Source organism: Dermochelys coriacea, chromosome 6 (assembly GCF_009764565.3).
Source record: "Dermochelys coriacea isolate rDerCor1 chromosome 6, rDerCor1.pri.v4, whole genome shotgun sequence".
Classification (NCBI taxonomy): domain Eukaryota; kingdom Metazoa; phylum Chordata; order Testudines; family Dermochelyidae; genus Dermochelys; species Dermochelys coriacea.
The window spans coordinates 60,662,679-60,883,984 of record NC_050073.1 but is presented as its reverse complement, the minus strand read 5'-3'; the positions used below and the strand labels follow the sequence as shown (position 1 = coordinate 60,883,984).

Sequence of the window (221,306 nt, the reverse complement as noted above, 5' to 3'; positions counted from 1 at the left end):
ACTAGTGGTGTTCCCCAAGGGTCAGTCCTAGTACCAGTCCTATTCAACTTACTCATAAATGATCTGGAGAAAGGGGTAAACAGTGAGGTGGCAAAGTTTGCAGACAATACTAAACTGCTCAAGATAGGTAAGACCAAATCAGACTGTGAAGAACTTCAAAAAGATCTCACAAAACTAAGTGATTGGGCAACAAAATGGCAAATAAAATTTAATGTGGATAAATGTAGAGTAATGCACATTGGAAAAAACAACTCCAACTATACATACAATATGACGGGTGCTAATTTAGTTACAACCAATCAGGAAAGAGATCTTGGAGTCATCGTGGATAGTTCTCTGAAGATGTCCACGCAGTGTGCAGTGGCAGTCAAAAAAGCAAACAGGATTTTAGGGATCATTAAAAAAGGGGATAGAGAATAAGATGGAGAATATCTTATTGCCCTTATATAAATCCATGGTACACCCACATCTTGAATACTGTGTACAGATGTCTCCTCATCTCAAAAAAGGTATACTGCATTAGAAAAGGTTCAGAGAAGGGCAACTAAAATGATTAGGGGTTTGGAACGGATCCCATATGAGGAGAGATTAAAGAGGCTAGGACTTTTCAGCTTGGAAAAAAGGAGACTAAGGGGGGATATGATAGAGGCATATAAAATCATGAGTGGTGTGGAGAAAGTGAATAAGAAAAAGTTATTTACTTGTTCCCATAATATAAGAACTAGGGGCCACCAAATGAAATTAATGGGAAGCAGGTTTAAAACAAATAAAAGGAAGTTCTTCTCACACAGTGCATAGTCAACCTGTGGAACTCCTTGCCTGAGGAGGTTGTGAAGGCTAGGACTATAACAGGGTTTAAACGAGAACTCGATAAATTCATGAAGGTGAAGTCCATTAATGTTAATTAGCCAGGATGGGTAAGGAATGGTGTCCCTAGACTCTGTTTGTGAGAGGGTGGAGATGGATGGCAGGAGAGAGATCACTTGATCATTACCTGTGAGGTTCATTCCCTCTGGGGCACCTGGCATTGGCCACTGTCAGCAGACAGGATACTGGGTTGGATGGACCTTTGGTCTGACCCAGTATGACCACTCTTATGTTCTTATGTTCATTACCCTCACAAGTAATCCAACTATGGCCCAGGGAAGGTAAGGGTCCTAACTAGGAACCAGAACAAAACATTGGGTGAAGAGCACCATGGGCACAGGTGCAGTAAAGAAAGATGATGCAGTAATGAAGAACCAGAGATGAGAAAGGGTCCTGCAAAGATAAAAGTGAGGGATACAGGGACAAATACAAAGAATAGACTAAAAACAGTAGGAACCCAGACCCTGAAAGACTGAGTGCCGGAGAGCCTACAGAACAAGGAAAGGTGCTACAACAGAAATTGGTGGCAACTGAGAAGGCTTTACAAGAAGCCATAGAGGACATTCAGTTCTAGAAGGAAAAGTTTGGAGACACCATGGAGGAGAAAGGTAAATTGCTTCTCATGGTGGGTGACTTGGAGTGGGACCTGGCAATGATAGGGGAGAAGGCACCCATACCTCTGAGGGATGCAGTCTTGAGGGGGATAGTGTGTGATGGGATGTTCACTCCACATTAGTCTGAAAGCATTAATGATGAGAAGGGGGCCAGTTAACTTGATAGGCCACACCTGAGGGAATTAAGCTGGATAAGCAGCCCCTGGTTGGGAATAAAGACCAGCTGAGAAGGAACAGGCTGGGCTATGATAAAACCAGGAAGTTGGCAGCAGAAAGGGGCTGCAGTGAGGGAGCCTGCATCTACTCTCTGGACATTAGAGAGGGAAGGAGGGAAACCTAGGGGAGAGGGTGTAGGAAAAGGCTCAGGAAAATGGCAGCAAGGCTTAAGATCGTGCAGACCTTGGCTGCTGATTAGAGGATCACTGAGCTGAAACCCGGCCTACAGACTGGGCCTGGATTCCCATACCAGTCACAGGGGAAGTGGCACCATCTGGGCAGTGAATGAGAAGATTGACAAAGACAGTTGCTCAAGGGTGCTGGAACAATTTATATAGTGAGAGTGCTGATAGCCATTGAACCAATCTGTGAACCCTGTATATAATGGAAACCACTTCAAGCCAGGGGGTGTGGAAGCACTGCCAGCATCTGTAGTTCCAGCACCTATGCAAAAAGAAAAGGAGGACTTGTGGCACCTTAGAGACTAACAAATTTATTTAAGCATCAGCTTTCGTGAGCTACAGCTCACTTCATTACTTCAGTTGCATCCGATGAAGTGAGCTGTAGCTCACGAAAGCTTATGCTCAAATAAATTTGTTAGTCTCTAAGGTGCCACAAGTTCTCCTTTTCTTTTTGCGGATACAGACTAACATGGCTGCTACTCTAGCACTTATGCAGTTGCTATGGAAAGACTTTGATCCTCTGGAAGGGTGAAAGGACTATAATGACCTAGCTGAAGGGCCACGCCAGAGAGAAAGAGAGAGAGGCGGCAGGACACGTGAATGAGCAGCAGACCATGAAAAAGCTAATCCCCAGAGCAGCCAGGAGGAGGAACCCTAGTGGTGAGTGGGACCCTGTGACAAGGCCAAAAAAAAAAAGCCAATGTGATGGAAACTATTTTAAGGCCTAGCTGGCTAGTGTTTAATGCAAAAGCAGTGGAAGGCTTTATATTCCATTGTTAGTTCTCTGAGCCTCTTCCCCCAGGTCCTTTAAAACACTGCCATAGACTGTAGGTCAGGATCTGGGTAGGGTGACCAGGTGTCCGGTTTTTGACTGATTTGACTGGTTTTTTGAAGAGGGCCCCTGGCGGCTCCAGTCAGCGCTGCCGACTAGGCCATTAAAAGTCTGCTCGGCAGTGCTGCGGAATTAAGGCAGGCTAGTCCCTACCTGTCCTGGCTCTGTACTGCACCCCCGAAGCAACCAGCAGGTCCGGCTCCTTGGCAGGGAAGCCACGGGGCTCCACGTGCTGTCCCTGCGCTGAGCACTGGCTCCACACTCCCACTGGCCGGGAACTGTGGCCAATGGGAGCTGTGAGGGTGGTGCCTGTGGGCGAGAGCAGCGCGTAGAACCACCTGGCACACCTCAGCCTAGGACCCAGACTGGCTGAAGCTTCTGGGGCACAACATGGAGGCAGGACAGGCAGGAAGCCTGCCTTAGCCTGCTGCTGACCGGGAGCCACCGGAGGTAAGCCTGTGCCCCAACCCTGAGCCCAAAACTCTTGTCCCAGCCCTGAGCCCCCACAAACCCAGAGCCCCCTCTTGCACCGTAAACCCCTCATCCCTGGCCTCACCCCAGAGCCCACAACCCCAGCCGGATCCCACACATGCTCTTGTATCCCAGCCCAGAGCCCCCTTCCACACTCTGAACCGTTCTGCCCCACCCCTCAGCCTGGATCCCCCTCCTGCCCCCCAAACACCTCATCCCTGGCCCCACCCCAGAGCCTGCACCTCCAGATGCACCCCAACCCCCTGCCTCAACCTGCAGCTCCTTCCTGCACCCCAAAGCCTTCATCCCCAGGCCCACCCCACCCCAACCCCCTGCCTCATCCTGCAGCTCCCTCCTGCAAACCCCTCATCCCTGGCCCCACCCCAGAGCCTGTACCCCCAGATGGAGCCCTCACCCCCCCTGCATCCCAGCCCAGAGTGCCCCCTACATCCTGAACCCCTCTGCCCTGCCCCCTCCTGCACCCCAAATCCTTCATCCCTTGCTCCACCCCAGAGCCCTCACCCCCAGCCGGAGCCCCCTGCCACTGCCTTCTCCCACCCTGTGAACCCATTATTTCTGGCTCCATCCTGGAGCCCAGTTAGAGCCCTCCCACACCCCAACCCCCTGCCCCAGCCTAGTGATAGTGAGTCAGGGTGGGAGAGAGCGAGCCACCAAGGGAGGGGGAATGTAGTGAGCGGGAGGTAAGGCTTTGGGGAAGGGGTGGGTTCAGTTTTGTGCGATTAGAAAGTTGGCAACCCTCAATCTGTATGGTGGTATTTATTTCATTTTTGTGGCTCTGCTCTGCAATGAGGTTTAGATTTGGTGACACCCAACGCAATGATGATTTCATGTTGGCGGTAAATAATCATTACAAAGATGGAGGAAGATCCAGCCCTGTCATCTTTTATTAAAATGTAACATGCAATCCCAGCTTTGTCCACTCCTCAGGTAATCTGCCAAAGCTCTCTGCTCTGGGAGGGGACCCACAAAAGAGCCTGGGGAGTGGAAATGCTGTCGGATTGCATGGACAGGATTAAATGAAATATCGATCTCTAAGTAAAATGATTTTTTTGCCAGCAGATCTTTTCTGACCTAAAATGATGAGTTTTGCCTTGAGACCATCCCTTCAGCGAGATCACATGTTGCATGAGCAATAAGGTCAGAGCCATAGGCTTAAAAATCTCATCCAAATCAACAGAATGAATAACGCAGAGATGTCTCATTAAGACTGTACATAGCACTGTTGGGGTTCCCCCAAGTCTTCGTCCACTCACTTTTCCAACAATTCACTTCAACTCCAGTCTCATCACTCAGATTCCTTTATTTGGCACACAGTAAAGCTATGCTGAGTTGATCAGACTCCAGCATAGAAGGTGGGTATATGGCATATCACATCCAGAATTACACAGCAAGCCTCTTTCTTTCTATATATTTATACATTACATTGCATCACATGTTTTGGGATTGGCTTGGTAACTTTTCAGGAACCAACCCCTGAACAGCACACACTGTCCACGCATAGCTTATTCTTCACCTCATTTTACGTTCCTGGCTTATTTTATCCATTATTATCTTGTCCATTGTAACTGGCTCCCTGAGTGTTTCCCCCTTATCTTAGCTAGTACAGGCATTCTGTTTCTAGCCAGCTGAGTCAGACTTCCTTAATCCCGTTTCCCAGAAAATGAGGCCTTATCCTTGTTCAATTACTCATGTCAAGCCAGGCCGACATTTCACTGCTTTTGTTTGCAATGCAAGCATCACATTTTGTGCATCATTTCTACACCCTCTGCATTTTACCCAAGAGAGAATTTTTACAACCCCCAAATGTCCAGCAGTATTAAGATCATGACATAACCTTTTTTTCAATATATCTGGTACAACCATTTGATGCCTGTATCTATCACGTGCTAATTTCTCCCATCCCCTACACAATATTTCGTCTTTAAAAGCCAAGCCTTCCCACTGTGACCGGAAAGCTTTTACTGTGGTGTTGTGAGGAGACATCATTCCAGGGTGGCTGCGATTGCCAGTTGATTTTTTGATCACACTCTATCCTGATGTCAGGATCCTCTCACTGGGAAGTTTTTAGTTGTTCTGGGTCCATTCCTGCATTCCCGTTGTTTCAGTGGATGAACCAAGAACATGAACGCTTCTATGAATCCAAGGAAGAGAGGAACACCCATCCCCTGATAAATTAATTCATTGTTCTCCTGCTTGGGGCAGTGTTTGCAATTAGACTCCCGACAAGGCATCATCATTACTATGCTTAGGGTCAGGCCCGTATGTGATTGCAAAATCATAGTACTGCAAGTTTTTCCCAACCACCTGGCAAGCTATCTCTCAGGATACCTGAGTCTAAAGAGCTATTGCAGAGAAGCATGGGCTGTCCTGATCACAAACTTCTTCACATGCAGATAGTGATGAAAATGTTCTATGGGCTTAACCATTGCTAGGAGTTCCTTTTGGGGAGTGCAGTAATTTCTGTCAGGAGAACTTAAACTATAATAAGATACCACTCCTTCAAGCCCTTTGTTTTCTTATTTGAATACTGCTCCCAAACTATAAGCACTAGCATCTGTGTCCGATACAAAAGGGACACAGGAATAGTACAAAGGGAACTATGGTTGCTTAATGTGAACTGGTCAATCTGATACATACTGGTTTAGAAGGAAACTACAAGGGAAATGAATGAAGGTGAGCACCCAGAGTTTGTACAGGACTTGTTCCAGCACTTAAATGGGAAACAGAAGAACAGCTGAGCATCTATAAACTGGCTCATCGCCAATTCACCCTGGAAGACATCTGGGTATGCCCAGAACATAGGCCTCTGTAGGACCTCTGCCAGTTCAGGTGAGGTTTCTTCTTTCCTCTCCTCCTTGCTTTTAGCTGTGCCCTGGCCAGCTCAGATTGATGGCTTGTCAAGGGCTTGTACCAGGTCTGGATAACTTAGTCTGTTCTCTGGGAGTAAGTTCTGCAGCACTGTCAGTGTTGGGATGCAGTTAAACCTTCTTTCTGTCCCTCCTCCCACCCATTCATTTGGCCTATAATGTTGAATTCATCCAAATAAGCTTCCCAGGAAATTTTTTTCCCTCAAATAAAATGATGCTTTTACATCATTTGAGCTGGGACAGGCCAGCCTCTCCTCTCTGGGCCTGTGTGGTTTACAAGCGGGATAGAAAACAGTTGTAAATGTCTGGGCTTACCCAAATCCTCTGTCTGGATCACTTACTCATCCAGGCAGCTTCATTCCACTGTGGCCTGTGACCCTTTGATTTCCTTCTGGAGCTGAATTTTCAGCTCCTTTAGTCCATGCTGCAACTCATCTACATTAGCAAGTTCCAAATTGACCAAATCATATTTGGTCTCCACTATTTTAGGGCAGAACTTCTGTGCTATGGCAGTCAGATAGAAAGCCCCACTGCAACACTCTCCGGCTGGGATGGTAAAACTGATTGATTGAGGTGCCTGCCAATCTGTCGTCTTGCTCTGTAGTTGCTGCTCTAACAGGGATCTCATCTCAGCCTACAAGCCCCTCTGAGCCCTGTCTGGGAAACCTCCAGCTCTTGTTTTAGGTCTTGTCTTTATTCCTGCTGGCCGTTTCTGATTTCTACAAATACCACTGTTGTTTGTTCTGTCTTGGTTCAATAAGAATACCAGCTCATAGTCACTCTCCTTGGAAATAGAAAAGGAGTACTTGTGGCACCTTAGAGACTAACAAATTTATTTGAGCATAAGCTTTCGTGAGCTACAGCTCACTTCATCGGATGCTGTAGTTCACGAAAGCTTGTGTTCAAACAAATTTGTTAGTCTCTAAGATGCCACAAGTACTCCTTTTCTTTTTGCGAATACAGACAGAATACAGACCACATGGCTGCTACTCTGAAACCTCTCCTTGGAAACTGGATCCTGCTGCTAACACCAGTGTCGCCCCAATTTGACCCAAGCAGCTAGTCAAAAAGATTTGTTCTACTGTGTTGCAAGTTCAGTCATTTCCCTGATATTGGGTAAAGGAAGGGGACAATAAAAGGAAAAGATGCTATCCTAAAAGATGCATTTTAAAGAAAATCAATGTTTGCTGGGTAACAGGAAAGGTGGAAATTGTGTATTCACAAGAGAGGGTGACTGGAACACAAGTCAATGTGTATTTTTAGCCTCTCTTGTAAGTGTGTCACCTTTCAAAATCAAAGCATCAGTGCACTAGAGCTGAGGAACTTGGGACAGGACACATTCTCCCAAGAGAAATGCCATGCCCAACGTGGATTGGCTGAGACACGCAGGCCAGGGAGCGACGTTACAAGCATATGCCCCAGCAGACTTGTCTCCTCCCATCTGCAGATTTCCTTCCTCTTCTCAGATCCAGACCCCCAGCTGGCCTCCTCCCTGGTGCTAATTTCCCATCAGACTCTTTACATACCTGTGAAATCAACTGTATCTGCCTGACTGGGACCAATTTAAAAACTGTCCAACCAGACAAAAATATAGACTATGTACAAGATGGCTTGGGGTTCTTTCATCATCTCGGCTCCCTGGGCTAGAGCACACCTGGTTATGTCCAACGGTTAGACAGCCTTGCAGGAGAGAGTCAAACAGGAACTACTGACCAAACCATAATGGAAGCTATTAAATAACTTTTAATTAATTTGATTTCTTTCTGAAGTAACTTAAATCTAAGGCAGTTTGAGAGAACTTTTCTCAGCATCGAGTCTCATTTGTTTAATAATTAACATGTATTGGCTATTCTTCTCTGTGGTCTCTGTAATCTAAAGTGACTTTCATTTGGAGAAATTATTGAATAGTATTCTGGTAGGAAATAGGAACCTCTTTTCTAGGGAGGCAGGGAAAGGGCCTTGGCTTTGCCATCAGTTCTCCGGCCTGGATCCTCAAAGGTCATTGATTTCAATGAGCATTAGGTACCTAACTACCTTTGAGGATCTGGGCCTCTGTGTGACCACGGCCAAGTCACTTAATGGCTTCCTCTCATCTGTAAAACTGGGATATATCTGTCCTTATATGACTTGTCAGCTTGGAAGCTCTTCAGTACAGGGTCTGTCTCTTTTTACATGTTTTACGCAATGCCTAGCACAATGGGCATCTACTCTGTTACAGCCTCTTGGTGCTACTGTAATATAAATTGATTAATATTAAAGCCCATGTATGGGTAAAGGCATAGAAAATGCAGTGTCACAGAAGGTGAGTAGGTACCGGTGTGAGCAAAGGGGATGTGGAGCATAGAAGATGGAAGAGGCTACTGTGACTTAAAATTCCTGTGAGCTAGGCTTTGTCTCCTTCATTTAACCCTCCTTAACGTTAGATTCCCAAGCAAATGCCTTCTACTAAGGCCTGTGAGAATGATGCCCGTGAAGGCAGGACAAAGTGCCCATTAGAGCCCTGTTAAGACCCGAACACCAGCTGAAATGGCTCTGGCAGGGCCACTGCAGAAGCCGCCATATGAATTAAATGAACTGTTTTTCACTCACTTCTCATCACTTTGATATTCCTAACAGCCTGCTGCATGGGCTGTTCTCATCTCTCAGTGGGATACAATTGACTAACCAGGGTTTGATAGGAAGGGGCCTTGGTTGCTAACAGGACAATTCATCGCAGCCATTCTCTCCCCTTATACATATCACCGTCTTCAGTGTGGATCAGGATTTGTTTCCTTCCAGTGCAAAGACACTGACCCTGACTGATGGATGCTCAACTAATGCCCTAACCAATTAAACAGGCTTAGTTATTCATATGCCTCTGTTTCGGTGTCTCTGACAAGCAGACAGCCAATTGATTGGGCAAATCTTGTCTTACCTGTCCCTCCCTCAGCTTTGTTCTTCCCCTAAGCAATATCAAATCCCTCCTCTGTTGTACTGGTACACGCAGAGGTGTGATGTTTCTTCCATGTGCCAAGCTTTCAGTCTCCTATTCATTCTGCCTCCTGCTGCACAACTCCCATCTATAAGACTAATTAAGCTACAGAGCTGGCTCTTTATGTTTTTTCCATTCCCAGAAATGCTGATGAACCAATATTCCTTCCATGCCCACTAAGGAGACGGAGCTCAGATGCCTCTGATAAAAAGGGGAATATAGAGCATATCTTTCATTCAGTGACTCTTGCACTGCAGAGTTCCCCCAAATTTGCTATGCAAAACACAAGTTATGCTGCAGCCCCCCCAGTTCCCAGCTAACTCCCCCTCCCCCTAGCAACAGTGCTAGTAAATAAGAACTTGGGGTTCTAAAAAACAAGCTGCTACCACTTAAGGCTTGTCAATAGGGTGGGCTAATGTGCTGTGCGGGGTTGTGATTTCTAAAGCAGGCTAATGTGTTGCATGTTAATTGGTCCGTGTTGACCCTGGCTGAGCCCAGGGAAATGCAGAAAGAAAACAAACTGCACCCACTGGGGAAAGCTAGATTAGTTTGGGTTGCAGTTTGATACAGCAGCTAGGGGCTTGGACTGCGAGTTACAAGACCTGTGTGTTCTGTTCTTGTCTCTGCCACTGACCTACTGTGTGACCTTGGGCAAGTCACTTCGCTTCCATGTCCAGCTTGTCAGGTCAGGGACTCTCTCTTACAATGGTCAGGATCCTGCTAAGACTTATGTATGTGCTTATCTTTACACACTGCAAGTATTCCCATGGAAGTCCATGATGCTGCTACATGTGTGTGCAGTAGAGCTGGTCGAGACTCTTCCATCAGAATAACTTTCCAAAGGAAAATGCCCTTTTTTTGCAAAATTGGAAATGTTCACAGGAAAACTTCATTTTTGCAGAAGAATTTCAATTTTCCATTGGAACCGCACCACGGCTACCCACCTGAAAGCTCCCATCAATTCAATTTGCTGCTGCAAGGAGAAAGCAATTTTGACAATGGCCTTCCAGGCAGGCAGTGGGAGAGCCACAGTGAGGCCTGGCTTGCCACTTGGCTACAGCCTAGTTGCCTCTCCAGCAGGTGGGGAGGCTGGGAGGTGGAAAGCCTGGGTGCTCTGTCTGACTGTCCGCCAGGGAGGCCTGTGTGCAGGCAGATAGCGGCACTGACAAGAACCTTCCAGGAGGGGAGGACCAGAGCTGTCATTTTGATTTTCCCAGGCTGAGGACACATTATAAAATTGGGTAACTATTATTAACCTAATCTTCTAGATGGAGAATCTGGGCCCAAGACACATTGTGATTTCCCCACATGGACACAGCAGGAGTTTGGCAGAATTGAGCCCTGATACCGAAAATACTTATGTATGAGCTGAATGGGACTACTCATGCAGTTAAAGATGTGTGTAATCCCACTCAAAACGTTAGGTCTGTGTGTAAGTGTCTGTAGGATTAGGGGCTAGGTCTGCCATTTCCCAGTCCTCTTCTCTATCAGCTAGTGAAAGCTACTTCTGCTACCTTATTAATGAAGTGCTCTGAATTCTGACTGAATAAAATATTCAGCTGTCATTGTGTGCATGGATTGGAAGGTGGCATGATAAGCAGGCCTGTCGGAATATGTTACTGATCTGAGAAGGCACCACAGAATCTGGTAACATTTCAGAGATCCAATCACAGTGGAACTAGCTTGTTAAAATGTTGCATGCTTACAAGGCATAACTTCCAAATGCCTTTGCTCCCAGACCTTTCATCAAGTACCGCGGGTGTGCTACATTTCTCTCCCATTCTAGAAGAGGTTGCATATTTCTCAGTCCAGCTGCTAGTGTGTCCATATCACAGCAATCACCACCATCACTGGAAATATTAGATGTCTGGTTGGCAAGATCAGCAGAAAGTCCAAAGGCTGAATGGCCCTTGGAGACCAAACTCCCTTTATATTCCTGCTGGTAGTCCCCCAAGTCACACAGGTGGGACAGCATGGGGAAGCTTGTATTGTCTCACTCACTGCTGTACCTGCTTTGTGTATTACAAGCATGATTAGCACCAACTCTAATGATGTTATTTTGCTCTAGATACCTCCCTGCTAGGGCTCTATCTATTAAACAACCATTTCACATGAGCACCCAAACTGCAACAGGGTAGGAAATAGGATCAAACCTTTCCTGACCAGGGTCAAATCTGAACTGGTAACATAGTAACAAAAGGCCCTGCATCTGTTAATAATTCTCTGAATTATCCAATCCCCAAATGATCTATTCTATTTCAAAGGGAGATGTCACCCATTGACCCTTGCCTTTCTGTGGCTTTGGTCATGCTGCAGCACATGTGCCTAGTCAAGAAATGATAGCAAGCAAGATAGAAATGTATTCTCTTGTCAAGAAAAAAATCCTGTATAATAACCTTTTGGAAACTTCCCCCGTGCCATTTTTGTGATCACACTTCTTGTCTCTCTTATTATGTCTCTATGACCCATATTTATAAAGACAGGTAATGCAGGTTGAAGAGCTATAAGCCATTCAGTGTTTGTGTGATTTAAAATCTAAGAGACAGGTTCTGGGGCTGCTTAACTTTTTCGTCTAATGACTCACACTTCTCTTTTCAATGCCAATTTGCCAAAGTTCAGGGAAGACAATTTAATTTCTCCCCATGGCCACTCTATTATTTGTTATAATGTATTTTGATGGCTAACTTTCCTTCCACCAACCCCCTTTTCTTCTGCCAGCTTTTGGGCCTGATCCCTTCCTGCCATGCATCTGGTGTCGTCATTTACACCTGTGTACAGTGAGCAACAAGCGGGTGAGAAGTGTTACCAAACCAGAATTCCTTACTCACTCCACACACGCTGGTGGGAACATTTTACACCCACTTTGCACAGGTGCAAATGACAACACCAGGTACAAGCAATGGAGAATAAGGTCCTTAGAGCCTGAATATCGTATTGGCTTCACTGAGTGAGCTGTGTTCTAGGGTAAGATATGTGAAGAGACAACTAGTTAAATCTCATACCATCCCTCTGATGAGCAAAACTATTACACTACAGAGGCTCCTCTAATAACTAACTTAAGTTCTAATTTTCTCTTTTTAGGCTTGGGGTGCCTTTGAAGGGGATATCTTCATTAGAAAAGCCAGTTTGCTCTAAGAAGTTTTGTGAAACTCACGAGGTTGTGTTTTTCTTTTGGGGCTGGGGCTCAATTGCTGCATCAGCAGGGTATTGGAGGTGTTGATTTTGGATGAGATGTGAAAATGAGGTGATCCGGGTAATCAAAGATTCATCCCTCCCACAGGCCAGAGAATCTCATCCACTAACTCCTGCATCAAGCTCAAAATTATGGTTGTATTAGAGCATGTCTTTTAGAAGGACACCCAGTATTGATTTAAAGGCTCTACAAGTGATTGGAAAAAACAAGCACATTCCTAGGTAAGCTGTTCCAGTGGATAATTACTCTCCCTAGTAAACATTTGTGCCTTACTTCCCCTATGAATTTTTCTAGCTTCAACTGCCAGCTGTTGGATCTTGTTATGCCTTGTTGCTAGCATCAAGATCCTTGAAGTAACAAATGTCCTCTGCCTATGTAGGTACTTTTTGAGCCAGGGCTCTGGGGTCCTAGCCAAATTCCATTCTGGCTACATAAAATATGTCCTGTAGTTTCATTTGGATACAGCGTTCTTCATCTCCTAACCTAAATAGTTGTGTAGTGTTGCTGTGGGTTGATAGGCATCTGCTGTGCTCCACCCCAGTGGTTACTGCATTTTTGAGGTGGGTGAAGCAGCTGTTTATGTGTCTGTATAGTTTGTAAGGGTTTCTTTGATCCTTTTCGAAGAAAAGAGATACATGAATGTACACTTTCATTGTTGTGCTCAGAAGAAGGAGTACAGAGTTCTTTTTGTCCACCTGCTGTCCATTCTGTGGTTGATAGAGCATGTGCTGCCAGAGGCTATAGCTTAATTTAGCTCAGGTACGGTGTCTTGTAATTAAGAAAGACCAAATTACCTTTGGTAATGGAAGGTTTTGAGCAGGAATTGATTTTTTTAGGAATAAGCGACTGTGAGATCCCTGGCCAACAAAATCAGTGATAAAAATGATTCTCTTTGTGCTAATCTTGCTGCAATGGGGTGCTTACCCCACACATGCCCTGAAAAGGTTAATGAAGACAAAGAAGGGGGCTAATTAACCCAACAGTCGGCAGATGAGAGGAATCGGATGGCTCAGCAATCCTATTTGAATGAGGAAGCCCATCTGAGGAGGAATGAGCCGGGCTGGGAGTATAAATGCAGAAAATAGGCAACAGAGGGAACTGCTGGGAAAATCTGTAGTTACTCCCTAGGAGAAGGGAGGTGTATTTGGCCTGGCAAACCGGGGGCACTACCTGGAAGGTAGGACAGGTCTCAGGGAAAGGCACTAAGGTCTAGAAGGGAGCAGACCTTGACTGCTGGCTAGAGGCTCCCTGAGCTGGAACCCAGAGTAGAGAGTGAGCCCAGGTTCCCCTGCCAGCCACTGGGGGGATGGCACTACAAGGCAGTGAATGGGAAGACTGCCCAGGAGCGCTGGTGAGGAGAGACTTTGATACCCCAGAAGGGGAAAATGCATATGGTGACTTGGTCAGAGGGTTGAGTCATGAAGAGGCAACAATAGCTTGGGGAGCAGGAGAGGGGCTGCAGACCAAAGAGAGAGGTGGCGAGACTGTGAGCAGCAGCAGGAATGGGCGTCGATCAGGTGAGCTATTCCCGAGAAAAGCCAGTAGCGGCTCTGTCCTAGAGGTGAGTGGAGTACCCTGCCACACTAGCTGTCAGAATATCCCGAAAAATGCCAGCTCTATTCTCTAAACACAGGATCATTTGCCCACACTGAGTAATTCTTTTTTTTTTCTCATACCAAAGATCTCAGTAATGGAATTTGTCACTCCTGTATTCTCCTTATTGTTCAATTTGCCCTGTGTAATGGAAAGGAATTTCAATTTTTCACAGAGTTTAGCAATGTTGTCTCCACAGTATGAACACCGCATAATCCCAGCTCTTCTCTCTAGGTATCTTCCTTCATTGTATTAAAATGGGGGAGGTATGTGTCTGTGTGTGTGAGAGAGAACCAAATAATTGTTTCTAAAGATTAGGGCTGGCAGATAGTTGGTCAGCATCTAAATAATGCATGGCCATGCAGTAATTCGTTTTTTTATATAGTGGCATTTCTCTCCCTTTCTGATCTTTTATTGTCCAACATTTCCTTTTGTGTCCTGTATAAGAGCTGCCACCTCAGCCTAGTAGTCTACTTACTGAACTCTTGTCTGCCTTTTTTCAATACTGCACTGTGCATGTTGATCTTTAAATATTCAGGGTAAATAGGCCTAATCCCCTGAGATGGAATATTAGATGGATGGGATCTGAGTTACCCAGGAAAGAATTTTCTGTAGTATCTGGCTGGTGAATCTTGACCATATGCTCAGGGTTTAGCTGATCGCCATATTTGGGGTCAGGAAGGAATTTTCCTCCAGGGCAGATTGGAAGAGGCCCTGGAGGTTTTTCGCCTTCCTCTGTAGCATGGGGCATGGGTCACTTGAGGGAGGATTCTCTGCTCCTTGAAGTCTTTAAACCATGATTTGAGGAATTCAATAGCTCAGACATAGGTGAGGTTTTTCATAGGAGTGGGTGGGTGAGATTCTGTGGCCTGCGTTGAGCAGGAGGTCGGACTAGATGATCAGAATGGTCCCTTCTGACCTTAGTATCTATGAATCTATGTTAATGACTGTGTCAATAATAAATAATCTGGGCCCAACAGTGGCTGGTGCTAGCTGATTCAGAATGCATAATCCCCCCCATAAAGCTTCGTCTTGTTGCGCCACGCTATAGCTGGAAAGCTTTCATTGTTTGTTTGTTTTTGTATTGTAGTACCCTAGCATCCTCAGTCATGGACCAGGACCCCACTGTGCAAGTTATTGTACAAACAGAACAAAAAGATGGTCCCTGCTGCAAGGAGCTTACATTCTAGGTATAAGACAAGAGAGAATAGATGGATACAGCCGGATAGAAGAGTGCACGGAAACAATGTGATAGTATTGGTGAGCGTGATGGGATGTGGTCTCTGTATGCCAGCAGCCTCGCTGTTACACCTTTTTTAGGTGTCACAGCAAAGCAGAGTTTTAAGGAGGGCTTTGACGGAAAACAATAAAGTGGCTTTAGGGATGGTTATGGGAGTTCCTTCTGAAGGGCAACTTGGAAGAAAGTATGACCCCCACTGGTGATCAACTTATTCTTAAGCATGAGGCTTGATTGTCCTGGTGATTGTTGTATCTAATTCTTAGGGGAATTCTCAGTACCTTTGGACTGAGGTCTTGTAATGTATTGGCTCCGTATGTATGAATGTGTGAGTGACTGATGCAGCCCTCTAGGGGAAAGCACTTTTAGCTCAAGTGATTCAGGCCTCTTTTTTGGATCAGAAAAGGTTCTAAAGCCAGCTCCCTGTGTGGGTGAGATTTTTATGTAGTAGTAAAGTCTGTCTGCAACATGTGGACTCATTCCAGTCTTCAGACGCACAGGTGAGCTGCTACTTACTGGTCAGACCTGCACTCTCCAACTCCCATAGGACTACTTGCCTCTTGTGATTCTAATCTTTGGGGACTGCAGGGATGTCAATGATCTGATATCGCTGCTGGTGACACTTTATTTGCATATATGCCTTATCCTCTATTTAACCTGGCTAAGAGTACGTGGTTAATATGTGTGAACTGAAGGATGAGATGAACAGAGTAAACAGGAAACAAAGACCAGAGATGCTGGGGATATGTTACCTGACAAGTGGTACGAAGCACTAGGGCCTGACTTTTTCTTCTTTCTTGCACTGGAAAAAAAACTACTGATGTTAGTGGAGTCGCTCCCAATTTTACATCAATGTAACTGAGGACTTTCTTCACTGCAGTGTTAGCTTGCAGTATAACTTGAGTGTTGCCCCAACCTGACTCCTCCATCCACACACACATCTCTACCTTGAATTAAGTAATGCTTGAAACTCAAGCTACCTGGCAACTTGGTGGGACAGGACTAGGTTAAAGCCCAAGTGTTGCTGACATTCAAGCTAGTGAAACAGTGGGGACTCAGGATCCTGTACGGCTACAAACACACTGTATAGCTTGAGTGTTTTGCAGCACAGCCGCTATCACTTGAGTTAGGTCAACTTGAGTGTAGATGAATCGAGCTAATGCTGCAGTGAAAACCAACCCTGCAAATCAGGCTCTTAAATTAAAACAGTCCAAATCATCAGATGATGTAACCCCACTTATTTACACCAGCTGGGGATATGGCCCAACATGCGCCCAATGCAGCTATTCTGTGAGCAGGTGCAATTCCATAGTCTTCAATAGTTGCTATACCCACTTACACCAAAAAGTTTGCCCCCCACTTATCTGTAATTTGCACTTAGGTTTGTATTTAAACACACTGGTGTAATTCTCCTCTGAAGTCAAGGGGATCAGAATCTGGCCTAAAGCTCTAATACTTGATTCCATTTGATCCATCAGGGTCTCTGTTGGCTTTGGCTTAATTCTAAGGTGTTAAGTTTGGGGAAGCAAGGAAAGGGTCTGCCCCAGCTAGAGTCTCAGGAATTCTGGGAGGGCAGCAAGCTCTATAAAGAGCCTCTGCTTCTGCAATATTAAATTCTTGCTACTTCTCAAGCTGCCTCTCCTGAGTCACTTTGAAAGCTGATGTGAAATATCGATCCCATTTACACTCCATTTGTTTTGACTGATTCTGCATTTAGAAACAGGAGTGTCCAGATGCAGAATTAAAGAGCAGCTCTTCCCATGGCCTGATACAAAAATGTCCTATGGGGTTCTTCAGGACTGGTGGGTAAAGTCCGTAATACCTTATCCACTGGCGCACTCTGAACAAGATTGCCTGTGAATGACCAAATAGCACTTGGTCACTGCCTGTTCTTCAAATGCCTTCCCCCTCTTCAGCTATGAAAAAGCCCCGCCACCCTTAGCCTCTCTAGTAGGTGAAGTAGCCTATCCTGAAGGGCTTTGAAGGCAGCAGAGTGAAGATAACTAGGCTGGTGTGATCACCATGCTGCCTCCATGTGAGCACAGAGCAGAGGGAAAGGAGACATTTCAAGACCCTTTGACTCTTTGCTGAGGGGGATCTTTTGTTGCAGCTGAAGGAGGAAGTAGAAAGGCAGATTTTTTTTTTTCTATCTAGATTTTTCACACACCCAGTCCAATCCCCTTGCCCCTCCCCCCTTGTACTTAGAAGCCTTGTCTACACAAAGACATCAAATTGTTACTGAAAATGGTGTGGCCCCGCCCACCCCAAGCCAATATTGAAAATGGAAGTGTCTAGTCTACACACACTTAAACCACTGTTGGTATCAGTTAAGGGCTATGCGTGCTGAAACCTCTTCATCAACACTTCAGTTTCCTTGTGTAAACAGAGCTGGAGTTTCATTCATGTAAATCTTTAAGTCGGTTACACTTCATATTTCTGTTCTGTGGCTGCGCAATAGACACAACGGATGGCAGGAAATTGAACACACGACAGCATGCCTGCAGCCATGGGGATTGTGACAGCATTGATAGTGTCTCTTTCTGGAGTTACCACCAGAATCCCCTGAAATACAGTATAAAGCCTAGTATCCAATTTCCCATGCTCTGTAATTCTGTATGTGTGCGTCAGTCAGAGCCACTGTCTGTCATTATCCAACGATCTATCACATTAAAACATGGGGGAAGGAAAACCACCACGGAAGGGAAAAGTAATGCTTTGTAGCCTTTGAAGCACATCCCGTTTAGTCTTGGCCTATGAAACTTTCATTTAGTCTTGTACCCTCCCAAAAGGTTCTGCCCATAGCCCAGGACTTCACTGTACTCACAGCAAGAGACTGAGGTTGGGGGACTAGTGCAGAGGTTCTGAACCTTTTTCTTTCTGAGTCCCCCTCAGCCCCCGCTTGCTATAAAAACTCCACCGCACACCTGTGTCACAACAACTGATTTTCTGTACCCCCCCCCAAAAAAAAGCCAGGGCCAGCATTAGGTGGTAGTAAACAGGGAAATTGCTTGAGTCCCCATGCCATATGGATCCCCACAAAGATAAGCTGCTCAGGCTTCGGCTTCAGCCCTGGGTGTTGGGGCTCAGGGTCTTGGGCTTCAGCCCCATACAGTGGAGCTTCGGCTTTCTGCCCTGGACCCCACTAAGTCTGATGCTGGCCCTGCTTGACAGACCCCCAGAAAACTCCTTGTGACCCCCTAGGGGGTCACCAGGCCCCTGGTTGAGAACCATGAATTAGTGCAGACAATGCGGTGTATACCTCAACATGTTAAATTGTCAAATTCAAGTCTAAGATCTGCCTAGGCTTTAATCTTACCATCTTAGCATTTGTGAAAGGTAGCATGCACCTACACTAGCCTTTTCAAATGTTACTTAGCACATGTTGGTTGACCTAGCATGACACCTTTTGTCCTAGTCTGCCCTAGGAGGTTAGGGTTGAGGGGAGAGTCCAGGCTCTGTAATAGGAAAATATCTTCCCCACCCCTCATGCCCATTATTAAGCAACAGACATGCCCCCTCCGGGTGTGCTTTTGTCAGACTTCCCAGTTTCCACAGGGCTGTGCCCTGTTGTCACTAGGATGAGAGCTTCCCAAGGAATAATGAGGGTGATGCAGAAAGTGTGACAGGTCACTCGGAGCAAGCACTACTCTCTTAGCTTTAAAGAAAAGGAGGACTTGTGGCACCTTAGAGACTAACAAATTTATTTGAGCATAAGCTTTCATGAACTACAGTTCACTTCATTGGATAGCTGTAGTTCACGAAAGCTTATGCTCAAATAAATTTGTTAGTCTCTAAGGTGCCACAAGTGCTCCTTTTCTTTTTTGCGAATACAGACTAACACGGCTGCTACTCTGAAATCTCTTAGCTTTGAGAGACTGGCCCAAAGTTAATGTGAGTCTTTGAGCCGGTAATGAACGGATGTGCCATTTGCTGTTAAGGGAGTGATGCTGTTGGAGTTGCTGTCTTTAGGACAAGACCTAAAACTGAGAGACTTATCCTTATGCTCTTGTGGCACTTTGTACACAGCATGTGGTCAGCGATGGAGTTCTGATGAAATGCCAAGTTGCGTTCTGTTTCCTAAACTTTCCCCTGCAATTTGTTGGACAGAGCATGCTTCGCTTTTAGCCCGAACCCACTGTCTTGTTTCTTTTCTGCTGTTAAGCAGTTGCTGCAGTGTAACACGGAGTGAGTTACTATCCATGATGAATCTCCCACTAACTTCAATAGGAGAAGGATAAAGCACCTGGGGGCTTGGGATAGGCATTCTCTAACTCGGTCTACATAAAAGAGATGCCTCAATGGGACAGGGCCTCGCTGTGCTAATCACTGTACAAACATATAGTAAAGGACAGTCCCTGCCCCCAAAGACTTCACAATTAAATAATGAGAAAGCTAGTGTGTCCTTTCCGCTACTGGACAGAACCAGAATTGCAATGGTCTTATGTCCTAGCAGCTGTAGGAAATTCTTCTTTTGTTCAAGAGGTAGGGCATGTGTGCTTTTGGCATTCAATCCTGCAAGATGCTGAGGGCTCTGGCCCGATTAGCAAAGCACATGAGTGGTCCCACTGAAATCAATGAGACGCCTTGTGCTTAAAGCTAGGCGCGTGCTTTGCTGGGTCAGCACCAGAGTCCTTGCAGGATCATGCGCTTGAAGAAGACTGATCAGAATTCTGTCCTTGCTGTTGCTGTGGATTTCCACGTGCCAAGGCTGTGCAACCTAGCAATAAATGGCAAGCCCGAAGGCTATGTCTACTCTGCTGCTGGGAGCAGGCCTCCAAGCCCAAGTAAACAGACTTGCAGTAGTTGGGCTCAAGCTAATGTACAAAAAATAGCCACGTGGACATTCTCCCTTGGGGTCTGCAGCGTAAGGGGTTGGGTGGGCTTGAAAGCCCAAGCTGGAACCTCCACATTGCTCTTTCTAGCCCACTAGCTCGGACCTCTCCAGCACAAGTCTGTCTTCCTACACTGGTAGGCGCTCTTCTAGCTGCAGTATAGACACACCCTAAGTGCCCATGCATTTATGAAGTGTTGAGAAGATGCTGCAGTGGTGGTATTTATGAATCAACACCTGTGAAGGAAACCCCACCAGCTCAGCAGCTCATAGAGTTGTCTCTTGTATAACCAAAAATAAAAAAGGTTTGATGGGTTACATCAAACCAAATGAACAAAACTTTTTAAGATGTTTTGTTCTTAACCCCTCTTTTTGCACCTTTCCCGTAACTGGGGCCTACAGAGGGACTTGAGAATGAGCTTGCTGCCGTTGCAATTGCATAGAGGTTGAGGTTCGAGGCCTCCACGTTTCATGGTGAAAACAAAACTTATAAAATTAATCTGCAATTTCACACATCCTGATAATCTGTGAAAATGATTTGGTGCAGTGTCTGGGGGAAGGGAAAGATCTTGCTGAGATTTAATTCCTTTTAATCATGTGTGGCTTTTTTTTTTTTTAAGTGTATTCACTGCTCATGAAAATTGCCAGGAGCCTGATGTCTTGATTCATCCGTGGAACAGGAACAGCAAGGCCATGGTAGTGCTGGTTTCACAGCTGCCCAGCCACTGGGCCTGTCCCTTTCAGATGCAGAGGTATTTGTTTTCATCAGATTGAAAAGTGAACAATAAAAAGTTCAAATATTGCTCAAATATGTTCGCTTTATGTCAAGATCTGCATGCAAACTACCATGGAAATTGGACTCTGCCCCAGAGTATGCTTTGCTTCCACAGAAAGATCCGTTCAATGTCTTTGCTATGCCAAGAGGGATAACCAGGGTAGAATGCCGGGTGTGGATCTGTCCGTGGGTTTCATACTGTGCTCATCAGTGACATCTGAATTGTAGTAAGCTGAGCGGAAGAAGCCTGAGGCACTTCGTTTGTGCAGGGCAGGTGGAGACAGAATGCCCCGGAAGCACTGGGACATGCTGTGCAGCACTTATAGTTGCTGGAGAAAAAGATAATGTGCACTTCACACAGTGCCTTCTGCCAGATACCAGCAGGTACCTGAGTATGGATCCTTGGCTTTGCCCCCCGGGGGAGGGGGGCTGACTGGCAATGGGGGTTGTGGAGAGCTAATGGCTGTTAGCCATTAGCCCCCAGTGCATTCATGGAGTGACGGTAGCAGCATTCTGCCTGGATCTGTGGGAAAGGAAAGCTATGTATGGGTAGAGGGAAGGATGTTCTCTTTTCTCCCAGTGGGAAGATACCTGAGTAGGGAAGATGGCATAAAAAGGGAACATATAAAACAAAGAGGCAGAAAAATGGATGTATAAATAGGGGCCCAACCCTGCATTCAATTCACAAATCAAACTCCTGCTGAAATCTTGTATCCTCAATGAGATGACCACAGAGAGGAATGTTAGGGGAGAAGGTTGGGGAATTAGGATGCAGGATTGAGCCCCAAACCAGTTGTGATACCCTGAAAATATCCTGTAATATTCTGAACAGACCTCATGGAATTATTGAATGAGGGTAATACTTCCGGGGTGGGTACCTCAGATTAAAAAGGTAATTGTGTATGTAGTGGTGTGGCATTATATGTACCTTCTCTCATAGGGAGTGGGGATGCTAGTGAACTTCCTCAAGCCCTTTGAAGCCCCCTGGGGAGAGATGCATACACTAGTTCAAACTGGATTCTCCAGAGACCAACAGACAGACTTTTCTATAAAAGCCTGGGTTTTAAACTGACTCCAGGCCTTCTTCCTGATCCAGCAAAGGACAGGACTCCCGGTCCAGGGAAAGTCCCAATCCTTAGGGGAGGATTGGAAGGACTTGGCCCTAGGCCACTGGAAGTGGGACCATGGCAATGGGATGTGGGAAGCTAGGACCAGGGGGTCCACGCAGCTCCGTAGGAGCTCCAGCCTAAGGCCTCTGATACAAAGGGCTGGGAAGATGCTAGGGCTGTGGGGAAGTGGCCCAGGGAGATAGGCCGTGGGAGTTGGAGGAGCAGCAGCACCATGTGGTGGCCGGCTATAGGGTACCTGGGTCGGGCCCAGAGTAGCAGGTGGGCCTGGGCCCCTCCTCCCACTTTCTCCCTACTTGCCACAGAGGGGGTTGGCCAGAGTTTGGACTGTAGTTTGACCCTTGAGGTGAGGGGCTAGACTGAAGGCCATATTAGGCTACAGCGGCAAATGGATGGACTAGAGGAAGCTGATTCCTCGGAAGCGGGGAGAAAGCGGAGTGGGGCACAGCCCAGCTGGCTGTGCCCAGCAGAGGATGCTGGGGAGCAATGCGGGTCTTAGAGGTGGAGCAGAAGTGATGGTGGTGAGACACAACTAGAGGAAGGCACACCAGCAACCAAGAGCTAAATCCCAGCACAGCCAGCAGGAGGTGCCCCAGTGGTGAATTCTGCTCGATTACTCCACCACCACAGGGGCTATCGAGGCTGCAGTCATGAACATAGTAGGATTCTGCTGGTGAGGTCTTTGCAGATTGCAGTGGGGACAAACACTGCCTGATTGTTCAAGCTCAGTGCTCTGTCTAGGCGTGTGCTGGAAGGAACAACACCTCTCTGACCAAGCTTTCTGTTAACCACGCAGGCACTTGAATCCACTGGCATTTAACTGACTTGATGAGGGTTTCCCATCCCTTTCCTTTAAGAACAGCAAGTTCGGCATTGCGTGGTTATGGTGCTCCCTATATTAAGTTCGTTGTTTGCTTTAATTCCAACCCTTGCAAAGGGCATGCAAATCCTGTGGAGATGGGTGCTTTATAAATGTGTGACAATAGTAAACATGTTGGGGGAGGGAAGTCCCACTGGATTTTATTCGTAGGAGTCTGTGATGGGACTGACACGTTTGACTAAAATCAGGGAGTTGTATCTTGAACTCTTTTTAGCTTCACTCCAGTTATGCATAGAGGTTTGGGGTTTGTACAAATGAAAAGGGGTTTCCTGAGCTGCCTCTGATCAGAGTATTGCATCACCCTAGGAGGAAATCCCTAATTTCTGCATCGAGCCCTCCTTGGGCAGAAGGTCCATTGGCTTCCCAGGAGCTGAAGGTTTCGAGGATCATGCCTCAAGTTTACCTCTGTCAAGATGGTTGTGGCAGTGCTTCTTCCTTGGCTCAAGTCACTGCAACACTATGCACCATATGTCTTATGAAACACACAACAAATGAGGAATTTTTCCATCCGGAGTTTCTGTTCATGAGCCCCCTGGAAGTTCTAAATTCATTGTTTTTAAAAATGAGCAACTTGCATGTTGTGGACTAGTCACAAAAGTGACATGTACCCCTTTTCAGTGGCAGACTGGTAAGCAGTGGGGAGAGGGAAAACCACCTATGAGAGCAAATTTGCAAAATGGTCTGTTGCCATGCAGCCCCATCTAACAGCGAAATAAATACCTGGAAGCTATAAAAGGGGTTAAATGTACATGTCATTGCAGGAGATCCTCCCAATATCTCAACAGGATAGGCTTGTTAACCCAAGGTTTAAGGCAGCTAAGTGAAGTATTTCAACCATTCCTAGGTTAACTCCCCTATTGGCTCCAAAGCAGCACTCTTGTTCTGAATGTAACAGGTTGCAAAGTGATTATTGTGTAAACCATTGTGTAAACCATGCAGAGAGAGCCCCTCCAAGCCAACTGATTTGAAATGACACCTTCCCAGTGAGTGATAGCCAAACGCATGGATTTGCAAAAAAGATTTGAGGGTGTTTGATACAGGGTGAGAGAAACGTTGATTCTGGAAGTGGAAGCGTGGGAAGGGAAGCAGAGGTGGGAGAAGTGTTTTGGCTGGACAGTTTGAAATTTGGGGCTGGGTATCTGTTTTTTATTTTGTTCATTCTTATTCAAAGTATTAACAGAAATGAGGTACCTGTTCTAAATAGATGAGGAAAGGCCACCCAGGGTGTATGTCACTTTCTTCTCTATAAAGAATTATCCTGCTCAAGAAGTCTTGACTACTCACAAGATGGGAAGATACTGGTTAGATGAAAGGATGTAAACAACTGGGGGCTTGGGGAGGGGCTTGAAACCCCATCTTCCCCTCCCTCCCAAAATGTAGAGATTGCATTAATAAAAAACAGTGAGTTTGGAATAGAAATTATTTTCTCACTTTATTAAAAGTGGGCAAATTTAGTCATGAGACAAAACTAATCATTCAGGCGATAGGTAACAGCTGCTTTTTTTTTTCTTTTTAACTCTAGCCCATCCTCTCGCAATTAAAAAAAAAAAAGGCACTCTGCACCCCGTGCCTAGGCCAAATGGTTTGCGTGTAGCAGTCCATGATCTTTTCTATGTAAGTAGTGAATTGTTTGTTCGCAGGGTGGTAATCTGAATGCAGCTCTAGGAGAGGTGACTAAATGGGAGGATGCTCTTTAGTGGAGAGCCAATGCTTTATTTAATAAACCACAGCTCACTACTTATTCACTGGAATCAAATCATGCGTTCAGTATCACTTATTACAATCTATTTACTTTCATTACCATTAGCCTTGCTCTTATCACTCTGTTGCATATCCTGTAAATGATTTGATCCAAAACATTTCACATATAAAAAGGACAGTTTAACCATATAGAGATGCGAGAGCTAAAAACTAGCCGTCTGTACTAGGGGCTAGGAGCAGAGCTGATGTACAGCCAGCATAAGGGCTGTATGCTAACCAGGCATCCTCTTAGGGCTGTTTCTGCTATCCTGAAGGCCATTCGATGCCACCAGAATGACACTTGGACCCAATGACAGGCTATGGTCCCTTTAAGGGCTACGTAGACCCAGAGAGTCAGGAAGGTCACATGAATCCTAGAGAAGGAGCTGTGGCCTGGGGAGAGTTAAGGATTGTGGTTTTGTTTGTACTTTTATTACCCTGGAAGGGTGGACTTCTAAATTTTGTCTGAAGGGCTAAAATATCCACAATAGGAGAGTAACTCTATGGGGAGACATTGATTCAGCAAAGCACTGAAGTACATGCTTAAAACAAAGCATCTGCTTAAATCCCATTGGGACTGTACTTCAGTGCTTTACTGAATCGGGGCTAAAGAGAGGTAAACTAACAGTAACAGACAGACGGTCTACCAAAGTGGAAAGTGAGGCACAATTGCATCCTGACAGCAAGAGGTATGGCACGAACCTATAAGCCCATGTTGTTCTAATTGCATATAATTAAATATTGGCATTTTGCCTATGTTGAATGTTCTCTGTAATATCTACAGGTCCATTGTCCATACCCACCCCCCACACACAATTAACTGTCCTACTTTTTGCAGACCCATTTCCACCACCCTATTGTTAATAATATGGGATCAGTGTCTCTGAAGCTTAGATTGTATCTAATTATTCAAGGGAAAGAAGCATGTCTAGGTATCAGGCTTTGTCCCAGATTTCTAAAGTAAGATATCCTGTTGGATAGGAGCCCCTTTCAACAGATGTCTGCTGAAAATTATTATATTGACTTTAAGGGAGCAGTGAAATATTGTTCCATATTTATCCAGTGTTTGCTATGTCCACGCCAGCAAGGCCTATAATTGTTCTGCCCCATAATATTTTATGTTCTGCCCCATAAAGTTCTGGGGCTTCCATTTTGAAATCTCACATGCTTGAAGTTGTGACCACTCCCCTGTTTAAAGTTAAGCTTGTGTTTAAGAGCTGGATTGGGGTCATATGGGGATTCCATCCATTTCCTAAATGTGTTTTCCATCCCCATGCCATCCAGCACTTTCAAAAAATAATTCCATTCAACCTGTTCAAATGCCTTCTCTTCATTGTGTGACAGCAATGTGACAGGTGTACTCTTTGCCTGGGTTGACTAGATGACATCTGCAAGTGTTACCAGGTAATCTGCAGTTTAGGATAATCTTTGGGTCTCAATTAATAGTAATAACAGAATCTAGCCTATTAGCAAGCACCTTGGCAAGTGTAGCAATGGAAGCTGGAAGGAGGAATCTAGGTTGCTGGGAAGAAAAGTTTTTGGAGGAGGCATCAGGAAACCAATCTGAAGCCATGTGCACACAATGCTAGCTGCTGTTGCAGCACCTCTGTAAATAGTGCTCTGAATGAAAAGCTGCCTTAGTTTTAGAACCTGGAGTCCTCAATGTATTGCTCAGCATGTAGTTAATGAAACAGCAAATTTCTTGGTATCAGTGTTTAAAAAGAAAATACATCTGTTAGAGGCATAATCAGTTTTGCCTTGGTTGGGTTTCAAAATCAATGGGAGAAGCTCATATTTCATTGATTTTTTTTTTTTGAATTTGAGATAAGTCTGAGAAATTATTTAAATACAATTAAAAGATTGGGAGTGAGATTCTTTGCTGGATCTTTGGTAATATGCACATGAGAACCCATCAGAACCTGGAGTCTTCCCTACAGGCTCCTAGTCTATTCTATTATTTGCTTATTGGCAATCCAAATCTCTTCTACACTGATGGCTTTTGAAACCCCTTTTTGGTTCTTAGTGAGAATAGGTAAATGAGTAGTTGCAATATACTTTAATAATCTGTTCTTAATTTATCTCAATTTCACTGGAGGTATAAAAACTCACAACTTGCACATTTTGGGTTGTAGCAGAGGATTAGTTATAGGAGTCTTCCCTTCCCCCAGAAAGGTTTCTCTTGCTACCCTCCCTAGTTGGCAACCAATATGCTGGGGAAAATCCTTTTAAAATGAAATCAATTAAAAATAAAATCCTATTCCATCCCATTCCAGTGTGTTGCCTCATCTGTCCTATCCCAGACCAGCTGACAGGCAGTATACTCCAACTCATTCCTGTCATCCCATTCCTAGAGCTCTTTCTGCCCTTTGTTTGCTATAGCGAACAATGTGTGTGTGCCAATACAGCTCCTAATAATCAAAGCTAAAATGGAAAGCTTGGAACAAATAAAACGTTGGTGTCCTAGAAACTTTCTCCCCAACAGCCAGCATCTTCTCTTTCTTTCTTATCTATCCTTCCTGTCTCTACCCTCACTTCTGTCTGTCACCATATGTACTCTTTGGAAGACATCTGTTCCATTTACTGGTCCTCTTGGCTATGACTTGCTGCTACTTCAACAGAGATCTTCTGCTAGTCCTGTTTCTTTCCTTCTTGAAGCACAATTCCAGCTCCTCTAGGAACTGTTCATGCTCTGCTACAGTTCTGTAGTACAACAATGTCAATTGGATACCCAAACGGGATTTGTATTGGCCTGGAACAGCATTTCAGGGATCCTGCTGAGCTCCCTTCTCATTCTTAATGTAAGTGAAGGCATCTTGGAAACATAACCACACTTTGTCCGTGTGCCTCCAGTGGGGAACTTGGTGCTCCAATGATTCTTCTTAAGGACCTGATCTCATACAGACTTAGGTCTCAATCCTGCAGAGAGGTAAGTGATTCTTGCCCTCATGGTAGTGCAGCTGACAGTCTTCTACCTAGGGCAGAACCTGGCAGCTGCCTGTGAAAATGTTGTTTAGTGCTCTGGCTATATACACAGGAGCTCCTTTCTCCTTCACCAAGGGTTCTCTTAGCAGGGTTTCCTTACATTTGTAGGGTTCCCTTTTATATTCCTCTGTGAGTGCCTTCAACCTTCTATTATTTTTTCTTTCCTTATTCTCAACATGATCCTTTTTTTTTTTTTTAGCTCCAAATCAAGCTTGTTGCCTTTCAAGTCTCTTATGTATATCAGTTAGTACATCTGGATATTTTGTTTCTGCCTGCCTCGACTTCAGTCACTTGATCACAAGTTCTTCTGTATTTCTCATGAATTCCCCTGAGCAGGTTTGCATTTCAGATCCCATTGATCTTGAGTCAGACATTAATTCTCTGTCTGCCTTTGTGGCACCACGCTCCTTGTCTTCCCCAGTTGCACTTCATTTATGAGTGGCACGTTGGGCCTCCTTGGTGATTTGTACACAAAGGCTGTTCAGAGAGAGAGGCCCTCTTCACAGGCATATGTTTTAGGGTCTCTTGTTTTTAAAATGGCATGTGTAAAGTACAGTGGAGTTCCATTAAAGAGCAGTCCTTTTTGCTGGAGTCACACCCCCACTCCCTTTCACCAGCTGAAGTTTGTACAGTAGAAGATATTCCCTCACCCACCTTTTCTCTCTAATAGCTTGGGACTGCCATGGCTACAACCACTTTCATATATCCCCACATCCTGAGTATTTGGAACATAGTGAGTTACGAAACTGATCAGACAGAAGAGAGAGAAACGTGTAGAGGGGGGAATGGTAGACAAAAGCAGCCTGTCCTTTGGGTTCACTGCAACCCCACGGGTGGGGTCTCCAGGGTGAGTGGGGAAAAAAGGAATCAGTCCCCATCCCTGCCTGTTTTGGGCTCTCAACAGCTCACAAGTGGATCCTCTATTCTGTCATTTTAATAAACCTTAATACTTAAGCTGGCATCAGAAACTCTGACATTGGGTACTGTGTAAGTGGCAGCTTTTTTCAGAAGTATGTGCACCAGACCTAGCCACAGACATTCATGCCTTTGCCACATCTAGGCTGGGTTACTGTCATGCACCCTAGTTGGAGCTGCCAAGTTACTTGACGACTACGCCGAAGCTACCATACAACTAATACAAAAGGTGGTCTGTCTGCTTAGTGGAGTGAGTTGATGTGAGCATGTTATTCCTGTGCTTTGTGAACTGCCTGAGTTCCTATTTGCTTCTAAGAGAAATGTAAGGTGTCTATAATCCATACAGCCCCTCCTACAGTATGGGACCTAGCTACCTTAAAGACCACCTTGTCCACTGTGCACCAACGCAACAGCTGAGATCAGCAGAGGCAGTCTTGTTTTTAGTCCCTAGATATGCAGTCTTGAAGGGTGGATGAAACACATGTTCAAGGGAGAGTCCCTGGCTATGGAATATGCTCCATATGGTTTCCTACCAAACCCTGAGTTTGACTTTCTGAACATTGTGCAAGGCCCATCCTTTTGGTCCAGAAGTTGTTCTCCTGGAGATCACTTGTATGGAGAGTTTTCCGGTGGCAGCTTGGGGTAGCGCAGAGAAGACGATGTTTGAGCCATCAATTGTTTAAATTAACATGTTATGTTATGTTCTCAGGGGCCAGTGTGTAGAGCCTTCAAAAATCATTAAATACATGTGACATGAAACCCCCCCCCATGTTAAACTTTAGCAATGTAACTGTTGACCCCTAAATTAAATGCTAAAAGTGTAGCTCCACTCTGAATAGAGACTGACATTTTCTTCTTTAACAGGTCTGCCCTTCTCTGTGTCATAGCCAGACTTGCTGGCTTTAGTGGTTAAAAGATTTTACTCCTGTCAGCCTTGCAGAGACAGCCCAGCTAAGAGTGGGGGGGACTGTATTCTCTTCTGCCTTCTGAATCATCCACAGAATTCCAATTACAGGGCCAACCAGTTACACCTGTGAATGAGGCTAATGGGGCTGCACAGCTATCACTGGGATCATTAGTGAATGCCAGTGGGATTGCACAGGTGACAGCAAGGATACAATTTGCCTTGCAGCACCTTTATTTCTAGTGGTGGTCTGTGTGAAGAGCCCAGTCATGCTCTGAGCCTTGGGTGTGTTTGCAGAGCTGGCTGTTAGAGAAAGCAGCATTTTCCTTGTAAACTGAGCTCATTTGCTCTGGAGTTATTGACCCATGATGCCAGTTTTGTTTTGTTTTGTTTTTGCAAAGTCACTTTTCAAAGTAAAACTGCACTTTTAGGGTTCTCCAGCTGAAATCCTACTAATACTGTAAATCCACATTATCCAATCCCTTCGGATGTTGAAATGAAGAGTTGCCTGATGAAAGCTGAATGAGGAAGAAAAGCAGAGCTTTAAGAAACATATAGCTAATGAAACCCAAATCCAGGTGATCCAAGGTCAGGTTTGAATGAAAATGGCTCGCTCTTCTAACCCCATCAGACACAAGTAACTTTCATTGACTTCCGTTATTTGTGGCCTGTATGGGGACAATAAGGTCTTCAGTGTTGTATTGAGTGTTGAATGAATGGGAAAGATGTGAGTAAAAGTAATGCATATTTGAAACCGCTCTAAGGCAGCTAGGGGAGCAACTGGCACCAGAAGAGAAAAGCAAAGTGCTGGGAGCTGTTACATTTCTGTGAGTGTGCTTAATGAGAGAATCCAGTTTAATCCTGCTGCCGGCTTGGTACCTCAGCCAACATACACTACAATACTTGCGTCATTTTGAGATTTGGGAGGGGAAACCACATGAAATTCTTTTAAAAAAAAAATTACAGTAGAAGTGTCTTGGATGGGTATAGAGAGAGACTGCATAGAAACTGGCCCCTTCCTATCTGCTCCCAGTGATTCTCCCAAACAACCATGCGCTAACGGATTTGTGTGTCAGTAGGTGACATTGCCCTGGCAATGCTTTGGGAAAGCGTGCGTGTGTGTGTGTGTGTGTGTGTGTGATTTTTCAGCTAAGTCCTAGCTGCAGAATCTCTAACTTGTGATGAAGTTTGAGGAAGGAAGAACTCAGTTGGACTTTAAGATCATGGATTGTTTGTTGCATTGGCAGGTAGAAAAAAAGTCTCTTGATATGAAAAACTGAGCACCAACCCTGCATCTCTTGCACACCATATAGTGCCAGTAAACTCAATGGGAGTTTGAGGTGGCTTCAGTTTTTGAGTGCACAAAGAATGGATGAGTGGGTGGGTCCTTGATCTGGAAGCAATGACAGAGAATTGAAGATGGGATCACACAAGGTCCTGTTAATACTATTACCCTACATTGAGGTGCTGAAAGGGAACATTTTACAAAGGCTTTTGTTTTAGCACACACATAATAAAAACGAATAATTATCGGCTACAGTTGTCATGATCTAACGTGTGTGATCCATCTATGAAAATGAAGATAAATGTATGTTGTTAGAAATAGTCAAGTATTGGTATTCAATCGTCTTCTACTAGGTCTGGTAACACTTGAAAAATCACCTGTGCTGGAGTCCAGTATTAAAAAGTGAAATTCAGGTCTGTACTGTGGGAATGTAAACTGCAGTCCAGTATCTTTAATATACATGAGACTAACCTAAAGTAAGGTACATTTTTCATTGGCAGGTTTGGATACTTGCCAGCCTGGGTTGGTACCTGCCAAAAACATCTTAAGATTGTTGAGAAATAAAATATTTAATCTACCCGTGTTGTACTAATTTATTTCTTCCTGACTGAGAGACATGGTTTATGCACATATAGAATGGGAAAAAAGAGGGAAATGCCTGGGAGCATTTCTTACATGTATTAGGCACAATTTTATGTCCTGGGTTGTAGAGATGAGGTGAAACAAAACATCTGTGTATAATAAAGAGTTGTCTGTCTTTAAATTATTATCAACCATAAATGTGTGTGTTGCCCCCAGGCCTTGTTCCTACTGCCAAGCAGTTTGTAGCATTATGCCTCAACTCTAGACCAGCTCTCACTGAGAATTAAACAAAAAATAATTGTTTCAAACCACCAAAAAAAAAAATAATGAATTGTGGAAGAGCTTCTGCACCTGCCAGTAAGGGATGTAGCCTCTCGGCCCCAGGAACTGAAGATACTGGACTAAATCCTGCCCTGAGTTAGTGTGGTGAAATTCGAGAGTAACTCCTTCAACCCCAGTGGAAGTACAAGCATCAGCCCTCGAGCCAGCACTAAGGGCAATCTGAGGAAAGGTGTGTTTGAGGCAAGGGTTTGGTCTGGTAAGATGAAGTGACTGGCACTAGAGTCAACCTCATCAGGCAGGCACAAGTCAAGAGGAAGTAGAAATTGGCACCTCAAGAAAAATGTTGTGCTGAATACCAGCAACATCTCCTGGCTCCAGCCACTGCTCCAACCAGACCCCTAGAGCAGGCTGAATAGTAAAAACAAAGATCCATTAACGTTTTCCCACAAATAAAAGTGCAGTTTGAGGTGTGTGATGATTTGCGATCAACTGTTCAGACAGTTGCTGCTTCGTTGTAAAAATATTTGAATCCTAAATATTCATTGATTGGCGCAGGAATGGTTATTTGGAAGAAGATTTATACCTGAAGCTCATTATTGGTTGGTCTCTTGTTTAAAATATGTTATCCAATCAGGGGAGCTGAAACAATACCATGTGATGTGGTGATGAGCCACACACTGTGAAGAGTAAACAGCTCACAGACAACCCAGGAGCTAAAAATTATTCATCCAAATTATTACATGGTGCATTTCTGCAATAACCAACACATTAGGAAGACAAAAGATCAGGATCAGCTTGTGAAGAATTCATTAACAAAAAGGGGGCTAAATTTTGTAATGTAAATCAATTTTTGTAATAAATTTTGTAATGTAAATAACTAATAGTTCAATCAGCTCTAGTTTCAATACATCATATTGACAAGTAGTACTAGCTAATCTACCATACAAGACAAAGGAAGTATGACCATGCCATAGCTTAATGTAGTAAGTGAAAACCACAAAGCAAGTATGACCAGGAACATCACAGGCCTGAAACTGGGTTGGTAGGTGATAGTAATTGTGGCTTATCAAAGAAAATGTATGACAAAACAAACCTGTGGTCATAGTCTTAGTGCATCTGACAGGGGTTAATATTTAATAACAAGTAGAGCTGTGAAGCGATTAAAAAATTAATTGCGATTAATCACACTGTTGTTAACAGAATACCATTTATTTAATATTTTTGGATGTTTTCTACCTTTTCAAATATATTGATTTCAATCACAACACAGAATCCAAAGTGTACAATTTGTATTGGTATTCTATAATTAACAGTGCAATTAATTGCGATGAATTTTTTTAATTGCAGTTAATTTTTTTTGAGTTAATTTCATGAGTTAACTGCAATTAATCGACAGCCCTAATAACTAGCAACAATTCACAGGTAGAGTATAATATAACTAATGAAGCCTCACACCACTCAGTATAAAAGGTGGAAGACTGTTTGTATGAGAGTAGTGCCAGAAGATCTGGGCTCCATTCTGCTAAGCATTGTACAAACACATAGTCTCTGTCCCACTGAGCTTACCCTCTTCATGGACAAGTCAGACACAGGGTAGGAAATAGGAGCTATTACTGTCCTCTTATTACAGATGGGGAACTGAGACATGAGAAATTGAGTAACTAGGCCAAGGTCAAACACATTGGCACAGTTGGGATCAGAAATCAATACTTGTTGACTCCTGGTTCTGTGTCTTAACCACAAAAGCTATCCTTCTCCTACATCATATCTTACTCGCTGTCAGGACTCAGGATTAGTAGCAACACTGGTACCAATTCTATTCTTACACATTGCAGGTATAGGTGTAGTGACAGTCACATGACTGACAATGGCCATGGCCTAGGCACCATGGATCAGAAGAAACTGAATGAAACAGGACCATACACACAGCTGCCTGTGGCTTAGGCAAAGCATTCTAGCCTTCCCCTGACATCCACAGATATCAAGGAGTAATGCCACACTGCTGGTTTCATGCATAGATGTTATTAATCATTGTTTTCCGTGTGTTAGGCATAAAGGACAGTGGAATGGTGAAAGCCTGATGTTAGCCAATAGTGCTGGGGCTGGGGGCTTTGGTATTACTGGGGGCTCTATGTTTGTGTGTGGGCTACAATCCTATGCATCTTTTCTGTTGTGTGTGTGCTTCTCTGGTGCTGTGTAAGCGAGAGCTGCTCCCAGATCCCTCTCTCCCTTTTATTGCCAGGTCTGCTCCAGTTATTCAGACGAGCTGCCTTCCCTGTGTTGGGAACAGCCCATCTTATCTGTTGCACAGGTGGATGGTGCTTGTTCTGGGATGAACCAGATGGCTAGTTTGTGGTGGGCCTCCTTTCTCAGAATAAACTCCTCTGCAAAGACCCCCAGTGCCTGTCTGATTTCCTAAGGGCAATATTTTCTCTACATGCTTTAGTGATAGCCTCCAGCAACCCCCTCTCTTTGCCCCATGTAGGCTACAGGCCATGTCTGTACTGCTGACTCTGCAGCATGGGTTGGGTTATTTGTGGAGAGTTGGAGTCGTACAGAGTGGTGGCTGACTTTGGGGGTTGGGTGTGCTTGCAGCAGCTAGAGTTCATAAGTACTGTATATGTGTGATACTTTGCATTCTCCTTGTTTGGCTAGGCAGCCCTCTGCTATTCATTCATTCTTGCTGTAGGTACCTTTTTTCCTGACTTGTCTCTCCTTCCTTGCCCAGTTCCTCACCTCTCGGCATTCCTCTCCTGTCTTAACTTTCTCCATGTATACGTCTGCTGCTGTGATGGGCCTGGGGTCAGAGCAGTTACATGGTTCTGGAACAGATTCAGAATGCTCCCTGTCCTACTTTGTGTTGCCAGTCTGCATAGTCACTTTTGACATGGGCAATTTGCACTTGTGTAAGTGCTTAAGTCTTCAAACTAAAAGCTGCTGCTTCAAAACACAGAACAAGTCAAATGATGAAAGAATATACCAGGGTGATGAGTTTACAACAGAGTAAAGACAGCTTCCCTTTATAAAACAGTACCTCATTCTCCAGTAATGCTTATTACTCTTTTGTATGCTGTAGAGTTTGAGGTCATTGCTCTACAATACTTCATAATTCTTTCAGAGGTAGCCTATGCCAACAGGTAAATCTTATGGGAGATACATTCACCCTTCCCTGCTGCGGTTGTGCCTGACAAATCTAGAGGCAATTTTAGGCTGTGAAAAACATTGTGTCTCTACATAATTTTGTGTTTTACACAAAATGCAAAGCCATCATTCTGTTCTGTGGCTGTGGAACATGCCTTGCCCAGTCTGCTTTGGCCAAAGTCAAATACCAACGTGTGAGGCAGCACATATTTTTAGCCTAAAAATTATTTGCCACCCTTCACAAGTTGTTGTTTGACTTTTTGGTTAAAAAGATGACTGGGTGGATTCCGCAACTACAAAACAGAGCATGCGGTTTGAAATGAATACCCAGGACACAAAGCTAGGACTGACTCTGCCTATATAATTTTCTTGGCTATATTTAATCTCTCAGATGTGTTTGGCAGATACTTTAAATTTGATTTATAATCAATTTCTTTTGATCTGAAGGTGAGCTCCTGGTATCCCTCCCTCTTCTGACTGAAATATACAAAGTACCAAGTCAAGTCAATAAACTCAGAGGTTCCAGTGGTGATCTCTGTTCAATCAGCGTGTGTGAAATGTAATAAAGCAGGTCTGTCTGTATTTATTTTGGACAGGGTTTGTCTGTGGGTTTATTGTGATTTTTTTTTTTTTTTTTTTTTGCTTTCAACAATCTGGAAACCTCCCCCGCCCCAATTCAGAAGAATAAATATGCATGGCTGGTAATTCTGTTGCAGTTCTTGCGCCCAGCTGATACGGTGACGTGCAGTTTGGAGGCTTAGAGATTGGCTTTTTGATTTGGCTTCTTGCTGCAGTTGTGCAAACCTCGTTGTCTCTCAGAAGCCGGGCTCAGCGGCTTGCCTGGCGCTGTGATGCTGGAAAGTCTCAGCTGAGCCCCGATGGTGTGAGAGAAAAGGGGGAAGCCCGGCACATTCGATTGCAATTGGGGCACAATCCAATTTTTCCTCTTCAGTGCCCATTCCTCCTCCTCCTCCTCCTCATTCTTCCCCTTCCCACATCTCCCCCTCCCTCCCCAAACTATACTGCACACCCCTGAAGATCAAGGCTGGGGGATTTACCAACATTCAACCACCCCTCCCTGCCCCCCGCCCCCGATTTCCCGATGCACTTCCCCACTCACCCTGACAGCTGCAAAAGAGAGCCGAGGTTTCTTAGCAAGCGGGGCAAGTTGGACTGACATGCAAAGGAGGACCCCTCGCCAGGCAGTGATTAACCGCCAGCTGCAATGAGCTCTGTTTAAGAACCGGCAGGAGCTGTATTGGGGAGCAAGCCAGCAAGGCCCCCGGGAGGGGTAAGTAAGAGGGCTCTGGCGGAAATGCAGGGCGAAGGGTTAAGTCTCCTGCGATGAAGCGGCTCCTGCTGTGTTGCCTGCGAATTCCCCTGGGGGGTCTCGCTGTAGGAGCGCCCGGCAAGCAGAGAAGGGGTTTGAACGTTGCAGACCCGGGCAGCTTTGTCACAGTCGTGCCGTTTTCCCGACCCCTCCCCGAGCCACAGTCTCGGGGGGGGGGAAGCGGCGGCTGCAGCTTCCCAGCCCGGCGCGAGCAGCCTCTGCGCTCGGGCCAGGCGAAGAAGCCGGCGGCTTTGCGAGGCGGGGAGCTGCTGTTGCCGAGCTCGGGGCGCTCGGGCAACGTGGCTCCGGTTCCCTCCCCTCGGCGATGCCGTGTCTCGGGGACCAGGAGCTTTCCGGGGCAGGGGGCTGGGTCCAGGCTAAAGGAACAACAAGCCGGCGGCCGCCGGGAGGGGAAACGCTCAGCCCGGTGGCCCGAGCCCGGGAGTCGCGGCGAACGTGCCGAGAGCCCGGCGGCTCCTGTGCAAAAGCAAGCGGCGGGGGCTGCAGGGCAGAGGAGGCAGTTTCCGAGGCCCCCCCTCCCCGGGCTGGTGGGGGGAGGGGGCGGGCACGGTAGCCGGAGTAAATGCCTCTAATGCAGTGCTATAAATTTCTTGCTTTTCAACGCCTGACTCGGGCTAGGGAAGCGAGCCGAAGGGGCAGCGCGCAATTTGCAAAGCGGTTGAAATTGGCCAGGTGCAATTCCCCCGCGGACAGAAGAAAGCTCGCCGCAGCGGCGGTGAATCTCTCGGGCTGCAGGCGAGAGCGTCTTGTTTTTATTTATTCCGGGGCGGCGGCACTCGAAAAGCCCCCCACAAGAATTGGGAGCAGGGTTGTTATGGTCTCCTCCAAAGGCAAGGAAGCCCCCGGCGTGTCTGCCTCTCAGCGTGCGCGATTAATCTCGCCCAGCTGTTGTGCTCCATCCGCTTGTGCCGAGATCTTGTTTACCTCGGGTTTCAAATATAGCTGCTGCGCCAGGCTCTTCCCTAAATAGGGCAAGGGCAGTTTACTTTATAGTAGGAGACCCGGATTTCTGCCCTTCGGAAGGGGGTTACCTGGCTGCCCCTCAGGGGCTGCTTATGCCTTGGCCTTCCTTTCCCCAGAGGGAGCGGCGGCCAGCCAAATACTGCCAAGCATAGGAAGACATAGTACTTTTCTTCTGGACCCTTTTTAACAATGGTTTCTTCCAACCCCCACAATCCTCTGAGCGCCCACACACACACACACACACACACACTTTGACCTAAATGTTGAATAATTGTATACTCCCCCCCCCCATAAGACTCCCCTTGGGTCTGAAATCAAACACCTGCACATGAAAAAAGTGACATGCCCATTTTTCTCAAGCTGAATTGCAGTGTAATAATGGGGTTCTCGGCTTGCTTGGGATATCCCTGGGGCTTGGTTTTAGGGTTAACCTCCCCAAATGTACTTAAAAATTAAGGCGGGGTGGCGGGTGTATGTGTGTCCTATAATGGCCTTTTTGTTGGGAGTGTCAGAAGATACATTTCTATTCACATCACCCTCTCCTGATATCTGTTAGGGGGAAGGGCATTTTGCTGAGCCATTTTTGATTCTAAGAGGAGGTCCTAAAGACAGAGCAATGGAAGACTGTGGGCAACCTCTGGCCAACATCTTCCCGTTCAAAAGCTTTAATCTGTTTTGGCTCTGGCAGCCTGCTGTTGAAGCTGAGGAGAGCAGGAGCTGACTCTAGGGGATCATTAAATCTCATAGGCCTTGTAGATAATTTGTAGGCTTGGTGCAATGAGGAGAGGAGAGCAGCTTTCACCTGTGGTGGTAACAGTTGGGGAAAAGTTAGAAACTTGCTCTATTTGCAGCTGGATTACAAGCATTTTATTTGCCTTTCGTGCAATTTTAGTAATGAAGGTAATTCGTGTTTGGTAACTCGTGTGCTTGCATATAGGCTTGGGTGGTTGTCTGCAATAATTTTTGTTCACTGGTTAGAAGGAGAGAGGGCATAAACCCTCTATAAAGGAATATATGGTTCAGGAAAGAGGAGGAGTTTATCTTATTAGAGCTGTGACATGGGAGCTGGGACTCCTGATTTTCTCTTCTCTGCTCTGCTACTAACTTGTAGTGTGACCGGGGCAAGTCCCTCAACCTCCTTTTTTTTCTCAGTTTACCTATCTGTAAATAAATGGGTATAATATCTACTGCATGGAGGGGGGGAGTTGAGGCTTAATTAATTGATATTTATAAAGCACTTCAATTACTTAGATAAAAGGTGAAATATATCCAAACACAAATGTCTTAATCTAATAACCTATAACCCCAATTAACATAGTTGCAAAATCAAAACCACCCAACACGCTGTCCCAGAATTGGCACCAGCATGCATTGCCAAGGGCTTGTGGCTAAGGTGCTGCACTAGAACTCGGGAGATCTGGGTTCACTCCTTGCCTCTGCCACAGGTTTCATTTGGGATCTTGTGCAAGTCACTTAATCTCTCTGCAGTTCAGTTCCCTATGTGCAAAACGGGGATAATGACATTTCCCTGCCTCCCAGCAGGTTTGCATGGATACATTCATTTAAAGCTTGTGAGGTACTCAGATACTAGGGTGAAGGGGGCCACATCTATCAAGAAATGGACATGCATAGCAGCACTTGCACTGTTCAGTATTCAGAATAAATAGCCCACTTCTATGTAAAGCGATTGCTTAGATTATGACGAGTAGTGTTCCCAATACTCGTATCCAGACTGGATAGTCCATTACGTTTTGGATCATGCAAACACTCTCCATTGTTCCAAACACCAATCTTCAGAATGACACCACTAGGATATTACACTTATATTGTAAGTATTAGTGGAATGCTTGGGTCATGTGAATACTATACCATATCCCAGATGCTTTTCTGTTGGCGCTTACTGAGCGTGTGGAAGAGTGTGAGCTGCCCAGTACAATCTCTATTGAAAATAATAGACTTGACTTGTTGTTGAGGAGTGCTATACGTGTCCCTTGCAGAGAAGTGAATCGTTTGAAACGCTGCTCCTGAATTTTCTTATCTTTGTATTTCAAACGTTGTGGAATAAAAGCTGTAAGTACATGACAGGGGAAGAGTTACACCAGGGATGAATTTGGTTGAGTATGTTTCTATTTTCCTCTGAAACACTGGGTATTAAAGCTGGATGGAGATGGTCTGAGAGTCTATGGCAAATCCTACTGCTGGTTAAAAGGTGGTTTGCGAAGGGACTTGACTAGGCCATTGACTCCTCTTGTGTTTTGATTTGGTGTGTATCCATACAATTGGACAGCTTCAGAAAGGCCTGACTAAATTAGACATCTTCCCTTTCCAAGGATAGGGAGTATTATAATTGAGCGTGTCAGCACTTTTTAGAGAAACCACATTAAAATGAATCCTTCCTCCATGAAAATATTTATTTTAAAACCAAAGTTTATAAATACAAATGGATTATCTGTTCTATTTGGTCAAAATACAACAATCCCCTCCCCCCCCATCCGAAACCTTCCTGAATAACCAAGGAGCCTTTTAAAAAACATTTTTGCATGTTTGTACAATTAAAATGGCTTTGCCTGCTACATTTAATTTGTTTTTCAATCAAGGAGTAATATGATCTAATTCTGTATTAAAAATAAATGAGATTAAATTACATAAAAGGTGAGGGGAGGGGGGTATCTCTGATGTTAAAATGGAAAAACCTCTGAAGCCAGGAAATTCATAGGTGAGCTGCTCCAGCATCCAATCACCCCTCTGTGTCCAGGTAATTTCACAGTTGTTACTGTTTGTATACAATTTATATTACAGTAACTGCTAGAGGCATCAGCCAGGTTGGGTGCCCCTGTTGCTAAGTGCGATACAAACATGTAGTCAATGACAATGTGCATCCTGAAGAGCTTATGCATCGTTAATACTTTAGTCTAATTCTGGTTGTTGGGGCGGGTGGCTGGAGTTTAGTGGCCTGTGATGCATGGGAGGTCACACTACGTGATCTGGTGGTCCCTTTTGGTCTTATGATCTTATGAAGCTATCATAGAGTTTCAGCTGTTCTTGGGGTCCCACGCTCTGCACGGCTACCTGACAGCCTGGTCCTCCTGCTCTTGTTAAATTAAATGGTAAAACTCCCTTACACTTAAATGGTGCAAGTTCATATGTAAGTGAAAATTTGTGGCATTAACTGGGGTTGCTTGCCCCTCCCCCAAAAGAATCATGAACATTCCTGAGTTTCCAAGCACATGTTGGAAAACTAGAGTCCTAGATTACTTTGGGGCTCATCATGGCACATAAGTTATTTAGAATCCATTTTCCTCTTTACCCTTTTCTGCCTTGGCTATTTAAATTGTCAACTTTTTGGCACAGGGGGTCATGTATACAGCATCTTGCACAATGGGCAACTAACCCTGAGTGAAGGCTCTAGGCATTACTGTAATATAAATTATTAAAATAGTAATAACAGTAAGGCATCAGTATGTAATGTGTCATAAAGGGGTGTGTCAACCCATCTTTCCAATGACATAGTGAAAAGGACCAGATGTGATAATGCTTGTGATAGATCATCACTGTGTACTTATTTTATTCTGTAGGGCACGGGTGGTCAACCTGAGCCTGAGAAGGAGCCAGAATTTACCAATGTACATTGCCAAAGAGCCACAGTAATACGTCAGCAGCCCCGCATCATCTCCTATCCCCCTGCTCCCAGTGTCTCCCGCCCACCGTCAGCCCTGCTGATCAGTGCCTCCCTGAACCTCCAGATCACCTGTTTTGTGGCATGTAGGAGGCTCGGGACGGGGAGGCGGGAAGGGGTGGAATGGGGGCAGGGCCTGTGCAGAGCCAGGAGTTGAGCAGTGAGCACCCCACCAGCACATTGGAAAGTTGACACCTGTAGCTCCAGCCCCGGAGTCGGTGCCTATACAAGGAGCTGCATATTAACTTCTGAAGAGCCGCATGTGGCTCCGGAGCCACAGGTTGGCCACCCCTGCTGTAGGGCAAATTATAAACAGGTGGTGAACCCAGCCTTAACTCTGAATTTCCTGAGAGTTCCATTTTTAAATCCAGCCACTAGGGTTCATGATCTCCCAGCTGAACTTCCATTGATGTCACTCAGGGCAGGTCTACAGTACAGCCGGGATCAATGCTCTGAGACCGATCCACCGGCGGTCAATTTAGCGGGTCTAATGAAGACCCGCCAAATGGACAGCAGATCACTCTCCAGTCAACCCCTATACTCTACCCATGACGAGAAGAGTAAGGTAAGTTAACGGGAGAGTTTCTCCTGTCGACCCCCTCTTTCTCCCCCGCAGTGTAGACCCCGCGGTAACTCGACCTAAAGTACGTCAACTCCAGCTACGTGAATAACGTAGCTGGAGTTGCGTAGCATAGGTCGACTTAACACGGTATTGTAGACATAGCCTAAGAGTCGAGCATGGGGCTTAAGGGCGGTATATGGCTCTTTAGAGTTTCCTTACAATAGTTTTTGCTAACAAAAAAAACCCCAAACCCCACAACTGGCACTTGCCATGCTAACAATAAAGACAGCTTTTCCAGAGCTTCCATTTTCATTTGCTGGCAGGTTATTTTAAGAGAGCACAATGATTTCGTTGCATTTGTTACTGTGGGACTAGTACCCTACCAGGGGGCACAGATTAGCTTTCCTGGCCCTGACAGGGAGTGTGATGTGAATGCTGATGATCCAACCAGTGGACCAAATTCGGTGATGAACTCTGGTCACGTGCCACCTGAGGCACATTGCACATGCGCTAAGAGGGGGAGTATCCAGTCTCCTTTTGTCTCAGCCTCCCAACTACAAGTACAGGCAGAGACATGGTGGTCAAACAGCAATCAACAATATTAATATCTTGTACATATAAAGGGCTTTTTTATCCAGAAAGGTTTCGAAGAGCTTTAAAGCTAGATCCACAAAAGCATTTAAGCCCCTAAATCCAACGTTTAGGTGCCCCTGAAATATTCAAACCCCCTAATCAGTTGCCACCTAACCCTGTAGGTTCCTAAAATCCCTTGGCATCTGAGTTTCTAACAGTGAGCATGTGTATGGCCACTTCGGTCATAGCACCTGGGTGCCCATCTCCTACCTAAACTCCAGCAGGATCCTCAAACTAGGCAACCCCCCACTTATGAGGCCTGATCCGGTACGCAGTCTTAGAGTATGCCTAAACTCACACAAAATGGCCTGGGCGGGAGGAATGAGAGGGTGGCAGCAGTAACAGCCTCTTTTAGCCCAGCGGTTAGGGCACTCACCTGAGAGGCGGAAGACCTGCGTTCAGACCTCTGCTCCGTGTGTGTGTGTGTGTGTGTGTGTGTGTGTGTGTATATATATATATATATATATATATATATATATAATATAAAAAATGAAAGAGAGCGTGCAAGAGCATGCGTGCATTGTAGCCAGGTCTCCCACATCAATGCTCTCTCTGCATGTGTGGAGCAGAGATCTGGATGCAGGTCTACCACCGCTCAGGTGAGTGCCCTAATTGCTGGGCTGTAGAGCTATTCCTGCTCTCTCCTTGGCCCAATGCATATTTAATTATTTATACACAGTGGAACAGCTTCAGCGGGAAAGACTGTGTTCTCATAATCCAGAATATCCCATAGTCCTGTTATTAAAGCACTCACCTGAGAACTGTATGGGTTCCATTCCCTGCTCCACATCAGGCAGAGGGGAGAATTGGACCTGGGTGTGTCAAAGCCTGGGTGAGTGCCCTAACTCTCTTTCATGCAAAATACAGCTTAGGTGCCTGACTTCAGGACAGGGTTCCTGGCCGTGCAACCCAAGCAAAGATAGGTGCCTCCTTCCAGCCCAGATTTAGGTGCCTAACTCCCTGGGTTGGGGGAGGGAGGGCCTTACAACCTACCCCTCTTTCTTGGCATTTTCTACTAGCTAGCTTAGGCAAGTCCCCCACCTGGCGTGCTGTCTTTTGTGGATCCAAACGTCTTAAGCACTTAACTTCCTAATGCATTGTATAGAGAATTAGGCGTTTCATTGCCTAAGTCCCTTTGTGGATCTAGCCCTTGGAAATCATATACTCTTAGGAATCCCTTCGGTCTCCACATTGATAAGCAGCCACCACTGGAGCATGTCTTGGCAGCTGTTTAACAGCACAAAGCAATGTTCTACAGCTGTTGAGGTCAGTCTGTCACAGCAGTATTCTATATTACTACAATATCCTGTAATACACTGAAGAAACCTTATGGAATTGAGATAAACTTTGTTGAGTACAGTTTACCCTTGTTGAATTAGGGTTAACATCTTTGGGGTACATTGTATTAATATGTGTATTGGTTATTGTGCAATTCTGGTACCTTTTCTAGTAGGAGGGGGGATGCTAATGTACTTCTTCCATTATCAACTGTTAGAAGTCATCTCCCTGGGGTGATATTCATATACTAGTTCCAACTGGATTCTCCAGAGACCTATAGACAAAAACTTTTGGAAAACCTCAGGGTTTTCTTCCTGACCCAGCATATGGACAGGACTCCTGGTCCACAGAGGAACTTGAATCCTCATGGGAGGACTGAAAGGACTTGGCCCCGTGAGACTGTGCACTTGTCCTGAGCTGAAGCTCTGATGAACTTCTAACCACAAGGCTGCTCTGTTGAAAGACTGCACCTGCCAGAGCCCATGTGAGAATGGTGATGATATCTGATAAGTCGGGCCCTACCAAATTCATGGCAGTGAAAAACACGTCATGGACTGTGAAATCTGGTCTTTGGTGTAATTTTATCTTGTACTATACAGATTTCATGGGGGAGACCAGCGTTCCGCAAACTGGGGGTCCCAAAAAATGATTGCGGGGGGTTACGGTATTGCCACCCTTACTTCTGTGCTGCCTTCAGAGCTGGGTGGCCAGAGAGCGGTGGCTGCTGGCCATGTGCCGAGCTCTGAAGGTAGCAGCATAGAACTAAGAGTGGCAATACCATACCATGCCATCCTTGTTTCTGCACTGTTCTTGCAGTCGCTGTGTTCAGAAGTGGGTGGCTGGAGAGCGGTGACCGCTCACTTGGAGCTCAGCTCTGAAGGTAGCGCCGCCGCCAGCAACAGTGCAGAAATAAAGGTGGCAATACTGCAGCCTCCCTACAATAATCTTGTGACCCTCCCACATCCCATTTTGGGTCAGGACCCCTAAAACTACAACATAGATTTTAGGTTTTAAATATCTGAAATAATGAAATTTATGATTTTAAAAATCCTATGACCATGAAATTAACCAAAATGGACTGAATTTGGTAGGGCCCTACTGATACACATGCTAATAAGCTGGTAGGTTCTTTTATTGTTTTGAATGTTTTCTCTGTAATGCTTTTTACCTTAGAAAGGTGTGGAAACTTACATCTGTAGCAATTACACTGGTATCTGTCTCTGAAGAGAAAGCAGGCAGGAGTCCTAAGGCAACCTCTTTGTGCTGGTTATGACACAGTGAAGGCAGGGAACTATCCAACCTAGAAACTCCCCAGTCAGAAGGGAGAGACACGTGTCTCCACCCAAGAGAGGCTACAGCTGGGGAGCTGAAAGGCAAGAGTGGGGGCCTTACTGACCACAGGGGAGGAGGGAAATCCAGGTGCACTTGCCCTGAACTGTGACAACTTCATTAAACACAAGCTACAGAGAGAACTAAATGAGGTGGAATGTAATAATCTCAGGTGGGAATTTTGGCCATAATGCTGAGATGAACAGCCCCTATTATTACTAAAATTATCATGGGGTCTTTTAAAAACCAGAAACCATTAGGACTTCTTTCCCCTTTTTGGAAAGGGGACACCCTCCAGTAGCACAGTATCCCATAACACCGAACCAGTTTCACCCTAGATAAGTATTTATCCAGAGGAAAATGTGCCACCTACTAAATTACCAGCCCCAATCCTTAAGCACTCTATTTCCTTGCTGATCTTCCATCCATGTTTGAGAGCTGATAAAATCACAATCTATGGTTGTATTCCTGTGAGGTGAGCAGCAGAAACCACCAATTTGGTCAACTTAATGTACTCTCTGTATATACTCACATCATATATCATTTGAAAGCCTATTATGTCTACTTTAAGATGAAGTATGATGTGGAGTGGGCAAATGGTGCCATTACCATAGAAACTGTGATAAACACTGATGCCATTGATATGTTAAAATGAGTACTTTGAAATATTTGCATTCATTTGTTAGTTTAACGACTCTGTGTATTATGTTAAGACATCAAATTGGATTTCTTTGTGACCTCAAAAGATCACAGCAACAATCTAAAGGGTAAAACAAAATCTAATAATACATTTGTGCACTATCATTGAACTGAAATAGCATAGGTGACATTTCTAGTCAACATCATTCTCCTCATCTTGTTCATCACTCTGATCTCTTTCAAGAGCGGGTGGCATACCACAGTCTTCATTGCCTTCGCATATACACAGTTCTGTGCAGTTCACTTCAGTGTAAGTTGATTCTCCAGCAACCCCTAAAGATGCGGGCACAAATGGTCTTGTAGAAATTCAAGTGCCATTGGGCTCTTGAAAAATACAGGAAGTAGCTCATCATCCCCATTTTTCTATCCATGTTGCAAAGGTGATCCAATATCTGGTTAACTTATGTGCAAAGACATCCAAATCTTTGTCAAAATGCTCTTTTGGCATGCTCTTCAAAACTGCCCTCACATGGTGGAAGTTTGGCCAGTGACTTGTCCTTTTTGATGGGTAGATTTGAGGTTCAAGCAACTCCAGCATCTGTAGGTCATCTTTTTTTGTCTCGCTCTGGTCATACAGCACTGCTACAAACTTCCTTGCTGCAGAAATTGTGGCTTCTTCGTCAGTCTCTCCCAGTTTGGCAAGATCTCTGAAGTGGTAAGTTCCTTTTGTTTCGACAACATTAAACACAGATTTTTTTTTTTCCCCAATACCAAATAGGGATGGCTCAGAGACACATTCTGTTAATGCATGTACAGCCGGAAATGTGTTGCAGAAGTCAGGAGTGAGTGCATAACAAAATGCATGCACAGGTATGAAATGCTACTTGTCAGTTGTGTTGGTTATAGTGCCCATTTCTATCCACATATTATCTATGTGTTCCATTTTTGGAAAGTAGTGAACAGCAAGGACCAGGACAACTGTATCAGGAGACCTAATTACTAGGGCTCTTTTGACACCCAGAGGCCCAAAAACTATATTGGCACATACAGCATGCAGAAGCATCCTTGTTTCCATAGGTGCTGACTTCCTCTCTACTCAGGGGATGCTCGACACCCCGCACACTTCCCCAGGCCTACTCCCACTCCAACCTTTCCCCCAAGGCCTTGCCTCTTTCCACCCCTCCCCTGAGCATGCCCTGTCCCCACTCCTCCCCCTCCCTCCCAGTGCCTCCTGCATGCCTTGGAACAGCTGGGAGAGGAGTTGATCAGTGAGGCCACTGAGGTGCTAAGCACCCACTAATTTTTTTCCATGGGTGCTCTAGTCTGTACCTATGCTTCTGTCCCCGTCCTCTTGAGTACGATACAGTCTTGGGCTTCTTCAACCACCCGTAGTGGGCTTTGCTACTTCACCATTGGAAAAGCCTCCAACAAGGAGTGTTTGTTTTGGGTGTGTGCCTACTCTCAAGGACACTTTGAACCATGTATTCACAGAGGAATTTTACAAGTGATGGCTTGTTGGATGCCACATTTGGAAACTTTTTCTTGGAGGCACAGGTTGTCCACCAATCATCTGGTATTTCTTGCATCCAACCTTAGATCCTGTCTGGTGCTGCTGTCATTCTGCAGTTTTTGGAGGAACAGTTGTCATATCTGTCAAAGACTTCAATTACAGAATTAGTTTTGCCAAATCCTTTTAGGACCTTCCTCAAATTCTTAGTAGCCAGTTCATTGAATGTCTGGAGTTTCTCTCCAGCCATGATTTGTATGACAGCCATGGCATCTCTGTGCTTACTGTGTTGCATAGTGTGACAGGGTGCTGGCTAGGAAACCCTAGCCACACCAGCTCCAATAACGAAAGGGGAATTGGAGCTGGCTGAATAAGCTCAGCCCTAAGTGGCAAATAGGGAACAGCCACCGGCCTTGTTAGCCGGGGCTACATAACAGCTGGCAAGAAAGAAGCTGGGGGAGGGGAAAGGGAGGAACCAGGGAGTTAGAGACCACCCTCCCCTGCTGGCTGTGGAAGCTAGCAGTCCCAGAGGCTGTAAGCCTTATGCTGTCTGTAGCTACAAGGTGGTGGGAACTTGTACTGTAAATAAAGAGCACGGGAGATTGCACCAAGCAGAGGTTTCTGGCTGGTTTGTGGGTGCAGAAATGGCAGAAGATCGAGGGGACCACCTGTGCCCTGTTACACATAGCTCATGGATTCTTTCAGCTTGAGCTTCCAGCTGGTGCTATAATTCAGCTTTGTTTGTTCTTCTCATTGTTCCAAAAACATGGCAGAGTGACACAGGTACAAGTCCTATTGGGTGACTAAGAATATCATTGAAATATCGCTTCATCTTGTGAAGGACAAGGCTCTGTGGAAAATGACTTCTGGACTGACAGCTGCTGTGATTGTCCCTCCCTTGACCGATTTTAAATTTGGTGGTCTTGGCCATGTCAGCAAATATTTTGATGCCAGGTTTCAGAGAATCATAGAAGTAGAGGATTGGAAGGGATCTTGAGAGGTCATCTAGTCCAGTCCCCTTCACTGAAGCAGGGCTACTTAATAACTAGACCATCCCTGACAGGTGTTTTGTCTAAACAGTTCTTAAAAACCTCTGTCTTCTCTTCTCCAGATTAAACCATCCCAATTTTTTCAATTTTCCTTTATAGGTCATGTTTTCTAGACCTCTAATCATTTTTGTTGCTCTTCTCTGGACTTTCTTCAATTTGTCCACGTCTTTCCTCCAGTGTGGTGCCCAGAACTAGACACAATACTCCAGTTGAGGCCTAATCAGTGCAGAGCAGAGCGGAATGCACAAAGTTTCTTGATTGAGCTGAAGAATCTGTGTCCCATCAGAATGAAGTGCACCTTTCACAAATCTCTCTATTTGTTCTTACTAACATCTTCTAGTCTCAGTAAAGACTCATATACATCTGATGTTACATGCAGTACAGTAGGTATGCTGATAAGCACCTCTTGATGTGATTCAGGTCAAATGGGTTTGTTATATTATCAATGACCTGGTTGGTCCTAGTTGTAACATGCTCTTCTTGCCTCTGCAGTGAAAGGAGTGGACTTTGTCTTCAATACTTCTTGTAAGGCAATTTCTTTCTTTCATAGCTTTTGTATATTCATAATATGAAGCTGTGTATTGTGATCTCTAACACTAATCTATGCATAAGTGTTACTGAATTTAAAAAATCTAGTTGCTAGAATATTTCAAAGACTAGTATGGCATGCATAGGCAATTATAAATTAAAACCTTCTACCAGGCAGAGTGGATGCTACAAACTACATTATATGTACAAACCCTTTTAAACTGAGAAGCATTATACAGTATTAGGGATTCATGTATATTTTATATCTATCCACTATGCAAAACTGTGGGTATACAATCTACAGCTGTATAACCTTCCATGAGAGACTGATCTGGCTCACAAATCTCAACTGAAAATATAGAAAACTGTTGTTATCCCTTCTGGGATACTTTGACAACTAAGAATATACAATGTGAAAACATTTCATCTTGGTATTCTTTAAAGATGTTGATATTTACCCTTTTTGCCATGAGCTCAAGAGCTTCATCAGTTCTGGAAAAAAATAGTTCCCCATGCAAAGCCAATACAAATCTTTTAATACATTGTCATCTGGTAGTTTTGACCAATATAACACCACATTAAGGTGTTGAAATTAAATTAAACAGTGAAATTGCAAAAAAGGACAATTTCTTATTACAGGTACCATTGTTTCCCCTCACGTACATGCTTATGGCACCAATTGATAGCTGCACATCATACCTCATCTAAATGTACTTAAAGTAAACTTTCAAATGATATGATGTGTGGGGGGGGGTACATTAAACTCCAAAAATATGTCCCTTTTTGGAGAATTGCCTCCCGCCTACGTAGGGTAGACTTCTAGGGTATGGGTAAAATGTACCCTGACGCAGTGGATCAGCACAAGGAGTGCTAAGCGTTTAAAAACAAGGCTCCAGTGGAACCTAAGGGGAGCATATGCCTTGTGCTTTCCCACTGCAAAAGCGGTAGGTACATTTCCCAGACAAACTTAGTCAGACTGTCCTCAAAATTGTAAAAACACAAAAAAAATTAAATGGGGGGGGGAATTTAGAGGATTACTGAAGTTTAAAAATAACATTGAAAGGGCAAGAAATGTTAAGGTAAGGCAAGACTTAAACAAAAACCTCCCCAAACCTTTGAGAAATACTGGAAAGTGAGAAAATGCAGTTAAGGTATCCCAAATACCTTAACTCTCCCTTTCTATCTTCCCCGTAATCTGCACCCTTTATGTAAGGCAAATAGATGTCTATGACAACTGTTGCTGCTAGTTGGGCATCTTGAACCTCATGTGCTTTGGTGTTTTACCTGCAGAGTCTGAACTCCATAGATATGGTTATTTTTATCTGCATCCCCATAGTCTCCATAGCAAAGTGTATATAAACAAAGCCACGAAGGTATACAGAGTCTAAGGTGGATTAACTTCCAGTGAAAGAAGGTAAGTATTGCTCATAGGGAAGGTATGTATGGTGTGAGTTGAATAGGGCTTTGTTGTGTGCTTTAAGCTTCAGAGGGGAGATGTTGATGGTCAATGGAAGGTGAACTGGAAGTTAATCTGCAGTGTGGAAGATAGACCTGGAGGAGTGTGCACATATTTGTATGTTCAGAAAAGGTATGTTGTGGAGTGTGAGAGTCACATTGTCAATATAGACAGTACACAGTGTGATGGTGAAAATTTAATATGCGTGGAGGGTGGGTGAGGACGGGAAGATAGAATTAAGTTTGTTTTAAGGATACCTTCATTTTTCCATGTCTGTGCTTCCTTTTTTTAATGTATTGAAACTTAATTTCTTGGTTTTTCCATTTTTTATTTTAGGAATTTTCCTCTCCTGTTCCTTAAAATTATTTATTTATATATATATAATATATACAATTCTAACTACAGCTTAACAAAGTTTTGCATCTGGAAATTTCCATGGTTTTGTCAAGAATCTCCCTGTGACACTTTGATACACACTGCTGGTTTAGAAAGATGGAAAGTATTTGCCTCAACCTTTGTTAAAAATGAATGGGGTGCTGATTGCTCCAGAAAACCATGCAGGATTCATAGCTCCACCGGAATCCTTGACTATGGATGGGTTTTTTAAGGCTTCATCTAAGCTTGGACACTGATCTAATGGTGACAAGCTGCCAGTGGGAGGTCAGTTTCCTACAGTAGAGGGGCTTTAAAGTCCTCCTTGTGACAACTGCTAAATTAGTTCCGAGCCAGGTGACTAGCTCAAGGGTGCAAGCAGAATACAAAGGGTATAAGAGTGCAGATCTTAGTCTGCAGGGCAGCTCCTGGATTATTAAGGGATTCAAAGGTCTGTATCAAATAACTTCAACATTTTAAATATAAAGCCTTCCCCAAAACACACACAGGGATTGATCTTTGTCGAGAGTAGGAGAATAAAATAAGTGTGGAGTTTCTCGGCCAATCCGTCTTTGAGATATGACATGCCAAAAAGACTTAGATTTTCCAAAATGGGGGGGGAGAGGAATTCCCATTTTAATCTCACTATCCTAGGTCTGAAATCCTTGTCTGACTCGCCTCAAATGAGGCTCAACAGGAACCTTGTTCAAATCTAGTCTCCCCCCCCCCCCCCCACACCTTCCAATAGCATGGGATTGCTTCTTGCGTGTATCTCTCGAGAGTTTAAATGGTTCATTCTTGAATAGCCCTGTTGTCCACCATAACTCAGTGTGCTCGATCACCTTGGGTATGTCTACACTGCAGTTAAACATCCAGGACTGTCCCGTGCCAGCTGATGTGGGCTTTGGAGCTATAAAATTGTGGTGTAGACATTCATGCTCAGGCTGGAGTCTGAGCTCTGGGACTCTCCACCCTCATGAGAACCCAGAGCTTGGGCTCTAGCCTGAGCCTAAATTTCTACACCACAGTTTTGCAGCCCGAGACCCAGGCCAGCTGCAGGTGTTTAACTGCAGTGTATACATTCCCCTCTAGGGTAAACTGCTACAGACCACTCCACCTGGGGTGACCCTGAAGGCTGCGCAGAAACATCAACTGGTACGACACACAGCGGCGAATAGCCGACAGAGATAACTGAGGAGAGTGTTTTATGTTGGGGCTCTGCCCCTCTTACAATTATTGGTCTGCTTTAAAGACTTGGTGCCAAGTTCCCTTTGGGTGTAAATGTAACACCACTGATTTAAATGGAATTGTACCCATTTATGCCAGTGGAAAATTTGGCTCCTACTCCTCCTACATGCATTTGGATTAATATTGAGCTACTTCTGGACCTCCCCTTTCTCTCTGCACACTTGCTGAGAACACCACAATCAACAGAGATGTTACAGTTGTCAGAGCCCAGGGTGAAGCACTGTATGGCTGGGAGCTGTGTGTTTTTGGTGGGGGGTCATTGGATCCAGGCCTTGCTACTGGGGATCAGGCTGAAGTCAAGTCTAGCCATCTTCAGAGCACAATGCAAGTTGTGGTTCTCCGGGCAATTCTCCTCTCTCAAGAAAGGAGGCTGGTGATCTTTTGCCCAAAAGGGAGATGGCCAGTGGCCTGTTGAAGATTACCAGATTAAAAATAATGCAATATCCTTCAGAAACTTCAGGTTATGACAGGCAGGGCAGAGAATATAGCCCCAGTCAGACAGCACAGATGCTTGTACTAATGGTTGCAGTTGGCACCCAAGTGCTATGGTGATGGGCGCTCTTGTAAATTACTCTCACTTTCCAAGCATCTTTTTTCCTTGTGTTTAAACGTGAAGGATAGTTTCAGGCTCACTACTTCATTATGTTCTTATTTTTCTACCTTAAATAATCCATCTAGCCAAACCCAACCTGACAGATATTGCCCTCATTGTGACACGGACCACACAACATGTTGCATGAAAATCTGGCTTTGTGGGTGAATGCAGCATGAGCAGTGACCCTCCTAGGATCCCTGCTAAAAATAAAATTCGTCCCTTCTGGCCGTCTTGGGGTTGCTTTTAATAGGTAGCCGGTCTCACCCCAGGGCTTAACTTTCAGAATGCTGGGAGCTGGCTCATCTTTTGGGAAGCTGCACTGAGGTAGTGAGGGTGAGGATGTTCATCTGCAGCAGGTGCACCTCAGTTGCTCCCTAACAAACTGCCAGATTACCTACCATGTACCTGGGTGATGCTCTGCATTTCCTAGCCCTTGTGCAGCATACATCTGGGTGACTCTCAGGCTGCTTGTTCCTCCGACCACCCAGCCTCCTCAATACTCCTTTAACCCAGCTCTGTCTTCCCAGTAGCATAAACCTCACACTACCCTTTATTGTTACCCCTACAAGCAACTCAACCCTCTGCCAGCTGCCTCGTCCCTTTAACAGTGGGGAGATAGATCAGTGGTTTGATCATTGGCCTGCTAAACCCAGAGTTGTGAGTTCAATCTTTGAGGGGGCCATTTAGGGATCTGGGGGAAAAATTGGGGATTGGTCCTGCTTTCAGCAGGGGGTTGGACTAGGTGACCTCCTGAGGTCCCTTCCAACCCTGATATTCTATGAACAGCCCCCTCAAAATGTTCCAGATCAGCGCCTCTCTCAGCTGCTGGTTAGCTATCCTTCTCAAAGGAAAATAGGTATTGGGTATTGCCCTGCTAGATCACACCAATGGCTGCACACTGTTCAGAACTAGATGCTTCATTGTGAGTGCCTTTACACCTTCCTCTATAGCTGCAGTAATGGCTTATCTTAAGTGATCACTCTCCTTACAGTGTGTATGATAAACCCATTGTTTCATGTTCTCTGTGTGTGTGTATATAAATCTCTCCTCTGTTTTTTCCACCAAATGCATCCGATGAAGTGAGCTGTAGCTCACGAAAGCCTATGCTCTAATAAATTTGTTAGTCTCTAAGGTGCCACAAGTACTCCTTTTCTTTTTGCGAATACAGACTAACACGGCTGCTACTCTGAAACCAGTAAAATTCCTGTGGTAGATGTTTGTTCATAACCCAAGGAAGCTAGTGGTTGACTTGTGTTCTGGAGAGTGAGGGTTGATACATCATATATGTACTACCCTAGCTAGTGAAACGGTGGATAGTTTTAATATTCAGATACATATTGAACCCTTTTTTGAATCCCACCAAGCTCTTTTCTCTTAATTTATATCATGGCAATGAGTTACACAGGCTTTATGCTATTTTGTTTCTAATTCAACCACTTCCAGGACCCCAGATAAAAAGCCCAGAGCCTACTTGCTTCTCCATTCTGTTTCCCTTGGACAAATCTTGATACCAGTCCCAACTCTCAGCACCCCATCTACAAATCCTACCCTTCCAGGAGTCCTCCAGCTGGATATTTATGCTGTAATGTGGGGGTTAAAAGGAATTATGAGCAAGGCTATGATTTTATCATGGATATTTTTAGTAAAAGTCAGGGACAGGTCACGGGTTCCATGATTTTTTTTTTTTTTTCTTGCCCGTGACTTGTCCCTGACTTTTACTAAAAACATCCCTGACAAAATGAGGAGGGTCCAGCACCCGCCCCCCTCTTCCCCCTGCAGCAGCTGGGAGCTGCAAGGATCCAATTGCCCAGGGGCAGGGGGGTCCCCCTACCGCCTTGTGGGACTGGGAGCTGTGTAGGGGGGTCTTCCACTGCTTGTGGTAGCAGAGGAGCTACAGGAGGGCCCCATGCCAGCGCTGAACAGCTCTGGGGTCCCTCTTCCCCCCGCCAGCTGTTGGCCAATGGGAAAACAGGGGAGTGCTGTCTCATCTATCCCTGACCATTGGAGCAGATTGATGTATCCATCTTTATCTGATAACTGAAGGGTGTCACATCAACGGTCACCCACCGGCTTTCTCCGAGTTTCTGCCACCAGGCATGGGGAGATAAATTGGTTTCAGCCTGTGAATGACATACCCGAGAAGCAAAGCAGCCAATTTTAAGGAGTAAATTAATGCTAAGTAAGGGTTAGTCTACTGCAGATTTTCTTGTGCATCTTGTTTAATAAAACCATCAGGTCTAAAATAACACACCTCTGGGATCCACAGTGTTGGTGCTGAGTGAAGCTGGGCAGAGGATGGCAATTCTGTTTTGCAACCATGTTTCCAGGCTTGTTTTTGTTCTGCACTGGAACGAGAACTAAGCCTTCCAAATGTTTTAGCAAATGAGTTTGTGTTGAAAAGGTCAGTTTTTCAATTTGGTGGGGTCTCTCTCTCTCTCTCTCTCTCTCTCTCCCTAGAAATGACCAGAGTCCCCCCCCCCCCCCCGGTCCTCAGAATCCTACCTGTTAAAAGCTTTGTTGAAAATTATATGTCTGCAACACATTTTGCATTTTAAACAGCATTTTTTATTTAAAAAAAACATTTAGTTGAAAATATTCTGACCATCTACAGTGCTAAGTGCTTTTCAGGCTTCCAGCTGCTAGAAGGCATGCTCACTCCAGGTGGTTAATGTAGTTAACATGTTTTCCAGCATGATGGTTTTCCCCCATTATAGAGAAGTCCTAGGGTGGATATTCATGGCCCATTCAATCCTTGGCCTCTTTGCTGTGACTGACAAGTGCTAATTGTGATAGTGGGGGTTAAATAATATGTGGATGCTTTTCCACAGGAGCTGATTTGCAGTACTGTTTATGAGAGTTAAATGACCATGGGAGACTTCCACCATTTTGGGTCAAAATGTAATGTTGCCATCTACAAGCATTCAAAAATTAAGAGCCAGACTCCCCCAAAATCATGAGTTTGGCTTAAAAATCATGAGTGTGTGTTTTTTGTTTTGTTTTGTTTTTAAATAGTACATTTGGGCATTTTTGTTTGCCTTTTGGTTTCCAAGTCTTTGGGGGTACACTGAGGTCACATTTTCAAGATCTTTCTCTGCAACCAAGAGACTAGAAACTTTTTTTTTTTTTTTTGAAAGCTCAGATCCTTGTGCAATCTCTTGATTTCAACAGGTTGGACATTAATAAAAACCACCAGATATCACCAGACTGCTGATAAAATCAGTCAGCAGCATTGGAATTTCACAAGAAGCGTTTGTCAGCACCATGACATGTCTGCACCAAGAAACGTCAGTACCATCAAACCTAGCACTGATCTGGCCTCAAACCCAAACTCTAGCCTCAGCCTAATTCAGATCTGAAAAACACGCCCATCTTTGTATATGTCACAAGCTGGATGGCCCTTTAAGGTTCCACAAAGAAGCTCCTAGTCAGCTGGAAATCAAGTGGCTCATCTTTTGTTACCAGATCCAGCTGGGGTAGAGCTGGGAAGTTCCATAAAGAGCTGGGTGACCCCAGTTAGAGAGGGGAGTTTCAGAGGAGAGGAGTGGGGAGTTCATTCTCTTTGGGAAGAAGCCTGAGAAGTGGGAAGGGAAGGAGGACGGACAGGCTGCTCCCAGGTTAAGTTGGAAGCCTGACCGGAGGCAGGAACCCTGCAGAGCATCAGCCTGCCTGAGCGAGGGGAAGTGTGTGCTAGCCCCTAGCTGTTGCAGACCTGGGAGCATGGGACAAGGTGTGGTGGAAGGCTACAGCGGCTGAGGCCCACCTGTGAGGAAGAGGTGACCTGCTGAGCCTGGCTGGGCTGAAACTTTGGTTGTTTTCAATCTTTGTTGAACTTTGATAAAGGACTCTGCAGCTCTGGAAGAGACTGGACTCTAGAGTGGTGAAGGAGAGGGGTGGAAAGTGAGGCAGAGCTGGTGTTCTGCATCTCGTGACTCGGGGCTGTGCTGGAGAGGCAGCTTTGCTACAGTACCTTGCTGCAATTAAGTGCCTTGATGGTGTTAACTCTTAAAGCACAACGAGTGTAAGGAAAGAAAAATTTAAGATGTTTCCTGTCAGTGAGATTCATGGTACTGTGCTGTGGAATCGTGTCCCAGAAAGAGCAGTGTAAGTCCCATTATGTAGCATTTAAAGCTGCCCTTCAAGAATATACTGTTGGGGACAAAACTTCTATATGGGTCTCAGGAGATATAAGTCAACTGGTATATAAGTCCAGCTCTAATTTATCTGGATTGAAAAAAACACCGTAAAAGGAACATTGCTGAAACTTCAAGCCTTGTTCGTCTTTAAAAGAAACTTGCTTGCCTTTGTGTTTTTGTTAAATCTGGGGCATATATTCTTCTCCCTTTGATGTGGATGACCCCACCATACTCATGATACCAGGGCTGTGTCTACCTTGAGGAGAGTAGACTTCTAGTTTAACTGTTCTCAGTATGGAGTTGTTGTCCCTTTTAGGGTCATCAGTAGATCCCTCTACTCCACTGAAGCAGGCCTGCTCATTTACTTCCAACAGATTTATCCAGGCCTTTTGTACTGGGAGATGGGGCTGCTGTTGTGGATGAATGAGGGTTTTCTGTATTTGTCCTTTTCAGTGCAATCTTCTCTCACGACTCAACCACTTCACATATCTACTAGCTCAAGCAAATCTGGGGCTACTGAATTGGGATCCCCTTGCTCTTGCCAGTTTGGAGTGGTGTATGATGGGGAAATTGGTTGGAGTAGAGAAGGGAATGGTAAGGATGGAAGAATAGTGTGTGTGTTTGTTTGTGAGAGAGAATGAATTATGAGGGGGAGGTGGATGGAGGTTTCCTATTGAGCAGTAGATGAAATGAAATGCTGTCAAGACTTAGAGCCTGATTTTCCACTAATATAACTTGCTGCAACTTTATTGGCCCTAAGAGTCCTCTCTATTCCCAATAGCAACCTGCAGCTGAACTTGAGGGGACAGCTAGGCTTTTGTGCCTCTCCGAAAGAGGCTTCTTACTGCATGGCCTTAGCACAAGGAAGCATTTTGGCAGCAGAGGGAGGGGGAAGAGGGTGAGTGGTGTTCTTAAATATAATAATAATTCTTTCCACCACTATAGGAGAGAGAGAACACCATTATTATGATGGACTTTGTTAGGTGCCTTAGAAATGCGTATGATATAGAACACCTTGCACCTGAGGATCTCAACATACTCTACAAACATTTGAGTTAAACTTTACAGCCCCCTGTGTGATAGGTCAGTATTATCCCCGAGTAGCAGATGGAAAAATTGAGGCACAGAAGTTAAGGCCTACATTTTCAAAATGCACGGGTGGGGGAGCTAATTTTAGAGTCTTGGATCCATAGTTGGGGATGTGAATAGGTCGTCTGATTTTTGGAATCCTTTGAAAATCAGGTCTCTCTTTTTTTTTTTTTTTTTTTTTTTTTTTTTTTTTTTAAAAGGCAGCTGAATTTGAAATTTTTGGCCTAAGTGACTTACCCAAGGTTTCACAGATTTCCTTCCTTCTGAAGAAGGAGGTAGTGGGACTTCACTAGAAGGCTGAAGTTGCTGAGGGAAATCAGGTCAGATAGAGCCTGATTTTCAAAGGTACTTATGTGCCTATAGATGGATGTAGGCCCCTAATGGAAAATTGTTTGTTTCAATGGCAGGTTACGTGCTTCTGAAAATTCCACTAGATGCCTATCTGTATCTGTTTCTAAAGATCTTTGAAAATCTGGCCTATAGTGCTTCCCTTGGTGAGTTATGAGAGACAGATTGAGGCTGTGAATCAGGTGGAGGATGAAGGAAGTAGTAGTAATGTTGCAAAGGGAAAAGCAGAAGGAAAAACATGTATGGAGATATTTACCATAGTTCCCAACTATAGTTTAGGTTGTTTGCCCTTGACAAGACAGAAGGCCAGCTGATTGAGAGGAAACCAAGGACAGACAATAACCCAGACCTGCACTCTAAAGGCAAACGCCAAAAGAAAGAAGCAAGTGATCCTGTCTGGTGAGACTTGATTGAAGAACAAATCCTGGCCTATCTATAACACAGCCAAAGAGAACAGAATGGTATTGCTTTTTGCAACCCATGAGAGATGTGACAAAAAAAAGAGGGTTGGGGAGAAGGGGAATCTGAGGGCTGAACAATGCTTCCACTTACTGTAATCACTGTAACAGCTGAGCTTCCACTTATTGTAGTCCATGTGTCCATAATTACCGTATGATAAATCTGACTTCAGTCTCCAGTAGATAATAGAGCTTATGTTAAGAAAGAATCTGCAAACAACTAGTACATAACTGAACAAAAAGCAGTAAGCAGACTGGCCTTGTGAAGAATTAATCATGCTCAATTTAAAAAAAACCCAAAAAACTGAATTGCAAAATTAGCAGCTTAATGAAATTCAGTAGCTGTGACATCTGAATGTCATTAAAGTACTTGCTATGCTGCACCATGAAATCTTACTTGAGATATTAAGTTAAATGGGGGTGAATTAAGCATTGTCACCTACCAAAAACTGGTTGAAGCACTGTATGCAAAGAGTAATGATAAAGACAATGCATTGAGCTTGGAGGTGCTGGTGTGGTGCAGTGTAGGGATTGGTGTGAGGAGATCCAGTTTTAACATCTGTATTAATGATCTGGAAGAGGGGCTAAACCAGCTAATTAAATTTGCAGATAATAGTAAACTGGGAAGTGAAGCCGTGTGGATAACTGATTTTTTTTTTTTTTTTTTTTTTTTTTTTCCCAGTTCGGTGGCCAGACTGAAAAATAAAGTAGTGATGATAATTGGGGGTTGATCTTAAACAATTTTTTTTAAAATTCATTAATTAATAAATGTAGTTTGGTAAAATGAAAAAGTGGAAAAGTCATTTCAGGTCAAATGAGATGTTTTCGTTGACCTGAAATGAATTGTTTAATTTTTGATTTTTTTTTTCCCCTTAAAAAAATTGAACAAAAAGTGACTTTGGGTAGAAAAGTTGAAATGCTTCATTTTGAAAATATCAAAATGAAATGCTTGGACTTCAGAATTTTGGGAGGGTATTTTTTTTTTTTTAAAGGAAACAATTCAGCGAATTTGACACAAATTCACAAAATGTTTCATTTGACCTGGATCTGTATTTTTGGGAGGATGTGAGTGTGTTACAATTCTCAGTTTGAGAGTCTGACTCTTCAGTTTAAGCTGTAGAGACCCAGGTTTTTAGCTAGGGCGTTCCCTGGGTCAGTCCTTGGCATGTTGGCCAAGATGACAGCCTTCCATCATCCAAGCACCAGAGAAGACAGGCATGCAGTGGGGACAAAAATCTCTTAAATATGAACAATAAAATGAGACTGTCGGTCTGCAAAAATGCAGTTCAGTGTATTTGGGAAAATCATCATACCCATCAAATCACCACCAAACCCAAATATACAGTACAGGGAGAGGGAGGAAGCAGGAAAGCAATAATGACAAAATAGACTGTGGGATGACAGTGGATAGCAACTTTGACCTGAGCTTCTGAATGGTATGACTCCAAAAAAAAGCCACTGCATAAGTGACATAGTCATGGAACTGGGAAGTGATGCTCCTTTTCTGCGGATCCGGTTCTGCACTATTAATATCGATGGGCGATTTGTCACTGACTTCAGTGGGAACAGGATCTGAGATGCTAGGCACTTGAATACTAGTAGGGTTATAACCAATTAGACAGAAATGAGAGATCAAGACAAATGATTAAATGGCCGACTGGGCTAATTTATGAAGGAAAAATGAAAATAGGTGCGGTCTTGCTAAAGGATAACTGTGGAGGAAACAGCTATTTACAAGTAGCTGAAATATGTAAATTTCAATTAGGGAGGAGAATTGAGTATACCAAGGAGTGTGAGACCCAGTAGCATGAATTTTCTTAATTTTTTTTGTAAATATAAGGAAAGGGTCCCAAACCTCTGAGATGAATTGGATCATGTGATAGTCACCTAAGGAAGTAGTGGAAGTTCCATTCCTTGAGTAATTTAAAATTGGAGTGGACAAAGTACTTGAAAATACCTTATGTTTGGGGAATGATGATTTAAGAGGCCTCTTTCATCTCTAATTTAAGTACTTCAGAAATCCTTGCTAATTGGGCTTAGCCAGATCCTTTGCTAACCATTTCAGTGTCTGTATAGAGAATTCTTAAAGCTCTTCAATTTACAGCTAAGACTAAAATGCTTTTCTTTTTCATTGACAGCAGTAGAATATTTCCAAAGATCAACCTTCTCATTCTTCCATTTCCTGTTTTCAATCTCTTTCCATCACCCTATTCTTACCACTGTTCAGGTGCCACCTCTCTCCCCAAAGCCCAGGAGAACAGAGCAGTGTGAGAAGTGAAATTTCTGTCCTGAGAAAAATTTCACACTTCTGGGGAAAAATACTTTGGTTTGAACTGGAATGAAAAGTCAAAAATTCAAAATCTGCCATGATACAGAATTTTTCAAAAAAATATTTTTGAAGAACCAAAATGGAATTTCCCAGCTGCTCCCTGCCAGCCCAGATGGCTACTTGGCTAGTCTGGGGAGGTTGCCAGCCTGTCCACCCATGAGGTGGGCTGCCCTGGGAGCCAGCCTGCCGAGGAAGCTGTCTTCCCAGATAACTGGTGTGGCCAGGCAGATTGCTTGCCAGCCAGCCAGGGAGCTGAGGAGTTGGGGGAGTGTGGGAGCCTGGCAGGTGGGCAGCAGGGGTGTTGTGGATCCGGGGGGGGGGCAGGAAAGGGGGCACAGGCAGCCTGGAGAGCCAGGCAGGTTGGTATGAGATCAAGCTGACAAGCCAGCCTGGTTTCATGTTTGCACAGAATGTTTAAGTTCCATAGAATCAGCATTTTCCAATGGAAAACTGTTTTGTCATAAGATGTTTGACACAATCCACATCTGAAGAAGGGTGGTGACCTTCCTGCACCCCACAGAGTGTGTTTTCAACTGGGGCTCACTCCTCTTGTCTGGGTGGAATAGGCCTAGGTGGAGCTTCAGACAGCACCAGTTTAGCAAGAAACAGAGTAGGATTTGGTCCAGGAGGCCTGGTGATTTTATAGATTAAAACAACAAAACTCTAAGTGCAAATTTACTTTGCCAGAATGCTTCACTCCACCCACCATCTAGCTACAGCTAGCAGTCGGAAGGAGGCAGAACAGCTTTGTGTAAAGACTTGTATCTGTGAAGTTGTCTAGCTGGGAGGGGAAAGGGCCTAGGAAACAATCAGGTACTGAAGACTGAGCATGTCCTATACATGGTTGGTGGCACTCATGCTTCTGCAGACCTTCATAGTGCAGTTACAATATCCACTGTCAATGGTTGTAAAGAGAGAGTGACCGCAACAGAGGGTAACAAAGATTAGGGGAGAGGAAAAGACAAGAGCTCAGTTCATACCAGCTGATGATATGATCCTATCTCCACTGAAGACAAAACAATGGACTACTCTGATTTATACCACTGAGAATTTGATCCACACAATCAATTTTAAAAGTGTGGGACTGGAAGGGACCTCGAAGTCATATAATCCAGTCCCTGGCACTGAGGCAGGACTACATAACTAGACCATTCCTGACAGGTGTTTGTCCAACCTGTTTTTAAACCTCTAATGATGGAGATTCCATAACCTCCCTAGGCAATTTATGCCAGTGCTTAACCATTCTGACAGTTAGGAAGTTTTTCCTAATGTCCAACCTAAACCTCCCTTGCTGCAAATTAATACCACTGCTTTTTGTCCTATTCTTGGAGATTAATGAGAGAGTTTTTTCTTCCTCCTCCTTGTAACAACTTTTTATGTACTTGAAAACTGTTATCGTGTCCCTCCCTCAGACATCTCTTCTCCAGACTAAACAAACCCAGTTTTTTCAATCTTTCCTCATAGGTCATGTTTTCTAGACCTTTAAAACATTTTTGTCGCTCTTCTCTTGACTCTCTCTCCAATTTGTTCACATCCTTCCTGAAATATGATGCACAGAACTGGACATAATACTCCAGCTGAGGCCTTATCAGCACAGAGTAGAGAGGAAGAATTACTTCTCGTGTCTTCCTTGCAACGCTCCTGAAAATATACCCAGAATGATGTTCACTTTTTTGTCAAGACTCCGATTTAGCTTGTGATCCACTATCACCCCCAGATCCCTTTCTGCAATACTCCTTCCTAGGCAGTCATTTCCCATTGTGTATGTGTGCAACTGATTGTTCCTTCCTAAGTGGAGTACTCTGCATTTGTCCTTATTGAATTTCATCATATTTACTTCAGACCATTTCTCCAGTTTGTCCAGATCTTATTGAATTTTAACCTTCTCCTCCAAAGCACTTGCAATCCCTCCCAGTTTGGTATCATCCGCAAACTTTATAAGTGTGCTCTCTATGCCATTATCTAAATCATTGATGAAAATATTGAACAGAACTGGACCCAGTACCGATCCCTGTGGGACCCCACTCAATATGCCCTTCCAATCTATATAACTCCAAATTACCTTGTAGCATGACCGTAGGCACAAACAACTGCTGGTTCCACTATACCTATGTCGCATTGTAACTAAAACCTAGGATTTTTTTAGTTCCAGAATCACAGACCTCTACTAGTTGAGGTACAGGACAGTCTTTCTGAGGTGCTGCTAGTAATGGGGTCTTTATTCTTCTTTGGTCGTTTCAGTTGGCCATTAGGAGGTAACATTCACATATTGACCACAACGTATCAACCAGGATATGATCCTCTATGTACTATTGCACACCAGTTGAATATAACTTACCTACAGACTATTCCAGACAGTAATCAAATGTCACATTGAAAGTAAATTTCCCCACACCAGAGCAGCCCTTTGGAAATAGGCTTTGGTGCTGCTCCAGACGTGACTGTGTGTGTGTGTGTGTGTGAGAGATGGTGTGGGTGGGGGGAGTGTTGGACTTTGAAGACTGTAATCTTGTCCAGAGGATTTGATACCTATGATAACTCCTAGACTGGGAGGGTGCTGCTCTGTGTTGCTTCCTTTATTGTGAAAAGGAAGAGCAAAAGTGATTCTTACCATAGTGCTGCAGTGTCAGGGAGGATACTAAGTGGATGACCATGTAAACACCACACCTTTATTCCTCTCAGCCTCCTAAACATCAAAGGAAAGATTTTCAGACTCTTCACTGGGCCTTTGATTTTTCCCCACAAAATTGTGAGCACAAAGAATGCACTTGTCCCCTCAATCCTGGCAATTTAGACTGTCAAAAGTAGTGTTTGCAGACACAGTCAGGTAAGTAGATATGCAAAAAGCTTCATTTGTGCTTACAAATAACTGTAGGCGCAGTAACAAAGACGAGTGTTTGAAAATCTGACTCCTGTAATGGAGGCTTCGAAACTTGTAACAAAGGATGGAAATTCATAGCAGTCGCTTTGTCACCCATATGTGCTATTGTAGTTAAACCACTAAAAATGAACATCAAGCTGTAATTTCCTTAACTCAATAAGTATATTCAACCTGCCTACTCAGCTCTGAGTATTGTAGTTTTCATATTCTAACACCACCCACCAGGGCTCACTGGCAGGGTGTGATAGTGTGGCTGGCCCCATGAGCTGGGGAGCCTGGGGCTAAGTCTACCCTGATTACTGGATAAGCCACACCTGAGAGGAATCTGCCATTCCTATATGAAAGGAGCAGGAAGTAGCACTGAAGGAGGAGAGCCCAGGAGATTGCAGCAATGTGTGTAAACACTGTAGGGAGCAAAGTGGCTCCTTCAGGGCCCTGAGTCAACGGGGTGGGGGGAAAGCTGAAGAAAGCTCCTGAGGCAGTGAGGCCTGGGGGAGAGTCTGTCTGAGCAGGAGAGAGTCTGTAAAGACCAAGAGGGACGAAGACTATGAGTTTGTGTTTTGGATGCATCAGGAGAGCAACACTGGTCTTGAGGCTTAGAAGGCCAGTTTGTACCTGAGGACTAACTAAAGGGGCCCCTTTGTGGGGACTGTTTGAACCACCTTTGAAGTGTAAGTTCTTAAAGGGCCCTGGGGAGGGGAAAACAAAGGCAGGATGCTGTAGCATGACCTCTGGCCACAAGGGGGTGCTTGGGAGGTGGCTGTCCATGTTACACAGGGTTTTAACCGAGGGCCTTCATCAGCCCAACACAAAGCTGTTCCACTTGAGCCAACAGAGTAATTCTGTTTGCTGGTGGTAATAGTAAGTTATCTCCTATGTGAAATAGCCCCTAAAAGGGGATGCAAAAGACACTTCATAAGTATAATGTAACAAAACAAAAATCCATGATAGTGAACAGAAACAATAAAAGCATATCGGACCCAAATAATGTATAAATCTAAATTTTAAGTTTTGTTTGAACACTTAAAACAATATATTTGTGAAACAGTACAATGAGGAGAGTAGCATTTCTGCTATCTCTTCTACTGAGCACTATCAAAAACATTCAAATGTATCAGTCGAGTTAAAACACAATCATGCAGAAGTCTCTAAAGAGAATGCACACGTTTTCTTGGCATAGTATGGGTGCAATGTAAATATTACTGTTCTAAAGGACATGGCTGAGCCCTGCAACCACAGATGTCCCTCTAATTCCTGCATCCTTGTTCTTTAAATATTTATACAGGTCATATAAACCATTCTTCCATCAGATGTGAAACTCGTATTAATGGATCTTCCCTTTAAGGGATGTGTGCACATGCATTTCTTCGGGTGGTCTCCTGTGTTGTTGCGGGATGGGTTCGCTCCAACTTGACAGTGTTCTGCTCTCCAGTGAGCATCTTACCCAGGCCCCACTTTGGAAGCTGTTCTGCTTGTTCACGTGTTTCATAGGGGCTGAACACTTTCTCCCCACATCTTCCTGCTGCTCTCTTGGAAACTGGACCTGCTCTGCTAGCCAGCAGGATCATCAGGAACTCTTCCCCCGCCAAGGTCTAAGTGTACCTAAAATCAGCGAAGAGTCTAACATTCCCTCTTGGCTTGGGCCATCATGAAGCCTGATGCTGGCCTCCTCCAGCAACCACTTCTCTTTGTTCCACTGCTGTGTTTTGTGCACATGGGGGAGGAAGCACAGCAAGGCTGCTCTCTGCACCACAGCCTGGAAGAGGATCAGGAAGTACTGGGCTGCTGCTGCTCCCTTTTCAGCTTGGAAGGTAATGAACTACAATCCCCTATCCTGGGGTGTGGGGGATGAACCTCAAGTACATGGACTGCAGAGTACATGGACATCAAAACACAGACGAAATGGCCGTGGGTCTGAGTGCCCAGGGGTATTCCAGGAATACTGCAGGCTGCACATGGGCTTGGACTCCATGCCGGTTCACCCTCTCTGTATGTGTGAAGTGTCTGAGCATAAAATATACTCCTAACACTTTTTGCAGCATTTTTCTTTACAAGTATTAGGCCCCAGTTCTTATTTTCACTAAGACCCCTTTATAGTACTGGAGCAATGGTAAGGGGTCATAGTGGAAACAAGAATCAGGCCCATGAATATTAAAGAATTTGCCACGGTCATAAGAAAACACAAACACTCACGTCATAATAACTTTTGATCTTACTTTGAAGGAAGAAGAGCTGGTATTGACACCCATTCGGGGGGGGGGTGGTGTAATTTTTGTAGACAACTAAATGTGTTGCTTTATAAAGCCCTGGTTTTTGGCACATTTCCTGTGGAGCACAAAGCAATGACAAGCAACAGCCACCTACTGTTTCCTACTGTGACTTTCCTCAGGAGCCAAACTGAGGGGGGATATGCTGGGGGACTGATCATGAAATTTGAAGGTTTTCTTGCTGTAGGTCACTAGTTCCAATACAGCCCAGGAAGGTAGGGAGCAAAATCCATGACATTTCACAGCTGGTTGGTGGCTTATTTGAAATGCCCTGGTGGATCTCAGTCCAGTTCCCAGTAGACACGTGTCCACTACCACACTTGTCATTAAGACCTGGTCTATATTTAAAAAATTGGCACTGGTGGAACAATATGGTACTTTGTTCCAACTTTTCTAACCTGGACAATCCTTAGCTGGCACTCTTGTTGATTGCCCTAGTGGTGAGGCCAAGGATCAAATAGCCTTTGAGTAGAGGTGGTTGAAAATGTATTTTATTTCTAATGAAAAACGTTGAATATTTTGTTCCTTTCTACGCTTTTTTTTTTTTTTTTGGTAGAATTTTGAGGGGAAAAAATGAAGATTTGGGGTGTTGAAAATTGAATTATTTGGGTTTCAGTTTTTTGATGAAAGTCTGAAAGGAAAAAAACCCCCAGCAAAACTACATTTTTCTCAGGAAAATTTGTTTAGTCAAAAATCCTTTTTTCATGAAGACAAAAAGATTCGATAACTAATTTTGACCAGCTCTGTTACTGAGACCAAACTTACTCCTGCCCTGAATGGGCGAGAGGTGGGGTAATGTGGAGGAAACTTGCATTGCAGCAGCCTGTACTGTAGCTGTTCGGTTGCTAAACGTGGGACCTCAGTCTGACAGTGTGTCAGTCTGGCATCTGTCACCAATGCGACGTTCTGAACATAATGGAAATATCCCAACATGTATGTACAATAGAAAGGGCCTCCTTGCAAATCTGGCATGTGAGTGTGGATTCACATGGATCTGAATGTTCTCAGTTGCTTTTTTTTGGGGGGGGGGCAGTTGTCACATTCATCCTGCTGTGATTTGAAGGTCTAATCACAAGGTTCTAAACCCAGACAAAACCCCTATTGTGAAGTTCAATGGGAGTTTTGCCTGAGTAACAAGTGAGTAGCGACTCTAGGCTTTGACTTATTTGTAGCTCTCTTGTTCTATTTAGCAGCCTGCGCAGGAGGCAAAGTGAACATGTAGCCTTGTTGTGAAAAGCAATAGTTTGGCCTAGCAAGTGCATTATCTAAGCAGGAGGTGAAGGGCACCACAATTCCCTGCTGGAGTACATGTTATCTGGGTGTGCTAGCTTCAGGAGATTCAGTCTTTCCCCACCCCCAGCTCCATTCAGCAAAGGGCCTCGTGGATTCCCTTCAAATGTACGCTTGCTTTTGTTAGCAGAGCTGTCCCACAGCATGAATGAGAGAGAATGACTATCTTTTGTTTGAGTAGAGCAACCTGGCTGTGGCTGTGTTAACATGTGGAGAGCAGCCAGCACTTACCTGCTATCTTCAGGCAAAAAAGCTGATTTGCTTTTTTTTGTTTGCAGATGCTTGCCTGGATCTAGTGGTTGGCAATCTTTCAGAGGGAAACAAGTGTGAAGCAAGTTTTTTGGGGGACAAAGCTCTCACGCAAGTAATTTTTTGCACTCGGGTAGGGCATCTATGCCAGGAGGTATTTTTTCCAGGCACAGTTGCATGAGTTTTGCTACACCAGTGGGGGGCGGGGGGGAACCTAAGGTAGACAAGCCCTGAGTCTTCTCAAATTTCACTACTGTAATAACAGAAATACCTACTGTCTAGTTCCCCTAGTTAATTTCCTGTCCTAGTTTTAAAATGACAAGATCTTTGAGGCACTATCCATGCTACAGTTTGGGCTTTGTCCAAAAATATTTTCCAAGAACTGGTCTTGAAAACATTTATTGGTACGAGTTGTCAGCTACTGCAGAATGGGGAATTTCCCTTCCCTGACACCGCCCTCCCTTCCCCCCCCCCCCCCGACCATAATAGCTGAAAACTATTCTAGAGTCGTGGTATTGAATGCTAGCCATTGGGCTCACCAATTTATATTGCAGCTTCTGGCTTTGTTTCCCCTATGCTTCCCCCCCCCCCCCAATAATTTTTACCTTTTTATCCTGCTCTGTGGTGGACACTTAACCTGGTATCTCTTTCCCTACAGCGATTGACTTGTGTATTTAAAGTGATAGCTGTAAGAAGGCATACAGTTGTGTAAGCCATTAGGTGCACAGTTATGTCTGACATTATAAAGGTAAAGGATATAAACAGGGAGATATTAACAATCCATTGTTACACGGGCATTTGATATTATACAATCAATTTTTAAACAATTGGGTGTTCTGAGCTGTGCAGTTAGTGCTATTAACACTTCAGACCCAGATTTTCAAATTATGCATGTGAAAAATCTGTGCATAATCATGTAATTTTCAGTACAATCATGGTAATTGCACATGTAAACTTAAAGCTCACATATCAGAGTAACTTTGTGCATAATGTCCACATACGTTTAGCAAGAGAGCTGATCTGTGTGAAAGTATCCCCTCTAATTTCGCGTACTCCCTTATTTTTGGCTGTTCACAGTGCATTTACAATGTGCATTTCATTGAAAACACCGCTGTTTGGAGAATCTGGCTCTGCACAGCGTCCATGCAGCTCATCTTTCCTTTTCATTCTGCTTTTTAACAATGACTAGGAAAATTAAACTGCTTGCTGCCTTTAGTCCCCAGTTCAGAACCCAAGACAGATGCAGAGGATGAACTCCACCTTACGCTACTGCTCAGAAGATGGCGTCACAAATGCTGTTTTCCGTTGTCTTTCTCTGGGGGCCTGAGAACAATCTCTTCTCAGACATTGAGTTTAAAGGGACACAGTCACAACAGTGACTTTAGGGGTGATGAACTGACAGACTTAGATTGAAGTCCTCTGTCCACACAACAGAAACAACACCAGTGCAAGCCTCCTGACATGCCCCAACACTGACTAGCAGAAACCACCTCTCTAGGAGAAAGCAGGAGTTCAGATTTCAAGAACCATTCAATCCTTGAGCTTTCTGCTAAGAGTACCACACAATGGGCCAATTGTTGTGGTTTTGTGCAGTAGGAACTGGTCTGAGACAAACATCCCATGTCACCTGGGCAGCTGTCAGATGGCACCAACTTTTGGTTACTTTCAAAAAAGGCTGGATGTAAACTAGCAATGAAGAAAGATTTTTTTTTTTTTAATAGTTGATTATCAATTCTCCAAGCCATCCAGTTCTCCAGAGATCATATTCTTTACAAATGCTCATCTGTTACTTATTACCCTCTTGATTTAAAACTGAATTTTAAATCATTCTGACTCACCATTTATGCAGTTTGCTACTCTTTATATTGCTTGAACAGTGATTTCAATGGAGTTGTACTGATTTATACCTGCTGAGGATTTGGCTCAATGAGTGTTTGTGCATTCCTGCATAATTTAGAAATGGCAGAAACTGACTCACTGAAATTTCCCAAGTGGCTAGCTCTGACTTAGGCTTATGCTCCAGGGCACTTGGCAAAACAAGGGCCAGATTCTGATACTACTTGCTATGAGTAAGGGTATCATATTCTCCAATTAGTACTATTGAAATCAATAAGGTTACTTGAGTAATTACTCAGTGTGATTGAGAGGATCAGAATCTGGTCTTAAATAAACACTCTTAAATAATGGAACTGTAATTTTTTGGATTTCCATATGTATAGTACAAAATTTAGTTACAATATTATCTGAGATAATGGAATTGAGTAAATACAGATAATTGAGAGACTGTAGAACGGATGGGGTTTTGCACTTCTGTTTCACAATGCGTGTTCAAAATGGTAGCTGTGTCAATTTTTTTTTTACTATGTCAGGATGGTAATACACAGTGCAATCACAGAGTAGTGTTTACTCTTTTCTTCTATTTAAACAGCAAAAAGCCAGGAAAATAAATACAACAACTTATGTTATTGTAACAGTGATGAACTGGGAAAATGTCTGTATTATTTCTTCTTAATGTTCTGTGGGGCTTGGTTTCCCTGTTTCAGCTGTGTATGGCTGAATGCACAGAGTTAAATCAAAGGAGGCTGTAAAGGGGCTCTTAGGGGACCCAGCAGGAAAGGTAAAACAATTACAAGGATAAGACAGCCTCTCAAATACCCAGCTTCAAGATCCATCCAAGCTATGATGATTTACTTTTCCCAAACCTAGGATCAAAAGAGATCCTAGCTCTGTTCGAGATCACATGCTAAAAATAGTAGCGTGGCTGCAGCAACATGGCTGGTAGCTCAGGATAGCTACCTGCCTGACAAACTTGCCCAACCCTTTGGATCCATGCTCAGGCGGCTATTCTGAGCTGTGTTGTGATAATTGGGCCTATATATTTACCCTAATTGTGAACTCAATGTAAAAAAAATGAATGAAAGTTCATGAAATGTTATAGGTTATTGTGACAACAAATTTTGACAGGGGAAATGTGCAAAAAGGAAGATGGACTGAATTAGACTAAATAAAGGCCCACTGATGTAACTCAGGGACTGTGTGAAAATCATGCCTGGTAAACAAGAAAAGTGTGTGACTGACTGGAAATTAGCCCTAACTGGTGGACAAAACAATGAGGGGATGGGTTATTCCACCCAACACTCCCTTTTGGGGTGCTCAAAAATAAACTTTAGGGGGAAAAACTGACTGCCATAATGTTGGCTGACTAAAAGACGAGAGAGGGAAGGAGTGAGTTTCACGATCATGCTGCCAACCCCATGATCTCCTGGGATCCTAGAATTCAGTGTGACCCCACTGTGTGCCTTTTTTTTTGTCCTAATCCTGAGAGAGATCCTGCCAGACGGGCCAGAGAGATCCAGGGACCCAAATGACACTGGCTTCAGCTAAATCCCGAATACCACCTGGGCTGTGAGGCGGTCTCTTCCCCCTTCCCTCCCTTATTTTCTATTTCTTCTCTAGCGTAGCTCTCTCCTTTTTTCCTTCTGCCTAATAAGTGTCTGTCTGGCTTAGACTTCAGATTTTGCAACACTGCTATAAGCATGTGACCAGAAAGGCAGCTACATGCACTGCCCTAAAAAGCCTGATGCTGGTACAAGTTTGCTAGGTCTGGGAGTGGTTGATTAGACCATGTGCTCTGCCTGTGTTTTTCCAGCAGTAAGGTTGCAAATGGAAGTCAACACCAGAGGCAGAAGCTGCACTTTCTATCTTCGCTGTTTTTATTCTTTCCCTTTTGTGTGTGTTTATCTTTTGTCTTGTCCTCTAGGAAATTGGATTGGACTCTTGGACTGCAACAACGATCGCTCCAACCCATCTCCACTAACTTCTCCGTTCCCCAAAAGGATGGTTATTACCATCTTTAATACCATTTAAGAGACTGTCCAAATAAGGGGGGGTGCTTTTAAAAAAAACAAAAAAACAAAAAAAAAACACAACTCTCCAGCTAAAGGGAAATGGAACAAGGAATTTTGTTAAAGTAAAAGCTTTATTTAATACCTTTTTTCAACCTTTAATAAAAAGTTAAGAAGATTATTAAAACTGTCTGCCATGATACTGAGGTCTCTGTATATACCAAATCACTAACCTTGTTTAAAACTGTTTTAATGTTGGACAGTTTCAGGGTCTTGTTAACACCTTTGACTCTTTGGGTGCGTTTATTCCATCGATCTTAATACAACAGCTCCCACCCATGCTGCCATGGCCACACAGCTATTTTTAGTGCATCAGCTTGAGCAAAGTTAGTGCATGTCTGTCTCCTCAGGCTGGGAAGCAGGCTCCCAGATGCTGTGTAGAGGTATCCTCCGAGACAGAAGAAGAATGCTGTAAACTGTGTCAACTTCTCCCAACTCAGAGATGGGGAATAAGCCAGACTCACCTGAACTACTGATAGAGAGACTAAGTGTGGGCATGGGAATGTGCCTGTAAGTCTCTTTTTAGTTTAAATCTACTTCTCTAAGCACAACATGCCTTATGGGCACAATAAATCCTGCTTGGTTTTGAAGAAGCTGTTTCTGACTCATTGCAAATGTGTGCTGTCACAGGCTCCCAGAGAAACCCTGGCAGGGTCTAGTCCAATTGGACCCCGTGAATTAGTCACAATTGGTATCCAGAGGGGTGTAACTTAGAGATCCAGTTGGAAAGTGGTTCGATCAGGAAATTCCACCCCATAAAGAAGGAGGCGAGGCCTGCCCCGTGAAAGGGGTGCACTTGGGGGACTGGTGGAGGGTCTCAGCCAGGGCAGTTTGGCAGGAACTGAGAGTAATATATAAAGGGTTGCAGTTTACAAGTGAAAGTTTTCTTTGTAATAGAGTATTCTGTTCTATTTGTGACAGTGTAATGTTTGTATTTGCTTTAATATACAACTGGCCAAATTCTGCTCTCAGAGAAGCACAGGCAACTCCAGTGATTTCAATTTGAGTTGCATAAATGTTTCTGAGGGCAAAATTGGATCTTGCATAAGCAACACAGGTGACTTATGGTTGCAAAGAGAACCTTAACTTTTGTATTTCCTGACTTATTAATGTTTAATATTACATTAATGTTTTATTAATATAAGTTTTTAAAAATCTAGTAAATGTATCATGTTGCAAAGCACTTTTGCTCTGGTTCCCAGAGGGCTATGGAGGATGCTGTATTGCGGTTTGAAGACTGTTTAACTTAAAACTGTTATGTTATTGAAAGCATATTAAGGTCTCATCTTGCAGTCCCCATGCAGATAAACTTCTGTTGGATCTCACTGGGGAATTTTGTCTCTTTCAGGATGGCAGGATTGGATCATTTGTTACACTGTCTCTAAAAATGATTTTGACTTCTGATAATGTGAACAGGGCTCATTGCAACAGTTATTGAAAAAGGGGAAGAAATAAGTTGCTGAGCTTGTGTTTTTACTCCTGAACCAGAGGCTGGGTTTAGAAATCCAAAAATGTAAAAAGAAGCTACCAACAAAAGAGGTTGCTTTAGAAATCTCATTCAATTAGTTTGAGGAATAATCAGTATAATTATCCATTAATTTTTTTTTAAAATATTGGTTGGCAAAGCCTCAGAATGGTGTGAAGAATGAACTGCGGTAGAAGCCATTAGAGCTACATAAGGTAGATAAATAGAATCATAGGGGTGTATGACTGGAATGGACCTTGAAAGGGCATCTAGTCCAGCCTCTTGCGCTGAGGTAGGACCAAGTAAACCTAGACCATCCCTGGCAGGTATTTGTCTAACTTGTTCTTAAAACCAAAAAGGATGTAGATTTCATGTGCTTGACTATCCTTGTAGTTAGAAAGCTTTTCCTAATATCTAACTAAATTGCCTCGTGTTAATTCAAGAAGGTCAGACCACAGAGGAGGAGGTTGGGGTAGCAGTGAGATTGGTTTGAGGGAAGGAAGTGTCATTGCTAATACAGTGTATGTGTGATATTCTGACTGACTTAGGCACCTCAGTCACTTTTGAAAATGCAGTGTAATTGTCGCTATGTTGGTCCCAGCATATTGGAGAGACAAGGTAGGTGAGGTGATATATTTTATTGGATCAACTTCTGTTGGTGAGAGAGAGCTTGTGTCTCCCACCATCAGAAGTTGGTCCAGTAAAAGGTATTACTTCACCCACCTTGTGACTTCTGAAAATGGGATGAGGAATGAACTGCATTAAGGCTACTTAAGGTAGAAAAATAGAATCATAGGGGTGTATGGCTGGAATGGACCTTGAAAGGGCATCTAGTCCAGCTTCCTGTGTTGAGGTAGGACCAAGTAAACCTAGACCATTCCTAGCAGATACCGATATTTCCTATCGCATTAAACAGGGTCACATTGAGACATCTTGACAAAGCAGCATGGGGAGCAGGCATGGTTACTGCCTGTACCGTACCTGTTCCATGGATACTTTCATCTCTGAGCCTATCAATCAGGCACCATATACTAGCCGTAGGTTAAAAAGAGAAACAGAAAGATAAGGCATGAGAGAGAGCAAGTTGGGGAGAATCTGTCACTTCTGAATTAATCTGAGTTGCATCAAAGAGATGTTTATTTCTTTCCATCTTTTTCCATACCAAGAGGGTGTAATATGGATTTGTGGTTCTGATACTGCATAATCGATTCTTTCCTCTCCGCTGTGCTTTGTCAAGGATGGCTTTGTTCATTTGCAGTCTTAATTCATTCTTTCCTTCCTATTTTGCTTGTCTCTCTAGATTCTTATCTGGATGTTAAAAACATTTTTATAGATTCAGGGAGATTGTGCCTGCTTTTGGAAAGAAGTGAGTGACACAACAAGATGATGATGATAAAATAGCCATTTGCAATGCATTTGTTCACTCCAGTAAAATTTAAAGTGCTGCCTGGAATAGACACAGTGTTCTCTAGCCGCTTGAGGAACTTGTGGTTGGGTTTTCAAAAGCATCTAAAGGGCAGATTTTTAAAGGCACCTAAATGCCTTTAAAAATCTGCCCTGAGTGACTTGGGAGTACAAGTCCCATTTAAAATCAGTGGAGATTGAAAGTCCATTGGACACGTGGTCCTAAGATGCTTTGGTGCTTTTGAAAATCCTACTGTTAAGATTGAGATTCCATGTGAAACTCTGTGTTCAGATTCACAGGGCCCACAGTAGATTAACTAACCATGTTACCCAAATGTCTCAGAAAGAATACTGTGACTGAAAGAGAGCAGCCCGTTTTATGGCAGTGTATACTGTTTAAACCCAATTGTTAACAAATGAAAGGTCTACTAGCATATAATGCAATGAGTAGCAAAATACAATAGGTGGGCCTGGGATGTGATGTACCTTCATTCTTCCACCTGGTTATCTTTCCTGGTTAGTTTAGGGGGTAGGCAATTTTTACTTTATACACAACTTGAAAATAGACAGACACACATCCATCTGTCAGAATGTCACTGGGTACTTGAATTTTGCTATTGTATATGGGTTCACTAGTGTAGCTCTTTCTGGCTCTGGTATTTTCGAGCCTTTCAGCAGAACATTACCATGTTTGTGGTTTTTTTTTTTTTTTTTTTTTTTTCCTCTAAATTTTGGTGTATATTTAGTGGTAGTGAAGAGTGGCACGCTGATGGTCCTGGAGAGTGGAGTCATCTATGCACAGCCTGGGTACATCATGGCCATAGCAGTAGTGACAGTTGTGTCCCGCACTCCCCTGCCAATGTGTCTACCCCCTGACCTGGAGGCACCTCTTCTCGGAGAGAGAGAATGTCAATCTCAGTGGCCCACTCAGGGGCTTTCTGCTGAAATTCCCAACCAGGTTGCCAATTGTAGTAGTAGTTTTTGGTCATGTGAACACCTCACCTAGTTTGCTGGCCTCAGTCCCACTTACCGATTTCATATATCGGCTACTCAACAGCATTAAGTAGTGCTAATTGTGTCCCCACCAATCCCCTGAGCTGCTTCATCCCGTTTAAGTAACAGGAGGAGGGGAAAAAGGAGAGGCGAAGTAGGTAACTTCTTTATTCCTTACACCATCCTGATCCAACACCAGTTTATTTTGTTATAAATTCATCTGACACGGACCGCCATTGCCCTATTGGGAGACTTGTAACTAGGTACTTGGCCCCTAAATTAAACAGATGGTTGGTCAAGAATTGGGTTAATATAAATAATTTCCCTCTCGGTTATTTGTTTATCAGTTTTTCTGTCTGTTCAGCATCTGACCTTCAAAGATAGCATTGCTCTTTGGGATATACATTTAAAGGGTTTCTACCACTGGCGAATACCCTTTTTCTAAGTGGTGGAGAGACAATCCATGTATTTCTACTACAGCTCCTCAGCAGTGAGGTATTAAAATGTGTATATGAGAACCTCACCTCTTGTTTGCCTCTGTCTCATACTTCCCCCCCATTTCTGTTTTGTTCCTTTCAGATACTTGGCGTTTTCAGAAGACTGTTGCATCTACACAGTGGAAGTCAAATTTTGTGTATGGCGTGGTTAAAGTTGCAGCCTCTCACCTCAGCCTTCCTACACTTTGGGCTGGTTACCTTTGTGCTGTTTTTGCATGGTTTGCAGGTGGATGCTGGCATAACGGGAGAGTCTCTAAGAACAGGACAAAACAGCTCGTGCTCAGGATCTTCTGATTGCAAGGAGGGTGTTATCTTGCCAATATGGTACCCAGAAAATCCATCCCTTGGGGACAAAATTGCCAGGGTTATTGTTTATTTTGTGGCACTTATCTACATGTTCCTCGGAGTCTCCATCATTGCGGATCGTTTCATGGCATCAATAGAGGTCATTACATCACAAGAAAAAGAGATTACAATCAAGAAACCAAATGGGGAGACCACCACGACTACCATTCGGGTTTGGAATGAAACTGTTTCCAACCTGACCCTGATGGCTCTAGGTTCTTCTGCTCCTGAGATTCTTCTGTCATTGATAGAGGTATGTGGCCATGGATTCATAGCCGGAGACCTGGGGCCCTCTACCATTGTTGGCAGTGCGGCTTTCAACATGTTTATCATCATAGCCATCTGCGTCTATGTGATCCCAGATGGGGAAACCAGAAAGATAAAACACCTGAGGGTGTTCTTTGTCACATCTGCATGGAGCATCTTTGCTTATATCTGGTTGTACATGATCCTTGCTGTCTTCTCTCCAGGTGTGGTGCAGGTCTGGGAAGGCTTGCTCACTCTGTTCTTCTTCCCTCTTTGTGTCCTCCTGGCTTGGGTGGCAGATAGAAGGCTGCTCTTCTATAAGTACATGCACAAAAAGTATCGTACTGACAAGAACAGAGGCATTATCATTGAGACAGAAGGTGAACACCCTAAGGGAATAGAAATGGATGGCAAGATGATGAACTCCCACTTTCTGGATGGAAATTTAGTAACTATGGATGGGAAAGAGGTGGATGAATCTCGCAAAGAGATGATCCGGATTCTCAAGGATCTGAAGCAAAAGCACCCAGAAAAGGACTTGGACCAGCTGGTAGAGATGGCCAACTACTATGCCTTATCTCACCAGCAAAAGAGCAGAGCCTTTTACCGCATCCAAGCCACCAGAATGATGACTGGAGCTGGCAACATTTTGAAAAAGCATGTGGCTGAGCAAGCCAAGAAAAGCACCAGCTTGCATGAGGTGCAGGCAGATGAACCTGAGGAATTCATCTCCAAAGTTTATTTTGATCCTTGCTCCTACCAATGTCTTGAGAACTGTGGCGCTATCCTCCTGACGGTGGTGCGGAAAGGGGGTGACGTGTCCAAGACCCTCTATGTGGACTACAAAACGGAGGATGGCTCTGCCAATGCTGGTGCTGACTACGAGTTCACAGAGGGAACTGTGGTCTTGAAGTCAGGGGAGACCCAGAAGGAGTTCTCTGTGGGGATCATTGATGATGACATCTTTGAGGAAGACGAGCATTTCTTTGTGCGGCTTAGTAACCTCCGTGTGGTTGAGACTGAGGAACCTGCTGAGCTCAACAATTTGCCATACCCAAAGGCCATTCTGACTTCTCCTTGCTTGGCCACAGTGACTATCTTGGATGATGACCATGCGGGTATCTTCACATTTGAGTGTGATGTGATGCATGTCAGTGAGAGCATTGGCGTGATGGAAGTCAAAGTCCTTAGGACATCAGGTGCTCGAGGTACGGTCATAGTCCCATTTAGGACAGTAGAAGGGACAGCAAAAGGAGGTGGAGAGGATTTTGAAGATGCTTATGGGGAGCTGGAGTTCAAGAATGATGAAACGGTGTAAGTACCCCTTAATTTCTTTTACCTGTCTGAGTTACTGTGGTTAACTCCAAGTTTGCCTCCATCACAGGTGAATGCAGACAACAGATAATGGGTTACTTTCTCCAGCTCTCCTTCAATTTCCTTACTTACCTCTTCCAGGCAAGAACCCTACAGCAGGATCTAAAAGGGTAATACCTCTTGTCCCTTTCCTCCCAGGAATTACAAAATGGGGCTTGGAAATCTCATCAGTGAGAAGACCTATAGTCCTCAGAATCATTGACTCAAACCAGGGAGTGGGACGTGGAGAGGTACTTAGACGTTTTCACAATCCTTTAATTTTGAGGATAGCAGGTATGATTGTGAGTAGAAGACAAAAGACATGTTGAGGCCCAATCTTTCAGATTTTAGTTAAATTAATAGTCCCATTTACTCACTGCCAACATAAATGGCCAGATTTTCAATAGTCAGTAAATAGGGTGGGATTTTCAAAAAGGCTCAGCACTGGCCAAACTCTGCTCCTGTGGGAGCAGAGAGAGAGAGAGCACTTTGAGCACTTTTGAAAATTCCACCCAGAACATTGAGAACAATGGGAACTGTTGAGAGCTCTGAGCTTTTTTTGAAAATCTGGGCCTAGGTGATGTGAGTAATAGCTGCAGGATCAGGCCCTTGGTTGCAAAACTGAACCTCTGTTGTATAGCTATTTCTTCCCTTAATCCCCTCTCCCTATCTTTTTTTTCTTTCTTACCTCAGCAGAACACAAATTAAGGGTTGAATTTCCCCATGCAATAAAGTGTTGAGTAAAGACAGAGGGGAGAGGAAAAAAATCCTTTTCATAGTTTTTAATGGACTCTTGAATATGCTAATTTGGGATATTAAAAGTCCTTCTATAGGTTTGGTTTTCAATCAAATCAGCCACCTCCAGGTAAATATGAGCCACTTGCCTAACAAGGGTTCTTTCCCTCCCTCAAACTACATACAGACATGGTCTGCCTATGCCACTTGTACAAGCAGGGATTCAGCTACCACACAAATCTCACAAGATCGGTAGCAAAGCACACGCTCTTGCTGGCTTGTGTAATGAGCAATAATTCCCGTCTGGGTACCCTTGCAGCCTCTGCCTAGAGCTGTTTGAGCCAGGCAGTACTCTACCCACAGGTCTTTCTTTACATGGATCTTAGCGTAGGCATTAGGGGATGGGTTAAATTTTCAACTTTTGAGTAGCCTTCTGTGTGATCATCCGAGTAAGCTGTTCTTCCCTTTGAGTTTATTTACTAGTGGTTTTCCACCTTAAAAAGACTGCAGTAGTCTACAGTAATGATCCAAAACGCTGCAACTCAGCACTTCCTTGCAGCTCCATGACCTAGTGTTTTCATACAAAACCAGCACTCCTCCAGCCTGGGGAGGGAAAGGATTGCGTGGCCTCTAATGGTGTGAACCAGTCCTGTTAATTCAGCTCTTTCATTATGAACAAATGTAACTGATGCGAGAGTAGTGAGTAATAAAGACCAGAGAAGTAGTAATGTCTAACTGCTTTAACTACCTTCCATTAACATTAGTGGAAGATGAGGAAAAATCGCTTAGTAGAGGGAGCTGGTGTATGGACATGATGCTAACATTCCCTAATGCTGAGTGCTTAGGTGCCTCTTGTTAAAACCCATCACTTGAGAAATCAAAGGAAGAATTGTGCTGACTTGCAACTGGCAGCAGAGAAAGGAAATTACTGTACCAAGTTGTCTTATACAATGCACATGTAGATGCTGGTACACTGAGCTACAGAGCAGGGATGCCTGAATTCTGACATCTTTCCATGGTCTGTGTCTACCTGTCATGGTGTGTGTGTGGTTGGTTTTTTTTTTTTTTTTTTTTTTTTTTTTTTTTAAATCCAGTGGCTGTCCACAACCCTGGTATTTGATGGCACTTGCATGTTCTTCCTTGATAGATGAACAGAAGTTGCTGATTGGCTGAGATCACCAACAGTAAAAGTAGGCTTGGAAGGATTAGATTGGTGATGGTAAATGTCAATTTCTCGACATGTGATGTTGACAATTTGGGTTTCAATGGTTAGCAAGCTTTACCTTTTTTTAAAATCTCAATGTCTATTGTCACTAAATAGTCTGACCACCCCCCCCCCCATAATTTCCTGCAACTGTGGAAAATTTACATTGATAACAATAGAAAAAATACTTAAAAAAAAAAGCCTCAATATGAAATGTCAAAATTATGAAAATAGACAAATTGAATTGTGCCAAGCCTGAATAAAAGATTGAAGGTGATCAGCTTTGTCCTCAACTTGCTGCTCCAGGGAGAAGGTGACCATGGGTCACGGTGCCAAACTCTGCTACTACAACTGGTCCTCAGGCTGTACTCTCTGGACAAAGTAGACCAAGGTCTCCTCTACTCAGTTAAAATCTGTTGTGCTGGGGGACGCACCTACAACATGATTTAATTCTAATTGTGTAGGGGCACAACAATGTTTTAAATGGGGTCTCCACCATTGTAGATGTTACTGGGGCAGTTGGAGCCTAACAGGCTGGATTATTGACAGAACTAATTTAAACACTGTAATATTCCAACCAGCCCCTCCTCTATTACTGAAGCTTTTTTAATTTACGAAGTAGGGGATCATTTTAAGGTCCTGTTCATGCCAGCACTAAACTGCTTTAAGCTAAACCATGTTCAGCAGAACCGTGATTTTGAGTCTGTTCTCCAAGATGGAGTCAAATGCACTAGCACATAACAAGTGCTGCCAGTTACAACTCTTCTCTCTGACACAGTCAAATCATAGTTCCGTTTTTGGAATGTAGGTAGAACGCACTCAAACGACACTAGGTTCCCATCTGTGCTTTAAAATGGAATTGTGTTGGGGGACAAATATATTGTAACTGAGTCACCTTACCCTTCAGAACTGATGTTAGCTAGTCATAGGTGAACTTCAAAACGTCTGAAGTTTGAGTTTGAACAAGCACCTGTAATTCCAGATGTTTATTCAGACATTCGACCAATTCTGATCTGGTGTAAACCATTAAAATCAATGGAGCTGCACTTGCTTACACCATGGCTGCATTTAGCCCTCCAAGCCTCTTGGAACTTTTGAGAGGGAAGACTTTGTAGTGAGATTCCTGTTTCCTACTGGCCAGGAAGTGCAGTGAGCACAGCTTTTTGCTGCCATTCTGCAGGAGTTTGGCTCAGAGACTCTGTTGGAAATAGCAAGTGCAGAGACATGAGTGGTTGTGTTTTTCCTGAAGGGGAAAAAATAATTTTGGGCAAATGTTCGGGGTAGAAAGCAGCCAACGTGGAGAATTCAGATCCACGTTTGACTTTTTGCAAAGATCAGCATTGCTCAGATCCTAGGTTTTGGTATTGGCTCATCTATAGTTTAGGGAGTTATGTGATTATTTTATCTGAAACACTTCACTCATCCTAAATGTTAAAGTGCAGTGGAGGTGGGGTGATGTGTTTATCACCACAATGTTGTATGAAAACACTGGGTCAATAAACTATCTTTCTTTACACACTATGGATTTGTTATCTGATTCCCCACCTTCTCCTACCACTCCTTCATTCTCTTTGCGGTACCATTGTTAAAGGGGTTTTTTGCTCATAGGCAGGAAGAGTGATAATACACACATGCCTCATTTCTGCAAACACTTAAGGTATATCTACACTGCAATAAAACACCCTGACTCAGGCTCACAGGGCTTGGTCTGTGGGGCTGTTAAATTGCAGGCTTGAGCCCAGGCTCTGGGACCCTGTAAGTCCAAAAGTCTACACTGCAATATTAATATTATAGCCTGAGTCCCCTGAGCCTGTGTCAGCTGACACAGGCAAGACAAGGGAGTTTTATTGCAGTGTAGACATGCGTATAAGACATACCTATATACCCATTAGGACTATGCAAGGTAGTCAAGTTAAGCATGTGTGTAAGTATTTGTGGAAGTGGGGCTAAAGAGATTTCCAGGCTCTCTGACTATGTAGATTGATGTAACTTGCATGCTAAGGAGCTGGAGGAGGGTGAGAGCTTCAATTTACGTCCTCTTCTGGCTCTTGGTGGGTAAGTTACTGATTTAGACTCCATTATATGTTGGCAGTGTGGACGTAAGCAGCTCTAAGGGAGTTTAACTGCGTGTAAAAGTGTCTACATTAATGTGAGGGGCTCCAAATTCCACATCACCTCTGTATTGAATAATACTGTTTTCTACCAAATTTCTAGAGCCCAGGGCTGGAGATGATTCTCTTGTCCTACTCTTTTTGAGGGAATTTCGCTTCAAGTAAAAAAGATAAAAATAAACCATCTGTTTAAAAAAAAAAAAAAAAGTGGACGTCCCCAGGGAATGCGGGATTAAAAATAGCTGAGCTGATGCATAAAATAAAGTGTGAGAGGGAGATGGATCCTGCCACAGGGTCTTGCTTATTGCTTCTGTGATTCTCTCAAGGCTGATATGGTCAAAGTTTCCTTGCCTGTATATTGGGTGGGAGCGGGGAGCAAGCTGACTTCTCTTGAGGTGTGAAACCTCAATAATGCTGCTGTTATTATCCAGTCCTCTTTTTGTGTGTGTGCGTGTGTGCGTGTAACTCTGCACTTTACTATCTAATGAGAAAGGTGAGTACTCACACAAGCTTCAGACTCGTGGTGTTATAACATTTAAAATGATACATTTGTTACTTCCAAATGCCAACTTCCAACACAGACGCTTCTGATTGTGTCTTGCCCTTTTAAATTTTAAACAGCTGAAATGAGAATGGCCATCTCTAGTCTAGTGATGCTCAGACTGAGGCTCGTAAGCTGCAAGTGGCTCTTTAATGTCTCCCCTGCAGCTCTTTGCAGCACATGATATTAAAACGTGATGTAATGTGTGATTTAATGATTAACCAATCCAGATGCTTTTATTATGTTGTTAACCAATTGTAGTGGATAAAATAATAATACTTGGTCAGTTCATTTTGCTGTGAGAATAATATAATCTAGTAAATGAAACAATGAATTCACACTACTTTGGCTCTTGGGCTATGTTGATCACTAATTTGGCTCCTGAACCACTGAGGCCTGAGTGTCATTGCTCTAGTCTGTTAAAAGGATACTGTCAAAAAGATTAGGCTCAACACTTAAGTTTTATAAAAGGTTTTAAAAACACACAAAAGCCCTAAGAATCACAAATTGCTTTGCACTACTGTTTTTTAAAATAGTTTTAGTAGTGCAGGGAAGGAATCTGTATAATACAATTCCAGGATTGTCACTCTGAAGCCTAGAATGTCTGAGTTAGTATGGAGTAAAGGAAACGGCTACAAGCATGGATGAGAGCTTTTTGTTCAGTAGATCACTAGGTCCAATCATCGCTGGGATTTGTAGTCTGTTACTGTCCAACTCTTAAGTTCTCAGCATTTTGAATTTATGACTTGCACCCTGTGCAATGTACAGGTATCTATGCCATGCCAGGAGTCCTAGACAATTATGATACCAGAAGCAGCTCAGCCAATCACTACCCTTACTCTATGACTAATATTTATGCAGCAGTTTCCTTTGTTGTGAGAGGGAGACTGCATAGATAGTGGATTACTTGGCCTAACTGCTACCTGCACAAATAAACCACATATCTCCCAGACCCACATCTCCTAGCACAACCCCTCTGACACAAATCAACACAACCACCCACATGATCATACAACCAGCACACACAATAACCCCAAACACAGCACACACCCTTCATTTGCCACTGGCGCAAATCCACACGACTCTCTCAGCACCGCACAAATCCACACAACCAGCACACACAACAACCCCAAGCATCGCTCAGGCGTTTGGCTTTTTTTATAAATATGATTTTATGAATTACACCCATGTGACAGCACAGGCTTTCAGTTGCTAGTAATACCTTAATTTATAATTCTGTTGACTGTGTACCCCAGTGTTATAATTATATTGACTGTGTTCTTGGTGGTGGCAGATGACAGAACAAGGAGCAATGGTCTCAAGTTGCAGTGGGGAGGTCTAGGTTGGATATTAGGAAACACTATTTCGCTAGGGGGGTAGTGAAGCACTGCAATGGGTTACCTAGGGAGATGATGGAACCTCCATCCTTAGAGGTTTTTAAGGCCCAGCTTGACAAAGCCCTGGCTGGGATGATTTAGATGGGGTTAGTCTTGCTTTGAGCAGGGGGTTGGACTAGATGACTTCCTGAGGTCTCCTCCAACCCTAATCTTCTGTGATTCTATGATTTGCCTTTGGGTCAGTTTAGAACGATGCATCTGCTATTAGAAGCCAGTTTGGATGCTATTTTGAAGTCTAAGGGCCAAATTATACTTTGTGTTCCTTGCTGCAATATCAAGGATTTTAACCTAGAATTAGGGCAATAGATATATTTGGTTGCTTGCCCTCGTCACTGGTATCTGCAATGTTTTTGGGATCCACGGTGGTGCATGGTTGGAGATTCATTTTTGTTGGGGACAGGGAAGAGTGTCTCTCCCCTGTCCAGCAGCATAGCTTTTTGCCACAGTTCCAAAGTTTTCTAAGCAGTGTTCTATGAATCGGAAAGGGTATTAGGTGTCAGTAGAAGCTGTAATGTTAAACTGGTAGCAAATGGCTTGCTAACCCTCTCGACAAAACAAGCAGCACTGAGATTTTTGGATGAAATGTGCGTGGTAACATGTGGCCACTTCTGTGCGTGGTTTTTATGCAAAGCTTGCAATAAAGGCATAAGTAGCGAAGAGGCTGAAAGGATCTACCTCCTCCTGTTCCTCCATTAATGAAAATATTTCTGGAGACTAACATATTAAGACTGAGCTCTTGGAAATGTTTATTGCCTGTGGCCTAAACAACATTGCCCTTCAATGTTTTTGGAGATACATTTTTTTTGAAGCACTGAATAAGTATAGTTACTAAGGAGCAGGGGTCATTTGTAAGGTACATGTGACCCATCTCATCCACTTCTCCCCAGAGATTTTTTGAGTACAAGTTGCACTGCCACCCAGCTTCTGTATGTGGCTGCCCTGCTGAATCAGTACACATGTGGTATGTAAGCTCTGTGGTGCAGGGACTGCCTTCTTGTGGTGTGTGCATCTAGCACTATGTGGTTGGGTAGCACTAAGTGCTGCCACAATACAAATAAATAAATTCCCCTTTATTTGGGCTTTGAAAATCATCTCCTTGCCATTTAAAGCAATTACACGGAATACGGGGGGGAGTTCAGAAGACAGGGCCCAGGGTGGGAAGTGGAAGGAAGTGCCTAGTTAATAGCTGTTTGGAAAAGACCATTGTGAAGCTTGATGTAGCCACTTGTGCTGCTTTTCTAGACTTCCCTGTTGCAGGAAACAGTGCCTTTTTCAGTTTGATAGACAACCCAGATGAGAATGTTTGATGATCTGGAGATTCAGCAGGTGTCTAGTTGGGAGGCTCTTCCTGTCCTAGGCTCTTCCTCCTCCATAACTCAAGACCATGATGAGCCAGTTCAGACTTGATGGGCTTCTTCCCGCCCATTAGATCACTGGTTGTGGGTAGCAGTCATTACCTCCAGTTTTACAGCAGTCATTACAGTTTGGGGTTTTATGCTCCCTGTTTTAATTTTAATCACATGAATTGGTGGTGTGACATGCTCCATATTAATTCAGAGACCTATGTTGGCTAATTGTCAGCTGGGGCAATCTCAAATAAATTGCATAGATATTTTTTTTTTCCCCCCAAGACCTGCAGGAACCATTATGATTTAATCTGAGCTATGCATACCAGGCCTTAGAATCTCCCTATGTAATTCCTGCAGTGAATTTAACTTGTGGCTAAAGTAGAGCCTCCTTTTTCAAATAAAGATGGAGATATCTGTTAGCAACTCCAAGTGATGGAGAATTTACCATCTCTCTTGGTTAATTTGTTCCATGGGTTAGCTACTCTCCCTGTTAGAATTCGCACTCTTCCTTCCCACAGCTCTCTCGTTATCGATCTTATACTTCTAGTTTATCCCTTAGGGTGACCATATTTCCCAAAGGAAAAGTGGAACACAGGGTTGGGCTAACCCGAAGCCCCGTCCTCCATGCGCGGCTGGCCGAGGTGCTCTCCCAACCCCCCTCCCCACGCAGGCCTGACCTGAGCCACTCTCCTGACCCCCCCCCCCCACCCTCTGGGGCTGGCCAAACTGCTCTCCCAAGCCTCCCACCCATGCAGGGCTGGGGCTGGCTTCGCTGCTTGCCTAAGCCCTGCCTGCTCCCTGCACGAGGCTGGACTGGCGTCACTGCTCGCCCGAGCCCTGCCTCCCTCACTGCATGGGGTTGGCATTGCTGCTCCTCCGCCCTGCACATTACTCTGAACCCCAGTTTTTTAAGCAAAGGTGGGCATTTGTACCGTTTTTGTTCTTGCCAACTGATCAAGTTGGCCAGAGCAAATGGGACAAATGCCCACTTTTTTTCCAAAAAAGTCAGGACATCCGGGATAGGGCTTAAAAAAGGGACTGTCCCGGCCAAAACAGGATGTATGGTCACCCTATTATCCCTCAATCTCTTCCTCTTACCCTCTCCCATCTGCATGCAGGCTCAGTCCTGCCTTGTCTCCTCTCTTTTACTAGAGGAGAAGGGTGAGATCTGATTGATGCTGATCCCTGGCTCCTTCTCTCACCCAGATTAAGAAGCGGTAGTACCAGATCTGCTCTCTGCCTCCTCCCCCTGGACATTGTGCTCCTACATAATCCTCTTAAAGAAGAGGTCCCTGGGCTATTCTGTTGCCAGATTTGATCATTTCTAAAAGAGGAAGGTGCCAGCACATCTGTTCCCTAGCTTTAGTTAGCCCACTTGCCTGTCCGAATTCCTACTCACTCCATGCAATACATTTTTTTCCAAACCCTGATTTAGTGATCTGTGTTGGTGATCTCCCAGCGTATCACTAGTGTGAAAGATGTTATGCCTAGTTCTCACTCTGAAATTCCCTCATGTAGGTACTGTTAAGGCTGTTCATTCCTACCTTAACTCAAGCGGTGTACATTTATTACGTTCCGCTGAGATTTCTGGTGAGGATTACTATGAGGTGCTGGTGGGGAGTGTCCGAGGAGTGTATAAAATCAACCTGCAGAAATGTGAGACGGAGACCATCATGTGAACATGAGAAGCACCGAGCTGACCTTTATCCTCTCATAGTTTTGGTGACAGGCGTTGAGTAGAGATACATGCCACCTGTCCATGAGAAGGACAAATGACATCCTGTCTGGGGCTATGACTTGTTGCCCGTCAAAGGCATTTGGCTGTATTATGTGACTGCAGCAAACAAGGGGACGTTTAAAACCCCAGTTTAAGTCCATCTTTAGTCAAATTCAAATTAGGGAGGCATAAATGTAGGCCTGATCCTAAGAGGGGTAAACTCTCTCTCTACTAGCAGTGAAGTCAGTGGGAGTACAAAGTGCAGCACCCTGCAGGATCAGGCCTTAGATGGGGAAGAGATGAGACTGTCTCACAGGGGCACGTGGATTCATAATTCTAGAGAGAGCACTGGGAACTTGCCCATGCCAAAAACTGCAGCCCCAAAGTAGATTAAAAAGGTTAATCCCAATTCAGTTCAAAAACTAATTTACTGTTTGTTGGGTTCAGTTCAATTCAGTCTGATTACCTGAAGTGTCTCAATGAAATGTGAGTGCTAGTGACACAATCCGACCCTGTGGGTTTTGAAAAGTTGGCAGACATGCACTTTGCACACATGCCTTCAAAGGCTTATTTACAGACTCTGTCCTTTTGTTCTCCCTGCACACACTTCTTCTAGGAAGAAGGGAATTTGCCCCTAGATTTTTATTATTAGGTAGTGCCTGTCACGGTCTAGGGCACCTGCATGCCCCTCTGGGGTCCAGCAAGGGCAGTCACCCTCAGGCTTCCAGGTCCACCAAGTGTGGCCTTTCTTGGGTGGGGACCCATGTCTCTCTCCCTTCTGGCTGGGATATCTCCAGGCTGCACAGTCCCCTTGTTTCACTGTGTTCTCAGCAAGAGACTCTGCTTAAACAGGCTGGCTTATGTTCCCTTCAGAGACTAATAACCGAGTAATCACCCACCATTATAAGGCACCACAGAGTACTTCCTATGCAAGCCCATCATAAGGTAAAAGCACTACAGAGAAAGCGTATTAAAACCAATAAAACAACCTACACACATTCTAATAAGCTTACCTAAAGATCACTCCAACCCTGATATGGGCTCTGGCTGGAGCAGTCCTTTGGAATCCCACTCAAGGGATTTCTTTGTAGTTTCAAGTTCATCAAAGATTTGGCTCAGACCAAGCACACTCATGATGTGCTTTGTCCACCCTTTATACAGTTCAGGGATCTTTGATCTGACGTTTCCAGAGCAGGTAACGAGCAAACAATGGTTTTCTCTTCCCAGTGTGTAGCTTCTAAAGGATGGACCTACATTCCTGTCACCCCTCAGGTATTTCCTAGGAAATCCACTTTATGCGCATTGTTCCAAAAAGTCCTTTGAAGTTTTTCAATCTTCCTGAATTGCATTAATCCTGTCTTCCGGCTCAAGAAGTTCCATACAATTCCATAATAGAACATAATCATTTGCATTTTTCATACAATGGACCCCAAAGGTATTAAACCTAATTCATGAATGTTAAACTTTATTGAATTAACTTAATCTTAATTTCATAACATTTGTCCAGGATATTGCAGGATATTTTCAGTCTGTCCCAGTGTCATCCTTTGACTAATGTATTTTTAGGGTGGGATATGGCCAGGAACTGGCTATTTTGGGTGATTTGTAATGAGACCTGACATTCAAATTTGACTCTGGATTTCTTGAGACAGCTGTGAATCGCTGGGGAAAGAAACATGGAGTTGAAAGAATTTGATGTGCACTGAAAATCCCCAACAACCCACCTTCTTGACCCATATGATATGGAGAGACACTGTGACTCTCTCCAGAGAGAAGGAAGGAGAAGAGGTGCCAGGAAGATCCGTGTGGGTATCAAGAATGGGTTTCATTTTCCACTGCCTTGTGCATAGTTAGTTACACATACAAAGAGTGGGTGTAAAATGCTACTGTTCTGATTGGGCACTTGGCACACATGTTGCACTGATGTAAGCGACTGCGGAATGGGCCAGGCAATGGAGAATGAGGCCCACTTACGTCCTCCGACCCCAGTATGAATAAGAGGAGTTGCAAACACCAACCCACCCATTAGGGAGGTGGTGAGAGAAATAGCATCTTGACCTGAAGGGAGACCCAGGCAGCTGCTTGAGGAGCCAATGGTAGCCTTGGAGGTACTGATACTATCATGCACTGAAAAGGCTCTCTAAGCAATAATAGAGATGAAAGGGCGTGCAGAGCAGCATGGAAAATGCATATGCACCCCATTGTACTGATGCCCTGAGTTGTATTACCTAAACCCTCCCTGATGTTTGAATGAGAAGTAGCAGGATGCCTTCCTACAAGCCCATTACTATAGAGAGATCAGTCACCACATCTCCATTACTAGCAGCCTGAGCTTGCCTCTTGCAAATGAAGGAGGCTTGGGCCTGCTCAGAACATCAATGGGAGACTTCCAAAGAAAATCAAGGTGCTGATGGAACTGGTGTGTGACTCACGGGGGCAGTGTTCCGTCTGACTCTAGGTATGCCCACTCGTGCTGCAGTCACACTTCTGATTGCAGTGTAGACATACCCTTAGTATTAACTTAAGGCCCAATTTATGTTGGAAGGTATATGGGGGGAAGTGGAAATGTGCTGCTAGCCAGGCCATTTTTCAGATTAAATATAAAAATGAGGTTCTGACTATAATTTTTCTTTAAATTAGGACTGTTAACACAGCCATTCAAATTTCAACTCATCCATTTACCTGGGGTGAATGTTTTTAAAAAAAAAAAAATTTCTTTAGTGTGAGAGTCACACAGTCATTAGTTCTATTGTTAGTACTGTATGTTGTCTGTAGGGGCGTCTGTAGGGGCTTCTATAGAATCTCAAGTTTATGGAGGGTATGGTGTGATGAGATTAGTTTATGGCCCATCCACAACTGCTATTAGCAAATATCTCCAACGGCCAGAGATGGGACAGTAGATGGGGAGGGCTCTAAGTTACTACAGAGAATTCTTTCCCAGGTGTCTGGTTGGTGGGTCACATCCATATACTCGGGGTCTAACTGATCACTACGTGCGGGGTGGGGAAAGAATTTCCCCCCAGGTCATATTGGCAGAGACTGGGGGGACGGGGGTTTCACCTTCCTCTGCAGCATGTGGCACTGATCACTTGGTGGTTTGAACTAGAGCAAATGGTGGATTCTCTGTATCTTGAAGTCGTTAAATCAAGATTTGAGGATGTCAGTAACTCAGCCAGAGTTTATGGGTCTGTGATGTGCAGGAGGTCAGACTGGATGATCATGATTAGGGCCCTACCAAATTCATGGTCCATTTTGGTCAATTTCATAGTCGTACGATTTTTAAAATCGCAAATTTCATGATTTCAGCTATTTAAATTTAATATTAAATATGAAATTTCATGGTGTTGTAATTGTAGGGGTCCTGACCCAAAAAGGCATTGTGAAGGGGTCACAAGGTTACTGGGTGGCGGGGGTTGCGGTACTGCTATCCTTACTTCTGTGCTCCTGCTGGCAGCGGCGGCGCTGCCTCAGAGCTGGGCAGCTGGAGAGCGGCGGCCGCTGGCCAGGATCCCAGCTCCGAAGGCAGAGCTACTGCCAGCAGCAGCACAAAAGTAAAGATGGCATAGTATGGTATTGCCACCCTTACTTCTGCTGGCGGGGTGCTGCCTGCAGAACTGGGCTCTTGGCCAACAGCTGCTGCCCTCCGGTCACCCAGCTATGAAGTCAGCGCAGAAGTAAGGGTGGCAACACTGTGACCCTCCCACCTGTAAAATAACCTTGTGACCCCCCCCCACGCAACTTCCTTTTGGGTCAGGACCCCCAATTTGAGAAACGCTGGTCTCCCCCTGTGAAATCTGTATTTATAAGGTTAAAGCACACAAAAGACTAGATTTCATGGGGGGAGACCAGATTTCACGGTCTGTGACGCTTTTTTCATTGGCCATGAATTTGGTAGGGCCCTAATCATGATAGTCCATTCTGGCCTTAAAGTGCCAAAGTGCCTTTGGATGGGCCTTTGCTGTGTTACAGTGGCTGGCTGCACAGAACAAAATCTCAGCAGGCCTAGAGTCTCTTACAGTGTGGTAGTGAGTTACCATAAAAGCATATTAGAGAACATTATGAAGGAATGTTATACCAGGTTTGCATGCTCCAAAATCCATTGTTATATAGTACTCATAACTGGCATAGCCTCAGAACGTACAGGAACACATGGCCAACAGCAGGACTATAGGGAAAGAGAGACACAATGGGCCAGATTCATCCTTTGTTGAACTCCAGTGAAGTCAGCGGTTTTACACCTAGGAAGAATCTGGGCCAATGATTTATAGATGTCTAAGAGATGGATCCGAACGCATGTGACCATTCTGAACCCACCCCCCTGGTCTGATTTCTTGGATCTCTAGGTGTCAGAACTTATTGCCTGTTTTTTTGCAACTGAGACCTGGTTGGCTGTTTCGGACTCTAGGCCCCTTGGCTGGGTCTGGCTGGAACATGAATTGGAGTTTGGCACTAGGATTTTCTATTTCCTGCCTTGGTTCATAGGCCTGCTCTCCCTAGACTAAGTACCGATTCCTCTTTGCCTCTTGCCAGTTACCAGCTAGCTGTACCTACCCTGTCTTGATCTCCTCCACCTCAAGTCATACTACAGATACTCACCCTTGCTAAATCTTCTCTTTCCTTTGTCTTGTCTTGCATTCGGCTGCCTTGGTTTACTTAGAAGGAAGAGTCAGTGGCATGCAGTGCTAGACTAATGACGTCATCTGTGTATCAAGAACATTTGCATACATCAATAATAAACACTGTAGTAGAAGGAAGAGTCAGTGGCATGCAGTGCTAGACTAATGATGTCATCTGTGTATCAAGAACATTTGCATACATCAATAATAAACACTGTAGTAGAAGGAAGAGTCAGTGGCATGCAGTGCTAGAACTTGATGCACAGATGACGTCATTGGTCTACTTGTGTTCCCTTTGTTCCTTGGCCACCTGCTTTGTTTCTGTGCCCAGCAGTTTCCCCCAGGGGGAGATAGTAAAGAGAGCAAGATTAAGTCATACTCTCTCAGGACTTAAAAACCTCTGACAACTCCCATAACTTGTTCTTGCAATCACAAATAATTTCACACTATCCACTCAAGTTGTGACCAAAGAGTTGGCAATAATTTTAACTTCTATAGCTCCTTATGAATGTTAGTGAGTTTAGGATGGGCCATTCCTGGTTACTGAGGGAGGCTGGAGCCTATGCAAGTAAAGGCTGAGGATCCAGCCTCCTGATATCTACCTTACATGGAGTATTTTCTGAATCCAATGGATGTTAGACACTTGGGAGGCAGCAGCTTTTATCCCCTCTCTCTTTACCCCCTCCCATCTCCAAGTGCACTGTCCAAGACAGAAGTTTGCTGTGCTTTCACTTGGGATCCCTTCCAACGAGCCCCTCATGGACAGTTTTATTCAGGGATTTACTTTCTTCGTGCCATGTGTATAAATGTATGTTGTGGAAACCAGTCGCTGTAGAGCTTCCCTTTTTGTCTCTACCTTTTTTCTTTCAATGAGAGAAACAAAAACATTCCCAGGCCCATACAAATCATAAAAATGGCTTGCCTTGTATTTGTATCTCCTTTTACCGTATGATAAATATGCAAATATTTAACTTGGAAATTCTGCTAAATTAATCTCTGCCTTCCCTCCTGAATTAGAGGATTAGGGTCAATCTGCAAGTCTCTCTCCTCTGCCTCATCTAATTGATCATGTTGCTCTGACACTCCCATCTCCTCCTCCTGTGGTCAAGACACACCTGGAGAGCAGTGACAGAATACAATGTACCAGGAATAGTTGGCCATGTAAGGTCAATAAACTTTGCGCTGAGTAGTTTTCCAAGGCATCAAAATGCATTTTTAAGATGCTCAATGTCTTTTGGGGCAGTAACCAAGAGAGCCTTAAGGACTCATATTTTTTCCTCCATTGGAGTGTGGGGTGAAGAACATGAGTCATCTTGCAGTGTTTCAAGGATAATGTGCTGTCAGCTGAAAATAGAGTGGATAAAGTTCGGGATGCACTGTCTTTCCAAACCTACAGACTAACAGAGGATGAAATATCCTGTAAAATAGAACTGCTTACCAATGAGCAAACCTCCTTGAATTTGATCAGCTTTGGATAGTTGGGTGTCTGAACAGTGTCTGAATAGGTAACAGAGTGGGGTATGTTCGGATCCTGGCTACCTCTGACATAACGGGTGCAGCACCATAGAAGTCAATGCAGTTGTGTTTGTCTCAGAGGTGACTTTGGTGCTACATCTGTAAGGAGTTCTGCATCTCATATAATTCTCATGTGCATGAAATGAAAAGGCTTCATGTGGCCTGATGGAACAGTGTTAGAAGGGGAAGAGGATGCAGTCAGTGGATCTCAGAACTGAGGGAGGCTTTACTAGGTCATGAGACTTCTTAGTGATATGCAGCTGGTGCTGTCTTTCCCCTAAGGAAACTAATACATAGGCTAGGAACCTGCTTATCCCTTTCTTTGTGTGGCACACAGCAGCAGGAAAGGGCATTACAGGTGCAACATCTGCCCCAATTGACAGCAAGTTGTGCACAGCAGTAGCGGAGCACGCAAGGAAGAGAACAGGGATTGCTACTTAAATGACCCTTTAGAAGTGCACAGTCCTCCAAAAGGGGCAAAGAGCAGGGGAAGAGGTGGGGCCATTGTCCTCCCCCTGATCTGTTGTCTAGGCAAACTTGTACAGCCAATTTCCCAGGACCAACAGTGTAAATTACTTGGAATAATTTATAGATAAGAGAGAGCAAACGGACTCAAAATCTAGAACAAAGATGTATGACAAAATTTAGGGGTCTAAATATGCATTTAGGAATATAACTTTGGGCACCCAAGTTTGAACATTCTGGTCCCAGAGCATGCATTTATATTCAGTTAATCTACCACAGAATCATTCCCACAACCTCTGGGCCGTAACATGACAACTGTTTAGCAACGCACAGCAGTGCTCCTTGGTTTTTCAGGCTAGGAAGTGCCGGCTGATACCATATCCAGTTGAAGCCACAGGGGAAATATCAGGTAGGTGGAATGTAATTACCTAAATTGGAATTTGGCCAAGAGACTGGAATTGATGTCTTGATGTCTTTACCACGAGTGGTTAGGACCTCTGTTCTACAGCTAGCTGAAAGAAGGCTCCTGCAGCAATACTGTTTAACTTCCTGACACCATGCTGGGGAGTCAGATCAGTATTGACTCAGAGAAGAGAGAACCCGAACTTGAAAGCTCCCCTTTGCCTTAAAGGCTGCTCTATTGCACAGACTTTGACGTTGCAAGAGGTGGGGACACAGTGGAGTTCAGCTGAAGAACTGGAAAAATAAAACAAAAATCTTCTTAAAAAGACAGAGGCCCTCAAACTATTTTTTTGGTTTGTTTTAACCAACTAGTTCATAAAGTAACAATACACTCCCTGAAGGGTACTTCTAAATGAATTAGAGGGTGGCTCTGTGTTGTTCCAGGCAGCGAGAGAACTGCTCAGCTTCCTTTAATTGCTGCCTGGAATGCTTGTGAGACACCCTATAATTCAATTAGAAGTACCCTCCAGGGAGCATATAATTATATCATATCTGTGAAACATAATGACAACCCTCTCGTATCACATGGTGAGCAACTCTATACTGCTGCCCAAAACCTTTCACCGGTAAGAAACTAATCTGCTTAGCACAGATTGAACTCGGCGGTGTACAGCACTTACCCAAATGCTTCTGAAAGGAATCCCTGCCAGCCAAATAAACCTGCTAAAGGCACACACTTACCACACACCGGGGCCTATGCCTCCCCATTCTCTGCCCTCAGAGCCCTCCCTGACCATCTTGGTCACTTGGAGCCCCCTTCAAAAGGCTGGGATTTTAAAGGAGATAGCTGAGCTTCCCTTTAGATTATGTTGAATAATTAACCTAAAATCAGTGTGCTGTGTGGATGGGATTTTATAATGGGCAAAATTCCCTTCTTCCCTCCTCTCGGATGGTATGTCATGAAGTTTCTAGACAGGCCATACACTTTGTGTGTGTGTGTGAGAGAGAGAGAGAAGTAATTGCACTCGTCTCCATGGACATGCAGCTAATTCTGGTGTGAAATGCAGCAACTGTTTAACAAGTGCTCAGTGACAAAAAACTGTTTAGGACTGGAAGGGAAGAATACTGTAGTGTACTGACATTTGAACTGGATATTGGAATTTAATTTAGGTAGAACATGATTACCCAACAGGAAATGTCGGGGGTATTTGAATCTGAGAGCATGAGCATGCATTGGCAAACTTACATCCTCCAGTCCTTATCTGCTCCAGCAAATAACGTTATTCAAGAAATTAAATGAATGGGCTGCCTGTCAAATCTCATTGGAAGAGGTACCTCTTGTCAGTCACTGGGAAGAAGGCAGTTCTTCTGACAACACTGAAACTTACTGGTAATAGAATGATTAGACTTTATTATAGTGAAAAGCAAAGCGGGGGTAGGGTGGAAGGGGAAGGTTCTTGTTGCCTCTTAAATAAATCCTCTTGGAAGGAGAGGAATTTCCCCACCAACAGTGGAACTCGACTGGGAAAATGGCCTTGCCAACTTCCAACAGCATTGTGGTTAAAATGAGTCGGGATGAAATCATCCCCCTTAGTCTGAATGAGTTTGAAAGAGGCACTTGCTCATCTGAATTGCCCCCTTTCCGTCTTTTAACTATGCTGTCTGAAATGCCTGTCTCCAAAGGATCTTTCACTCCAGAGGAATAACGAAACCAATACCTGTCACCAGCTTGTAGTTAATGCTAATGCTTTAACATTACTGGCTGTCAGTCTTAAAAGTGTCCTTTACAGCCTCAAATCCCTTAGTTCTGAGTGAGCTGGATGCCTCTCGAATGCCAAATAATAGTAGCAAGGAACATAAGGAGCAGCTCTCTGAGAAAGGACTGAGAAAACAAGGCCTGTTCCCACCGGAAGGCAGAGGAACTGATCTGAATCCCTGTGAAAATCTTTTACCGGAAGCACAGTGGGGATTGAGTCAATTGAGATGGATGGGGAGCAAGTACGTTTAGGCAAGCTCTTCTCAAGAGATGATTACATGAGGAAGCACTAACTAGCAGGGCCACTGGGTTGAAATGTGAGGCTATTCAAGAGGGAGCTTAGCTGTTTCTAAGCACGCTGAAAAAGGAGAGAAGGGAATCAGGAAAATTGTAATGCAAAAAGACATGGATGAGAGCGACTTGCCTAGAGCTTCTTTGGTTTCTGTTAGCCATCTTCCAACCTTATCCTATCCTACTAACACCTTTGATCAGGGCTTCTCAGGCATGGCCTGAAAATGGATTGAGGTGCAACGTCACACCCCACTGGTTTTGGGGTGGGAACAATCTATAATTTGATATGAGCTGGGTTCTGCCTGGAGCCTAGGCAGCTTTCCCACTTCCGGCTGGTGCCTCTGTTCTGATGACAGCCCTCCCCACCAACTCTATGGCAGCTCTCAGACCCTTCTACTTACCTCCTTCTTTTATCCACCAAACTCTGCCCACAAAAAGCTCAGTTTAGGTGGGAAGCAGTGTGTCCTTCAATCAGCACTGCCCCAGAGTTATGCATTGTATGGACGGAAAGGAAGGGAAGGTAAGAGAAGGGGTGGCATGAAGGGAAGACACTTCCCAACCCATCCTGCACTCAGCATCCAAACCCAGCCACGCTCTTTTATTTGCTATGACCCAAATGCCACAAGTCCAAAGGATATCTGGATTGTCTGACTTGCAGCAAAATATCCCCAGGAGATTAGTTCCCATGTGGAAGAAGGGTGAGCGCCACTGAAGTAGATGACATGGGCCCTCAAGTGTCATGTCATTACTAGGTGAAGTGAGCTGTAGCTCACGAAAGCTTATGCTCAAATAAATTTGTTAGTCTCTAAGGTGCAACAAGTACTCCTTTTCTTTTTGAGAATACAGACTAACACGGCTGCTGCTCTGAAATAGGAAAAGTGAGAGTCTTTTGAGTAAAACAATTTGGGGATAGTGCAGGCGCTTTCCTTGTTTGTGGGAGGGATTTCCTTTTCAATATACTTTTGCAGCATGTTGCAAGGGTCACTCACGTTTGTCCCCACTATATCACGATGGGTTTACTGTCGACAAAATGACCCCAACGGTTCAACAAAGCAGCAGCTAGGAGTCTCTGAAAAGCTGCATCGAGCAGCCACTCCCCAAACAGCCCTTTTACCAAGTGACTTGTCCATTGGTTGCTCTTAGAATTTTTAATTCTAAGAGCAAATGATGCCATCTGAATTTTTCCTTTGTAACTAGACAGTGGGACAGTGGCAGACCCAGTGCTGCCTAGTTTACCATACATTATGTGTAGGGAACACCTAGGGAATAGTGAGGGTTCTTATTTAGTTACTCCAAGCAGTTTCATGCGATAAAAAAATACCTTGTATTTGCACGACACTTTTCATACTGAAGAATTCCAAAGTACTCTACAAATTGTAGAAAGGGAACATTTAATTCACCACTCAAATGCAGCTGCCTCTAGGAATCATCTGTTTAACAGCAAATAGAACCTTAGGACAAGAAGTGAAGGAGAATGCCAGTTGACATTTTGGGGGGGGGGAATTTAGGAAGGCTGGATGTAAGGAACAGCACTGGAATTTGAGCAGAACACAAGAATTAACACTTTGACCCATGCAAATAATGCAATAAGATCTTTAATGACAGCAGATGAGCAGGACCTCAGTTTTACTTCTCATCTGAAAGATGGCATCTGTGGCAACACCGTGCCCCCTAACACCACCCTGGAGCATTGTCTCAATCACAACTGACAGTAAAGAGTGACCCCCATTGAATCCCTGGCATCACTGCTTGCAGAATCCTGGGATGTCCTGTACAGTTGCTAAGTAGGCTGGAGCCTTTGACAAGTGAGAATTGCAGCAGCCCTTGTACCACAGCAAACACAAACAAGGAGCCATGTGCTTATTCTCCATTTGGAGTTGCTACAAAGGAGGGAAGCCTGAGAAACCACAAGGTTAAAATTGAAAGAATAAAAGAAAGAGAACTTGTGGCATCTTAGAGACTAGCAAATTTAGTCTCTAAGGTGCCACAAGTCCTCTTTCTTTTTGCGGATACAGACTAACACGGCTGCTACTCTGAAACCTGTCATTAAAGAATAAGAGTAGCTAGATCTTCTAATCCCCCTCCAGCTGAATCAGCAAGCTAGGAAAGAGCAACTCATTCTTCATCCAGGGAAAGGGTCCAGTCTTGGAATAAGAGGAATGCTGAGCATAAACTCAGTGGTGTTTTGGAGGACCCAGACACCTGTTCATCATGGTGCCTGTACCTGATTGCCTGAGCATGTAAAAAGTCACCAGTACAATTTGAGGTTAAGGCCTCAGCAAGTGAATGGAGTGTGTGGCTGCTGTTTGGCTGAAAATCATTTCCTCTCTCCAGGAGAATGTGTTTCTCTGGATCCTAACCCCATGCAGAGTGGATAAGAATCTGTTCCTGAGGTGGGCAGGGTGCAATAAATATTTCTGGGATGCCATATCAATTTAGCAGTTGCGTTCCAGCCCTACTTGTTAGGAGGTCCACGTAGATCCAAGCTTGTTCATTTGAATCTCTGTATGGCTGCAGCCTGTAGTTCATCCCACTGGTGGCCAATTGGGAGCTCAACAGGTGTGAGGTAAGGTAAGTGTTTTGGAGAGAGGGGCAGCATGTTGTTTAAAAATCAGACTGAGTCAGGATAACCAGGGTATGGCTAGAGCTAAGATTCAGGGCCTTGAAAATGCAAGCTTGTGTCATCAGCAAAAGCACAACTGTTGTTGAAATCAAGGCCTGCCTTCCTGCACAACCTGTGATTAACGTCAGAAATTTGGGACAAAGCATCTCCAGGGGTGGCCAATCTCCAACAGCCCCAGACACTCTTCTGTCATTGCAGACACACGGAGCAATGTAAATCCTTCTTGAAAGCAGGGGTCTTGTCTAGGCTTAACATTTTAGTGTAGCATTGCTACCTCATGCCACCTCTGAGTTCCCACAGTGCGCTGGGGCCCACCCTCTGTGAGCAAATGATGTAGATCTAAATGTCAGTTATTGCTGCAAGGCTGCTGCAGGGATGTGGTTACATACCAGAGCCCTGCTGTTTAAAGCGTTAACCTCCTTGCTAACCCCTTTGCAGCTGTGGAGATATTTATTCACCTCTTCTTTCTCTGTTTGCCACAACACGCATAGCTTTTCCTTCTCTTGCACTCTGTCTCTCACACACATGCCTGTATTCCAGAGTGGGCAAACTACGGTCCGCGGGCCCGTCCTGCCTGGCCCCAGAGCTCCTGGCCCGGGAGGCTCACCCCGGCCCCTCCCCCGCTGTCCCCTCTCCCCCGCAGCCCTCAGCTCACTCCTCCGCTGGTGCAATGCTCTGGGTGGCAGAGCAGCGAGCGCCTGGGGCAGCACAGGGAGGGACTAGAGGGAATGTGTACTGAGCAATCAGCTACGTTTAGGGCCATTTCCTACACTAACTCAAGTAATTTCAATGACAGCAGGATTAGGGTTACACTCAAAGGGTGTATCTTATTGGCTTTCTTTGCTGGCCCATATGGGGACCAAGAAGCTGTACTTGAAAACTTCTACCTCTTGGCTATATGCTTCAGTAGCAAAAGAGTTAAACATCAGTGGTACCTGATGATGAGACATGGTAGATTAGATCTGGGATCCCATTCTGCTGCTGCACCGATAATGGGATCTTATCAGGCTGCCACTTTTACTTTTATTACTGAGGTTTGGGACTGCAGAAACTGAAAGGTAGAGATGGGAAGTGACTATTGATTGGCAATCAGTAGTGGCTGAGGCTCTTTCATCAGCCATGTGGAAGTGCAGTGCATGCTAATAGCAATCGGCAAATCCCAGTGGTGCCAGTGTGGGTGCTGGGAATTATTGTGGCTGCATGCTGTACACTCTGATGCCAGAAGTGATCACACTTGAAATTAGTACCCTTGGCCTTGCCCCTTGTAAAATGGGGCTTCATGTGACCGAACCGCCAACTGCCCAATCTAAGGCTGGCAGCAACCAAGTGAAGGATGACAAAGAGCAAGAGAGGGAGGAACAGTGTGTGCGGCTTCATTATGTTCCCCTAAATAGCAATTCTCCACCTTAGGGTGCTCTAAACAGTGTTGACTTGTGCGTTTGTGAATAAGCCAGGGACACATCTGTCAGTGAGCTGGGGCTACGTCTGACCCAGGTGCTCAAAAGGGGCCACACTGATTTGCCTCAATTCTCCTTTCTTTTCCTCTCTGCCTTCTCTGTGTTCCCTCCCATTTGGATGACTCCTTCCTCCTTTTGTCATTAGATATCTCATCATTTCTTGCTTCAGCTGCATGCTTTTTCCTCCAGTCTCACTATTGCTTCCTTTGTTTTGGAAGATAAGGCTCACGGGAGAGGGTAGGGTTGGGGAGTGAAGCAAAGAGGGAGTTTCTCTTTCCCGTTTACCTCACTGAGGGAACATGAGGAAAATGGGCCAGAGACCAGGGCTTTGGATGCTCTGGGTGGCACGGACAAAACATGCTGTCAGCTCCAGTAGCCAAAGGAAGAGTGAGATTTACCATTCCCGAATTTTAAAAAGGGCAATCTCTCCCTACATCCCTCCCTCAAGCACTGGTCAGTGGGGTGTACCACCAGCTGGTCACTGTCGTGCTACCTATCCCTTTCTCACACACAGGAGGGAAAAAGCCAGCTAGTTGGAGGTTGAACCTCCCGGCCATCTCTGTCACCCTAATGCTCAGCCGCTAAACCAAAGGAGCAGCTGTGGTAGCAGAGCCCAGCAGAGACCTGGTTATATAACCAAGACTGAAACATACAATCTCTGATGCTAGTTCCTTTTAAAAATAGCCCCAGATTTTAATTTTTAAACTGAAGTGCTGCTGCAAGAGTGATGCTACCAAGGTGGCACAGTGACTTGGTTCCTTCCATTTGCTGTGGCTTACTGATTTTTAAACAATGACTTGTATGAAGAGCCAAAGCGATTCTGAAAAAAAATTGGATCTGGCATGAAAATAGGCCGCTGCTTTTTAACCCTGCCCCTGATAATTTAAAGGTAGAGTTCAAGGCCCCTGTCTTGTGTTTGGATTCCCTAGCGCAGATCCCTGTACCCAGGCACTGAGGCATTGACTTCAGTGCTGCTCCACGCAGACACAGGTGTCTCCCTGTGCAGAGTTCATAGCAGGATCAGGCCTTTGGGTATCTGATGTCATCAGCTGATGCAGGGTGAGCAGAGTCCAGAATTCAGGTCTCGGTGGGTAAGTAAAGAGGGAACAGGTTTTCCACCATGTTCTAAAGTATAGCATATCTGTATTTTTTTTTAGGGTACCTGTGTATTTTTGTACAGATTAGGGGTCTTTTTAAAGGGCACTATCAGGTTACAAATCTAGTTGTTGTATTTTTTTTCATTAAATGTTTAGACAAATATCCTTGCCTATATTATAAATCACACCTTAGATAATTAACACAGCTCCTGTATCACATAAGTCCTGAATGTACTTCTGGTTGAACTAAACATAGTTTAGAAAAACATCCCACTTTGATCTAAAAGGTGCCAGTGATGGAGAATCTGTCATAACCTCTTAGTAAATTACCCTCACGGTTAGTTGGCTTGCCCTAGCTCTAACATTTGTACAGCTCCACTGCTGCTACCAGTGCTAAAAGTAGACTTGCCGTTGGTGTCTTTACTACCTTGTCATCCAGCCATGCTCTGAAAAAGTATAAATGATGTTCCCTCCCCCTCCCCAGCAGCTGTTAGCTGTGGAGGGAGTAACAGTTATAGTCCCTCCCCGCACACATTCAGCACTCACTTGGAGGGGACAGAGGGAGCTTTCTGAGCCTGCTGCTTAGTGTAGCTCAACACTTCCTCTCTTCCCACCTCCACTTCATTCGCTGGGCTGGGAGAAAGTTGCAGTTGCAGCTTCTTGACACTAGGAGCAGCTCTGTCCTGCTGGGCAGACAGCAGGGGGCTATGCTCTGGAGTCATGGAGGCCTGCCTGCCCCCCAGGCTTTTAGGACAGAGTGGTGATGGGGGGAAACCTGGGCAGGCAGGGGTCTGAGCTCCAACCCACCTGCTGCTCCTTCTCTGTCTCCCCAATGAAGGGGTTGGGGTGGAGGACACAAGATGGGATAGGAGGAAAGCTGTGGGAGACACACCCAGGAAAGGACCTTGAGGGGTGGGAGGAGAGCACAGGGTTGGGGGGAATTTTGGGGAGGAGAGAATGAGGTGTTTGGGGGAGAGGGAGGAGAAACTGAAGATCAGGAACTTGTGCAGGGGGGATGCCTGGATAGAGGGAGGTGTTAAGAGCTGTATTGGGTGGGGGGGCATAGGAGGGGATTTATACTGCTGAGGTTGTTGGGGGGGCTTTGAGGCACTGTGGAGAGGACCTGTGGTTCCCCGCTTTCTGACAGAGATACCCTACTGAGCACGACCTACAAGAAGTGTTCTTGAGGGAGGTGATGGTTCATTTGTCCTCTTTTTCTTGATAATTAAAGATAAATAAAGAGCTGTCCACAGGAACTGACTTGAGCAGAATCCCCTGTGGTTTCTTCAGGGTGGAGACTTGTTCAGTGGGTGTGTGTCCCTGCTGGAGGAGGGATCCCACCTTTGCTTTAAAGTATGGTTATAATCAGGAGAGTGCTGGTGTAAACATGGATCCCATCTTATCCCACAGTTCTGCTCCCTGGTGCCCTGATAATCTCATGCAGAAAGGAGCCTATGCAGGGTCCTAGAAATGCTTTGAGGATCTCCTCATATAGTTCCTTGTGAATTCTCCCCCCAGTGGGTGGGAGTACCCCACTGTCCTATACCCAGAAAAGAAGCAGAGGATTCACCCATCATAATCTGGCCTTTCCCTGTAATCTACATGGATATTGTGGGAGCCGTTGAGACGTTGTCTGCCTCTTCCAGGTTCCCCTGGCCTCCTTTGTTGTACTGATTGTAAAGCTCCACTGGATTGGCAGGTAGGGCTCTACAGTGCAAAGGGGGCCAGGCAATAGTTCACACAATTTGAAGCTGTGTGAATTTCATTGTTGATTCTCTGTCCAGTTGGTGTGAGTATGATGCACTTTTCTCTCCCATCTCCTTTGCTACCTATGCTGAACTCAGAGCCCATGGGCAAAGGGAGAGAGGATACAATACTATGGAGATAGTTGATCCCTCTCCCCCATTCCACACCAATTTCTGAATTGAGAAAGGGAGGTCCGTATAAAATCTCCAGTGCATGGTTTGTGTCTGTTCTTCTTCTCTGCCTGCTTTACCAACATGTGTAAGGTCCTACAGGAGCTGTACAGCTTAAGCAGAGCATGTGTGTGTTGGAAACAAGCAGGGAGAACTGGAGGTCCTGGTGATGTCAAGGAATTATGACGTGATTGGAATAACAGAGACTTGGTGGGATAACTCACATGACTGGAGTACAGTCATGGATGGTTATAAACTGTTCAGGAAGGACAGGCAGGGCAGAAAAGGTGGGGGAGTAGCACTGTATGTAAGGGAGCAGTATGACTGCTCAGAGCTCCGGTACGAAACTGTGGAAAAACCTGAGTGTCTCTGGATTAAGTTTAGAAGTGTGTGCAACAAGAGTGATGTCATGGTGGGAGTCTGCTATAGACCACCGGACCAGGGGGATGAGGTGGATGAGGCTTTCTTCCGGCAACTCACGGAAGCTACTAGATCGCATGCCCTGATTCTCATGGGTGACTTTAATTTTCCTGATATCTGCTGGGAGAGCAATACAGCGGTGCATAGACAATCCAGGAAGTTTTTGGAAAGCGTAGGGGACAATTTCCTGGTGCAAGTGCTAGGGGAGCCAACTAGGGGGAGCGCTTTTCTTGACCTGCTGCTCACAAACCGGGTAGAATTAGTGGGGGAAGCAAAAGTGGATGGGAATCTGGGAGGCAGTGACCATGAGTTGGTTGAGTTCAGGATCCTGACGCAGGGAAGAAAGGTAAGCAGCAGGATACGGACCCTGGACTTCAGGAAAGCAGACTTTGACTCCCTCAGGGAACAGATGGCCAGGATCCCCTGGGGGACTAACATGAAAGGGAAGGGAGTCCAGGAGTGCTGGCTGTATTTCAAGGAATCCCTGTTGAGGTTACAGGGACAAACCATCCCGATGAGTCGAAAGAATAGTAAATATGGCAGGCGACCAGCTTGGCTTAATGGTGAAATCCTAGCGGATCTTAAACATAAAAAAGAAGCTTACAAGAAGTGGAAGGTTGGACATATGACCAGGGAAGAGTATAAAAATATTGCTCGGGCATGTAGGAAAGATATCAGGAGGGCCAAATCGCACCTGGAGCTGCAGCTAGCAAGAGATGTCAAGAGTAACAAGAAGGGTTTCTTCAGGTATGTTGGCAACAAGAAGAAAGCCAAGGAAAGTGTGGGCCCCTTACTGAATGAGGGAGGCAAGCTAGTGACAGAGGATGTGGAAAAAGCTAATGTACTCAATGCTTTTTTTGCTTCTGTTTTCACTAACAAGGTCAGCTCCCAGACTGCTGTGCTGGGCAACACAAAATGGGGAAGAGATGGCCAGCCCTCTGTAGAGATAGAGGTGGTTAGGGACTATTTAGAAAAGCTGGACGTGCACAAGTCCATGGGGCCGGACGAATTGCATCCGAGAGTGCTGAAGGAATTGGCGGCTGTGATTGCAGAGCCCTTGGCCATTATCTTTGAAAACTCGTGGCGAACGGGGGAAGTCCCGGATGACTGGAAAAAGGCTAATGTAGTGCCCATCTTTAAAAAAGGGAAGAAGGAGGATCCTGGGAACTACAGGCCGGTCAGCCTCACCTCAGTCCCTGGTAAAATCATGGAGCAGGTCCTCAAAGAATCAATCCTGAAGCACTTAGAGGAGAGGAAAGTGATCAGGAACAGTCAGCATGGATTCACCAAGGGAAGGTCATGCCTGACTAATCTAATCGCCTTTTATGATGAGATTACTGGTTCTGTGGATGAAGGGAAAGCAGTGGATGTATTGTTTCTTGACTTTAGCAAAGCTTTTGACACGGTCTCCCACAGCATTCTTGTCAGCAAGTTAAGGAAGTATGGGCTGGATGAATGCACTATAAGGTGGGTAGAAAGCTGGCTAGATTGTCGGGCTCAACGGGTAGTGATCAATGGCTCCATGTCTAGTTGGCAGCCGGTGTCAAGTGGAGTGCCCCAGGGGTCGGTCCTGGGGCCCGTTTTGTTCAATATCTTCATAAATGATCTGGAGGATGGTGTGGATTGCACTCTCAGCAAATTTGCGGATGATACTAAACTGGGAGGAGTGGTAGATACGCTGGAGGGGAGGGATAGGATACAGAAGGACCTAGACAAATTGGAGGATTGGGCCAAAAGAAATCTAATGAGGTTCAATAAGGATAAGTGCAGGGTCCTGCACTTAGGATGGAAGAATCCAATGCACCGCTACAGACTAGGGACCGAATGGCTCGGCAGCAGTTCTGCGGAAAAGGACCTAGGGGTGACAGTGGACGAGAAGCTGGATATGAGTCAGCAGTGTGCCCTTGTTGCCAAGAAGGCCAATGGCATTTTGGGATGTATAAGTAGGGGCATAGCGAGCAGATCGAGGGACGTGATCGTTCCCCTCTATTCGACACTGGTGAGGCCTCCTCTGGAGTACTGTGTCCAGTTTTGGGCCCCACACTACAGGAAGGATGTGGATAAATTGGAAAGAGTACAACGAAGGGCAACGAAAATGATTAGGGGTCTAGAGCACATGACTTATGAGGAGAGGCTGAGGGAGCTGGGATTGTTTAGTCTGCAGAAGAGAAGAATGAGGGGGGATTTGATAGCTGCTTTCAACTACCTGAAAGGGGGTTTCAAAGAGGATGGCTCTAGACTGTTCTCAATGGTAGCAGATGACAGAACGAGGAGTAATGGTCTCAAGTTGCAATGGGGGAGGTTTAGATTGGATATTAGGAAAAACTTTTTCACTAAGAGGGTGGTGAAACACTGGAATGCGTTACCTAGGGAGGTGGTAGAATCTCCTTCCTTAGAGGTTTTTAAGGTCAGGCTTGACAAAGCCCTGGCTGGGATGATTTAACTGGGACTTGGTCCTGCTTTGAGCAGGGGGTTGGACTAGATGACCTTCTGGGGTCCCTTCCAACCCTGATATTCTATGATTCTATGAATGAACTGGAATCTCTTCTGATTTGTATGTCAACAACAGAATTGTCCTGTAATTTCAGATTGCAGGATCTTTATTAGTGGGGATAGAGTAAGAAGTGGAGGGAGGCTTGTTTGACTTTCTCATGCCAGGCTCAGTTTGCTGCGCTGGCAGTTTAAAAAAAAATTCTTTTGACTTGTAAACTGAGCATATTTCATACGGAAGCCATTGAGAGAAGACCAATTACAGAGCCCCTCTTCAGACTATAACCACACCTTATGGAGCTAAATCTGTTTTCCTCAAATATTCAAGGCATCCAATTTGAAAAACCAAGCAGTCATTAAAGAGACCATTAGTCATTTTGGAGTAAAACACTCCTTATTGGTAGCATTTGCAAGGTCACCCCATCCTTCTCTTCCTGCCCCTCCCCAAAACTGACATACTGGGGAGCATCTGCAGTTCATTTTCCCTTGCCAGCGAGTGACAGGAAAGGTGCAATGAAAGGATGAGATGCATTCATGACTGATGGCAGCAGAGTCTGGTTGAATTCTTGCCTGTTGCGGGGGGAGCAAATATTTGCTTTTGGGATGCTGGATCCTAAGTCATCTGTCTTTTGCTTTTAAAGGTGAACTGAATAGCTTTCAAAAAAAAAAAGGAAAGAAATTAACCAATTATTAGGAACTCACATGGACACCAGACAATATTTGTTGTCTTAAAACACACAGATGCATTTAAAATCAGAATAGAAACTTAGTTCCTCCTTTACTTATTCACTACAAAGGCCTGAGTTCAGGTTTCTGCTTTCCCGTAGCTATAGCTGATACCACTACCACCTAAATCAATATAAAGAATAATTGCTAGATTCTAGTGTGACAGATTTCTGTTACCAATCTGCCTGAGGCGTCAGGTGATTAGGCTGAAGCTGCCGGATCGTTTGGGGAGGAGATGATGAAACACACCAAGTGTCTGAATTTTAAAGCTTTATTGATAAAATAATAAAGTAACAGCAGAGAGTGATGGGTGCTCCCCATGTCGCTCAGAGGAAGGAAGAAAGCATTAGTGCCCCAAGCCCTAACCCACTTTCATACTCACACATGCTCTACCTGAGGCTGACCAAGCCTGGGTGTAACATAAGCAGAAGAGGGGGAAGGGTGGATGGGATTACTGTCCTGGGCCCAGGTCTTCTGGGGTCCACTGTGATCTCCGAATTCCTCCAGCTTTCAGGAGGGTTTTAAGTCCTGGGTTCCTTTGGGGGTGTTCCATTCCACGACCTCTGTTCCTGCTGCTCTTTGTGCCAGTCCAAACTGGCTTTCTGTGGTCTTCTTCACTTTCCCAAAACACAACAGCTCCAGGGACGTGAAGCTCTGCTCCCCTCCTCCTCGTTGCACCTGTTTTTTCCATCTCTGCAGCCCTGGTTTTCTCATGGCTGGCTGTGGCTGGGTGAGAGAGAAACTTCTCGTCTAACGCCATGACCTTGGACTGGGGCCAGCATCTTATCGTTGGACTGAGCTTGCTAGCTGCAGTGTTGAGTTAACCTGTTCTTTGGCCTCTTGCAGCCTGCAAAAAAATCTTCCACTCACACCTTTGACCCTCCCCAAAATGCTTTACGATGCTTGCAACAACGTTAGCAACATGCAGGGCTGATCTGCTTTTCCCAGGGGAATGCCTGAGGCTGTGACACTAGTGCTTTTCTTCTCAAAGCACATCATTCTATATATAGGGGATATATAGGGATGTAAGATGAAATCTTACAGCTTTAATACAGTACTCAGTTGGGTTGCCAGCTTTGGTTGGACGTATTCATGGAGGTTTCATCACACAACATAATCTTTAATTAAAGATTCATCTTTAATTCCTGGAGTCTCCAGGAATTAATCCTGGAGGGTTAGCAACCCTAATACTCAACCATGTAGGCAGGAAGTGTAGGATATCTTTTTTTTCTCATTGAAATTGCTGAGGAACTTTAAAAAGATGGAATGTAACTGCTCACTTTGGAATTTGGTCAGGACACCCAACTGAACACTTCTACCCCTGGAAAAAGTGCTACAGGGGACTTTAATATATGAAACCAGGATACTGGTTTTAAGTTTCACTCAGCACCCCTAGAGCCACAGTGCCCCCTAGTGCCATGGTGAGGCATTGATTTGGTACTGAGAGAAGAACACCATTTTGCTGAAGTGCCAGCACTGAAGCTTGGAGTACTTCTGTGTTCTGTAGAAGTCACTTATCACAGTCACAAATACTGACCTGACCCTGCTTTGATTAGACCTGGGGCGATCACAGCCCTAGGGTGGTATGTGTGAAGGAATGTAGCTTACGTGGGGATGGAACTTGTGGGAAATAAAACTGTATGAACCAGGACATGGGAAATTAAAGCGGAGCAGATGGAATACAGGGGGGCACATCCTCAGCACATGTAAATTGGCACAGCCCCTTGACTTCATTGGGGTACAGTGATTTATATGAGCTGGGGGGTCTGATTCCTAGTCTTTTATAATATATAATTTGTGCTTATGTAGCAGCTTCTCAGTCCCCTTTACTAACATTTACGTAGCATCACAACAGCCCATTCACAGGTGAGGGAACTGAGACCCAGTGGTTTTTGTATCTTGCCCAAGATCACACAACTAGTCTGTGCAGACCGGAGTCCAAATCTCTAGACTGTCAGTTCTTTGCCTTGCTACAAGACTATCCATTCTTCCTTTTAAAGGGCCTGTTTTTTTCATCTAAAGCATTAGTTTTCTTCTAAAACCCCAGCTGTGACAAAGGCATCACATTTGATAACCTGTCTGCCCAGGAAGAAGGCTACTGAGTGGCAATGTTACCCAGCTGGCTACTGTGGGGCTGGGGTCTTGAACAGGGAAAGTATGAGTTCCATACTGAATTTCAGAGTCAGATTGTATAGCGTCAGTGATTGTCTAGCTGGAATCGCCACCTATGGAACTGGGAGTCAGTTTTCCAGCTCACACACGCAAGAGTTAATGCAGAACGTGTTGGTGTTTATGGTGATTTGGGATGAGCAAGGCTGCTGGAATCTGGCCCTGAATGTTGCCTTGCCTACACTAATGCTGTGGAGGACACTGTGCCCATCGGGCTGCTGCGCTCTGGTGATATGATTTCCAGTTTCATTTAAGACACAAATAAAAGATTCATATAAAAGAATCCTTATAATCCCTATGTATCAACAGTGCAGAATCCCCATACACTGTGCCGTGATTGTCAAGTATCTTCAGAGGAGATACTCAGGTCTGGAAAAGCAGAGAATATTGTAGGTGAGGATTAAGGTGCATTGGCAAAGCTAGGTGGGGTTCCAGGACTGGCATAACAGATGTACTTCAGAGTGGTAGCCGTGTTAGTCTGTATCAGCAAAAACAACAAGGAGTCCTTGTGGCACCTTAGAGACTAACAAATTTATTTGGGCATAAGTGGGTTCCAGCCTGCGAAAGCTTATGCCCAAATAAATTTGTTAGTCTCCAAGGTGCCACAAGAACTCCTCGTTGTTATAACAGAAGTAGTCAGTCAGGGCTGAGGTGCATTGACAGGTGTAAGAACCTAGAACTGGAGTGCTAGAACTGTGTCCCAGCTTCCCTGTTCCCCGTATCATTTCCCTTCCCCATTTTATTGTTGTTCTACCCAAGGCTTTACAAATCCAAAAAGAGAAGAAAGTCCCCTTCTGATTTTCTCTTCCCTTTTCTCTGCAAGGCGTTGTTACACGGGAGCAGATGTAGGCAAATACATTCAAAGGAATAGAATTCATCTGTCACTGTAGTCATGTCCAGTGGGGCTGCTGTTTGTGTGGTCTGCCCCTAAAAGCCTTTATTAAAGCTCAGCCTGGTTAGGAGGGCCCCCCCCATTCTTTCTTTTTATTGCTGTAATAAATCCCACACAATCTCTATACCAGGAGGGGGAAGGGGGAGGTTTCCTGTCTAGCGCATTCCAGGGTTTTATTGACTGTCCAAAGTGGCAGTAAATCTGAAGCAGCAGGTGAATCCAGCAGTGGTGAGCAGAGCACGAAGAGTTGTTGCCCATGGCAGGTGAGGATAGATTGGAATTGCTCGTTAGCACCGTGAGAGGTTTCAAGGTTTCATTCTGTTTTCATAGTGGCTCTTGAGGGACCAGAAAGTGAGCTATTGTTACCTAAACTTTACCCTTTTTTAAATTTTCTAGTTGCTTCCCCCACTCTTCAGCACATGCAATGTTTAAATCTTCTCTCCCCCATGAGCACTGCATATAAATCACCTGTCACCACAACAACTTTCCACCAGCTGAAGGCATAATTTGTAGGCTTTATCCAAGGGCTTTGAGTAATGCTCTGTAGATCTGCCAGCAGGGTGTACTGCAAGAACGGGTCCACTTACACCTTCCTAAAGCTGAGGGTGGGACACAAGCTTGTCCCACACTGGACTGGCTTTGCTCCACAATTCTTCTAGTAGAGGAAACTCTAGCAAAGAGTGGCTCACATTCTTTGTCCAACTGAGAGGACGGGTGATAGTCTTATCCTGGGTGCAGGTCGGTGTGCCTTTGTAGATCTGCCATCATTCTGGGAGCTATGTAAATTCACTATCTGAAACTCTACACTGAAATCTTCTAAATTGTGCCAGTAAGAGAATCTAATGTCTGTGGCTTGTGCCAGGTTTCTAGCCCTTCGCTTAATTTAGGCAAATTAATAAGACTTTCTGTGTGGTCCAAACTCCATCTCAGGCCTGAAAGCAGGCATCATTTTCTTTTCTGTTTGCTTTTAGCCTTACTAGTTTCTCTGCTCCATTTCAAGCTGATGTTTGCAGCAGAACCACTGGTATGACATTTTTATAACCCCTTTCAGAAAGAAGGATATTACAGTGCTTATCAATCTAATCTTCCCAGCCCTAAAATGTAGCAATATCAAAGGTGGAACATAGTGGCTGCTTAACTGGGCCCAGCAATACTATACAGCCCTTCAGGACAGGAAGCGAAGAAGATTCCTGCATCTAATTAAATTGCAGGGGAGATTGGCAAGAAGAATGGAATTGCCAACACTGGCAGTAGGAGTCTTTTTATCAACTTCCATGAGCTTTGTATCATAAGGTTTTGCCCTATATCCTCCCCCACTACACTGGTGTTGGTCCTGACTGAGCACCAGCAGCTTCCAATAGTTCACCACCCCAGCCACCAGCATTGCCTGACCCAACATGGGGGAGATTGTTTTTTTCTCTGGTTAGGCATCAACCTGTTTTCTAACTGGGACGTAGCTATGCAGGAGAACAGATTTCCTTCCCAGGACCCACTGCTGCAGTAATTGCAGTTGTCTGATGCTCTGGGGAAAGGAGACAATGAGAATCCTCTTGGTAAATTTACTGGGGGGAGGCTTTCTCCTGAAGGAAGAAGGGTAATAGCTTGTTAGCTGGAGTGTGTTCTCCATGGCTGACACAAGTGTGGTCTTGTACATCTCTGTATGGTGTGAATGTTATTTGGCTTCCCAGCTCATCTAAGAAGTATCTGGACTCCAGCTTCATACTAAAACAGTGCTGAGATTTGCTCTATCATGACATGCTACAACCCAACCATAAATATTGTGTGATCACCTGGGGAAAGGGGCGTATTATATTGCCTTCATCATCATGGTATTTACAGAGCTGTCAAGATGGTGAGAGAAAGCAGATGGGCTAATATCAGTGGTGCCCCCGAGGGTTCTGTGAAAAGATAACATGCCCAGTGGTGATCTTGATGGAGACTGACAGGGCATGGTTTCTTTTGGCCACCTCCTCCAGGTTCCCCCTTTGCTAATCACAGAAATGCGTGCTAGCTTCTGGTATTAGCCGCTAGTTCTGGATAACTTCGCATCTCTGTGAGGTCAAGGAAGGTCTTGTGTGGTTCGTTGATCCTGGTTGGCGGGTTTGGATGTGTCAGAGGCAGAGCCAGCTTTACCCTTTTCCTCCTCCTCAGTAGCCTCATAACATACTGTACCACTCTAGCATAGACAGGAGTTGTGCTTCAGTACGTGGCTAATGCAAGCCCTTCCTGAAATGTAATACCTGCTCTCCAAATGCCCTCGTCTCCCTGACCCTATCCAGTCCCCATTCTCTTAGCAACTGCTTGCTCTCTTTGACTTTCTCTCTGTCTGCATCTCTCCCATGCTCTTCTATGTGTTTGGAGTTTTTAAAATGAGCTTGGAGTAGGCGTCTCAGGTGTTAGTAGCTTAATTTTTGTCTCCTGGCTTAACTGTACCCATGGTTTGAGTGCATGGGGTCTCTGGGAACTTTTGAAGATGCAGTTTGGACACAGAGATCCTTAACCAGGTCCTGACCCCACCCTCAGAGATCCATGTGCAGAGTGCCTGGGGCCCTTGAGATATGACCAAATCCCCAACTGCCCCAAATCGTACTGAGTCCCAGTTAGAGACCGCAACATGCCGCTTTTGCCAACACAGGCTTTAGAAAAATTTGGCCAGAATTTCTTCAATCTCACAACTAAAGATTTTCTTTTATATTCCGAGGTCACCCAAGTCAGGTGGTGAGGTGTGGGGTATCTGTCTGGGGGCTCTGCAGACCCCAAAGCCCATCTCTGATATTGCAGTGCATTAACAGTCAGTTAGATCAAGAGACAGTGAACCAGCTTATGGAAGTTTAAAGAGGGAGAGTGTGTATGCTGCTAGGCAGGAGTCAGGGGAGAATGGATTTTCTTTTTCAAACTGCATGGGTCAGATCAGTCCTGGGATCCACATCAGTGAGCAAGAGCCACCCTGTAGGAATAGAATTGTGCAAGTGGATGAGAAGGGGGGAATTTATGAATTCATAAAGTGATGGGTGGCAGGTAACGGAGGCAGGGAAGCGAACCACTGACAGATGGGGCTCTTACTGGGGAGGGCAGGCACTCCTTATGACTCCTGACTCCTTATTTGGTAAATGCTTCTCCTTCACTGCACAAGCCATTTGCTCTCTTTTGCTGTGAACATTTATATGAATTAGACATTAAGATCAGACATTTCTATGAATAAGAATAGCATCTGCAGTTACATTAGCTAGGATTAAAAAATCACCAAGGCTATGAATCCTCAGGCTTCAGGACATGAACTGACCAGCAGCTTGGGTCAGGAAGAAATCCACGCTCCCCTGGGACAGATAACACAGTTAGATAGATACATTATGGGCAAGTTTACATCTTCCTCTGAGCTATCTAGAATTAGCTACTATCAGAGACTGGCCACATGGGTCATTTGTTCAATGCAGCAAATCTTATGCTATATTTTAATGTTCCTATGTGTGAGCCCTCCATTTTCTAGGGCTTAAGAATTCTAAGTCGTTTTTTCTTTTGGGAAAGCAGTCATAATAGCAGGAGCTGCAAGTTTAGAGGTAAACTGAATAGTAAAAATGCTGTCTGGCCCATACCCTGTTTCAGGTTTCCAAATGATACTGGTAGGAACGTTAGGAAATGCCATATTGCATTAGACCAGTAGTCCATCTAGTCCTGTCTCCTAGTGACAGCACCAGATGCTTTAGAGGAAGACGCAAGAACAGATGTGGGATAATATGCCGCCTGTGAAAGTCTCAGCATAACCCCTCAGAGTTAGATTGGTGGGTAAGCCTTAAAACATGATTTTTTATATCCTTTACAAAGTGTTTTATAAAGCATTAACTATTCTGGATATCATTGCTGTTCATATAAATGTCATTCCCCACTTTGAATTTTGCTAAGCTTTTCGCTACTATGGCATCCTGTGGCAATGGGTTCCACAGTCTAGTTGTGCACTTTGTGAAAAAGTATTTCCAGTTATAATTTTAAAATGACCTTCTTGCAGTGTCATTGAATGTCCCCTTTTCATGTCCCCTGTGAGAGAGGGAAAGCAGAAGTTCCTGATCTACTTTCTCTAAACCAGTCACTATTTTATATACTTTTTACATGGCTTTCCTAATTATCCCCTCTCTAAGGTAAACAATGCCAATCTTTTCTACTTGTCTTCATATGAGAGGTTTTCTATTCCCCTAATGATTCAGGTTGCCCTTATCTAACCTTCTGTATCTGGAGAGCACTGAATCTTCTCTTTTGTTAATACTTTCAACAGTGAATGCAGTGCTGGAGTGACAACACTGCAGACTGAAGTCCTCTGTTTAGCCACAGGACAAGTACAGCTCTGGCAGCAGCAGCACTCAAAACTGCCCCCCTGCCAATGTGCCTCAGTCTTAACCAGGGATGGGAATGTAGTTCAGTTTCCACGGCCCAGTCAATCTGTGGTCTTTCTCTCTCTCTCTCCAGACTGCTAGCAAGGGGGGCGGCATTTAGAGCCAATTGTGCTGTTAGTTTTGTGATGAGGAGCCTATTCATTGGAAACTGAACTGGGCTGTCATCCATTAGAGAACAACATTGGGTCTCCACCGCCTTGGGGCTGGATTTGAACCAGTAACCTCAAGATGAAAGTCTTTATAATCTACTAACAATCCTCCACAGTATTGAATCCCTAAAAATATTTCTGACTTTATTTGGCCTGTCCCTGCTTTTCAACATTTGCTGTATTTGATGGCTGCATGAAATTCAAAGGAGAGAATAGTTCTGAACCCTGTTAGTCCTATAAAGGCCATGACAATAGACGCACCAACCAGAAAGAAATATCGGTGTAGTGGGACTGCAACTGTTTAACCCCAGAGGTGTAAGCTGTGTTGATGGGGAATGGTCTTTACCTCTTCCTCCCACTCCCTTTGCAGATCTGTGCCAAGATGAGGCACAATCTGGCCTTGCTCAAGGTCACATAATTCAGTGACAGATTTCAGGAGTCCTGACTCCCAGCAGTTCTCTGCTCCATCCCCTAGATACTTTCCTTACCTGCCAGCAGTGAATGGGTTAACATATAAAAGGAATACCATGCAGTATGGTACGTTGGCTGGAAACATCAGGGGGAATTTGACGGAAAAGTGATTTCAGTGCCCTGTGGAAAGCGCACATAGAGCTATATTTGGGCTTTTTAGGTTTCATCTTCAAGGTAGCTTGAAATTCAACCTCTCACTCCAGTCCAAAATATCTCCACTGGCCCTGTGAGTTTCCTGCCCTCTCTTCCTCCCATCCCCCCCACATTGCTTTTTGTGTAGAGTGGTTTTTCATCTGAGACTTCTACTGTGGCTAGCACCCTCAATAGACACTGATGTGACATGCAGAGCTGAGCTGTCAGGACTCTGGGGTGGGTGTCCCCCTCTTCCCTGTGATGAGCTGTGCCACTACCACTACTGCTTCCCAGGCCTCCACTCAATGCTTTCATTAACATTTCACTGTGAATGTATTGGGGGCCAGGGAATAACCGTGTCCCAACGGGAGGGGGAATATAGTGAAAGGGACCTTTTTCCTGGTTTCCTTGTTGGAGCAGAGAGGTGGTGGTTCAGATTATTTGATTTCCCATTTGCCCTTTATTCTTTAAGGTTCCCGGCAGTCTGTCTTTCCAGTTCCCTTTCTCCTTCCCATTCTGTCCAGCTGGCAGGAAATAGATTCTCTGGGATAGATTCTGATCCCACTAATGCTGATGTAAAATAGGAATGACATCAGTGAATTCACTGGAGCAAACTGGTGTAAATGCTTAAATTGTATGTGTGACTGGTTTGGTCACAGGGAACCCTTGGGACTGTCTCCTGATGTGCTGAAGTTACCTCTGAACCTGTTTTCCCTGCCAGCTTGGGAATCCAGAATCCTGCCTTGTTGAGCCAGACATGCTAGCCTGCTGCAATACAGACCCAGGGTCCGGGCCACACCCCCAAAGCTGCAGGCTTTAACCGAAAAGAGCTGGTCACCTCTCTCCAACACCCAGATACTCAGTTTCCAATGGACTCCAAACCCCAAATAAATCTGTTTTACTCAGTATAAAGCGTATACAGGTAAACTCATAAATTGTCCACCCTCTATAACACTGACAGAGAGAGATGCACAGCTGTTTGCTCCCCCAGGTATTATTCATTTTCTCTGGGTTAATTAATAAACAAAAAAGTGATTTTATTAAGTATAAAAAGTAAGATTTAGGTGGTTTCAAGTAATAACAGACAGAACAAAGTGAGTCACCAACCAAACTAAAGCAAGAACATGCAAATCTAATCCTAATACATTAAGAAACTTATTACAGATAATATCTTACCCTCCAAGGTGTTCCAATCAGCTTCTTTCACAGACTAGACATCTTCTTAGTCTGGGCCCAATCCTTTCCCCTGGTACAGCGCTTGTTAGTTCAGACATCTTAGGTGGAAAATGTTAGGGCCTTTTTCCTTCACCCACTCGCTTCCCTGGTCCTTCTCTCATGAACTGAGAGCAACAATACCCAAAGTCCAAAGGTGCAAACAATTCAATGTTTATTGGGGTGAACTTCCAGCAAGCAATGATTCCAATTTCCTTCCTTAGTGTCCCCCTTCCCAGCTCTGACACCACAGAGCCTTGCCTGTGTCCCTGTTCCCATTCCCCCCTTAGCAAAACATAATTCCAATTCCTCCCACCATTCCCATTCCCCTCCCACTTCCTGATTGACTGCAGACTATATAGTAAAACTTATGGTATAGCTAAGCAGAACTCATCATTTTACTGAAATTTACCTAACCAATCCTAACATATTGTAACATGATTAACTAACCTCTTATATCCCACCAGCTTAATTAGTTTACACCCAGCAAAATTAATTATACAGCAGACAGAAACAATCACAGAACCAGACAGAGATTATACAGACAAACAATAGGGAAATGGGAACTACGGTGATAGAACAACAAAGAAATGAGGATTTCACACCCCTGCTATTGATAAGTGAGTTCTTGCCAGAGAGGGTTCTATCAGACTAAATTTTCTTTAAATCTTCTAGGCTCTTCCCTTTCTCTGGAGCTGATAGGCATTGTCAGGACAGGATCTTACTCCTAACAGCCCAACAGCACCTTATTTCAATGTGACTAGTTTGGAATGTGAGGATGTGACCGGTCGCTTCCCAGCTTATGGCTGCCTCTGCTGCTTAGCCAAAGGCCTTAGCCTAAGAACAGGGCCTCAGACTGTCACAGTAAGAGAGGGACCTTACACCGGCAGACAGTGATTTTGATTCTTTCCTTTATACCTCTATAATTAGCTAAGTGATAAGACTACACCTTAATTCTTAAAGTATAGGTCTTTGCAGACAGGCCTGAATATCTATATCCTAACAGAAAACGGGCTGTCTCATGACTGCCTCCTTTGTTCTCTTCCACTCCCTTTTATAGCTTTGGCACAAGGCAAGAATCTTTTGTCTCTCTGGGTCCCCACCCCTCCTTCTAAATGGAAAAGTACCAGATTTAAGTTGGATTCCAGTATCATGTGACATGGTAAGACCTCATTCTTCATTACCCATGGGCTGGCCCATATGTACACAGGAAGCCTTGCAGGTAAATAAATCATTTACAACCAATTGTCCTCATCAATGGGCGCCATCAAGATTATGAACCAACATTAATGGCGTAATTATGCAATGTGTGCAATAGGACTTCAGTGTTATACTTCATATTTCTAGTTTCAGATACAAGAATGAAACATTCATACAAATAGGATGAATATATTCAGTAGGTTATAACCTTTGTAATGATACCTTACAAGAGACCTTTTGTATAAGGCATAGTCCTGTTGCATCATATTAACATTCATAAGCATGTTTTCATAAAACATATGGAGTGCAACGTCACAATATCGGCTTAAATTGCAGCAAGGGCAGTTTAGTCTGGACATTAGGAAAAACTTCCTAATTATCAGGGTGGTTAAGCACTGGAATAAATTGCCTAGGGAGGTTGTGGAATCGCCATCATTGGAGAGTTTTGAGAGCAGGTTAGACAAACACCTGTCAGGGATAATCTAGATCAGTGGTTTTTAATCTATTTATCATTGTGGGCTGCATATGTGGCCCACAATGTGTTATGTGGGCCACAGGTTGAGAACCACAGTGCCCCCTCTTCAAAACCTGCCGCAGTCCCCTATGCCCAGCATCCCTGGCCCAGAGACTCCTCCACCGAGCGGGGCCAGGAGCGGAACCCTGGGCGTGGGGCTGGATGGCCGGACCCTGCACCCCACCCCGCAGGTCCATGCAGCTGAGTCCTGCCGCATGGGTGCCTAAAACCTGGGCATGCGGCAACACCCCCACAGATTCCTAGTGCTCCACGTCCCCACCCACTCACTGCCCAGAGCACCTCCCCTCCCCATAAACCTGCCCAGAGATCCACTTTCCCGCACCCTGCCCCACTGTGGCACTCACCATTCCCCTGCTGGCAGGAGTGCCCTTTGTCTCCCCCTCAGTCAGCCCCACCCCCTTTCAGATCAGAGGGGCAAATTTTGAATTTTTTTTAGCACACAGATGGGCAATCACATTGAATAAAAAGTTTACCTGTGCCCCACACTAGTGTCAGCTGGTACAGTGGGCATTTGAAAGAAGAGAGCTGGAAGACTGGCCAATGTGTGGAGCAAAGAGGGTTGGGCATTCAACAAGCTGCAGAGAACTACTGGGGACCAGCTGAGAAATCAGCTGATTGAGAAGGGAGATAGAATGTTGTGGACCTTATAGGTTTATAGGCCAAATATTCTTTGTAGCCATGTGATGCCACTACCTATATTTGATAAGCTCTCCAGGATGTTTGCTAGCTGTTTACATGGGCACTGACCTTTTGGTATAAGTGGATCCCCTAGGTTTAGCCTTTTTTTAGCAAACAATCTCTGCAAGTTTATACTCTTTCAGATGTTCAAATTGTCCTTCTTCTCACCTGTATGCCTTGCAATAGCCTTGCTAGCTTTAAACATTTGCTTGCCTAGGTGTGGTTTATATCCATGTGTTGCCTGAATTGATACAGCTTGGGTTCTTTGAATAGAATGTCAGTCTGATCTGGGTTCTGAAGACAGAAAGGTTATCAAGGGGGCTGATCAGTACAGTTTGAAACTATACTTCTGCTCTTGGTGAGAAGAGTTCAATTAACATTTCGAAGGAGCTTAGAGGTAGTCTTGACATTTAATGTTTCACATCCAGAAACCTCAGTTCAAATACTGGCTGGATAAGAGTGAAGTGAATTTGAGGGCATCTCCTCTTAGTCTCCAAAGGATAAAAAGAAAAGGAGTACTTGTGGCACCTTAGAGACTAACAAATTTATTAGAGCATAAGCTTTAGAGCATAATGCATCCGATGAAGTGAGCTGTAGCTCACGAAAGCTTATGCTCTAATAAATTTGTTAGTCTCTAAGGTGCCACAAGTACTTCTTTTCTTTTTGCGAATACAGACTAACACGGCTGCTACTCTGAAACCTCTCCAAAGGATAGTTATCCATATTACATAGAACACCACACCACTCTGTACAGTTTGCAGTCTGTGGGAACTAGCAAGGGCTGGGTGTTGCAGGACTAGACAGAAGAATTGCCGGCAGGGCTGGGAACAGGAGAGTAATGGATGCTGTAGATCAGGGCTGAGATGCATTTGCAGTGCCGTGTAGAGGAGTCCAGAGGTGGAATAGCAGGGAGGGCTGCACATCAGGGTTGAAGTGTTTTGGTAGAGCTGTGAGAGGCTCCACGTAAAACTTTGTTTCATCTGTTCAGGAAAACTGCTGCGTTGCTGGCTGGTGTCTACTGATAGCTGCACATCTCTGCTTCTCAGTTCTCTACTGAGCAGCGGCAGCAGCTCCTAGACTCTGGTGCCTGGAACACAAAGATCTGATAAGTTCTGAGCGCTTGTGGCTGTACAGCTCCCCAGTCCTCTCCTCCCCGACGCATAGGCCTCCTCTCTCTTCTCCCCTGCCCCCCTGTCCCCATGCTACAGCCAAATGGAAAATACCAGTCAGCTAAAAATTGTATTACCGCTGCTGTTTCTGAGCTGCCAAATACGGAATCCCCCCACAACCCAGCCTCCCCCGGGCCTTCCTATAAGTCTCATCTACCCAGAGTCCGGAGCTTGGGATATATGAGTGTTTGTTTGTTTGTTCAGGAACAAAGGGTTAGCGTATAAAAATACATTAGTGCATTGATCTACCAGCTGCCTCTCCCCCCTCACCCCCTGCTGCCTTCAGTCTGATGGCATCATTTTATTTCTGACTGCAACCTAATTACAGCAAGATTAGAACTTGAAGTGCTGTATGCCTGCTGAAAGCAGCAACTGTGCTGCAGACTCCCACACAACCCGTAAGGGTGGGAGATACGTATGCCAGGGCGGGGGAGAGCAAGGGGGAGCTCAGACGAGCTTTCTTTAAAATTCCACTCAGCTTGAGGTAGTGGACAGCAAGATGGTGCTGGAAGGATGGAGGAATCCAGAGCCTTCAGTCGTCCACGTTTTGCTGGACGCCATTCTATTTTGTTCTTATCCCGAATGCACCCAGTAATCTGCACATCGGCTTCCCTCCTAGTCTTCAGTGTTATGAGGAAGGGGGACAGGGAATAGATGTGAGAATGTACCCAGAGCTCATTCTGCAGGAGACACAGAAATACAGAGGCGGGTCCCTTTTTAAGGGTGCTACCAAGAGTTTATACTAAGGGTGTCAGAGTAGCAGCCATGTTAGTCTGTATTCGCAAAAAGAAAAGGAGTACTTGTGGCACCTTAGAGACTAACAAATTTATTTGAGCATAAGCTTTTGTGAGCTACAGCTCACTTCATCGGATGCATTCTGAATGGCTGACATATTTATAGGTCTCTGCCAGCCTGCCACTTCTTTTTAATTTCATTCTTGAGGCAGATCAATATACATGCAGAGATACATATATGGACACACAGAGCCAACATTTACAACTACAGCTCACTTCATCAGATGCATCCTTTTCTTTTTACTAAATGTGTGTGTGTGTGTGAGAGTGAAAATTAAGTTGGAGTGGGATTTGTACCACCTCCGTTTATGGATTTCACCCCTTCATGAAGGTAAGTGGTAGTTGCTTCCCTGACATCTTCCCTTGAACCCTCTACAGATCCTTCTGCAGCCATGTTCTAGACCCACAGGGTGTGCTCTTACTGAGCCTTTATAACTGACTGATAGATATTTGCCTGAAACAGCCCACCCTGCTGGCAGGTGTCAATCCTGCAGGGAAAGAGTTAAGCGGGTTCTGTTGTGTTGCTGAGGTGATGCCCACTTACTCCATTGGAGTATAAAGGAGGTGGGAGTGGCTGTATACTGCAGAGAGGTCTAGAGTTTGTGTTTAGCAGCCCTGAAATAGGAGCAGCCAGGACTGGGGAGAAGGCTTGATCTGAACTTTGTTATGAACCTGTTACTTTCTTTGTTAATAAACCTAATCCCAGGGAGAGGGTGAGTTTTGACTCACTAGATAAGCTTTCATAGAATCATAGAACATCAGGGTTGGAAGGGACCTCAGGAGGTCATCTAGTCCAACCCCCTGCTCAAAGCAGGACCAATCCCCAACTAAATCATCCCAGCCAGGGCTTTGTCAAGCCTGACCTTAAAAACTTCTAAGGAAGGAGATTCCACCACCTCCCTAGGTAATGCATTCCAGTGTTTCACCACCCTCCTAGTGAAAACGTTTTTCCTAATATCCAACCTAAATGTCCCCCACTGCAACTTGAGACCATTACTCCTTGTTCTATCATCTGCTACCACTGAGAACAGGCTAGATCCATCCTCTTTGGAACTCCCTTTCAGGTAGTTGAAAGCAGCTATCAAATCCCCCCTCATTCTTCTCTTCCGCAGACTAAACAATACCAGTTCCCTCAGCCTCTCCTCATAAGTCATGTGTTCCAGTCCCCTAATCATTTTTGTTGCCCTCTGCTGGACTCTTTACAATTTTTCCACATCCTTCTTGTAGTGTGGGGCCCAAAACTGGATACAGTACTCCAGATGAGGCCTCACCAATGTCAAATAGGGGGGAACGATCACATCCCTCGTTCTGCTGCAATGCCCCTACTTATCCATCCCAAAATGCCATTGGCCTTCTTGGCAACAAGGGCACACTGTTGACTCATATCCAGCTTCTCGTCCACTGTAACCTGTAGGTCCTTTTCTGCAGAACTGCTGCCGAGCCATTCAGTCCCTAGTCTGTAGCGGTGCATGGGATTCTTCCGTCCTAAGTGCAGGACTCTGCACTTATCCTTGTTGAACCTCATCAGATTTCTTTTGGCCCAATCCTTTAATTTGTCTAGGTCCCTCTGTGTCCTATCCCTACCCTCCAGCGTATCTACCTCTCCTCCCAGTTTAGTGTCATCTGCAAACTTGCTGAGGGTGCAATCCACACCATCCTCCAGATCATTTATGAAGATATTGAACAAAACCGGCCCGAGGACCGACCCTTGGGGCACTCCACTTGATACTGGCTGCCAACTAGACATGGAGCCATTGATCACTACCCGTTGAGCCCGACAATCTAGCCAACTTTCTATCCACCTTATAGTCCACTCATCCAGCCCATACTTCTTTAACTTGCTGGCAAGAATACTGTGGGAGACGGTGTCAAAAGCTTTGCTAAAGTCAAGGAACAAGACGTCCACTGCTTTCCCTTCATCCACAGAGCCAGTTATCTCTTCATAGAAGGCAATTAGATTAATCAGGCATGACTTGCCCTTGGTGAATCCATGCTGACTGTTCCTGATCACTTTCCTCTCCTCTAAATGCTTCAGAATTGATTCCTTGAGGACCTGCTCCATGATTTTTCCAGGAATGTAGGTCAGGCTGACTGGCCTGGAGTTCCCAGGATCATCCTCCTTCCCTTTTTTAAAGATGGGCACTACATTAGCCTTTTTCCAGTCGCTTTGTTTGAGAGCAGGTTGAGATATGCTCCTGCTCACACTCTCCTGCCCTATTCCCATGGAATTACTGTGATTGGGCCCCAGACTGGACAATGTACAAATCAACATACCTTCGGAAACAATCCTGCACTGGTTCCTTGTGGATACACTTGATGATACATTACAAACAAGAGAAAGATGGAGGAAACTGTAGGTCTAGTACTTAGTGGGGAAGGAAAGCTAATAATGGACAGCGCCCATATGCTCAGGGTTTAGCTGATCACCATATTTGAGGTCGGGAAGGAATTTTCTTCCAGGGAAAATTGGAAGAGGCCCTGGAGGTTTTTCGCCTTCCTCTGTAGCATGGGGCATGGGTCACTTGCTGGAGGATTCTCTGCTCCTTGAAGTCTTTAAACCATGATTTGAGGACTTCAATAGCTCAGACATAGGTGAGGTTTTTCGTAGGAGTGGGTGGGTGAGATTCTGTGGCCTGCGTTGTGCAGGAGGTCAGACTAGATGATCAGAATGGTCCCTTCTGACCTTAGTATCTATGAATCTATGAGGTGTTAAATGCCTATTTTACTTCAGTCTGCACTAAAAACATTAATTCTGAACAGATGCTAAACACAATTAACAACAAGGGGGAAGGAATACAAGCCAGGATAGGGAAAGAACAGGTTAAGAATATTTAAATAAGCTACATGTATTCAACTTGGCAGCGCCTGATGAAACTCACTATAGCACATTGAAGGATCTAGTTGAAGTGGCCTCAGAACCATTAGCAATTATTTTTGAGAACTCATGGAAGACGGATGGGGTCTCAAAGGAGTGGAGAAAGGTACTATATTTGCCCAATTTTAAAAAGAGGAATAAAGAGGATCCAGGGAATTTTAGTATTGGAGCAAATTATTAAACAATACTTGAGCTTTAGTAGGCTAGGCACTCACCCTTCCACAGCCCATCACCCCCTGGTTTTAGGCAGATTGAGGTCTATCCTACAGGAGATAGGATTCTATCCCCAGCAGACGACTCTGCGGTGGGGGGATCTCTGCCAGCACCCACGTCAGCAAAGCCATAATGAGCCACTCACAGTCCTTTGCTGGTAAGGTGTTGGCAGGGGTCCCCCAGAGCAGCAGATTTCGGAGTTAACCACTGATTATGATGAACGAGGCAGTTCACACGTCTCAGAGCTAATGTTTCAGATTATGTGCAGACTTGGGATGGTATTGCATTGGTTACATTTAGTTCACATTTTCTAGTCTGTCTTTACAGCCGGCAGAGCTAGAAATGTAATCTTTCATAAATGAAAGCGGAGATTCCAAAATCATCATGTGACTCCAGGAGCCAGAGGCCTAAGCGTGTGCCTTATTGTGCCTATACCTCAATCTAGCTCTGACTCACTATGACATCAGACAGATCCAGGTTCTGTGAGATATAGCAGTGATAGTTTTCATCTGGCAAATACAATGACAGGGAAACCAGCTGGAGTGGAATCCTGTAGAGAGATTATACTGATCTCCTGGCAAATAGATTAGTGGGGGAAAGAGTCAAGATGCCCATTGACATTCCCAGAGACCAAAATCCTTTTAGCTACAAAACTGATACAGCAGAGGCAGAAAAAATACCAGCTTGTCCACATTTCCCGATTAATGTGACTCAACACAGACCTCATGGGACCATCTGTAGGGAAAAGAGAGGAGTTCTATGGTCAATTAAATCCCAGCTTCCTTAGGCAATTTATTCCAGTGCTTAACCACCCTGACAGGACGTTTTTCCTAATCTCCCACCTAAACCTCCCTTGCTGCAATTTAAGTCCATTGCTTCTTGTCCTATCCTCAGAGGTTAAGGAGACAATTTTACTCCCTCTTCCTTGTAACAACCTTTTATGTACCTGAAAACTGTTATCATGTCCCCTCTCAGTCCTCTCTTCTCCAGACTAAACAAACCCAGTTTTTTTTCAATCTCCCCTCATAAATCATGTTTTCTAGACCTTTAGTCATTTTTGTTGCTCTTCTCTGAACTTTCTCCAGTTTGTCCAATTTTTTCCTGAAATGTGGCACCCAGAACTGGACACAATATTTTGGTTGAGGCCTAATCAGCATGGAGTAGAGCGAAAGAATTAAGTCTCGTGTCTTGCTTACAACACTCGTGCTAATGCACTACAGGTTGATGTTTCCTTTTTTTTTTTTTTCCCCCAACAGTGTTACACTGTTCACTCATATCTAGTTTATGACCCACTATGACCCCCAGATCCCTTTCTGCAGTACTCCTTCCTAGGCTGTCATCTCCCATTTTGTATATGTGCAGCTGATTTGTTCCTTCATAAGTGGAGTACTTTGCATTTGTCCTTACTGAATTTCATCCTGTTTACTTCAGAGCATTTCTCCAGCATGTCCAGATCATTTTGAATTTTAATCCTGTCCTGCAAAGCATTTGCAACCCCTCCCAGCTTGGTATCATCCACAAACTTTATAAGTGTACTCTGTATGCCATGATCTACATCGTTGATGAAGTAAGGTGTAAGGGCTATCTGTATTCCCTGATGTAATTAGGTGCCCCTTCTGGGCAATGCGGACCCCCTCAGAGATGATGCAGCTCATGTTTTGCAAAGAGCCCTCGTTATTGTGGTCAAGGAGGGCAGGACTTCCATCTGCTGAATGCCAGACTAGAGTTGTACATCAGGCTCCTGATAGGGAGTTGGGGACATATGATTTTTCAGGAGTGAAAAATAGTCCAGTAGGAAAGATGTGATGAGGAGGAATTGCCACTCAAATAGATTTTCTGAGGCTGCTGAGCTAGCCCGAATGTTCTCTATAGAGTCACAGAGGGTCAGGGGGAGACTCGCTTTCTGAAGCAGCCTCACTTTCCACTCCCTGCTGCATGTCTGAAGATAAATTCATTAATGTTTGTGTGGAGCTCGGATGCTATGGTCATGGGAACTGTGTAAGTGTATGGATAACTGGGTAATAGCTTAGTCAGCTTTCACTCTAGAGATCTTCAAAGATCTAAACGCTAGGTCTCCTGCAGTTGTAATTTACGTTGAAAATGCTACTGGATTTAATAAAATAATTAACAAATTCCAGCTCTCATTGACCCATTGCAAAGTATTAGCCAGCTCCCATTCCCATTGAAGTCAATGGGAGTATTGGCATTGATTTCAGTGGGAGATGTATTGGGCCCTGAGTCTGGTGGCCTAATCTTAAGAGTTTCTGGTGGATACTTGTCCATGCCCTTTCTTTTAATATCCTGAATCCTTCAGAGTGGGGTTGCCACCCATCTGGGTTTTACCCAGACAGTCCAGTTTTTGGCTTCTGTGTCTGGGTGCCATAGGGTTGCCAGATGCTTGATTTTCAGTGACTTGACATCCTTAAATGACACCTGAACCAAAAGTCCAGTTACCACAGGATGGGAGGAGGCACTGGGTCATTAACCCACCCCAGTGTTCAGCTGGGGTTGCCTCCTACCTGCAGGCTGGCTCCTTGAGATGATCCAGGGAGCAACGAGGGGACTGGGGAGAGGAGTGAGCGATGGGGCCAGGGCCTCAGGGGAAGAGGCTGAGTGGGGCCTTAGGGGAAAGAGGCAGGGCAGGGCCTCAGAAGTCCAGAAAATCAATCAGAAAGGTGGCAACCCCATCTCATTGTGGTAAAGGAAGCAGTGGCTGATGTCTCTAGTTTAGCCTTTCAAGCAGAGCCGTCCTCCTTGCCTCCTCAGACCCGCTCACTCTACCTCAGTTCTGCCTTTCCATACCTCTGGCTTGTTTAGTGGGTTTTTCCCCCCTTCTAGAAACAGCAGCCTGTGTTTTCTGGTCTGAAAGTATGGTGTGTTCCTTTTGGTCAAAATTCCAATAACTTTGCAGGTTTGCTGATTTGGATTGCAGTGGTGGGGCCAGAATAATACTCTTCTGGGTATTTTCCCTGCTGCACTGAGATGTCTGGGTACAATCCCCTCTATTTCCCCAGCTACATGTAGGGCACATAACAAGAGGGGCCTGGGTTACAGTCCCTCCTTTCATGGTGGGAGAAGAAAGGGGTCTCTTTGAACTCTTCAGATCTCTGGGCGCTCGGGAGTCCCTTTTTTTCTAGTCCCTTTTCTTCACAAGTTTATTTTAACTGGATACTTAGTTCTGAACTTGCCATTAAAGCTAATGCTGTAGGCATAGTGGTGTTACTGTACGTTTCTAGGACCACATTCTGCTTCGCTTACATGCGTGTGAAGGCAGAATTTGGTCTAAGCTGTGTATATATATGCAGATTAGTGGGAGAGAGCTGTCCTTGGCCATTAGATGCTTTAGGTTGTTCCAGCCAAAGGCGAAGAAAGCCCAAAAGGAAAACAAAGGATGGCTGCAAGGGTTTCTTTTTCCCTTTTTTAAAGCACTCTAACTCAGCTCTTGGCTTTGCAGTACGAAGCCCCTACAGACACTTTGACAATAACCCCTCCTCCTCCAACCCAACTATCAAGCCCTCTTTCAGCAAATGACTGCTGATGACCCCATTTGGCTTAGGCATGGATGAATCACCATGTGCATATATCAAACTGAAAGAAACAACCCACCACCATCACCATACACATACACATACAGACACACTCACAGAGCTCTCTGCTGCCAGAGAGTCTTTAGAAACATTTCTCTCTTGGATTCCTTGCTTGAGATTATCTTTCTCCAGTGCAGCTGTGGCTCCCACCCTAACTGCAGAGTGTCTGGGTGAAAACAAAGGTTCAATTTTTTAAATAAAGGAAATAATATTTTACATGTACATGAAAATGCAAGTGCCCAATGATTTGGGTGCTGGCAACATAGGCAAACGAAAGGAGACTGGTTAACTCAGGGAATTAGTAAAGACTTTCCCCCTTGCTGTGGCTAGGTTGTTTATGGGTGAATGTAATGAACATCTGATAATAGTCCAATGGTTTATTTGAAACAATTTGGTAGCTCTCAGTCCTATTCTTCCTGGGCACATGTTCACATCTCAAAAACCGCTGGCCTAACTGACACTGGCCCAACCAAGAAGCCAAGGATTGAATGGGTGTGAAAACCAGTCTTCCCTTTCACTGTTGGGGGGTGAAGGGTTGGTCCTTCAAGATGAGCGTAGAGACTCACTAGCAGAGCAGAGGATAAGCACTTTGCACTTAGTGATCTGCTGCCACAAATTTAACATGAGCCTCCCTCAGAAATGTTTGCCTTGGCTGGCGATATGTGTGACATTTTTTGGGAAAATACCATCTGTCCCTGCTTTATCTCTGCCTCTGAGAATAACAAATCATCAATTCCACACTCTCCCCCCCAGTCCACCGAAAAATTGTATCAGTCCTCCTCCCCTTTATTCATTTCCCCGCGCTATGTCCCACACTAGTCAATCTTCCCCCCCGCTACCTTGAGTTTAGAGTTGCCAACTTTCTACTCATACAAAACTGAACTCCCTTGCCCTGCCCATCATCCGAGGTCCTGCCCATGCCCCACCCCTTATCTGAGGCCTCGCCTCTGCTCACTACATTCCCTCCCCCTGTTGTTTGCTCTTTCTGCCCTTGCTCATTTTCACTGGACTGGCTCAGGGGGCTGGGGTGCGGGAGGAGGTGCGGGCTCTGGCTGGGGGTGCAGCTTCAGGGCGGGGCCAGAAATGAGGGGTTCAGGGTGCAGAAGGTGGCTCTGGGCTGGGGCAGGAAGTTAGGATGGGGGGGTGAGGCGTGCAGACTCTGGGGTGGGGAACCTTTTTTCTGTGACGGACCATTGACCCACAGAAAAAAAATCAATCACAAGCCACTCAGCTGTCCCAGGGCGTGCGGAGGCTCCGGGCTTCCCCTGCAGCGGGATGAGCCAGCACAGCAAAACCGCTCTCTGCACCACCCCCAAACTTACCTGACCCCTTCCCACCATGATCACACCCTACACTGAGCTTTGGGTTTAGGGAGAAGGTCAGTGAGACAATTGTGTGTGCACAGCTCACACGTTACTGACTCAGTTTACATTTTGAACATCTGTTGAGATGCAGAGCAGAAGGGAAGTGTTTAGGTTTCCCATTCGCTCATCACCAGACTTCTAAGGCAGAAATGGAGATTGTTCATTTGAATTTGAAGCTATCTGTTTATACTGGATTATGTTTTCACAGGCTTTTTTTCATAGGGAAAAGCACTAGGAAGTTACTTTCTTTTAAAATATTAGGAGGAAGATTCTCCATGGGGCCCAAAAGCATGATTTATGTGAGTCCCCCCCTCAGCCCCTATCTCAGCTCATTCACTGCCCCGCCCCATTCAGCTAACATTAAAGTCACAGAAATTACTAATTTAAAAAGCTAAAAAGTAGTGTTGTCTAGTATTAGAGCAGGGGATGGAAGTCAGGACTCCTGGGCTTTCTTGCCACCTCTTCACTGGATTGCCAAGTGTCTTTAGGTAGGTCATTTAACTTTTATGTGCCTCAGTTTCCCCATGTGTAAAATGGGAATAAATCCCACCTCACGGAGCTGTTGTAAAGCTTAATTAACATTTGGAAAGTGCTTTGAGATCCTTTCATGCAAGATGCTATTTAAATGCATGCCATTATTAATTAATACAAGCTTTAAAAAAAAAGATAAAATGGCAGTGCTGTCTTGTTTTTCTTATTTGCCAGCAGTGTTATCTTGGTCAGTTTGAGCATGGCCGCTGCTTTTGAAACATCCTTCAGGATCCCAGAATCGTGATGTATTCATTTTCACATTCCATGCATAGTATAACACATCACAGATGCTGTGTCTTCCTGAAGACATTTCAGGACTTTCTAACAAGCTGCAAACCTAGCCTGCAGGACCATATCTCTATCCAAAACTGGGGTTGTCCCTTGAAAATCAGGGACGGGTGTTAGAAATCCTACATCACGAGGGTTGCCTTAGTGCTGCGATTTGTCCTACAGTCAGAGTGTGTGTGAGAGGGTACAGTGAATGGGAAAACACGTGTGTGGATATGTGTTTGAGATTCCCGCTTATGATACCCAGAAAGTCCAAGCACTGAAGGGGCTGTAGTATGTAATGTAACTCCAATGAACCTCAGATGCTCAGGATGCCCAACTGTGGAAAAGATGTAACGCAGTGAATAAGTGCAATCAAATTGTCAGTTAGTGGCTGGCCCTCTGAAGATGAAGACCCTTCCTACAATTGATAGCTAATATGGATTCTCATTTAGCCTAAGAAGCAAAGCCTGGTGATTCTGTAGCCTAGGATCTTGAGTTCTGCATCACATGGTTGCCTGACACCCTGCGTTGTCTCTTCCATGTTTGTGCCTGTGGGCATTAGAGAGGAAGGCTGGTGTGTGTGGAGAAGAGCAAAGGAAAACTCCAAGTCTTTTTCCTATCCTACAGTACACATTTTCAATGCTTGAGGAGGGGTTGTACCATCAGGGTCACATTTTGAAAGTGCAGGCATGATCAGAAGGGTTAGCTCCAGAAGGAGGAAGCTAACAAGAGACTTGGCAAGAGATTTTTTTCCCCCAGGCACCAGGGGCTTGGAAAGTTTGGGATAAGCACTGAAGCTGTTAGGCCAAAATTCTTAAACCTGTTCCTATTGATGCTGACTCGCTAGCCCAAATCTTCAGAGATAACCCCAATTTGTGCAGCATGTGACAATTTAACGCACTGCGCTGCGACATACTGACCAATGGACATCATAACTAAGGATGATGGAGCTAAAACCCCAAAGCCAGACATCCCTGAGTTTTGGACACACGTAGATCTAGAACTGAGTATCATGGCTGATCTTCCATGCTGTAACAGTGAACCAGAACTCAGAATCCAGACTCCTTTGGGTAAGTTTGGATCTAGATTTAAAAATTGCATCTCTGGCTTATCTTTGCAAAGCTACAATGTCCTGATGACCACGTCCTACAGGACAAACTGTTCAAAGTGGCAACCCTCTTCTGCCAGCTTCCTAGGCAGGAAAGAGATGGCCAAGGGAATTAAGGAGGCTTTTTGTTTCTGCTTCTGTTATAAAGCAAACCCAGGTTGCCCCACGTCAAAATAGAAACATTTGTGCTGGAGGTTTGGTTTAGCTATTTGTGATCTGTTTTTTTTTTTAATGGAGGGGAAAGAGGGGAAGGAACCTGAATATATACAGCTATTGATTGACCAGCTATCCTCGCTGAGAGGTGGTGGAGTGACATAAACACCACCCTATATCGGAAACCTACTGACCGCTATTCCTACCTACATGCCTCTAGCTTTCATCCAGATCATACCACTCGATCCATTGTCTACAGCCAAGTGCTACGATATAACCGCATTTGCTCCAACCCCTCAGACAGAGACAAACACCTACAAGATCTCTATCATGCATTCCTACAACTACAATACCCACCTGCTGAAGTGAAGAAACAGATTGACAGAGCCAGAAGAGTACCCAGAAGTCACCTACTACAGGACAGGCCCAAGAAAGAAAACAACAGAACGCCACTAGCCATCACCTTCAGCCCCCGACTAAAACCTCTCCAACGCATCATCAAGGATCTACAACCTATCCTGAAGGACGAGCCATCACTCTCACAGATCTTGGGAGACAGACCAGTCCTTGCTTACAGACAGCCCCCCAATCTGAAGCAAATACTCACCAGCAACCACACACCACACAACAGAACCACTAACCCAGGAACCTATCCTTGCAACAAAGCCCGTTGCCAACTCTGTCCACATATCTATTCAGGGGATACCATCATAGGGCCTAATCACATCAGCCACACTATCAGAGGCTCGTTCACCTGCGCATCTACCAATGTGATATATGCCATCATGTGCCAGCAATGCCCCTCTGCCATGTACATTGGCCAAACTGGACAGTCTCTATGTAAAAGAATGAATGGGCACAAATCAGACGTCAAGAATTATAACATTCAAAAACCAGTTGGAGAACACTTCAATCTCTCTGGTCACTCGATTACAGATCTTAGAGTGGCTATCCTTCAACAAAAAAGCTTCAAAAACAGACTCCAACGAGAGACTGCTGAATTGGAATTAATTTGCAAACTGGATACAATTAACTTGGGCTTGAATAGAGACTGGGAATGGATGAGTCATTACACAAAGTAAAACTATTTCCCCATGGTATTTCTCCCTCCCACCCCACCCCCCACTGTTCCTCTGATATTCTTGTTAACTGCTGGAATTAGCCTACCTTGCTTGTCACCATGAAAGGTTTTCCTCCTTTTCCCCCCCCTGCTGCTGGTGATGGCTTATCATAAGTGATCACTCTCCTTACAGTGTGTATGATAAACCCATTGTTTCATGTTCTCTGTGTGTGTGTATATAAATCTCTCCTCTGCTTTTTCCACCAAATGCATCCGATGAAGTGAGCTGTAGCTCACGAAAGCTTATGCTCTAATAAATTTGTTAGTCTCTAAGGTGCCACGGGTACTCCTTTTCTTTTTGTGAATTCCCTGCATAGCTGAAGCCCTCGCAGTTCAGAATAACACAGACTTCCTTCACCTCTTGCTTTGTCTGGACTCCTGGGACAGATGACATTACAGCAAGGCTTTTTCTTCTTCCCCCCCCCCCCATCCTTCCTTTTTATTTTAATTGGATGTTCTCCCAGATGTGAGATAGAATTTCTTCTCTGTGCCCCTGCAGACCATGTGCCAGAACTTTCCTTCTAGCCTGGCTGTGACACTGCTGGGAAAAAAGTCTGTCTGTTAGGTCTTGGTCGTTTCCCATCTTTCCCAGCAGGTAAATTGCAGGGGTTGCTGACTGAACTATAATTATATCATAATTACAACCAAGGCAGGGGAACCTGGTTACAACCTGTTTGTCTCCTGATTTAGTTACAGCCTGCTTCCAGTGTGTAATCTACAAGGAACCTTCAAGGTGTTTTGTAACTGGGCTACAGCCCTGGACATGTCCCAGGGTTTAGAATGGTTAAGGCACAGGTTCACTTTCTCATTGACAGACAAAGTGAAACCATGCTGTAATTGATCTGATTGTAACTGTCAAGGCTAATTCCCCACTCTGGCACTTTGAGTGCAGAAGGTGGAGGCCTGCAAGGACTCTAATACTGGCCACTCCAGGCTTGTATTAAACTCCCAAGGTTTCAGCTTTTCTCCAGCCTTGGATTGGTAGATGCTGCCACCACCTAAGTGCAGAACCCCTTTGAGAGCCCAGGAAGGTGAACTTGGGAATTCCTTCCTGTGGGGTACCCTCAAACCCTTTCCCCTTCCCTCTGGGGAAGAGCTGAAAAAAATTTTAAAAAAGGAAATCAGTTGTTGCCACCAGCTAATCAAACAACATGTGCACAAACCTCTTTGCACACACAAATTCACTCCTGTTCTTAAAAAAGGTAAATTTTATTTAAAAAAGAGGGGGAAAAAAGAAAAATACATCTGGAAACTCAGGCTATTGCTAGATTTTAAAAGAGTAACTACAAGGATTAAGCATCAAGAATTGCTTTCTTGAGGTCCCTCCTAAAGGCTACAAGCAAAACAAAAGCACTTGGGGTTAACACAGAGTTCACAGGCCATAAAGAAATAAAAAGAGAGAAACCTAATCATGTCTTCCTAGACATTTCCTGATCTACTTATATATCTGGGGTTTCAAATGAGTAGTTTCTAGGTATGATACTGAGGATTTTTCATACCTGGCCCCAAGCTTCTGACAGCATAACTCCCCGGGAGAACAACAACAGACCAACAAAAGGGGAGTTGTTTTTCAATTTTAAAAAGTTCTAGCTTTCCCGTTGGCTCTTTTGGCCAGGTGCCCACTCACTTCCTTTTACCTATGCATAGCAGTGAGACTTTTTAACCCTTTACAGGTAGAGCAATTAGAGAACAGCTACTAAGGGGGGTTTTATAGTTACTGGCTGGCTGGATGTCCATAAAAGGGAGCTATACCCCACCCTTTTATTTATCACAGTAACTGAAGCATATTTGGGCCCTTGCCAACTCCCCTCTTCCCATGTAACGCCTGGCTGCAAACTGGCCAGGACTGGGCCCCTGTGCTCTGCCTAGCAATGGTGTTCCTCTTCTGTTCTGCAGTCTGTCTATTTGCTCAGGTCTCGTAACAGGCAGACACAGTCTGTTGAAAACAGAGCAGCACTGAGCTCCCCAACGCCCTGTTCAAGCCTCTGTTGCTTAGGCCATCTGGCTCACCAGTCCCTGCAAGGGGCCTGCCCCTTATCTGAATGTGGAAACTCTAGATCTATCTGCCTCCTCCTCCCTTCCTCTTCTCCTCACCCAGGTCTCTTGGGACAATATAAGAATGAGAGTAAAGATTCTCACCCCCTTGTTGAGGAGCAATATATTGCGCCCATAAATGCAAAATATGATTACTGGAAGTGGGTGTAATATAGGTTTGCATGTAATCTTATTGCTCTAGCAGAGGCGGTAGCATGGGCATATGTGAGATCTCATGTCTTCTGGTGAGGATGTTGTTAAGTGTATGTATAATTATTATTAAACTGCATTCATGTACATTACTATGTACATTACTGTGTACACCTACGCATCTATTATTTCTATTGTAGGAATACAGAACCTGTTATCTCAAAGTATGGGTTGGTGGGCATATGTGTAGATGATTGCATTTCTGAGCTGCCAAAGGTATACGCAACACAGCTGCGTATGTACATAGTGTGCGCATCTTGCACTCTCTCTGGTCACGCTTCTCTTAGGCAAAATTGTAGGAATTTTTTGATGGCTTCTTAGCCATTGCCACTGAGCTGGACTAAAACTATCCTGTGGCACCTAGTCATCCTACCACACCATCAGCTTCTACATAGAAATCAGATGTTTGAATCTTCCACTGGAGAACATGAGTAATTCCTGTTACAGTTAATCATCTGCTGCATTTTGGTCATCTTATTCCTTCCTTTAGCCTGGCAGTTTAATATGTGGTATAGTATTTAGTGGGATAGATTGCATAATGAAGTAGCCTAGCAGCAGTTACCAAAGAGAGTCACAAAATCAGATTAAACGCCATGCCACTGACCGGTTTGATTTCAGGAGTAAGAACCCAATACTTCATTGCATCGGGAGACATATATTGATTGCTAGCATACAAAGTGAGGCTCCAGAAGTCAATCAAAGACTTAAACTCCATCTTTATCTTGTTTTAGTGTGAGTCAAATTTTGGGGGCAGGAAGTTCAGGTGGGGCATGACAAGAGCAGGCCAACATCAGCAGTGGGGATAGAGTTCAGATTCTCCTTTTCCAAAAAGTACAGGCCTCTACACATGAAGTAAGAGAATCTTCATTAGAGGTCAGCAGTATATGGCCAATGACACACATCTGAGCAGTTGTGAGTCTATCCAATAGAGGCCACATTATTACAATTCATACTAGCTGGTACTTTACTTTAGAAAATAGGAAGACTTTCTGGCCATCTTGCTGACCATTAAGGCATCATTCTGTGATCTTAGTAACACCAGCCTGAAAGGAGGCTTTGGCTATGGCCAAAGACATGGGACACACTCATGGCAAAAGAAGGTAGCAAGGTTGTGGGCCAAGGTGAAGCTCAAAAGGAATGATTCAGATAAGTATCCAGAATGCAAATGTTTATCTGAATTCATTCAAACCTCCTTATGTGCAATAAAACTGAGCTGGGAACCTTACTAGAAGAGGCCAAGTATTTCCAGTCTTTTGCGGTTCAGGTGTGTATAATGTACTGTAAAAACAATCTTTGTCTTCTTAGGCAGCCTCTCTTCTCAACCTTTCTGTGTCCAGCCCTGGATGAAACCTGGAAGTACAGAGACAAGTGAAACATTAAAAAGTTAATGAAACTGTTCCCACATTTAAAAAATGTGGTTCAGTTCAAGGAGATACAAACAAAGGGTCAAGGAGGAGATTTTTTTAAATAATAAGGCTCTATGCCTCTCTAGTATATAATAAGAACCTCAAAGCATATTACAAACATTAATGAATTAATTCTCACAGCTCCTCTCTGAGCCAGAGAGGTGGTATTTCCATTTAACAAATTGGGAAACTGAGGCACAGAGAGGTTAAGAGACTGACCCATCGTCACACAACAAGACAGTAGCAGAGCCAGATGTAGGCCTGCAGTGTCCTTCATAATATAGGAGAGATCGCAATCATCTCTAGTGAACACAAAGGCGATTCTGTACTGAGCGTGCGAGGTGCCTGCGGACACTAACTCAGTCAGTTGCATAGCTGACTGAGGGTCATAACCTGTGTTACACAGAGGCTATAAATCCTGGCCCAAATGAAGCAATCCTAAATAGATTGCTGACTACACTACAAAACCTGCCTGATTCTGTGCCACTTGCTCTAATCACTAAATGCTTCTTTAACCAAACTGGGTTGCCTATCCCGAGTTATCAAGCTGCAAATAAAGAAGAAGTTCTAAGAGAGTATGGGAGTATTTCCATGCTACAGAGGTTGTCAGGGCTGCTGACTCACTGTACCTGCTAGAGGCAATGTGCTGTGATACTTCATATGGAGCGGGAGGGAGAATGAACATTGCAAACACTGGTTGAGAGATAAGGTCACCCAATGCCTCAAGTAACCAAATCAAAGTATCTGGAATTTTCACTTCTGTCACTTCCCCACATGGAAAAAAACCTGCTCCTTATATAGGACAGCTCAATGGGACACATTCTAAACAGTCTTGATTTCATTCATCTATGTGATATAAAACTAAATTTATCACAGCGCTGATTCCAAAATCACTTATAATCATTAGCTTGTTTGATTCCATACACAGAAAGCTAGCTGAAATCAAATCAGCACAGTCTGGTATATGTCTAGCTATATTTCAGGTGTATGTGATCTATAATCAAGTATTTGGTTGTTTGCTAGATATGGGAGGAAACCCTTCATCTCACAGGTCTAATGTGTTCATTACACTTTGCAATTTAGTTCTGTCCTCCATCCATTGTACACCTCCCATTTTAGTTTTGTCCACAAATTTGATTAGGGCTGAAGATACAGGAAAAAAACCAAAACCACCAATCAAAGAGCACCACGAAACAGCCATGCATGGTTCAAATACAAACTTGGGTGTTCCTTAGCTTATTTGGTCAAAAAAGTCTCAGGAAACCTGAAGATATCAGACTAATCTACAGAAAGCAAGAAGTGTCACTGCTTGAAAACTGGCTTCCCCATTGTGACAGAAGTAACTCTGTGAACCACATGGAATGACTCTGAAGGCCAGTAGTGTGCCACAGACGAAAATTTAAGAGTCACTGCCTGCTATATGGGTTTTTAATAACATAGTCTTTGTGCTCTTTAAATCACTGAATTATTTAGCATCCGTTTACCACTCAGTATTGGCCGTTCTAGTTCAGGATCTCAGGAGAGTAGGACTTAAGTTCACTCTGAAAGGTTTTTTTAATCTTCATAACGAGCAGACCGTATTTTCCTTTTAGGAGGAGGGATTCAAAGCCACCCCACTTAACTTGGTAATAAAACTCCAGTTGTTAGTTTAATCAGTCTCAGAACAGCTGATCATCTATCCCCTTTTCCCTGTGGAACAATTATTAAATCAAGTTGGAAGGGGGGAGGCAAGAACAAGGCCTGCCACATCATGTGCTTATCAAAGAGGGCCTATTTCAGTATCTCATTGGTACATAAGATGAAAGGTCTCAGTGGGCCACTGGGATACAAGGCTCTGAAGAGGAGGAGATGGGCATAGATGGGGTTGGTTAAGTTCATATAGCCCTGTGTAAGAATCTCACTTAGTGCTTAGAGACATTACTTGTGTCATCTGCCTGATTCTTGCAGCTCTTTGAATGACACCCAGGGACAGCATCAGATTCCACTTACTGTGCTTACATTAGTCAGTTCACAGCAATCTAGACATACATGGCAATGCTAGGCTGCCTCTTATACATCGTGGCTCTCTGGGCAACAGGTACCATCGTACTAGGTACTCATGATAAGGAATGTGAAGGGAGCTCTGGTACTCCAAGGTGAAGATCTACTCTCCATTGCATCTGTCTCTTTTCTACCTTGAGACTATGCACTCCTTCCAGAGGGGGTGCGAGTGACTGGCCTAGCTACCTCAAAAGATGGTTCCTTCTTATATTGCACTGACTTGATCCTCACACACATCATGAGGGTAGTGGAGGGAAAGTTGTTGGGTGCTGAGATTTTGGGGGCAAAGGAAACCCAGGGGATGGAAGTGTATTTTTTCATGGATTTAGTCAAATATCATTGGCCCTTTGGGGTATTTATAATTTAGCACACAATGTAGCCTATGATTGGCTGTTTTTACTGTTTCTGACATCTCAGAATCTGACTCATGTACTAGTTTCACTTTTCAGGTGCTGCCACATTAATATAAATGTAAAAAAATTCAGTCAGAGGGATAATCTTTATCTGGGAATTAGACATTTGACAGCATCTTGCATCTCTGAGCTTGTACCGGGTGAGGGAATTGGGGATTCTTATTCTGGTTGTTAGTGGACATAGGCTTCCACACCACAAAACCAGCAACCATCCAAACCATGGCAAAACTGGCAGTCGCTGTTCAGGAGATGTTCCCACAGGAATAGCAGCACGGGGGCAGGACTGAAGTGCATAGGCAGGACTGTGGGGATAGGAGTTGGGTCCCAGGACTAGAATAATAATGACATGTTGTAGATCATGAATGCAGTGCATTGCCAAGGCCTGTGCTTTCTGCAGCTTCTGACTGGCTCTGATGAGCTCTGTTTCCCTGTTTTGCTCATTGGTATGAAAGTATGCCAGCCCAGCACCCTGTATTGGCTTACCCAGAATACTGAGTCTGCTTATGTATGTTTACTCACATACTTGAGGGCACAAAATCCCCTTTGCTTTTTTCCGTCCCAGAAAATTTCTGCTGATTAGTAAAGCAGTGATGTCCAGCCTGTGGCCCTTGAGTCTCTGGAGTCGGGAAACAGTGTTAAGAAGAAAATTGGTATTTGATTATGAATTTAAAATATGCTTCCTGAGCAGCACCTTGTGATTTTTCAATGACAGCCCAATTATGATGATTAATATTATATTTATTTATTTATTTGTATTGTTGCGGTGCCTAGGAACTCTACTTATAGACCAGACCCTGTTGTGCCAGGCACTGTACAGACACAGAACAAAAAAATAATCACTGCCCCAAAAAGCTTGCAATCTAAGTAGAAACAAGAGACAACAGAGGCATACAGATGAAGGATATACAAGGAAATTGTGAGGCAGTATTGGTCAGTATGATGGGACTCTCTCCCCTTTCAGGATTCCAGAGCCCAAGCTTCAGGCTGAGCCCAGAATTCTACCCAGCAAAGGAACATCCCCTCAGCCTGAGCCCCCCGAGCCCGAGACTGCTGGCACTGGCCAGTCACGAGTGTCTAGTTGCTGTGTAGTCATATCCTGAGAGACAGCTGTTCCTTCCCTGCTGCAGCTGCTCAACACTTCCCATGCTGTCCAGCTGTTGCATCACAGGACAGAACGTTGAGAGAAGTTCTGATTTGTCTCTTGCCTGCTTCCCTGCTGGGCTGTGGGAGATCCAGGGAGAACAGGATAACAACTCAGGGTCATAGATTCATAGATATTAAGGTCAGAAGGGACCATTTTGATCATCTAGTCTGACTTCCTGCACAACGCAGGCCACAGAATCTCACCCACCCACTCCTGCGAAAAACCTCTCGCCTATGTCTGAGCTATTGAAGTCCTCAAATCGTGGTTTAAAGACTTCAAGGAGCAGAGAATCCTCCAGCAAGGGACCCATGCCCCATGCTACAGAGGAAGGCTAAAAACCTTCAGGGCCTCTTCCAATCTGCCCCGGAGGAAAATTCCTTCCCGACCCCAAATATGGCGATCAGCTGAACCCTGAGCATAGGGGTAAGATTCACCAGCCAGATACCCAGGAAAGAATTCTCTGTAGTAACTCAGATCCCACCCCATCTAACATCCCATCACAGGCCATTGGGCCTGTCCTTCCCCACTCTGAACTCTAGGGTACAGATGTGGGGACCTGCATGAAAACCCCCCTAAACTTATTTTTACCAGCTTAGGTTAAAACTTCCCCAATGTATAAACTATTTTACCTTTTGCCCTGGACTTTATTGCTGCTACCACCAAGCGTCTAACAAATATATAACAGGGAAAGAGCCCACTTGGAAACGTCTTTCCCCCGCAAAATCCTCCCAAACCCTACACCCCCTTTCCTGGGGAAGGCTTGATAAAAATCCTCACCAATTTGCATAGGTGAACACAGACCCAAACCCTTGGATCTTAAGAACAATGAAAAAGCAATCAGGTTCTTAAAAGAAGAATTTTAATTGAAGAAAAAGTAAAAGAATCACCTCTGTAAAATCAGGATGGTAAATACCTTACAGGGTAATCCGATTCAAAACATAGAGAACCCCTCTAGGCAAAACCTTAAGTTACAAAAAGACACAAAAACAGAAATATACATTCCATTCAGCACAACTTATTTTATCAGCCATTTAAACAAAACAGAATCTAACGCATATCTAACTAGATTGCTTATTAACCCTTTACAGGAGTTCTGACCTGCATTCCTGCTCTGGTCCCGGCAAAGGCAACACACAGACAGAGAGAAGCCTTTGTTTCCCCTTCCCCCTCCAGCTTTGAAAGTATCTTGTCTCCTCATTGGTCATTTTGGTCAGGTGCCAACGAGATTATCTTTAGCTTCTTAACCCTTTACAGGTGAAAGGGTTTTTTCCTCTGGCCAGGAGGGATTTAAAAGTGGTTAGCCTTCCCTTTATATTTATGACAGGGCTTATTTACCATGAATATTTAAAGATCAATTAATTGCCAAAATCATGTTATCCCATCATACCATCTCCTCCATAAACCTGTCGAGATTAATCTTAAAGCCAGATAGGTCTTTTGCCCCCACTACTTCCCTTGGAAAACTATTTCAAAACCTCACTCCTCCGATGGTTAGAAACCTTCATCTAATTTTAAGTCTAAACTTCCTGATGGCCAGTTTATGTCCATTTGTTCTTGTGTCCACATTGGTACTGAGCTTAAATAATTCCTCTCCCTCTCTGGTATTTATCCCTCTGATATATTTATAAAGAGCAATCATATCTCCCTTCAACCTTCTTTTAGTTAGGCTAAACAAGCCAAGCTCCTTGAATCTCCTTTCAAAAGACAGGTTTTCCGTTCCTCGGATCATCCTAGTAGCCCTTCTCTGTACCTGTTCCAGTTTGAATTCATCCTTCTTAAACATGGGAGACAAGAACTGCACATAGTATTCCAGGTGAGGTCTCACCAGTGCCTTGTATAACGGTACTAAAACCTCCTTATCTCTACTGTAAATACCTTGCCTGATGCATCCCAAGACCGCATTAGCTTTTCTTCACGGCCATATCACTTTGGCAGCTCATAGTCATCCTATGATCAACCAATACTCTAAGGTCCTTCTCCTCCTCCGTTACTTCTAATTGATGCGTCCCCAGCTTATAACTAAAATTCTCGTTGTTAATCCCTAAATGCATAACCTTACACTTCTCACTATTAAATTTCATCCTATTACTATTACTCCAGTTTACAAGGTCATCCAAATCTTCCTGTATGATATCCTGGTCTCTCTCTAAATTGGCAATTATTCCCAGCTTTGTATCATCCACAGACTTTATTAGCACACTCCCACTTTTTGTGCCGAGGTCAGTAATAAAAAGATTAAATAAGATTGTTATTGTTAAAACTGATCCCTGAGGAACTCCACTGGTAACCTCCCTCCAGCCTGACAGTTCACCTTTCAGTAGGACCCGCTGTAGTCTCCCTGTTAACCATTTCCTTATCTACCTTTCAATTTTCATATTGATCCCCACCTTTTCCAATTTAACTAATAATTCCCTATGTGGCATGGTATCAAACGCCTTACTGAAATCTAGGTAAATTAGATCCACTGTGTTTCCTTTGTCTAAAAAATCTGTTACTTTCTCAAAGAAGGAGATCAGGTTGGTTTGGCACAATCTACCTTCTGTAAAACCATGTTTTATTTTGTCCCTTTGACCTCAATGTCCTTAACTACTTCTCCTTCAAAATTTTTTCCAAGACCTTGCATACTACAGATGTCAAACTAACAGGTCTGTAGTTACCTGGATGACGTTTTTTCCCTTTCTTAAAAATAGGAACTATGTTAGCAATTCTCCAATCATACGGTACAACCCCTGAGTTTACAGATTCGTTAAAAATTCTTGCTAATGGGCTTGCAATTTCAGGTGCCAATTCCTTTAATATTCTTGGATGAAGATTATCTGGGCCCCCCGATTTAGTCCCGTTAAGCTGTTCAAGTTTCGCTTCTACCTCAGATATGGTAATATATATCTCCATATCCTCATTCCCATTTGTCATGCTACCATTATCCCTAAGATCCTCATTAGCCTTATTAAAGACTGAGGCAGAGTATTTGTTTAGATATTGGGCCATGCCTAGATTATCCTTGACCTCTACTCCATCCTCAGTGTTTAGAGGTCCCATTTCTTCTTTCTTTGTTTTCTTCTTATTTATATGGCTATAGAACCTTTTACTATTGGTTTTAATTCCCTTTGCAAGGTCCAACTCTACCTGACTTTTAGCCTGTCTCACTTTATCTCTACATGTTCTGACCTCAATTAGGTAGCTTTCCTTACTGATCCCTCCCATCTTCCACTCCCTGTATGCTTTCTGCTTTTTCTTAATCACCTCTCTGAGATGCTTGCTCATCCAGCTTGGTCTACAACTCCTGCCTATGAATTTTTTCCCCTTTCTTGGGATGCAGGCTTCCGATAGCTTCTGCAGCTTTGATTTAAAGTAATCCCAGGCCTCCTCTGCCTTTAGATCCATAAATTCTACAGTCCAATCCACTTCCCTAACTAATTTCCTTAATTTTTGAAAGTCAGCCCTTTTGAAATCAAAAACCCTAGTTGCAGATTTATTTTTGTTAATCCTTCCGTTCAGTTTGAATTGAATTAGCTCATGATCACTTGAACCAAGATTGTCCCCTACAACTATTTCTTCTATGAGGTCTTCACTACTCACCAAAACCAAATCTAAAATGGCATCCCCTCTAGTTGATTCAGCGACTACTTGATGAAGGAATCCATCAGCTATCGCATCAAGGAAAATCTGAGCCCTATTATTATTACTAGCACTGGTCCTCCAGTCTATATCTGGGAAGTTAAAGTCTCCCATGATCAAGCATTTTCCATTAGTATTTACTTCATTAAAAACATTAAAGAGGGCTCTATCCATATCCAAATTAGATCCCGGTGGTCTATAGCATACCCCAAGTACTATCCCAGGGTCTGCCTCTTCTGGAGCCTAAGGGGGTGCTTAGCAATGGATGGCTCCTCTCCCCAACAGAGGCACTCAGGAAGGGCGAGGGGAGAAGAAGCTGAGAACCAAGCACAAAATATGGATCCCTGATTTTCTGCCATAGCCCAGGTTAGAGCAGGGTAAAGTGGAGGAGGCACAAGAGCCACCTATGCACAAGGAAGTCTCCAGCAGGGAACTGTAAGTGGTTTCAGCTCCTTGCTCACAAAGGGGTTGGAACAGGGCAGAGAATCTGATCCCGTGCATTCATTGTAGTGCCTTAACTTCCTTGAAATAATATATTTGGCCCTCAGGCTGATAAGGTTGGACATCACTGCTGTAAAGTCTCACCAGGCACAAGAAATAGTTTGCAGTCCACTGTCTGCAGGAGCCACAGCCCAAACTCTCAAACATGCGTGCCTAGAGTTATGCACCTAAGTGGCTTGATTTTCAGAAGTCAATGGGAGCTGCAGGTGCTCAACACCTCTGGGGAAAAAATATCAAGCCACTGTTTAAGTTCCTAACTTAGGCACCCAAGTTGTAAATGTTGGCTCTGTGTGTCCATATATGTATCTCTGCATGTATATTGATCTGTCTCAAGAATGAATTAAAAAGAAGTGGCAGGCTGGCAGAGACCTGTAAATATGTCAGCCATTCAGAATGCATCCGATGAAGTGAGCTGTAGCTCACAAAAGCTTATGCTCAAATAAATTGTTAGTCTCTAAGGTGCCACAAGTCCTCCTTTTCTTTTTGCGAATACAGACTAACACGACCACTACTCTGAAACCAGCCATTCAGAAGAATCCAGTCTCTGCTGTAACATTTGAAATACCACATGTGATATGGGAGAGGAGTGAGGAGCTCGAGAGAGATGGTATCAGATGGAGCAGTAAATTGAGACCCACAGCCTGCAATAGACCCTGGCAACCTGTTACTCCAGGAACAATAGTAGAGGAGAAAGTGGATTGACCTTGCTGCAAACAAAAATTACTTTTAAAGGCTGAGAAAGTCTGTTGACATGTCTATTTGAGCAGTGCCGTACATACTACTGCACAAATGAGATTTTTCCATTTAGGGATCACAGTTTTACAAGGTGGGGTTCTTTCATAATTGTATGCTCAGCCTCTTCAGAATTAATCATCCAGAAAGTTTTCGTTTTTATAACTTTGAGGAAAGGTGCATTTAGCTCACTAGGATTAATGCACTAGCCATAGACCAGCCCGACTTAAAATCCTGATTCAGTCTCCAAACAGATCTTTGCTCCTTACCTAGTGGAGACTTCTATACGCTACAAACCTGTCTCCTAGTGTGGCAATATTGGCAGTCTCTTCTCTGGAACGAAGCAGGGTTCAGATGACAGAATAGTTATTGCAGGCTACAAATGAATGGCATTGCTGAAGGGGAGAGCTGAAAATGGATCTAGCTGAGATGTAGCTAGTCAGGATGGAGATGCATTAGTAGAGCTGTGTGGTGACATGAGGGCTGGGACAGCAGTGTGTGATTCAGGCTAGAAGAGATTGTTGACCAGTCTGTGGTGGAAGCTTTCTCTGTGTCCCGCTCTATGAAATCCAGTACAGTTTCTTTTAAATAAACTGCAGCAGTTTTATCATTTATAATAACCTTTCACCTTCTGCTCCCTTCATCAGCTGCTGCAGCAGCCCATTAGGAGGATGTAAGTGTGCTCAGACTCCCCTTTGTAGATGATACACCAGACTCCCTGGTTAACTAAAAAATCCAACCACCCCTCTCCACTTTCTGGTGTACTGTGTTTTCTTGCATCTTAAAAGAACAAAACAAATAAAAAGCAAAACCTTAAGACCCCCTGCAGACTGATTTCTACCTTGGGTCCCCAGCCCAGTGCTTTTTTGGTGGTTTTTAACAGCAGTAAATTATAAAGATAAAAACATAAACAGTCCCCTAACATAGCAGATTCTCCAGACTAGAGGCCTTGCTTTGAACTCCCCATATACATTGAGGGGAGCCCTGCAAGTTTTATATTTCCAAACTGGCAGATTCAGAAGGCCCACTTGCCAGACAAACTCAGTTGTTTAACTTCTGCTGGTCCTGGACAAACCTTTGTAGTAGAGAGACAGTTTCTTTCCAAGTGCCAACTGTTGGATACTGTCGGCTCAGAAGGATTCCTCCTCTGAACTGTGCAGGGCCAGTACACCCATCACCCAGTGATCGCCATTCCATTGCCAGCTCTGCCTCCGAATTCCTTCGGGTGATACTGGGCCAATCACTGACTCTCTCTGTGCCTTAGATTCCCCAGCTGGTTCCTCCCCCCAGGGGGACGTTGCAAAGATAAATTCATTAATGTTTGTGAGATGCTGGGTTACTAAGATGATGGGGACCATTTAAGTAGATTCCTAGAAGTGGCGACAGCATTCATGTGCGTAATAATCAAATTAGTTTTGCCAACGCTCAGAATTTGTAACAAGTCACAGAATCATAGAATCATAGACTTTTAGGTCAGAAGCGACCATTATGATCATCTAGTCCGACCTCCTGCACAACGCAGGCCCAGAATCTCACCCACCCATTCCTGTAACAAACCTCTATCTTATGTCTGAGCTACTGAAGTCCTCAAATCGTGGTTTAAAGACTTCAAGGTGCAGAGAATCCTCCAGCAAGTGACCCATGCCTCACAGTGCAGAGGAAGGCGAAAACCCCTCAGGGCCTCTGCCAATCTGCCCTGGAGGAAAATTCCTTCCCGACCCCAAATATGGTGACCCTGAGCATGTGGGCAAGACTCCCCAGCCAGACACCCAGGAAAGAATTCTCTGTAATAACTCAGATCCCACCCCATCTAACATCCCATCACAGGCCGATGGGCATATTTACTGCTAATAGACTAAAGATTTGTGGTTAAACTTGATTATTCTTGACAAACTGCTGTACTTTGTTTTGTTGGGTGTGGGGAGACAGTAGGGATCTTGGATGGGCCATTCATCTTCCCAAGGTTTATTCGGGTTACAGGCAGTGAATCCCTGCCATTGAAACATGCTGTAAGCCACTCTGCTGCAGGTGGAAAGGAAAGGTACGTAGAAGCCTGAGGTTTGTCCTCTCTGAACGTTTCATCCCCCTTACAGGCAGATGTATGGCTGGCACAGCCAGAATCTGCACTTCTTGCTCTTTTCTCTTGTCTTGTTGATTTCTACTGCAGTTGTCACTCTCTGGAAGACCTCAAGGCCTTTTCTACAGGATGCTGCCGACAAGGAGCGGAGGTATCAGAATGAGAGAGGAGGGAAGCATGGTATGGTAACATGAGTGTCCAGAGAAGGTTGTTTCTGCATACTGAGAGCATCTCCAGGGGAAAGTCTGCAAGAGGGAGGGGCAGAGGGATAGCATGAAAGGGGTAGGGAGGCAGGATTCGGAGCTGCTTGGAGAAACAGTAAGCTATCAGAACTATCTGCTTCACTGTAAGGAAAAACAAAAGGAGTACTTGTGGCACCTTAGAGACTAACAAATTTATTAGAAGTGAGCTGTAGCTCACGAAAGCTTATGCTCTAATAAATTTGTTAGTCTCTAAGGTGCCACAAGTACTCCTTTTCTTTTTGCGAATACAGACTAACACGGCTGCTACTCTGAAACTGTAAGGAAAGAGAGAGATCCTGTTTGGCTGAACCCTCTTGAAAAAGCCTCTAGAGCCACAGATGCTCCCTTCTAGATGGTTCTCTTATTTGTGTGTATTTCAAAGCACCATTTCTAGTGAGGCTGCAAAAGCCAACAAACAAAAGTTTGGAGGGTTGAGACTGTTTATCTGGCGTGCTGGTTTTCATGTGCCCTCTACTCCCACCCTCGAATGTATAGCATCTAGCTCCACATAGGAGCCTCTGTAATGGCATTCTCATAAAACGGCTCCCGTTCTTACTACATAATCAGCATTTTGTCATATCCAAACAGGCTGGATTTTTCCTATGGTCCTGAAGGAGTCAGCTAGTCTCTCTCTCCTTTAAGGTGTATGGAAAACTAAGTATTCCCTAAAAGAGCTAGAAGCCACCCTTGCTCTTAGTATTAAGTAAAATCCTGAGGTGGTTTTTTAGCTTGATCCTTTCTCAAAGTCTCATTGTTTTAAATAAGGACTAAGTAGATGCTCAGTTAGGACCTCAGAATTTTGGCTCATTATTATTTGGTTCCTTCCTCCCCCCTCAAATACCTGTACATCATTTGCTTATCATGTCTTTTCCCACCCCGTGTATCATTGTTTATACAATTTATATGTAATGTGTGTTGCATGGTATGTTAATCCTGTAACTATAGAAGTAATTATCTCATTTCATATGAAAATAGAACAAGATGAAGTCCTTGTGGGCTGGGCTAGGGAACAAAATAAGAAATATATTGTTGCAATAGATGCTCTAACTTGCACATGTTCTGACTGGTCTCAAGACAGAACTGTTCTTGAAAGCTACTGAGAAATGTGCTAGTTTCTAGAAGCTGGTGCAGCTGCCTATTTGTTCTCTACCACTTCTTTTGATACCTTCTATGTGTTAAAGGAGTTAAGTTATTTATGGGCCTGTCAGTGATTCTCATCACTGCAGTATCTGAGTGCCTCGCAAATATTAATGAATTTAGCCTCTCCACACCCGTTTGAGGCAGAGCAGGAGGAAAGGGAGCTACAGAGAGGGGAAGTCTGTGGTAGAACCAGAACGAGAACCTGGGTCTGATGACTTCTAGTGCTATTCTTCCTCCCATTAGAAAATCTAAGTTAAAGAACTCCCAAGTTCTTTGGGAGTTTGGCAGTACACACTCTGCATATTTAGTCTTTTGTTTCACATACTGCATGCTGGGTAATAACGTGAGGTTTCCAAGTTTCTAAAACTTAACTGTTTACAGAGCTAAGGTAACTGCTGCTAGAATTCAAGCCAGGCACATACAATCTGAGACGTGGTCTACATTAAAAATGTAGAATTACATAGCTATGTTGCTCAGTGGTGTGAAAAATTCGCACCCCCAAGCACCATAGCTATGCCAGCCTAACTCCTGGTGTTGATGTGGCTAAGTTAATAAAAGAATGCTTCCATCGACCTAGCTACCACCGGTCGTGGTGGTGGATTACCTGCGGTGCTGGAAAAATTCCTTCCGTCGCTGTAGGAAGTGTCTACACTACAGTGCTACATTGGCATAGCTACAGCACTGTAGCTGTACTGCTGTAGTGCCTATAGTATAGACATGGTCTAACTTCCTGGTGCCTTCTCCAAATGTTTGCCTTCTGCAACTGGTGCTCCTCCCTACAAATTCCATGCAGGTTGCTATAGTCTTTACGTCTTTCCTGAAATGCTTTGGGGACCCTCATGATTGGGAATTCTGGGAATTACAGGTGCCCAAATTTCCTCATTCCATACTCTGGTTTGCATGCTCCCCGTTGGCTCCATATGGGCTACCCTGATTCTCTAAGGTCTACTGTATGAACTTCGGGGTAGCCATCCAGAGTGTTTGTCTGTCTGTCTAGATGCACAACCTCAGATTTTATATATTTATTTTAGTACTAAGTATGATGATGCATTTGGGCTTGGAATCATATAATTGTACAGTATAAGATGATACACAGCCTTATTTCAAGTCAAAGTTATTTTTAATGGAATTACTAAAGGGAGAAGAGAAAAATCTTCACTAAATGTAACCTCAGTATTTCAGACAAAAATTTCCTGTGCAAACAGAAGTATATGAAACTGACCTAATATGTTTACACCTTGCCATACAGAAGATATTTGCTAACCTAATGGGGGAGTCAGTGGGCCAGCTTTATTGAATCATAGTGGTAACATGCAGTGGTCCTGGAGTAGTAATTCAGAAGTTCTGGGCACTGGGGGTTTAAAGCCATTGATGAATAATGATGGTAAGGCTCCAGCAGGTGAGAAGTAAGATCCCATTGAACTTTTCACAAGCATAGAAGTGTTAGCCAATTGTAGTGGCCAAATTCCTATGTAGATAAATATAGGTTATGTCCCTAAATTGCCCCAGCAGTGTCAGTGCTTCACTTTGTGGCTTCATCTGTGGTGTAGTGCTGCTGTGTGCTGTTAAATAGATGTTGCACTTCACTCCAGAAGTGGATGCATTTCAGTTTTAGGTGAAGTGATTGTTCCATATGTGTGCTGGGTTGTGTTGCATAGGCTGTTTGGAGTGTAGCATGGTGGCCTAAGCTGAAGAGAAGTAGCTGGTGAAAATTGCCTCATAGTTTAGGCTAGACTAACATATCTAAGGATAAAGTGTCTTGATAGGAAGGGTTTTCAAGCCAACAGGAAATATCCCATTAAAGTAAAGTGGATCTCTCTGTAAATTAGTACATGCCATTGAGCATACCTCTCAGAGAAGAAGGGCAATTGTGAGTGCAATAGCTAGGAGAAATATGAAGCCGAGTGTTTTTTGCATCCTTAAATGTGAGAGAGCATGATTTGAGAACAGGCTGGATGCCTGTCTCTGCTACTGAGTTGCTGAGCAAGTAATTAGGCCAGCATTTTAGGTTCCTCAATTTTGGGGTTCTCAATTGACACATCCTGTGTTGGATTTTCAGTGGCTCCAGTTACCCACAGTTCTCAACTGGCCTTAAATCACTCTGTGCCTCCATGTTCTCCATCTCTGAAATGGAAATGATAATACTGACCTACCTGCCAGGGCTATTTGAGGCTTAATTAATTGATGTTTGTTGAGCACTTTTAGATCCTTGGATGGGAAGTGCTGTGGAAGCACCTGGTTTTATATTATCCCACAAATACAATAAGAAGTAACCCCCATGCTGTGTCTCAGATTGCTTTTGTACATTAATATCTAACACATGCTTACATAGTGCAACTCATTCCAAAATGGGAATTTGGCTGGGACATCTGAGCTAATGCCCTTGCTCTTGTGAAAAGTGCCATGGGATCTTTAATGAGAACAAGCAGTAACTGCCTCAGTTCTGAATCTCTTTTGAAAGCCAGCACCTCCAGCAGCAAAATGCCCCCTCATGTCATGTTTAGGCATTGGCTTGTTTTTACTTTCAGGGAAGGGCACCACCTGTCAAATCTCCAATCCCACTTCCTGCAGTGACCTTAATTTGCCTTGGGGGTCTCCCATCTCAGAACTGACCAGGTCTGACACTGCTTAGCTTGTGAGTTCTGACAACTGCTTGCTTTTATTGGAAGGGATTTTTATAATATTGGCACACTGAAAACAGTTCCCTGATTTATCCTTATTTTAACCATTTTTGTGTGTGACTGAGTTTGACTAGTAAATATTTATCCTTGTGCTGAAAAAAGACCAAGGTTTGCCTTCTAATGAAACCTGCACAGTTTGGGTATTTAGCTGCAGATGACTGGATAGATTGAAAAATTATATTTAAAAAATCCCAAAACAAGTTTTCTGCTGCGCAGGTTTTGTGCAAATCCTTTTTTGGCCAAGGGCCATCCCTCCTTTTCTCCCCGCAAACAAACTCTCCCTCCCACTTCTGTGGCAAAGTGAAGTTTGTTACTATGGAAGCCTCTTTAAATTTTCATCTTTCTCAGCCTGGGCTGCACCACGGCAGCAAGTTGTATTTTTGGCCTGTGGTGGTTACATAATGAGAGAGGGAGAGCAGGGAGGTTCCAGCGGGAACATTGCCGTTATGTAGCCCTCTGTGGCTGGCATTTGGCTAACTTTGTTGAACTGGAAACCCGTGGAACTCCGGCAGCAGAGAGATCCACAGCTGTCCCCATCATATGTCACCAGCTGGGTTATTGTGAGTCTCCGTGCTTTTCCTTTCCATGAGCTCAGCCAGCCCAGCAGTAGATGTTGCTTAATCCAGGAGAGATGATTGACGACTACCAGCCTACGTTGCATGCCAGAACCTTGAAGTGTCGTTCTGTTAGAGAGAGAGGCCCAGCCTGGAGACTTTAAGAAGGGGAGAGCACAGGATCATGGGTGCCTCCCACATGAGTGATTTCTCATTGCCCCATCTCTTTCAGAGATTTCAGTTTCTGGGACAGGAGGTGGAGAAGCAAGGGGAAGTGAATTCTGATGCATTGATGTGCTTTAACCTGGATGCTGCTCTGACCCACCCCATTTCCTCACAGTTGACTGAGATTGTAGCAATGCCCATCTGGCAGTGCTGAGTGTGCGACTCAGTTGTGAACATGAACCTGCTGAATGCCATGCCGGGAGGTCCCAGGGTCTGAGCCTGTGCAGTGTCTTCAGGAGCACAGCACAGAAGATACAGCTCTGGGGAGAGTTGGGCAGCAAAGGTGACTTTATGCCTATCTGTGTGCCTTCCAAGTTCTGGGCTGCCCCAGGGATATAGATGGTCCATGGAAGAACTTAGAGCAGCCATCCGATGCTTTAACTTGTGGCAGTCCATCCAAGGCTGCCTGTAGGTTGCTCTGCAGCAGACTCTGTAACACCAAATGTACTACTGGCCTGCTCCCACTCCCAACCTTGCCCTGACGCACCCCCTGTGCTGGAACTTGCAGATGGGGCAGTGTAAGGCCACTTATGGTGGATCTGCACTATGTCTGTACCAGGGGAATTCTCCCAGGCCAGTTCCAGCTGCTGTGTGGTCCATATACGTTTCCAGAAGTGCTTATAGGGGCTGGAGACAGAATTTGTTTCTTAATGGCAAGTTTGATATTTTCTCTGGGGGAGCTGTGCTGAATATGCCCATGAGATCAAAACAGCACCAGTTTCAAACAAGCACCCTTTACAATTAAAAAATAATCCAGCCTCATGATTCAGAACATAAAATGACCAGCTGGGAAGTCGGGAAGAAATTCCTCCCACCCATAGTACTGTGACCAGCTTTGGCAAACACAGCCCTGCAGAGTTAACCAGACACATTATGGAGCATTTTGCCTTCATTTGAGGTGTCTGGCATTGGCCATGCTCAGAAGCAGAAGCCTATGCTACATAGTGTGAGGAATAGGATAACAAACACTATGGGCCAAATTCATTTCTGGTGTAATTCCACTGACTTTAATTGCCTGGAGTTATTCCATTGACACCAGGGATGAATTTCAGCCTTGGTACCTGCTTTAAGGACAAAAGGCATTGAAGGATCTAAAGCGTGTGCCTGTTGTGAAAAGAGAACGTACAAGAGCAGCGAGGGATGTTTGTGTATTGTCACTCAGTGATTCTAGATCAGATTTGTTCTGCTTACAAATAGGAAGACGGAGTTTAACATCAGCCAGCCCTGCAAACATGGCCTAGGTCTGAATGTCAAGCTGGGCTCTTTCCTTCTCCTCACCAGTGATAAAGATTCCGCAGGCCAAATTCTACCCCAGGTATGCCCGTACAATACATTAGCCTTCAGTGGGACAGTACATGTGTCGCTGCGGGCCTCGTGTAAGCCTCCAGGAGTTTTATTACTTGTGTTGATGTGTGAGAAGGAACTAACTCAGCTTGACTCTAAACCAATAACTCTTTCCTTTAATAAAAGCCATCTCTTTGTTCGTAAACTGAGAAAATTTGACCTGGAATCAATGGCATACAATAAACACAGAACCCCAGAATGCTATTCTTTACAGTTAGCATGTCAGACCAGAGTCACATTTTAAGCTGCTTGAGGTATTAGAGACATTGAATGTTGTTGTTTTCTAAGAGGATGATTATATCATTAGCTGTTGTTTCAGAGACACGATCCTCTAAACTCCAGTCTTGGTATTATTTGTAATTTTCTAGGGTACGCTAGAAATGTAGTGGCTCCCCTGCTCCAAATGTCCCTGACAGAGCCAAACTTTACAGCTGCAACCTATCTCTGCAGTAGGTCAAACCAGAATTCTGGATCCAAACTTTGGATTTGCCTCCTTTCCAGGTTTCATCTTTGCCGTACAGGTCCATCTCAGCATTAGAGCAGTGTGAAATCCAGATGTTTTGGTTTGCAGGAGATCATGGGATCCTCCTCGTGGTTGCAGTCTTTGTGGGGGTTGCAGCTCATCCCCAGTTTTGGTTTGAATTTTGCATACAAAGACACTCTGTGAAACTATGCCCAAAGCAGCCAATCTGCCCTAGTTTTGCATCAAAACTACACAAATATGCAAGTCTTTCATAGCTAGAGAAGAAAATTGTAACTCAGCTCAGATTCCCTCAGGAGCATCTGTGCACCTTTCACTGAGTCTGGGCCAAGTCCCAGCTTTGGAACAAAAACCAAAAGCTGGAAAACTTCATGGAGTTTTGGACTGATTTAAACAGCTCTAGTCTACGCTTGGGCAGCTGTGGCCTAGTGGATTGGGTATGGGGCTGGAAATCAGAAGATTTAGAGCTCTGTTCATCATTTCCCCACAGCCCCTGTACACCAGCTAGGCAGGGTTGCAGGACAGAAATAGGCTCCTACACCCAGGCACAGAGCCACTGTTATAGCAGCTCCCGGTGCAACAAATGTTCCAGCGCACGCTGTAAATGGGGTGGGTGGAGGATGGAGGGGACAAATAGGAGGCAGGAGGTTGTGTGGCTGGGGCATTTATATGCCCTGGCTATTTTGTACCAAGCAAATCATCATGTGGCCAACTGCCCAGGGTATGGGTCACATTGGTTCTCCGGCTGCTATGTAAGGGAGGTCCAAAAAGCTTCACCCCATTCCTAACCTAATGCATGTGCAGGGATGAATCTGACTGTTGAATTTTATTCCTGACTGACACTCAATGCAGTATTGTGCCAGTCAATTATACCCTTGGTGCCTCAGTTTCCCCATCTGAAAACAGGAATAACACCAAATTTTAGAAAGTGCTTTGAGATCCCCAGATGAAAAGTACTATTGAAATGCAAAAATAACGAAAGATCAAAATCATTAGCTTTTTTTTAAAGGTACAGAACATTTATTTTTTAGCATTATTTCTGCTCATATGTCTTTTCAAGATGGCTAAACAAATAGCTGGGGGGACAGATGGGCAGAAGGGTGGGGAGACTGAAAGAATCAGAAAAACAGAGCAACCATGTGATAAACAAAGACAGACAGACATTCTGGTAAACAGACAGACAGAGCGGAAGGTTCCCATTCATGACAGTCTTCCCAGTGTATGTATAGCACAATTTCCGTGTAAGAGCTGTGATGCTCACTTGAAGGCACATGTGAACCGAACTGGAAGAGAGCTGAGGCTGGAATAGGGAGGGAGCAAAGTTCAAGCGCCAATGCCATTTCAACCTAATTACACTCAAGCTGGACAGAAAAGCCAGTTCAGAGTTTGCACAGAGGAAATACACACAATCCTCCTCCGCTCTGACAGCATTGTTTTCCTGCATTCAGACAGATCTCAGTTCTTGCCTCCCTTTGGGATGTTCCGTAGCTTTGGCATATTGATTCATAAGGAACCCTCTAAGGTAAAGTAGGGGAAAGCACTCTTAGAATGGTCAAGGATTTTTATTCCTAACATACACGGACAGGGCAGGTTTGTGGACTGAGAAGGCCAGAGCTATTTAGAGCAGCAATCCCTGTGCTAACATTAAGGGGATCCATGGTCAACGCGTGGCATGAGGTTTTAGCCTGTACTGCTGTCACCAAAGCCAGTGAGAGCCACATGACTAAAACCTGGTGGGTGGTTTGATGAAGCTGGAGTGAATGGTGCTTCAGTCACATATTGTCATGTTTTATTCCAAGAAGGTGTCTGACTTCCAAAGTGCTCCTACCAGGAGGTTAGGGATACAAGGCTTTCATCTTTAGAGGCCTGTGCCTCTGTGTCTTTGTTCTTTCTACACTCGTGTACACCAGTGCACAGTGAACATAAAACACTCCCATTCGGACTGGGCAGTATTTTACACTCACCCTGTACTAGTGTAAGCAGTTGCAGACGGTGCAGAGCAACTGCGAATGGGGCCCTGTGTGAACAGCTTGAATCCAGCAGAAGTCAGTAGTTAGCACAAGCATTTGTTATCTGGTGGCTGTTTGCTGACCTATATGAAATGAATTGGAGGTATCAGTCCGGCTCCTAATGGACAAGCATCTATCTAAAAAATAAAGTCATCTGTCCACACCACAAATGCACAGTAATTAAAAGATTCTCCTGAGTTGTAGGATGGTTGTGCACCTTACAGGGGAAAGAAATAATGGGGGAAGGGAATCATGTGACTGTGTCTGGTCACTCTGTACTAGTTTAATAATGAAACACTATCTGTCTTTCTTCTGGATGGGGCAAACCCATGCACACACAGCCCTCCTGTTTGCTATGTACTAACTCTCGTTCCCCCCTACTCCCTCACCCCCTTTTTGACAGTCTTAGCCAAAGACAAGGACTGAATGGCCCTTGGAGACTGAACTCCCATCTCTCCCTCAGTGGTGCTAATGTATAGCTCCTACTATTTGTTACTTCCCATAAGCTTTGAAATGCAGTGAAATCAGAACAGTGGTGGGGGAGAAATGACACTGTGGGTAGAGTGACAAGATTTGTGAATTTAAAAGCTGTGACACCTTCCTTATAAATGTCCAGGGGGCGAGGGAGTTGCATTGGGAGGGTCTTGGCAGCAGGAAGGGGAAATCGGATAGAATCACACATTTGGATGCGTTTAGAGTTAGTGGCCAGAGCGGGTGGGAGAGGATGGATATGGGCATTTGTAACCAGGCAGTGAGGAATGACGGTGACTGGATCTGGGGCAGGTGTTACTAGGGAATGATGGGTATGGATGTAGGGTAGGTCAGTAAGGGTTAAATGGGCATGGACTGAGAGGGAGGCAGAGATTGTGGGTGGGATTGAGTTTGGGGTTCAGGTCACACACAGAATGGGGCTCATTTCTTTCTCTCCTTTTCCCCCAACCTTCCCCCCTCCCCCAGTCGTTCATTCTCCCACTTTTAAGCACCTCCTTACCCATTATGATTTTCATCTGTCTCTCTGCTGGCCTCTTGAAGCTGCCCATGCTACTTCATGCAGCAGGAGGTGCAACTTCAAAAGGCTAATGGAAGAACTGAGGTAGCTAGGCTCTGAAATCACCACTAAGGTAGGGCAAGGAGCAGGCACCAGCAAGGAGTGGCAATAGGAAAGGATGAAAGAGGAAGAGTAGATGAGGAGCAAGGGTGGGGGTGGGGATTGAATGGAAGGAGTCCCCAGTTTCTAACTGCCAGAGCCACAGGCTCTCCCTGAGAATCTGGCTGGACTCCTGCCTGAGGCGCCACCAGCAGGAGCAATTCTGCAAATGGAAATTAACTGACAGTTATGTTGTTGATGCCTAAGACAGAATAGACTCATTCTCCTGTAGCTATATTGGCTCTGTAGGGCTAATGGAAGCAAAACCATGTGTGAGCTGGTATGACTCAGAGAAGACCAAAGAGAAGTTCTGTTTGAGTAAGAAGGGCCTGTTTATACATACTTACTTTTCTGACTGTAACTGCATTTTAAAAGGTGTGTCCCTTCTGCCGATCAAGGACCCTGGGATGTTTTAGTGGATGAGAGTGGTGGTTCACTGGATCTGTTTGATTCGCCATAGTAGAGCCCAGTTGAGCATGCTTTTTGTGGTATACAGTCTTTGCTCCCTTTTGGAGGATGGCACTCTAAACAATGAAGGTAGAGACAATGTGTTATGTACAGTAGGCAGGGTGGAGCTCTGGACAGGACTGGGGGGAGTTGTGACACAGCAGCTCCCACATTACACTGGGTGGCACCTGAACTACTTCTTTGGTTTTTCTAGTTCTGATTTCATTTCTGCTAAAAGGAAGCTGCTCTAAAGCTGTCTCAGCCAGGACAGGAGCCAGCTAGGAGACTCAGAAACCATCACAAGAGGCCATCTTTTCTCACTAATTTCTTTTTCCTGTTTTCCATCCAAGTTAGTACCCACAGGACCAGTTCAAATCTGAGTCCCTGCCAAGAAGGTACCTTATTTGGATCACAGTGATACAGAAGCCTTGTGCTGACTCAGTCTGCAGTTGATCTTACGAGAAATTATTCTCCTGAGATTTTCAGAAGACTTTTCCCCTTTAGCCCTGTTTCCCCATTCCTCAAGCCCTTGGCTGAAGGAAGGTGGATAATATGGCATTGTCTTCCTTCAGAATTTCATAAAGTAATTTCCCTTCCCTTCTTCCTGGCTGAACAGCCGAAACAGAATCAATATGAGCTTGCAATATGGAGGTAATATTAGCCAATATAATTTTGGGCTGAATGCACAGAAACATCTGGGCAGTGCAGGGAGGTAATAGGTAATATGTCTCTCATGCTACTGTACCTGGCATTCTGAGTTCATTTCTGGGCACCTCCATAACAGAAATGTTTGACAACAACTGGAGGGATTTCAGAGAACAACAATCAAATGACGAAGGGGCTGAAAAGACTAATTTATGTGGAAAGATTAAAATAAGTAATGCATAGTTTGGCTGAGCAGCAACTAAGGATGCCAGACATATAGCCCTCTATAAAGATGTGAAGGGTGTAAACATTGAGGAGAGGAAGGGATAGTTTAGAGTGGTCCAAGGTAGCATTAGTAGGAGTAATGAGGTAGAATATTTAGGCTATCAGGAAATTCTTCCCGGCAGTGAGTTCTATTAGACTGTAGAATAGTCTTGCAATGGAAGTGGCAGAAGCCCTATTGTTTGGGTCACTTAAAAGTAGTCTAGACAAAGCATTGAACAATACACTCTAGAGCACGGGTTCACAAACTTTTTTCCTTGAGGCACCGTGGCCCACTATTAACACTTCTTGAGAGAAATTATTAATTTTAATTATTACATACATATAAACTATAATACTGTAAGTAAACAATATGCATGTTTCCTTTTCATTTTAATGTAAACAATTGCAATGATAGAACTCTCTAGAAATATGCACTCAAAGAAATGCTTCAAGATCTTTGAAACCAAACAGTTTTAGTAAAACTACACTTTTAAAAAAATGTTGAAAGCAAAATGTGGCGTTCAAATAGGGAAAACACAATGTATAAATGTACAATGTATAAAACTGAACAATAAGCAACACAACAATGTTAACAAAATTGTTAAACATGTGTTATTGATTTTAAAACAAAATAGTTGTCCAACTTTGAACACTTTCTGGTGTTTTCTACTTTTTTAGTGTAAAATCTGAATTTCTGTGCTGTGTAAGTAAAAACCCAATCCTACTCTTTACTAATTAGTAAATAATCAAATATTATAAATAAAAATATAAAATAACAGTTATATTATTATTAACACACATTTTCTTACCACTTTCTGTATTTTTTTGACTGGCTTATTTTATGTAGCTGTAGATGGTCTGGGACTTTTATTATCTTCTCCACCAGTGCACTCTTCTTATTTTTGAAAAATAAATAAATCCATCTCAGATTGAAATACTGCTTGCCAATTTTTACAGTTGTAAATGGCAGACTGTGTGTTGCTAGGTTATCTTGCAGTGCGACGCACCTTTGTACTCACGAGAATTAAACTTAACATAGTGCAGCTTGGTTTTTAAATAAATAAATAATATTTCTCCCCATACGCTGTCAATATTTTGACATATATAGGTCAAAACATTACATTTATGTAGCTTTTATTTGATTACATAAGTCACATTGAGTTAAACATTGAGTAAGAGCTTGACTGGAGAATGCAGTTGTGCTGGCAGACCACCCAGAAGCGCATTGTGGCCCACCTTTGGGTTGTGGTCCACCCTTTGGGAACCCCTGCTCTAGGAAACAAGCCAGCAGTGGCAAAGGGGGTGAACTAGGTGACCAAATGGGTCTTTTCCATCTCCAACCTCTCTGATTGTATCATTCAAAGGAAGTAAAAACCTCCAGGGCTGGCGATTATTGTGAAGAACATGGCTCTCCTCATTCTTAGCCTTCCTCTCTCCCTTCATCCCCGCTCTCTTGTCCTCACCAACATCTCCATAGCAACACTGTGTTGCTAAAGAATAGAGAAGACATCTAAATATAGCTTCCAAATCTCCATGCCTACAGCTAAAAGCCTAGAGTAGTACTAGGCTGCTAATGCAAGACAGTAGAGAATGCACAATGAACAAGAGCTGAGAATGATTCGGTGGGATTGCCAGCCGGGCCCTGAAGTCATTTCCAGTCGAATGCCTGTTTCATATACATGCAGGGCATCCAAAGGCATTTTGTGGCAGTTCAGTCCTCCATCTAAATTCCAGGGGATTTCCAGTCATTCAGCCTACTAGATTTCTGTGTACATGTTTTAAAGAAAACAAAATCACCTCCAGTGCTTCATCAGGCTCTCAGAATCCATGATGGGTTTTGACATCGCAGCCTTTTGCAATAATACATAAAACTAAAGTGGAACAGGAGAAATGAGAGGATATGCAAGTCTTAAACAAGGAATCAGGGTTGTGGTCTTTTTCCTTTTTCTTATATTCTGAACTGGCTAAGGGCAATTCCAACAGGGTTGTTTTTTAAAACTGGACCTTTATAAAAGAAAAAATGTTTGTGCAATGATGCAAACATTACAGAGAAACTGGGTGGGATATAGAGCCTTTCACTTCCAGGCCACTGGATCAAACCAAATCCTGGTAGGTATTGACAAAATTTTGTTTGTATTGTGAGCTCTGTAAAACGAGTCAATAGTCTCGGTCTAATTTTTAGGAGTCAGGTACTCATATTGCATTGGGACCTAGTTGGCAAACTCAACAGAGAGCTCAAAGTATGAATGAGCCATGAAGACCAAACTTCCCTCTCGCTCCTAGAAGTGACCCCTACTGGTCATTATTGAAGCAAGTTGGTGGCTCAGTGTAAAAAACCCTGCACTGCAGCTGTCCATGCCGTTATCTGTTCTGTGGGTAAATAGAAGACTTCAGTCTCCAGAGCTGACGGGCTGGAACTTTCATAAACATTTAAATGGATTTTTGAATGGAGAATTTAAGCAAAGATCATGCACAGGACTTGAAAGGTTCATAGTGACAACTGGATTTAAAAGAAGAGAGCCAGAGAAAAAATGTTGAAAGTGGCTAGTATAACACCAGCCAGCTCACATGTTCCCTCTCAGCCAATCAGAATGAAGGATTCTGCTGAAGGAGAGGGATATCAAGAAAAATTGTTCTTCCCTCTTTTGCAGAAGTTTTTAAGCCGAATCGCTGTGTCTTTCATGGTAAAAGAATCCTCGGTATTAGACAGTTTTATTGTGTTTGAAAAATTGAAATATAGAGTGCTTTGGAAACTTATTTATCTGGCAGAACCTGGCTGATTCTACTAAGCTCACAGAGCATTTTCTTGTGCTTTCCCAGCATGTCCTTTGTGGCCCTGCCAAGCTCCCTGTGTTGAGTGGGTGACAGCTGCCATTTAATAGGTTGGCTGCTGACTCGTGTGGTCGACACGTGGGGATATGTTGCATCTCTAGTGTTGTCCTAAGTACGGTATGGGCGACTGTAGGTTACCTTTAAAAATTCTCAGGAAGACTAAAAGGGGTTAAAAAGCTCACCTGCATGTCTAGTAACATAAGGGGTCTGATTTTTCTTTGCCATTCACTTTCTATAGTCATTTACACATTTGCAAAGTTCCTGTGAAAGGCTACTGTGCTGAATTGGTGAGGATTCAGCCCCACTTTGCCCAGATGTAAATGTCAGTCCAGATGCAAGGCAGGGGAGAACAAGGCCCCACATGTAGGCTGCCTCCCAAATTAACCTAGAGGGAATGCAATCTCTTCAGATCGTGCAGTGGCCCAAGATGCACTAGAACTGGGAATGTGAAGCTGACTATAAATGGAAAGTGAAACTGACCAGTTTAGTTTCACTGTCCAAACCGAGTGAAGGGCAAAAGTTTAACCGATATTGTCAGTGCTGAAAAATAAATTAAGATCATTACAGCCCTTTCACAGTTAATATTCTAAGGAGTGATAACACAAGGATAGACCTTTTTAAAAAAAATGATGGCTTTGGTCTAGACAGTGTCCCTTTTAATTACCAAGTGCCAGCTGTTAAAGCATTTCCCCATAGTTCTAATTGAAACACAGGCCAGTTTACTAATTAGCCAAGATTATAAGGGGAATACACACAAGCAAATTGCTTTTTCTGTCAATATTTCTTTCTTCTTCCTACTGAGACCTGGTACAACATGAGCAATCTCTTCCCTCCCAACCAGGTTAGATGGCAAGGTTCTCTACTCCCTAAGGCAGGGAGCAATGCACAGATCAGAAGGGTGGAGTGGGATAGAGGAGCAACATAGGATTTCAAACAGGGCTGCCTGTTTTCAACCCATGATGTAGCAGCCTTGTGTGAGGGCAGTGTACAATGGAGCTGGGAAAGTACGCAACTTCCTCAGCATATACCTTCTCACTCTGTATGACCATATGCTTCAGAGAGACTGATGCTTGAGGTTCTTTGCTCTCTGACCCCCACTCAGTGTAAGGAGAGGGGGCAGATTCAGTGTGTTGTGGTGCAGCCCAGGAACAGGTTGGTGAAAAGCTACCTTTACATTTTCCAGATTCTGGGTTTCTCTGGGGGTCACCTGCACTGCCGAGTGCTCTGGCCAATTCCCCAAGAGCCCCCCTCCCCTCCGCTGCCTGGTTCTCTATGTTGTTGCTTACAAAAGGGAAACAATGTAGGATACCTATGCCACCCCTGCTCTGGAGATTCTTTCACCCCCTTTATGCATCCAGAATGGCATAAAGGGGTGCTAGTGTGGGAGAGAATGTGCCCCAGAGATATTCAAAGCTCCTTTTAAAGCAGGGGCCAGGGTGACAAACCAGTATGAGCAATAGTGTCTACAGCAGATGACACGTGCTGGATGGGAGGGGGAAATGGGCACTGCACTACAAATAAACTGCACTCAGTGACAAATCCTCTTTAACTTCCTCGTAGGAAGCAGAAAGAGCCCACGTTTCACTGCATGTCCTTCATCAGGGCTCAGATGCACTCTATTCCTTTTCCTCACTGCAGTTGTAATAATACTTTGTGCTTCTATAGCAGCTTTCAGCCGAGGATCTCAAAATGCTTTGCTAATAGTATCTGGGTCTCACAGCTCCCTTGGGAGGGCAAAAAGCAGAAATGGGAATATAATCGAGGTCTTCTGACTCCCATTCCTGTGCTTTAGCCATAGACTCTGCTTCGTCTCCTAAGCAAGGCATACTACAGTAGGCCCAATGAAAAGGGCTATAGATGAAGGGTACTGAGGTAATTTGATGCGGGACAAAAGCCAACAAGTAGGGAGAAGCAAAGTTTTGAAGGCCCTTAAGATGAGGACAAGGGTCTTGAATGTGGTATAATGGAAAATGAGGAGCGAGTGGAGGGATTCAAATAGAATGGAGACATAGAGTGACGGTAAGGAAGATGATCTTAGCAACTGAGTTTTGTATGGACAAGAGAAGGTGATGTGGGCTCTAGGGAGGCCAGAGGGGTTGTTACACCAATCAAGATGAGAGAAGATGAGGACATGGACAGAGGGAAATGTTGAATTTTGGAAATGCTACAGAGGCTGAAGGGGCAGAATTTGGACACAGCCTGAATATGTGATTCAAGGGGGAGGAGTGAAAGATAACACCCAATAACAGGCCTGAGTGACTGGAGGATGGTGTTGTCAAGAGTGACAGAGAATGGCGGGAACAGAGAGGGTTTGGATGGGAAGAAAAGTGCAGACCATGGAGGCAGGAACCAATGGAGGCAGCATGTATCTTGCTATTCCAGAGCTGCCAGTTCAGCCCTCAGCATAGGCTGGGGCAGCCTTCTGTTGAACCCCAGCCACCATGAACTCTGTAGGCCTACGGCAGCTGAGGAATAGCAAGGCAGCATGCCTGTAATTAGAAGAAAACAAGCCAGTAGTGAGAGGTGTCAAGGGAGACAGGTTGAGAATGGGCGAGGCGAAGGCAATGGGATGGTTTGGCACATGGGAGTATGGTTGAGTAGAAATGTATATAGTATAATTCCAGTTATCTGAATTCCTTTTATCCAAAAAAAATCCTAATTATCTGAATCTATAGCAGGTCCCCTTGTAGCCCTGCATCTGAAGAAGTGAGGTTTTTACCCATGAAAGCTTATACTCAAATAAATCTGTTAGTCTTTAAGGTGCCACCGGACTCCTGGTTGTTTTTGTGGATACAGATTAACATGGCTACATCCTGATACTTGACATCCGTTTATACAAACACCCAGTTATCCCATTCGGATAAATGGGAGTGTACTGTATTTGGAGTTGAATGGCTATGGGGCAACTCATCTGAAAGGTGGGTGGGAGGAAATAGAGATGGGGCATTTCTAACTACTGGGTGGGAGTAGAAGGGAAGTGAATGTGAAACAAATGACGCATGAAAGTGAGAAGAGAATGAGAATAAGGTACCTATCACAGGGTGAGTGAGTGAGTATGAATTTTGGGCATGCATCATGGCTAGAATAGAAATTCTTTGCTAGCTCAAGTGGTAGAAGCTCTCGTCTTAGAGCTGGAGGACTGAGCTCTATCTGCAGTGCTGTACTGAAGTTCAGAAAGCCATGGTATGATAACCACCTAGATGCCAAGGGAGCTACTTAGAGAACATAGTGATGGGCACTACATTCCTGGGGTTGTGTTATGTTGCTTGAAGCCTAAGGATGAAAAACTCCGATCATGATGACTTTTTTTTAAAGATTCCCTGATACTTTTCAGAAGCTGAGGGATGTTACTCCTGGTGTCCTGGCCTCATTCCATATTGAGTAATTGCATTCTCCCTACCTGCTGTAATCACCCCCCCCCCCATTTCAGTTAGATGCAGTGTTCTTCACTTCCTGACTTACACAATTTTGTTGAGCTCAGTTTTAGTTCCCATCCAAAAATCACACAGACATATCCTCTTAGCCTCCACAGCAATAATTCCTACAAGTGAGAGTCTCAACAGAGACACAGATACTCAGTATTTTCTAGCACATTAATCAAATAACCATCCAGTTGTTTTCTTATGTGTTTGAAGCAGAGGCACTGTCAAATAAAATGATTTTATAGATTACTCTCTCCACTTTTCAGATGGAGAATTTAGCAACGTCGTGAACATAAAGTCTTTTAGGCGAAGATCAATGTCTATTCATTTCATCTTCTGCTGCTTACTCCAGAAAGTCTCATGCAATGTTAAGTTGCTCCTAAGTGGAGCTTGCCCTCCCCCTGGAGTTCTGAAACCAGCGATTATTAAGCATATATTTAAATCAAGAGTGCGCAAATGGTGCCCTCCGAGGGCTACATTGGCAAGTGCCAGAGCCCAATTTATGTTCAATAAAATAGAGGAGGTAGCAGATGCCCTTATTGTCAGTATGGATGTGTGACCCCTGGCAACTACAGAGTCCAGCTTGTCATGCTGCATCCTGAGCCGATTGGCATTGATTGGACTTCCCCCCCAAAAAGCTGAAGGCAGCCATTGTGGGACATTACAGGCCACGCTTTGGCCACCCCAGATTTGAAATCACAGATTGTGCAATCTGCACGTGTGGTTTTTAGAGAAGAGATTTGTCTATATATTTAAAAGATTAAAACTCTTTCAGGGGTTAAAAAGTTACCCAGCTACAAAAGCTCCCTGTGTCTATGCTGAGATGCTGCAGCAGCCATGCCCTTTCAAATTCTGCACAGGCATGCGGCGGCGTCTCTTCCCTCGGTCATTCAAGGGCAGGATGCTTGGCAGTGTTGTGCTTGGAATCTTACCTGAAGCTTCTTGTAAACGTGAAACGTATCGGGTCAGCTGAACTGGCCTGGAAATCTCACAAGAACAAGGGATCTCTGGAGAGATTGATGATGCTTCCTGTCTGACCAGAAATAGCTCTGTCACTTTTTTTTTGGTGTCTGTGCCTCCAGGCCCAGTCTGAACCCAGGCAGGAGAGGTTAGCTAAACTTTTCTAACCTAAAAACATACAGAGCCTAATTGAGACCAGGGGGAACTCCATTGAAGTCTGAATTAAAAAGCTTCTTACACCATGTCTGACTTTGGCCTTTGAAGGTTCAAGTTCATTTGAGTCTGTGTGAAGGTTTGTGTGGGTTCTTGGTTTTGAAGACTGGTTCATCAGTCCCTGATGCCTGTCGTGGTATTTAAAAGAGGCTTTTGATTGCCAGGACAAACTTTTGGATAGCCATTGTTACTCTCAGCTGCCCAGCTGTTAGAGGTACATCTTGTCCATAACAGAGCTGTCACACAGAGGGAGAAAGGACAGGAAGTATCCCCTTCCCATCCTCCAGTGCAACTGAATCAAAGATTTGTGAGAGAAAGCTGCCCAGTTGATCCAGGTGCTCTTCAGATCTCACTCTTTCCATGAAGGTGAATGCATTGTCGGGCCTATTACAATGAAAACCCTCTTGTGCCTCAGGCTGCCTCGATTAATTTCAAGAGACTGTCACAGTATTCTTGCAGCAAATGTTCCCGAGCCTCCCTCTCCCGCTTGCTCTCTTCCTGTCAGTGTCCTCCTGTCACACCTCTCACATGAACATAAAGTTTTCCCAGAGTGGTGTTATGCTCCAGTCTCTCTCCCCATCCATCTCCCTGGTTCTCCATGCACTACTAGGAAGTAGCTGTCAGGCCAGCTGCCGCTAAGATGCAGGTGACAATATTGCAATATGCATTTTGGCCTTAAAAAAATTAACCAGAGCACAGTGTGTGTCTACAGTTCAATTGCTTTTATTGAGTATGAAAGATACCCCGGAAACGGAAGTCTTTTGTAGTTACAGAACATGTAGCCTAGGTAGTGGCAGTGCAACACTGCCCTGCCAATGCAATTCAACCCAGACCTGGAGTAATCACCCTCCTAGGGTGAGAAAGCATTTCAGCCTCTGTATAGTCAACCTTTTTGCTGAAGTAGTCAGAAAGGGTGCCAGCCATTTGTGACACAGGTGTTTACCCACAAGGAAGCAGACCAATGCATTTCATGTAGGCTGCTGAGCAGCCGTCAGATAGTAATAGCTTTGTGAGTTCTAAGATGAAATATTATATAATACATCACCTATCCCTAAAATCCATCTTTTCCCCTGAACATTGACCCTCCCTGCACTTTCAAAGAAGCTGCCCCTGAAAACCTTTCATTCTTATCCCTCATTTTCTGCTTCACTTCCCTCTTCGTTGGTCATCAATTAACAAGATTGTAAAAACATTCTTGGACCCAAGCAATACTTGAAGAAGACAGGTGGGCTCAGTTAGAGTAATCCACTAGCCCTGCACCTTCTGAGACCTCCAAAAGTGGGTCACAAGTGAAATCATTATGGGGGTAGGTGTATGTCTCAGCTAAGTCTCCAGGGGCCATTAAGCTTTGATCTAAGTGGGTTAACTGAAGTTAATTGAGTTGTATCTGCTTACACCATGAGGTAAATTTGGCCAAATCTGTGTCTGTTACAAAATTACTATGCAAAGTAACGTGTCTGTGTCCCTGGCTCCTCCAATCTGAAAGGTCTTGATCTTTTCATCTTTCTCCAGTACATCCATTCAGGTGGAATAGGTATACACGAGTCTCTTACTGTAAGGCACAGGATAAAACATTTCCATCTGATCTCATGTCTGTGGTAAGAGGTAGGCACCAACGTGTGTACTTTGCCCTGATGTCTTCTCACTCTCTCTCCAGAAATCAACTGACAATTTGCTCTCTTTCTTGAGATCCCAAAATGGTGCCAGTCTTGGCTTTACCTTTGTCTTTTACTGGGTGGGCACAAAAAAGGTATGCCCTGTGGTTCATAGCAAGGCCTTCAGGGTATCAGCCACACAGAGTCGGATCCTTGTATGATTCACCCAGTCTCCTGGAGACTTTAGGGATATGAATGGCCTGACAAAGAGGAAGCACTCTGATGTTCAAGCCCTCTAGGTCATGTTTGGGAGTGTAAGTGTCTTATCAAAGTCTTGAGAAGAGGAATCAGTTTGCCTTGGGATAATAACAGTGCCCTTAGTCTTCTGTTTAAGAGCTAGGAAAAATGTTTTTTTTTTCTCAGTTCAGCTTGTAGCAAAGGAGCTTGTAGCAAAGGAGAAGCCATCATTCTGCTGGATTTGTTATAAAATTCAAAGCTCTCTTAAAAGCTTAAGGGGGGGGGGATTTTAAAGCTTGAGGGTACAGTAACAATCCAATCTGTAGCCAAGTTGAGTTGATCTAGGAATTCAGAGGATTTGCTCTCTTGGTTATGTTGCTTCAGAGATTTTACTGACTTTCCAGAAACCAATTGTTGCCTTGGAGTTAAACTTTAATGTTGGGAAAAACTTGAAAATCTGTCTGTCTTCAAGATCAATCAAAGTGTTCTTCATACTTTCCCTTGGCTTTTTTACTTCATTATATTTCTTTTTTAGCCAAGTTTTTTTTTCTTCCTCACAGCCAACTTCAGTCTCAGTGAAGTCCTAATGATTGCTGCATTGCTAATATCACAATTATTTCCATAAGAGCTCATACATTAGAGCATCAATATTTTATATGCATCCTGGAGACCTAATTCCTCTATCCAGAGAACTGGTTTATCCCAGACAGCAGCAGTGTAAGCTTTCCACACACCCTGCCTCTTGCAGCGTGTGTCTCAGCCCAAGCATGGAAGGACCCACCGTTAGGAAGAAGAAGTTGTTTAGTTTCTAGGGTCTGTTGAACTCTGGGTGCTCTTTTTAAGCCTTCCAGCATAGGTGTGGGTTGTGATTTTGTCATACCTCTCCACCAGATTGATTTTGTGTGGGCCATTGAACAGATGTCAAATGGTGGTAACTTTTGATCACTACTGAACTTGGCTGGATTTGAATGAGCGGCATTAAAGATCATTATTTTCCTGCAGGATGACTCAGAAGCAGAAGCTGGGTTATGAGGGAAAGGGTTGTTATTTGCAAACATATAACCTATATAGTGTTCAGTTTGCCTGCTTGTATGCTGTGTGCAGGGACCATTTCAGCAGCTCTGATCCAATTTGAACTAGCGCAGTGTCATTCAAGTTGATTTTTTTCCTGTAGATGGTAGTCAAGAATAGGGAGTCATCATAGTTTGGGTTTTAATTTAAAAACCAAAAGATGCAATACCCATACAGCATGTGACTCAATAAGTTTGTGGTATGAAAACCAACTAAAATCAGCTGTGTTATATGACTGACTGAGTTACCTCTGATGCTGTACTACCACTCTCAGAGAGCGGGCTATTGGAAAGGAGAGCAGCAGAAGCAACACAGGGCTTGGGAGAGTGGGAGCAGCCTGCAACAGGGATACCGTACCAGTTAGTCTCCAATGATTAGAAAATAGGAAAGCACATAAGCACAAGGTAAAAATGATGACCAGGGCAGACAATGCAAGAGACCCTGACTCTGCAGCCACTAAGTTATTCTTGCCTAGTGAAAGGAGTAAAGCCTAAGATGGGATCATGTGGCTAAGGGCCTCATTAACTTGCTGGGGATTGCACTTAAAGTTTCATCCATTTCTTAAGACACGATTGTTCTCTGCCCACATCCTATCCCTTTATTGCCTTGTGCACTTCTGAGTAAAGGGGCCAGCATACAAGAGTCTTGAGATTATAGCCATTCATGATGGCTAACTACATGTAACCTATAACCTTGTTTGTACCCATTCTTAGCCTACACTCATGCTTGAGGCAGAATGCATCATGGAATCACAGGGTTAGAAGGAACCGCAAGGGTCATCTAGTCTAACCCCCTGCCAAGATGCAGGATTTGTTGTGTCTAAACCATCCAAAACAGATGGCAATCCAGCCTCCTTTTGAAAACCTCCAGTGAAGGAGCTTCTATAACCTCCCTAGACAGTCTGTTCCATTATCCTGCTGTTCTTACAGTTAGGATGTTTTTCCTGAAATTTAATCTAAATCTCCTGTGCTGTAGTTTGAACCCATTGTCTCTTGTCCTGCTTTCTGTGGCAAAAGAGAACAACTTTTTAAGGCAGACTTTCAAGAATTTGAAGATCACGATCATGTCTCCCTTCAATCTCCTCTTTTCCAAACTAGTCATACTCAGTTCCTTCAGCCTTTGCTTAGATTACTTGCATTCTATCCCTTTGAACATCTTTGTCACTTGCCTCTGGATCCTTTCCAGTTTCGTTACATCCTTTCTATACATTGGTGACCAAAACTGGAGACAGTACTTCAGATGAGATCTAACCAGTGCCAAGTAGAGTGGTACTGTCATTTCTCTTGACTTGCGTGCTATGCCTCTGTTAATGCAACCTAAAATTGCATTTGCTTTTTTTGCAACAGCATCATTCTTCCAGCTCCTATGTATATGTATGTGTTTGTCTGCCCACACACACTCATCAAACAGTTAATAATTAAAAGAATGTAAAGGCTACAAAAAGAAGCACCCAAAAACCATGAAATGCTCAACTAATGTTTTCTCTATGGAATTCTATAGGTAGTGGGTTTTGGTGGATTTTTTTTAAAGAAAATCTATAAAGAAATGCTTTCCTCTGGAATTATATGCTAGACAGTAATAGAACACTCTGTACTTTACAAAATGTGCGCTCAGTAAGTCATTGCTTCATTGAGGGTATAATTTTGAGTATTCAGTTTGCAGAGGAAGAGATCATATAAAATCAGGCATTCCACAAACGCCCTCAAGAGATCATATTCCACACACACTTTCTCATTAAATGAGAATTTCTCCTTGTCTTACATATTCATGCATAGTATCAATGGAACACTGAGACGCTGTTTGTAAAACCTTTTCTCATATAACAAAAACAAAACAAAACTGTGTGCATTCATGAAGTGTGTTTTCTAAACTCTGAGAACTTGGGACAAATCCAAATTGATTCGTACTGCGCCCCAGAAAGATATATCAATGAAGCAGAGACTATGTCCTTCACAAATTTCAGGCTTCTAACCTACTGGAGCTGTTCAAAAGGAGGTTACAGAAATTGTTGTAAAATGACAAAATTGTACTTTTTTTTTTCCAACTCTCTTTATATTTGAACTATTTTGCTCAATTTTTTCAAAATATTCTCTCATGGGCTGAGGAAAAAACCTGGACAATTTCAGCTTTTAAAAGTAAAAATTCATAAAAGTTGTAAGTTAAGTGAATGGTATGGATGGTACCACTGGAATGGTAACACTCAGGCAGTGTTAACGACTAGTGCACCTACACACTGTGGATGGGATTTTCAAAACCTGTCAGAGTAGCCCATCACTAGCCACTTTTGAAAATCCTAAAAGAGAGAAAAAGATCATACAGACAGATCAGATGTAGATCTAATCCACAGAAAACTAAAAAAAATTTGCAAAGTGTCATGGGCCCAGTCAACATTCAATTAAAAAAACAAACAAACCACCAGTCAACCTGGGTGGGCCCCATGTGCTGGTAAACATTTCCAAAGACGCATAGACTGTATGCCACTTGTGAAGTCTCAGCACAGTACTCAGGTTTTCATCAGAGACACCTTGTTTAAAATCCTATGTCCTTCAAGCTGCATTGGTGGAGACTGAAACTGTCCAGATAAGGGAGATGAGACTGTCTAGCATTAATACACAATTTCTATACAGCAAATGATTACAAAAAATCAGGATGATTTAATGTAGCAAGGAGAAGGATTACAAGTGATTCCTCTTGCATATTTGTAATGATGAAAGACAGTGAAAGCTCATCAGTCTCTATTTTTCCTCCTCGCCTATAACATGAAATCAATGGATGACTAAGAGGGCTAGATCAAACTGAGAACCACTAAAAGGAACTGCCTTCCACGATGTAGTCAGACTGTAGAACCTATTAGGCAGTAGGCCATTGAGTCAAATGCTGCGGCTGGACATTTGTAGGAGGACTAGATAGTCTTGTGATGCTTACTAATAGCTGTAGGTATGCAAGCTAAAGTAATGAAGTTAATCAAACTTCCTGCTTCATAGTGTAAAATGGTTACTTGCAGGTGTCCAGAAGGAGTCTTCCCCCAATGTTACAGCATTGTATAACTGGCAAATGTTCTTTTTCCTATATTACTCTTAAGTGAGGCACTTTTCTGAGTCATTACCCAGCAGGCATGGCTCAGTACTTACAGTATTAATCCTGGTCTGGCTGTTGACGACGTGATATCATGGGAACTGTTTGGTTTACTCTACGACATAGCCAGGTCTTTTGATGACAGCACTATACACTTTGGCAGGGGCATCAGCAGAGTGGCTCGGGTTGCAGCGGCACTTGAGTGCAAGGCTGAACACTTGTCTTTCTGAAGCACTCTTGGATTTTAAAATGCTGAAGTAAATTTAGTGCCTGGTGCTTGTAGTAAGTTGGCTGTGTACAATTTGGATCTATATGCAACCAGAACATTAAGACATGAGCAGAGCTGCAAGACCTCCGAGGTAGTGGATTGAGCCTCTTATTTTTTTCCTTCACAGAACCATAGGGATTTCCTGAATATTTATGAATTTGTGGTTTACTTACTGAGTTAGAGCCTGATCTTCCGGATGGTCAAGTCAATGCATTCAAGTTCCATCGACGTCCATGAGAGTTCTGTGGAGGAAGCAATACCTGCATAGTATTTAGAGATAACTTAAGTGGTAGCTCCATAGAAAACACTGATAACTGACCAGTGACACCAGATCATTCTCTCATTACAGGAAAGTAAATAATTCCTGTCATCTTGGTTGAGGAATGAAGAAGCACCAGTGCATACCACTGATGATTATTTCCAAAGCCAGCTGACTTTGTTGGTGGAATATGTTTGTAGTGTGTAAGCCACGGTCTCTAGTTTATCTCAAGGTTATTATTACTATTATTGAGTGCTGACATTGTGCTTGCATTGGACATATGTAGGAGATTCAGTCCTTGCCCTGAGGAGTTGTAATCTAGAGCAGTATGACAATACTTTCCAGTTTTCTAGCACTTTCTATCCAAGGGTTTGAATGCACATCGCACACATTAATGGAGGAAACTTCCCAACATTCCTGTGAGTGGGGTGTTAATAACATCATTTTACACATGGGGAAATGGAGGCACCAAAAGCTACTTAAAGGGATAGGAACATATAACACAGATCCCATGATTTCCAGTCCTGTGATTTAACTGCATGACTTCTCCTTCTTTTCTGCACACAGACACAACAGGTTAGACACATTGAATATACCACGTGATGGTCCAAAATTGAGGAGGTGTCAGAATTTTGCAGAGATGATTGTAGGAGGACTGTGCAGAAGAAGCCTGTGTGGAGGAGGGAATTGTTTGGAGGTTAAGTCATTCGCAGGCTCAGAGCTCATCATGTGGTGAATTAGCTAGTTGGCTTAGTCTTCAGAGAGAGCTGACCTATGGCTAGAGAAATGTAGGGCATTTGCTACACATTTCTTATTTCAGAAACGTTAGGTGGAGATAGTTCCAGATTTTAATTGTAACTGCTGTTCACAGAGCTTGCCTACTGAGGGCTTTCAGTGTCTCTGCAGTGTTTGGGAGCCCTGAAGTGTATACATACACATATTTATAATGTATAAACACGTGGGTATAGATAATATAAATATAATATATGAATGTCAATGCACACATAAACTGCTTTGCATTAAAAAGTGTGAGAAATTGCACCAGAGTCTGAAAGCATGAGCTCCTTTTACAGTGAGAAAGGAGGGATGTGATTTCATATAGCACTTCCTGCTATCCATTTCTTAAGACACGATTGTTCTCTGTCCACATCCTATCCCTTTATTGCCTTGTGCATTTCTGAGTAAAGGAGCCAGCATACAAGAGTCTTGAGATTATAACCATTCATGATTATTGCAAATCAAATTAAAAAAAAAAAGCAAAGTGCAGGTATAGTTTACACCCTGAGGCAATCAAGAGCAACGCTAAGTGAAAGCAAAACAAAACAACTGTCTAAGCCTTCAAGGCATGCAGAGTCTGAATTGCTCTCTCTCTCTCTCTCTGTATGTGTGTGTGTGTGTGTGTGTGTGTGTGTAATTGAGGGAACAGGGACACGGACTGGGAGCAAATCCTTCATCCTTATTCAGTGAAGATGCTCATGGAATTCATGAGCATTTTGGCTGTATAAAGTGTCAGAATTTGCCCCAGAGTCTGCCCAACACAGCTTGTGGGAGCCTCCAGAGGAAGATTGTCCAGTAGAACTCTGATTAGCCAGATTAACATACTGAATGCTTAGATTGTGGTGAGCGGGATTAAGTTGCAGTAAATTCCCATGTGTACAGGGGGCAGGTTTGTTCACTCCTTTTATGGTTTCCTTGTTGAAAGGATGTTTTAGGCCAAATTTTCAAACCTATTAGCAAAAATTGTGCCTGTGAAGTGTGTGTATGTGTGTGTGTGTGTGTACATACCCATTGAGAAACTGTGTGAGCAAAGCATGCACTTGTGTGTGTAAATCAGGTGCAAGGCCGAAGGATTAGTTGCCTTGTAGTTACCTATTTTATTCTGCCAATGTAAATATACAGGAAGGGGAAGTAAATTTCTCTCCAGGGCCACTTTGAGCCTATTCAAAGGGAGTAAACTTTGACTGTCTAATTTTCCTCTTTTGTTTCTCTTACCCTCTCCCACCCTTGCTTTCCTATCCCCTCCTTCTTCTTATGACACTTATTATTTTTCAATCCACAGCAAAACAGTTCACATCAAGGTAATTGATGATGAGGAGTATGAGAAAAACAAGACTTTCTTCATTGAGCTGATGAGCCCACGCATGGTGGATATGAGTTTACAGAAAGGTGTAGTACTGGTCCTCCAGACTAATGTTAACATTCTTCTTTCCTCTTCTTCTCTTTCTTCTCCTGCCTTCTTTTCTCCTCTGTTTTTTTTCTTTTTCTATGATTTCTTTTTGTTTTCCAATCGCTCTGTCCTTAACACTGCTGTGCACGCACAAACTTGTCACATGGTACCTATGGGGTTTTAGCCAGATGGGGCACTATCCTGGGAGGGACCTTGGGAAGGGGACAAGATAGAGAGACTGTGTGTAAGCGAGAGATTAGAATACCACCCCAGCATTGTTGAAATGGCTCTTGGTGGGGTTTTCTATTGCTCCCATTGGCTGGAAAGATTGGACCTTCTGTGCAGCTTGGCCATCTGTGCAGCTTCAGTAGCAAAACATCTATAGGAAACATACCCAGATTCCTAGAGGAGCTGTCGGCCTGCCTTAGACCCATACTAATAAAAATACAAGAGTCAAAGCCCATATGAAAGCAGCACATTAGTTCTCACAATTTTTAGCCCTGTAGCCCCTGCCCAAGATCCCAGCCTCAGCTGACCCGGGCTAGCCACGGCCATGCTGCAGGGCTTTCATCCCCAGGTAGACCTACTTAATAGGGGCTGGTGAGTAATGTTTATTAAACAGTTAGAAAACAACTAGAAACAAGAAACTAAAATATCTGTTGTTTTTAAATAAAAAGGGAGAGGTAAAAAAACCACCCAGTCCCCTCAAAGTCAAATGAGAGATCCCCCCCGGAATGGACAGCCCCAGCCTCACCAACGCCCATGCATGTATGTGTGTATGTATGGCTTTCTCTCTGTCCTGCTCCCTACCTCCAGATCCAACGTCTTACCAGTTATGAGCGGGGGGAGAAGCAATCGGTCCTTCAACTAAAATGTGTTTGATATCTTTGTGGCTGTTTTGCCCTTGGTTATTTCTGACTGGTCAATTCTTAGTCAGCTGTTGAGATATTATTACCATGTGACACTAAATTAAATGTGCTGCAGAAGTCACCTCCCACTAACCATCAGCAAAGTCCAACCCTCCCCTCCCCCGCCCACCCCCATCTTCCTCCTCTAATACTTTCCTACTCACCCTAAGAGCAACTACTACCAATGCGCCATATCCAGCAAACAAAACACTGCCCAAGGCAGCAGCAGCAATGGGCTGCATGTGAGAATGGACTGCTGCTGTGTCCGCTCCAACCAGCCAACCCATTGTACACGGCTGTCTTTCTTGTTGTCCCTACAGGAAGACCGTAAGGGTTAAAATAGTAGATGAGGAGGAATACGAAAGGCAGGAGACTTTCTTCATTGCCCTTGGTGAACCGAAATGGATGGAACGAGGAATATCAGGTGTGAGATCCTTTTTAAAAACAAACCAAAAGCAACCAAACCCCAAATCCAAAAAAGTAACCCCTTCTTCTCCCTCCCACCCATCTTTTCTTCTCCTCCTCCCCGTTAGATGAATCAACTTTTATTCTTTTCCCTCCTGTATTCTCGCTCTCACCCTGTTTCGGTGTCATCTCTGCCTTTTAGAGCCTAGCTTATTTCTGATCCTCCTTTTGTGCAATGCTTGGGCCTCGGGCCTTATTAATATCATCAGTTTTGATTGGTTTTATTTTGTTTTGATGACATCTTTGCTGCTACGCCTTCTCCCCCCTTAATGCCGAGACTGAAGGGAGTCAAAAAGAACCGAAAAGAATGTAGTGCATGGCTATCTCTTCAGCTCCCCTCTTCAGTACTGTATGTCCCTCCTTTGTCCCCAGTCCCTTCTGGTGCATCATTGAATATTGTTGTTGGGTTCCTCTGAGTCTTTGCTAAAAGCCTGTCCCGTACAGCAGGGGAATCACAGTCACAGTGTTTTGGTTTTACAGTAATAATACTTTGCACTTCTCTAGCTTTTTTTCATCCAAGAATCTCCAAGCACTTCACAAATATTCATTCACGGAGCCTCACAACACTTCTGTGAGGTAGGTATGAAGCCTTATTTTCCCAGTTTACACACCGGTAAAATGAGGCACAAGGAGGTTAAATGGACTTGACCAAAATGACACAGCAAGTGAGTGGGAGAGCTAGAAAAGAACTCAGACTCTGAGTATCCAATTTTACCTGCTATACTGTACTTAAAAATACCTGTATCTGTCTACCTGCCCAAACACTCAACCTCTTCCTGTGCCACTGTAATAATCAGTGCGTCTTACCATCACCACAGTGACTCAGGATCTGGCCCACTTTGTGTAATTTTTAAACATAAGCACCTAATGAAAGGATATCCAGATCTCCATTTTGGTGTCTGAGCTGGGACTCAGGCAGGTTGATGTGCCTGTCTGAGCGTAATTTGGGCACAATCCCATTTTAGGTGCTCCTGTAACAAAGATGCCAAATGGGGCAATTAAGCATCATGTGATTTTAGACTCTTCAAATATATGAAGAATGAGACAATTTCATTTGTCCCAGAGGATGGCTATTAATGTAAGTCTAAGTCCCACCGGAAATGGATTCTGCTTTGGATGACTTGTGTTTTCGGGGGTGGAATGCATCCCTGCTGGAGTCTTACTGTGAGTGTGTCCAAAGTCACCGAGAATTCCTCTCAAGGGCATGCCATCATTGTCACACAATGCAGAACTGGCTTAAGCAAATGAGGGCTCCCCGGAGAAGCCATTTGATGGAGACCCATCCTTACAAAGCCTAGGCTTTGTTGTGCTACCTGCCCAAAACAACTCTTCCAGCGTGGGGTTTACACAAGGCTGGTGGAGAGGAACAGCACTGGCGTGTGGGTGTTTGAAGATGGGGACATAAGGAAATAGTAGATGTGCAATTTCTGTTAATCAGAAGGAGGGCGATCCTTCTCTGTACCACAGCCAGAGTCACTGCAGACGGGGACATTCCTCAGCAGGCAATAGCTGTTATTACCTCTGAGCCCTGTCAGCATGAGGCAGCTTATGCTCCACACCAGGTGCCATGGAGCATGTATTACTGTTATGTGTGTTGCAGTAGCATTCGGGGGCCCCACTCAGAATCAGGTCCCTGTTGGTCTCAGCACTGTGCACGTGTATAGGAACGCATAAGTAACTCTGTAGAACCTACAACCTAAATAGACAAGACAGACAAATGGCAGCAGACTGACAACGGGTAGACAAAATACTAAAGATACATATCTTGGTCAGCTACAGTTTTCTTATTTCCCCCAAAAGTTCTCCCCATTCCTGAGCCAATGCTTCCTTCTTCCACCCTAATCACCCCACGGAAATGTTATCGGTTATCATGTGCACTGGGTTGGTGTTGAGAGGCCAGGAATGCATTGTGTTGGCACTGTGGGAACACATAACAAAGAGATGTCCTTGTCCAAAAGAGCTTGCCATCTAAGAATGTAGGGGAATGAGAGGGGCAGTGTGAGGTAGAAGGTACCCAGTCAGAAGGCCCCTTTGTCACAGAAAATGTCTAATGGCCTCCTGGCCTCTCCCATCCCACTGTACTCCTTGGTGTCAGCTCCAGCTGCTTTCCCCACCCCTACTCCATGGAGGGAGTTAAGGAGGCTACCTTAGAGACTCCCTAGGATGGGAGGAGAGGCCAGTGCAGCCTCTCCAGTTCCTCTGCAATCTTTAAATAGGTAACTCAACAGGAAGGGAGGAAACAGGTCACATCCCACCAGTATTTCAGACTGTCCCTCATGGAGTGGTTCTCCATGTCTCAGGGGTTCAATCTGAAGCCTGTGTGAAACAATAGCTCAGAGAAGTATGAATTGCCTCATTCATCTCAACGGGATGATAACTATTAAATCTGTTCTGGTGGGGCCTCCACTAACACCACCACACAGAGGACTCTTGGGGTGGGCACTTCACTGGCGACACCACCACATGATTTGGGTGAGATGGTATCACCCAGGGTCCCCCAGTGGGTAGATGGGGGCTCCCTTATCTGGGCGGAGGGGATACCCAGCCTGCCCCCACAAAAAGGAGTAGTGGTGGGTCCCTTAGCAGGCCAACTCTTGGGTGGGTGACCCTGGCTATTACCAGCCCAAGTGGGGTCAGGTCCATGATGCAGGAACAAGGCAATCGGGGATCCTCATGTTGGAGAGGGCCTATCACCTTGGTTTGTCTTCATCTGGCCCTGCGGACAGTACAGTTCTCCTCTCGTGCACGTGTTCTGAAGTCCTTCGGCTTCTTCTCCTCCTCACTACCAACGTAGAGCGTAATGGGGAGCAGCAGAAGAGGCACTGTTGGAAGTCAGTGGAGAGGAACTAGGCAGGACACTGCTGCACCTGTAGTGTCAGCCATTCATACTTGGATCTAGCACTGCCATAGCTTCCATCTGGCTGCCGCGAAAGGACCGAGGAAGATACAACAAGAGAGAGCTCGCGTGGGACTCTGTTCACCCCCACTCCTGCGCGAGGGAAGAGGAAAGACACCTTGCAGCACCTTGTCGGGCAGGGGCTTGTGATAAAGGAGCAGGGCTAGTAGGTAGATGGCATGGGAAAAGCTGTGAAGAGACAGGGGAGGGTCCTGAGGAAGAAAAGAAAAACGCTGTGATTTTTACTCTGAAATTAGGAAGAAAGGGCGCCAACATCTAGGACAGCAGCAGAGGCTGAAGCCAAACAGGTTTAATTCAGGTCCAGTGAAGCAAGGGCCAGGCTGGTTAGTGACAGAACAGAGGCTTCTTGCATTTGCCACTCATCTCTGACCAACTGAGTTTTAAATCCTAGTTAGGTCAATTTGGTGGACTCATCCCAGTCCCATGTGTACAGTCTGTCTGCATTGCCAAATCACCATACAGCTAAGCACAAGTTTACTAGGGCCTTAATAGTAAGGGGTGCTGAAAGTTAGTACAAAGGTGACTGGCAGAGCAGCACAGGGGAAGCTTGCCCAGTATCTGTCAACCTCCAGGCGTTTCCTATAGCCCCTCACTTCTATGTAGTACTGCCCGGGATGAGAAACATCTGCCTGGTGACTGGACATGACGTGATTCTTCCCTTGTTGAAATTCCTTTTGTTTCTTATCCCACTCGCGCAGCAGCTTCCTCTAACCAGGGCACCATCCGCCCATTAACAAATCTCCAAATTAACTTAAATTGGACATTGTTTACATTGCCATGACATTGTGTCATGTGACATTGTGACACTGGTCCACAATGACCATGTTTCTTCTCTCATTTACACCAATGCAAATTGAATGCAACTCCATTAAAGACAATGGGGTTAGATGGTGTAAAACAGAGGGCAGTGTCAGACCCTGAGGTCGGCTGGACAAATCCTAGAAGGCAGCTGCCTGCCTCCATGACAGCATTGGAGCACCTATCATCAGCCATCATTTACCAGCAGGACATGAGAGATACAATAGAAGAGGATGGTGCACTTGTCCATTTATGAGGATTATCTGCAAATTTCCAAGAAACATGTCCACAGAAGAGGGAGAGATGAACACATTTCATTAGCCCCGTTAGGGTGTAGCCAATGTAAGGGCTCAGCACTTAAAAATAAAGGGAAGGAAAGAGGGTTTCAATGTATTTATACACTGTCACCCTCTTAATCCTATGAAATCTCAAAAGATTCCATGTACTGTAGAGTGCTCCCACAAGAGGGCACCATTTTGTTGGCTTTGATGAAGAATTAGATGGCACATAATGGTTTTGGATATAGAGCACCAAGCACTGATGTAGTGCAAAGTCCCCTACTGACGTGTGACAAGGTCAACACAGACACATGCACCTGTGAGGCAGACAAACAAACACATGCAGAATCATTCAGTGACAACTATGCACGCGCGCGCACACACACATACACAATTATGACTTGTATTATCACAGCATCTAGGGGGCCCCAATCATGGCCAGGACTCCCTTGTGCTGGGCACTATACAAACAGAGAATAAAAAGATAGATTCTGTCACCAAAGAGATTACAATATAAGACAAGAGACAACACAGGGATATAGACAGACAAGGGAATACGAGGAAACCGTGAGCCAAAATTGGTCAGCATGATAGACTACACCCTCCCTGCCTAACTGTTGTCAAGAAAAATGAGAGTCTTAAGGAGGTTTCAGAGTAGCAGCCGTGTTAGTCTGTATTCTCAAAAAGAAAAGGAGTACTTGTGGCACCTTAGAGACTAACAAATTTATTAGAGCATAAGCTTTCGTGAGCTACAGCTCACTTCATCGGATGCATTTGGTGGAAAAAAAAAAAAAAACTCTTTTTTTTTTTTTTTTTCCACCAAATGCATCCGATGAAGTGAGCTGTAGCTCACGAAAGCTTATGCTCTAATAAATTTGTTAGTCTCTAAGGTGCCACAAGTACTCCTAGTCTTAAGGAGGAATTTGAAAGAGGATAATGAATTAGTTTTGCTGATGTTTACAGGGAGCTTCTCCCAAGTGTGAGGGACAGCATGGGCAAAAGCACAGATATCCTTCTTTGCAAATGTAACCAGTGGATGATACAGCCTGGCATTAGGGGCCGGTCGGAGATGGGAGTTGTCATCTCGATAGATAGGATGGGGATAGGCCATGAAGGGTTTGAAAGCACCCACATACTTATGAAGATATGCACACACAAACATACATGTGCATGCAGATACACACCGCCATAAAGAGAAGCGTACACACATGTGCATGTACATGCTAACACATTCAGGCATGCACATTTTTGCAAATGTGCACATTCATGCCAGCATATACACACATATGAAGAGCAAATGCAATGGTGATGGGTGTAATATAAAACCTGGATAGGCAGATGTGGGGATACGCAAACTTAACCACATACATGTAGGCATATGCTGGCATATGCAAATATGTAGATGCTCCATGCAGTTACACATACAAACATATACTCACAGAAACCTACTCAAAGATGTGCATGCACACACACAAACATGCATGTGGATACCATTTATTATTAAAGTCTGTCAGTACAACGATCACTATTGTCATCACGTAGCATGGGCCTTAATGACTCACTAGGCCACTGTGAGAAATAGATTCAGCCACTCTTGGCAGGCCCAGGTAAAGTTGTTTTTGATTAGGAGTTCCTCTTTGTATGTTCTGCTGGCATATTTGTACCCAGCATACGGGATGTGGTTTTCTTCAGTGTGTGCCCTTGTGGTTGATGCTCTCCATTTAGCTCTATTGCATGCAGGCTGTTCCCAGCGTGCTGTCTGTCTCACACTTCTAGATTGTCTTTCAAAGTGCCTTCAGAGCATTTCTTCTGGCCTCTGTTGGGAGTGCGAGCATGTCCCTTGACTAGACAGAAAGTAGACTAGAAAGTAATCTTTTAGGTAATCGCCATTCAGGCTGTCTAGTGCCAGAGCCAGCACATTTCAGTTGTGCTTTCACGATCATAGCTTCAATGCCAGTGATTTGGGCTCACCCAGATGCCTTGTTATCCAGCCAGTTAATTCTAAGAATTAAGTAATAGGCAGCACTGATGAAATGCGTCTGATGGCTAATGTGGTTTCAATGCATTGTCCACATTTCACAGCCAGAAAGCACAGACGATAGAATGTCAGTTGGCACATAGGTGCATAAGACAAGCATTTACATGCTTAAGTGAAGACCCCAGGGCAGGATTTGGATATCTTAATTTGGATCCAGATCTTGGTTTGATGCCTTGTGCCATTGAAATTCCGAACTCTGTTGCTGAGCAAGCCCAAGTTGCTGCTAGCTATATGAATTCAGCAATTTACCATAACAGAAGGGATGCTACTCAGCACAATACAGGACACAATGTTCAGCAGAGTATAGTCAATCCATACTTTTGGCTAAACTCTCCTACATACGTACCAATAGAAAGAACCAGTGAAGAATATATCTCTATATAGTATTTACTAGAGCTGAGGCTTATACTGGAGAAGTCTTAGTCCATTGATTGGCATCCCAATTTACACTGGAATATGTACCTTTGCAGGCTCATGCTCAGAGCTTGGTATCTATATTACAATCTTTGTGAGGCACCGAGGCACAGACTCACGAAATCTATCCCATCCCTTGTCCCACATATGCTTTTTGCTTGTTGCATGAATGCCAGAGGCAGACCCAGCTCCCATCAGTTTACCTGTATCTATCACAGCACTACTGTGTGACTGAAGAAGGCCTCTGCCAATCCACCTGCCCATCCCCTATTCCCTGCCCACTCCATCCCCAAAAATAAACTAAAGTGATGAATGGCCACTGTGGCAGCAGCTACTTGAACCCACTCTGTGCTTTGATGGAGATCTTCTGGCAAGTGCCAGTGTTCAGCTGGAACTGTAGGAACTTAAGAATTGCAATACCAGATCAGACTGGTCATCCAGCTAGACCAGGAACCTGTTGCCAAGAATGCCCAGTATGATGGCTGGTTGAAACTTTTTTTTTAAGCAGAAAATTTGGTTTTTGACTAAAGGAAAATGTTCATGGAAAGTGTCTGATTTCCTTGGAATTTTATTTATTTATTATTTCATTGGAAAACCGAAAACTGGGAAGCAGGTCATGTTTGGGGTTTCAGTTGAAAATTTTTCAGTTTTTTGATGAAAATCCATGGAAAGAAAAACATTTTCTGGCCAGCTCCTGCCTGTGCTAGATAACTCAGTGGCAGGTGCAAAGGTTTGTGTCGTGAATGACTATGGGACATCCTGCCCCTAGTTGGTGGATGTTTTCATTATCCATATAAATATCTAATACAGCTTTTTCCACTAAATAATTTTGTGTCACCTGCAACATTTGTCCCCTCTCTTCTCAGTCCCTTTTCCTGATCATTAATAAATATATTAAAGAGCCTCACTACTGGTGTAGAACCTTGTGGCACCTAACTGTTAACCTTTTTGCCCTGACAGAAATAGACTGATTATTCCTATTCTTTGTTTCCTGTCCCTTAGGCAGTAAAAAATGATAAACTTTACTTTGCACTCTAGGCTACTTAGTTTCTTGAATAGCCTCTTGTGAGGGACTTTTTCAAAGACTTTCTGAAAGTCCAAATAATCATATCATGTAAATCTCCTTTATCAGCTATTTTGTCAATATGCTCAGAGAATTCAAATCAATTAGAACAGATTTCAGAGTAGCAGCTGTGTTAGTCTGTATTCGCAAAAAGAAAAGGAGTACTTGTGGCACCTTAGAGACTAACAAATTTATTTGAGCGTAAGCTTTCGTGAGCTACAGCTCACTTCATCGGATGCATCAAGCTTATGCTCAAATAAATTTGTTAGTCTCTAAGGTGCCACAAGTACTCCTTTTCTTTTTGCAATTAGAACAGAGTTAGTGTTGGTATCTCGCCAAGGTCCTGTGATGAAGACAGCAATTCAACAGGGGCATATCAAAGTGCAAGGTGCACCAATAAAGGTAACTCTCACTTCAGTTTGGTAGTACTGAAGTGGATAAGCAAAAAACTAATAGGAAATGTGCATTTCCTGCCCAGGAAGTAAGGCCAGGGGGAGGGGGAGGAGGGATGTTGGTTCTCTCCATTCTGCCACCTGCCCTCAGGATTTCCTACTCTTGTCTCCCTCTCCTTTTCCAAGAAGCTAACTAATGGATTCTCGTGGCTGCATCTGTTCCTCTTATTTGCAGTGACAGGGACCAAATCCCTGTGAACTGAGCATAGCAGGATTTAGAAGCCTCCCAGCATGTTGAGCCATCTGCCTGGCCAGCCTTCTGTCAGGACCTTTTGAGTGTCCCTCTTCGTTAAAAGGTGACATCTTTTGGTTTCACTGTTACTCTCTGGGTGGCTCTGGTGTCACAATAGCTCACAATTCAGACCTAGGTATGTTGTTACTCACACCCCTGCAGCACCTCTCTGGGTTCAGAGAAGTCCAGGATGTCTGTACTCTGGTCACACATCAGCCTTAACAATTTTTGTGCACTCCAGAATTACAGGAGCAAAGCTTGGTTTCCTTTTTCTGGGAGCCAATCCCACCTTACTCTGTGGTTAACCCCAGAGTGCCACGCAGAGCACAGATTTGGAGTTGTGAACAAGTGCAGATGAGATACCACTTTGGGAGATTCCATTTGATGTTGCATAAGCGTGGGGACCATGCTTGGAAAATTACAGTTCATGCGGGTAATTGAGAGCCCTACTTGGGACAATTCACTTCACAGCAGATTGGCAAAAGACTGAACTTCAGGGATAGTAGGTGAATGCTGATTTTGGACTATTCCACTTTACAGAGGGGTGAGAATCCTTCTTGGAAACTTCATGAAAAGTTGATTACTGCAAAATATGTCTTCATAGCAATTTGAAACTCAGAATCCCTCTTAGAAGATTCTTCTTCATGGACAGTGGTTTTGGAACCCTATTCCACCCTTCCTAGTGTAACCCACACATCTTCTGGGTGTGGTGTTCTGTCCCATCTAGTGGCACCGAGACCACTTAGAGAGAGAGAGATTAATGAGTTTGTTCTACAGCCTTAGCTAACAGCCAGTTGTCTTTTAGCTCATGCAGTAGAGGCTCATGCACTAAGCTCCAGAGGCCCCAGGTTCGATCCTGCCTGCCAACAACCAGGGTCTGTCGGTATTACACTGGCATGGAGCAGGGATGGATGTGTCTCTTTCAGGGATCCGTTTAACAGTGGATAGGCCAAGCATGGAAGACTCCACTTCATAGAGGGAAGTTGTGGCCGAGAGTTATAGTTGGAAGGTTCTATTTCATGATCCGTGGATGGGAATAGTTCTGAGAACTTTTAATTTCTTTTTCCAAACAGTCCTCTGTACCCCATCAAAAATTTACCTTGTGGGATTATAATTTCGCCCTGCAATATAGTGACTGAACCAAATTTGTTTTGGCAAGTTTCCCGATGAAGGGAATGGGTCTGATTTTTCTCCCTTAAGGTCACGGAGTTTTGCTGTTGACTTTAGAGGGAGCCGAATTAGGCCTAATGCAGTAACATTTCTGAATTGTTTAACTTGCTCAAGGACATGTTTAGTTCTTTATGCTTCTTTAAGGAAAGAGCACACTCCTGCTTCCAGTTTCATAGAGTCAAAACCTGTAGACACCTTCATATGGAAAACTATGAACTCATAGGCACACAGAGAGCTCACTGCTACTGAAGCTCAGCCTCTTAAAGTTCCTCTGCCTTCTCAAGAGTTACAGTAAGTTGCACAGAGATGCTAGCCTCTAGCAATTTGATGTGTGCTGTCACTGAGCTCCTTTCAGGTGTTGGTACAATCCTGACAGTGCTGCTCTCACTTCTTGGTGCTGTCAGTGACTATTGTTGTTGTGCAAATCTGCGTCTCATGAAGACTCCACTGCTGCTTCCCTCCTTGCATCACTTTTCCTCTATGGACACTCTGCATCTAACAGTCCAAGGGCACCCTTTCTCTTTAAAGGCTCTCTAGGAATAGAAATTAGAAAACATTTAGTCCATGTCTACATGAGCACTTATGTGGGCAAAACTTCAGTCGCTCAGGGGTGTGAAAAAACACCCCCCTGAGCGACATACTTTTTGCTGGCTTAAGCGTTTGCGTGTACAGCACTGTGTTGGCGGGAGACACTCTCCCGCCGACACAACTGCGGCTGCTCATTGAGCTGGTTTTTTTTATGTCAATGGGAGAGCTCTCTCCCATTGGCATAACGCGGTTACACAAGCGCTCTTACAGTGACACAGCTGAACCGATCCAGCTGTACCACTGTAAGCTTGTAAGTGTAGACATGGCCTTATGTTAGGGCAGGCCTACACTAGAAATGCTACATTGGCGCAGCTACACCGCTGTAGCGTGTATGGTGAAGACACTCTGTGCCTATGGGAGAGCACTCTCCTGTAGGCATAATTACTGCACATCCATGAGAGGCAGCACCTACATAACGCTGGTGTGGACAGCGCTTAGGTCGCTCTAACTTGCATGGCTCAGTGGGGAGTCTTTTTCACACCCCTGAGCAACATAAGGTAGATCGACTGAAGCGGTAGCGTAGACCTGCCCTTAATCAATATTGTTTACAGAATAAAATTTGGGGCCAGTTCTGTGGTGAAGGAAGCAGTGATGAAAATGACACAGTGAGTTGGAAAGTGGATGCAATACACATTTAGCACAATGCCAGATTGGTATAAATTACATTATTAGTTATACCGATTTTCTGATCTACTCTCATGCTGAGCCAAAGTCACCCTGGGGACAACCTTCATTGATCTCAGTGGAGTTACACCAAGGAGAATGTTGGCCACTGATGTGTCACCTACACAGTAGCATTTGACCCATGAGCTTCATATTATATAGAAAACACAAACATTATAGATATTAGATACTGGCCTGGGCTGTGAAGTTCAGATACCAATTACCAGACCCTAGAAAAAAACAAATGTTCAGATCTGGAGCTTTGGTTCAGCTTATTATACAAACAAGCCAACAAAACCAGCTCAGGGGGTCTGGGATCCAGGGTTTTGATTCAGACCCAGGCCAAATATAGCATCATATATAGCAACTGCAAAAAGAAGGCAACTTCAGTAAATAGGAAAGCAAAGCTCCCTCTGGGAAAGGATTTGTATCAGAAAAGTTATTCTTGCATATCTCGGCCATGCCACCATGCTCGTCTGCACTCCAGCCAAACTCTTCTTCAGCTTATTGGATTCTCACTGGCTGTTACCTCTCTGCCTGGACTCAAACCAAGCAAGAATCAAAGGCAATTTACCCTGGAGTTGTCGTGATGATTCCGTAGTTGCCAGGTGCCCCTTTCGGAACCTTAGGTTACTCTGGAGTTCCGAGCCTTAAAGGACCGGCTCCTTCTTGCTTCTAATACAGTGGTTGGTATTTTGCAAGTGATCATGGGAAACATTTCATACGAACAGGGTAGTTCTTGCTTAATTAGGGGTATATGCAGAGGCCAGACATAAATAAGCAGGAAAACATCATGTGTTAAATTCATCCCTAGGGTACTCTACCGGAGCTCTGGAGATTATACTAGGGATTAATTATTTTAGCTTTATATACCTTCTATCTACTCCATTTTATCATTGAAAATGGAATCCTCTGCCCTGCCCACTCTGTCACAGTCTGGAAAAGGATATATTGACCACATAGATTCATGTCTCCTGGGAATTCAGCAGGAAGTAGAGTTAATGCTACCTGCTGTGTCTGCCATATCATGTGTTCATCTCATCTCACATCCTGCAAGGTTTAGACAAGGGGCACATAGGATTGCTATTATGATGTAAAAGCTGAGCTTCTTTTAGTGGCTTCCTATAGTAATATGACAGGTTTCAGAGTAGCAGCCGTGTTAGTCTGTATTCGCAAAAAGAAAAGGAGTACTTGTGGCACCTTAGAGACTAACAAATTTATTAGAGCATAAGCTTTCGTGAGCTATAGCTCACTTCATCAGATGCATTTGGTGGAAAAAACAGAGGGGAGATAGATATACACACACAGAGAACATGAAACAATGGGTTTATCATACACACTGTAAGGAGAGTAATCACTTAAGATAAGCCATCACCAGCAGCGGGGGGGGGGGGGGGGGGGAAGGAGGAAAACCTTTCATGGTGACAAGCAAGGTAGGCTATTTCCAGCAGTTAACAAGAATATCTGAGGAACAGGTGGGGGGGAGAAATAACATGGGGAAATAGTTTTACTTTGTGTAATGACTCATCCATTCCCAGTCTCTATTCAAGCCTAAGTTAATTGTATCCAGTTTGTAAATTAATTCCAATTCAGCAGTCTCTCCTTGGAGTCTGTTTTTGAAGCTTTTTTGTTGAAGGATAGCCACTCTTAGGTCTGTAATCGAGTGACCAGAGAGATTGAAGTGTTCTCCAACTGGTTTTTGAATGTTATAATTCTTGATGTCTGATTTGTGTCCATTCATTCTTTTACGTAGAGACTGTCCAGTTTGACCAATGTACATGGTAGAGGGGCATTGCTGGCACATGATGGCATATATCACATTGGTAGATGCGCAGGTGAACGAGCCTCTGATAGTGTGGCTGATGTGATTAGGCCCTATGATGGTGTCCCCTGAATAGATATGTGGACAGAGTTGACAACGGGCTTTGTTGCAAGGATAGGTTCCTGGGTTGGTGGTTCTGTTGTGTGGTGTGTGGTTGCTGGTGAGTATTTGCTTCAGACTGGAGGGCTGTCTGTAAGCAAGGACTGGTCTGTCTCCCAAGATCTGTGAGAGTGATGTGTCGTCTGAAGCAAATACTCACCAGCAACCACACACCACACAACAGAACCATCAACCCAGGAACCTATCCTTGCAACAAAGCCCATTGTCAACTCTGTCCACATATCTATTCAGGGGACACCATCATAGGGCCTAATTACATCAGCCACACTATCAGAGGCTCGTTCACCTGCGCATCTACCAATGTGATATATGCCATCATGTGCCAGCAATGCCCCTCTACCATGTACATTGGTCAAACTGGACAAGAATTTACGTAAAATCTACGTAAAAGAATGAATGGACACAAATCAGACATCAAGAATTATAACATTCAAAAACCAGTTGGAGAACACTTCAATCTCTCTGGTCACTCGATTACAGACCTAAGAGTGGCTATCCTTCAACAAAAAAGCTTCAAAAACAGACTCCAAGGAGAGACTGCTGAATTGGAATTAATTTGCAAACTGGATACAATTAACTTGGGCTTGAATAGAGACTGGGAATGGATGAGTCATTACACAAAGTAAAACTATTTCCCCATGTTATTTCTCCTCCCCACCCCACCCCACCCCACCCCCCACTGTTCCTCAGATATTCTTGTTAACTGCTGGAAATAGCCTACCTGCTTGTCACCATGAAAGGTTTTCCTCCTTTCCCCCCCCCCCCCGCTGCTGGTGATGGCTTATCTTAAGTGATTACTCTCCTTACAGTGTGTATGATAAACCCATTGTTTCATGTTCTCTGTGTGTGTATATCAATCTCCCCTCTGTTTTTTCCACCAAATGCATCCGATGAAGTGAGCTGTAGCTCACGAAAGCTTATGCTCTAATAAATTTGTTAGTCTCTAAGGTGCCACAAGTACTCCTTTTCTTTTTATAGTAATATGGTTGTCAGACATCCTAAGAATACCCTAGACACTAATAACAGTAAGGCCACACTTCAGGAGTGAGGTACATTGGCTTAACTGTGTCATGACGAGTGACTGGAAGAGCAGAGGGCACTGCAGATCAGGAATGAGGTGCACTAGCAGAGGTGTGTTAGAGCCCCAGTTCGAAAAGCAGAGGGGTGCTTCAGATGCACATTGGTGTGTATTGGCAGAAGGGCAGGGGAATCCAGGACTGGATTGGCAGGAGATGTTACAGGTCATGACTAAAGTACATTAGCGGGTCCATGTGCAAGAAGGAAGCTACTGTCTGTGAAATCATGTTCTTGCTTCTGTGAACTATATTCACTCAGAAAGATAAAGATAAAGCAATCCCCTGGTTTCCTGTTCTGTATTCTTGATGTTTCATTCATAGCTTTAGAGGCTTCTTCAAATATTCATGTATCATACCATATCATAACTGAAGAAGAGAAAAACACTTCTTTTGCAGGCTCAGAAGCAAATTAAAAGTATAAACTCAAATCCCAGAGCACCAGAATATGATAACAGCTTTATGAAACATGAAAACTGGCAATGTTTTTATAATCATTGTAGCTTAGGGGACCAGTAATATTTCACTATTAGATTAATTTTGAACACTGACTCTACACACCAAAATAACGTTTCTACTTGTGTGAAGAAATTGAATTACATTTGTCAGTGCTGTGCAGAGGTCCAAAACTATACCAGAGAAGGGGTACTGCGCTTGGCACTGAAGTGCATTCAGCTGAAGCTGTGTGGAGACTCAACATTAGAAAGGAACAGAGTGCTTATAGGTCAAGGTTGAGGAATAGTGCCAAGGCTGTGTGGCTGTCTCAGTCCAGAAAAGCAGGAGCCGCTGCGTATCAAAATGGAGATGAGTTAGCAGAGCTCAGGCCCCTGTTGTTACCCGGGGTTTCTGTACCCAAAGCTCTTGGTAACTTTTGCTCTTGGTGTGGCGGTGGCAGGAAATAAATCAATGGCAACAAGGCCGTCTGACTGAGAGGTGGCTGGCATAAACAGCACAATACAAGAGTGCTTTCAATTAAAGCTTTACTTTATTTAGGTTCCAGCACTTACACACATCCTCAACAGATTAGTAAAACATTCCCCAAAATCCCAAATTCATATTTACCCGGGATCTTGAGGCGGTCCCGAGTAGATAACTGCAAATGTCCAGTGGCCGGCTTCCATCTGCAGGGGAACTTGAGAGGTGTCCAAGCGTTCTAGTGTCCAGGTTGCTCAAATGTCCGAGCTGAGATTTCTTCTTGTTTTTATACCCACTTTGTTAGTATTGCATAGCTTGCTCATCAAAAGAAACTGCTGAGCAGAAGTTAAGTGAAGTGTGGAGATTTCCAGCCTGTAGTTTCTATCAGTTAACCAGGTGTATAGCAATAGTTAACTGTTGGCAGATTTTCCATCTTGCAAAACTGCATGCTTTGGAAAAACAACTCAAGTCAGGAGGACACAGGGTCATGTTTACTCCTCAAGGTCACTCATTTCCCCCTCCCCTCCTGGTCTGTTAGTTGTGCTAAGGTCAGAAAGGCCCCCGTTCAGCTGCTTTCAGCAATAAGCATAACAATTGGTTTTCCAGCTGTTGGCAGTGGTTTCATCATGTTACTGGGCTCTGGACTACCAAAAATCTGCTTCTACGCTTTGTTTCCCCGCAATTCTGCAGCCATGAAATCTGTCACAGCATCCACTCTTGTTATGGAATGAGAATCCAGAATCTAACCATTAGTTTTAAGAAAATTTGAAATCATTGGAATTGCATCTGTTTATACCAGTTGAGGTTCAAGCCCTATATTTCTAATTCTTAAGGTTTCAGAGAAAACTTCCAAACATGAATCAGGTTTAAGCAACATAATCATGCCCACCTGAGACTGCAAACATCCTGAAACAGTAGCTCTAAAATATGTCAGTGTCTCCTCTTAATCTCAGTTGGATGTTAGCTCTGAAACATAACAATAACAAAGTACATGTGGATATTGACATCCAGCTCTTATGCATGCCCCACAATCCCAAACAACCTCCCAGCATGCCAGAGATGCAAACTGTGCCCTACACAATTTCCCAAACCTCTGACACCTTTTGCAATCTGCGATTACTATCTGCAGACATGCAGTGGTGTTGCAGCCGTGTCGGCCCCGGGATACTAGAGAGACAAGGTGAGTGAGGTAATATCTTTCGTTAGACCAGTTTCTAAACAATCTGTTCCATCTTGCATTTAGATTCATAGATTCATAGATACTAAGGTCAGAAGGGACCACTCTGATCATCTAGTCCGACCTCCTGCACAGCGCAGGCCACAGAATGTCACCCACCACTCCTATGAAAAACCTCACCCATGTCTGAGCTATTGAAGTCCTCAAATCATGGTTCAAAACTTCAAGGAGCAGAGAAGCCTCCCTCCAGTCAACCATGCCCCATGCTACAGAGGAAGGCAAAAAAACCTCCAGGGCCTCTCCAATCTGCCCTGGAGGAAAACTCCCTCCCGACCCCAAACATGGCAATCAGCCAAACCCTGAGCACATGGTCAAGATTCACCAGCCAGATACCCAGGAAACAGTTTTCTATAGTAAATCAGATCCCATCCATCTAATATCCCATCTCAGGGGATTTGGCCTATTTACCCTGAATATTTAAAGATCATTTAGCTGTGATGCTCCGAGTACATCTCCCAGACCTGAAGGAAGAGCTCTGTGTGGCTCTAAATTTTCAAGTTTGTCTCTGTTGGTCCAATTAAAAATATTACTTCACCCACCTTATCTCTTGAATATCTGCAGATACACATTGTTAATACCAAAAAATCTGTGGCACACGAAAAATTTCAGAGTAGTGTAAAATAAATTGAATTTAATATTAAACCAATAACACCAGGGTTATTGTACCAATTTTATTATTAATGTTCATATTTAATTCAGTTAAAATCTCCATTTCTGAACGTTCCTGAAGCTTCTGCACAATTTCTATTCCACCTTCTCGAAATGTCACAGTAATTAGGAGGTCTTGCAGTAGACGTTAGATCCAGTTTGCCAGAAGATACATGGGGCTTTGCCAGAGCTGTATATAGGTCCCAGGACAGGAACAGACAGGGGAGTTGCATTTTAGGAGTGAGTTGAAATGGGAGAGCTATAGGATAAAGACCTCAAACTTCATATCTACACCACACCCGACTTTAGCTAGTGGTATCAGTTTTTCTCTTTCCTGAGTGAATTCTCAAAAATATTTCATCATTCAAATAGTTGATCCCAGGTGATCCTTCTCTTTTTAGGATCTAGTGAGAATAGACTCTGAAAACCCATAGGAGGCTTTAAATGTAGAGGCCTGAGTCTACTCAGACTCCTTTCATTGCTGATCTTCTGAGACATCTGCTGTGCCGCTGACATTCCATGGGCATTCCTTAGAAATCAGTGCAGTATTAGGACATACCTCATACATTACACCACATAGCAGGTGTCTGGTACATTTAGGAGAACGGCAGATGCATTCTTACCTACTGTGTTCTGCTGAAATGGCCCTGCTATTTTCAGTAGAAGCACATCAGAGAACACAAACACATATAGACACAGAAGGACAATGAGCTACTGCCAGACCCAGGCTAACTGTGTGGTCATGTATAGTGCCACTGATGTTTTCATGTTAGCACCAAATCATGACTGATGTTTCATTTTCAGACACTTCACTGAAACTTGAATCAAAAAAATGTGTCTGGGAGTATTGTCTAGTAGATGTAGTGAGGGACTGAGAATCAATACTCATGGTTCTTTTCCCCAGCTTTGAAAATCAACCCACAATTTAGGTGCGTAAGTTCAAATGTTCACCGTAACCTTTCTTTGCCTCCGTTTCAGCATCTGTAAAATGGAGGTGCTAATACTGATTAGTTGTCTGTACAGTGTTGTGAGATTCTTGGACTGAAAGAGCTATAGTAATAGGTAATGAGAGCATTATCATTATTTAACCAAATCTTCACATCATCACAGCCCAATCTTGAGATACCAGTTGCACAGTTTTCTATTTGAGGGATGGGTGGAGGGCAAACGTCAGTGATGGAACTAGGGCTCAGTTCCTATACAAAGGAGGTTTGCTATTTTCAGCCAATATAAAGCATTTTATCTAGATCTTGGTAAGATTAGTTTGGAGCTGGTTTGCTTGAGTATTGGCCACAGTTTTCTAGGGATAAAACCTAGAAAGGGTCCAGCTGAATCTTTCTTTGTGACAACTATGGAGACTAAGGAGATAGGGGAGGTGAAGGGGGTGTCAGGTAATCACAGTCGATGACAACAGGAGGACCATATTGAGCATTTTTGGAACTGGGAAGTTATGTTGTTCCTTACAAGGCTGTTCTCTCCTTTCTTATTGCCTCCTCCTACACTCTAGTACTTCAGCCTGTACTAATCTTGCAGGATCAAATAACTGCATTTGCAATGCCTGGTTGCAATGCAGTAGCATCCTTGTGTGGTGGGGGAGACTGTGTGGCACATGTCAGTGCAATAGCATCATGCATAGGTGCAACTGGAAGCCAAGAGACCTGTGAAGACTCAACATGATGGCTCATTGTGACATCTACAGCCCATCTGGGACTCTGAATCTCCGTGAGCTAAGCTTGTGGGGCACAGGATGCACCTATGAAAATCAGGACTTCCCTGTGAATTGCTGGGGGTGAGGCCTAGCAGCGTTACCCCCATCTCCATTGGTCCTAGGGTCAGTGCCCATTTTATAAACACTTTTTGCCCTGGCCATGTTCTTCTCAGTGAACCCCGTCACCGCTGCTACTGCCTGCACTCACATCTGACATACAAGAGAAGATCTGACAGTGCATCAGTGTACCAAGGCCTTCCTGTTTTTGGCAAGCCCTCTCCATTTCTACAGAGTGTGCCTCAAGCAGGGACACTTCCAACTCATTTTGGGCCAGTTTGGCTCATCTCAGACCCTGATATCAGGCCTGACAATCCCCACACGCTTTTCCTGTCCCTTACCCACTATCCCATCCCATCCCAAGTCCCATCCTTCTGCCTTCGCTCATGGGGGAGGGGGAATACTTCTGTACACACAGCCCTTGGGACGCACCTGTTCTCTCCAACCTCACTCTCATCCTGCTGCTACCGGGCATGCTTACAAATCTGCACCAAGCATGCAGCTACAGAGCGTTCACACGCTGCACTAAGCCACCTTCATCACTCATTTAAAACTTGTCATCTGCAAATAGCCTTTGCACCATCTCCAAATGGGAAATTAACTCTCTTCCTGTTTTCTTCTTTCCTTCTTTTGTTTTTCGTTTCATACAGCGCTGCTACTCACTCAAGGTAAGACTGCTTTCACTCCTTTGCTCTATTGGTGTGGCTTTGATTTCATTCTCTTCTTCAGTCAGAGACTTTTGTGCTCATGCTCATTGTGTCACAATTACTAGGGAGGCTGTGTACCCAAGGAGCGGATATATTAAGCATGCACTAATTATCGACACATGAGGTCAAAACTCAAATCCAAGTTTTTTGGTCACAAATCTAGGGGAAATGACCTTTCCAATAACATACAGCTGAACCTACAGCTCCTGATCGTTTAGGACATTGGACACCTCACCTCTCAGTCCCAGTCACACACCTTGCTTTCTCAAAAAGAAAAGGAGTACTTGTGGCACCTTAGAGACTAACAAATTTATTAGAGCATAAGCTTTCGTGAGCTACAGCTCACTTCATCGGATGCATCCGATGAAGTGAGCTGTAGCTCACGAAAGCTTATGCTCTAATAAATTTGTTAGTCTCTAAGGTGCCACAAGTACTCCTTTTCTTTTTGCGAATACAGACTAACACGACTGCTACTCTGAAACCTTGCTTTCTGCATCTATAGCGTTTACTTACAGTAAAACAGAGTGGGCCTAAGTGTGGCATTGCCCCCAGAATTCACCCTGGAAGGCAGCCCAAAAAAACCTCCTGGACGTTTGGGCATAAGTGCCTCCTAGAGAACAATTGATGTGTCACCAAGAAGAGAGTGCAGTGTAGACCTCCCCAACACCCAAGGGGGAAAGATCTGGACAGAATGCCCTGCCTTGCTAAGCTCACATTGTGGTATGGGTTATTCCTTCTGTATTTTTGTTATCCCTCCAGTTCCAGGTTTGATCATGGTTGAGTTTGCACTAAAGAAACATTTGGCACAAGAAGCAGGCACTCGAAGGCGCAGAGAAGGGCTTGTGTTTTTGTTTTTTAAATATAGTTGGACAAAAAAACTTCTGGAAATTATAAGAGTCCTGAACTGAACTACAACTATCAGGAAGTGTCACTGCTTGGAACTGACAGATGCTTAACTGCTGTGACAGAAGCAGCTCTACAGAACACCTGGAAGTGCTCTGCAAGCCACCAGTGCTCTATACACCACAGGTTGAGGAGCCTTTGTTCTAGGACAGAAGTGGGCAAACTACGGCCCACGGGACCATCCTGCCTGGCCCCTGAGCTCCTGGCCTGGGAGGCTAGTCCCTGGCCCCTCCACTGCTGTCCCCCCTCCCCACTGCCACGTCGCACAATATTCTGAGCGGCGGGGCTGCAGAGCCCAGCCTGACCCGGTGCTCTGTGCTACACGGCGCGGCTGCCTGTCCTGGGGCAGCCATACTGCCAGCCACTGGTCCTCCAGGCAGCGCGGTAAAGGGGCAGGGAGTGGGGGCGGGGGTTGGATAGAGGGCAGGGGTGTTCGGGGGGTGGTAAGGAAGGAGAAGAGGGGTTGGGAGGGCGGTCAGAGGGCGGGGAACAGGGGGGTTGAATGGGGGCGGGGTCCTGGGGGCAGTCAGGAAGGAGAGGAGGGGTTGGATGAGGTGGCGGGGGGCAGTCAGGGGACAGGGAGCGGGGGGGGGTGGATGGGGCTGGAGTCCCAGGGTGGCAAGAAGGAGATGGGGGGTTGGATGGGGCAACAGGAGCCAGGGGCGCGGGATCTGGGGGCGGTCAGGGGCCTGAGAGCGGGGGGGTGGATGGGGCAGGAGTCCCCGGAGGGCCATCAGGGAACATGGGGGGTTGGATGGGGCAGGAGTCCTGGGGGGCCGTCAGGGGGCAAGAAGCGGGGGGGGGCAGTAGGAGGCGGGGGCTAGGCCATACGTGGCTGGTTCGGGAGGCACAGCATCCCCTAACCGGCCCTCCATACAATTTCAGAAACCCGATGTGGCCCTCAGGCCAAAAAGTTTGCCCGCCCCTGTTCTAGGAAGAGTTTAAGGTGAACCATTCATACATGTTCGTAATGCCCAAGTTATGGTGGCATTCAGATCAAAGACCATATCCAAGACTTCATTGCAAATCAAGAGGAAAATATCTTTATGCTACCACCTTCAATTCCTAATACTCTAAGGCGGTTGTTCAGAGAGTATGTCCAGAATCCCAAACGGGCTAATTAGGAGAAAACTAATGACAGCAAAGGTCACAGAATCCCCAAAGTTCAGTTCAGGATACTTATGAAAAACTTCTCTGACCCACTTGGGCTGGGAATCCTTTAAGAGGCCTTGTTCTCCTATGAATTTTGTCAGTTCTTCAACTTCAGCAGGATGGGAAATGAGTCAAGTGCAACCTTTCTCACAGCAATTTTGTTCTTTAATTCACTAGCCACTTAATTTGATCAGAACCTCTGGAACCAAATCATTTGTATTAATATAATTTCCACTCTGTGATCAAATTTGATTGCCTTCGGCAGGTATTACTGGATAATTTGTCACCAGCTATGGAAAGTTGCTGTTCAGTTAATAAAAAATGGCCAAATTTCTGACCTGGAGGAAGTGGAAGGGTCCTGAGGGTAGCATACCCTGTTCCCCCTCAGTCACACTGGCTAGAGTCCACCCGCCTTTCGCCAGGCTGTCTAGAATGCTGTGTTTATCTAATGTCAGGTCTGTTGTGTGAAGCACGTGAATTCCGTGCGGAGCTGGGCTGATGTCACTTGTACCTTGTACGTGTTTAAAACTACAAATACCAAGATAGAAAAAATCCAGAACAATATCAATAATACCCACACCACCACTTAGCAGACGCACATTAGAGCACCACTCAGTACCAATCAGGGCTAATAAGAAGAGATGGAGGTGACATTTTCACTTAGTCCATGTCATGTTAGATTTAGAAAAAGCAAGCATTCAGGATTGTTTGTAAAAATTACATTGAAAACTACATTGGAGCTTGTCAGCTACCCCACTCCCGGCTTCTCACATTACCTTTTCTGACCAAGCTCCTCATCTCCTTGCAGCTGCCCCACTGACCTGTCTTTGAGCCTGCACGTATGTCTACACTGCAATTAAACACCTGTGGCTGGCCCTTGTCAGCTGGCTCAGGCTCAGGACACTTGGGCTGTGGGACTGTAAAATTGCAGTGTAGATGTTCAGGCTCTGGGACTGCATGAGAGGGGAAGGACCCAGAGCCCAGGCTCCAGCCCAAGCCCGAATGTCTACACCACAATGTTACGGCCCCGCAAGCCCAAGTCAGTTGACATGGGTCAGCCACAGGTGCTTAATTACAGTACAAACGTACCTGAGTGACCTAATGGCTCTGTCACTTGGCCCCCTTTTGGACACCCCCTAAATGTCTCACATTTCTCCTGGTGATTCTTGTTTCCCTTGTGTGTGTATTTCATGTCTTCCGCTCACCATTGTTTGCTCTCCAGAAACCTGGCAGCTTTTAGGGCCAGGGCACCTGCTGCTCTGTCTCCTCACTCCTCCAGCACAGAGCACTGATGTTAGGCTTTTGCCTACTGCTTGCCCCTTAGCTGGCTTGTGAGGAGGAAAGCTCAAGTGGTTAGATATTCACTTCTGTCTGCATACACACTAGAACTCTGGATACGTATCAGCGACACAGATGGCCCAAACAGACTCCCCGGTCAAACCAGCCCCTGATTTTGGAGAAGTTCCTTTCTTTGCAGCTAGCCTCTATGTGATTGCATCATGGGGGTGTGCTGAAGTCACACAACAACGAGCTGCCTAGCAAGATTACCAATAATTTTTGTTTGAAAATCTCATGAGAGCAACTTTTGGGGGCATTATTGGCACTGCTGCTCCCAAGCCTGAAAGTAAAGAAACACATGGAAAATGGAAAATATTTTTTTTAGAATGAGTTAAACTCAATGGGTTTGGATGAGCTTTGGGCACATGTTCAAGTCAGTGCTTATTTGAGCCAAACTGGTTCTGCAATCCATATTTGTGGCTCAGTGAACTTTGAAAAGAACTGTTTTAGGATGCACATGATGGCTGCTAGATTAAAGTACTGTATCTGATTCTGACTGCATGAAATGAATGTGTTGGGTTGGCCTAGAACCACAATGTAAGTTTTTAGAGAGAAGGTTTTATCAAACTTCAGACCAACGCAGATGTTCCTGTAAAATTTAAAAAATGCCACTGCTCATATTTTTTTGTTTTCATTTAAACATTCCCTGCAGTGTTTGCAATGGAAACGGTACAGCACAGTTAGTGTGAGACATTTTGAAACTGAAACTAAGTATAAACAAATGTGAATCTGACAAATGTATTTTTATTGTACAACATAAGAGAAATGCACAAGGCAAACAGCATAAATAATGAAAAGTAAGTGAGATGTTTAAAATAATCTCAGGTGTCAGTACACTTTTAACATGTTGATTTTTAAATATACGATAAATATTTCAATGACATTTTTCGTCCAAAGACCTCAAATGTACATTGAACCACAAAAACCTTCTGTGAGGTGGATGAACATTAGCTCCATCCATAGATGGAGAAACAGAGGCCAGTGTGACTTCCACAAGGTCATCCAGCAAGTTAACAGCAGTGACAGAAATAGGACCTGGAACCCTTTGCTTTAACCACAAAACCATGTTTTCTCTACTTAAAGTAGCTATTTTTGCAACACACCTATTTTCATCACTTTGGGGAATTCATTATTCTTATTGATCTTATTCTTATTGTTGTTAGTATTGAGAAATGACTACTCTGCATAATATTAATATGGAGAAATGGTGATGGTATTTGATAAATTTACTAGTATTCCTGTAGGAATGTCTGCTTGTCCTCTTTTGTCAGTGAATATGGTAATTTTTACCTCTGCCAAAACTAGGGCTAGGTGAGCCAGTTCAGAGCGAGAGAAAAACCTGGACTTTTAACCTAAATCTCAAATTGAATCCAAACCTTTTCTGACATTCAAAAAAGTTAGGATAGCTTGTTTGCTTCATTAGATTGCATTTTTGCAATTATCTCTGTCCTTTCTGGTGCTGGCTGGGTTCAGAAAGAGACATGTCAAATTGCCATGAGCATGATTGATTGTGTGGTATTTGCAGCATGACCAAAAGCAGGAATTACTTGAAATCTTACCAGACCCTGTTCTTGTAAGATTTTCAGGCTGAAGAGGTTCAGATAATTGATTAAAGGCTCAGGGAAGCATCCAAATGTTTGGGTGCTTATTAGAACTGAGTATCCTAATCTCTAGTCACCCATTACTAAGAAAATGTCTCAAAGCACATTTTTGCTATTCATGAATGAAGTCTTATGCTGCTAATCCCAGCGTGAAGTAGATAAGTATTCATATCCCCATTTTACAGAACAAGTGACTGAGGCACAAAGTGGACAGTTGATTTTCCCAAGGTCCCATTGTGAGTTTGTGACAGAGCCTGTCCATCCACATGGCTAAAATGCTCATCCAGGCTTGCATCATCTCACATCTCAATCATGGCAACATCCTCATCTCTGGCTTTGACAAATACAATATTGTCCCACTCATACCCATTGAGAATGCTTCTGCAAAGATCATTTTCCTATCCCATCGCTTTGCCCATATTGCTCCTCTTTTGCATCCCTCCACTGGGTTCCCCTTCTCTTCCCCCATCAATCATAAACTACTTGTTGTTACTTTCCAGGCCCTTCATGACCAATCCCCACTTGATGTATCATCTCTGGTTCATTATCAAAAGGTCCGCTCCTGCCTCCAGTCAGCCCATCATACCAGCCTACGGCACCCACTCGTTAAATTTTCTTTGTGCTTTCTCCAACGCTGCCCTCCGTGCTTGGGAGGAGCTCCCCATACACATCTGCAAAGCTACCTCATTATCCACCTTCAGAACCCTCCATAAAACTCTCCTTGTAAGTCTTCGGGCCTGTCTCTTTTTCTGTGTTTAGACAGCGTAGAGCCCAGTGAAGCCCTCACTTCAGGCTGTGGCCTCTAGCACTTCAGTAATACAAAGACATAAGCCCTGCTGTGCCCTGGTCAGGGGCCAGTGGAGCCACAGCCCAGCAGCTAATCTGTGAAGTTAGGTGGAGGATTGAGTCCCCTCACCCTCCAGCACAGCTACACTAACCAGTGCTCCTGGGCCATAGGAAGGGCCCACGCCCAGGACACAGGAGGGTGGGGACAGAATTTGGCTCTTAGAATAAAAACAGCAAAAGGAAAAGCCTCTTGGCAGTTCTGTTACAGAGCTACACTTGCTAGAAGGAAGTGAGTGCCGCTTGGACATGAGATGGAGGAGACTCCCTTGCAAGCGCAGGCTGATGCTGACCCAGCCAGGTTCTCTCAGGTTTCCCTTATAGGTGACAAGCATTTTAGAGAGCAGGTTGGGGGAAGGGCAGTTCTGAGTCTCCTGCTGGCATCTCCTGCAGTGTCACTTTATTCCTTGACAAGCTGGTGCACAGCCAAGTGGGATACGCATTGTGTTTCACACTGGCAACAGATACACGGAAAGCCTTAGAGTGCTGTCCTGCAGGACTGAGATTACTACGGCTCTGTTTGGTAACACGTCTTTGTCTTTGCATGATAGCTGCTCTGCCTCCCTGCCTCTCACCCAACGTGAACCACACTCCTATTACTTCAATGTGTCCCACAACTCCCTTAAGTCAAGCGCCTCACCCTCCCTGTCCAGGATGGATTGGCTATGCACCCCGTCTCTCTCTCTGAGCCATTGTCCCTGTTTCCTTATCCCTAGTTTGAGCTCCAGTGCACCCCACCTCCTTCCTACCCAAGGATGATGTTGAGAAGCAGGGGCTGCTGGGTCACATTGTGCGGATAGGTCAGGCAGGTGAAGGTGTTCCCAGCCAAAAGGAGACAAAGTGCCTTGGGAATTGCTGTTTCTAAGACTCCTCATTTGCATTTGTCTCACAGCAGTTCTTCCCCAGTTAGCATCCCCAACCCCTAAAATCCCTGTGAATTAGACGACTCCCAGACGAAGCCCACCTGATTAGCAAGGGGTAAATGTAATGAATGTAGCCCAGCTTCATCCAGCCTCTTTCCCCTTGTGGGGGTCTCCACACATGTTTTTATTCTAAATGAGTGTTATTGGGACATCGGCTTGGTAGGCACCTGAGGATCAATGAGTCCTGTCCCCACCCTATTGCAGGCAACCCTGTTTTCACAGATGTCTCTGTCCTTCCCAGTTCTGGCTGGTACTAGCAGTGCCAAGAAGGGATGTGTTCCCAGTATTTCCAGCCTCAAATGCTGCAATCTCACACTAAGCATGCTTGACACTGCTATAGTGCCGTCCATGGAGCGATCTCAAAGCACTTCCCAAACATCAGTGACTTAACCCACATGATACTCATGTCGGTAGACAAGTGCTATTTCCGTGGTGTGGGTGGGGAAACTGAGGGCTGGAGCATTAAAGTGACAGAGCAAGTCAGTGGCGGAGTCAGGAAGAGGAGGCCTCAGAGAGCTGACTCCCTGCAACACGGTCCCGCCGTCCTCCACAGAGAGAGCCTGACATTTCCAGACTGGTTTAGCAGACTGAATAACTCCGCATAAGGCTTTGGGATGTTTAGTGAAACTCTTTGTCACTTACCATAACAAAGCATTTTGACCCATGGTAAGGCCATGTGGGCAAATTGTGACCCTGTATCAGGAAACAGTCTATCTGTAAGTCTGCATTGCCATTCACGTGAGCTGTCATCACTAACACTGGTTTCAGAGTAGCAGCCGTGTTAGTCTGTATTCGCAAAAAGAAAAGGAGTACTTGTGGCACCTTAGAGACTAACAAATTTATTAGAGCATAAGCTTTCGTGAGCTACAGCTCACTTCATCGGATGCATTTGGTGGAAAAAACAGAGGAGAGATTTATATACACACACACAGAGAACATGAAACAATGGGTTTATCATACACACTCTCCTTACAGTGTGTATGATAAACCCATTGTTTCATGTTCTCTGTGTGTGTGTATATAAATCTCTCCTCTGTTTTTTCCACCAAATGCATCCGATGAAGTGAGCTGTAGCTCACGAAAGCTTATGCTCTAATAAATTTGTTAGTCTCTAAGGTGCCACAAGTACTCCTTTTCTTATCACTAACACTGACTGCCTGGGAATTGTCCACCCTCCCCACCTGTTAGATCTTGTCTTTTAGACACTGAGCTCTTTGAGGCAAGGATTGTTGCATGTTTGTACAGCACCTAGCAAAATGGGGCCTAACCTGGTTGAGACTTGTATGTGCTCCCACAATCTGCATGTTAAATAACAGGAATAATGTTCGCATTCGCTTATGTTCAGACTAGAAGGTGTTAGGAGAAAGCCTTTCCTCCAGCCTTACCCATCTCTGAGAGACAGAGGAGGGAACCCTGGAAGAACTGCCAGGCTCCTTTTCTTGCCTGGTGTCTCCCGACCTTATCAAGCTAATTGGAGTTGACAGCCAGGAGTCCAGGGTGCAATCCACATTGAAAGCTGCCTGTTGAGGCTGATAAAAACAGAAATCAGGACTGGTTAATAATTAAGCTGCTGTTTGGCAGCGTTCACCTTGACAGACTTGACCTGCCAAATTAAAAATGGTCTTTAAAAAAACTATCATAGCCCTTGTTATTTTTCTGTTGAGGAGGGGAAGGGAGAGTTTTATGCACTCAGATGCACTCAGATGTAGAGAGGCACATGAAGGTAGGAGCATTTGATCGTATCCCTCCTCCTGAAGGCCTCCCAAATTTATCCAATGAGCTCTTGGACACTGCAGCTGGACATACACCCCCTGCAGGGAATACTCCTCTGGGTTCAAGGACCTGTATTTTAGGTCAACCCAGACTTAAATTTAACTTTGGTATTTCCTGCCAATGTAGCATGTACTGCTTAGAACAAAGGACAGGGAGCTAGGACAATTGGGATCTATGCCCAGCTCTACTGTTTATTTGCTCTTTGGCCTTGAGAAATTCTCCTCCTTGCTCTGTGCTTCAGTTTCCTCATCTGTAATGTAGGGACAATAATAGTTCTCTGCCTCACAGTGAAGATACTGGTTGGGAGGCTTCATCAGAGAATCACTAAGATGTGAGAGACAGAGGGCTTGTCTTCACTGGGGTAAGTTGACCTACATTACGCTACTCCAGCTACGTGAATAACATAGCTGGAGTTGACGTAGCTTAGGTCGACTTATCCTGGTGTCTTCTCTGTGCTGAGTCGACAGGAGATGCTCTTCAGTTGACTTCCCTTACTCTTCTGGGAGAGCTGGAGTACCCCGCGGGGTCAACCGGAGAGTGCTCTGCCATCGATTTAGCGGGTCTTCACTAAACCCGCTAAATCGACCCCTGCTGCATTGATTGCAGCAGCGTCCATCTCCCCGTAGAGGAGACAAGCCCTGAGAAGGTGACGTGTGTTGGTTAAGTCCTGTATGTGTATATTAAGCATAACAGGTGAGATGACCTCTTATTCATGGACAAATGGCATATTCATACTGCTGGATCTTGCCATGGCATTTGATACTCCTAGTCTGTGCCAGTGGGTTGACAAGATTCTCTGAGATGATACCAATCTTTCCTCTCAAAACAAACACCCGAGAATCAGGATAAGCAACTACACTCTGCCCTCATCTGTAGAGTCCCAAAAGTTTCAGTCCTCTCCTCCATCCGATTTTGCATGAAGGGTACATGAATCTGCAGGAAGAGAACATGCAATAGCACAGTCTCAGGTGACAGCTATATGCAGATGATGCCTAGCTCTACATTTCTTTAATATTCAACACTATCAGCACCATCTCTCAGATACCATGGAGTAATTGACCCCTGGATGAAGAATGGTTGGCTGAAACTCAGTGTGGAGAAGATGGAGGTTATGGTGATGGCTAGCGGGAAGCACAGGAGAAGTGTCTTGCACTTATCAAGAAAGATCAGGCCTTTTTGACCTCTTCTCTGCTTCTAGGTGTCTAAGTGGTTGCAACTCATAACAATGCCCTCTTCCATCTACAGGTGGCCCACGCCACTCAGTCCACTGAGAGCACAACACCCAATGCTCCACTGTGTGCATTGGCTCTTGTGAAACACAGAATCAAAATCAAGGTTTTTAGTCCTGATTTCCAAAGCCCTCCAGGGGACTGGCGAAGGTTACCTGAGGATCTGGCTCTCTCCATGTGACCATGACTGCCATTAACAATTATAGTACAACAGAACAATACAACTGTGAGCCATAAGGGTGACACACATGAGTGCAGGAGACAGACTGTTCTTCCCAGCTGCCTGTCAATTATGGATCTCACAGCAGAATGACCATGGGCCTCATCACCCACAGAACAAATCACAAAACTCACTTAATTTACTTAGATTTTCCACAATAAATAAAACAAACAAATAGAAGGGAGAATGAAAAAACAAAGCAATAATTTGTTTTAAAAAATCTGAGACTTGAAGGTGGCTCAGCTATTGTGGTGATGAGCATGCAATAACTCTTGGATTTAGTGCCCAGAAATGTTGGGTTTTCTGTCTTGCTACCAGACACTGAATTGGTCGTGTAGGTGGCACCCACAGGTGTCACTTACAGACATATGGTGAGTAAGATACCGTTCAGTTGATACATGTGGCTCATACTGTCAACATTGTAGATATAAAGCATCCAGACATAAGATTGCTTCTTAAATTAGCATGGAGAACTGGTGGAGATACAGAGGCTGAGTTAAGATTGTTTGGGGTACTTCAGCTCTGCACTTCAGTACTTTGAGGATTTTTTGAAGTTTAAACTTAACTTAGAATTTCACTGACTTTCTAATGTTTGGTGTTTTTTTAAAAAATACATATTTGAAGCTTTCCTTTTCCCCTTCACTTATTGAGACATATCTACAGACTGGGTCCCATCTTAATGAATCATCTAGGAATTTCCTTTGATGCTTTCATTTCCAAACATTTTCTACTAAGTGTTCTGTGACATGAGCCTCTTAATTACCTAAAAACAAAATGTGCAATAGGAACCCCTAGGCATGTAGCAAAGGGCCAAAAGGCAGGGCATTGTCCTCTGGTGCTGCTACCCAGACCTAACTGTACTCCTGCCTCTGCCACTCTGTGGCCTCTGGTATCCTCTCCCCTTGCATGGTACCCTGTCCTGTGCCCATTGCCTCCCAGCTCCTTGTCTTAGAGCTCCATTGTGCCTCGTTACTACTGGCTTTTTGCCAGTTGCTGCTGCCTCTGTTGCTCTGTTCAGTTTACCAACTTATTCCAATCTGCTGAAAAGAGGATTGCCAACTGTAAAACTTGAGAGGTCTGCTGCGACACTTTGAAGTACATTATTGATTTCAAAAGATGGATGTATTTGTGTCTCCTTTTATGATAGATTAATGTTGTATCAACTGCCTTAGGATTCCTTGTGTATTTCATAAACTCCGCAGGCCTTGTAGGGTTTATAACATTTGCAATCAATCTGGCAGGGTTTGTGAGTCCAGGCAAGGTTTATAAAAAGAGTTCAGGTGGAGTTTATAATCCCTGTATGACTTCTTGTGAGGAATAGGAGATCTGATGGAATCTGTACAGGATTCATAAAACCTCAGTGTCTGTGACATTACCTGGGATGTTTATAAACTGTACAGGAATCCCTGAGTAACTCCTGCCTCAGTGCTTGGCCAGAGCAAGACTCCTCTGTGTTGTATCCTCCCACTTCTTAGAGCCCTCCCACTCAGGTTCAGAAAGTCAGCAGTCTGAAATTTGTGTTGTCAAAGTGGCCACGTGCTAGGACTCTGAGTGGCATCCTGACACCCCTTGTTGATGAGATGAGGCTTGTCAGTGGGATGACGCTGGCGACAACCGGACCGTTTTGTCAATCTCCAAATCTACTTGTTTGAAGGCGGTTGGTTGATTGGTTGTTTTATGAAATTCCTTGAAACTTGTCAAATAATAACGGTGAGACGTGTTCATTAATCAGAGCAGCCTCCAAAGTCTGGAGAAGGCTCTTGGCTCCAGCCTGCAGATCAGAAGGATGCAGCTCATCAGCAGCAGGAGACGTAGGAGCATTCCCTCCAGAAATCCCAGCATCATCGGGAGACTCCTGTTGACTAGCACTAGTAGTCATCTCTGCAGCCCCAGCACCAGAGGGAGAATCCTACAACTGGCTGTCATCAGGAGAAGCAACCGTACCCATTTCAGCAGCCCCATGAGCAGAAGGTGATGGATGCTGCTGACCTAACTGTGGAGTATCCACCTGGCTGGCCCCAGCAACAGCAGCACTGGTACCTGCTGGCCAGAAGCAGCAGTGTCCAGCTCATGAGCAGCTCAGGGACTCAGAGCAGGCACAACTTCTGTGCTAGCATTCAGATAGTCATTTCTGGCCTCTTACACTGGATGCCAGTTCTGGTTGGCCTCTTCTGACTGTTCAATCACTTGCTGCTGGTACAGCTGCCTAAACCTCTATCCCTCCTGCTTTGCTTTTGCTGTTCCTGCAGCATGTCTTGGTCCCTCTGCTGGATTTACCCGCCCTTCTGCAAATTCCTGCTCTCTCCTATACAGGGCACATACCCACTCACCAAGAGCAGATTTTAATCAGCAAAGCACATCATGGGCTTGTGCCATCCTAAGTTCAAATGCTGAAGTAGCAGCAAGGAACCCACCATCACCACCTTGCTGCTGCAGCTAGTTCCCCGACTCTGCCCTAGTCACTGGCTCTCCGTTTCAGCCTGTCAATGGCAGTGGGCTTGATGGGCCTCCAGTCAGCAGCCATTCAGTGTCATACTGTCAGTTGACCACATGGCTGCAGGATTTTATAAATAAGCCTGTGGAATTGGTAGAGGTGGTTTCCCATGGGACCTGATCCTGAGGGCCTAGCCACACTGCAGACAGCTCCTGAAGATAAAACGTGCCAAGTGTCCGCAGGCAAGGGACTGTGTTCCTGCACAAGCAGCAGGTACAGGTATTCCCATACCTCAACGACTGGCTCATCAAGGGCCACTCCAGGTCTCAAGTGGAGACACAAGTCGACTTCATAAGAGTGACGTCCAACAAACTGGGCCTTCTTTTGAATGAGGGGAAATCAATGCTGTCTCTGGTTCAGAGGATAGAATTTGTAGGGGCAGTACTGGACTCAACACAAGCCAGGGCATACCTCCCGGAAGCAAGGTTTCGGTCCCTGGGTGACATCGTATGAGGTCTCAGGCAGTTCCCCACCACCACAGCAAGGAATTGCCTGAAACTTCTAGGACACATGGCAGCCTGTACCTACGTCGTACAACATGCCAGACTCAAGCTTCGGCATCTTCAGTCTTGACTAGCGTTGGTGTATTGGCCAGCCCATGACAATTTGGACAGGGTCATGACCCTGCCCCACCAGGTTCTCAACTCCCTCCTGTGGTGGCTCAACCCACAGGTAGTATGTGCAGGGGTCCCCTTCTCCAGCCCTCAGCCGTCTCTCTCCCTAATGACGGACACGTCATCACTGGGCTGGAGAGCACTTCTGGGAGACCTCAGGACTCAAGGCCTCTGGTTTCACACAGAGCTCGCTCTTCACATCAATGTCAGAGAGCTGAGAGCAGTGCGCCTGGCATGCCAGACTTTCTGTACCCACTTATCAGGGAAATGTGTATCAGTAATGACAACACCATGGCAATGTTCTATATCAACAAACGGGGGGTGCACGCTCCTCTCCCCTGTGCCAGGAAGCCCTCATGCTGTGGGACTTCTGTGTAGAACATTTGATACATCTGTAAGCATTGTACCTCCTTGGAGTATAGAACGAGTTGGCGGACTCTCTCAGCTGATCTTTTCACAGCCACGAGTGGTCCCTTCGCCCAGACATTGCGATCTCAGTCTTCCATTAGCGGAGGTTTCCCCAGATAGACCTGTTCACCACGCGATGCAACAGGAAGTGCCAGCAGTTTTGCTTCTTCCTGAATGACAGCCTGGGCTCCATCATGGATGTGTTCCTCTTCCCATGGGAAGGCCGTTCCCTACACGCTTTTCCGCCCATCCCTCTCGTTCACAAGGTGCTCGTCAAGATATGGAGGGAACAAGCTTCGCTGATATTGATAGCTCCAGCATCCGAACCTCAAGTCGCTGCACCTCACAGCGTAGAAGCTCCATGGTTGAACCCGATGGAGATCTCTTGCTCTGTCTCAGTTAGACAAGTCCTCCTAGGCAGTAGAAAACCCTCCACGAGGGCTACCTACCTTGCTAAGTGGAAGAGATTTTCAATCTGGTCCGTGCAGCATCATTCATCCCTGATGCTCGCCTCTGTGCCACTTATCTTAGACTATCTTCTCCATCTCAAGCAGCAGGGGCTGTCCATGTCATCAGTAAGGGTTCATTTGGCCGCCATCTCTGCCTTTCATCCAGGCACAGAGAGCCGCTCAGTCTTTGCTAACCCTATGGTCAGCCATTTCCTTAAAGGTCAGCCTGTCCCAGCTTGGGACCTCAATCTGGTCCTTTCCAGACTCATGGGACCGCCCTTTGAACCTTTGGCAACATGCTCCCTGCTCTCTTTCTCCTACAAGGTAGCATTTCTGGTAGCGATAACTTCAACCAGAAGGGTGTCTGAGCTCAAGGCCCTGACATCAGAGCCCACTTACAATGTGTTCCATAAGGACAAGGTCCAGCTCAGGCCTCACCTGGCTTTCCTTCTGAAGGTTGTTTCCCAGTTTTTCACCAACGGGGACATCTACCTCCCAGTGTTCTATTCTAAGTGGCATTTGAGCAGCATGGAGCAAAGGCTTCACCCATTGGATGTCGGCAGAGCGCTAGCCTTCCACATCGAGAGAATGAAACCATTCTGAAAGTCTGTCCAGTTATTCATGGCAGTGGCAAACAGAATGAAGGGTCTTCCCGTTTCTTCTCAACAGATTTCGTCATGGATCACATCCTGCATCTGTGAGTGCTACAACCAGGCAGGGGTGCCTGCTCCTCCAATCACTGTGCACTCCACCAGGGCCTTGGCCTCTTCAGCGGCGTTCCCGACACAGGTTCCTACCCAGGAAATCTGCAGAGCAGCGACATGGTCCTCCATACACACTTTCATCACGCAATATGCAATCACCCAGCAGTCCAGGGATGATGCAGCCTTTGGAAGGGCAGTGCTCCAATCAGTGGACAATTCTGACCCCACCTCCTGAACTTGAGCTTGGGAGTCACCTGATTGGAATGGACATGAACAAGCACTCTAAGAAGAAAAAAGGGTTTAGTCGCCTTCTCTTAACTGTTGTTCTTTGAGATGTGTTGTTCATGTCCATTCCAATACCTACCCTCCTACCCCTCTGTCAGAGTAGCCAGTAAGAAGGAACTGAGGGGGTGGCAGGTCAGCAGGGCTCTATATTGAGTGCCATAAAGGTATGACTCCAGGGGGCGCCCACGCAACCCGACGGATGCTGCTATGGGAAAAATCTTCCGGCTACCGTGCACATGCGTGCGCCCACCCCTGATTGGCATGGACACAAACAACACATCTCAAAGAACAACAGTTACGCAAAGGTGAGTAACGGTTGTTTCATGAGGCTCTCCTACTCTGTCCAGGCCTTTTTTCACCCTTGCTCCCAAACATGTGATGCCAGTATATTGAGATTGGCCAGGAGAACTCTTCCATCCTTAATATGTGCGTTTGCACATAAAGCCCAAAAGTCACATGAAAGGAAGTTCCACCCCAAGCAGCCATGTGAACAAAAACCTATCACATGGAAGTCAGTGGGAAAGCAAACAAACATGGCCAGGTCCAATCACAATTCAGCATTTGAAGATAAATTCATGAATAATCATTCCCCCCTTCATCCTAATGCCAGTCTTCACTTTCATTTTGTTAGCTGAGCAAGCTGCGGCGGGGGGGGGGGGGGGGAGGGGGGAAGGAACCATAATTAGCACCATAGACAGCATCCACATCAATGGATTAGTTGATTCTGCGTTGTTACCATGGACAACACCACATGGGGAGCCTTCAGGGTATCATCCAGGACCAGAGACAGCACCACAAGGGGCTGTCTCAGTGGATTGCTCCTCAAAGGCAGCACCACATGGGGCATCTTGTTTCCCACCTTCAGAAGCTTGGGAACACTTTTTACTCCATCAAGGATTAATCATCCAGGTTTATATGAAAAGAAAGCCCTCTTGGTCGCTGACCTATTTTTTCCTGTACATTTTCCAGTGATAGGAATCCCCCAGGAAATGCACAATGTGACATAAACATAATTACAGTGTAGAGTGAAAGAATTAAGAGTGTGTGTGCCTGCCCCTTTGAATATATATCTGGGTGAGAGTTAAAGCAAGCCCTGAATGGAACAGACTGCTCAAAGCAATTTTCTAATCAAAGGGGAATAAAAAGATTCTATCTCTTGTTCAATTCAAATGAGAAAACATGTCTGCACATTAACATTTTCTTAAAAGGGCTCTTGTGCTAAAGCATAACAAGAATTCAATCCCACTAAAGCTGTGGTTGCTGAAGCAGGGGGAGGAATAGGGGGGTGTCTGTCAGACTAATAAAGGGGTTCAAGACAGAGTAAAGGACAATTTTTTATTTTTTTAAGCAATTATTTATGTCCTGTGGTATATACTGAAATTTACGTCCCCTGGTATATACTGGCCTTTTCTCCCTGAGATCTTTTGTGTTTTCAGTGAATTCTTGGCTTTTGCTCCTCAAAAACTTGGATGTTTTTATTAAAAATCTTAATAGAAACAATGTATTAGCAGGCTGCCAGTGAAAATGAGGGCAGCCCTGCAGGCGCACACTTTTTCCCAGTCAAGACGTTTCTGGGGTCGTGCTGCTAGTGCTCACTACATTCCAACTCTAGGTGATGTCCCCCTCGGGCCCCATTGCTATCTCCAGCTGCCATGAAATAACCTGGACACATCACATTCACATCTGTAAATGGCAATGAATTGTTCTGGCAAGCCAGAGGTGAGAGTGGGGACAGTCATGGGTCTGTTAACTGCTTCTTCCCCCTCCAGATTGGCTGAGACCTTGTGGCCAGCAGCATATTCTTCACTCATTCCTCCTACAGAACTCCCATTGCCATCACTAGTGGTACCATATGGATAAAGAGGGCAGAATATGTCCACATGTTCACAGTTTTACTAAAATCAGGTTTAGGGGTGCTCAATACTGTAATAATAGGGATACCTAACCTAGCATTTTTCGTCACTAGTGTCTTAGGGCTTGATCCTGTTCCCATTCAAGACTATGGGAAAACTCACATTAGCTTTAATGGAGCAGGATCAAGCCCTTAATGCACTAGTCTTTCACTTCAGGAGGCCTGGGTTGAAATCCAGCATATGCTGCAAGGGCAATCAACTTGATGTGCTCAGTCTAGGTTTACAGTAAAGAAGCCCAGGGTAGGAATAACTGAGGGTGCTGCAGATCCGGAGTGAGGCACGTGGGCAGTAGAGGGGAAAGAAGAACTGGAATAGTCAGGATGAGTGGGTAGGTAAGGACTGAAGTGCATTAGCATTACAGGGGATGCTTTCCCCAGTATGTGCCTGGCTCGAGCTGATGTGATAGATTCCTTATTTTCAGGAGAAGTATAATTCATTGAAGGTACAATAAGAAGCTCTTTAAAAAGCCCACTCACCTAATGTCCCACCATTAACTCTCATGAGGCTCATTGTGAACTCAGCAAAATGTGAGAGGTGTGTATTTGTGCCCAAGGCATTTCACAGCATCTACCAAGTGCCTCTGCCTTGTGCTGAGAGTCCAAGGGATGCTGTCTTCAGCTGATTGTTGATGCTGTTTTCACAGAAGTGGCAGAGAGGAAGCTGACCATCGAAGAGGAGGAAGCCAAGAGGATTGCAGAGATGGGGAAGCCCGTGTTGGGCGAACATCCCAAACTAGAGGTCATCATTGAGGAGTCCTATGAATTCAAGGTCAGTGCTGGGTATCAGGCCTCTTCATGAGGAGATAATACGGTGTCGCTGGAGGGAAGGGATATAGGTAGCAACTTGAACAGAGAGGACAGCCATAAGAGAGAGAGGGAGTGGCCAAGGGGAGAGAGAGAGCGCACCTGAAGAAAGGGGCCTAGCAGAGAGAGATTAAGGGAGAACCGGGAGGAGAGAGGCATGAGGGAGCAGCCTCAGGAGAGATGAAGGGTAGGTGTATGAGCACCTTGTGGAGAGAGCAGGTGAGTTACCCCTGTAGAGAGAGGAGGAGCAAGTGTCCTGAGATGATGGGGGACAAAGCAACCCCTCTGGAGAGAGCGGGTGGGGTGGAAATGCCTGGGGAGATGAAGGATGGATGAGGGGCAGGGAGAAGCTTCGCTGCACAAAGAGAAGGGCAGCTGCATGACGGTAGCCACCAGCCCCATCTTTAGGGGCTTCATCTCCCTGGCGGGGGGAGTGCCTGTTCCAGCCCCTATGGAAGGCCGAGTGCTCCTCTCAGCACAGTGTTCTCTCAGAACAGCACGGGGTGTCAAAGCTGGTTTAACTGCTGTATATTTTTGTCCCATTAACAGAGTACCGTGGACAAGCTGATTAAGAAGACAAACCTGGCTTTGGTTGTAGGGACACATTCCTGGAGGGACCAGTTCATGGAAGCCATTACTGTTAGTGCAGGTGAGGGGACCTGAGGGTGCCCAGCTACAACAAGGTCACCAACCCTAAGGGAATGTACTAGCAAGACTCGGCTCTCTGAGCGTCTGTGTAAGCCAGCCTGAAACTGCCTCTGCTTCCTCAGTGGTGTTCAGCTCTAACAACTCCGTGTACTGCAAACGTGGATGGATCATGGGTATCAGCTAAACCACGTGCACGGGATAGAAACCAGGAGTTTCAACTCTAAAAACATAGGCCTCCAGCACCTAAGGGCTGGTCTATAAAGATATAGTGCACGGCAAACCACAGCCAGGGCAGGAATGTATAGCACACTTAGTCACTATGTGGACAAGTGAGCTGTAGCTCACGAAAGCTTATGCTCTAATAAATTTGTTAGTCTCTAAGGTGCCACAAGTACTCCTTTTCTTTTTACAAGTTCCATAGTGTGCTTTGACTTGCTGCTGTTCAAAACACAGTCACTGGATCAGAGAATGACTCTGTATCCTGGTGGTGACGGCACCCACCTAGGTGATGGGAGATCCAGGTTCCAGCCCTGCTCCAATGCCTGTTTGTTTAGATTCAGTGAAACAGCTTCAACAAGAGAGATTGGGAGAGACCCTTCCCCCACCCCAAGAATGTCCCATCTCTCAGATTAGAGCACTTTCCTGAGAGGTGGGAGACCTCTGTTTAAATCCTTTCTCCCCATCTGGCAAAGGAGGGAATTGAACCAGTTTTCCCACATCCAAGATAAGTGTTCTAACCACTGGGCTAAAGTTCCTAAGATGGGCAGCACCACTTCTTCTTCCTCTGGCTGTTTTGTGGTGAAGTGAGGCAAGCACCTGGCTCATTCTCCCAGTTGTGGATCTCAAACAGAGCTAGGTGCCACCCTGTAGCCTAGATTTAGGAACCAAACTCTGTGAAGGGGAGGGGCTTAGGACAGTGTTTCCCAAACAGTGGGTTGCAGGCCTGGCGTGGAGGGAAACCCCAGTGGGGTCAGAGAGCAAGCCTTCCCTGCACTCACCCCACAGAGGTACGGTGGTTCACAGTGATTTTCTAGATTCCCTCCCACCCCCCAAATAAAGAAAGTGATGAACTGTGACGCTCAGCATTGCAACACCTGTGGATTCAGGCCTTAGTGCCCAGTTCGGGGAGGTTCTCAGCACTCTCATTGCAATTCAGGGTGCTCAGTAGTTTACAGGATTAGGCCCCTATTTTGTAGATTCCAGGAATGCTTTGCAAACAATAGAGACTAATACACTGAAATGCAAACTAAAAACCGTAATGAGCCAATAGCTGATGGCCATGTCCCTTTCAAGCTGTCACCAGGAGAGTGACAGGACAGTGTGTGGTGCAAGATCAGCAGTTCAGAGTGCACCTTGGCCATTTGGTGCCTTGGAGCCCTTTCAGAAAGGGGTTAATTCCCAGCCAGCTGTGGGGATGGGTTGCTGCACAGGCTTAGCTGTAGCTGCTTGCACGTGAGTGAACCCCAAAAGCAGCTTGTGATTCATGCATCTGAGACTGTTGAGAAATAAAGGCGGGAGCAGAAGAAGGGGCAAGAAATATCTGGGTTTCTTCTTGCCACTTCTTTCTATGCAGACTCTCGCTCTGCCTCTGTCTCTCTCTATCCCTCCCCCTCACCCCCCACTTTTCTCTCCTTCCGTCCTCCTATCTTTATTCTCTTTCTCTCTCTCTCTCTTTCTCCATCCCTGATAGAATGACGTGAATTCTGCTCCAGCCTGTGCCTCAGACTATCTGCCCTTAAGAACTTAGAAGCTTGATTAATTAAAGCCCTTGCTCAGTATTTCCTGCTAAGCATGCATTAGGGCACTCAACCTCTGGTGCACCGGCTACTAGAGTCAATGCTCACACCATGGCAGAATGGTGCTGCACCCAGATGGAAACAAATTCATGCGAGTTTAATCCACTGTTATTAGTGCTTTGGTAATTGATTTTATTCTGGGAAGGGGAAGGGATTGGGGAAGAGTAGGCTGGGAAATCCTTATACAATAGGCGTTTTATTCCATCCGCACTTCAATGAGCAAAGCCAGCTTTTGAAGGAATTGACACACAGAGCATTCACCCTAACACATTTATCCCTTTGGACATTTCTAGACACACATCCTCATGTGCGGCGTAAGGGTTAACAAAGCAGTCAGGCATCAGCAGAGACGCTAGTGCAGCTCCCTATAACCGGTGCAGAGAGTGCCATCTCTGTCATGTACTGCTTGTACACAGTAGGTGCAGGGCTGCTACTAGCAGACCAGACTTCTATATCAGACAGGCTACAGAGCTTCCATCATGAGAGAGACAAGAAATGTGTAACCTTTACAATACTCTAATGCACTGCCAGGTATCACTGTTACCAGCTCAGGCAAGATGTGTTACGCATGGTGCCATCTAGTGGCTGAACATTATAATATAGTTTTAGCATTGCATCACATCTCTCCCTTTATGTTTTACATTCATACCATTTATAAAATGTACACTATCTTTTAGTATGTATCAGTCTGTTAAGTGTTTCTGAATCATACTGGTTTTTTAATTACACAACTCAAATGCATAACAACTTGGTCATCTAGCTGCCCATTAGTTGCAACTACTGTCTCTGGTCAGTTTGGAATCTTTGCATCATCTTCTTGTTGTTCTGCATCCACCATCTGTAGGATTTGCTCTTTTGATTGGTCCTTCTGAGGCAAAAACTGTAGATGTCGAGAGTTTCTGTTGAACTCTCTACTGTCAGTCTCAATCACATATGATCTGGGTGATTAATTCTTTTTCTTTAGAACAGTTGCAGTTCTTCATCCTTCTTCTCCATCCAGTTTGACACAAACACAGTCACCAGGTTCTAGACTTGTTAGCTCTCTGAGTGTCATCTGTTGTAAAAAGTGTTCTTAAGGTCTTTTAGCCTTTTTATCCAATTGTCTGCTCTCTTTGTGTCTGGCCACTTTTTGGAGATAGATTCTTCTCTGAAGTTGGAACAGTAGTTCTGAGTTGTCTTCCCATCAGGAGTTGCGCTGGGCTATATCTACTAGCATCTACAGATGTCGATGTGTATCTCACAAGAGAAAGGAATGGATCTTCCTGCTGTAGGATTTTCTTGGTTGTCTGTACAGCAATCTCAGCTTCTTCATTTGCTTGTGGGTAATGTAGGTTGCTAGTAATATGAAAAATCATATTTTGTTTGGAAAAACGTAAATTCTGTTACAGTAAATTATAGCCTGTTGTCCACCATTGGTTTGTTCTGAAATACCAAAATGAGCATTTGTTTCTCAATAATACTGAGACATGTTATGTCTTTCAAGTACATTATTTCTTTATACCTGGGAAAACAGTCCATTATGACCAGATAATGATATCTTCTGAATTCAGATAAATCTGCAGCTAGTCTCTTCCAACGTCTGTCTTGTAGAGGTGTTGTTATTAAAGGGGTTTTTTTGTGTGTGTGTTGTGTTGGTGTGTGAGACCGGCAATGTTCATGTGCAGATACTTTATTCTTTATGCCCTTGCTGATGCCTGGCCACTACTCAGACTGGTTGGCCTGTTCACAGCATTTAGTTAGCCCTTAATGTCCTTCCTGGATGAGGTTTAAGATTTCTTCTCTCATTGCATTTGGAATTATGATGTAATCACCTTTAATTATGTGTACATTTGACTCACTTAATTGTCCATGCACCAAAAAGTTGTCTCTTGTCACTTCCTTAGTGTCCTTTAGATACTTTGGCCAGTTAGTCCTCATGTAACTTAGAACTTCTTGAAGTTGTATGTCTGTTGAGGTTGCTTTTTGTAGCAGGTATAGTCTGTTTTCTGATGCTGGTCAGTATGTGTCCATAGCATCCATGTATGCCTTTACATCATCTTCAAGCTCATAGATAATTGAGTATGATGTTGGGCTCCATGACAGAGTGTCCATGTAACAGGGTTCACTCACCACTCTGGTGCCTCCTGCTGGGGTTGTCATGGGAATTAGCTCTGCATGGTAGTGTGCCCTCTTTGGGTGGTGCCTCGACTCCCTCACTCCTGCTTTAGGACCCACATCTCTCCAAGGACCATGGCGTCCACTTCAGTGACACAGTCCTCTAGCCATGCTACACCCTGTGCTCCCCCATTCCGGAAGACCTGCAGTCCACTGTTCAGCCACTTCCCTTAGTGGCAACAGCAGCAAATGATCTGGCCACTTCCTCATGGCCCCAGCATCTTCTTAGCCCTTGCCTCAGGGCCTGCAAACCCCAGCCAGGAGCTGTCTCTCACTCCCCCAGTCCCTGCTTGCAGCACTGCTCTGTCCAGGGTACTGGCAGTTCTTTCAACCCTCCAGAGACACAATCCTTCCTCCAGGGACTCCCAGCAGAGAACTGCATTCCTCTGCCCTGCAGCTCCCTTTTTATATGGGCCTGCTTGGCCCTGATTGGCTGCTCTCTTCAGCATTTCTCTGATTGGCTGCCTCTGGTGCAACCTCCCTAGGGCTGCTTTTAACCCATTTTCTCCCAGTGAGGGGCAGCCGCCCCATCACAGTCCGCTACTACCAGATTTTTTCCCAAGAACATATTTAGCAATTGGGTTTCGAATCCTGCATGGCATATGTACAGTATATGGTTCAGCATTGTCTCATGGGGTTATTTGTACTGCATCTCCTTTCAAAAATCTAATCTCCCCAAATACTTTGTCGAATTCTTCCATCTTTGTCTCTAAGCACATCATGGCTGCCACTGGGAAGGCTGCTGGTCTTTTATCTTTTGATAACATATACTCTGAATGCAAATCTTTTGTCTTTGTAAGTTGTTTCTGTGGTGAACTGGCCCATGCTGTTAGAATACCGTCAGGGCTGTATCAGGTGATTTCAGATCTGGGAGTTTTGAAAGTAAATATATGTACCTTCTGATATGACCATCATATCTGCTCCTGAGTCAGTTTTCAGGTCAGTAGTCTTTCCATTAACATTCAGTCTTGCTCTCCAGATGGCCTCTGTGTCATCACATTGATAGATCCCAGAAACAATGGCTCTTGATTATCTGTAGCAGTCAGTTCCCTGACTGTCTTACTATGGCAAACAGCTGCAAGATGTCCATATTTTGTGCATTGATTATATCTTGCATCTTTGGAGGGACACACATCTGTTGGGCTATGGATTTTTCCACATCTTGTGCATTTAGTCTGAAAGATTTTGTAGTTAGTCTGGATCTTGTCCAATATTGCTTCATGTCTTATGGTAATTACTTTTAGAAGTCATGCTGTGTCTCTTAACTGTCTTATTTCCAGTTTGAAATTGTCTGGCTTCAGCATCCAGCCATTGGTTCCTGTCATGCCTTTCTCTGTTAAACTAAAGAGCCCTTTATTACCTGGTATTTTCTCCCCATTAAGATGGTTATACACTGTAATGAAATCAAAAGAAGCAGCCCAGGACTAACAAGGAATGGTTTTGATCTATTGACCTCTGGCTTATGGGCCTAGCATGCTTTCTCTTTGTAGAAGAGCTTAGTTCCTATCAATCACATAGTTCCTTAAGAAACAGGCAGCAGTCCTTAAACCCAGGAACCAGCTAAGGTTCAAGTTCTGTCCTTGGGACAATTCTGAGAATGCCTACACCAGACACATATTACTGTTTGGACAGCTTTTGGAAGTTTTGTCTTGAGTGCCAGTAGTATTGTGTGGAGAAATGGTGACAACTTTTGTAGTTACAGTTGAGTAGTGCTTAATCTACTTATGTTTGGTCACTGGAGCTTAGTGCTCCCTTGCTTCAGGGGATATGCAGTCCTCAGCAATTGGCCCAATCACAGTTATTAGATTTGTATAACTAGCTTTATTATGAATAACAATGAAGATACCATAACAATAGGAAGAGACTGAACATAGGAAGCATCATGCTGGAACAGCCCAATTGTCCACCTGGTTTGGCATCTTGTGTCAGGAACTGGCCTGTGGCAGATTTTTCAGAAGAACATATAAAACCCCTCTGTATAAGGCACATAGGTATGTTATACTGTTGAATGGATGGAAAATTTCATTCCTGACCTCTGCTGGTGATCAGCCCATTCCCAACCAGAAAGATAGGGATTAAGAGCCCTTGTAATTTTACCCAACCTTCTTGCAGATAACCTTAGTTTATCAGTTTCTGCTTTTTTTCTTAATATTATTTAGCTTTGTGCCTCTATAATGCCAATCAACAGTGAGTTCCACAGGCTAATTACATGTTGCATAAGAAAGTATTTACTTTTATCCCTGTAAAATGTTTTGCCTTTCAATTTCAAGTGTTCACTTACACTTGTCATCTGAGAAAGTGTAAATAGGAATGCCTGACTGGCCTTCACTATTTTCATGATGCTGTTTGCATTGCTGTGGTGATGAATATGATCAAATCCTCTGTGTACTGGTACAAGAACGACATTAAGAGATGATTCTGTGATTGCTGATCCACTTTCAAATACTCTGATGCCATTTCAAGGCAATCCCAATATTATCCTCAGCCTCTTCCCCACCTCCCTCAATAAACCCAGGAAAGCAGAGAATAGGTTAAGGTGGCGGAGGAGTTTATTTGCTCCAAATAAACAAGCACTAAGGCAAACTTGTGTGTACTTGACTGGCTAAATTTTCTAAAGCCACATCTGGATTGGCATCTCCTAGCATGCCGATGTCCCAGGAACAGCCCCCTCAGATGCTCCTGATGCACTGCGGAATGTGTAGTTCCTTATCATTCCACTGATAGCATCAGAATGTTAACTGATGGGGGTAACAGTGCAGGCCTGGTGGAGAACAGCTGGGAGAGGGGCAAGCTGGTTAAGGTGTACACGCTCTAATGCAGCAAATATTCAAGACCAGGAACATTAGCAGGCAAATCATTGGTTGCCCATCACCTGCTGGGCGGGTGCTTTGCTGCTGAGTTTTTAAGGCTGTCATAGAGAGCCCAGTTGCAACAGCTCATTCCTTCCCCTCAGGCAGTAGTTAGCATTCTCCCCTGATCCCTCACTGATTGAATCCTAGCTGTTGCCTGGATTATACTCTTAAGGGTAATACCGCTGTTTCCTGGTTTGACCTTTCCTTTCTGAAATCCAGACAGACAGCAGCCAGGCCTCCAGCCCCATTGGCCAAATATGCGATTTAAGGTCTTGTCTATGTGATTTCAGTAAAATTTTGAGGTTGCAATAATGATCAATAGAACATAATCCCTGTGACTTCAGCTTATAAAATGCAGCAGTGTTTGGAAACCTGGGATTTCACAGAGCCCACTGGTGATCTGCTTTCTTGTCTTGATTGCTTGCAGCTGGTGATGAAGATGAGGATGAGTCTGGTGAGGAGCGCTTGCCATCCTGCTTTGACTACGTCATGCACTTCCTCACTGTCTTCTGGAAGGTGCTCTTTGCTTGCGTGCCACCCACAGAGTACTGCAGTGGCTGGGCCTGTTTCGTGGTGTCCATCATGATAATTGGCATGCTCACTGCTGTCATTGGGGACCTTGCTTCCCATTTTGGCTGCACCATTGGCCTCAAGGACTCGGTGACCGCTGTTGTCTTTGTGGCCTTTGGCACCTCAGTACCAGGTGAGGAGGCCAAGGGCAAAAGTGTGGCAATAGGAGAAAATAATGGCTAGCACCTCTGTCCTATCCCATTGTTCAGGAGCAGCAAATCCAAGAGGGGCTCAGCCCTCCATCCCACAATCCTTTGCGTGGGTAACTTTGGTGTTTCAGGAACCACTGGTTCTTGTGAGGCTGTATGATGTGAAATCTGATTGGGAACTGAGGTTCGGGGGGGAATGAGAGTAGACTTACACCCCTTTCCCCCAGGCAAAAGCTGTTAACCTCCTGGGGTTCAGGATGCGGCAAGTGAGAATCTCTGAGAACTGTGGTTTATTGGCAGGTTTCTGGATTCTGTCTGGTTTTGGAGGGGTTGTGGGGGGCATGTGTTATGAGGGGGTTTGTACTGGTGAATGTTAAGGGACTTGGCAGTAACTATACGGCAAACCAACATCCTCTTCTCATAGCCACTGACCAGACACAGTGGGACAGCTGCACCCTTGCTGTGCCTACAGGGACCTCAACATCATGTGTTTGTACAGAACCTACTACAACAGGGTCCTGGTCCATGACTGGGGCTCCTAGGAACTATAGCAATACACATAATTGGTAGTAGTAATAATAATGATGACGACCAACGGGGACTGTCCTTCTCTATTGCCACTGGCAGTGGTATCTCTTCGGCTATGTCTACACGGCCATGGGAGGTGTGATTGCACCTTGGGTAGGCGTACCCACACTAGCTTAATTCTAGCTGCTGTGGCTAAAAATAGCAGTGCAGCCAAGGCTACATGGATCCCAGCATGGACTAGCAATGCGAGGACGGACCAGGAAGGCTTGTACAGCCCGTGCTGAAGCCCACACTGCCACGTCTTCACGGCTAGTTTTAGCCACGCTAGGCAGAGTAACGCAAGCCTGGCTGCGCCTGCTGCAGCTGCAGTCACACCTCTGATTGCAGTGTGGTCAGCCTCTGTATTAGCTTCAGTTCTGCTAGGCAAAGCTGCCAAAACAAATGGTAGCAAACGACCACTGGGGACAGAGATAAGACCTATTTATATCTAGTCAAATAATCTACTGTAGTTGTAGAGTACCAATTTCACTCAGAAATAAGTCCACCCCTTCATGTCCCCATCCTCATTGTGGGTGTATGTTAATGAAAGTGCTGTCAACTAGCCCCCATCAATCCGATACATACACAGGTCTCCTGTCTAGAAGCAGCTTATTATGCTTTCTCACGCTGAGCTGGAAAGTGGCGTTGATTCCTAGTTCATGGGCAGTATTTACAGCGCCAGCCCCCAGCACTTACTCCTGCTAGGAGCTGGAAGAGGAGCCATAAGCATCCTTCTGGCTGGAAGGTTGAGTGCCACAGCCTGTGTTATCAGCAAAAAGGAGTGGCGCACAGAGCACTGGGTGAAAAGAGCAAATTGAAGGCCAGGACAGGCCTATAAATATCTGGCAACTTTGTGCACCAGTCTAAGGAGAAGGTGCTAAAATTGTATGAGACCATTAATAGGACTCGCTACCAGGGCCATTCTCAAACGCTTCTCTGCAACTACAGAGATCTGGCCTCTGTCCCCCTCAGAAAAGGATGTCCTTATTTCAGTTCAGCTTCAGCAATCCATGCCTGCTCTCTCACCGTAAAAACTGCCAGGGCCCCCAGCTTTGGGCAGCACAGTTGCATTATTCCTGTTAATTCACGTCTCTCCCTTCTAGACACTTTTGCCAGCAAGGCAGCCGCCATCCAGGATGTGTACGCTGATGCTGCCATCGGCAACGTCACGGGCAGCAATGCCGTCAACGTCTTCTTGGGCATCGGATTGGCATGGTCCGTGGCTGCCATCTACTGGGCTTCCCAGGGACAAGAGTTTCATGTGTCAGCGGGCACACTGGCCTTTTCTGTCACGCTTTTCACCATCTTTGCTTTTGTCTGCATAAGTGTCCTGCTGTTCCGGAGACGGCCTCACCTCGGAGGGGAACTAGGAGGCCCCAAGGGGTGCAAACTTGCCACGACTTTGCTCTTTTTGAGCCTTTGGTTCCTGTACATTCTTTTTGCCACGCTGGAGGCCTATTGCTATATCAAAGGGTTCTAAGCCGTGGAGAGATGATGAAGTTGGGGGGAGGGATCCCCTTCCTCTGTTACCTCATTGGACACCAGTCCTCCAAGTGTTGTTAAACCAGAAGTGACAGTTGTCAGAGTCCACAGTTGCCCAGACAGGAGGACAACTGGGCTGCAAGAAGGGCAAAATTATAATGAAACAAAAATAAGTTAAAAGTACAAAATAAATTTAAGGTATTTAAATAAATCAAACAAAATAAACCCAGTCACTGACCCCATTCAGTGACATTCAGAATCTTTAGCCACCTTCAGAGATCACATTTTCTTTATTTTATTGTTTTCTTTTTTCTGTCCTCCATTATGAAATGGTATCCTGTATTTCTAAACAGGTTGAGAATTACAGAAATAAGTTGGATCAAGGTTTTGCGGGGGAAGAGAGGAAACATGTTGCTTTACGTTTTTTTCTTCCTTTAAATAGACAAAAAAATGTTAAAAATCAAAACCAAAAGCTTCAAGCTGCCATCAGTGCTGGAGCTGAACCATGCATTTTTTTGATGCCACAAAAACAATGTCACAGTTAAATGACTCACTGTTATCTGTTTCGTCCTTTCATTTCTTTACGTATATTATGAGACTGATGTATTTCAAATGCAAATACATACACATACACAGGAAAATACAACGATGAAGGCTGGAGCAACCCATGCACCTGCCTGGGATTTAAAAGAAAAAAAGACCTCTAACATAATATGTATCCTGTATATTTTGAGTATGGCATCTCTCTTTGTGTAAAAAAAACTTAAAACCTGTGGTACTGCAGGGAGAGGAAAATATGTTCATTTAGAAAAGGTAAAGAAATGAACAGATACACAGACATAGCCTGCAATGTGGAAAAAGGGAGCTAGGGAAATGTCCCTTAGGGCATGTCCCTTAGGATCATAATGGTATTGTGTTTGGTTCATGGG

At 44.6% G+C, this 221,306-nt stretch overlaps 1 protein-coding gene and 1 long non-coding RNA gene across 7 annotated transcripts; both read left to right on the top strand.

The window, feature by feature from the left end:
• Positions 1–12,325: 12,325 nt before the first annotated feature.
• LOC119856660 lies at positions 12,326–24,827 on the top strand. The gene is made up of 3 exons (XR_005293399.2): positions 12,326–12,455; positions 20,516–20,647; positions 22,984–24,827. It is a non-coding gene; the product is annotated as an uncharacterized LOC119856660 (long non-coding RNA).
• A 10,256-nt stretch (positions 24,828–35,083) lies between these two features.
• Positions 35,084–221,067, top strand: SLC8A3 (solute carrier family 8 member A3). Of its 6 annotated transcripts, none has more exons than XM_038407582.2 (8): positions 35,087–35,799; positions 75,085–76,907; positions 173,463–173,566; positions 192,451–192,468; positions 210,000–210,124; positions 210,709–210,808; positions 218,037–218,312; positions 219,999–221,067. In XM_038407582.2, exons 2-8 carry the CDS (start codon positions 75,142–75,144, stop codon positions 220,373–220,375), a joined length of 2,766 nt encoding a protein of 921 aa, XP_038263510.1. In that variant the 5' UTR covers positions 35,087–35,799; positions 75,085–75,141; the 3' UTR covers positions 220,376–221,067. The 6 variants fall into 6 exon arrangements, with proteins under 6 accessions (XP_043373415.1, XP_038263510.1, XP_038263509.1 ...); XM_038407581.2 differs by lacking the exon at positions 173,463–173,566 and adding an exon at positions 172,127–172,233; XM_043517480.1 differs by lacking the exons at positions 173,463–173,566; positions 192,451–192,468 and adding an exon at positions 172,127–172,233 and having other exon boundaries at positions 35,084–35,799.
• Positions 221,068–221,306: the final 239 nt, after the last annotated feature.

Coding starts and splice junctions, on each gene's coding strand:
- SLC8A3 (XM_038407581.2), top strand. CDS start 75,142: ATGGCGTGGTTAAAGTTGCAGCCTCTCACCTCAGCCTTCCTACACTTT. Junction 76,908..172,126: donor TTCAAGAATGATGAAACGGT/GTAAGTACCCCT, acceptor TTCAATCCACAG/CAAAACAGTTCACATCAAGG. Junction 218,313..219,998: donor CTTTGGCACCTCAGTACCAG/GTGAGGAGGCCA, acceptor TCTCCCTTCTAG/ACACTTTTGCCAGCAAGGCA.